Source organism: Macrotis lagotis, chromosome 2, assembly GCF_037893015.1.
Source record: "Macrotis lagotis isolate mMagLag1 chromosome 2, bilby.v1.9.chrom.fasta, whole genome shotgun sequence".
NCBI lineage: Eukaryota > Metazoa > Chordata > Mammalia > Peramelemorphia > Peramelidae > Macrotis > Macrotis lagotis.
The window spans coordinates 70,848,527-71,110,177 of NC_133659.1; the positions used below are offsets into that span (position 1 = coordinate 70,848,527).

The 261,651-nt window shown below is 37.2% G+C and overlaps 2 protein-coding genes and 1 long non-coding RNA gene across 6 annotated transcripts in view; 2 read left to right on the forward strand and 1 right to left on the reverse strand.

The window, feature by feature from the left end:
- The window catches only part of LOC141512825 (uncharacterized), a 56,121-nt gene extending 11,716 nt beyond the window's left edge, over positions 1-44,405 (forward strand). The window contains exon 3 of the long non-coding RNA XR_012475603.1: positions 44,235-44,405. This is a non-coding gene — a long non-coding RNA (uncharacterized LOC141512825). The remainder of the gene's footprint in view (positions 1-44,234) is intronic.
- The window catches only part of ASTN1 (astrotactin 1), a 494,085-nt gene extending 412,196 nt beyond the window's left edge, over positions 1-81,889 (reverse strand). For all 4 annotated transcript variants that reach the window (XM_074222108.1, XM_074222107.1, XM_074222106.1 and 1 more), the window contains exon 1: positions 81,550-81,889. In XM_074222108.1, coding sequence (XP_074078209.1) covers positions 81,550-81,889 — 340 coding nt within the window. The remainder of the gene's footprint in view (positions 1-81,549) is intronic.
- An 11,000-nt stretch (positions 81,890-92,889) lies between these two features.
- BRINP2 (BMP/retinoic acid inducible neural specific 2) lies at positions 92,890-242,273 on the forward strand. Its single transcript, XM_074222110.1, has 8 exons — positions 92,890-93,620; positions 160,055-160,407; positions 194,592-194,782; positions 197,495-197,700; positions 226,938-227,043; positions 231,834-232,070; positions 233,160-233,382; positions 235,176-242,273. The coding sequence occupies exons 2-8, from the start codon at positions 160,133-160,135 to the stop codon at positions 236,290-236,292; spliced, it is 2,355 nt and encodes a 784-aa protein (XP_074078211.1). The 5' UTR covers positions 92,890-93,620; positions 160,055-160,132; the 3' UTR covers positions 236,293-242,273.
- The last annotated feature ends 19,378 nt before the right edge of the window (positions 242,274-261,651 follow it).

Genomic DNA, 261,651 nt, shown 5'->3' on the forward strand with positions numbered 1-261,651 from the left:
CTTAGGGTGCTGAAAATTTGAATTTCACTGATCTGAGTCACTCCAGTAGTCTTTGAAGAAAACAAAAGGACATTATCCAAAGGAAAGAGAGACAGAACCAGAGGTAATACAGATCAGGATAAAACAAGGTCTCATTTTTTAATCAACGAGTATCCAGAAACACAAAGTTTCAATCTGGGAAGCAAGACTAAGAAAAGTGAATATAAAAAGTGATGCAAATAATGACACAAACCCAGCAAAAAAAAGAATAAATCCACATCTACAAACAAAACATTAAAACAAACTGCAAGCCAGCCATAATTTTATTTAGAATTTCTAAAAGATAAAAGCATTTCTTTTTTAGAAAATGCTATCATACAATTTGGAGAGGTTGTGGGAGGTTGGGTTATTGATGCATTTCTGGTGGACTTGTGAATGGATCCAACCTTTCTGGAGAACAATATGGAACTATGCCCAAAGAGCAATAAAACTGTTCATGCCCTTTGACCCAGAAATTCCAATTCTAGTTCTATATCCTGAAGAAATTATAAAAAGGGAAAAGTCATACATCTTCCAAAATATTCATAGCAGCTCTTTTTGCAGTGACGAAGAATTGGAAATTGAGGGGATGCCTACCAATCGGGAGATGGCTAAACAAGTTTTGGTATATTAATACTATGGAATACTGTTGTTCTATAAGAAATCATAAATAGTTGGACTCTAGAGAAGCATGGCATGACTTACAGGATCTGATGATGATCAAAGGGAGTAGAACCAAGACAACAATGTACACATTAACAACTAAATTATGAGATGAACAAACTTGATGGAAGCAGCTCCTCTTAGCAGTTCAGAGAGATAGGACAAATTGTATTAGATCGGTTATGGACAATGTTATCCCCATCCAGAGGGGGGAAAAATACACACACACACACACACACACACACACACACACACACACACAGAAAACAACTCTTCAAAATCTGGTGAACACTTTATAAAAATTATCTTTTATGTATCTCATTCCCTTAATCCCAATTTCTCAAACCGAAAATAACTGTAAACATGTATATCAAAAATATGTATGTACAATGCTAACCTGACAGTGTGCCACTGAAAGGATGGGGATGGGTGGGAAGGGAGGGTGGAAGGAAATTTTGTACTTAAAATTACACATGTGCATATAGATAAAAATAAATAAACAAAATAAGGGAAAAAAGAAAAGCCCCCCCCCAAAAAAAGAAAATGCTATCATAAATGAAGAAAGAGTTGTAGAAGAAACAATTGGAAGACAAATACTAAAAGAGGTGCAAAAAGTTATTTGAATAACAGACTCCCTATTTCTTGGAAAAGACCAAACAGAAATCAATGATCATGCAATAAGAATTACTGGAACAAAATCAAAAGTCACAAAAAAAGAAGAAAATATAAAGCATCTCCTATCAAAACAATTCCATCATAGACTAGAAAGAAAAATATCTAGGAATCATGGGATTATCTAAGAGCAACCAACATCACCACAAAAATAAAATTTTAGGATTATATATTTCAAGAAATATGGATGAAAAGTGTAATATATATTAGATTCTGAGGATGAAGTAAAAATTGAGAGAGTCCATCACTTACTCCTCAAAGAAAGCCCAAAATGAAAACTCTGAGGAATGTTGTAGGCAAAATTCAGAACCTCCAAGTCAAAGAAAAATAGATACTACAAAGAGCTAAAAAGAAAGAGTTCATCTCCCTTAGGAGTCACAAAATCAAGATGACAAAAGATTTATGTAGCTGCCAGTATAAAAGAGAAGAAATATATTGTATGATATTTCAGAAGGCACTGCTGAAAAAGGGCAGGAAACTGAAAGCAAATTGCAACAAAACAACTCATTAATATTGAGCACATTCCTTCCTTCTTCTTCTGGAGCACAGGGAAGAAAAACCTATAAGAGAATATGCTTGAGGGAATTTGGCTATAATATTCCTGGGAATTTTCATTTGGGGATGTCTTTCAAAGGGTAATTAATGGATTCTTTCAATATCTATTGTACCCTTTGGATCTAAGATATCAGGATAGTTTTCTTTTTTATAATTTCTTGAAATATATCTAATATTTTTTCCTCTTTGATCATGGCCTTAAGGCAATTCAATATGTCTTCAATTCTCTATTATTAAGTTATTACCTTTATTATTATTAAATTATCTCTAAATTCCAGGTCAGTGGCTTTTCCAATGAGATGTTTCATATTTTCTTCCATATTCTCATTATCTTGAGTTTGTTTGATTGATTCTTAAAGTCTCGTAGACTCAGCCACTTCCACTTGTCCAATTCTAATTTAATGATTTTTCCCCCCTCTCTTTCCCCATTTGGTCAGTTATGTATTTTGAGTTGTTTTCTTCATTGAATTTCTGAATTGTTTTTTCCATTTTGCTAGTTATGATTTTAAAAAGGTTATTTTTTTCACTATTTACTGTACCTATTTTACCAAGCTGTTAATTCTCTTTACAAAATATTCTTGCAACACTCATTTCCTTTCCATCATTTCCTCTTTCACTCAACTCGTTTGTTACTCTTTCTGATCTTTGTTCAATTATAATTTTTTTCTCTGAGGATTTATTTCTTATAACTGTTTTTATAATGTTATCATCTTTTAGTTTATAACTTCACTTCCCTAGCAATGATACTTTTAGAATCAAGATTTTTCTTTTTTGTTTACTCATTTTTCAGTCTTTTTTTTTCACTTTGAATTTTACGTTAAAATTAGGCTCTGCTCATCTGTCAAGCACTGTTTCAAGTTTCAAGCTTTGATGTACTATTTTCAAAGTTAATTTTGGGGGTCCACAAGTTTTTCATGCTTCCAATGTAGCGTTAGCCTGAGAAAGGTTTAGTCACTGCTCTCTTGGTCCTAATATTTGTTGAGGATATGTTCCTGCTCCTCTGTAGTCACAATTACTAGCACTCTTATTATTGCAATTTTGACCAGGTCCCCAGCTCCCTTGTGGCAGATCAAAAATACTCTTCTCCATTCTGGAACTGAGGCCCAATATCAGCAAAGGTTCCCGTGAAATTTCTTTCCCAATTAGTTTTCTGACCCTCTTATAGTCTCTGAGCTGAAAGCTTCTGAAAGTGCTGCTGTTGTTGCTATCATGGCTACTTCCAAGGCCCCCACTGGAGTTCCTGCTGTGCTCTGAGCCTGAGTCCACCCTAGTGCTACAGATCTTTCCTCGGAACCTCCCAAGTTATCCTAAAGTGTAAAAAAAAAGTCTTCTGAGCTTTGGTTGGCTCTTCCACTCCAAACTTTGATCTGAGTTATTTATTTTAAAGTTGTTTGGGGGGGAAATATTGAGAGAATTTAGCTGGCATGCATTCAGCCATCTTGGCTCTTTTGCAATACATTTTTTAAAAATTCCAATGTACTTTTTTGGGCATCACTGTTACTACCCCTTCTCCAAAACTGACCCTCCCTACACCATTAACAGAGTTAAAGAAAACCAACAGTGCCAAACAAGCATAGTCAAGCAAAATTAATCCACACAACGTCCAAGACCAAAATGAATGTCTTTGCATTATTTTTTTTGTCAGAAGATGGGTAACGTGCTTCATTAAAGATTCTCTAGAGACATTGTTAGTCATATCTTTATCCAGAGTTATCAAGTCTTTTGGAATTGTTCTTCTTTATATTATTATTTTCTTTGTACAAATTGACCTTCTGATTGTCCCTACTTCACTGTGCTTCAGTTCCTCTTTTCCAGGATTCTCTCAAACCATCTCTTTTGATATTTTTATAGTTTAATAATGTAACAATCCATTTATATATCATAATTTGCATTGCATCCTCCAATTTTCTAAAAGGCAATTGAAGGTACCATGTTAGAACACTCATTTTGTTTTCTTTCTTTTAATTATTCCTTCAAAATAAAAAAGTTTATTATGATCATGACTATTTCCTTGCTAGTTTTATCCTGTCTTTTAAATACCTCCTCCTTCCCCACTTCTTTCTTTGCTGAGTTTGACATAGTTCTATATCAAACTTGGTGTGTACTTGTATGTGTACACTCATGACTCTCACTATGATGACTCATCAAGAGGATCACATTATAAAAATAGACAATTCTGATTATATAAAAATTTTAAAAGTGACACAAATTATCTAATGTAGGTTTGTGATAAAGGTTTGCAGCAAGGTTCTCTAATAAGATCTCACGTCTAAAATGTATAAGATTCATTTAAATTTTTAAGATTTAGAGCCCATTTCCCAAGAGACAAATGTAGCTAAGTTCTGAAAGTTTTCAAAATAAATCCAAGCTATCAGCAAACATAAAAAATTATCTAATTCACTAATCATTAGAGAAATAATAAAAACAAATTTGAGGTTCCAGTTGATAACTATCAGTCTGAAGAAGATGACAAGATAAAAAAGTGACAAAAGTTGAAAGAGCTGTAGAAAAACAGGTCCATTAGTACACAAATGGTGGAACCAATAGATTCATCTATTCTGGAAAGCAATTTAGAGCAATTACCAGAAAGTTATAAATCTAGACATACCCTCTAACTGAACTATTACAACTATACTCTGGAGAAAGAACAGGACAGATCTATATATAACCAACAACAACAAAAACAGTAGTAGCTTTTTTTATAGTAGCCAAAAATTGGAAATTAAAGGGGGTGTCCTTCTATTGGAAAACACTTAAGCAAATTGTGGTATATGGCTATAATGGAATATCATTGTTGATAAGATCTGATAAAATGAATAATTCCAAAAGAAAATGAGATTAACCATGAACAGATGAAGAGTAAAACAAATGAGCACATAAAATTATAAAGTAACAAAATTGCACAAAAAAATAACTTTGAAAGACTTCAGAACTCTGATCAAAATGGTAAGGCACAAGTTAAAAAGAATCAAGATTAAAATATCCCACTCATCTCCTGATATAGAAGTGATGAACTGAAAAGCAGAGACATTGTTTGATATGGCTAATGCTAGAATTTATTCTACCAAACTATGCTTTTCTTTATTTGGGATTTCTTTTCATTTTTCTTTTTTTAATTTGCTCAATGTGGAGGGGGATAGGGATAGTGGGAGGAAAAAACTAACTTTTAAAACATCTGCTATTTGAAAAAATAAACTATTTTTAAATGAACCATAAAAAGAATGTTAGCACTCTATCATCATATAATTCCTTCCAATTAGTAAAATAAATTGATTTTTCTAGATTTACACTGGACTACTTTTTATTTTTCACAGTTACTACTCAATGTTGATCTTTTCATTACAAATACTTGAAAGTCCTCTATTCCATTGAAGGTCATTTTCCCCCTTTGGGTTTATTCACACCTTTGTAAATTATTCTACATTATAACTTACAGTTTTTGTCTTTTAAAGTTTTGTGTTCTAAATTCATTTTGAGAAGAAGTTGCCAAATTTTATGTGGTCCTGACTGTTGTTCCTTCTAACTTAAATTGTTTCTCCATCTATTCTTGTATTTTTCTTGGAGTTGAGAGCTCTTGGGTTCAACTGTGATATTCTTGATCCTCTTGAGGTACCTTTCAGTTGGTAGATTCTTTTAATCTTTAATTTGCCTTCTGAATCTAATATATCTGAGAAGTTTTCTTATGATTTTTATGAAAAAATATTGTCCAAGCTTTTTTTGTCACAGTTTTAAAGAGTCTGATAATGGTTGAATTGTCCCCATTCACCTTGTTTTCAAAGTCAATAATGTTTTTTAATTATCATATATTTTATATTTTCATGTATTTTTTAAATCTTATTTTTTCTATTGTGTTTATCATTTCAATAAATCATTGATTTCTCTTTACTTTGCTCAAAATTTATGGAATTTATTTCTTAGGTGAGGTTTAAACATTCTCTTTTTAAAAATTCTTGATTTTTCTTCCAATTTCTTCCTCAGGAATTTCTATTTATTTTTATAATTTTTTTTGCATTAAGAATTAGAAATCAAGCAAATGTCCTTCAACTGGGGAATGACTTAACAAACTGCAGTATATGTATGTCATGGAACACTATTGTTCTATCAGAAACCAGGAGGGATGGGAATTCAGGGAAGCCTGAAGGGATTTGCATGAATTGATGTTGAGCAAGATGAGCAGAACCAGAAAAACACTATACACTCTAACAGCAACATGGGGATGATGATGAACTTTGATGGGCTTGCTCATTCCACAAGTGCAACAGTCAGGGTCAATTTGGGGCTGTCTGTAATGGAGAATGCCATCTGTATCCAGAGAAAGAACTGTGGATTTTTAACAAATACCAAGAACTATTACCTTTAATTTAGAAAAAAACTGATATCATATTACCTGATCTTGTTATCTTTAATACTTTATATTTCTTCCTTAAGGATATGATTTCTCTCTCATCACATTCAATTTGGATCAATGTATACCATGGAAACAATGTAAAGACTGGCAAATTGCCTTCTGTGGGGGGGGGGGGGAGGGAAGTAAGATTAGGGGAAAAATTGTATAACTCAAAATAAATAAAATCTTTAAAATTCCAAAACATAATTTTTGCATCATTTCTTTTATATATTCGTGTAGAAAATCCATTTTCCTGAGAACCTCTGCTTCTCTGTTTGCATTTGTTTTAGAGTAAGATTTATAATTTTTATACTGACTTTTTATACTGTTTTTTTTCTTAATGTGATCATTTCCCCACCTTTAGTTCTTAAGTTGGATTTTTATCCCAGGACTGACCTCTGTCTCCTGTTTCATTCTTAGGTAGGGTGGTAACCTTGCAAGATTTCACCCTGGGTCCCCTGGTTTCTTGCACTGATCTACATCTCTGAGGGTTTATCCTACATGCATCATTGAGATTTAGAGTAGCAGATCATCAAGGTCCACTTCAGCTTCATAGTGTTAGAGACTTCAGAGACCCTGGACCTGGGTTATCTCAGAATATTGAATCCTACTCCCAGAAACACCTCTAATTGCTTCCTATTGCTACTCCATGGGGCTTTCACAGACCTTATTCTGGGATTTTCTGTTCACTTTGGAGTTTTCTCAGAACCCCCATAAGTGTTTGTTGCTTGACTTGACTTCCTACTGCCTCCATACATAGAGATATGAAGATTACACATATCCCTGAAAGTCTCTTGTGGAGATTGGAAGCTACCTGCCCTGGTGACCCTATTTACTTCTTGTTCAGTTCTGGAATGGAAAGAAGTCACTGTAGTTTTTCATTGAATTTGATTATTATTTGGTCTGATGAAAATTTTTGGCTTTTGTTAGATTCGATTTCTGTTCAGGGTTACGTAAGTAAATGTTCAACTGTCAAGAATGAAAATTCCAGACTTTTTTTGTTGTTTAATTGGTAAAATTTTCTCCATCATTTTCTTAAATATATACTATCAGTAAAACAAGACCTTATTGCATCATTTGACTGCTCTTAAACTATTAGGAATGGTATATCTGGACATAGGAGTTAGGCAGCCTTTCTCCCATTCAGGCACTTATCTTGGAAGGAAGCCTAGTGATTAGTTTCCTTTTGGCTGATTTTCAGACAACAGACAAATGTTACAATGTTGATAAAGTTTTTTGAAATTTATCCAACTTGATATGGATTGTCAAAGTTTTAGAGAAAGTAAGGCTGAAAGGGATCTTGTCTGTTTTATTGATAAGAAGGTATGAGGTCATGAAAGGTCAAATGATTTCCTATCACAAAATTCTTGCTGTTATGCAGTAGTTTAAATCATTGTTCTATTCTTCATGACTCCATTTTTTTTGTTTGTTTAGGGTTTGTTTTTTTGGTTTGTTTTTGTTTTTTTGGAAAAGAAACTGGAGTGGTTTGACACATTTCCTTTTCCACTTCATTTTACAGATAAGAAAATGGAGGAGAAAGTGGTTTTCCAAGGATTACACAGATAGTAAATGTCTGAGGTCTATTTGAACTCAAGAAGTTAAATCTTCCTGACTCCAGGCACCTAATTTGAAAACCACTAAACTATCTATCTATCTATCTATCTATCTATCTATCTATCTATCTATCTACCTACCTACCTACCTACCTATCCATCCATCTATCTACTTATCTATCATCCATCTATCTGTCTACATCTATACATATATACATATACATAATCATAAAACATATATCCATATAAATATTAGTTCTCATCAGCATTACTGTGACAGAGATGCAAATGATATATAATTCTTTTTGTTATTAATTGCAATGACACAGGGTCATATTTTGCTTTTCTTTTAATCAAAGACAAAGACAAAACAGGAAAACAAATATACAGTCAATTCCTAAAGATTTATTATATTACCTACTATGTACCAGGCAATATGACATGCACTGGATTCAATGCCAAATTTAAAGTAAATTTAGAGATGAATCTAAAAGAAAATTAAAATTAGTTTCTTTCTATAAAAACAGACATTTCAGAGTTTGTTTCATAAAAGCAGCCATCATATCAAAGCACAGTCCTGACCTTTTAACTGTATTATCTAAAATAATTTTAACTTTGAATCGTGTAGCAAGACTCTAAAGATTGTGTACATCACTGAGTCAGATGATATATAACCCACCTCTTCCTCTGTTGTTTTAAAGCCAAAACAAGTTAAAATTGCCATTTTCCCAGAAATATAGGATGGTAGACAAAGTAATTAGGCAGTTTTTCCAGTTTGTAATCCTGAAAGAGAGGCTTTCTGGACAAGTGGAAGCTAAAATTCTCTGTCATACATCATGGGAAAGGGCATAGTTTGAAAGGGTTATCTGGACTTCAGAAAGATTAGATTGACCAGGTAAAGTGATCTAATATGATTGTTCTAAATTATTCTATAACAATTGGAGTTTTCCCCCCCCTAAAATAGACAGCTTGTCAAAATATTTTGACAGAAAAATCCAGTTACATAGATTGGTACCTGTTTGAGAAATGACCCATAGCCCTAGAGGGAGAAGGTAGAGCTGAGCCAGCATAGAATGTTTATATATCCTGTGCTTATGGTTCTATCACTGTATATAGTACGATTTGGACTAACTGATATGAGCATGTAGTTAAAGTCCTAAGAATATAGGTTATAGTTTTAAATTCTTAATTGTATTTTCTTCAGATAAAAATTCATTACCCTTTCTCCCACTTTTCCATTGGAATAGAAGTTCTTTTTTTAAAAACAAATATTCATAATCAAGCAAAACAAATTCCTGCACTCATCATATCCAAAAAATAGATGTCTCATTCAGCACTCATTACCTTTTTGTCAGGAGATGGGTAGAATGCTTGGACTTATGGTTGGTGAGGTCTTAAATCTTTTAAAATTACATATCTCTTTAATAACAGTGTTATTGAATAAAGTGGTCTGTTTCTGTCTGCTTTATTTTTCATCATTCCAGTATTTCCATCTCTGGGGAATCTCTGAACCCACACTTTCCATCATTTCTTGTAGTGCAATAACATTCCATTATATTCACATGTAATAATTTATTCTGTGATTTCCTAATTCAAGAATTCCTGCTGTCTTTGTTTTCCAGTTGTTTGCCACCACAAAAAGAACTACTATAAATATATATTTTTATGTATGGCTACTTTTCTTCTTTCTTTTTAATTGGGATCATAAGCTTAGAATTTTATTGCTTGGTCAAAGGTTATGTACACTTTACTAACTTTTGGTAAACAGCTCCAAATTGTTTGAATATAAGTTCTAATTCAGGGAGGGTAGAGAAAAAACAGAAACCTAGAAGATCAGGGTTGCAAGTAATATTGGAAACCATTTAGACCAGTCCATATATGAGTAATAAGCAATCTAATCTTTCAGTTCAGACATGCTTTTACATACCAAAATCCACTTGAAGCTCAGTATATCCAAGTAAAATATTCCCTTTTTAGACAGTCTTAATTTTTAGCACTGTCAGAATGTTTACCCATTAAATACAGTCAAAATCTGACTTCTGACAGTTTCCACTCCCTGTTGCTTGTTCTACCCCACTGGAGTCAAGCCAGTGTGTGTGTGTGTGTGTGTGTGTGTGTGTGTGTGTGTGTGTATACATATATGTTTATAAATATACATATTTCAGTCATTATCTTAAATATTCACACATCTTTGCTTAGGCACAGAAATCATGTCATTGAAAAAATGTTAACTATGATCAGAAGACCTAGGTTTAATTTCTGCCCCTGATGCTTATCAACAATGTGACCATTGTTGCTGTTGAGTCATTTCAGTTACGTGCAACTCTGTGATACCATTTGGGCTCTTCTTGGCAAAGTTACTGGAATGATTTTTCATTTCCTTCTCCAATCCATTTTACAGATGAGGAACTAAGGTAAACAGAGTTAAGTGACTTGCCCAGGATCACAAACTATTGTCTTTTATCAGATTTGAACTCATGAAGATATTCATATTTCTATTCTTTACAATCATCAAAGCACCATTCCCCTGCTTCCTAAAGAATCCAATCTATTGTTTGATATTGGAGGCAATTTAGTCCAGTGGAAAGAGATCTAAAGGCAAAGTCAAAACATCTGGATTTAAATCCTGGCTCCTCTGGCCTATTACCTCTGTAATAACCCTGTCTATTTAACTCTGACATGACTATGACACAATAATAACAAGGAGAGGGCTGAACTCAGTGACCTCTATGGTTCTTTCTACCTCTAAATCCTTGATCCAAGCTCTAAGGGGAATTAATAGGGTGGGCCCCTTTAGGGAGAGAGAAATTCAGTGGCTCCTTTGGTTTGAGTGATTGAAGCAATAAAGATTCTAAGAATAATATTGATTGCATCTGGCCACTTCATAGCCTACTGGCAATATTGAACAGAGGAGGTGGGTGCTTAGAGATGTGTGTCAGGAGGCTGTTTTAAGCCCACAGCCACATTCCATTACTTTGCCTCCTCCTCCTCCTCCTCCTCTGCTCTCTCCCTTCCTTCCAAGTTTCCACCTGCCCCCTAGTCATAGCCGAACTGAGGAGTTGTCCCTGGTCTCTACCATGGCTAGTTCCAATGGAATTTATATTTCTTCTATTTCAATGAAAACTAACTCTACTGCAAATTACTCTGGGCTGCCACACAGGTCACTCAGGTGTTTGCCTAGTCGGCTGTAATTGCTTTATTTCAGCAGGAAAAAAAAATACTTATTACCATGTTTTTGCAGCTGACAGTGGCTTTTGTGTAGGGAATTATTCACATCAAAGGCTGAGGGAATATGGTGATGGTACAAACAACAGCTGCTTTCAGGACAGTTATGCTACCCCTGGCTGCTGCTCCCCTTTCCTTCTCAGAATTCCTGGCCCAGTTACTGGTCACAGGGAAAGACTGCTCCTAAAGGGACATCTGCATTCTGCTCACGTCAGGCAAGGGTGGTGGAAGCCTGAAAGAGAACAGACACTAACTCAAAGGCAATTTTCAAATAAAGATGTCGGTAATGACATCTGATCTGGGCAGAGATGGCTTCAAATAGGCCTGTCTGTCCATGATCAATATTGCTTCAATGACTGAATTTTTTGCCCTTCTATTTGGGGATCTTTTGCCTCCATCTCAAATCTCTATTGGCCCTGGATTTGAGATTTTAGCCCAAGTGAGGAAAGAGTAAAAGAAGAAAAGGCCTGCAGTGCAGATAGCCCCCATTTCTAATAAGAGAGCAGGGTTAACTTTTATCTCCACATTTCATGCAGCTTCAACAGTCCTGGGGCAGCCCAGAATCCCTTCTCTTATCCCTTTGCAGAGTTGGTTTCTTATCATGCCTGGTGCTCTATCTCATTATTTTCCCCCCTACATCATCTCTCCCACTCCTCTCTACTCCCTGACCTCTCTCCCCTGTGATGAGTTGGGAAGATTCTATTTCATTTTCTCTGGAAGGCACTCTAAGCACAAAGAACTTAAACTAACCAACAATTCTTGCCCAGCTGGGAATGCGTTGTCTCTGACCTCTGACAACCCACTTCTGTCAAAAGGAATGATTGGGCTCGGGCACAGGTGAATCCACATATGCATCTGTGTCGGGGCAGTAGTCTTGTAGATTTCTCCTGCTTTCACAATGCTTTCTGTGCATGTTCAACTCCCTTTTCCCCTGATTGTTTGGAATTATCTTCCTTAGAGGATCACAAGTTCATGGATTTAGATCTGGGAATGTCATCTAGCTCAATCCCCTCATTTTACACATGAAGAATCTAACAAGCTGCAAAGAAGTTGTGACTTCCAACTCTTGGCAAAGTGACCAGCACACAGGAGGCACTTAATAAATGATTTTTAGACCAACTGACAGAGTTGCTCCAGTTCAATCAGGAATCAATGGCAGACATGTTCCAAACCCAGATCCACTGATTGAAGCTAGGACTCTATTTTACCAGTTCACTCTGAACAGTGAGATATTTATTTCTTCTAAAGGTAAACAGCCTTTCACCATCAACAAGGCTGAGCAAGGGGGGGGAAAGCATGAAATTATTTCCACCTAACAGATGTTTAAAAAGCCCTTGTTTTCAGAATTTTGAGCTTTACAAGCTGTTGTCAAGATCTGCCAGGTATAGTAAAATGGATACATACAGAGAGTATACAGAGGATGCGTAAATCAACCTTAGATAAGGTATTTAAGGTTTAGAAATTGGATCCTTGGAATTGATTGATGCCCTAAGAGGAAGACTACAAGAAGCTTCCTAAAAGGTTGACTCAACATCAAAATTTTGTGATTGAAGGTCCTTCACATTAGTTCTTCTCAATGTTTTTTTTTTCTATTGGACACGGGGATTTTCCATGTTTTGCTAACTTTTGACCATATTTTGTTTTCTTCTACATCTATATCTAGCTTCTTAATGCTTAATTGCTCTAGTGTGGATGCATTTCAGAAGGGTCCTGTGATTTAGCACCATGGCTACCCAGTCAAGGATGTCTATACAGTTATAAATAAGGATGTAACTACACAACACTTCTACTTCTAGGGAGGACTGGACAGTGGCTGTGACCAAATGTATTCCAACAAAAGAATAGTGATGTCAGTAGGTTAATATAGTCTGGGTAAAGGATCAACCACAATGGTGACTTCCTTTTTCCCATTTTATCTAAAAGGATCAACCACAATGGTGACTTCTTTTTTTCCATTTTATCTAATATTTTTTACTGTCAAGGAAACTAAGACCCAGAGAGAAAGGCATTGATGATAGTTTTGATGATGAGTGAGCCAAGGCAAGTCATCGAAGATTAATATTTGAAGATTTACTACACAGTATCAGTGAAGGGAAAGGGAAGAAAGAGGGGGGCAGAAGTAAGAAAGCTATATCAGTAAGGTAATATTATCAGAATCGATAGGACAAAAGACACAAGTATGGTATAGGGTCAAAAAAAGAATTCAAGGACCTGGACAACCAATCCAGAGTGAAAATGAAATAAATGGGACCACTAGAATAGAGAGTATAGTCCCATGGGGGAAGATTAGAAAACAGTTCAGATAGTAATATCAAAGGAAGAGTTTTATATATATATACAATTAAATATGTAAGTTCAATATTTTTCTCTAGAATTTCTTGGGGAGGGGTCCTTCCTCAGGGGAGGAATCCTTCCTCAAGGAAGAGACCAAATTATCTCTCAACTTTTTTTAAAGTCCTATTACTATGATTTATTTGCAAAATTCTAATGTTACCACAGATTGATTTGCCATCAACATCAACTAGGATTATCATCTGATAATATCAAATTCACTCAATGCTCCCCCTCTCTTTTCTTCCCCTTATTTCTTCTTCTTTTCCTTTTCCTCTCTCTTTAGCACATCTTTGAAATAATTATTTTAAGTATTTCCTGGTGAGGAAATTTCCATCAATGAAGATTAGAACCTATTTTGCAATTGATGATGATGATGATGGCGTTTGTCTTTCATTCTTTTTTTTTTTTTTTTGCAAGGCAATGGGATTAAGTGGATTGCCCAAGGCCACACAGCTAAGTAATTATTAAGTGTCTGAGGCCGAATTTGAACTCAGGTTCTCCTGATTACAGGCCAGTGCTCTATCCACTGGACCACCTAGCCACCCCACTGCCACCTAGCTGCCCCATTGTCCTTCATTCTTGAAGTCCATGACATAAGAGGGGGTGATTCCATGGAATGAGGAGAGTGCCATGTTAAGTCACCCAGTCTCCTCTAGAACCATCTGGGTCTAGCGGCCAGAAATGAATCAGGTCAACTACAGATGGCTCTGAATGTGAGACAATAAGGATTAAGTGACTGCCCAAGGTCACACAGTCAAATTTGAACTCAGGTCAAAGTTACCATGTGCCGAAAGTGAGATTTGAACCCAAGTCTTTTTGTCTCCTCATGTCTGTCTCTCTAGTATAGCAAGTTGTCACTTAATAACACACTAAGGGTGAGAGGGAACTTGGAGTAGTGAGAGGAGACTTGGGATTAGCAGAGTTAGTAAGGGTTTAAACCTTCCTTATAACCTTGGGCAAATCATTTAACCTTCTCCCCACATCTCAGTTTCCTCATTTTTAAAATAGGAAGTACTATCTTCCATGTTGCAAAGCTTAAATTCAAGAGTATTTATAAGTACTTTGCAAACCTAACTGCACTAAATAAAAGCCTACTGTACTCATTGCCTTGTATGCAAATTAGAATCCACATTAGACTATCCAAGCTTTCTCCCTTATACTTGTAAGTTGTTGAATGTACACAGTGGTGATCTAATAATAGTTACCTTGACAATTTGACTTACAGAGTGAACCTAGATGTTGAGGAATTCCTGACTGAGTCAGGACTGTAGTTTGCTTCTCTAGGGTCCCCAAATTATATGTACAGTGGACTCACTGGGTAGATGGCACTGTCCTAAGCAGCATTGCAGAAGCTTTCCAAAGGTGGCCTTTCATGCTCTCCAAAGGGTCATTTATCATAAGATGTCTAATTGTCACTTTACAAACTAAAACTAGCCCTTGAAAAATCACCTCTAAGAAGGGCACATAAAAGCAAAACTGAAGTTTGGTATAGTTCCCTCTGAACCAAGAGAAAGGAAGACTTGGATTAGAATTCTCACTTCAATCACAAGTAATATCACTCTGGACATGTTACTTCCACTGGAGACCTCAGTTTCCTCCTATATAAAATGAGTGAGTTGGCTTTAGTGCTCTCCAGGTGTTTATATGTACTGTCTAGGAAAAAAAGAAAAAAAAAGAAAATGTATTGTCTACAAAGTTAACTCAAGTACCCCTAAGATGGGCATGTCCCCCTTTAGAAAAAATTCAAGAGATAAAAATAAATTTCAGTGACTGTGCAAGTCACTTAATCTCTCTCTGTGTCAGTTTCCTCATCTGAGGGGAAAGGGAGATGATATTATTATTACCTACCTCCCAAGGATTTTTTGACAATAACAATAAAATTTGTAAAGTCTTTTGAAAATCTTAAAATCTTTTATTAAATTTTGCTATTATTATGATCATGATTATGATTATAATTATCTAAACTGACCATGTAGATTCTTTGAAAGTCTACAGAAACAAAAATTTGTAGCTCAGGATTGAGAGGACCTCGAAGATCATATTTTCTAACTCTGTCCATTTCATACATACAGAAACTGAAGTTCAGAGGTTAAGTAGAGGGCAGGCTAGGTGGTGCAGTGGATAGAGCACCGGCCCTGGAGTCAGGAGTACCTGAGTTCAAATCTGACCTCAGACACTTAATAATTACCTAGCCGTGTGGCCTTGGGCAAGCCACTTAACTCCGTTTACCTTCAAAAACCTAAAAAATAAAAGAGGTTAAGTAGCATTCCCAATGTCATACAGGTGATTCCTAAAAGAGTTGGTATCAATACATCTTCTGAACTCCAAAATCTACTTTCTCCTAATTCTTTTCTTCCTTCCTAGACTTTCCCCTCCTTTTCTTGTTTTGTTTTCTTGCTCTTTTCTCTGTTCCTGTTGTCTGTTTCCTCCCCCCCACCCATTCTCTTGCCACAGTCACTCCTCAAAGGGTACTCACTGCACTGTATTCCTGATTGGTAGTCAAAAAGATATTCTTCTTCTTATAAAAGAGTTTACCATTGAATTCCTTCAAGTGATAAACTCCTCCCCTCCCAGCAAAGCATTTGATTTACACATACACACACACACACACACACACACACACACACTTTAAAAACACCTTTTACTACAAAGACTGGAGTAAAATACATTTTATGAATGCTAAGACAATATTCAAAGTGCTTTAGAAAATGGAATCAACCAAAGGCAATGTGTCCTTGGCCAAGCCCTTTGGCAACAAGATAGAAGGGAGCAATCCTGAAGCAAATCCTGCATGAGAACAGGATGCACCACAGGTACCTAGAGGAACCACTCTTGGATTTCTCTTCCTTTTCATGCACGAGGATGAAACTAATAAGTTATAGAAATACTCCCTTCAGGAAACACAAATGTCTCTGTGTGTATGCGTACATGAGTGTATGTGGGAGCAGAAATAGAAACACTCCCCTCAATAAACACAAATGTCTGCGTGTGTGAATGTGCATGAGTGTACGTGGGTGCATGTGCGTGGTTAACATTTACATGCCAGGAAACAAAAACTTCTTCCATTTCATTTTCTGGGTCAGCAATCCGATCTCCTGAGCCCTGCTGTCATAGCCTTGCAAAGCTGGAAGTTGGTAACCATGGCAACAAGGTTCTGGATGGAGGCGCTGGTGAAAAAGCCATTCTCAACTCAAAAGAAACTGCAGAAATGTGAAGGGTATTTTGGTTTGCTGCTCCCTCCCTGCTTTTCTTCCTCCTAACCTTTTTAAGTTAACTTGAAAAGAATGGAGAGGCAGCCATGTTCTGGGAAACAGATCCTCAGAACTTCATGTACCATTCAGGTTGACTGTACCAAGAATAGGATGGGCAGTGGTCAATTAGTTCTTCCTCTGAAACTCTTTCCTCTTTTACTCCCTCCAGTTTCCTCCTTTCCTTCTATATTTTCCTCTTTTTTCTCATCTCATTCCTATTCTATTCTTTCCTTCTCTCCCTTTCCATACTCTTCCTCCTTTTTCATTACATTTTTCTCCTCTTCCACCTAATCCTCTCCCTGTTTTAGATATAATCCCCCTCTCCATTTCTCTCCTTCCACTTTCTCCTAATTCTTTTCTTCCCAGACTTCCCCTCCTTCTCTTGTTTCTTCTGTTTTCTTGGTCTTTCCTCTGTTCCAGTTGGCTGTTTCCCTTCTCTTATCAATCCCTTGCTATAGTCACTTCTCAAAGGCCATCAATTGCATGCATTCTCTCTCTCTCTCTCTCTCTCTCTCTCTCTCTCTCTCTCTCTCTCCCTCTCTCTCTCTCTCTCTCTCTTTCTCACACACACACACACACACACACACACACATACTCTTTCTCGCTCTGCCATACCTCTCTCTCTCTCTCTCTCTCTCTCTCTCTCTCTCTCTCCCCCTCCCTCCCCCAGATGACTGAAAACTGTCATTAGCCATTTTCCTTAAAATAGAAATTCAAGACTCCCTATAAGAAAAAGGGGACCCTTGGAAAAACTGTTAAATGAAAATGGTTCTGATAAACATATATTGGTATCAAGTATTCATGCATATTCCAACAGAAAGGTCAGACATTGAAATCTTGCAATCTCCTCTAAGAGTTCTAATTTCAAGAGTCCTCTTTAAACTCTCACCAAACCAGTATTATCAGGGAAAAGTCACGCTGTTGCTCTAAGAAACAGAGAAATTTTTTCTAGATCACTAATAAGTTGGTAGTGTGGTTCTTAATCTTTTTGTATGCCATGGATCCTTCTGTCAGTCTTGAATAATTTTTCTTAGAATTATAGTTTTATCCTTTTTCAGGGAAAAAATCTATTGTATCCCTTTTCAGAAGAATATTTTAACTGCATAAAACAAAATATAAAATTTCAGAAGAAACCAATTATACTGAAACTCTTTTTTTTTTTTAAGTTCATGGATCTCAAGTTAAGAACACTGGTTTTAAAGCATCTCATATGTTCTGCCAAGTAATAAACATTGGACTGGAACATAATATTCCATATTTCATAGCAGAACAGTAATTTTACCTCAAGTTTACTGACTTGCTCTCCGATTCCCATGGGATAAAATATCATCACCCTTTCTCAATGTGTACTCATCTCTACCATTCCAAATAGGTTTTCTTGGTGTGGATTCATACAGAGATGAAAATCCAAAGTAAAACAATAAGAAAAATGTACTTGTACAATCATTGCATGAGCTGAAGCAGAGGGAATGAAACCTGAATCAAAACCAACAATATATCCAACTGCAATAATATGAATGATAACACTAAAAACATTGATTATAATCAACTCTCCTTCCTAGAGTGAAGGGACACCTTTCCTTTAGTACAGAGATAGGGACTAGGTTGTGGAAGGCAAGGTTGTTTGCCTCATTCAAATGTTAATTTCTTCATTATTTAGAGTGGGAAGTGCTCCAGATAGGTTGGGTTATTAAAAAGAACTAGTAATGGAATAAAAACAAAAGGTGACAATAAGAATTTAAAACAAATAAAGTCTTTCTTTTTAACTCCCCCAAGTCAATCCTCAAGTCAGTTAATTACCACCACCACCACCCCATTTTAAAAATGAGTCCATTAGGTACATAATTGAAGATAATATGAACAAGATTCCAACACCTGAAATTAGGAAAAAGTAAGAGCTTCCTGCTGAGATAAGATTTTAGTTCATCTTTTGTCAATTGCAAAGGTTTTCTTTGAGGTTATGTGGTTAAAGTGATACTTGAAAAATATATTTGCACCAATTTTTTTTCTCTTGACTGCTAAAATTCTATGGAATAGACCCATGCATCAAGTCCAGCCACAGCAAAGAGGCCTTCACTAATTGGACAAATCTGTTACAGCATCTGCTTAACAGCTGCAGGCAGAACCCTGAGTCACCTATAGATTTTCCAGCTGAAATTCTCCTTATTTCTCAAGATAGAAAATTTTCTTCCAAGTAGTTTCACTTCTTTACTCAACTAAAGCATGCTGCATAGCAGGTGCTTAATAAATTCTAAATGATTAGACTCTATGTATACATTTAAGATGCCCAGAAATACAGATAGTATTTCATCACTAGAATTTAATTGGACAATGCTTAGGAAGGATATATAAAATCATCTCTATGGAACTAAATAGGGCAAAAATACTGTAAGTAGCTAACTGTAGCATCTTTTGATAATGAGGACAGTTGCTTAACAAACTCAGAGACTGTGGAGGAGTATTCCTAAAAGGAAGAGTTTGTCTCACATTTGACATCTTGAATATAATTCATCCATTATAAAACTTGTGATACTTCTGTCCTCATCAGTTACCCTACCAGACCTATACAAAAATACTGTTTACCTGACCCCATGAATATCAGTCTCTGTATCACTAAAGCATCTGGATCCATATTAAATAGCCATAGGCATAGTTTGTACAATGACCAACACAGCAGCAGAAAGAAGTGATGAAATTATCAGAAAACATCAGAAAGTGACTTTCACCCTGGCAAAATATGTCCTTACAAATGAGCCTTCCATACATTTCCCTTAGGAGGGAGGATTCTCTAAGTGTATGCCCACTATCTATGTTCTCTTATCACATGTAATTTCCATGCATATCTTTCCATAATGATAATGCACAGGGGTATCTCTTCTTGCCATTCAATTTGCTTTGTGGTTTGATTAATATATTTGTATTTCAACTAATGTATTCTCTGGCTGTTAAAAGGTATTTTGAATGTATCCTACCCTGCTTAGCAGATCACAAGAAGGATCAGAGATTTTAAACAGAAAAACCTTCAAAGGCATCTTGTTCCAATTTTTCATTTTCTAGGAGTAAATAGTAACAACTGGGTCTCAGAATGATTGGTTAAGTGACTAGTCCAAGGTCACACAAGTAGTAAGTAAGTGGCACCGAATAAATTCAATAAAGGGCCTTTGACTCCAAACTGAGAAGTTTTGAATTGAATGCTGGCTGGAGAGAGCTACTTCCTGGAACCACAGCAGATGAAATAAAATGGGACCCACAGTGTTCTAGGTAGAAGATCTTGGCAAATGCAGAAAATGCAAATCCTAAGGGAAGGAAGTCCTTTGAGGAAAATGTGTTATAAAAAGAAATGAATGAGGACCCTATTGACACCTGCCAAATCCTATTTTCATTGCACCAAAATGACCTTAAAAGTGAGGTGGGACAAGTTTTCTCTGTTAAGAAAACTTAGAACATTAAGGAGAATGACAAGAAAGGCAGAGCAGGAGGAAGACATAGATAAGAAGTGACATAGGCTTGTTCTTGGCGAATCAGGAGTGTAATGCTGCCTGAAAAGAAACCCAGAGAGTGTAAATGACTGCTTCCTTTCAATGTCATTAGCAGCAATATCTGGGGAACTTCAAACTAAGACAAGACAGTTCACAAAACTTGATGGCAGTTCCTAGTTGGTGGAGAGCCAGAGCTCCACCCTGATTAGGGTCCAAGTCTTTCCATAGCTTTCTTCCCCTCAGGCTGAATTGTTGAAATCCTTGGGAAGAGATCACAGCAAGTGAGCCGAAGGAAAAATAAATATTCCCAAGTGCTCTCTGACCTTTACATCCAGAGAAGTTCTGCTAGAGTGACCCATAAGTTCAGGTGGGCTCATAACACTGGGGAGAGGGTAAAACAAATATGGCAACTGCATTGACTGAAAATATTCCCTAGTTTGAAGTATCATGAGTACCTATGTCACACTATTGTCCTATTCAGCTACCAGTCAGCTTATCTTTTCATCATGTGAGCAGAGTTCAAAGATGTTGAGCTGGAAGGAATCTTAGTGGGTATCTATTCCAAACTTTCACCTTTTTATAGATGAGAAAACTGAAGTATACAGAGGTCAAGTGAGCTGTCCAAGGTCAGAGCTGTCCAAGGTATCAGAGCTAAGATTCTATCTCAGGGTCTTTGATCTCAAATCCAGATCATTTGCTGTTACATTCCTGTGGTTATAGATCACACTGTCTCTCCCTTTTCTTTATATAAATAGGTGAGATTTTAAAAAAATATACAGATGAATAGAACATAAAAAATGATTAATTACCTGTTCGGAAAAGATTTCTTAGGATGCATTGTAGAATAGACAAATCAATGTCCTTGCTGGAGAATGAAAGGTCATCTTTGTCAGGTTATAAGGCAAAATAAAAAAAGGTGGAAAGAGATGAACTATCCTTCACTATAAAATTCAGATTCTAATATTCTATGCTGAAAAAAAGTAACCTGCTAACAGGGAAGAGGCTCTCTGATTACCCACTTAAAGAAATTTCCCTGATATGCACTGAGCACTGAAAGCTAAAAATGTTTAATTTATTCATTGATTCATTCATAACTCTTCCCCACAAGGAGTTTACAATCTAGCAATTGGATTTTATTCCAACTAATATGAAGGAAAAATATGTTTTTGAAATCAAAATTACTTTTAAAATTAGGCTCAAAAATTCTGTAGGTAAACAATGCATTCACTCACTTTACAGGTAGAAATGTTTAAAGAAAAAATACACAAGCTCATATGAATAAACAGGGTAATTTCTTCATCTCAGTTCTAATCTTGCATTGGCAGCAACACTGATTCATTAGCTTCTCAATTTGTTAGGCAATGAATAATCTTATTTCACTAAACATTCTTTAAAACTGAATTCCTGTCAGGAGTTTTGGCATAAATAGAAGAATTGATCCAGGAAAATTTGAAGCAGGCTAGGCTTTCCATCTGTGAGACCTTGGCCTCTTATAGTCTATATTAGAAAAATGAGAGAAGTTGGTCTCAGTGGTTTCAAAGGTTCTGTGTTCTAAATCTATAATTTTTAAATTCTAGGCAGTCACCATCAGTCAACAAACATTTATTAAGCATCTACTATATACAAGAAACTGCTAAAAATCATCCACCATCTCACTAGATTTATAGTAACCTTTTGAGGAGATGATAGGAATCATTCATTTAGTAGAGAAAAAATAACATTAGGGGGACAAATTACTCTGTAAACTTTTTAAGTTTCTTACAACTAGTAAAAAAGTAGGTCACTGGTGATAGAGCCAAGTACATATTGCTAAAGCTTCTTCCTAACCTTTCTCACCTTTAGGATTTTGCTTAAAGGACCAGAGGTGACTTGGACTAAATTTGAATGTAAGTTTCTCCTGGGTAACCTTGCCCACCTGGCACATCTTGAGTCTACATGCACAAACAAGTGATAGCCAACATAAAGGTCCTAAAGCCTTTGCATTCCAAAGATATAAAAGAAAGTTAGGCCTCCTTCATTCATGCCACCCAAATATAAAAAAAATTAAAAATTCATGAAGACTCTGTTACATGCATGATTACAAGACACAAACATCCACCTTGCATAAGTTTTCAGAGATGAAGTATGAAAAGAGATGAGAGATGTGTGTGTGGAACAGACTTCACTTATGATGGCACAGATTATATGTGCAAAACACCTTCAGAATACAAGTATTGCTCCAACATAGATGATGGCTTCATTCCAAGAACCAACAGGAAGCATAGGCAATTTCTCGACACCTAAAGGTTACCCCTAATTTGCACAGCAAATTGCAGTTGCAATATTCATTAAAAAATACAAAGGGAAGCTAAATAGCAGAATCATGATGATGTCTGTAGGACCTGGTCTCTCAAGGATGCAATTTCCCAATTCATCAGCTTTTGCTAAACTACTACAAAGATAGAAAATGACACATCTACTACCCTCAAAGATCCTCTAATTTAATAGGTACATATATTGTGTATACAAATAAGCATAACAAGAAATAGGACACTCATAAAAATTTGAGACAGAAAAAGCTTACTTTGAACAGGAGGATTAGAGAAGACCTCCTTGCAGAGATGATCCATAAGTAAGGACGATAATAGAGATGTGGTACTTCTTATTAGTTTGGACTAGAAAAGTTTGAGGGTTTCTAAATTTTAAGTAGATAAATTGCTGCTCTTAAATTTGAAAAACAGAGATGAGGAAGATTGATAGGAAGAAATTTTCATTCAAATTCAGTCAAAGTTACCTCTCTTTTTAATTGGTTACCTAAGGATAAAGGAAGAAAAGATGTCCTTTACCTATTGAGCCTAGCTGTTTTGTTGGGAACCTTCTTTCTCCAAGACTTGTAAGTAAACAGTTGTGTGTGTTCCAAGCATGGAAGACAAATACTTAAAGAGTCTGGAATATTAGTAAGTGAAGGGGAGCAATGTGATAAAAAAGCTAGAAAGATAGGTTAAGGTATTAAGAGGCAGATTTAAATTCAGAACAGAAGTATGTTGCACAGAGAGTAAAAAAGTCTGGTGATGCTTTTGTGTAGGGACATGATAATCAATTTTTTGTATTAGAGATATAATTCTGTGTTTAGGAGGGAAATATAGAGGAGCAGAAAAGAGAGAGACTAATTAGTAGATGATTAACTAGTCCAGGTAAAAAAGTGATAAGTTCTGCAATAATGTAGGTGGTAGTAATTTTTGTGAAAAGGAGATGATAGGGGAATCTGGCAGAATCAACTGAATCTGAACACTGACAAGTATAGGGTGGAACACAATCACCTATCAACCAGGATGGTCTGAGAAGCACATTCCTTCCTTAGAATACTAGAGCCAAAAGGATGACAGGGGAGTCCCCAGGGATCATTCTCTCCCCCTTACAAAGAAGTAATCATTCAAGGTGACAAACTTCACAGAAGGCCCAGTTCTTAGGCCATTATCTTGGAATTCATGCTCAGGGCAAATCCTTGTCACCCTCTACTCTTTGAGAATTCAAGTCATTCTTCCAGGCTAAAAGTAGTTCTTTCATGGACTAGCTATTATTTCTGCCATATGAAGGAAGTGGGGGAGGGAGGAAGATGATCAAGTAGCTCCATATGGCAAGGTACTGAGTTAATGAGGCCTGGTGACCCTCCTGAGGTGCTTCCTCCCACTGTGAGGTCACAGGTAGCTGGGGTTGCTTTGGCAACACAATGGGACACATATGATGAATATACAGTCAGTTCTAATCAATGGAAAGCTTTGACTGAACACCTACTGGGTGAAGAGCACTTTGTTAGACAGTAAGAAGAGATAGGAAATCAGAGAGGTTACCAAAAGAACTATTCTTTTTTTAGGGGTTTAAAATATAGTTGGGGAAACATCCACATGATGAACTAATAATAATAATTATTATTATTAGCCATCATTCATATAGTGCTTTATTGTTGTTAAAGGACTTTACAAATTTTGTCTCCTTCAATCTTCACAACAATCTTGGCAGGTAAGAGCTATTACTATCTCTTTTCTACAGAAACAGACATAAACAGAAGTTAAATGATTTGCCAGAGGTCACACAGCTAGTAAGTATCTGAGTTGGATTTGAACTCAGCTCTTCCTGACCTCAGACCTAATGCTCTATCCACTGAACCACTTAGCTGCCAATATTTGTAAGGTAACATGAGCTCAAAACAACATGTTATAAGCTATGTACTTTAGCAGGGAAAATATCAGAGTCCCACACCATCAGAGACAAGAATACTTCACAGAAGGGAGGCTAGGTGGTGCAGTGGATAGAGTACCGGCCTTGGAGTCAGGAGTACCTGAGTTCAAATCCGACCTCAGATACTTAATAATAATTACCTAGCTGTGTGGCCTTGGGCAGGTCACTTAACCCCATTTGCCTTGCAAAAAAAACCCAACCTTATAAAAAAGAATACTTTACAGTATAGTGGAAATAGTGCTAGTTTTTTTAAGGAACTATGCTCAAATCTTTCCATTGCCTCTTGCTATTATTTGACACTAAGTTATTAAACATCTTTGTCTTAGTTTCCTCATCCGTAAAAGGAGGGAACTAAAATAGATGATCTTTAAGGTTCCTTCCAGATCTATGTCTATGATCCTATGAACTTTTGGCACAGTTTCCTCTGAGAAAAATGGGAATAAATTCTGAAGATTGAGCCTCCACAGGCCTCATGATGGAATATGATCAGCCCTTCAAGTCTATTTTCAGTATATTAGTATAGAATGTATCAATATGTCAATATAGTATATCAATATACTATTCAGTATATTCCCTGCCTCAGTATCTCTAGGAGTTTGCAATACAGCCAGTTCCAAAAGACTCTTATTATAGACACATAAGGCGGCAGCTAAGTGGTACAATGAATAAAGAATCATGCCAGAGTCCAGAGGAACCTGAGTTCAAATTTGACTTCAGATACAAGATGTATGACCCTAGGCAGGAGACTTAGCCCTGTTTACCTCAATTTCATCTGAAAAAGAGCAGGAACAGTTAGTTTTATCAAGAAAACCTCTAAGTTTAAGTCAAGATGAGTCAGCTCCAATTGAACATACAACATAGAGACATAAAATACAAAGGAATACAGATCAGCCTTCTAAAATGGTATTTTTTCAGTCCCATAGAGGTATTTTTTCAGTTTTTGCAAGGCAATGGGGTTAAGTGATTTGCCTAAGGTCACAGAAGTGCCATAGAGTTCGAGATTCTTTATTCTTCCTCCCTTCTCTCACTCCCCCTCTAGTTTCAACAAGCACAGCTCTCCTGGTATGAAGATAATCATAGACTGATAATCATAGGCTCAGAAAACTGGGAGCTCTAGGTTTACAGGTACCCCTTCAAGGTGAGAATGAGAGGGATACCCATGTCAAATTTATTGGCAATAGCTGTTGCTTCCCTAATCACCCTGACTTCTTGACTGTACTAACACAAAAGAGGACATAGAAGACTAAGTAGCCAAGCCTCCATTAATCAACAAATTGAAATAGCAACAATTGACATTTATTAAACACCCACTCTGTGTCCAGTTCTGAATTGGACACAGGAGATCCAAAAAAATGAAGCAATACCCTCAAGAAGCTGTGTCTCAGGAGGCTTTGAAAGAGCTACAAAGAAGAATCTTGGCAGAAGAAACAATAGGAGCATATATGCACAACGTATATGATGCCGTAGACACACAAAACTAGACTTAGAAGCCTCCTCTTCAAGGAAATGGGCCTGTGATAAGGGTAAGGAATCAATATCCTGCTTGTGGTACTCAGATTCATCCTCTTGGAGTTCTGAGCTTTCACAAAGTTACCTGCATATACAGGTTTGTCTTACTAACATTTTTTTCCAGTTCAATCCCATGTTGTCAAATCTGAGTTTGGCCAATTTTGGCCATAGGCAAGTAATTCCTACTATTTTTCATGGCAAACCTCCTGAAGGTTCTTCAGTTGAACTTGTGAAACTGGTAGGGTAGTAAGGAGGGAAGAGGGGATGCAACTTTTTTTAAATGATTGGTTAATAAAGAGAGAAGTAAAAGAAGGAAGGAAAGCAAACCTGTAAGACTATTCTCATTTAGTCTACGTATGACCAGTACATTTTTTAAATTCATTTTTTAAAAATTAAATATTTATTTTCTCTCTTTCTTGCTTTTGTTATCCTTCCCCAGAAGGGTAAAATAAAGAAAAAGAAACTCAAAATATTTTTAATCAAGCAAAACAAACTCCTATATTATCCTTATTCAAAAATATGTTATTCTGCATCTTAAGTTCATCACTTCTTTGTCAGGATGGAAGCAACTTTTTTTTTTTTATCAGTTGCCTTGAATTGTAGACATTATATTGATTGGAAATATTGTCTTTCAAAGTTGTTTGTTTTTATAATGTTATATTATCCATTGTTTGCCTGGGTCTGCTCACTTCATTCAGCTTAAGTTCATATGAGTCCTTCCAGATTTCTTTGAAACTGTTGCTTTTGTCACTTTTGTCTAGTAGAAGTAATTTCTTTCAAGTCTAAACAGCTTGAAATTAAATTTACTTGTAATGAACTAGTTCATTCTTAAATCTTCTTTAAATGCATTTAATTTTAAGTCTTCTTGGTCCTGAAAGAAAGCACTTCCACTGGACAACTGATTTTCACAAGGTTTTCACCAGCCTATGTTTCTTCTTTCTTCCAGAAATGTCCCAGCCAAACTTGCACATAGGAATTCTACACTACACAGAAATAGTTATAAGACACTCCTCCCAAAAATCAATGTTAATTTAGTGCTTTAGAGTTGACAAATGATTCTTTTTAGAATCCTATGTAGTAGGTATTGTAAATATCTTTGTTTCATTTTACAGATGAGAAAACTGAGTTTTAGAGAATCTAAAGTAACACAAAATCAGATAATATCAGAACCAAGGCTAGAATCTAGGTCTTTCAATTCTGATTCTATATCGTGCTATTTCTTTATAAGTAATGTGTATGGGGGGAGGTGTAGGGTGCTATTTGGAACCCCAGGATCCCCAAATAAGAATAGTTATCTCCAACAAATTCCCCAATGTAGTACAACCAAAACTACAGTTCTTCTTTTGGAAAGTCTAGGAATTCTTGCTTGATACATCTGTCCTGGCTGGGATGTGGATATCCCTTCAATAAATTGTAATATATCACTGAGATAATCTAAGTTTGAAAACTTCCCCCCCACTCCCCTCCACCCCACCCCAAAAAAGGTTCCAAGGGAAAAGAAGGGAGAAAACAGCTGGATATCCATAAGTAAATTCCAAATGCTGAAATCAATTGAAAGAGCTTTTAAACTTTTATTTTGAAAACATTCCCTATAAACTCAGATTTGATGCATGTGATAAAACAGAGTAAAGGCAGATTTACATCGGATATATTACCTCAAGTGCCCTGCCACCAAGCATAGCAGAAGCTACTACTTACACATAATAGAGAAAATTCCTTATACCAAAATGAATACCTTGCAAACATCCACCTCATCGGTTTATAAGTTTTAAGGACACTCAATAGGAAGTCCAACAAGATTTATTAATAATAAAGTACAGGAAGGAATCATTATATTATAATATATAAATATGTAATCATAATATACACTATATAAATATAATTATAAAATTACATGTGATCATAATAATAATAATGATTGCACTTATAAAACTATATACAGTTATATAATTAACACTAGCTTTATAAACATGTGTGGAAGTATGAAAGGTGACTATATCCATAATACACACATAAATGGATATGTGTATGTCTATATATGTGTGTATATGTACACATACATATAGACATAGATATTTAGTTTAAATTTTTATATAAGATTTGACCTTAAATGGCATCAAATATCATTTGACCAGAAACATATTTAATAGGTGCTATTATTGTCCTCTCTCATAGATGAGGAAACTGAGGCTGAGAAAGGTTATATGACTTGCTCAAGGTAACACAACCAGTAAAATAATAATAATCTTGTAAATAATATTAGTAGTTATATTTATGTAAAGAAAACATATAGATTTACAAATTATTTTTATGTTGGATTTCCCAAAAGTTTCTTGAGACATCCTGTGTGATCTCATTTGATTCCAACAATACTATGAGATAGGAGCTGTAATTATCCCCATTTTCTATATAAACAAACTGAGTTTGTGATAGTTGAATCATCTAAGATTAAGACTGCTAGGTGAACAGAGGAGCTTGGAAAGTTACAAGTTCATCTTGCACATAAAAGGTAAAGCCAGTTTTATATAAGAGACCTGGAATTTTATGTCCAAACTCTGCTCTACTGTGTATACGGAAATGCCCATTTTAATGCGTGTCTGCTAAGTAAAGATTAAAAAGCATTCTTTTTCTAAAGAGGTTCAATGCTTTGTCTAGAGTCACATGACTAAGACATATAGGGATTCAAATTTCACTCATGTCACTCTAAATGTCTAAAGTTGGGATATATTTGGGATCCATTGTGTATACTTCCTCATCCAATGCGGTTCACAATTATTCCTTTGTCTTAGAAATCATTCTTATATAATGTCTACAATGTGCCTAGTAAATCCTTTACACTTAGAGAATCTTTGTGAGCTACTCTGGACAAAGCAAATATTTTTTTTAAAAAAAGTCTTCTGATAATAAATTTCATTGGACTTAAATTGGCTAGTCCTCAAAATAGTGCATGGCTCTACTCACACTCAATGACTTCCTCCCTTATTAGGACTGTTGGAGCTGTTGCTCCCCTGCCAAGACAGGTAAGAGTCCTAGGTACCTGGACACCACATTAAGGTATCAGAAGAGGTATTTAATATCAAGAAAATAGGCTTCCTGATATAAAATGGAGAGCTTCACCACAAAATCAAGCTCAAATATCAGAATGCTTATGTGTTCCAAAGTAACTAGAATGTATTTCCATGTGGTTTTTGAAAGAGAAGGACCTCTGCTAAATAGTCAGAGTGATGATGGTCTTATTGTTAAAATATTCATGTTCAATTGCGTGAATCGATCAACCCACACATTAGTTGAGAACCTTGCCCTGTCCTTGGGTTGTAAGGGAATAAGAGAAAAGTATGGGACATTATCCTTGAGTAATCTAGTTGGAGAGACAAGCCAATACACATGAAACAATTAGCAAACAATACAAGACAGCATATAATTAAGTGTTAAATTGCTCAGTACAGATAATAAATGCTATAGGATTTCAGAGCAAGGAGAAATCAATGAGGTCTATAGTGATAGTGTATGGTTTCATAAAGGAGGTGGGTTCCTAACTGAACCTTGAAGATTATATAAGATTTGAACAGACATAAGAGAAAGAGGACACTTGTACCAGGAGACCATGAGCAAAAAATAGGTAGATCACATCTTTATAGAAATGAAAACAATAAATTTGACATGAATTCATGCTGGGAATTTGTGTGAACTAAAGTTGAATAGGCAGTGTGGATTGCAAGTTATGTCACTTCCTTTGTATAAAGTCCTCTATCATCCCCGCAATCCTCCCCATCTCCCACCCTGCCATCTTTTGGGTAAACACAGCCTTTTGATTTGAATCTTACTAATGAATTAATTGTATATTCTATGCTACACTTGGGGGGGAAACCATATGATATGAAGGCAGAAATTGTATCTCATCTAAACTTTATATATCCTCCAGAACCTGCTGCTAAACTACACAAATTAGCTATTTAATGAATTATTTTCTGGAATCAAATTGGACCCAAACATCAAACATCAGGCTGTTGTTTTTCTTTTTCTTTTATTTTTTCTTTTGAAAGGAAGAGATGTAATGATGGAACTAGAGTTTACCAGAGATGAACGAGGTAATGGTATAAAGTTAAGATTGGAGAAGGGAGAAATTAGAGGATTTGGGGATGAGGATTTGTGGTAGAAATCTGACTTTGACATGACAAAATCCTGCAAGGGGATGAGAGAAATGAATAAGTAAGTGAAGATATTTGAAAAGAAGATTTCACAAAATTTAATAGCTAAATAGAAAGGATAAAGGAGGAATTGCAAAGGGTTAGAGCCTGGACAACTAGGCAAGTGGTGGTAATACTGGAATAGGTTTCCTCCGAGCTAAATTCCTAAATTCATCAGTAAACAAAGAAAGAAATATTTAGAATCATTTACAATTGGTGCATATATTGTACCCCTTCCTTTCTTCTAGAATGTAACCTACTTGAAAACAAGGATTACTTTATTTATGATTTTGTACTTCAAAATTAATTGAATTTTTTTAAATCCAAGAAATACAATACAAGTCCTTCCAACCCAGTATTTGCAAAGTGATAAGGTTCTATCATTCACTCTAAAAATATTTCTGTCTTTGAAACTTCAAAGTTTAATGACTAGAATTAAATTCCATCATTTAAAGAAACAAATATAGAATCTTATATTTTCATGTAATGATTTTTACAAGCTCTAATCTCAGCCTTTATCTTTCCAAAATGGACCTAATCACTCAACATTTATTGAGCAGCTACTTCAAAGGATTAATGAAGGGGATACATAATAAATAAGTCAAGGTCCCTGTTTCAGGGAGCTTGTAGTCTAATGAGGAAATTGAGGCATGTTTCTAAGAGGTAACTATAATATAAAATCCAATGTGATAAATCCTAAAGTTATAATAAGTCTTTAATCCTCTCCCACTAAAATTTGAACTTATTAAGAGCAGGGACTCTATTTTGCCTTTATTTGTGGCCATGGTCTTAGCACAGTGGCTAGCATACACTATGCAATAAATAAAAGTCCTCTGACTGCTTAAGAGATACAAATAGACTACTAATAGAACTGAGGCAGGAGACATCAATTCCAATTGGAAGAAATCTTGAAAGACTTATGAAAGAAGAGATATTTTAGGCTGAATAATGATAGGATTTCAAAAGACATAAATAGGAAGGTATTACTATCAGAGACAAAAAATATGAGCAAAGATGTGGAAGAATATAATATTTCTGGGAATTTTTAATCTGGTTTAACTACATATATATGTATATATACATATATATGTATATATATGTATATATATATATATATATATATATATATATATATATATATATATATGAAATTTGTAAGGGAAATAGGGTGAAATAAGGCTGGTGAAAAAAATAAGTTAGAACCAGATTAAATAGTTTAGGTTTTATTCAGTAATCAAAAAAACAAAAAGCATTTATTTCAATGCCACGTGCTTCAGATACAAAACAAACCCTGTTATATGCATTTATATATAAATATATTTTATATACAGATATTCTTCTATATATAATTACATAGAAATTTAGAGAACTATAAAATATATATATATATATATATTTATGTATAGGAGTGTGCATATATATATATATATATATATATATATTTGTGTGTATGTGTGTGTGTGTGTGTGTGTGTGTATAAAGTCCCTTCCCTCAGGGAGATATTAGATTCTAAGAGAGGAGTTCACATATGCATAAAAAGATACATACAAAACATAATCTTGAAAGGGAAGGTACTAGATGCTGGGGGGATCAGGATAGACCTCACACAGAAGTTGATGCCTGATCTTGAAGTAGACAATAGAGACCAAGAGACAGGATTAAAGAGTGCATTCCAGAAATGAGGGAAAGTCAGGACAAAGTCATGGAGGTAGGAAACGAATTTTTTTGCGTGTGAGCTGTAGAGCCAGATTTTGAAGCAATGGAGTAATATAAACAGACCTATGTATTGGGAAGATGAATCTGTCAGAAATAGCATGTTGGATGACTAGAGTAGGAAGATAATCATAACTCATTTCTCTGTAACACTTTAAGAGAGCACTTTCCTTGCAATAGGACTTTGAAGCAGGTTTCCCCATTCTTTTTTAGAGATGAGAAAAGCAGTGCTTTAAAATGTTGAATAACTTGTTCATAGCTGTACATCAGGAAGTATCAGAGCGAACAGTAGAAGTCAGAATCTCTTATTGCAAGTGCATTGTTCCAGCCACAGTCCTGATGCTGCCATTTAGTCTAACATAAAACCTTGAAATTTGGTTGTATATTCCTTCCATATAATTTATAAAAATGCTAAACATTTCTTATCATACCATTTTTTCAGGGGAATCTACTCTTAACTTTCTCTCTCTCTCTCCAAAGAATTGAACATTTTATCTTTTCCCTTTCTTTTGTGTCTCTAAGCCAACTCTCTGGCTATGAGAAAATATTTCACTACATTGCCAAATCCATAGTAACCTTTAAAAAAACAAAACAGTGGAATCTTTTCTAAGGCTTTTTGAAAATCTTAATAAATTATTTCCACTCATTTTCTTGTTCACAGACCTTCCAAAAGCTCTAGATAAATAAGTTCTTCTAATTTATTCTTAGAGAATTCATGTTTGGTTTTTTTCCTTAGAGATGGAACTAGGGATAGAGACAAGAAGATGGAGTAGGCAACCACTGATAGAGCAATTAAAAGTAAACCTAAAGACAATATTTCACATGATTTTTAAATACTAATATTTTATTTCCCCAATTACATTTAAAACAATGAACATTTTTTAATTTTCTAGTTTCAAATTGTTTCACATGACTTTTAAAAATGCATATTTTAATGTCATAAAATTTGTCATTCAATGATACATACTTGTTTTATGATAAATGATGTAAAACAATCAAACTGGGAGTGAAAAGAACTGAGTTCAAGTTCCAGCTCTGATATTTACTAAACTGTGACCTTGAAAAAGTCACTTCAATGGACCTCCATTTTATGTAATAGGTAATATATTAGATTATATCTATAGCCCCTTTCAGTAATGAGAACAAGAAGAGATATGTGACAATCATTGTATTTTAGTTGAAGCTGAAAACTTTCTGACAATCAGTTTTGGCATGTGGGGGTGGAATGTGAAAAAAATAGAATCAGGAAATGTTTAATGTGTGCTATTGCTAGAAACACTGACCATGACCTATTACTCACAACCACATTACAGTAGAAAAAATTAACCCACAGCATAAAGTGTAAAAAAAAAATCCCTGAATGAACCATTTAAAATGAAGTGATGCTACATTCAGGTTCCTAGCGCACTTTAGGATTTATTGTCCATTTAGCAAATGTCCTAAAGTCAAGTCTGTCATTGTTTTCTATCTTATCCTGCCCCAACAATCAAAAATAAACTATATAGTAACAATGAAGGGAGAAATGGCATTTCTTGAAAAGAATACAAGATAGACACAAAAAAATAAGAAGCAAGCAGTTTCGCTGCCTATTTCCCAAATGACAATCTACTGAATTTCCAGGGAATGTTGGTTTCCTATACCAACTTATCTAACCATCAATTTAATCTAACTGCATGGAGAAAAGTTTGCAAATCTATTCTCTGTACTTCCTACCTTGCTGCTATATTCACATGTTGCAGCAACCTGGGCAAAGGTCAAGATATGTTAGCAACTTACCCATTTATCAAAGCCACAGGGTCTAGAATCTGTAGGAAACTTCTATGATCTGTGAAGCCTTAGAAACCATGACTTCTCAAGATAGGAACAAAAAAATAGGAAAGTGCTTAAAATCATCATTTCCAAGTACAAAAGAGAAAAAGAATCCTATTAGTAAAACCAGGATATAGACAGTCACCTAGAACAGTCACCCAGTTCTGATATTTTTCTGTTATCTCTTTCTTCTAACCCCTTGCTTTAATCTTCCTGCATTATACCTCTCTCAAAAGAGTTTGTGATCAGCATTCTACTAAAGGAGCTGAAAATATTTAAATCCAATCATACCCTGGACTGGAGAATCATCATCACCTATTGTGCTCTATTTAGTCTTGTGGGAGATACTGTTCCCAGAGAGAACATGCCATTTCTACATGTTTATGATGAATATTTTGCATGTATATATTCACAACTATTATCTTGTTCCTCCTAAATATCTACTATGAATTAAAATACTCTTTTAGGAAATGAAAATTTTTTCATATATTAAGGGAATGGGAATATGGATGTAGTTTTCAAGCCCTGCTTAGGTCTTACAAAATATTTTGTCCTGGCAATGCCTTTCCCCAATAGGATAGATGTGCTTATCTACCCATATCCTTTTTGACAGATGCTATCATTTTGCCTGTTATGGAGGCAAACTCACTGGGTTGCAAATCCCAGAGTCTCCTCTCTAGCCCTCTTACACCCGGGATTCATATCATCAATCCACTAGTCCTCAGGCAAAGCAATCATTTGGAAAAAAAGTTACATATTTTAGTTAAAAGTTACACAATTTCACAATAGTGTTCTTTTAGACCTCTTGGATGGGTGATATCCAGTTCTGGTGATTGATCTATGTCCAATTTTTCAGTTCTAGAACATTCTATCTACATATGATTCCAGATAAAAATATTTGCTTTAACCACAACCATTCTTGGCATTTTTATGGGAGTGCTTTGCATTGACAAATGGAAACCTTCTTTCCAAGCAATTGACATTTTTTCTATAACGATTACTTTACCAGAACTTTAATGCCCTGCTAGGCAATTTTATTCAATTCAATTCAACAAACATTTATCAAGTGCCTACTCTGTGCAAAGTAATTGGTGAGTGTTAAAGGGAAGGCTGTCATCTATTTCAGTTTCACCTGAATGCATAGGGGGATTTTATGACTCCAGTTCAAGCACATGGAACTCAACAAGGATGATGTCTATACTAACTCTCTCTTTTTCAAAGAAGGAAAATGTGATGGCTACGACTCTGAAACAGTTTCACAACAGGAAACCAGAAAACAAAGTACTGTCATCCCTTCTCTACAAGCCAGTAAGAACATTTTTAGCTTTTTGCTAACAAAGGCTACTCAATTTTTTATGCACAGGAAGGATTATCTGCTTTATGGATTATACCCATCCAACTTTAACCCCAGGTTGACTTCCTCTTGACACAGCATCCTCCTGGCAGCTGTCCCCCATTGCCCAGCAGGTGCCAGTTAGCCAATCGACAACATCTACTGGGTGTAAAGCATTGAGCTCAGGGAATGCAAATCAATTTTAATATTTGCCTTAGCAAAACATAATTAGAAAAGTAAATTTGATAAAAAAAACTTCAAACTGTAAAATTAATTTTGAAGTTAAATGTGTATTGTGTATATATTATGTATATTTTGGAACATCAACTAACTTTCGATTATCATTTCTATTAATCTCAATAATCAAAGGCTGCCTCTCTCTGTCTGTCTCTGTCTCTTTGTCTCTCTGTGTCTCTGTCTCTATTTCTGTGTATGTGTGTGTGTGTGTGTGTGTGTGTGTCTGTCTGTCTGTCTGTCTCTCCCTCTCCCCCTCCCTCCCTATCTTTCTTTCTCATAATCTCTCTGTTCTCTTTCTAGAGCAATCTCAGGAAAAAAGAAATGATTTTATGAGTGATGAAAATTATTCTTATTCCCCCCCCATGGCCCCCAATACCCTCTTGGTTCAGTGAATAAGCTATTTTGATTTTGCCACCAATCTTCCCTCCCACCAGAATGATGAGTCCTCAAAGTGTTATTGATATCAGTACTGGATCCCTGAGGATGGAAAGGCTTGAATCAGTCATTCACTTCAGTCTATGTATATTATGTCTATGCAACAAATGAACTTCAAGTTGGAGATATCCAAGAAATGGCAATTTAGTGAGTTACCTTAGATTTTGAAACAGGTAGGGATGAAGACTCCTGATGATTACTATAGGGACTGCACAGTGACTAAGGATATTGGACATATGGCATCTTAGAAGAGTTGATAAAAATACAACTTCACTGAACAAAATAAAGTTAACCTAAACAAACACCTTGTAAATGTTTTAGAAAAAAAATAAACAATTTCATTCAAGGAAAAGAGTAGATTCAGAAACCTAATTTCACAAAAACCTACAGAAGCAGTGTAATCTAACAAAGAGATCTTGGGGCTTAGGTCCTGCCATTTACTTGTTGAATAATCTTAGGCAAAGTGTTCATTTCTATGAGGTTCAGTTTTCTCATCTATGAAATGAGGATAACTTAAGTCATTGGTTCATTATGAACATAACATGAAATAATACAGGCAAAAGAGTATTGTAATCAGTAAAACTCTACAATTGTGAAGCATTGTTAGAACTATTATTATTGTTGTTATTAAAAAACAGGCAAATGAGGCAGTTAATGGATTTATTCAAGATAGTTTCAATTTTCACTTATCTAACCGCCTATTACTCGCCAGGCATTGCGTTAGGTTATAGAGATGCAGTGAGAAAATGAAGACCATTGCCTGTCTTCAAGGAGCTTACGGAAAACACACTACATTTGAAACTATAAATAGGTTCACTAATTTGAGGGGGATCAAGCACTTAATAATTAGAGGATCAGGAGGGCTTTCCTTGAGGAGAAATCCTAAAGTAAGTTAAGGAGTTAAAGGGGCAGAGGTGAAGGAAGAGGTACATTCTAGAAATGGAAGACAACAGAAGAGATATAGTAGTCATGGCAAGTTTCATGAGCAATAGGTCAGTTTGGCTTAATTGAAGAGTGTATGATGAGAATATATGAAATTCTATGACTATAGAGAGAAGAGAGGTAAGTATATATCTTTCACGTAGCTTTAAAAATTGCTAAAATAAAATTAATTGCTGAATTCCAAGGAAGGCATTTTTGGAGGCCAGATAGCAAAGCATATTCCTCACCTATGACCTAAAAAGGACACAGTTTAAAGGATCACCCATGCTGCAGGTTAAAGGGCAATATGTATCAGAGAGGAGAATCAAGTAGTTATAAGCAGAATGAGGTTTATATATTGAGGGTAAGTAAAAATTCATGAATATTGAAGGCTCAAATTTTGAAAAATCAAAGTTCTAGTCTTCAAAGTTTTTTTTGAACTTCAAAATTTTAACAAGACTTGGAGTAAGGATGGGGTCAGAGTGGAGGTGGGATAGCTGTGTGACCCTGAGAAAGTTAGTTAAACCCGATGGCCTCAGTTCCTCATCTGTGAAATAAGCTGGAGAAAAAAATGGCAAAATGCTCTAATATCCTTGCCAAGAAAACTCCAAATAGGATCACAAAGAGTTAGACACACTTGAACAACCAAAAATGTGACTGTGGGCAAATAATTCACTGATATCTAGTTTTCTTATTTGTAGCATAGGAATGATAATATCAAATGACTATCTCACAGGTCATGGTGAAGCTCAAATGAGATGATGAAAAGGACTTTAGCAAACCTTAATGTACCATATGTCAGCTGCTAGCATCACCATCATTATTTTTCCAAATAACACAAGTAGACACTTGTTCTGCATCCCTAGTTTCTTCTCTCCCAGTATGATGATAGACTAAGTCATTTCTGTAGAATGATCTGGCTTATTTCCATCCATATGGAGATTTCCATTTAGGAACAGAGAAAAATGTCCTATCATTCCCAGAAAGTTCACTAGGTGGGAGATGAAGCACTATGCTGCCAGAAGTAGGCATTGTTAAAATTGCCTTTGTCCAACAGTTTGGTCTTCAGGATATTTTAGGTCCAGGTTAATGGTCTGTGTCACCTCTCCATATAGTAGCTGTGACTCAGCAGGCAGGTTGACTCCTCCCTGTCACTAGCAGTCAGGTCAGGGAGCTGAGAACTGGCTGTTTGTACCCTCTAGAGCTGGTCCCAGTGGGGGCCACACCCTTAAGGTGATGCAGCTACCTCCCAGATGCAGCTAATTAGGAATCCCAGCTTGTTAATGCCAGTCACTCACTGCCAAGGTTAATTAAATCACGGATTAGTGTCACCCTAATCCTGAAAGAGCTTGGAGTCAGCTACTTGCCCTGTTAAAGTAGCTGACACTCCTAGTTGGCCGAAGCCAGCATGCTTGCTATTAGTTTGTGGCATCCAACATTCACTCTTGGGCACATCTGTCTTCATTTCCTTGGGAAGGAGAAATTTTCAGTTTTTAGTTTCCCTAAAAGATTCTCTACTCTGAGACCCAAGCACTGCCATTGGAATTTTTATTGAGATTTGATATATTTTGCTCTTTAAGAACAATTAAAAAGGATCTATTTCCCCCACCCACCCCCTCCATGCTCCTCTCCAGAAATAAATGGCATCACTCTCTGGACCCTCATCCTCTTCTTCCCCATAGTTACCTAGATTAAAATCAGTGTCTTATTTAATTTCTTAATAGTTTAGCTCATTCTTCAAACTTCTAAATTTACTTGTATGACCTTGGGCAAGTCCTTTAACCTCTCTGGACCTCAGTTTCTTCATTAATAGAAGGATTTGGATTAGATTCCTTCTAGATCCTGATGTACAATCATATAGTACTTTTTCCCCCAGGAGTCAGAGAAGTTTTCAGAAAAATCCTATATGACAAACCTCTGTTCAAATCTATCTTCCTTCTGCCTTTACTGACTCAACAGGAATGGGTAGGGAAGCAACAAATACAGTCTAAAAATCACAAGATTTGTAATCAAAGAACTTAGAACCAGAAGTCCCTAACTATGGGATACTAGGCAAGGCACTTGACCTCTCTAGGCTTTACTTTCCACCTCTGAAAAATGAAGGGGCCGGACTAAACAGAATACCTCAAAGGTGGAAGGAATTTTAGAGATTAGTTATCCCTGAGCTCAAACAAAAATTTCCCTCTTAATCCCTCAACCAGTGGTCATCCAGATTTCTCTTGAAATCTTCTAGTGAATGGATACCCATCTGGAGGCAAGTTGTTTTACTTTCTACCAAAGGTCAGTGTTCCACTGAAGCTGGGGTCAGGAAGACCTGAATTCAAATCCAGCCTCAGACACTTACAAATTGTGTGATCCTGGGTAAGCGAGAACCTTAACCCTGTTTGCCTCAGTTTCTTCATCTGTAAAATGAACTGGGAAAGAAAATGGCAAACCACTCCATTATCTTTGCCAAGAAAACCCCAAATGGAGTCACAAAGAGATGGACATAACTGAAAATACCATCTACCAAGTTTCCATTTCTAACTCTGCAACTTCTACCCACTGCTCCTTACCTTAGTATAAAACAAATTAATCTCTTTCACATGAGAAGTCTCATATTTAAAGACACTTGATCATGTTCCTTCTAGGTCTTTGCTCTAGACTAAACATTCCCAATTCCTTCAACAGGTCACTAGGTTATATCATTTCCAGGTCTTCCACCTTCCTGATCCTTTCTGAATACTCTCCAACATTACTATTCTTAATAAAATATGGCACCCCAAAAAAGACCATTATTCTGTAGTCAGTGGTGTTCAGTACTGAATAAGACTATTATGTAGGATTACAGTCCTAGAAACTATGTCTTTCTTAATATAATCTATGATTGCATTAATGTTTTAACTTTGACATTACACTGTTCACTCATATTAGGATTCTAATTCACAAAAATTCAAAGTTCTATGTTTGTGTAAACATTTACTACCAAACATACATCATATATTTATGAATCAGAGGATCATAAATTTAGGGCTACAAGAAGATCTAGAGGCAATTAAGTTAAACCCCCTTTTTGGTAAAAATGTTTATATTTATTTTTTCCAGTTGCCTATAAAAACAAATTTTAATATTTATTTCCTTTAAATTTTTAAGTTCCGATTCCTTTCCTTCTTATCCTTCCCCTTCCTTGAAATGGTAGATAATTTGATATAGATTATATATGTGCAATTATAGAAAACATATTTCTTGCTAGCCATGTTTGCAAGAGAAAACAGATCAACAAGCAAACAAAACAAACAAGAAAAAGAAAGTTAAAAAATGTATACTTAAGTCTGAATTCAGACTTCATCAGTTTTTTCACTAGAAATGGATAGAATTTTTTCACCAAAAGTCCTTAAAAATTGATATGGATAAGTGTACAGTTGTGACTAAGTCATTCATAATAGATAATTGTACAAGATTGCTGCTACTGAATAAAATATTCTCCTGGTTCTGTACACTTCACTTTGCATCAGCTCAAGTAAGTCTTTTCAGGTTTTTTTGAAACTATCCAGTTCATCATCTATAACAGCACATCAGTTCCATAACAATCATATACCAAAATTTGTTTAGCATGGGTGACCTCTCAGTTTTCAATTCTTTGCTACCACAAAGAGCTACTATAAATATTTTTGTGCATGTAGGTTTCCCCCCCTTTTTTATTTCTTTGGGATACAGATCTAATTATGGTATATTGGTGTATCAAAGGGTATGTACAGTTTTATAACCCTTCAGGCTTAAATCCAAATTACTCTCCAGAATGGTTGGAAGTTCCATCAATAGTGCATTAGTGTCCCAATTTTGCCACATGTTCTCCAATATTTAACATTTTTTCTGTAATATTTGCCAATCTGATAGGTGTGAGGTGGTACTTTAGAGTTGTTTTAATTTGCATTTCTCTAATCAATAGTGATTTATAGCACGTTTTCATATGACTATAGATAACTTTGATATCTTCCTCTGAAAACTGACTATTCATAACCTTTGACTATTTATAATTGGGGAATTGATATTCCTATAAATTAGACTTTCTGTATTTGAGAAATGAGACCTTTATTAGATAAACTTACTGTAAAAAGATTTTCTCAGTGTTTTTCGCTTTCCTTCTAATCTTGGCTGCATTTGTTCTGTTTGAGTCCACCCTTTTAATTTAATATGATCAAAATTATTCATTTCAGATCTCAAAAGTCTCTCTTTTTTTGCCATAAACTCTTTGCTTATCCATAGATCTGACAGAAAAAAATCCATTCTCATCTAATTTGCTTATGTCTACATCATATATCCATTTTGGTCTTATTTTGGTATATGATGTGAGATATAGTTCAACAAATTTTTACAAATGAGGTCACTGCAGAATAAAGGGGAAACAGAAAAATTACATTACTCACCTCACTTCTACTGGAATCCAGGTAGATTCACCATACTATGGATCTTTTTTTGAACCCAAGCACATTATGTCTATTATTTTTTTTCTTAAGAGATCTAGTTCAAGGTTCTAGCCTTCAAAATTCAAGAATTTTTTAAATTCTATCTTCTAATATCAATTATCATCTAATGCCTGTCTTTCTTAGCTACCTTGTAGTTTGAAAATCATGCCACCTATGACCTTTATGTAAGTAATTTACTTAAAAAAATTTAAACAATGTAGTGCCAAGCAAAAATCACTTGCAAAACTCCATTAGAGAGCTTCCAATAGACATCAACTCATCACTGACTACCCCTTGGGTCTGACCTTCAACCACTTGCAATCAATCCATTGAATAAGGAAATGTTTAGCTCATGTGACTCCATCTGGTCAGCAAGAATGTAATAGAAAACTACATGGACTGCTTTATTGTTGATGCTGTTGTTTGGGTTTTTTGTTTGTTTTACATTTTTTTTCTCCATGGACTGTTTTGATGCTATTTAGATAATGTTTCTGCACTGCTACTCTGATCTATCAGTCTGGTCATGCTATCAAAAAGAGGAAATAAGTTTAGCTTGGACTATTCTATTCTTGATGAAACTATGTTGGCTTTCTGTGAGTTCTTCTTGTTCCATTCATTCTAGTAGTTCTCAAGTCATCCCTTTGACAATATGTTTTAGAATTATTTTTTTTCAGAAATCAGTCAGCTCAGTATCCTATATTTTATATATCCAGGTCTTCTTCTTCTTCCTCTTCCTCCTCCTTCTTTCTTCTTCTTATTCCTTCTTTTTCCTCTTCCTCTTCTTCTTTTTCTTCTTCTCCTCCTCCTCCTCTTCCTCCTTCCTTCTCTCTCTCTCTCTCTCTCTTTCTGTCTGTCTCTCTCAAAATAGAGGTATTGTCTCTCTTTAATTCTGCATCTGCAGTGCTCTCCCTAATCTACATTCTTTCAGAAATCACAATTATTAGCTTAGAAATCCTATCTGCCAGATCTCTGAGCATTTGGAATGCGATTCTGCTGGTTCTAAAGATAAGAATTCCTCTATGGCAATGAAATGCCCTCTTTTCTATATCCCCATTTATTTTGAGGAACAATGCCATTCAGTCATTTTCATTCCCTCTTTTCCAATCCAAAAATCATTCAGAAACAAAAAGCACCAAAATCAAAGTCAGATTTTCCTTCTCTCCATAATTAATTATCAATCCCCAACATTAGAGCAATGGTCCTACCCATTTTTTCAATCCTCTTCTTTCTACAAATACAGCTTGATATTTAAAGTTATTTCATCTATGAATTCTATAATTCTGTAAGAAGTCTTCCTGGAGGAATCATCACTTTGCATTTCCCCCCATCCTTACTCTTGTAAAACTAGCTATCTTTGTCTTCCCTTGCTACTTTTCCATCTCCTATGCCCCACCCACCAGGGGGTCAGAGACTGTATCACAGCTTCTGAGTTTACCATTAAGATGTTTATCTCAGTAGAATGTCAAAAACTAGAATATCGAAGCAATGATTCAGAATTCTGCCAATGTCTGAGTGCAAGCCGGGAGACAGCTGTAACCCATCTGGGATTGGATACTAAAATCTCTTAGGGAAACAGAGCAAAATGAAGCAACATTTATACAAGCGGATACCATGTGTTTTAATTTCTCTTCAGTTTCCATCAAACTTGGGGAGCTGGTCAGGTATTCTGGACATCAGCAACAGAGCACTCCAGAGATTTGACATTGTATAAATTGTTAAACACAAATATGCCTGGGTAGAGATGATTCATATCTTTATGCATGCACAAAGGATGAAAAGTGAGGAAACACTGTGAATTGTCACCAATCTAGCTAATTTGACTAGACTCTCAAATCATCACTGAATAAAATATGCTTTTGTAGTTAGTTATTAAGAGCTATCAATGTTGGAATAAAAATAATGATCATGATATTTATATCTCACTCTAGGGTTTACAAAGCACCTAATAATATTATCTTAACAAACATTTATTGACTGATAAATTAATCATCTCATTTTTTATATCACAATAGCCTTGGAAGTTTAAAAGAATGTTCTAGAATTAGTACAAAACCCCAATTTACAGATGGGGAAATTAGGTGGCTTCACTGGATACGAAGGCTGGGTCTGAAGTCAGGAAGATTCATTTTCCTGAGTTCAAATTTATTTGCTGTATGACCCTAGGCAAGTCATTTTGCCCTATTTGCCTCAGTTTCTCATTTGTTAAATAAGCTGGGGGGAAATGGTCAAAACCACTACAGTACCTTTGCCAAGAAAACTCCAAATGGGATTTCAAAAGAGTCAGACAATACTAGAATTTTCAGTTGAAGAAACCAGAGTTTGAGGTTAAGTGACTTGTTCTTGTGCAGATAGCCAGACCAAAGAAACGACAGATACAGATGTTAATTGCTTATTATGTGCCAGTCACTGTGCTTAATTCTGAAAATGCAAATACAAACAAAAAGGGAGAATCCTAGTCCTCAAGAAGCTTACATTCAAATTAGGCAAGACAGTACATAAAGCTTGTTAAAAGGGTGAGGGTGGACCAGAAGGTATAGGAGTCTTGGGTTAAACAATTTATTCTTGGGTCTTATTCCAAACCAAGATTCTATCTACTACTCTGTTAATTTGTGCCTTAATAGTACTTCTAAAATTTCTGGGAAGATGTCTTTGGTGTCTGGTATTTCATTTCCTTTTTTTCTTTTGGAGGCAATTGATTTTAAGTAACTTGTCCAGGGTCACACTTGTGAGTATATGAGGCCAGATTTGAACTCAGGTTCACTTGACTCCAGAGCTAGTGCCACCTAGCTAGCTACTCCCGGTGTTTTATTTTCATCTTTCCTATGATTCAGGAGTTGGAGACCCCTGGCTCAAATTCTAGCTTTGTCGCTTACTAGTTATAACTCATTCCATTTTTTCCTAATTCTACCTCTAACCCTTATTACTTGTCTAACTTCCAGATACCACTGTCTCAAGTTTCTGATGGTTTAGGTTGACTACATCACATCTAAGGATTCTTCCAGTTCTAGACCAATAATTCTATTTTTATTGGTCCTCCATTTTTGAAGAGGACCGATGACTTCAGAGGATGATATCATGAATCATGTTTGAACTGAATTAAAATGAGTCATAGTTGGGGCAGCTAGGTGGTCAAGTGGATGGCTCTGGAGTCAGGAGGACCTGAGTTCAAATTCAGACTTAGGCATTACCTAGTTATATGATCTTGGAAAGTCACTTAACCCCATTGTCTTGCACAAAACAAAAACAAATGAGTCAGAGTTACACAGTCATCACCTTACTCTCTCTTCCAGAGTCATCAAAGTCCAGTGGCAAGACAAAAGACAAAAGTAGGATGAATGGCGATGACATGGGATGCATTGGATGATCTTAGCATCTTTAATACCTGACTGAGCTTGAAGAACTCTCACAGTGCCTACTTCAGCTGTCTTCTTGACCATTGGAATAAATTACTGTCACCTGTCCATTCTCCTGGGAGAAGTCTTCACTCTCCCCCAACTCATTGATTGAATGGAGGCCCATAGTTCTCTGCAACCCCAGCCCATCCCTACAACCTCAGCCCTTACTCAGTTAACCAGGATGTGGCAGCTGCACATGCTAGAGTTTCTTAGAATCATAGTTGAGAGTTGATGATGACTAGAGTCACCAAATGTGGAGCCTTCAAAAGGGCTCAACAACCCCTCACACCAGAGGTGCTGGTCCTCATGGTAATTTAATTACCTAAGCTATGTATTTAAGGTATCCAGAAAAGATTCTTCTTATAAAGACGGCTCAAAGGTCTGGATTTCACCCAAAGTCTGATTTTATTTTTTAGGGTGCGAGACTATAAATCCCATCCTAATGTACTTCATGGTACTGAACTATCTCCATTTTAACAGTGAGAGCTCAAGTTACCTTTGCTTAAGATCTAGGTAAATCCTGTTCAGGAGATGAGCCTGTAGAGAGAGAGCAGAAACTGTGCCCATCAAATCCCCTTACTCTAATACAATTTGTAAAGAAGACTACACAATCAAATTGTAATTAATAATATGGACTGTTCTGTTTATCCCAAAACAGTCATGGTTTGAATTAGAATGGGAGAACAGGCAAGTTGGTATTTGGAAGGGCTGCTTTATCTCTATTTCTGAGATAAAAAGAATTGAGGTAAAACCAGATGCTTTGATTTGCCATAAATTACACAAGTTTGTGGAAAAAATGGAGGTAAGATTCACTGCTTCATTCAGCAGCATGCTCCTCTGAGCTTGATTAATATTTCATTAGGTCATACTCAGTTGCCTGCCTCCTTGCTCCCAAGCAGTGCTGAGATCCACAGATTAGTAATTGATTGCAAATATAAGAATTTCCTTTTATCTATTCTAAAGTGGTTACATTTTAATTTTACTGATGTCTCCTTGTTCCTGAAATGTGCAACTAGACAAGTACAGCAGCATCGGGCTGGTCTTCTTTCTAGCAGTCATTATTTTGTCACTCTCAATCACATAATTTTAATCAGTGCCTGCAGTTCTGATCTGGTTATAACACATTCATCTTCTACCCCTGGAGTTTTTGTCTTTAACACTACTCGATTTGGGAAGAGTCTACAATACAGTGAATATTACTTTATTTTTATTGGAATAAAAAATTCTTCATAGTCTACCTTTTGCAGATTTTGCATCATTCTCTGGAATAGCATGACTCTATTAAAATTCACAGTATTCTGAGGTGCCACCTCACACCCCTCAGACTGGCTAATATGACCAGAAAGGACAATGATCAATGTTAGAAGGGATGTGGAAGGGGTGGCCAGGTGGTGCAGTGGATAGAGCACCAGTCCTGGAGTCAGGAGTACCTGGGTTCAAATCCTGTCTCAGACACTTATTAATTACCTAGCTGTGTGGCCTTGGGCAAGCGACTTAACCCCATTTGCCTTGCAACCCCCCCCCAAAAGAAGGGATGTGGAAAATCTGGGACACTAATACATTGTTGGTGGAACTGTGAACTTGACCAATCCTTCTGGAGAGCAATTTGGAATCATGCCCAAAGGGCAACAAAAGTGTGCATACCCTTTGATCCAGCAATACCACTACTGGGTCTATACCCTGAAGAGATCATGAAAAAGGGTAAAAACATCACTTGTACAAAAATATTCATAGCAGTTGTGGTGGCAAAGAATTGGAAATTAAGTAAATGTCCTTCAATTGGGGAATGGAATGGTATATGTATGTCACGGAACACTATTGTTTTATTAGAAACCAGGAGGGATGAGAATTCAGGGAATCCTTGAAGGATTTGCATAAACTGATGCTGAGTGAGATGAGCAGAGTCAGAAAAAACATGGTACACCCTAACAACATGGGGTGATGATCAACCTTGATGGACTTGCTCATTTCATCAGTGCAATAATCAGAGACAATTTGGGGCTGTCTGTGATGGAGAATACCATCTGTATCTAGAGAAAGAATTGTGGAGTTTGAACAAAGACCAAAGACTATTACTTTTAATTTAGAGGAAAAACCCATTATCTTATTATGTAATTTTGCTATCTCTTATACTTTATTTTTCTTCCTTAAGGATATGATTTCTCTCTTGTCACATTCAACTTAGATCAATGTATACCCTGAAACAATGTAAAGACTAACAGAATGCCTTCTATGAGCTGGTGGGGGGAGGGAAGCAAGATTAGGGGAAATATTGAAAATTTCATAATAAAATCTTTCTAAAACAAAAACAAATTCACAGTATTACAAAAGAGACTGGATCACTACCCACAAGAAAAACAAAGTGGATGACTTCACATTGTCTAGACTAGGATACAGAGTTCAACAGGGAGTCTGTCAAATAATTTCTTCAATATGTGCAACATGAACAAAAAAAAGAGGAGGCAGTATCACATAATCAATCAAGTAATGTCTACTCAAATCCCATCTCTAATATTCACTACTTGAATGACCTTGGGTCATTTTGTTTAACTACCCTGGGCATCAGTTTCCTCATTTGTAAAATTAGGGGGTTGGTTTATATACTGTCTCTGAAGTTCTAACTAGCCCTAGCTCTAAGGTTCAATGAAGTAACTCAAGAACTGAGTAGGATAAAGTTTATTCTGTATTGTATTTGAGGCCTAGGCAGTGCTTGTCAGTGAAAGTATGGTGCTAAATGCCTTTGCCACCTCAAGAGCTAGATCCCAAACTCATCTAGTACAAGCAAACAAAAATCCCTTCTACATCCTCATCACCATTGCAAACTGACTTAATGTTTACTTAATTGAAGTGAATTTCCTGGGTTTACAGTAAAACAGAACCCAAGATAAATGAGGGTGTAAAAGAATGTGACTCTCAATGAGTTTCAGTCATCAGAAGGGAATGAATTACTTCCAAGATTACTGAAAGAACTCAACCCCAATCAGTGATCATTGGAAAAATTATGGAGAAACAAGAACGAATGTCAGTGGCATTCCGCTGACCTATCAGTCCATGAGTCTGGTTAGAAAATTTAATGAGATTTATTCTGGCATGACTTGTTCTTAATGAACCCTTGTTGCCTGGTTGTGATTAACACCCCCATTTCCAAGTGATCACAAAACAATCCGCTAATGCGCTACACAATATTACTAGGAGAAGTCAAGGTTAGATAAGAATCCTCCTTGCCCTTTTTCAAAATTTGGAGCAATTTTTGTCCTTGGAACCTCCATGAACTGATGCAGAGCAAAGGAATAAAAACTAGAATGGTTTCAACAATGACAACAGCATTATAGAGGAAAAAGAATTTAGAAAACCTTTAGAACTCCTTTCAGTATATGACTTAAACAGGTCCAGAAAGCCAAAGAAGAAACAGGCTACTCACCTCCTGCCAGACTGGTGATGAATTAAAACCACAGAAACACAAGTATATATGGAGGCATGGTCAATATGGGAATTTATTTTACTAGATTTATATATGTTTATGATGTGAATTTTTCATTTTTCTTGTTATTTAGTGGGGGGATAATAGGAAGGAAAGATTATAACTGTGCATAAAAATAAATGCATTTATTCAAATATAAAACAATATTTGTTCATCTTCTACTGAAATATGTCTCCCATTCTCTATAATTTATTCAAAGTGGCAATATCCTTTTAACCCATCACATTCCCTCTTTTCCTAGCCTTGTCAGAGGAAGTAGAATTGAGCTCTGCCATCTGTCCATCATCCATTATCAATGTTCCATCCATTTCAAGCAAAAATCTCATTCCTTACTTTTTCACAATTAAGGACAAAGTCAGGCATTTTAATGAATGAATACTAAGACCTGTAGTTAGAACTGATCTGGGTTTGAATCTTGTCCTGAAGCTTAGTGGCTTAGTGTCTATGAACAAATCGCTTAGTATCTCAGAACATAGATTTCAAGTCTTCTTGTGAAATCTATTTCACAGGGATATTATAAGAATAAATTTTAAATAATATATTTAAAGGGCTTGACAAATCTTAATTTGATATGAGCTATTATTTTTAATCCCATTTACAGTTTTGAAAATTCTTGTCTTTCCTAATATTAAGTTTTTTCAACCTGACATTACTCTTGAAGGTTCATATTGTCCTTTTTGTATTTATACTCAATCACCTGCCCTTACCTTATTCTTTCCTGTTCAAGTATTTTCTTAATCTAAATTTGTCAAAGGCTGTAAATCATGGAACACAATGATTTCAGAAGAATTGAAATTACATATACTTCAAAATTCACTGAAAAGGAACATGGTGAGTCCTTTCAAACCAGGAGAGCTTCCCACTTGGACCTACTCGTGGATTTTGTTATTGTCACCTTACAGCCAGCCTAGCTAACTTCAGAGGAACTCATTTTCATGTTGGCTACAGAGTGATGTCCACTGTACTTCAAACAACTCACAAAAAAGTTGTCTCCTAAGGCATAGGAGGGCTCATAGAGAAGAAATCACAAATTTTCAGAGAACTGAAGAAGGGATACAATTTTATAAAGTGAAGTATGAAAAAAATTGGGCTCTGCATTGGCCCAACAAGGGAGAACTTGTATCAATAAAGTTGTGTATCAAAGTAAAAATAAAACTGACAATAACTCAATTTGTATAGGGATTTAAGATTTATCAAATGTCTTATACATTTCATCTCCCTTGAACCTCCGAATAATCCTTTCCACACATTGTTTACATTATTATTATTATTACTATTATTATTATTTTATCTGCTATACAGTCAATTTAGGTTACCAATAAACCTCCATTTGAAAAAGAACAAACCTTGCTTCCTTCCCATCTCAGGCAAACTAAAAAGATAAATCGCATGAGGTCTGTAAAGCTTTGTAAAGAAAGAACTGTGGAAACACTGCGGCTTATGATATTGATTTTTTTAATGTTTAAATATAAGTTCCTTGCACATTACACTGAATGCAGGGGAGAGTTGGGAAAAAGGCATAGAGAACAGGTAAGCCATAGAATCTGGCCTCTCAGAGGAGAACTAATAACTTAAGGATGAGTTTGGGCAATGTCTTTAGAGAGCAATGTCCAATACTAAATACCTTTGTTAGTTACAACAGGGGCCTAAAAAGCATCATGATGCCAAGAAAGGCATTACAGTAGATGAATAATGAAGAAGTCCAAATGAATGGAACAATGGGTCTTCCTCTTACATGCTCTACACTCACCCATTCAACCCCTTCATGCAATATTAATTGCAGTTCACATCTTGGGATTCTTAAAGTCATATCGGGAGAGGCAGGTCTGCTTACTGCTAGCTTTAATTTTACTATCTCATTTCTATTCCTAAGTATCTCAGGATATCATATTTCTTTAAATATTCTCTCCCAGAAATGGCCTTGGGGAAGTAAGATGGATGGTGAGATTCATCTGAGACCATGGATGACACCCACCTCAACTAACTGTGTTTATCTATCACAGGCATCATTAACTTTGCACTCACAATTTACCAAGGCCAATTTTTGCTTTGTCCTACCCTCCCATTCCACCTCTGCTCCCACATTCTACTGGCTGCTTGGTTTCTTTTTGTCCCATCCTCCTTCCAATTCATTTTCTGTCTTCTCTAGAAGGACTGGAAAAAAGTCTATGATGGTTGGGTTGGGAAAAGAGAAAGTGCAGTAGCAGTTTGGGACAGAATTAAGAAGGCATCACTTTCCATTCTACTGAAGTGAACACTGGATTCAGAGTCAGGCTACTTTACTACCTGTGTAACCTTTGGCAGGAATGGGAAGAATATTTGAGTTGAGTCATAAAGACCTGAGTTCAAATTCTCTTTCTGATAATTAACAGTTGTGTAATTCTGGCAAATCATTGAACCTTTAATTACCTTTATTTTCTTTAACTATAAAAAGAAGTATCTGGACTAAGCTCTTTCTAACTTTAAATTTATGATCCCATATATTTTATCTTTCTGAACAGGTACTTTTTTAATTTCCAAGATAAATGTGGAGCTTCTATATAGTCAAATGATGAAACACAGAATCATTATAGATATTTAGAACTGGGAAAAATAAAAGAATATCAGGTGAAAATATTTATTTTAGAGATGGATAAATTGAAGCCAGGAGAGAGAAAAAATTATTTGTCTATGATTCACAAAGCTGTGTGTGTCTGTGTGGCGGGGGGAAGAAACTAGAACCCTCGTTATAGGATCATGGATTTAGAGATGGAAAGGAATTGAGGGGCCATCCAGGACAATTTTCTTAGGTGAAAATGTTGAGGACAAAACTGAGGTATTGATAAGTTCAATGACTTCTACATGGTCACACAGTTATCTGAGTTATTTCTGAGACAAGATTCAAACTTCTATATTACTGATTCCCAATCCAAAATGCAATCTACTGTGCCCTTAACTGCCTTGAAATGACAACTACAATATAGAATAACTGGATTTAGAATTGGACAACAGTGTAGAGACTATTAAGTCCAACTTGACTCAGTGAAAAGTTCTTTCTATTACAGCATAAAGATGATTTAGTTCAGTCCTGATTATAAAAATTCACTAAGCAGGTGATTATGTAATTAAAGACTGATGGAGGGGAAACCTCCTAATGGAACCCACTGCTGTTAAGCAGTCTTATTTTATAGCTAGCCTACATCTCCAACTTCTACCCTCTTGACAGTTTTAAATACTTGAAAACAGAGATCGTGTTTGCATCTTTTCTTCTTTTGACTAAGCATCTCTAATTCTTATAATCAATTTTCATATGTCATGAGTTCAAGGTCATGCCCCATCTTGGGTGCTCTCTTGTGATTTTCTCCAGTTTATTAACCTGCTCCCTAATATGTAGCTCCCACATCAGATCCTAATGTTCCAGATGTCATCTGAATAGACAAAGAACAATAGGACTATCATTTGTCCTTTTCTATAAATATTGTGCATCTCTTGATGATGTCAAAGATGATATTAGCCTCCTTACCTGTTACTCAGTCTACTCAAATTCATTGATCTTTATTCAGACAACTTGCTTTCATTCCATACTTATCTCATGTATTAATGAAGTCTATTTAATTTTTTAACTTTTAACTCTATTATATTTCTTCTAATTAGACTCAAATAAAAGTTCTAGACTGCAAGGTCTTTTTGGTCATGAACGGCATGCAAAGCATTCATTATTTTTTGAGATTTGTGCCATCTATGTTTGTATTGAACCATTGACAAAAATGCTAAGTAGATTCCTAGGACACTCCATCAGAGACCTTTTTTACAAGATAAAATCAAATCACTGTGTATTTCTTAGTTCCATTCTTTCAACCATTTCTGAATCAAATTTTGCGTGTATGTGTGTGTGTGTATGTATGTATATAAATCACCTAGACCACAACTTTATATCACATATGTAGGAATAGCAAAAGACTTTTATCAAATGCTTTAAAAAATTTTAAATGGTATCTTCAACATTTCCCTCAACTTCTAGCTTAGCAATCTAGTCAAAGAATGAAATGATAGTATTTCAGCATGAACTCTTGTCAGTGGAGTCAAGCTGGCTCTTAGTGATCATATCCTTTGTCTAGATGCTCACTAATCACCCTTTTAATAATATGTTCTAAAATTTTGGCAGGACCCTAAGTCAAGAAGATTGACTTACAGTTTAAAAATTATTTTCCTTTATAATATTTAATGATATTGTCTCACAGAGACAGTGTTTTTATGGTTGTTACTTTTCAGTCATGTCCAACTCTTAGTGACCCCATTTGCAATTTTCTTGGCAAAGATACGGAAGTGATTTGCCATTTTCTTCTCCAGCAAGAGACAGTGTAGTACAATGGGAAGGATACCCACTCTGTAGTCAAATACTCCAATAATGAATGCTTCTGACACTGTGTTGTGTAATATTTGACCACTCATTTAACCTCTCTGGGTCTCAAGTTTCTTCCCTTATAAAAACCGTCTCAAATCAGATGCCCTCTTAAGTCCCTTCTAGCTCTAGATATGTGATCTACAAAATCAAAGGATTCAGGTAGATGCTCCCTAAAGCTTTCCTCCATTAAACTTTGGTAACGTCTGGATCCTTCTAGTTGTAAATATAGATACAGAACAATATAGATCATAGAAGGTCCCACAAAATAAAAACTGCTTTGCTCCCCTTTCCCCAAAGTCCTTACACTCAGCATCCCTAAAACTTCCTCAGAAACCATTTTTCCTATTTTCATGGCTATTTCTACACAGCATGCCAGAAGCTAGAGGCCTCTAAGGACTTATTATGGCAGATCATTCTGTTTTGCCTTGGGGCCTTAACTTTAGTGCTGTGGTTGGGTTCTCTCAAGTCTATAGAATCACTGTCAGCAATATCCATGAATGGAAAGTCTTAATGTACTTGTAAGAAGGACTTTGAATCCAGAGATTTCAGCATACATTTATAAAGACTGCAGTGTGTTAAGGTTTGATTACGAAGTCACAGAACAGCTTGTCTGTCACTCACCTCTCTTAAGAGCATATCACTTTACACCTACACCGACATTGTTCATTCAATCAATCTATTCATCAAAAAAGCACTTCTGATCTTCTCCATGCTACAGAATCCCAGTTCCTCAAGTCAGTCTTTATATGGTGAAAGGTTCAAGGCAGTACTTGCTGAGAACTAGTATCTGAAGAGAGGTTTAAGGTTTGCAAAGAGCTTTGCAAATATTATCCTTTTGCTTCTCATAACAATCTTGAGAGGGAGGTGTTATTAAAATGTCCATCTTCCAAATGAGGAAGCCATGAAACAGAGAACTTAGTTGACTTGTTCAAGGTCACATAACTAGTTAGATTCGAAATCTTCCTGACTCCGGGTCCCATTCTCTATATTCATTGTCTCACTTAGCTAGTTGCTTCTATCAATCTCCAAGTGAAGAAGAGTTAAAGAAATTAAAGATGTTTAACCTAGAGAAGGGAAAATTCAAGGGTAATTTCAATTTCTTGAAGAAATATGGGAGTCATGGGAAAGATATCACAGGGCCATGAGTCTAGAGCTAGAAGGTACCTTAGCAATCATCTGTATCAACCTCATTTTAAATATAAGGAAACTCTGAAGTAGCTTGCTAGAGATCACAGAGGTAAAAAGTGGCATATTCAAACTGAGATCCTGTGACTTCAGATTGAAATTTTCTTTCCCACTGTTCCATCCCACACAACTGTTTAGTCCCCAAAGTCAGTAGGAGGAGTAGAAATGGGAGAGTAAAGAAGCAAATTTAGGGTTTTTAAATATCAGGGAAAACTTCCTAATAGTGGGTAAATGGACTCTTTCAGAAAGTGGTAGTTTCCCTATTAGTGAAGGCCTTCAAACCAAGGTTGGGTGATGAATCATCAGATATGATGCAGATGGATTCTTTTTCACTTATGAATTGACTGCCAAGGTCCCTTTCAACTTTGAAATTCTGTGATATATATTGATGCTCATCACTGTGCTAGTCCCTAACCCTAAAATGTTCTCTCCCCATAATTTTCTGACAGTGAAGAAGTGGGCAATTATTTAAAAAAATAATTCCAAGGAATCTGGTAGACCTGAACTCTTAAAATCCCTAAGGAAATTTGGACCCATGCTGAGCAAATATATCTACTTAATAAACCATACATATGAGCATGAACATGTCTACAGAAATAGACACACATGCATATTGTGTTATGACTATCTTAGATCAATAATAATTCCCCTTCCTGAATCATTCATTCAGAGGCAATGGTCTGAGCATTGTCTCTTGAACAGATCATGTGCAATCTTGCTTCTGTGTTGCTGTTCATTGTCTTCTCTGTCTAGAATTATCTTTTCTCCTCTGTTCAGACAGTCTTTAGAAGCCATCTTATGGGCTAAATCTTTTTTTAAAGCTACCTGTCCTGTCACTCTGCACATATGGTAGACTTTTTTAGGACAATGTCAATAAAATTATCATCTAGCATAAGATTTTTAAAATAATGACTTTTAAACTCTTCATTTCGTATCACTGCTGTCACTTTCTAGGAGAATGTATACATCTTGAGGGTAGGGACTATTTCTTTTATATATTTATGCCACCATTTATAATACCTGGGATATAGGCACTGAATACATGATTCTGAATGATTGATTCCCTTGATGACATCATATCCAGATAAATGGAATTTAGGTAGAATCAATGGAGTTTCATCATGGACAGGGAAAAGTGACTGCCTCTTTTCCCATTACAGCAAAACCTTCACTAACAAAGATGATTTCCAACAACATGGTTCTTTGTCAAAAATTTCATTACCCAAGATAGAAATAATGTAGGAGGCAGAAGGATAGGTTGCAAAATGTCAGAAAGGGGGGGGATTACAATATGAAAAGATCACTAACTACTAACTAAAATAATGTTCAAATGCCTTAAGAATCATAAAACATACATCTGAGATGTTGAGGATACAGGAAGAAAAGAGGAACAGTTGGGTTAATGTTAGTGAAGGTGGAGATAGATGCCTTTAGCCGAGATAGGGGGAAGAGGAGCACCAGCACCAGTATTTGGAGAAACAGAGGTCCTTTACAGGGATTAGACTAGATCAGAATAAGTCTTGAAAAAAAAAAACCAGACACAAACTCTTCTGTACTCAAGGGTTTCCAGGCAGACTCCTAGCTACTGAGGCCAATTTTCTATCCTTACAGTAGATGATAATCTGAAGAAAGAGAGATGCTACTTTCTAAAAAGGTTCAAACCAAGTTTGTCTTTATGAGACCAATCTAGTATTAACCCTATCATATCATCAGGAATTCATCTAACCTCAGGGGAAAAATGCTTCAAAAATCTACCCTTCAAAGAAATAAACCAAAAAAAAAATCCTACCTCACAGTTGGCTTTTTTGATTCCTAAATTTCCTTTTAATGGGGGGGGGCATTAATTCTAGAATTAGACCTAAAAGGCTTAAAATACAAATAATGGTTGAGATAAATGCTGTCAGAAACTTATGTATATTAACCATAGGTCAATCATCAAGCACAAAGAATGATTTCAAAAATTTCTCATAGGAGGGATGGGAATAGGCACTAGATCATTGCCAAGAGCCCAAATTAAGAAAAGAGATCACCCCCAAAAAGTAAAAGATGTACAAAATAGGATGTTTTGGACAATTAGAGAAACTTGGAAGACTTCACATTTTTTGTCCAGGATCAACTTTCAATGATCTGCAGCAATCCTGGGCAAAAACAATACTGCACAGTGGATGGAGAGATGACCCTAGTGAGAAAGACAAGGGTAGAAGGGTAGAAGTCCAGTCCCTGAGGCATAATGACTTTTGTAACCCTGGGAAGTTTGCTGACCCAGAGCAGATATTTAAGACATGAAATTGCCTAGGTTCCATTCTGCTTTAATAGGGGAATTTCTTTAGCAGAAGAGCCCTACAGAGATGAATTCATAGACTAACTAATTAAAAAAAATCAGACAAATGAAACTGCCCCTAGAAGCATTTGTTTACTTTTCTCATCTTGGGAATGAAGGCAGCCAGGCTTCAGGAACATTTGGATGGTTTCTTCCTTCTTTTTAAAATGAATTCCATATTTAAAAAAAATATTCTCTCGAATAAAGGGAATGGGCTTTTAGGAACTGTTTTCATGAAGGAGATGACATGTTGAGGAAGAAAGGACACAGTTTAGAAGACAGAAAACCAAGATGGTGAGACAAATAGGGGACTAAGCTGAGAAATGAGAAAAAAAACAAGGGAATTGAGATCCTTCAAGGGAGTCTGTCCATAGGTAGAAGTTAAAGTATCTTGCTTTCAAAAATCAAAGGTTAATTGTGTATTCTATCCTTACATTTTGTCTGAGCATTTTCTTTTCCTTTATCTCCTCCTTTATATCATAGTTATCCCCTACTCCAGTCCCCCAATCTTCATTAGACCATAAACTATCTGAGGTCAGGGTTGGTGTCATGCTATCTTTGTTGATATCATTTGCTATCTCAACATCTTACATAAAAACTGTTTTGTATATAATAAAATATTTCTTGAATGAATTGTAGGATTTGAAATTCAGGTGTAAGAAAGGAAGAAAGAATATATTGAGAACTACTGTGGGTCAAACAGGAACTAATGAATATTGACTTTTGTTTTTTCTTTTGTTGTTATTTTTTTTAGTTTTTTTTTTTTTTGCAAGGCAAATGGGGTTAAGTGGCTTGCCCAAGGTCACACAGCTAGGTAATTATTAAGTGTCTGAGGCCAGATTTGAACACAGGTACTCCTGACTCCAGGGCCAGTGCTCTATCTACTGCACCACCTAGCCTCCCAGAGCATTGACTTTTTACACAATATTGTGTGCACTAGGCCCCCTGGGAAACATAAATAGATATAAGAGGGTATTTCTGAACTTGAGGAGCTCAAACTCCAGTTTCAATAATTCACATTAACATGATATCATTAAACAATATATTATTATAAATAATATATAATCAATACAATATGCATATATAAATATCTTTTATGTATATATGAATACATATATGTAGTTATATTACACATTATGTATGTGTACACATGTGGCTATGCATTTGTGTGTATATGAATATACATATGCACATACCATATATGCCTATACATGGAAAGAAAGAGAGAGGGAAGGAGGAAGTGGGGGGCTATGAAGAAGAGACATTCTTTGTGACTGGATAAAGAAAAAAGACTAAGATCTGAATGTCTGAAGGTGAAGAAGAAGGGAATCTAAAGTAGATCAGAGAAGGTCCCCAGGCAGCTTAAGAGCTTAAGTCAGTTTAAGTGAAAGTGAGGGAAATGATTTTGCTTCAAGTACCTTTCCTCATTAGATGTGATGCTGTAGCATGAAAGGTTTTTTTAGCTATATATGATCCTGGGGAAGTCACTTAATCTATCAATGTGCCTAGGCAATTTTCTCAGTCTATAAATTATAGGGCAGATGTCTTCCTGTCCTGATAAAGGGACCTTCCTCACATGGTAAAGGGATATTTGCTACCTGAGATTTTGTTTGTTTGTTTGTTTGGGGTTTTTTGCAAGGCAGTGGGGTTAAGTGCCCAAGGCCACACAGCTAGGTAATTATTAAGTATCTGAGGTCAGAGTTGAACTCAGGTCCTCCTGACTCCAGGGCTGGTGCTCTATCCACTGTGCCACCTAGCCACCCTACCTGAGATTCTTTAAACCAATAAAATCACAGGTTAAAAAGAAAACTCTCATTTTAGATATAGATGGCTGCAAAAACCACAATTGTTTATCCATTATATCAAGACCAATTTATTTGTTTTTTTGAGAACCTACTATGTATAAGACACTAGGTCCTTGGTTGATTGGTTGTTGTCATTCTCATAGAGGACCAAACAACCAATCAGACCAATACAAGCTCAAAATGTTCCGCCACAGGTCAGGCACAAATAGTTCATGTGAATACATGGGATGGATTCTCTAAACTTGCATATCTCACATATCCTTTGAGTGATTTATACTATGAATAAAGGCACAAGGTGCTGGGTGCTGGAAGAGACAGAAAAGCCAAACAGTATTAATCCCTGTCCTTGGAATTTTACCAATGCCCTGCCTCCCATCTCACTTGTAATTCATCTTTTAAATGGCTGCCAAATTAGTCATCATAATGTATATCTCTCATCTGGGCAGTTTGGTGGTACGATGGAAAGGGCACTGGGACTGAAGTCAAGAAGATGTCAATTTAAATATAGCCTCAGACACTTCCTAGGTGTGTGACTCTGGTCAAGTCACTTAACCCCTATTTGCCTCAGTAGCTCATCTATAAAACGGGTACATACTAGAAAAGGAAATGGCAAACCAGTCCAGGATCTTTGCCAAGAAAACACCATGGGGTCATGTAGAGTCATACCTGACTGAATTATTGTACAATAACAATACCTCTCATCATACCATTCCACTGCCTCAGAAGCCTTCACTATTTTCTTCATTATCTTTCAAACAACAGGGAGCCTCCTGGAATTGAAGGTCTTCCACAAATCATTTCTGGATCTAGGTAAGTGCTTCAATCCTGCCATGTCCTGCTAATGAATTTTCCTAGAGGACTCATTATTTTCTAATTTTATTCTTTTCTGTCAGTCTTTTAGACCCTTCATTCTATACAAGCTGAACATTGTCTTGACAACCCACACTATTAACAATATCCTGGACTATAGAGATTTGCTGTCTCCTTGCTCACCTTAATTTTCTGGGGAGTTTCTCAACTAGTCCTGAGTAAAATTTTCTGCCTTATTCCACTGCTTCCACTGAATATTCTTATTTTTATCTGCATTCTTTTTTTTTTAATTTGATACCTTGAAGTAGGAAAGTATTTTTTCCCCATTCTTATTTTTAAATGGATAGTTTCAGGCTATCTATCTAGCCTTATCTATTTCTTGTAACATATGTTACTCCCAAATCAACTACTTGTCATTCCTTAACATAGCCTGTGTTTTTCTGCCCTTATTCATATCATTCTCTACATCTAGAATGAGCCTACCCTATCTCATACTTTTCCCTTACCAAACCTCTATTTGTTGATGTACAAATTGTATTTGAAAACATAGCTAAAACATCACTTCTTCTATGGTGTCGTCCATGATCACTCCAGCCAGTTTTCTGTATGAAATTTTCATAACACTTTGCATCTCTTATATAAACACTATGCAGTTCAGTGCAATTTTATATTAGTTATATATACATGTTTAATTTCCTCTATTTAGGCAGCTGGGTGGCATAGTGGATAGAGTACCAGCCCTGGAGTCAGGAAGACTCCTCTTCAGGAATTGAAATCTGGCCGCAGACAATTACTAGCTATGTTATCCTGGGCAAGTCTCTTAGCCCCATGTGCCTCAGTTTCTTTATCTGTAAAATGAGCTGAAGAAATGATAAACTACTCCAGTACATTTGCCACAAAACCCCCAAATGAAATCATAAAGAGTTAGACAGGTCTGAAAAGATCTGAACAAGAGCAACATTAGGCTACTGGGCAAGGGTGCTGTCTTATTCATCCTTTTCTTCTCTCAGCATCTAGCATAGAAGAGATGATTGATTAGGTTTTGCTGGATGGATATATGGATGACCCAAATTATGAAGGATTTAGAGTGACAAACTAGGGAATTTAATTTAACCTTACTTTTAAGTTTAGACAACAGTTCAGGCACAGATTCTGCTCATGAGAAGCTTATGAGGGTTTTCAGAAAAGGAACATGGCAACAAAATTGGTATATGGATAAGAATAATGTGACAGAAAGGATCATTATCCCCATTTAACAGATGGGAAACTGAGATGCAAAATGGAAAGTGCCTTGCCTAGAGAAAAAAGAGCTAAATTTTGAATACTACTCACAATTTTGTTTCTGCTCTTGGAAACCGCCTTCCTCACAGGCTCAGGAGGAAATGTTTCCCAAAGGAATGTTTCTCAGACCCTCCCAGGTCACTACATTAAATGGCAGAGACTTCTACTACTCCCCTGGAGGGGATTCACTTAGCTAAATAGCCTCCCCATTAGGAATATTTTTATTTTTCTGATACGCAGCCCAGAGATGCTTATGCTCAGCATATAAAGTAGATAATAAACTAGTAAACAAGCCAAACCCCACTAACCACTAAATGACCAGGAACATCCCCCAAACAAGGCCATCCCTTTTGTGCTTTGTTGTTGGTTTGTGGTTTGTTGGATGCATTTTTTCCTTATTTTTTTTTTTCTTTTTGGCTGCTGCTGTGTTTAAGTTACTGCCCATATTGTTTCTCTGTTCTGCCTCCCCCAATCTGTAGCTGGGAAAATCAAAAGGCCACCTCTGAACACCCACATCAATCAACAGAGAAGAAAAATGCTAACACCCAAGCAAAGTAGGTGGAAGGTCCCTGAGAGAAGCTGAGAATGATGGTAGCCCAGAACTTCATGCTATCTTGGGTCTTACTCCAGAGAAACTATGAATCTAATTCATAACCTTCTCTTCACTCCAACAAGCTCTTCTTCATTTCAATGAGATAATAATGTAATAAAAATGCTTTGTATACATCAGTGCACTATATGCTATATGCATAGTGAGGAGGAGTAGCATTGGCCATGCCTCCAGGACTAGGTCAATTCAGTTCAGTAATATGTGACCCTCTCAATCTGATCACTTATGTTTTATTGACCTTTACTATCTTATAAGCCAACCAAAGAGTCCCTATGTCTCAGGTCAAAGGTGCAAGGGGCCTGCCTTTAAGGTAGAGACAATGTGCAGTAGCTAAATATAAAATATAACATTTGCCATGTGATCCATAACTACACTATGGTAGGGAATTTTTGTTTGTGCAGTTTTGTTTTTTTTTTTAATTCTACACATGAAATATTCTGAGATGCATTAAGTAACTTGTCCAGGGTCACACAGATATTAAATGTCATAAAGTTTTGAGCTTAATTCTTCCTGACTCTAGATCCAATTATACCCATTTCACCATCTACCATGATGTAGGTCATATTATGCATCTTGATCCCTCATTTATGCCTGCATCAATTTAATTCAACAAGTTTCTACTGGTGTCATGTTCCAGAAGATGCCCACTGTCAAGGATCTTACATCCTCCCAGAAGGAACAAGGTGGCAGCTATGTGAAACAGCAAAAAAGAACATAGAATCAACAGTTTGAGGTCTTGGTCCATACTACTTGTCTGGGTCACCTGGGTCAAGTCACTCTCCCTTAGAATCTCAGTTTCCTTTATCTCTAAAGGAAGAATGTTGTATTATATGGTTCCTTCCAGTTTAAATTCTGTGATCCTAAGTATACAAAACAACTTCAGGGAGGTACTAACAACTACAAATCAGGAAATAACCTCACATAAAGTGGCAACGTCAGCTTAGCCTTCAATGTCACTAGGTATTTTAAGAGGTAAAAATAAGGAGAGCATTCTGATCCTGGGGCAGATGACCTGTACCAAGGACATAGGAGTGAGATGAATGTAAGGGAAGTATCAAGTATTCCAATCTGAATAAAAAAGACTGAATAATTTTGGAAAGATATATAATAGAGTTAGATTATAAAAATCTTTAAATGTCAAACACAGGACTGTGTAGTTTTAGAGGCAATGCAGAGTTATTAAAACTTCTTGAGAAGGGGAGTAACATCATCAGACCTATACTTTAGGAAAATTACTTTGCCAACTATGCAAAGGATAGATTAGAGAGGAGAGAGAGACCAGAGACAAAGAGACTTCATAATTAGAAGGCTATTACAATGGTCTATGTGAAAGGTGAAGAGAATCTGAAACAGGTTGATGACTGTGGAGGAAAGGGAATGAATGAAATATATGTTGTGAAATTAAAGTGACAAGACTTGATACTTGATTGGCTATAAGGGTTGAAAGGAAGAAATTAGTCCAAGATATCTCTGAGGTAGTGAACCTAGGGGACAGAAAGGATCAGGGTTTCTTTAACAAAAATGGAGAATATTGCAAGAGTGGTATGTTTCAGGGAGAAGATATGAATTCTGTTTTAAACATGTTGAGTTTGAGGTGGCTTTGGAACTTCCAGGTGGTGATAGATATGCATAAGGCAATATATAATAAAGAATTGAAGTTTAAGGGTGAGGAGGGCTACACAAGCAAGCATCCAAAGGTGTAGAGATGGAATCCACAAGAGAAAAGACAATAGGACCCAGGACAAAACTAACTTAAATGGAAAAAAAAAACTATGTTGTCAAAACTCCTGTGTGGAAATATCATTCTATCCTCTTTTTTGTTTGTTTGTTTGTTTTTTTGCAAGGTAATGGGGTTAAGTGGCTTGCCCAAGGCCACACAGCTAGGTAATTATTAAGTGCCTGAGGCTGGATTTGAATTCAGATACTCCTGATTCCAGGGCTGATGCTCTATCCACTGTGCCACCTAGCTGCCCCATTCTATCCTCTTTTGATAAAAATCACAGCTTTTCAGAAATGAAGGTATCACAAAAGTAAACTATTCAAGCAATACCTTTTTATGGTAGCAAATTAAAGGATATAAGGCAGGTGCCTATTGTCCAAAGAATAGTTGAACAAATTATAAGAATGTACTGATTTTAAGGAAAGATGATATGAAGAATTTAGAGAAACCTGAGAAGACATATGATTTAGTGCAGAGTGAATTCACTAGACCAGAGAAATGCACTCAATAATTAAAAGGAACAGTAGAGGAAAGTCCAAATCTGAATAATTATAGTATTTAACTTTGTTCCTGGAGAATAAAAGATGAAATGAACCTTAAAGAGGTGGGGGTTTCCAGAGTCAGAATGTTTTCATATGCGATTACTGTGTCAATCTGTTTGCTTAATTGTCTTTCATTGTGACAAAGGAATAGGAAGAGGAGGAATATCCAATAAATGACTTTGAGACAAAAACAAAAAAAGTATCAATACCACATTTGTAAGTAGGAGAGCATATTAAAGTCATTTTCCCCATTGTACAAATAGAAAAAGCAAGGTTCTTGCTTGTCTTGTCCAAGTGCATGGCCAAGTGAGAAAGAGTAGCAAATGTAGAGTCTCAGACCTCTGCCCAAACTACTTCCCTGGAGTTATTCTGCTTCACCAAATAATCACCAAAGTATAACTATTGGTAGTTAGCATGACCTTATAGTCTATATAATATATAGTGGCTCCCATCAGCCAACTTCAATTCAATAAAAGACCCAATTTATTAGGTGCAGATCGTTCATCCACAGGGTTATATGAATTTTTACCAGTGATACATTAGCCATAAGGGAGTGCATAGATCATTAAATGATGAACTGGGACTCTTGTAACTACAATAAGAACCCTGACCTGCTCTCTTTTGTCATATTTATTCCAAGGTTATTACTGTTTTCATGGCAATAAAATAATAATTACATATTGCAAGAGAGTTTGCAGATCCTAGGGAAGGTGGTTGGCATGTGGATCAGTGGTCAAACTATGTGTTTGTGTATGTGTTTAATTATGCTTGCTAATGTACTCAGCAGTTGTTGAATAATAAGCAAACCCAGGGATTAGAATAAATGAACAAATAAAAAAATGACTCATGCAGAGAGATGCACAAGGTCAAATTAGCTAAAGTGAAGGTATATTTTTTTTAGAAACAGAGATCCTCACCTAGCTGCCACTAGGTATTGGAGTATTGTTCTGCTCCAAGAAAATACTGGAGAACACCTCATTATAGGAAAGAAAATTGAGAGGTGAGATAGAAATACTCAAGAAAATTTTTTAAAAATCAAAGAAAAACCATTTTCAAAGTTCGAATGGCAATTTATACATAGAGTTTACTCAACAAAGAAAATTTTCTCAGGATCATGACTTTATATATAAAAATCATAAAAGTAAAACCCCCACACAATCAGGTTGCTCTTAGTTTGATTTTTCTAGGAAGAATAACTTTTATTTAAATCAAGACCACTAACTAAATATCAAAATAGTTTCTTTAATAAAATCTCTTTTGAGGGTTCTATTCCCTGATTTTTCCAGTTCAGTTTGTCAAATCCTGGGAAATTCTGGGAATGTTTATTAACTAGATTATACATAAGTAATCTAAGAGGGCATGTAGTGCTAATTAGGTATTAAGATATATTTATTGAAAATAAATAAATAACTTCATTTCCTTTTTTATTATTGTTAAGACATTAGTATACAAAGGGAAAAAACTATTGGAAGAGTCACACTTGAATTTAAGGACATTTAACAGAGGATCTTATGATATTCTTGTGGACAAGAAGAACTCTGAGATTGTTAATAGTGCTATTAAGAGAGTTCAAGTTGTTAGAACAATAAGATTCAAAGAATGTTACCTAGACTGAACTCAGTAATTTTTCCCATAAATCTACTCCTTCTGACTTCTGAGGTTTTATCAATGGCACCAACAAACCTACCAGTCACTATTCAAAAGCTTCTGATACAATAAAATAAGAACTTTGGAGTCAAAGGTTTGAGTTTGAATTCTAGTTTGACCACCTTACCTCTGTGACCTGGAAAAAGTTGCTGATCCTCTTTAGGCATCAGATTTCTCATTTCTTAAAAAATGAATAAATGAATAAATGAAACAAAAGAATGGGTAGGGAGGGACTTGAAAGACTAGATTACTTTTCAAATTTCTTTAGTCAGCTAAATGGCACAGTGAATAGAAGATCAGAGAGTTCAATCCTGCCCTCTGACCCTTACTAGCCGTGCGATCCTAGGCAATAATCCCATTGGCTCAGTTTCCTCATTTGTAAAATAAGTTAGAGAAGTAATATTTCAAATAGTTACCAAGAAAATCCCCAAATAGGGTCACGAACTGTTGGACACAATTGAAACATCTGAATACAACATTAAAGTCTCTTTCAGCTCTAAATCTGTGATTCATCCCTCCTTCTAAAACAGTTTCCAACAAAGATTTAATTTTTTGTGGAATACTTGTGATCTGATACGCTCACTATCTTTTCCATGAAAGCCTTCTTCTTCTCCATTCCCTCTGCTGTCATCCTTACTCCAAATCCTCATTCTCTCTCATTTTGGACTACTTCAGTAACCTCCTAAACAGTTACCCTGCCTCCAGGTTCTCTCCCACCTCACATCCCTTATCATCTTGGACTTCATTACAAGGTCAATTGTCTCCAAATATACTATTTGCATTATGGGTTGAAACCCAGCACTGCCACTTATTAGTCATGTACAAATAACAGTCTAACCTCCTGAGATCACTTTGAAGTCTGATAGCATGTGATTCTTTAATATTGGTTGATCTACTCCCCCTTTTCTAGACATTAGCTGCAGGATGAAAGGATTGGATTACATATGAATGCTAAGGTACATTTTAGCTCTAAAGTTCTATGATTCAAAGATTTTTATGATTCCAGTAGAATTTCTAGACTCCTAATTTAATATCCATATGGACTCTCTCCCACCAAATTTCCACTCACTAATTGCTATAGCATATGATGAGAATAAGAGGAGGCAAGTGAGCCAAGCAGATCTAGAAGAGAAAAAGAATCTAAGATGATGGCTGACTTCCATGTCTCAAATTTATATTAACTCCTGAGGATTAAGTTGAAGCTGAATTCACAAGACAGATATGGTCAGCAAAATTTCCTCTAGATTTAAAACCAAAAGAACTCCCAGACTTCACCACATACCACATGGCAATTCAACCTTCTGAAATAGTTACATTGCTCCAGAGTTCCTAGTAATCACCTTTGCAAAGTACCTAAGAGAATGTAAAACTGCCAGGCAACCAGCTGATTTACATGGTGACCTGCAAATGGAAGCAGATTTTGCATTTATATTGGGGAAAATCCATTAACCAGATAATTTACATTTCCCTCTCAAACCTCCCTCTGGTCTGAACATTCCAAGTTGTTGTCAGTGTCCAATCTTACGAAGAACATTAACTCTCACCACTGCCTCTACAATCATTCATCAAGATGGTAATGTTAGAAGAATAAAGTTGAATATGCTCTGAGCATGTGAAAATGACATTATTCTAGGCATTGCCATCACTAGCCAAACAAATATGAGAAAGCAAAGGAATGAACAGTAATATAGATCTTTCCCTTTAGACATTGATTCAAATGAGAACATAGACAGAAAGTTCTAAGTTCTATGTGCTTTGCATAGGTTCATCATACATTCTCAAAGTCTTTACCAAGGGAGATACTGAGATCCACCAGAGGTATTTCTAATCTCCTATGAGTTAAAGTCACCATTTCTATTTTACCATGCCAAACCACTGGAAAATAACTCCTTAAGTAGGATGACTCTAGAGTTGTCTGAATATGAGAATATGCAGCAACAGATTATCATGACACTATATGTGTCATGGGAATTCCACCGAGTATTGAGAAACTAAAAGGGAAACTGCTCTTGGGAACATTATATACTCTAGCGATCTTAAACTTCATATTTGTTTTTTTATTTATACTATTAATCCTGTTGCATTATAACTACTTATCATAAAGTGTATTTTCCTTCATAAAGACTAGTTAATCTGCTTATATATTTGTCTGGATCAAGGGGGAAAGACTAGGCAATATGACTGTAAACACAGCAAGCAGCCTAGACTGGTTCTTGATATTGGATATGAAATAATTCATCTAGTACAGGGGTTCTTAACCTGGGTTACATAAATTTATTTTAAAACTGATTTTATAGGGGCAGCTAGGTGGCACAGTGCATAGAGCACCAGCCCTGGAGTCAGGAGGACCTGAGTTCAAATCTGCCTTCAGACACTTAATCATTACCTAGCTGTATGACCTTTGGCAAGTCACTTAGCCCCACTGCCTTGCAAAAAACTTAAAAAAACCCCATAAAAACTGATTTTATAACTGTATTTAAATATAATTGTTTTCCTTTGTAATTTATTTTTTGCTCATAAAAAGTGATTCTGAGAAAAAGTTCATCTTCCTTACCAGATGACCAAAGGTAGCTATGACACAAAAGGTTAAGAGTCTCTAGTCTAGTATCTATACAAATTTTATATTCTAGAAACCAGAATCCATTACTAATAGTATAAAATAGAATAACATTCTTTAGATATAAGAAGAATCTTTTCTCCAAGCCCCCTCTAAAAGTTCAAAATCACAAGAAGTCCCAGATGTCTTCTCATCCAAGCTCAGGCCCTCTTCTTTACTCACCATCTCTCTATGAAAAGGTCTGAAGTGACTAAAGGCATTACAGTTCTCAGTTCTTTATGCTAACATCACTCCCATTTCTACCATGAATGATAGCAATGGAATGTCTCCCAGAACTATTCTATCCTTAATACTGTGAGCAAAATGGCCAATCTAAAATTTCCTTCTCGTTTGATTTTTGTGGAACATCCTCATGCATCTGTAGAACATTTGTCTATGAAAAAAACAATTTAATTTCAATAGTTAATAGCAAATCTATGCTAATGTTGCCAGTACTCTAGAAAGAGCCCATAATGAGTTGCCTTGTAAGTCTCTGGACTCTGAAACTACTTCCCACCAGTGCAAACAGAAGGTTCATTTAGCTTCCAAGAAAAAGAAACTAGTCAACTAATACTGTGGAAGATCTTGGAGAAGAGGAGAGAAACAGGGCAAAAGGAAAGGGACATGATAAAAGGAAGGAAAAAGAAAGGGTTATCAACAGTAATGAAGTAATGAGGGGTTAACTCTAGCCTAGAAAAAGAAGGGAGTAGGGGTGGCTAGGTGGCGCAGTGGATAAAGCACTGGCCCTGGAGTCAGGACTACGTGGGTTCAAATCTGGGCTCAGACACTTATTACCTAGCTGTGTGGCCTTGGGCAAGCCACTTTAACCCCATTTGCCTTGCAAAATCCTAAAAAAAAAAAAAAGAAAAAAAAAGAAAACGAATGGAAAAAGCAAAAAATATGTTTCTATAGACATAACTACATACATAAAGGTAAATAGATTGACTTTATTTCTTTTTCTATCTGTCTATCTATGTTCTATCTCTCTAATTAGCACTGTAGGGAATCCCACCTAGAATGGAGAGGTCATTTTCATGGATGATTTTAACACAGATTCCAGAAACAGGCAGCTATGTTTGTGAGAATAGGAAAAGGATTTGTCCGTATCATTTTCTTTTCATCTCTGTATTCAAGATTATCAATCAGATCAAGATTCAGCAACATGGGCTACAACACTATCAAGAACCTCAGATTCAAATCCTTATGTGCGTTTCTGAGATGATCTCAAAGTATAAGTAGCTTATACTGTAACCCAAGAGATATAAAGAGGTTTTTTGTGTGTGTGTGTGTGTGTGTGTGTGTGTGTGTGTGTGTGTGTGTGTGTATTTTTGAAGTGTCATTAGGTGATTTGGTTTGGGACTTGTCATTTGGTTCTCACCAGAGAGAACACCAGATAAGGTGTCTAAAACAGAATTTAAATTCAAATCTTCCTAAGTTCAAGTCTGATGCTCTATACTCTGAGCCACCTAGCTAATAATTGAAAGTCCACAGGATTATAGAGGGTAGCTCGAAGGGATGGCCTAACATCTCAGTCTCAGAAACCTAACAGCTTCATTTTAAACATGAGGTAATTGAGTTGCAGGGAAGCCAGATGAGCTCCCCAAGACCATGCAGGTAATTGGTAGAAGGGGGAGAATATGAATCCAGCTCTTTTGCCTCTAGTACCATTGCCCTCTCTACTATACAGAATGTGACCTATATCTTTTGATTTGAATCTGCTCATAGCAAACTTCACATGGTTGTGCTATTAATAATTCTCAATGCAGGTATTTTTAGAATGCCAGCTTCCAAAAATGTTTCATAATGCATCCAAGGTAAAGTTCTTATAAGTTCTACATGCATTCACAGAAAACTTGTTCAAAATAGACATCTGACCTGGCATAGGGAACTCAAAAAAAAAAACCCAAACAAACCCCAACAATGCTCCCTCTTCTATTTTTTATTCTGAGTCAGTATCTGCTCTCATTCTCTTCCTCTTCTAATGTCTAATTCAACAACCTTTATGCATCTATACCATGAGCATCAATATTACTTCCTTTGTAATTGCTCTTTAACACTTCATTTACCAGATATTAGTGAGATATTGAAATAAATGATTATCTTCAGAAGATCAGAACTTAGAGCTTCAAGGAACCTTAGTATTCACCTAAATCAATTCCCTTATTTAACATATGAGAGAACTGAGGCATGAAGAGGTCAAATGAGCAAGTCTCTTACTCGGGATCATTCAGTGGCAGGGCTGAAAGTCAAACACATTCATCTAATGTCATATCCAGAGTGCTTCCTAGCATACCATGCTGCTTTTAAGAATGAAGACTTGTTACATCCATCAGAATATAGTGCATACGATTTAAATGAAGGCTTCTTAAGTACTCTGGAGGAACAAACAGTAATTATCTTTGATTCTCAATGGCTTGGAAGACTTGGAAATTCTGCAACACTTTGGAGTTTGTTTCACTGAAGACAGAGACATCTATTATTGTTACTAGATCTGCCCATCTGTGTATTTGTCTGGCTGCCCACATGGAAGATCTGTGCAGGTGTGAGTTTTCTCAGGTATGTGAGGGAATTGACTCATATCCATAGAGCTGAAATATTAGAATACCTGATTGTGTCCTCAGAGACTCTGGGATGGTTCCATGGTCTCTGAGAGAACCCTCAAGTCAATATAGTAAACTCTGTATAGGATTGTACTGAATGGCATAGAAGGGCCAGTATCACAACTTTTGAAAGTATAAGCTTTAGGAAGGAGATAGCAGCATTGTCATATAACTACTACTACTACTAAAACAGCGATCATGATGAATACCACTACTAACAATACGATTCACACCATTATCACCACCACCAAAAATACCATCAATAATAATAGCAACAATAATAATGATCTCTTGTGATTCTATAGAATCTATTTCACAAGATTCTATAGCACTTTAAGATTTTCAAAGGACATAATGCTATCTCATCTTATCTTCATAATATTATCTCTATTTAGCAGATAGAGAAACTGATTGAAAGAACTTCCGTGACTTTGAATTCAATTGGGGTTTGAACGTGGCTTAAAAAATAGACTTGAAGTTGTCTGGAATTCAACAAGAATTGATCATGGAATGAATGAATTGCTTGGGGGTGTCATATTTTCTAATTTTTATTGCTTTGTCAAAGAGTACTATAGGACAAAGAAGTCAAAATCAAGGGTCAAAGAAGTCTTTGGGGAGTCCTAAATTTAAAATGTGGGAAATTACTGCTCTATAATAATGCATCCCAGCTGAATTTCATTCCATCATTTCTAACATCTTAGTATCAAAAAACCAAATGTCACATCTACTTGCATATTTTTTTCTTTTCTGTGCATATATTTTACTGTTAAAATAAGGAGAATGGGATTATTCTGAGATAGGCATCTACCTGGCCAATATATAGGGAAATCTCTCCTTCCCAGTCACGTAAGCTTCATCATTATCAGTATCCCTGAATAATTAGAATTACTAAGAGGGTAGATTGACATGTAATGATTCTCTCTATGAGGGTTGCTTTTTCATCTACATTCTCATTAATTGAAATTTTTCCCATCACTGAGATCTATAAAAAATATCACTTTTTCCATCCTCCTCCTCCATCATCATCATCATCAGCAACAGCAGCAGCAGCAGCATCATCATTTTAAGGACCTAGTACAGAGCAGACTTTTAATATATAATTGTTGACTAACATTTACAATAGCTCACACTAATATGGTACTTTATAGCTTATTAATAATAGCAATTAATATTCATACTTAGATAGCACTTCAGCATTTACAAAATGTTTTCATCATAATTCTGTGCAAGTATCCAAAAATTGAAGCTTTTTAATTGTAAGACCATGAACAAGTCACCAAAATTCTTTTAATCTCAGTTTTCTCATTTGTAAAAAACCTACACAAAGCTTTTGTGAAGATAAAGACGTAAGATGTATAGATTTTTTTTAACCTTCAATAAATATTTTTCAACAGACATTGTTTTCTCCTTCTGATTCTCTTAGCTCCACAGTAAATCTGACCAGCCTTAATTTATAATGAGTACAATCCTTTTGATGTTCTGTTCACAAAGGAGAATCTCAGTTGAATGGTCTTGTTCTTTGTGGCCTACCCAGCCTGGGAAAATTAAATCAGCACCATGGACATAAAGCAATGCTGGGTCTTTTAGGTGAATTCCTGCCTCATTCCCACTCTAAGTAAAGTGGCAATTTTTGATGACTACATATTTGCATTTTATAAAATATTGAGGAGATCATGCTCCACTGTTATACTATTTTATTAATGCCTGCTAATCCCTCATTCTTACTCATTGATGACAGTTGAGTTGGCAGAACATTGGACAGCTAGAATGACCTTGGATTCAAATTCTACATCAGATATTATGTGACCTTGAACAAGTCATTGACCTTGTCTTTAGCTCATCCTAATCTATGAAAGAAAATGGATAGATGGCTAACATCCCTTGCATCATCTGTGAAAGGGAGAGAGGGATTTCTTTAGGAGATTCCTATAACACCATTGGTGAAGTAATGAATAAATGAAGACTTCAGAGAGTATCCCCAAAAGGTTTCCCATTCCTGTCTAAGTAACTAGCCCTGACTAATATTAGATTTTCTGGTTTTATTTTATTTGTGTCAAAAGCAGAACTAGATCCCTACTAGGTAGCAACAGGACAATGAAAGAAAAGGAAATATCCATCTTTCAACTCAGTTTGTTGTAGAAAACATACATAAATATTCACAAACTTTTATTTTACTAATGGCAGGAATTCAAACCAAATATGGATTTGGTAGAATTTTTGAAATCAAAATGTATTATTAATCTTTGCAAAATCTCTAACAGCTATTTTTTACTCTCCCTCCCAAACAATTCAATTTTAAAAATGTACTAAGCTCTTACTATGTGAAAAACTCTGTAAAATAAGAATGGTAAATATCAATTCTTTTAATCATAAAGAATGTAAAGATATGAGAATGTGTTCTATTAACTGCCAAACATTCTGTCTTAAGGTTGCAATCAATGTTTCATCCCCCTAGCACAGGGGTGGGGAAACATTTTTCTGCCAAGGCTCAAAAATTAAAAATTAGTCTGCTATATTTGATCAAATATTTTTAATTGATCTTCCTTCCTTCCTTCCTTCCTTCCTTCCTTCCTTCCTTCATTCATTCATTCCTTCCTTCCTTCCTCTCCTCCTTCCCTCTCCTCCCCTTCCCTCCCCTTCTCTCTCAGTATATATATATACATATATATATATCCATATATAAATACATATCTCCCCTCTCTCTCACATACTTGCAATCCCCACCTGGTACCTCAAACACCTAACAGAGCTCCTTGAACACAGCAGGGTCCTAATAAAAAATGACTGAATTGATCTGCATCTCTCAGTTCCACATTGTTCCACACTGTGCTCTCTTAGCATAGAATTCAAACTCATTTCATCTCACTACTTAGAATCCTTCATTTCCTTCATATTCTGTTCATGTGATATCTTCTAGCCAAGTCTTTCCTGATTTAAGATCTAGATGCTTGCATCCTCCCCTTCCCCCAAAAGATAAACTTGCAATGATTTTCTTTATAGTAAAGAATTTCATGCTTGACAGTGCCTCTGTCCTGCTAATTCCCTATCCTCATTCCCATTACTGGGAATTGAGTAGATAAGGTAATGGAAGGCTAGGATGACCTGGGTTCAAAGCCTATCTCAAATATTTATTAGCTATGGGATCTTTTTTTTTAAGGTTTTTGCAAGGCAATGGGGTTAAGCAGCTGGCCCAAGGCCACACAGCTAGGCAATTATTAAGTGTCTGAGGTCAGATTTGAACTCAGGTACTCCTGACTCCAGGGCTGGTGCTCTATACACTGCGCCCCCTAGCTGCCCCCTAGCTATGTGATCTTAACCAATTCATTGGCTCTATTTTCATTTCAGTTTACTAATCTATAAAGTAATCAGTGTGTAAGTGGATGTACAAACATATATAAATATATATACATATTTGAAAACATGTTTTCTGCATTATAGTATGTAAATACCTAAAAAGTCAGAGCTATTTCATTTTAGGACTGTGTCCATTCTACTATATAGGGAGTTTTTGATTTCCATATAAGCACTACAATATCATATTTTACCATCTGTATGAGGGAAGAATAGAAATTATCAGGAAATACTGAATATAAGGTTGAGTGTGCATAAGATTCTGGGAGAGATAGTGGCCAAAAGTAGGATGACTGAAGAATCATAGGACAGATATAAACCTGGAATGATCTCAGAAGCAATCTTCAACAATCTATAAAACGAATGCCTTCATTTTATAGATCAGGAAACTGAGCTCTAAGAAGTCAAGTGACTTGTCTAGGCCCACATTTCTTAGAGGTATCTGAAATAGATTTAGGACTTAACTCAGATCTTCCTGAATCCAAGTTCATATGTGTCTAATACCTTATACCATGTTATCTCACCCTGGATGAAAAAGTTTCCTTAGTCTTAGACAACAAATAAGCCATACGCTATTGTAAATCAATACCTCTGTTAAATCTTTACACCAATCCCAAAGCTGGAATTCTTCCACAAGTTCTCCATTGTTTTTTTCTTGGCATTGTCAATAAAATATCCCCAGGATTTACCATTATGACAAACATTTGATTGGATAAGCATTGAGAGATTTATTGTTGTTTGAAGGGATTGCTATGGTCTGTTTAATAATCCTATATCTCTTAATTTTTGCTTCAATAAATCATATTATCATGGTAAGAAGGTGGAATTGACCCCATATTCACAAGGTCTATGACTCTAGAGTACAAGCAGTGACAGGTTCTACTATATTTGAAAGGTTATTGGTATAGGCCCAATGATAGCCTGCAAGTTTGTGATACGGGGATTAGCCTAGATAAATTTGAAAAGGCTCATCAACAGCATAACCAAGCATGATGATGATGATTGTGGTGGTGGAGGTAGTGGTGTTAATGGGAATGATTATTATCATTATTTGCCATAGCAAGCCCCAAGGTTTATCTACTAGATTATAGAGGGGTTGCAATCTTTATCAATGGAGGAAGCACTCACACCCTTCTGGAATGATGATACTTGAATTATATAGGAACCTAGAAAAAAAGATCACATTTGCCAACTCAATTCCTAGCTATCCTCAAAAGTCCATCTCTGGTTTCATCTACTCTACAAAGGCTTCTCTGACCAGTCCTTTGTGCAGGTCTTTCCAATCTCTGAGTTTCAAAAATATTTGTTGTGTATGCCAGCATCTCTGTTAATAAAAAATGAATTCCCTAGCACTGTAATGGAAACAAAAGTGAAAAATCAGCAGACTATTTAAAAAATGTAAAAATAATTTATTTCAAGATTCTCTATAAGTCATGTCCAGCATGATCCAGTAGAAAAAAATTCTGCTTTGAAGTCCTAAGATCTGGGTTCAACTACCCTTTGGAACTTACTATGGCATAGCAGATAGATAGTTAATCTTGAAGCCCCTGGCACATATTGGCTGTGTGACCAGCAACACATTATTCAATTTTTCAACACTCTATGCAATTCTCTAAGACAAAAAGTTGCAGACAAAGTGGTGACTTAAATTGGTAGGAAGAGTTTCCTCATCTATAAGGTCCTTATACCAATGAAACCCCAGGTCTAGTCCCTATCCCTAGGACAAGTCTTGGAAGAATCAATGTGGTACTGGAGAAGAAGCACTGTTTTTGACATGTAGAACTCATGAGACCTGAATTCAAATTCTAACTCTGTTACTTACTAATTTTGCAATCTTGGGAAAATCATGTGACCTCTCTCTGGGTCTCAATTTCCTCTTTTGTAGAGTGCAAGGCCTCTGAGATCCCATGTAGGTTTTAGTATGATCCTTTAATATATGACCTAAATAAAGTTCTCCTTTATGCAATAACTCTCCTAGTCCTCCTTCACTCTGTCCCCAGTTTATTCTGTTTATATTTGTTGGTACATAGATATTTGAATGTCGTCACCTCCTATTATACTGTGAATCCCTTGAGGGTAGGGATTGATTTGTGTCTTTCTTTGTATCCCTAATGCTGAGTACACAGCAAACACTGGACAAACCCTAGTTGAGTGAATTACTAATGATACATGCTATTTTATAACTTATAATGGTGAACTATACAAAACTTGACAAAATTCAAAGTCAAATTTCCCTTCATTCATATACTGCATCACCAATATCTTTGAAACTGAACAGTGGTTTGGCAAATGTTCAGTACTGGAAGGGTGGAATAGAAGAGAAGCTTAGAGTGGGGTACATAAGAGATATTTTGTCATGGTGATGACAAAATCAGGTAGAAGTACTCATGTTTAACCTCAACCTCAACCTTAAAATATACAATTAACTAACATGTGTGACTGCTGAGTTTCCCAAGATCCTGCAGACTGAGTAAAACCAGTTGGCAGGGGTCAAGGATAATGGTCAAGGATGTATTTTTTTAACCAAAAAAAGTTATTCTAAGCTAGTTAATTGACAAAGCTGCTAATCATACAAAGATTGCTTTGAGTTCTACCATTCATAATATCTGGATATGGATTCAACTTAAAAGATCATGTAGTTCTGGACTCTCCCTTTTCTTATGAGCAAATTGAGTTCCACAGAAAAGAAATGACCCAGTATCATACTAGTAGTAAAGAATGAGAGAAGACCTTGATGCTAATTTATTTTTCATCTATCTATAAATAAACTTGTCTTTCAACTCTATAAGAAATTCTTTGCAAATAAGGATTTTGAATTTCTTACAGCACCTAACCGGGTCATTCATTGCCTTACAAAATTTGTAGCTCTGTATATATGCACTGATAAAGGGAATGGGCCTTCGAAAGGATTAAGGAAGACCTCTGGAAGAGACCTCTTTAGGCTATGAGCTTCTAAGATATAAACCTATGATCAGAAATGAGTTCAATAGAGATATCCTGAGCACCTTAAGTCACTTTTGGGAAAAACTACCAGAGAAATAAGCTAAAGATCTTGCTCACCTGAAGTATAAGATAACATTGGGATCCCACTTCTTTTGACAAAGAAGTCAACCTTCACTTTTATTCTGTAGAGTCCATGAAGATTGAGCATGAAAAGAAGGAGGCAACTTTTCCTCTGCATCATCTGGCTTTCACCCCAAGCTCCCAATTCTCCTTCAGTAGGCAGGGGAACACCATGCCATAGGATAGGTAGAATTCATAGGAGTACATAGGATCTTAGAGCTTAAGGGAGTTACATTTTACCTAATCTAACCTCTTCGTTATATAGTTGAAGAAAGTAAGGCAGAGTAGAAGGTGAGGGTGGCAGAAGAATTATAACCTACCCTCATGGGTAATATATATGATGAAACCAATGGCATGAGGACATGAGCCCAATTTCTCCATTTCCAAAGTTAATGCTTTTTCCTGAGTACCACAAAGATACAATGATCTTTCTTGATCAGGAATGAAGAGAAAAGCAACAGAGAATCATCAGGTAGAGGAAGTGCCCTTCCATGTCAAATAGTAACCACCAAGTTAAATTCTCTCTCTCTCTCTCTCTCTCTCTCTCTCTCTCTCTCTCTCTCTCTCTCTCTCTCTCATGCACATATGTGCGTATACATAAGTAGTTGATAGAAAGATCAATTATTGATTGATATATTTATTGATAGATAGGCAGTTTAAGACACCATATGATTTAATTGGTGTAAGCTATTCCTGATGATGAAATACCTTTTAAACATTTAAGTCAGCATCTGTTAAATAATTTCCTCTGAAAACTAAGGAAGACTCTGGATACATCACACCATGTTACCTCTCTACACGTTTCTTTTGAAAGACCTCTAACTATACTGTGTATCCAATAGTAAAGCATTTTGAGAGAAAATATTCTTCTCCAAGATATGTTAGAATAGATCAGGTAATGCATTTGAAACTGAGTAATTTCTCCCTTACAAAGCTATGGCTCAGATTTGAGTCTAAACTATCTTAATGTTGGGAGAGGCAACTGAAGACTCATATTTCAAATTAAACCTCTAACCTTGCAACACAAGATTTGTTTCACTCCCCACCCAAGGCTCCAGCTTTCTCTTCCTGCTAAAACCCTTCCTGTATCCCCTTTACATGTTACCTTTCTTCACTGAATATAAGCCCCTAAAAGACAGGGGTTGCTTTTTGTGCTATAATTGTATCTCTAGCACTAATCACAGCATCTGGAAAAATATTAATCACTTAATAAATGTTCTGTCTATTTGACTATCTAAATGTAAATCTAGGACCAAAAATTGAAAATAATAATAATAATAGTCTAAATATTTTAATTTTACACATTTTTAGGTATGTTGACTGTTTAAATGTGAATCTAGGACCAAAATTGAAATAAAAATTTAATTTAAATATTTTCATTTTACAAATCTTTAAAATTGCCACAGCTTCTATTTGTATGCTTGATTTAAAGAAATTACTCTGCTACCTTCTTAAAAATCAAAGAAAATACAAATACTTTTATAGAATTTCTTGCTATTTTTCTAATTCCTGTTGAAACTAGGAACAATAGCAACAAAAAAGCCCAAAGAAATATATAGAAAACATTGTTCTAGAAGAAACAACAAAGAAACTTTTCTTCAACCCAAATTCCTTTTGAGTGATCAGTAAGTGACTTGTTTTCAATTAACCTAGATTTTCACATTAGTTTTCACATTATCAGGCCTTTTATAAACAGTCATTCTTTCCCAAAATATGAACAGGCAAACAGAAAGATGCTTTTTACCCCAGAATTTAGGATCATACCTAGGGCTGACCCAGGAATCGAGTCCCAAAATGATCTTGGTGAATGTTTCTCAGAGAACTTGGTAAGCTCAGGCAAAACAAAGAAAATAAAATAAAACAAACAAACAAACAAATAACAACAAAAATCTTTCAACGATTCTCTATTGTCTACCATCTCCAAGTCTGAACTATTTAGCCTTACTCTACATAATTATGAGCCCTTACCTATAACTTGGTCAATTTTCTCATTCTCACCCAAGCTCATGCTTCTATCTATAGCTTCCCTTAAGCAGTTCTCCCCAGTTAAATAATAATGGCTAGCTTTATGGAGATCTTTAAGGTTTGCAAAGCACTTTACAATGATCTCAGTTTATCCATACAACAATCCTGGGAGGTAGATGCCACTGATATTCCAATTTTACACATAAGGAAACTGAGGCAGACAGTGGTTAAGTGTCTTACCCAGGATCATGGAGTTAATAATTCTGAATTTGAATTTAAACTTAGGTCTTTCTGACCCCCATGAAGCTCTCTATATAATACATCATCTAATTTCCCTTCTTCCTCTCCTCTCATTCTCCAAGACCCATATCAAATATCATCTGTTCAAGAATACCTAGTTTCTTATCTACTCTTGCCCTTACTAAAGTCTTTCTTTTGTCATCTCCTATACTATCTAAACCACATAACTGGTCACTTATCGACTTTCTCCCTTAAAACTGTAGTTCATTGCTTCATAATGATCATATTACTCAAATATGGGTATACCAGATTCCATGCTGGAAAAGCTCTGAGTACAAACCAATCATTTCATTACCTGCTTGTTTTGCTATTTGCAACTTTAAAAAAAAACTCATTAATTCCTTACCAATTGATCCTGAAATTATCAATGTCTATTCCAATCAAGATTCTATCCCAATGGGACTTGGTCTGCCTATTTGCTGTTTCTGGCATTCAGCCTTCCATCTATCTCCTTTGTACCTTTCTACTAGCTGTGCCCCATACTGTAAATGCATTCCTTGCACAGCTCCATCTCTCAGAATCCTTAGTTTCCTTAAAAGATCAATTCAGGCACCATTTCTTATGGGAAGTCTTTCCTATTCCCCTTAATCCTATCAGTCTATCTAACTTTCCATCATTGAGTATCCTCAAAAAGCTTGCATTCCAATGGGAGAATAGGAAGGGGAACATCACACAAATTATGTACAAACAAGATGTATATACAAGATAAATTGGAAGTAATCTCGGAGGGAAACTTCTTGAAAACCGAGACTTTTTGTACCTACAGTGCTCAATCAATAATTATTAAACCTTTATTAAATACAAGATATTGTGCTAAGCACTGGGGACAAAAAGAAGGAAGACAGTCCCTGCCTTCAAAGAGTTCACAATCTTATGGGAGGAGACTCACAAACAATTTTACAAACCAGCATACATTTAGCATTTATTTAATGCTTAATAAGATATGGAGAGCTTGTAATTTGCCTTAATAGAATTGAGTACCCCACAACTGGAGAAAATCACAGACCTTTTGAGGTGCTGATGAGGAATCTGCTTGCCTTAAATTTTTTCCTAGCTTCACATGTCAGTCCAACCTATCCCAAACTCATTAGAAGTTCCTTGAATATAGGATAGGAACTTGTGCTTTATCCTCTATATACACCAGAGAATCAGAGAGTGCACATTCAATAAATATTTACTGTTTGATTCAGATTCTCCTAGTATTTGTGGAAACCCAATCAAAGGCCAGTGGTTCAGGCAGGCAATTCCTCAAAATGAAACAACATATAGCCCTTCTTGCCCCTCTGGTATTTTCCAGGGTGAAAGGGTCTGCATTTTCAAATTAACACATTCCCACTACACATGATGACTTATGCTCTGGGCAAAATATCAAATCCTGTATGATGGATGTTGGCATCTCCATCCATGTGAAGGCATATTACTGACTTTCAGAAAAGAGGAGGAAATGAATCTTTGCTGATAAGTATAAACTGACCTCTTGAAGTAAAAGTATAGGGGTAGAAAGACTAGGATGCTACTGGTTACCATAGTTACCTCTTCCAGCATCTACAGGGAACAGCATTGTACAGAGGTTCAGAGAGCCCATCTTTTTTTTGTCTGACCTTTCACTATAAGCCAGAGATCCTGGTTAGCATCATGGCCTAAGGTCTAGACTTTGGGATTCAGAAGCAAGCATTCTACACCTAACTCAACCTGGCTCCTTCCTTTCCATAATGTTCAAGGCCTAGTTTATACGCAGTCAATACTAAAGGACTCGGCCAAGAGCAGACACTCATTCACATTATTGTTTGCCTAGTCCCTCCTCAACAAATCATATAATATAATGAACCTATATCCCTGCACCCCATCATGGCATTGTCAAAGTCACAAACGTCCATTGAATTACTCCAGCAATTCAATATTTTAATAGATCAAGTCAGGTCCAAAGACAAATGAAGTTACAGTGTTTTCCAAGGTATAACCCAACTTTTTTTCCCATTAAAACTAAATAGTACCAGTAAAGAGATTTGGTTGGATCAAATTGGTCCCCCACTATACCCAACCTCAGAGCTTGCAACCCAACGTTTCAAAATTTTACTTTGAATTTATGACATCATTGTCTTCCATTCAGGAAATAAAAGTTTTATTTTCCCATATTCCATATGGTTTTCATGAGTGTGATTTGCCATATTGAAAATAAAGGTGCCTTTGGAGATAGAAGTAGGAGTGGGAGGTGCTAAGAAGAATACAATGTGTCTCACTGCTTACAACTGGTCCAACTGAGGGGAATGTTCATACATACCAAACTTTGGCTGAGAGGGCTTTTATTCGATTGGAACAATTTGTGGGATATTTATTGTTGTTGTGAGTTGGGGGCTTACACGCATGCACGCACACACACACACACACACGCACACACTAGCATCTGCATTTTTTCTTTAGTTTTAAGAAGAATAGTGATAGTACATTATTGAAATCTTCACTTGGATTAAAAAGTGACAGGATATTTAGTAGTGTGGGGAGGGATGACAGGTGTGAAGGCCTAGAGAGGAGAAAGGCAAAGTTATAGTCACTTTACTTGTTTCCATGGGATCCTTTGCAAAATGACTTAACAATGTTGCGATTGTTGTTGGAATTCATATAGTGCAATGATTGATGAGAAAGAGGTTAAAGAAGTGTTGTTGATGTGACCTGATATGGATGAGTTTTGTGAGCTGGGAGTGGGGGGAGTGGCATCATCAGGAGAAAGAAGGATTATAAAATCAATGTTTCCTTCTCACTTAGGTCCTTTTGGCTAATAGTGAATGGTACAAAGATGACAAGTGGATTTGAATGAATTTTTGACGTGGTGGCTCTGGGGTTTGAAGAGGTAGTCATCAGCAGAAGATGGTCAGAGATGGCTCAAGTGTATGTGCCCTTCCATGATGAAGACTGCATGGCCAGTCTCAAGTTGGAAACCAGGATAAAGAAAGCCACGATTTAGTGAATGGAAGGCAATAAAGAGGTGAAACCAAGTCAAGAGTAATCTTGTCTGGTTGAGTTTGGCCTCTAGATTCTTGCTAAAGTGATGAAGAACTACAAGGTTTGGGAATCTGGTACAAGTGTGATCTGATGGGGGCGGGGTAGAGATAGGAGAACTAGGAGTGGGGGAGGGGCTTTCTTATGGGGGGGGGGGGCGAGTCTGTTGTCCCAGGAAATGCCCTACCTGCAGCTAGCTAGCAAGGGAGGGAGGTCACAGTGTTTGGATATGGCTAGCTGAAGACTCCCAGTATGTGTCCTTTGGGATGGGGGAGGGAGAGAAGGTGCAGGTTGGGTAGAAGAAGCTATCACTGTAGGGAACCAGTGTTGTGGTGGAGGTGGGGGAAGCACTTGGGTACCAAGCGAAGCTGGGTGGGCATATGGGTGTGGAGAAGGGGGTGGTGGGGCGGATCTAGGAAGGTGGCAATGGGGGGCGCCGCGAGCCAGTCTGTGTGTGCGCGCGCGCGTGTGTTTGTGTGTGTGTGTGTGCGTGTGCATGTATGTGGGAGCCAGAGTGGGGGCTGCGGGGGGAGGGGGCTCCCCGGGGACTCACCCAGCACGAAGTAGGGGAGCTCTGTGTTCTCCAGGTCGTCCACCACCACCATTTCCCCGGGGAAGTCATTGCGAACGGAGAAGAGGAGCTTGGGCTCGGAGGCCGAGGGGCTGTGCATGATGCTGAGGTCGTTCTCCCGCAGGAAGGGCAGCGCCGACACCGTGATGCTTTTCAGCTTGCACTCCAGCTCCTTGGACGGGTCCCCGTCTCCTCCTCCTCCTCCTCCTCCACCTCCTCCTCCTCCTCCACCTGCTCCGGCGGCGGCGGCCGCGGCGGTCGCCAGCACCGCCGCCGGCATCCAGCAGCAGGCTAGCAAGGCGCAGAGCCGGGCTAAAGCCATCTTGAGCCCCGGCCGCCTTCCTCCCAGCGCTGAGATGGTGGGGGAGGAACGGAAGGGAGGGAGGGAGGGAGGGAGGGAGGGGACGAGAGGGGAGGAGGGGGCTGGGGAGGAGATGTGGACCCCGAGCGGGGAAAGCCTAGGGCGGGGGGAGGCTGGGGAGCAGCCACCTGCCCGGCTGCGGAGGCCCCCCAGCCGGAGCTCAGAGCACCCCCCAGCCGGAGCCCGGAGCACCCCCCAGCCGGAGCCCGGAGCACCCCCAGCCGGAGCCCGGAGCACCCCCAGCCGGAGCCCGGAGCACCCCCAGCCGGAGCCCGGAGCACCCCCCGCCGGAGCCGGAGCACCCCCCGCCGGATGCCTTTGTTTTCTGGGCTGCGAGCTCGGAGAAAGGGAAAACACGGGGGGATCAGCGAGACCCGAAAGGGGGGAAGGCGGGCGAGAGGGAAGGGAAGGCGAGCAAAGGTTTGCAGAGAATCAGGTCAGCCCCAGAGCTGGCGGCTTGGGCTGCGCCCGCTCCTTCGCAGCTCCCCAGCTCTCGCACCCACTCCGCTGTTAACTACCTGAATTTTTTTTTCCCAATCAGACTTTGCAATGTAAAATCTTCCCTTGGCATCATTCGGATGGCTCAGAGGACTAGGTGGAGGCGAATCACGCAAGCACACACACACACACACACACACACACACACACACACACACACACAAAGCTTAAAGGACACTTCGGAAATGAACCATGGATGTGATTTATGAGGACCGATTCCAGTTGATTCTGATGTTTAACCACTCCTCCCATCACTAACTCCCCATTTTTATCATCTCTGCTCCAACAGTTGGCTAGGGTTCCGGGAAAGTGAGGAAGAGGAGGAGACTGGTTTAACCTTGTTTGGGAGAATATTTGAAAGAATTCTGGAGGAAGCTGTCTCTACTACTCAGGAACCCAAAGCAAACCTTAATGGGGGTACAAAATATTTATTGTATTTTCAAATTTTTACCCCGACTACATACAGAAGCAAGTTTCAATATTTGCTTCCAAAATCTTGAGGTTCAGATTCTTTCTCTTCCTCCCACCCTCCCACCTCTTCTTCCTATTGCTATAGTCATGCTTTAAAGGTAAACATAACCTCACACACACATATACACACACACACACACACACACACACACTCACACACACATACACATACACAAACAGACACACACACAAACACACAACTTAAAGGACATTTTTGAAATGAACCATGGATATGATTTATGATGATGATCTCCAGTTGATTCTGGTGTCTAACCACTCCTCCTATCATTAATTACCCATTTCCGTCATTTCTGTTCCAACAGTTGGATTTGGTTGGGGGGGGGGGGTCAAGGGAAGATGAGGAAGAGGAGAAAGAGGTTGGTTTAACATTGTTTGGGAGAACATTTGGAAGGAATTTGTGTATCTATTACTCAGGCACCCAAAGAAAAACATAATGTTGGATGCAAAATATTTATTTTATTTTTTAAAATTTCCCTCCAGTCACATGTGAAAGCAAGTTTCAACATTTACTTCTAAAGCTCTGTGGTACAAATTCTCTCCTTTCATCCCACCCTACTCCCCCCGTTGAAGAAGCAAGTTAGGGGGGCAGCTAGGTGGGGCAGTGGATAGAGCACCAGTCCTGGAGTCAGGAGGACCTCAGTTCAAATCCTACCTTAGACACCTAATACTTAGCTATGTGACCTTGGGTAAGTCACTTAACCCTGTTGCCCCGCCAAAAAAAAAGAGAAGGGTAAAAAATATGTGGCCATGAAAAACAATGCTACTATAGTCATGTTGTAAAGGTAAACACACACACACACACACACACACACACACACACACACACACACACAAAGAAGGAGGAACCTCCAGAAAAATAAAGTGGGGGTGACATATGATGTGAAATAAACTAGAGATGTTCTCTCTAGGTCTACCTACTTCAACTCTATTTTTTTTTTAATTTTTGTAAGGCAATAGGGTTAAGTGACTTGTCCACACAATTAAGTGAGTATTGAGTGTCTGAGACCAGATTTGAACTCAGATTTGCAGGGCTGATGCTCTATTTACTGTGCCACCTAGCTGCCCCCTTTCAAATATTTTAAAGGAATCTAGATACCCAGGTGATTTGTTGTTATGATGTACCTGCTAGAAGTAATATTCTTACCATGGGCAGTTAGGTGATTCAGTAGATAGAGTATTGGCCTTAGAGTTATAAAGCCTGGAGTTTGAATTCAGCCTCAAACATTTGACACTTACTAGCCATGTGACCTTGGGCAAGTCACTTCACCCTGATTGCTTCACATCCAGGGCCATCTCTAGTTGTCCTGATTCATATCTGGTCACTGAACCCAGATGACTCTGGAGAAGAAAGCGACTGATGATCTAGCACAGCACTGCCTCACACAAATCCAGTTCATGTGCATCACTTTACCTGATGCCATGGTCTTCTTCTGACTTGAAGGACAAAAAAAATTGAAACAACAATATTTTTAACAGGAAAAGAAATGTAAATATGTTAAGGTTGGCAAATAAACAATAGGGAATCATCATCATCATCATCATCATCATCATCATCATCATCATCTGAAAACAAAAGGAACAAAACAAAATTTCCAACCTCTCCAAATAAATCAGAAAGAAAATTTCAAGTGTGTATAGTTGTATATGTGCTTACTAACTCATATCCTCTTAATAATGACAGGCATAGGATATTTAGCAAGTATTCTAGGGGGGAAATCATCCATATGAGATTAATTTCCATTATGTTAGGTAGTCTCCCCTTTTCAAAAAAAAAGTTCTAAATATGTTGAGGAATATGCTGACATCTACCATTTTCCCTTTCTTTCTTTTTTTATATTTGCAAGGCAAAAGGGTTAAGTAACTTGCCCAAGGTCACGCAGTTAAGTAAGTATTAAGGGTCTAAGGTCATATTTGAACTCAGATCCTTCTGACTCTAGGGTCAGTGTACTATACATTGCAACACCTAGCTGCCATGATGTCTAACATTCAAGTGAATTTTCCCCTAAACTGCAGTAAATTACTAGCAAAAATTATCCCAAACACATAGGTAAGGCAGCTCTTTATACTCATTCCCACAGACAGTGTCATTCACAATCACTCAGGAATTTGAACCTCTGCATCTTTTGTGCATAGTTTGAAAACCATTTCATCCTCATGTTATCAGAGATAGATTTCACAAATATCCCATCCTTAACTGAAGATTTAATAATGAAGACTAGGTGGGATCTCTTTAAATGATTATTTGTATATGAGTTTGATAGATAAACATATTACTCAACAAAATACCAATGGGGAGGAGGAAACTGGTTATTAATATTACTAACTCATTGATACCATAAATGAAATTGTGCTCTAAGACTCAATTTAACTCAATAAGCCAGTTTCTGTTCTAAGAGTTGGGGAAGGGAGGAGGGAAGGAAGGAAGGAAGGAAGGAAGGAAGGAAGGAAGGAAGGAAGGAAGGAAGGAAGGAAGGAAGGAAGGAAGGAAGGAAGAAAGAAAGAGAAAGAAAGAAAGAAAGAAAAAGAAAGAAAGAAAGAAAGAGAAAGGAAGAAAGAAAGGGAAGAAAGGAAGAAAAGAAGGGAAGAAGGGAAGGAAAAGGAAGAAAAGAAGGAAAGAAAGGGAAGGAAGAAAGAAAAAAGGAAGGAACAAAAAAAGAAGAAAGAAAGAGAAGGAAAAAGAAAAATATTATCCCTGAGGAGCTCATTGCCATATATTTTATAGGAAAAATTGAGGTCCTTTTTTTCCCTCTCCTTTCATGTCACTCATGCCTTTTGCCATTATTTCTTCCTTCATTCTTCTGTTACATGGTGAAATAACCTTACTTTTTACCAAGTCTAACCCCACTATCTGATCTAGCAATCCATTCTTTTTCATCTCATCCAACAGTTTGCCCTGATGGCAATTTCCTCTTTATTACCTATTTTCAATTACCTTGTCCACTGGTTCCTTTCCTACTCCTACAAACATGTCCATGTCTCCCTGAACCTGTGGAAAAAAATCTTCATTTTCTTTCCATTCCCAATTTCATCCTACATTTCTTGGGTCTAAATTCAGTGAGAAAGTTGCGTAAAATAGGTGCCTCCATTTTCTCTTCTCTCTCTCTCTCTCTCTCTCTCTCTCTCTCTCTCTCTCTCTCTCTCTCTCTCTCTCTCTTCTTGTCTCTTTTCAAATTGGTTTAAACTTTATCAACTGAACACTGCTCTTTATAAGTTATCAATGACTTCATTGGCCAAATCCAGTGAGCATCTCTCAATCCTTGTTTCTGTGTGACTTTTCTGTAACTTTTGACTCTGTTGATCATGCTCTCTCCTTGATACCCTCTTTTGTAGAGTTTTGGGTCACTTTCCTGTCTTCTTTACTAGCCAGATCATGCCCTGCAACCATAGGTGTCCTGCTGAATAGATTTGGAATTCTCTTCTTTTCTTCTTCTCTGTCACTTCATTAGTAATCTCATCAAACCCAAGATTATTTTATATTTCTATACTGATAATTCCTAAATCTGTCTCTCCTGCTCCAACTTCTCTTCTGTCCTCCAGTTTCACATCTCCTACTGCCTTTCAGGTATCTTGAACTGGTCATCCAGTAGACATATTAAATTCAACATATACAAAGCAAAACTCATTATCTTTTACCCTTACCGGCCCCATCCCCATTCCCTTATTACTGGCTAGGGCACCACCATTTTCCCCATATCTCAGACTCACCATTTAGTTGTCATACTATCTCAGTATTGGGATAGTATGATTATGATTGAGATACTCTCCCTATATTGAGAATCTTTTACCAAGACCTGTTGGTTTCACATTTGTGCCATCTCTACTGTCCTCTGACACTGACCCCATTCTGGTAAAGGCCCTCGTGGCCTGGACTGTTGTGATAGCCTGCTGGGATAGAGGGAGTTCTACCTCCCTCGCTTTTCTACCTATTCCCTCCATTCAGCCACCAAAATGATTTTTCTGAAACCGTCTGATCAAGTGTCTCTCCTACTCAATTAATGCCAGTGGTTCCCTGTTCTCACCAGCAGGAAATATAAAGTGCTGAGTATGACTAGGAGCAAATACAAAACCTTCTGTTTGGCATTTGAAGTCCTTCATAAACTATCCTCCTTCACCTTTTCTAGGCTACTTATTATACCTTATTCTCAATCTATACTCTGATCTTGTAACACTGACCTCATGACTATTCTATGAGCAAAAACCTCTGTCTCTCATCTCTGGCTATTTTCATCCTGGAATGCTCTCCCTCCCCATCTCTACCTAATCAATTCACTGGCTTCCTTTAAAAGCCCATCTTCTACATCTTTAACTTTCCCCAATTCCTCATAATTCTGGTGCCTTCCCTCTATTAACTGTTTCCTATTTATCTTTTTTTAGAAATAGTTTATTTATTTTGAATTTTACAATTTTTCCCCTAATCTTGCTTCCCTTCCTATTTCTTATTGATAATGCATATAGTTTGTCTGCATATATTTAATTGCTTTTTCCCCATTACATTAGGAGTTCCTTGAGGACAAGGATCATTTTTGTCTCTTTTTTTTGTATTTCCAACACTTAGCAAAAGATTTGATACATAGTCCACACATGACACACATAATAAATAATAAATTTAATTGATTGATAGGCTTAATGTCAATATAAATAGACTAGGACACTATTTATCAGAGGTAGACCTTGGGTCCCTGCATAATTTTGAACAAACATTTCTGATATCCATTTTTATTCTTCAAACAACAACATAAAGCATTTATTTGTGAACATCTGAAATGTACAAAATCTGATCTGTAGAGAGCTTATATATTGCTCACACTACCATAGTTTGATATCCCATCAATAATTTTTCTGAAGTGCCTTGAGTTTCTCCAAAGAAATGTAGGACATCAACCAATCAAAATATTTGTTTTGGCAGTGTGGGAGGGAGAACAAAGAGGAGAAGAGAGATTACCTTTCTGTTTCATTTATTTGCCATTTCTTTTTCCAGTTACTTTGGGTAACAGTACAGCAATATAGGAGATTTTTGTTATTGTGGGAATTTTTTTTCCTGGTCTAGACCTACAGATTTCATAAGTGTAAGGAATGCCCAATATGCAAAGCTCTGTTCCCTCTTTGGTAAAGAATTACCTGGTGCCACTGAAGAATTAAGTGACTGGCCCTTGGTCACATAGTTATTAATTGTCCTAAGTAGGAACTGAACCCAGGTCTTCCTAACTCCAAGGGTGACTATTCACTGCTTCTCACGGATAACCATACCAAATTAGAATCATTAGTTACCGAGAGTCTTTATACATGGTCGCATATATTAATAAGTAAAGGGAATTGGTTAAAAAAATGCATTGATACCTATCATTTTGAGACCATTTGATTCCTGGAACTGAAAAATGGTCCTATTTGGAGGAGGAGGGGGAGAGTGTGAGAAACAAAGAACCAGAGAATTGGAGATGAAATAGAGGATGTACTGGTGGGGTTAAGAGTAAAGGATCTGATATTAGGTTAACTCTGCCTAATTTTTGAAAATGAATGAAAAAATACAGTTGAAGTAACCTCAACCATTCTTTCTATATGGATGTTTCTCAGATCTCCAATTCTTACCTCTTTTTTAAACTCCAGTCCCTCATGTCTAGGTACCACCTGAATCTGACTGTTAAGTAAACACCACCAGATTTGAATATTAAAACTTCCATTATATAACTATGGACAAATCACATACCATACTTATTCACATCTTCTATGTTTTTATTCTAATTTTCTTTTCTAATGGTTGTTCTATTTCACTGGACTATTAGGAGAAGAGTACTTTATAAACATTAAAGATGTTAGAGAAAAGCAATTGCATATCAGCTTACAATCTGATTCATTTTTCCCCTTTCTATTCAACTACTCTTCATTTCTGCTTACAACCTGACTCCTTTTTCCCCTTCCAATTCAACTGCCCTTCATTTCTATTATCTTGTCAAAAAACAGTATCCAAGCTAAAGTCAGGAGTCATGTGCATAAATGCCACTTCTTATATTTACTTGATATGTGATCATAAGGAAATCACATAATGCCTTAGTTTTCTTATGTGTAAAACAACAATATCCATAATACATCCCTCCTGTGGTTGTTGAGTGGTTCAGTTGTTTACATAAGGGAAATAATATGCATATAGAAAATTTTGCCTTGAAAGCACTATATCCTTAGTGCTCGAGAGAGTATCTGAATCCTCTTCTCTTTTTATAGATTTACTCTTAGAAGGAACCTCAGATGTCATTTAGGACTCTTTACAGAGGAGGAAACTGAGGCCCAGGGAAGTTAAAAGATTTGTTTATATCCCTGCTATTAATGTCAGGGCTAGGATTTGAGCTAAGGCCCTTAGATCCTCAATCCAGTGCTCTTTTCATCACACCCCATAATTTCTCCAGTACTTTCCCTTCCCATGCAGTGACCTATCTTCAAAACTCAGATCATAGTTCCACCTCTCCATGAAATCTTTCCCCAGTAACAGTGTTCTGTACCTTTAAATTCCTATGGCATCTATAGTCTAAATCATTCACATAGAATTTAATCATATACATTAAGATTTTTTTATTTAAATTTCTTGGTCTTATTATTTCAAAAAGACCTGAAGGTTATTAAGAACAGTGTTATTGCTCTTCATGTCCCTGATTAGAATGTAAGCACCTTGAAGGCAGTGTTTGATTATCTTTTAACTTCTATTTGTAGGATAGTATTTGATACATAGTAACTGTTTAATAAATACTTGCTGACTTGACTTTTATTATCCGCATAAAATCCTGGTATCCTTCCTTTGCTGATTGTTTCCAATTAATCTGATTAAGATTTTATTTCAGATAGTTGTCTGTATATCTTCTCCTCCATTACACTGTGCTTTTTAGAGAGCAGGGATTATTTTTTGTCTCTTTGTATCCCCAACACTTAGCACAGAGCCTGGAGAATAGTGGGTGTATGAACAACATTTCATTGATTGACTCTACAAGACTGGCGCAGTTTTTAGAGTAAAAACTTCCTAATAAATATGTTATTGATTGCTTTTGGAAGACTAGATGACCGTTCTTGGTGCATACCAGGAAATTTATCCTGTGATGTTTAGAACACAATATAACATGATAGGTACAGGGTTTTCAATTCTAGGTGTATGAAAAATGCATTTTTAAATATTCAAGTACTTGATTGTTATTCCCAAATTCCTGTTTCTCAGGATCATGTTTTTTTTTTTTTCATAATTGAGGTCAGTTATCTATTTCTTTCCTCCTTCCAAATCCCCAGTCCGTTATCCTAGCCAATATCACCACTAGACTTCTTTTATTAGATGGGTTGGCACCATGGATCCAGGTTCTCTATCAGTAGGTATTGGTTCCATAATGATTTAGAGAATATAAGTTTTTTTTAACTCTTTGGATTAAGAACTATATCCCAGAGTCTATGTAATTTGATGCTGAGATATTGGCAGGTTGAGTGATTTTCTAGGTCATATGGATATCAGATGTTGAATTTGAACTCATGTCCTCTTATTCCAGAATCAGGGCTTTTTCCACTGTAGTAGAGATGACTAAGAAGGATTTGATGATGATGACAAGGATGATAAATAGCATTCACTTTGTGTCACATATTGTGCTAAACAATTAGCAATAATTACATGATTTGATCTTCACAAAAAACCCTTGGAGGTAGGGGTTATTATTATTATTCCCATTTTTCAGTTGAGGAAACTGAGGTAAACTGAGGTAAATACTTGTCCAGGGTCATACAACTAGTAAATGTTTAAGGCCAGATTTTGATTCAGATTTTCTACACTATGAGCCTGGAATTCCATTCATTGAGACAGCCAAGCCCCTCCACCTTAAGATTAATTCAATTAAATATTTATTCCATGTCTCCATGTACAAGGAACCCTACCAGGTCTTGAAGATGCAAAGACAAAAGTGAAATAGTCCTTGTCCTCCAGGAGCATATAAATTCAATCCACAGAAGCAATAAACCCACAGATGAATCAATACAAGGCTTATGCAAAGGGAATGGATAGATTTAGAACTGAAGAAGTCATATAGTACCATTCTCCCATTTTATAGATGAGGAAAGATGCTCAGAAAAGTGATGACTTGGCTACATTCTCATAACTAGAAATTGGCAGAATCAGCATTTGAACTCAAGTCTTCTGACTCTAGGTTCAACCTGTCCCTATATGCTAAAAAAAGTTACAGTGCAACTGTGCACATTGAATAGAGAAAAATAGAAACTGGGAAGCCCCCATTTCTTTGGTGGATCTTTATTGGATTACTAAAAACTATTCAACAAATCTTTCACCTAGTACTCTAAGATAGTATTCAGTTTACTTGTTAGGAGGAAGACAGGGATGAAAGCAGCACTTGTCCCCCAAGGGGAGAGGAAGGATTTTGCATAAGGATTGAGTGCAGGTGAGAGGCTATGGACATGTGAGAGAATTTTCTGTTGTCTTTCATTCATTCATTGATTTGAAATCTCTAGCCTCTGTTCATCCTGATTTATAATTCTGTGACATTTCCTAAAATTTGTAATATTCTCTCTTCCCCCCCCCCAAGTCCCTTGTAGAATAATCTTTAATGTTGACCTGTTTAAGAAAACTGGATTGTGAATCTTTTCCCCTTCTTAAGGGGCTCTGAGTTATGACTCAGATATATAGAGGAATAAAAGTGGGATCCCCCAGAGAATAAAATTAATTCCCTCCCTTTCACAATGTGCACTCTACATCCACTAAGCTCACCCCCATGGATCTCTGCTATTAGATAAGCTTCCCCTTCAAGGACCACCTTTCCCCTTTTCCTTCTGCTCACAGTACTAGATGCAAGGTAGAGGCCACATTTTTCAATGTTGCATCCTCATTAAACGAGGAAAAACCCTCATAATTTAGTCTTTCCTGGGTTACAATTAATATTCTTTCCTCACACTTTCCTTTTTCTCCCCTCTTCTCTTCTCTATCTAAATTCGCAGGCTCAGCAGCAGCACCTGCTTAGGAGAAACAAGGCGGCTGCTGTTCCGATTTCTCCAGTATGCCTTTAAAAACAAAAAATGAGAGCAAGATCTCTGTCCCCACGCCCCCATCGCATAAATATGAAGGAAACCACCAGGGTGGAAACATTTTCCCATTCAAAGCAAGCGGTCTTTTGGGATGTGTGTGTGTGTGTGTGTGTGTGTGTGTGTGTGTGTGTGTTTCTGTGTTGGTTCCCTTCCTCTTCTGTCCCTAGGATGAACATGAATCACCCAACACCCTCAGATCTCTCTTCCTATTCATTTGCTTTTTCTTAATGATTTGGGGGGCTGCCTTACTTTTGTCTATCCAAATTTCTGCGTCTTCTGCTAAGCTTTGTAACTCTTCCATCTCCCTGATCCTTTGACTCTCTCTTCTTTTTAATTCTCTCTCCTGGTTGGACTGAGTCTTTTTTTTTTTGCCAATGTTTTGAAATAAATGTCTTTCATCTTCTACAGTAAATATGCTTAGATAGCTCAGGCGCCGGAGGAGAAAATAAAAAGAGACAGAAAAATAGTGGCCTGACCCTGGGGCTAGCTCCGCCCTCTAAGTCACCCACGGACCTGGGTGTGCAGGAGTTCAAGTTGACAAGCACCGAAGTGTGGCCCAGGCCTTACTGTACCCCTCAGAAGGTTAGGCTTCCCGACTGGCTTCTATTTTTTAGACTCCACCTCTTTCGCCCCAAGCCGGGCATCTGTCCATCACTTTTTTTCCCACCACCCTGGAAAGTCGCTGCTGCAAATCTGGGAGGGTTAAGGGAGCCCTTACCCCAGCCTACTAGCGAACCATGGGAGACAGCCGGTAAAATCCAGAGCCCGCCCTCCTGCCAAGCTGGCCAGCCAATAGGCAGCCGGAGGGAGTGTGGCCGCGGGTGCCATTGGCTGGCCACCTCCGTGCCTAAGGAAGCGAGAGGGAGGCAGCAGGGCAGCATTGTTATCTTAAGACACTCATCTGGTCCCCGAGTCTGCAGGTGACACTGCCTAGGTAGGCAGGACCAAGTGGAGCGGGCAAAGCCAGGGCTTCCGGCAGCCTGGGGGGGCCAAGCGCCGAGAAGAACCGGGGCCTCCTGGAGGGGCGCCTCCAGGCGGGGGGAGCTCTCTGCCAGTCACCCACCTAGGTGGGGGCACCTGCCCAGGCTACAGAAGGCGGCCACACATCAGCGCGCAGCATGATCTCGCCCGAAGGCTGTGGACTTGCCTCCCCCCGAGTGCTGGAGGAGCGCGAGTCTTTTTAAGAGTTGGGAAAGAAGACAAGCTCCCGGATTTCTTCCCTGCCGAGGGAGCCGGGACTCCCCCAGGGGCTGACTCTGTGCCGTGCTTGCTTCTCCCGTCCTGATCCGGTCCAGAAGCCCCCCACCCCTCACCATGCTGGGGGCCGTCGGGGTTCTTGGTGCTCGGCTGCAAGAGAGCAGGAGAGAGGTATAGCAGCGGCGGCGGCACCAGCGGCAGCTGCAAGGGGAAGCCGGAGTCGGGCAAGGGGGCTCTCCCATCCTCACAAGGAGGTATTCGCCTTCCCCTCCGAATATGGGGAGGAATGGGGGGGAGAAGCACGTGAAATCATGAAATAAAAACTTTGGAAAGCTGCCACCGGAGATGTGGTCGATGCCGAAGACCCCCCGGAATCTGTTCGCAATCTCCTCTCAGACGCTCTGGGGCTTGGGAGCAGCTGATAGAGCAAGGGAGACTCTTGCAAGCATTCAAGGTAACTAAGCGGGGGGCTTTCTGGGGCCGTTTTGCTGGGGAGACGTGGCTCCATGTGTAGGTGTAGAGCGATGAGAGGGGCAGTGGGCTCCCTGGAAGCAAGCTGCTTTGGGCGTTTACAAGCAGTTGCAGCCAGAGGGGCTAATTCTGGGCTTCTTATCTCTTGGCTTTCTTCTGTCCTGTTCTGAATAGGGCTGAAGGCTCCCTGGTTTGCACTAGATCTAGCCTTTCCCCATGGAAGTCGGCTTCCCTGGGCATTCTTCCTGCTCTGTGTAAGTCTTCAAAGTTAGAGCAACTCTCATTAGCTTCGGTGAATCCCATCTTACTGAGTGATCGTGGAAGGTCCATGTCCCTCTCCTTGGTCCTTGAAATACTGTGCATGGGATAAATGGAGCCTAGGCTGAACACATGCGATCTCCATTCCTGTGGTTCATATAGCTACCCAGTATGTCTGTATAGTGGCTGTCAGCGCCTATGCCTCCCTCCCTCGGCCTCCCTTACTCTCTCTCTTCCACACTCATCCGCCAGAGGGGAAAAAAAAAATCTGAAGAGGGAACCTTATTAGAGAGCAATTCTTCTCCCTAGGGGTGGTGGTGGAAGTCCCACTGATTGAGTTAAACCAGGCAAAGCACTGGAGACTCTGAGCAGGCAGCTCTGCTGTTCTGAGAGGAAAATTGTCTTCATTCTAGAATCTAGCAGCTCTCTCCATTCATGGACCGATCTGCATAAATTTATTTGCGTGTTTCTTTCATGCATGGGCGCCCGGACACATAGCTGAACACATAGAGACATAAAATACTGTCTGTGGAAAGAGCATGCTGGCTCCAGAATGAGCTTCTCAATACAGAAGGCTGGCCAGAGATGTCGGAATTGTTCAGTGAGGACATGAACTTGTGAGCCCAGAGGAGTTCTCCTCTCCAGTCAACCCTCTGCGTGGTATATATTTATCCAGAGTATATAGACTTAAGCCAAATATTAACTAACAATCAAGCTAATACACTATTAACATGCTTGAACAGACCCCTCTGTAAAGAATTCTGTGTGTGCGTTAGCCCTAGCCCAGGGAACCAGGTGCCTTGGAAATTACAAATGATGTTAAAAAAAGGTATAATTGTCAAAGCTGCCCTTGTAAGCTATGGACTCAGCCTTCTGTATTGGGGACAGTGTAATGTCAGCAGAACCCAATAAGGAAGAGAGAAGGTGTACTGGGGAGTCAACTGCTTCTGCAGCCGTCTTTCTCTACACATGTACCCATCCAAGTGTATCCATTCCTTGAACATACTCTCTGGGGGCATACAATGCCGATGATGACCAACCCAACAACTGGGTAGTAGTTTCTTTGAAAGGAGGGAAGAAGAATTTCTTTGAAAGGAGGAAGGGAAATGGGGGAAGGGGTTCCAGTCTGATGACGTCAAGAGCAGAGAGAGAGAGAGAGAGAGAGAGAGAGAGAGAGTGATGCTTAGGTAGGTTCTTTTGGATCAGAAGCTGGAGATAACCCTCCATGAGGGGTGGCTATTGCATGTTTGTTATTTATTTAAGCCAGAAGCTTTCTGAGTTCTCTCTCAACCTGAGTAAGTTGTCTTGTAGCTTCAGGTGTGGAACCTGGACCATTCTGCCAGGATGATCCTGAAATCTATCGATACTCATAATTGTTTTCTGCTGCTCAGCAGAGCGCACACTTTGCTGCCTCCCAGAGTGGCCATGGAGAGAGAGGGCAAGGGGGCAGGGAATGGCTTCTGTGAAATGTCGAGGAGGAGGGAAGCAGATTCGGGAATGTGGGTTTTTTCCCAATGGAGTTTAGCTTGCTCCAGAATGCCTGCCAGTTTTGCTACCCAACAGCTGCAGCGTCGGGGAAGTCTCAATAATCTCCCAATGGTCTTCCCTCTCCAAAACTGAACTGGGGGTTTTGAAGAATGAAATGATCATTGCTGCAAATGTGGGAAGCAAAGACAGGCTGGCAGACATGGAGTTAGGGTGGGGGAGGAGAGGAGAGGCTATAGAGGAGACAGTCCCAAAGCTCCACTCATAGGGTTTTTGACTGTCTGATTGGGGCACTGGTGACCCTCCAGCATCCTGCCTTGGAGACCCTCCTCAAGAGGTCCCCATCTGGCTTCCTAACAGGTTGTTTACAAAGTATGGCCAGAGGGCAAAAAAAAAAAAAAATACATGGCAGAGCCAGTCCTACATCATCTACCTCTTCCTGATAACCTCTCCCCAAGCACAGGAAATCCCTCTGGGACTAGCATAGAAAAAAAGAACCCCCTCCAAGGGAGTGCTCAAGAATCACTCCCTGGCTCACAAACAAGAGAGAATCTTGAGGGAGTTGAGACACCTGCGTGGGCACTTTCTGCTGACTTGAGATGCTTAGGATGGAGGTTCCTAGGTTGGTTCCCTCTCTTGTCCTCGCTGCATTTCTTTCTGCCTCCCTCCCTCCCCCTCCCACCTATGCTTTTTGCTTTTGGTGATTCAACTGTTTCTCTTAAATAATCACAGCCCTATATAAATTGTATGATGGCATCCTTCTCAAAGAGCTGAGAGTATTTTACAGAGCTCATCTAATTAATCCTCATACAAGCTTATTGTCTCATTTATCTTTGATTATCCTGAGAGGAAGAAGTAGACCTGATATTAAGTCTCCTCCTTACAATTTGAGAGAGGGGATGGCAAAGGGAAGCAAAGAAAGGTTAAATGACTTGTCCTAGGTTATGCACAGAGCTAGTCTTTAGCAAAATGGAAAGCTCCAGTCTGGGTCTCATAACACCCTCATCCTGGTCCATGCTGCTTTTTTATTATTATTTCTTTTAAACATAGCTCATTTTTGGTGATTTTATTTTGCTCCAATTGCTCTGTTTTTGACTGGAATGGGAGCTAACAACTGAACACAAGGTTGTGTTAGATAACTAATGGAACCAACAGATACTTGGTGTTCTGTTGTTTACAAAGATGGAGTCCCTTGCCCTCTGGAAGCTTACAGCTGGGGAGAACTACAAAAAAAAAAGGATAAGCTAAGTAATGATAACATGGTAAATTTTAGTTCAAAGTTATTCAAAAGTTGCTTTTGGACTATACAGGATTGGCATTAAACATAATATGAGAAAAGATAGACATCACTTTCAATTGATGAGTTGGGGAGGAGTTCCAGGGAAGCCAGGAAGAAGAGGCAGGATCTGATTTAGACTTTTAAGAATGGTTAAGATTTGGATTGAAGAAAATATAATAAGAGAGAGAAGTTGAAAATGGTAATAAAGAGGAGGTCAGATGTCTCCAGAATACTTCTATCCTTTCCAACCAACCTCTTTTCCTTCAGATAGTGACAATAAAGTAGCAACTGAATTTCAATAATAGTCAACCTGGAGGAAGCAGTCCTAAGGCCTAGAGAAAATGATTGAAAGCAGAAGCTCTTTTAAAAACAACTTTAAATCAGTATTTCATTATAATTGTCTCAGTTTCTTCATCTGCAAAATGGGGATGATTGTAACACTTATGAAGTCAGTGTAAGGATTAAGTAAGTTAATATTTGTAGCACATAGCAAATTATAAAGCACTTTATAAGTGTTATCTATTGTTAGTAGTAGTATGATTATAGTTGATTTCCTTTGTAACTATATATTTATGTATTTGTACATATTATATATATATAATATATGTATATATGTACATATATATACATTTAGAAACTTTCATTCCAAGAAGAGGTCCATTGACTTCACCATACTACTGAAGGTTAAAAACACACACACATACTCATACAAATTACACAATATACCATGACACACAAAAAAATTAAAGAGTATGCCCTGGAATACTGGAAGTGTAATTGGCCTTTTCCAACTTGTCAATGATCCATGTGTAATGACAAAAGAAATATTTCTGTTGAAATTCAGATGATTCACTAATTTTACATTCGAAAACAGCAAGGGAATTATAATCAATTGATGAGACCATCTAGAATTTCAAGGCATCATTATAAAACATCGTATGTAATTGAAATTGGAGACTTTTGGAGAGGACCTCAAAATCCCCCAAATATGTTCTTTCCAGAGTGCCTTTAAATTCTATAGAATGCCAAAGCCCTGAGTTATTTAGCACTGAAAAGTATTCAGTCTTAAAATTCTGTAGTGTGGCTGTATATGTGTGTGTGTTTGTATGTGTGTGTGTGTGTGTGTGTGTGTGTGTGTGTGTGTGTAACCTCTTACTTCCCTCCTCCTTTTCCTTTTTAATAAAACATTTGCTGTTGAAATCATGCTGGAGTAAGGGAGGATGGGGTGTGGCGGGGGGAGGTTATGCTGTATTGCCAGCAACCTTACTATTAGGGTACTGTGATTCAGACCTTTCTCAAGCTAATCTGGAGAAGATAAAATCATTTACAGTATGAGGGGCAGCTCTGAGGAACAAACAAGGCCATGAATACAAACAGAGGAGGCAACATTTGGCCTTCCCCTTATCTGGTCACCAGCAGACCTTTGACAAGTAGAACTTATCTTCAGCAGAAAGGTTTTTGAGTCTTTGAGAAGACTGAAAAAAAGCTTGTCACATTCTCTATATTATTCCTCATCTGAGTTTTGGCTTTGAATATTCCCTTTGCATGTATCTCTGATTCCTTGGGTGCCCCTTTCACTATGGATTAGGGTCTTGTAATCAATACTAATATTAATGGAATATGTAATTAATGGGATCTATAACTGATCCAGAGTCCCAAAGGTTGTAAGTTTCTTCATACAGGGAAAAAACCCATTGTCCACAAAGTCCCATTCTATTTTACTGTTTCATTCCTACTACTTTTTTGTAGGTAGATATTTGTGGGTTACTTATATTTTACTGAAAACTCTCTCTAGACCCAACTGTCTTCTAATACTTGTTCTTTGTCATGGATGGGAAGCCCCCTGCTTTATATTTAGCCACAGGTGAGAAACTTCAGTTTTCTGTTTTTTCAGTTAGCTTCTTGACGACTAAGCCTTTCTCCTCAACTTCCTCACTCCGTAGCTGATGGGAGATATGACACTTGAAGTCATGTTGGACATTGGTAGATGGGACAGCTGCTGACAGATTCAGCAGTTATTTAGCCCTAGTATAGGAGACATTAGACTAGGAGTCAGTGGACTGGATTGGAAATGGTGGCTCTATCACTTCTTACCTGTATGACCTTGAACGAGTGTCTTAGTCTTAGTTTCTTAGTTTAGGAAATTGAAAGGGTTTGATTAGATGACTTTTAAGGTCCCTTCCAGTTCTAATTCTATAATCCAATGAGCTTACTTTGGGAGAAGCACTGGGGATACAAAGAAAAAAAATGACTCAGTATCAGCCCTCCTTATTCAGTCAGCTTTTCCATTGTGTTTGACTTTTCATGACCTTATTTGGGGTTTTCTCAGCAAGGATAATGGAGTGGTTTGTTATTTCTTTCTCCAGCTCATTTTTACAGATGAGGAACATGAGACAAACAAAATTAAGTGACTTGCCCAGAGTCATACAGCTAGTAGGTGTATGAGGTCAGATTTGATCTCAGATCTTCCTGACTCCAGTCCTGGTGCCCTATCCTCTGTGTAATCTAGCTGCTTCACCTGCCCTAGAGGGACTTATATTATACAGAGGGGAAGAAAGAGGGAGTCAGGGATATGGCTTACATATAGTTAAGAATAATTCAGTATAGAATATGGTGATGGGAACATATTGCCTTAGGAAGTTTGAGAAAAAAAAACTAGCATATCAGTGGGAAATGTTGCAAGAATTCTGGAAGTTTTTCTAATATATAATTAATCATTTTTCTATATTTTGAGTTGAGTCTTACAATGGCATGACTTGACATTGCCATCATTCCTTCCTTGATCTTCCTTTAAATGTTTCCTCTATCATTAAAGGTTCTATGAACAGTTGTCAATCAACAAGTATTTGTTATTTAAGTAGCTATTATAGTTTAGGCAGTGGACTAAGTTTTAAGATTATGAAATCAGAAAAAAGACAGTCCTTGACCCCAAGGAGCTTATAGTCTAATGGGGAAAGACAACAGTTAGGAGAGGTCAAGAAGAGAGGGTGATGGTAAATATTGTCATGATGGTAAATCCCAGAGAGTCAGAAGAATAGAGAAAAAAATTCAGAAAGGTTGCTCAGGGCCCTATCTCAACCTGAAGATCTAAGAAAGAAATTACCATTGGGAAAAGGAGAATTTGAGATGTAGAGATATTCAGGATGAGGGAGGGAATTAAGAAAGCAGTTGAGTCAGAGTGTAGTCTATTGTCAGAAGTAGAACCAAGAGAGGGATTAAGTCCAGTATGTTCTCTCATTCATGTGAAGTGATGGATGAACTCATAAGATGCTTTGGGGGAGAAGATGGGTGCTCTGGTTTCAAGCTCCAGTTTCTACAAAATGGTAATTATGTAAAAGACAAAAGATACTGGAACCTAGAAATGGAGTCTAGAAATGGAACCTGTAAAATGGAGCCTAGAAAGCTCATAAAATTATGATTTATATAAACTTAGGCAATTTCATCCTGCTGAAGTGAAGAGTAGAGGAGACTGATATACTTTAGAAGATGAACCTTGTTGGTATGCCTTAAAAGTTGAAAACTGTGTCTTTGACAGAGTCACTTGGAGTCTCAAGAAGCACTAATGGGTGTTAGAGAATAAATGTAATTGAATATAAACTTGAAGCTGGAGACCTTAAGAGCCATCTAACCTCATCTACCACATATGCCCCTTGATAGAACTGAAGTTTTAAATGGCTTGCTCAAAGTTACTTATTTGGCAGATCTGGTGCTCATTCAACTCCATCATATTTCTTTTTCTCATTGCATCAATCAATCAAACATAGTATTTATTAAATTACTATTATGTGTCAGGATCTATACTGGGTACCCAAGATACAAAAATAAACAACAACAAAAAAATCACCTGCCCTCATAGAACTTCTGTGTGTGTGTGTGTGTGTGTGTGTGTGTGTATGTGTGCGCATGCATGTGTGTGTGTGTGTGTGGGTGTGTGAGAGACCCTTCCTTCAGAGTTTGTATCTATTTTATGGTGGAATCTCTCTCTCTCCATATTATACATAATCTGTAATATGTTATATATCATAATATGTATTGAGACATATAGACACATATCCATATATATATGTTCATGTACATATATATGTAATTATATTAAACATGCTAAACTCAGAGTATAATCAAAACCATTAATGAAGTTAAAGCTATTAAAGAATAAAACTATGCTTTTGCTGTATCTTATAAATGCAAAGGAAGTTTCACTAGGGATAGAAAGGGAAGCTTTTAACTTCCAAATGAATCAGGAAGGACCTAACAAAGTCTAGCTTCTTCTTTGTGATCTTTATGACCTTCTGTTTGATAATGAAAATTACTAAGAGAATTCTTTTGGGGGACTCACACCTCAAAGTATAATAATTCTTGAAGCCAGATGTGAATATTTTACTTACAATGTTCCTTCCACTTTCCCTCACCCCACCACTTTCCCTTGAATGTTTTTCTTCATAGATAAGAAGCAGATAATATGTGAATCGCTAAAGAAAACCATTGCTTTTTGGAAAAAGATTATTTTTTGGTAGTTCTGAGGATAAGGCACAATCTGAATTGAATTATGATACTAAAGAATAAAGGTTTTCACTTTTTAACTTGTGTTCTAAAAAGAATAAAGCGGGGCAGCTAAGTGGTACAGTGAGTAGAACACTAGCCCTGGAGTCAAGAAGACTTGTGTTCAAATGTGACTTCAGAAACTTGAAACTTCCAAGCTGTGTGACCTTCGGCAAGTCACTTGACCTCATTGCCTCACAAAACCAAAAAACAACAAAAAACATAAGGAGATTAAAAAGAGTAAAGCTCACCTGTGTGAGATACAATTGCTAAATGCTACACCCTTAATTCTGGCTGATAATACATATATCTGAGGAAGAACAAATAATTCATTACTATTACCAGGAGTCAATTTGTCCCTTCTTTGCGAACAATAGCTAATGATCCAAAGATACAATAAAGACCCTTTGGCAAGTAACTAAAAGTGACTCTGTAGTATTTTCTGTTATAACACATTTAGGCACAGTTTGAATGTAGGCACACAAAAGCATGCATCACATATACAGACTATGCTGGGAAGGACTTGGATAAGGTGATCAGACTTTATAGTTTAGAACAGTTTTGTACAATATAATGATGATAATGATAATAATAATTGACATGTTGATAGCATTTTGAAATGACAGGAAATTTTACTTATATTATTGGTTCATATGACTAGTCTCATACCCTATAGCTCCTAGGTATGTGGATATTAATATCACCTGCATGTTACAAATGAATAAATTTAGATTCAAATAGATTGACATATGATTTACCAATGGTAAAAAAAAAACTTGTTAAATGTCAAGTTTTGGGATATCAACTCAGTTCTTTCTTATTTCTGGAACCATAACTCTCTTAGTTACAACCTTTTCTGTCTCTCAGTGCAGAGCAATGAGGTGCCTTAAGAAAAAAAAATCTCCAGGTAAGACTGAATTAGAATAATTTTTGTAGCAGAATATAAACTATGCAGTACAGTTGACTTCATTTTGAATAATCAGATCCAAAATTAGGAGTCTCTATGAATTAATACAGAATAAATCTAAATTAAGTCTGCTGAATGATAATTCATCAATTATGTTATGTTCCTTAAGTTTGACTACAACTTAGAACCTGGGATCCCTTTCTTGTATTAAGGTAATGGATAGCATATTGAACTTGAATCCAAGGTGTGTTTTTTCTTTTGTTTGTTTTTATCAGGAGGGACATATGAAGCTAAAGAAAATCCTTTGGAGATCTAATGGAAAGCACTTGTATACATTGAGGAATATACTTGTATACTTGTATACATTGAGGAAATGATGCATAAATACTCATGGAGGAAGGTGTCATGGAGAAAACCAACATGGTTTACTGCTCTGGAACAAAGACCAAGTCTATGTTGTCACTACAAGAACCCAAGATAGCAAATAATACAGTATGAGTCCACAGCAGAGATTATCTATTATAGTGGGGGGGGGTCTCACAAAATGGAAAGAAGTCATAGAAAGATCAGCTGAAGGGGAAAATGAAGACAGATGTCACAATTATGTTTGAAGTTCTCACTGCATCACCCTCTCCCTTTATCTGTTTCTATCTCTCTCATATACCTGTCACATTGGGTGTTGCATAAAAGTTTAATAATATTAAAACTGAGTGCCCTCAAGGGCCTCTTTGGAACCTGATCCATCTTTATCTGGCCAATTCCCACAAGACTGTAAGCCCAATATCTCCATTCCTGCTTTGCCATCCATTCCACTTTAAACTCTTTCCTACACACAGTGTGATGCTGAGATACTTGAGAAAAGTAAAGCATCCTAAATATAGCCAGAAGTTACTAAGCATAAGCATAAAAATCACAGAATTTTAGATTTGGAATAGAGCAGAATGATGACCTGATCAAATTCTGGTGATTATGGGAGTGTAGTTAGAGAGCTGGAAGGACTCTTAGAGGTCATTTAGTTCAACTTCCTCATTTTACAGATGAGGAAACAAACCCAGAAACCCTTAAGTACCTGCCCTGGGTCACAGACTGGGAAGTGATGGAGCTAATACTGCAATCAGGTCTACTGATTCTTAATCCTGTAGTTTGATTTTGTTTTGCTTCCCCCTAGGGCACTCTCACCTCTGCAAGGAGTAAAGTATGCATAAATGCGTTGAAAGGGACAGTTTTACAAAGAAATCAGGAATTGCCTTTGTACAGGCTGTTTGTTTCTTATGGCTGGTATGGATTCCTCAACCTGCTTTGATGCTATTTAACCTTGCTATTACCACAAAGAAACTCTTCCTCATTTGCTCCCCTCACCAAACATTTTCATTCTCTCCCTAGTCTCTTAACTCTCTCAGTTTTACCTCTTTAATACATTTTGTTAAGATTCTAACCTTAGTTGCATGCAGTCTTGAATCCCTACTAGATTGTGAATTCTTGAAGATAGGAATTGTGCCATTTTTAAAAATTTCTTAATTATAGAGTATAGTGGACAGAGAGTAAGCCTTGGAGATGGGAGATAGGGGTTCAGATCTCATGTCCGAAATATAGTGACTGAGATCGTCACTGAACCTCTTAGTAGCGCAAGCTGTTCTCTAAGCAATTTAAGCTATTTTCATCCTGCAATGAGTTCCATCTCTCCTTATCCCATATCTGAGATATACTCTTTCCCTTTTCCCCTCAAGCTCTTCTGATCCTTGTTTCCAGTCAAAGCTTCCTTTATGTGGCACCTGTTATCGCCTAGGTGAGATCTTTCCTGACCCTTCTAGTTGGTAGTCAATCCACTTAACTTTTATTGATTTTTAATATATTTTATAATTAGTTATATGTGTACATATTGTATCTTCATGGCAGTTAGGTGATGCCATGTATAGAACACTGGCCTTGTAGTCAGGAAGATGAGTGTTTGAAATCAGCCTCAAACATCTGACACTTACTATGTGACCTTGGACAAGTCATTTAATCCTGTTTGCTTTGCATCCAGAGCCATCTCAAGTTGTCCTGATTCATATCTGGCAACTTGACCCAGATGGCTCTGGAGGAAAAAGTGAGGGTGGTGACTTAGCACAGCCACCACCACCCCCACTCAAATCCAGTTTACTTGCTTGTTAGGATGTCACTTCCCTGATGTCATAGTCTTCTTCAAGAATGAAGGGTGAGGGGCAGCTAAGTGGCTCAGTGGATAAAGCACCAGCCCTGGAGTCAGGAGTACCTGGGTTCAAATCCAGTCTCAGACACTTAATAATTACCTAGCTGTGTGGCCTTGGGCAAGTCACTTAACCCCTTTTGCATTGCAAAAAAAAAAACAACCTAAAAAAAAAGAATGAAGGGCAAACAAAACAAGCAAAAACAGAAAACAAAAATATTGTATGTCTCCAACAGAATATAAGTACATTGAAGTCAGGGTTTGGTGCATTTTAAGGTAGGTACCTAGCTCTTGACTTAATAAATTGTTTATTAAATGAATGTATGAAAAATGGGTTTGTATTTAGTTTATAAATCAAATTGTATTTCAAAGGTACCAAGAGGTCTTATTTAAACATCTAAGGCTATAATTTGTTAAGCAGATACTGTTCTAGATTGTTTTCTTCATGCAAATTTACATGAATGAAATTATAGATGTGATTTTTAAAAACTGCTGACTTTTATAGGATATTTTAAGGGTTAAAAAATACTTTGACATACATTAGCTCCTTTGCTGTGCACTACAGTTCTGGTACTGAGTATTGTTCTTCCCATTTTACAGATGAATGAACCAAGAGGTTATTTGACTAACTCATGCTCATACAGCTAATCTGGATCAGAGGTAGAATTCTAAACTAAATCTTTCCTGACTCCAAGTTGAATAATATACTGTCTACTCTACTGCATTGAACTTTGAAAATCCTAGGTGCTTTAGAAAAGTGTACAAGCACTCTTTACCTTGCCTCCTATTTGAAAATCAATTCATCTTTGTCCAGCGATTCTTTCAGCAATTCTTTGGATGAGAGGTTGATGAGTGGTTGTCATCTGCATATGCTGAAAATGATCAGTCTTTCTTCAGTGAATCAAAAACTTCAAAAGTTCCTGAAGAACTTGGTGTAGATATTGCCATAGCAAAGACAAAAGCAATAGGAGAGGACAAAGCTGAATGTCTCAGGAGTGGAGCAGAAGAGAGGAAAAACTGGGAAGTAGAGTCATTGGCCATATTGTCCTCCCAGGTAGGCTAGTTCATCCAAGTGATGAAAAAGAGGGATGCAAAAATACCCCCTCTTAGGAGACCTGCCTAATAAAATAAATAATAGACATATAACTATAAGAGACCTTTAAGGTCAGCTAACTTGTCTAAATCCCTTCATTTTACCCATACAATAACATATAATTACAGTCAAAGAAAATGTTTTTTTTGGTTCTCTTTACATAAGAATTCATAATAGGATTCCTTTTAACCAAGACCTCTTGGCACCTTTAAAATACAATTTTATGTAAACTAAACATGAACCTATTTTTTTATTCATTCATTCAATAAACAATTCATTAAGCTTTGTGATATGTACTATGGTAGGTACTTGGGTATAGATACATAAAACAAAGCATGTCCTGGCCTCAAGGAACTTACATTCTATTGGGGCTCTATAATATGTACACATTTAACAAAACATAAAATATTATTGAAATCAATAAAAATGAAGTGGATTGGTTACCAACTAGGGGAATAAGGAAAAAATCTCACTTAAGAAGTAGCAGGTGGCAAATGAAGTGAGCTTTACTGGAACCAGGGATCAGAAGACCTGGAGGGGAGGGAGGATATCTCAGGCACGGGTTGTAGCTTATGTAAAAGCCTAAAGATGGAGAAGAAACTCGCTGTAGGATGAGAATAGCTTAAATTGCTTTTTTTTTCTTTCCCTTGTCATGAGAGCTGCTTCTTTTGTGCTGTCCTGCTCAGCAGTGATGCAATGGGAAAGACTGTATTTGGACATGTTGGCCCTCAGCAAAAATTGTTCTCATCCAGCATTTGTCTCAAAAAAAAAAGTTTACTCCCAGGTGTTTGAGTCACTTTCCTGGCAGAACTGCAGATTCTGCTTTCTCCAAAATCCCAGTTCCTTTCATCTTTGTTCTCCCCCAGGCCTTCAATTTTAGGGCTTTGCCATCAGAGGTGACAGGACCCAATAGTGGGAATAGGGAAAACATGATATGAAGAGTCTGGAGGCCTGGACTAGAGAGACTCCAAAAATTGGCTCAATTTAACTAGCCTCTAGGAAGTGAGGACAGGAAGCCCACTGACCCTTCTATCTCATGGCCTGTCTCCATGAGCCAGGCATCCCTCCTTCCTCACCCTAGTCTGACAGTCTTGAGATGGGCTTGAATGGAGAGGGGAGAGGGAAGTCCTTGGAATCCCCTTGAGGAACAGAAATTCTGGAGCATAGCAGTAAGGATCGTGAGGGCAGTTAATAATGTCTCCCTCTTATTCCACCATTTAACATACTATAAATAAGATGTCAGATTCAGAGCAGGTGGAGGAGCAGGATTTGGGGAAGTGATAGGTTCATTTTAGGCTCTCTGCCTTCTCTCCTCTTTTTTTAAATCCCCTGCTCTCTCTCCCTCTCTCTCTTTGGGGGTCTGTATTACAAAGCTGAGGAAGCAGCTGCAGCATCTTTGTTAGGGAGACCAGAGAAACCTCTATACGCTAGAGACCCCTAGAGGCAGATGACTTTGTTACAATGCACCTGTCTCTGGACCAGGAGACCAGATGATTCCAGACAGAAAAATGCTTGGGCGTTGGGGTAAACACTTTTGTGAAAATGACTCCTTATGGGCTAGCCTGGTACGCCTAAAGTAGACACTGGTTATTGCAGCATCTGTGACTTCAAGCTTGAAGGTGCTCTTTATTTAGATGTGTGGTAGTGGTGGGTAAGTGGTCTTTTGTCTTTCATCAAAGCCAACTCTCACCTCATGCTATGGATCTTCCAGTTTTCCTGAGAAACTCCGAGTGTGATTGTTGGGCACTGATGGAGGGAGGCAGAAAAGGAGAGCAATGGGGGGATGAGGGGTAGAGATAAGACTGAAATAGAAAGGGAGTTTAGGTAATATAAGTTTCAACTAAACCTAGTTTTGAGCAAGAATGTAAATTTTCCTTCTCAAATCTACCCAACTACTTTGTCTCTCACTTCTTCCTCATTATGCCTAGAAACCAAACCTTAGAGATACCTATCCTTATGGGAAATTTTCATGCCCATAATTTCTTCCTTTCTCTTTTATAATTTGCATTTTTTTTGCATTTCCTTAGATTTTTGATCTTTGCTAACTGATACCTGGCTAGGGTATTGGTGGTTGATAATGAGACTGACGCCCCTCAATAGAGACTTTAGAATCAGGGATTTGAGTTAGAAACCCATTCCTTGTGGTCCTCTCCTCAGTTTACCCTCTGTGTGACTGGGCAAGTCATTTGCTCTCACTTTGTTTATCTCTGAACTGATTAAATGAAGTTTGATTAGATTCATTTCAATTTAGCAAGCATTGATCTTGAAGGTCCTTTCTAACAAGTCCAATGATTCTAAAACAAAGGAATTCATTTGAATGACTTTATGGGGAAGGAGCAAGTGGAAGAAGAGAGCCATCTTCATGTGAGTGTATTTTTAAGAATAGAAGTAATAGAGCAAAAACTATAAATATTAGAACCCAAGCACAATATTATGAAGGAGTCCTCTTTCCATTAAAACCCTAGAAATCTCAATGGTGTGTGCCACTGGAGCAATCCTTTCTCCCATAAGCATTATGATTGTGGGAGAGAGGAAGATTTGGAGTGCAATTTGAGGCAGTGCCCAGCTGTGGACTTTGTTGAACACTAATGATATTCTCAGCCAGGTGCTAGGACTTGGAGTCTGACATCAGTTGGGGGCGTCTACTATTCAAATCTTTAAACCTTCTGCTAATTCTGCTCCAGTGCATTTCTACCCTTCTTCAATCCAAGTTTTTTTCTGGGCTGTGTTTCTTGTGGCCACCAAAATCTACAGCATTTGAAAGTATGTGTGAATAATTGGTCTAGAACTGGTTATTTCAGTAAAAGCAGTGGACTTCTTGCCACATGACAGGCATTAGATGAGATATTATATTTGGTTGTGAAATGCATTTCACAAATACTGTGTGTGAAATATGGTTGGCAGTGACTTATAGAAACTTAATTTGGGGGAAAGGGGGAAAAACAAAAGAAAACTGCCTGTTTGTGCTATGTAGCACATGGATTATGGTTTTTAATAATCCGTCTTTATATGAAGGAAAATAGGCTAATTTTGAAGGAACTGACAGAGGCCATATGCACATTTGGTAATGAGAGGTTTTGCTTATGCAAACATTACAGAATGATTGAGAGCACTGGGGACTATATAAGCCTTCACGTAGATGAACCCCCCCCCCCAAGATTTCAGATCATTCCTTTTATTATGCACATGGACCAATGGGAAAGATTTTGAATTTTGGAGTCCAAGGACCAGGATCCAAGGCCTCAGTTTCTTCATTTGAAAAATGACCTGCCGAGGTCAAATCCAGTTTAATGTCTGTAATCCTATATGATAATCAGCCTTTACAGTCTGGTTCTGACCTCTTTTCCCAAGTATATTGAAAGTTCCAGCCAACATGCTCTATTTGCTATCCCTAAACCTGATATTCCATCACCTGCCAATGTGATTTTGCACAGGCTGATCCTCAAGCCTGGTTTGCACTCTTTCATGATCTCTGCTTCTTGGACTCCCTACTTTCCCTTCAAGGCTCCCTGTCTTTACCATCTCTAATTGGAATCCTTTCAGTCCTGTAGGTATAAGTATTCTCTCCCTCATATTCTACAAATTTATTGTTCAATTGTTTCAGTCAAGTCTAACTCTTCATGACTCCCCTTAAGGTTTTCCTAGCAAAGATACTGGATCAGTTTGTCATTTCCTTCTCCAATGTGTCCCCATTTTACAGATAAAGAAACTTAGGCAAACAGGATTAAGTGACTTGTCCAGAATCCCATAGCTCATAAATGACTAAGACCAGATTCAATCTCACTTCAGGTTTGGCAATCTATCCCCTCTACCTCCTAGTTGCTCCTTTGGAAATTTACATACACATACTCATATATTTATATATGAGTATGTGTATATAAATGTATGGGGCTCTACAATATGTATATATATTTATGTATATATATACAGAGAGAGAAAGACAGTTTTCAGAGGAAGATATGTAAGCTAGCAATGTCATGTGAAAACTTCTCCAAATTATTAATATAGAAATGCAAATAAAAACAATTCTAGGGTTCTTCCTTAGACTCATCAGATTAATAAAGACAGACCAAGACAGTGACAAAATGAAGGGACTATGAGAAGACAAACATTAATTCGTTTTTGGTAGAACAGGGAATTCATTCCATTATTTATAAATCAGTTTGGAACTATATCCCAAAAATAATAAAAATGTGACCCAACTTTTCTACTACTAGGTCTATATCCCAAAAAAGATCAAAGGAAGAAGAAAAGGACCAACATGTACCAAAACATATTTGTAGTAACTCTTTAAGTAGCAATAAAACCTGGGAACCAAGAGGGTGCCCACCTATTGGTTGCCACCTAATGACTAAACAAATTTTTGGAATATGAATGTAATGTAACATTATTGTATAATAAGAAATAACAAAATGAACAATTTCAAAGGAAATTGGGAAGACCTCTGTGATCTGATGCAGAATGAATTGAACAGAAATGGGAGAATAATTTACATAATGATAGCAACATTATAGAGGAAAAACAAATTTGAAAGACTTTAGAATTCTGATTAATAAGCCACTGAGTCCAGAGGACTGATGATGAATCACACCACCCACCTCCAGTCAGAAAGGTGATGAGCTTAAAATCCAGACCAGGACATGCTTTCTTGGACTTGACCAATGTGAGAATTTGTTTTCCTGGACTTTCATGTTTCTTATGAGGATTTTTAAAAAAATTATTCAGTTATGGTGGTGGGGACAGTGGAAGGGAGAAATATTAAATGTTTACATGAAAGAAAAACTTTAAAAATATTTTATAAGCAATTTACATGGTAACTTTATTAAATATTTAGAAGGAAAAGCAAGTTGTACATAATAGAATTGCAGTTACATTCACAATTGTCTTTTTATTACATTGTGATATGGAAATACTTGATTTTATTTTGTTTTTTTTTGGTTTTTGGTTTTGTTTTCTTTTTGCAAAGTAATGCAGTTAAGTGATTTGCCCAAGTTCACCCAGCTAAATGAGTCTTAAGCGTCTCAGGTTAGATTTGAACTCAGGTCCTCCTGATTCCAGGGCTGGTACTCTATCCACCCCACCATTAGCTACCCAATTGTCTTAATTTTTTAAGTGACAAATAACTAAAAGAGCACTGAGTTGACATGATGTGCAATCCTGGAGTCTCTGTGGCTCCAAGATTCCTCAGAAACACTGCTGAGTCTCTTTGTGCTTCTAGATCCTCTAACTGGAATAACAATGAGGAGCAGCAGCAGTAATAATTTAATAATAATAATTAAATTAAATTAATTAAATTAATAATAATATTTAATAATAGCATTTATATATCACTTTTAAGATTTGCAAAGCGATCTATCAATGCTCTCTCATTTTAGCCCCACCACAACCCTGTAAAATGAGTGGTGTTGATAGTACTGATTTGACAAATGAGGAAATTGAGGCCAGCAGAGGTTAAATGACACCCACTAGGGAAGGGTTCAAGGATGAAATCATATTTGAACTTAGATATTTTTTGACTTCAGGTCCAGCTCTTGAGCCACCATGTCGCCTAACTACATCTAATTGGAAACAGACATAATCTTTTTTTTTAAGAATGTAAAGAGATCTTTTCTGGGGTGCTGTGGAAACCTTAGGATAATAAAAACTATTTAAGAATCATTGCTAGGACAGATATCCCCGCTTTCAGCTGACCCTCTTTGGGGGCAAAGAGATGGAGAATTCAAAGGTTTGACTTTCAGTAAGAGGCTATGAAAAGTTCAGAATAGATGTGAAATCCATTTTATCCTGATGTTTGCCCTAGTCTCTGCCCCAAAGCTTCTGACTATTGGTTTAAATAGCCTGGGCATTGAGCTTGCTTTCAGACTGACAAGGCATGACCTGCTTGGTTCAAAAGCAGCACCTCGATTTTTATTTTATTTCTTTTATTTTATTTCCAGGCTAGATTTAATTAGCGCCTCTGGGAGGGGTAGGAGGAGGGGGAAGCAGAGTAACTTGGAAAAGGTTTATGTTTCAGGTCCGCAGGACTCAGCAATTTGACATTCTAATCCTGTTATTTCTCACCTTAAACTGAACAGTCAGCAAGGTTGGATTTTTTTCTTCCCATAATTCATCTTGCTATTGAATTTCCCTTCTCACCCTCTCCTACTAAGCTCCCTTTCATTTGTCTCTCTTCTTTCTCTCTACTTCTGACTTCTCCAAGGATGCCACAAAACCTCAGATAGATCATTTTCCATCTAGGAGGAGACGGGGGTAACTCTCGGGCAGCAAGCAAGAAGTTGATGTTCTCATTGCTCCAGGATTTGATGGCTGGGCTCAACCCTCAAGCATAACTATGAAAATACATAGGGTGGGTAATACAGTAGAAAGAGCTTGACCAAATCTTGGCTTGGTTGTTTACCATCTGTGTGGTCATGGGCAGATCATTTAACAGCATCCTGGGTCTTTGTTTCTTTATCTTTAAAATGAAAGATTTGAACCAAATAACAGCTTTTAAGGATTCTTCTGGCTCTAAAATGAAGTCAAGGGTGCCCTGTCAATCACTGTCCTAGGGCTAAGGAAAAGTATTACACATTTTTTACTATTTTCTTTTTTGGCCTTATTTAGGATGCACATTACTTCTTTAAAAAATAAAATGGTTGATAGGAGGGGAGGAGACACATATTTATTATTTGTCCATAAGAAAATAACATATGGGGTTTTGACCTAAGTAAAAAAAAAGCCCCAAAACTGCCTTACTTTTCATCCTCAACAAATTCACTGGAGCCTGATTTATCAGATGTTACTTCACCCTTAAGAAGCCTTTACATCACTCTGCCATCTTTTATATCTTTTATATCTTTTTCTCTTTTTTGCCACAAAGGACCCTACATTCATTGCTTCTATTTTACCATCATCTACTCAATTCCCAATTTCTTTGATTTTTTTTAACATCCATTTTTTTAACCTCCAAAGTTGGTGTTTGTCCTTTATTCTCAAAGAAGACCATGACATCAAGAAGGTGATACTATGATTTGCAAGTGAATTGGATTTGAGTGAAGGAGGACAGCTTCACTTTCTCCTCTAGAACTCAATGGAAACTACTCTTTCTAAGGTTAGCAATGATATCTTAATTGCCAAATCCAATGGCTTTTTCTCAATTCTAATTCACTCTAGAAAGGATTTAATGACTGGGCCCCAACCCTCAAGCATAACTATGAAGATACATAGGGTGGGAAATACAGTAGAAAGAGCTTGACCAAAATCTTGGTCAAATTTTCATTATTAATAAACAAGTCATCTCAAGAAACTCCAATAAGATCAGAGTTTACAATGAGACGGAGAACTGGCCATTAATCAGAACACATCACTTTTCTGATGATTAAACACCCCTGATCCCTGGGATGAAAAGTGATGGGAAAGAACAGAATGTCGGGCTCAGAGTCAAGAAGACAGGACTTGAGTCCCATCTCTGATACATGCTGTGTCCTTTCAACAACTCCTTTTCATCTCTTAAGGGTCCAGAAAATCCTCCTTAAATCTACACATTTCAGAGAAGGTATCCATCTGCCCTGTTAGAGAAAATGCTTCTCACTTTGAGCTTTCCAAATTGTATGATATATAAAACAACAAAAAAAGTTCTCCCAGCAACTTTTGATGCTGCTGACAACCATTTCTTCATGGTTACTCTCTTCCCTCTTCTCTCTTTTGACATTGCAAGCTCCTGACCATCTCCCTTCCCTGTCTGATGACCTCTCAGTTACTTTTGTTCCATTATCACTTACCTTCTACCTTTATCCTGGATCCTTTTCTCTTTTCACTCTTCACTTTCTCTCTTTGTTATCTTATCTGTTCTAAGGATTTGCTTATCACCCTTGTCTACATGATTCCCAAATCTTTACCTTCAGGTCTAAATTTCTAATACCACACTGATATCTACTATTCAACAAGTCACAAATGCAGCTCATCACCTTTCCCCCTAAAGTTGTTCCTCCTCAAAATTTCCCTATTTTTGTCAAAGGTGTTATCATTCTTCTACTCCTCAGCCACAGGATCTTAGAATCATCTATCCTTCACCTTCTCCATTCAACCAGCTGCCCAGTTTTGTAGAATTTGACCTCTACAAATCTGCCCCTTTCAGTCTACTCCCAGACACTCTCCTAGCCTATCCTTCTTCATCTTCTTCCAATACTACTGCACTAGCTTTGTAATTGACCTTCTTGCTTCCAGACTCTCTCCATCATGATTTATTCTCCTGCTGCCAAAATAATCTTACTAAGGCATAGGTGTGAGCATGTCACTCTGATATTAATAAATTTGCAGTGGCTAACCTATTATTTTTAGGATATAATGCACACTCTTTCTCAATCTGTCACATAAGGCTTTTTCCAATCTGAATCTGACTTAACTTTTCAAGCTTCCTTTCCAGTTATTTTTTTACATTGTAGATAAACCAGATCTCTTTTCTCAACACTGAATCTCCTGCAATGTTTTTTGCACATCTGTCCCCATGATTAAAATTCACTTTTTCCTTTTCTTTGTCTCCCATAATTCTTATCATCTTTCAAAGTTCAGCATAGGTGCCATTTTCTCTATAAAGCTCTCTGTTACAGATCTTTTCATCTTTGATTTTTCTTCTGCTGCATTTATTTGATGGTACATGTGGTATCTCCCCCTTATAGACTATAAACTCCTTGAAGGAAGGCACCATTTTATTGTATCTTTGTTTCTTCAATGTCTTTCAGGCTGTATGCATTTTACACATATTTGTGTATTATTTAAGCCAGAGAACTGGTTTATTATTATTATTATCTTTTTTTTTAGTTATTTTGCAAGGCAAATGGGGTTAAGTGGCTTGCCCAAGGCCACACAGCTAGGTAATTCTTAAGTGTCTGAGGCTGGATTTGAACTCAGGTACTCCTGACTCCAGGGCTGGTGCTCTATCCACTGCACCATCTAGCTGGCCCTATTATTATCATTTTTATATTGATTATTATATTGATTATATCAATAAACTTAAGTGATATCAGTCTCCAATGTGATTTATTTTTTAGTATTAGAATGGTTATTGAATCCGTGAACATCTCAATTTCTTCATCTGTCAAAAAAGAATAAAACTGCTTAGAGGAAGAACTCACTGGGAGTGTTAAGCTTTGTTAATGATACTGGAGGGAAGGGATCACAAAAGAAGTTAGATGATCCTGATGTGTTGGAATGGAATGGCTCTTGAATGCTTATTGGATTCAATCCTGGATTTGGAGCTTGATGAAGAGGGAACAGATACCAGAATCCATTGTATTTCATAGTATTTTCATAATATCTGGTAGTCAGGTGATCCAGTGAATAAACCATTAGGACCAGAATCAGGAAGATTTAAATCTTTAGGAAAACTTATCAATTATGTGACTCTAGAAAAATCACTTTACTTCTTCTTGCCTCAGTTTTCTCATCTATAAAATGGGGATAATAATAACACCTACTTCCCAAATTGTTTGCAGATCAAATGAGATTAGTAATCAAAAGAGATAACAAGGTACTGTATAAATGTAGCTGTCATTATCATGATGCAATCTCACATTTGTAAAGAAACTTGTCGGTTAGGTTAGCTAGTCTATATAAACCTTAATAAGAAATCTTTCCATAAAGCATGAGACTTTCTTTTTCCTATTGGTTAAGTTTACATTTCTTCAATCATTCAGTAAATATTCATTCAGTACTTACTATGTGGTAGTCATTGTGATAAATGTTGGGAATTCAAAAAGAAGAGAAAGATAATCTTTTATTTCAAGGAATTTATAATGTAATGAAGGAACTTACAAACTAATAAAAAACCCAATGATAGTTGCTTGGAAATTTCCCGGGGCTTGCTCATGATGTACCTCCTAAACTCTTCATCCCAGATCTACTAAAGAGTCACCCAGATTTATTTTCCTATGATGATGACCCAGTCATAGAACATGATATATCTTGTGATGTATTTGTAAGATCATGAGCTATTTAGTCATTTCAATCGCATCCAACTCTTTGTTGGATTGGCAATGATACTGTAGAGATTTTCTGTTTTCTTCTCCATCTCATGGTACAAATGAAGAACTGAGGCAGAGTTAAGTGACTTGTCCAGTGTCCTGCAGCTAGTAAGTGTCTAAGGTCATATTTGAATTCAGGAAGATGAATTTTCCTGATTCTGAGCCTAGTATTCTCTCCACTGCACCATCTACTGCTTGAAGCAGTATTATGGAAGTTAAATTTTATACATTTCCCATTATTATTATTATACCAATCAAACTTTCAAGATTAATGAGATCCATGTCTTTTCAGAAAGGACCAGTGCCATTGTATTGTCCCATAGAACTGAATGTTTTCCTAAAGATCAACCCCAGGCCCAAATCTCAGTATATCTTTTTTCCCCCCTCTAAATCTGTTTGTCCATTTCTGACAGTGGTGACATCTTTTGCTCAATCTCCCATATTCTTAATTATGGGATCATATAATTATCATTAGAAGAACTCACAAGGATCATCTAGCTACACTCCCTGATTTTATAGATGATGGAAACTAAGGCCCATAGAGATTAAGTGATTTATCCATGGTCACACAGGTAATAAGTGACAGAGATGGTATCTAAACCCATTTGTTTTGATAATACAGTTAATTTTGACCTCTTCTTCACCTCTTGTTTCCCCTTCTCCCAGTTCCATCTCCCCCAAACCTATTACATCTATGCCTTTATGCCTTTGGTATCTTAGAACCATTTTACTGTCTCATAAAGGAGATGTCCAAGTATTAGTATGCTATAATAATATAATATAATATGATGCAATATGGTTGTAGTATTATACAATTAAATAATATTATATAGAATAGCAATATCCATCTGTGCCTTGTCTGTTTTCACTCAAAACCCAAATATAGGTCTCTTATTGCTCATGCTAATGCATTAATTTCCAAACAGTTATTCCCCATTTTTTCTCTACTTCAATTTATCCTTAAAACCATTGCTATAATGATCTTTCTTAAGCACAGGTCTGATGTTGTTACTTTTCTTTTCAGAAATCTTGCTTCATTCCCTATTACTTAGTGAGTAAAGCTCATGTTCCTCTCTCTGGCATCCAGACTGATAGTATCCTCCCTTTCCAGCTTTAGTGGAATATCATTTATTCCTCTCTACTGCAAACTGTACCTTTCTTTATGTCATGAACATGTCCTAGGCTTCCATGTCTCTGTACCTTTCCTCTTCCTGCTTCCTGAGATTGTAATGCCTGCTCTCTTTCCCTCTTCTGCCTGTTAAATTCATACATATCCTTTATAGCCCCAAAGAAATATTACCTTTTTCACCACGCATTCCCTTATTCCTCCTAGTCAGTAATAGCTTTTCCCCTCGGAAATCTTCATACCCCCTGTTTTATAACTTTCTAATAAATGGAACATGTCTTGTTAGGTGTCATCCTTTCTCTGTTGGAATTTTATCTCCCAACTAAATGCAGACTCTGTGACAGCAGGGACCACGTCTTATCAGAACTTCCTATCTCCTCCAGTGCTATGCACATAAGAAACACTTGAGACACATTTTTGAATCAACAGAGGCACATTATTTCAGAAGCCTTCAGAAGCCGCTTTAGTTTTTCAAGTACCTCTTGATTCTTTGTTTTTACAAGTGAGGAAACTAAGACCCAGAAACCTGAAGATTGGCCTAAGTTGTTTAAATGATTATAAAATTAGTCCTACCTCAAGAACCTATTACTCAAATCTAAGGGGCAGAGGATGTAATCTGTGGGCAGAAAGAGCAGAGGGTAAGAGTAGATACCTTAAAGTGAAATTGGAAAGTCTGCCGCCCCCTTTCCTATTCTCATTCTTGGCATCCACATCATCCAGATTTGTTTCTTATTTGTTTCTATAGCTGAGCAATGGGGTTAATGCAAAGTCACCCCTTCTTCCCATTCCTCATTAAGTACCCTTACTCTAATAGAAAATGGTTATGGTCCTTACCTCTTGGCTGGCACAACATCTGTCACTTATCATCTGAAACATCACTGTGCATCTCTGCCCTCATTTTCTTCTGCTTTGTCAAAATCTTTTCCTTCATGGTTGTATTTTGATTTTCTGAGGTCTTTTGCTATGTGATAAGGAGTATGCCTAGTGCATGATTGCTTCAGTCTGAGCTAAATACATCAACTGGAAGAATTATTGTTCTCTGAACCTCTGAGAACTGGGTATTGTTTCCCACCACAAAGACCAGAGTTTACACATCCATAAGCAGGAAAGTCAAGGAAATCCAGTTTTCTATTGCTTACTGAGTTTCTTTTATGCTGTGGAGTATCAACTTTCACCCAGATTCATTGTTCACTCACTTTTCTGTCCTTCAGTTATGTAGGAGTGTGTAGAATAGAGGGTGAGAAGTTTTGCCAAGACCAGGATCAAATTTCATTTCTTTCACAAACATCTCTTGACCAACAAATCTCCCAAGAATCTCATTGTCATCTGAACTCTGACTTCCAATGATTATTTTTTTAGGTTTTTTTTTTTGCAAGGCAAATGGGGTTAAGTGGCTTGCCCAAGGCCACACAGCTAGGTAATTAGTAAGGGTCTGAGACTGGATTTGAACCCAGGTACTCCTGACTCCAGGGCCTGTGCTTTATCCACTGTGCCACCTAGCCACCCCTAATTATTTTCTTAAACTGCATCTAACATACATCAGAGTGGCATCTTTTGACTTCATGTTGAGAATTGCTTTTAAGGTAGTTAGTTAATTTTTACTCTCTTTGCAACTAGTCTGCAATCTCCATGAGGGCAGGGACCTGGTACACTGATTCTAGGCTGAAATTATATTCATAGATAGCAGTAAATCCCTCATTTCTGGTGCTAATGGCCTTTACTTGATCACTTTTTTTTTGAAGTTTATAAAGTATTTGGCTTCCTTACAATTCCTTTTTTGACTCTTTCTTCCCTGTGATTTCTTGACATAATTCTCTCCTAGTTTTTGTCCTTATTCATTATGTGTCTCTCCTTCAATGAACTTGGCTCTTCTTTCCTTAATGTATATCTTGGAGTGATAGAAGGACTATGCAGTGGAAGGTCAAGAAATGAGGCATAATTTATATTTGGAATATCTTCCCAAGCTTTAAAAATTAAAACATCACAATGAAAAGTAGAAAATATATATCAGCAGGCTTAATTGAAAGAAACAAGTAGTTTGATTTGCCTCCAAATAAATCCAAACCATGTAATCATTGAAATAATGTTTATGGTTTCTGAAGAAAAAGGCACACTAAATCTTGAGCATATCATAGTCCTTCCCATCTCAGTCATTTCAATGTGATATACCTTTATAATAACAATCTTTTGACATTGTAATAATCAACTATCTTTGAAGGGAATTCTAGACAGATTTTACCCCCTAATTTCCTTCAAAGTTTAGCTCAAGTCCCATATTCTACATCCCTCTATTCCCAGTTTACTGCCACTCTTCCTCCACCCTCAGCTTTCCTTGCACCTCCAAGTTCTCTTATACTCAAGTTATTTAAATAGATCAATGATATCATCAATCCTTGAATATTTGCTAATAATACAAATTTTAATCCATTCATGTCTGTTTATCCTGTTTGTCCATATACTCTACAAAGCTTACCAGAAGGGTGTCATTCAATGTGGACAAATACCTTATATTTATATAGAAAAATATTTACATATATTCTCCCCTGTAGAATGTAAGTTCCCTGAGGGCATGTTTTCTTTGGGTTTTGTCTTTCTATACTTCATGTCTAACACAGAGGTTGGCACATGGTAGGCACTGACTAAAAACTTGCTGTTCATTTATTGTTATTCAGTTTAAAAAGAATTTATTAAATCCCTACTATGTCCCTAGTACCACTCAAAACCCTGTCATACAGTCTAGGGAGACATTATAGGAATATGTTATCATTCTCAGCTTCCTTGTGTAGTAGATGGAGCCAAGTCTGTTTGTGGCAGATTGCCTTTTGGGGGTTTATAACCCTGAATAGATAGGCATTATATCTCTGTTCCATTTAAACACATACTTGCCTTCTCTGATTCCAAAAAAAGCTTTTTGATTCTTTACCTCAAGAAGTCTTGTCAATGTAAAAGCAACTCAAATTGGTGACTTGCCAACCTTGATCATTATTTTAGACAGGGAACACTTCATTGGGATAGGTTTATGCAGGATGTAACCTGCATGACTAGCACATTATGTGACTGCCATTTCTCAGAGGCCTTACAAAAGAGAGGTTTCTGTCTTTAGTATCCAAAGGAAAACCCTGTATAAAGTCCTGTTACAAAAATAATAATAATAATAATAATGATAAGTGCTGTGCATAAGTGATTTAGAGAAGCTTTGTCGGTTAATGTGGGGAGAAGGAGGTAGAAAATATGGGGCAGCTAAGCATGCCATCAGTATGCACTCTGCCAAGATATGGGGTGGTCCATAGAGCCCTGTAACAGGTGGTGAATCTATAAGGTTCAACCAAGCAGAAATTCTATCACATCCTATTGTGTGCCTCTTTCAGATCCAATTCTCCGGGAACGAGGTCTTGCAACAACGGAGAGGCTAGGGTAGAATGCTTCAGAAGCTTTGCTGAGCTGTCAATCTGACCCCACTCTTGTTGGGTTGGGGGGAGATTCCACTGCTAAAATGTTTGGATGCCTAACAAGGCTGAGGGGGATGGTAGAACTGGGATGGTACATTGACAGCAAATGCCTGAGGTTTCCATGCCTGCTTCAAGTCAGAAGATGAGCAAATCCACAGTGAACTTAGATGGTTGACTTTACTAAGCAACTCATATCTTCCTTTCTTCTTATACCAGAGTTCTGCTTTTTAAAAAAATGGAAAGAAAGAAGGAAAAGAAAAGAAAAGTCCTTTCAAGTCAATTTTTTCCCATCTGTTCCCTGGGTGATTTTCTATCCCTCTGTCTCCTCCTCTTCCATGTGTATCTTCAGTTTAACTTTTGTTTTTTTTCTTGTATCACACTTCTTTCCCATCTTTTTCTCTTGTTCTTTGTCAGCCAGCAAAAATCTTTCTTTTCCCAGCCCCAAAGCTTCCCACACACCATCTGTCAAGGTTGGCAAACTCCATGTTCTCCTTCCTCTCTTCTTTCCTTTAGTGGGGGACCAGGCAAGAAAAAAGGTTACATATTCTTTTTTTCAGGCAGACTGCATGAACTAGTCTGTCCTTTCCTTAATGACAAACCATAGTCTTGTAGAGTTTAAATGGGGATCAGATGGGGAAGCCTGTAGCTCCGAATTCAAATTTTATCCTTGCTAGCAACCCTGGGCAAGCCAGTTGATCTCTATCAGCCTCAATTTTCTCATCTGAAAAATAGAGATAGTAATAATACCACCTAATTTACAAAGCAGTTGTGGTAATAAGACAAAGTAATACATGTAAAGCATTTGAAAGCCTTAAAGTTTGAGATAAATACTAACTTTCTAAGGGGTACCATTCTATTTGCTTGCCTCCAGAATATAAAACTCATTCAAAGCCAGTGGTTAAGAACCTCAAATACCTGTAGAAATTTCCTCAATAAACAGTCTAAGAGTTTGGAGGATACAGCAGAAACCATTTCTCTAGGTCATATTGAATGGAGAAGATCCATTTGAATACCCCAGTATATGGTCAGTTGAGTCAGTTCTGAAAACAAATAAAACAAGGAAAGACCAAAAAAAAATTATGAGAAGTAGAATCCACTTCAGTTGAGGCAGACTATTCTACCTTTCTACCCATAGACTCATTTGATAGAGTCTTTCCTTTTATCAAGCTGAAATATGCTTTTCTGCACTTGCACCTGCTGTTCCTAAAATCTGTTCTCTGGGACCAAACTAGACCAGTCTATTCCCTTACTAATATCACCAAGCCCAAGGAAGATCTTACTGAGTGAGATGGACCTGCTCTACTTTCCAAAAAGTAACTCAACATCGAGATATTTCCATATTATTTTCATTGTATCCAATTTCTTACACCCAGAAACTCAGTTTATTCTTTTAACATTCCCCTTCCAAAATAGACACTGAAACCCAGTCTTTGAAAATGCATCTCTTGAATTCAAGAATGGTCTGATGCCATGTAACAAGATGGCAGCATTTGGAGGAGTAACAGAACAGCTTCCCCAGGATCCAGAAGGTATTTTTTTTCCTGGTGATTGTGAAAATAAGGGAACAGTTCTGGACAAGCACAAATAATGGGAGGAAATTAAGGGAGCGCCATTTTAGACTGAGCATCAGACAAGATTTTCTAATAGCACAGTTCTGTTTCACTAGGACCAACCCTTAGGGAATTGCATTGCTGTAGACATTTGAAATCTGAACTAGAGTAAGCACTGGAGAATATGCAGGTGGGAACAATCTTGCTTTAGTCACATGGGAATTTAGGGCTTGATGGTGTGATGGGACTTTCCTTTATTTGATTTCTATGATTTACGTGTCATTTTTCTTTCAAATGTGTGTACTGTCTGGGTCTGCTTGAGGATGGGAAAGAACTAGCACTCCTCAAATCTGAGTTTTCCAGTTGCTGACTGAAACTAGAGATTATCCAACAGTGAGAAAAGTCTTGGCTTCCTTTCAAAGTTCAGATCAATTCTCTATATTTGATTTAAATAAAAAAATCACATAGTATACATTGCTCATCATATACCTTACTTTAACCAAGGGTTTTGGATAGATTTTTTAAAATCTTATATCAGAGAATATATTATATTTTATTTAGGCAGAACTAAAAATAGCAATCATGTGAGATCAATTAGCTTGATAATCACGGTAATACAGAACTATCATTAATTTTGGCACCACAGTTCACAGTTGAGTATTTAACCAGATAATTACTTCACCATGAAAACAGGGAAAAGTATCTCCCAGGTACCTCTCTTTCCCACTTTGCAATTCATCAATTCTGGTGTAGCAAACTGTCATCCTCTTTTGAAACTTCTTGAGTTTAGAAAAGCTACACATGTGATTCTGCCACATTTCATTTGGATCCCCAGAGCCTGGGGAGAATAGCAGCCATGAGTTAACTGAAGGCTGTTTACTTCTGCAATCGGTGAATGGATGTATTAATTATCAGAGGATTATTCTATTAGGAAAATGATTTGAAGGAAATGTAGGAGATTTAAAGGGTTACAGTATGAAGACTTTTTTTCAGATTCTTAGTTTTCTTTATGTAAATTTTGTTATAACTGTTCATAAGTTGGTTTCTGGGAGGAGGACAAAACACACTTAGCTCCTATTCTTGGACAGGTCAGTTATCTACCCAATGATTTTTGACCTTGGACTTTCAGAAAGAGTTGTTGATTGTTGTTAGACCAGAGCACAATGCATGGGTTTTTTTTTTTTTTAACTGATGGGCAACCAGAAAAAGTGCAACACTCAGATATAAACCATGACTTAGAACCAAAGTTCTTAACATGAACTGAATTTTATCTTGGGGACTCTTTCACAGATACTGTCTTTGGGAGATGTCTTGACCTCTCATAGATGTCTGAAACATCAGCATTTGGTTTGTGCCCAAGTCTCTGCAGAAGAAGTCAAAGACCTTTGGTTTCCATGAAAGACCTCTGGCTAACTGCACATCAAACATAGGATGGGAATTTTTTCAATCTAACAAAAGCTTCAGAGAACTTGTACCATAGTCAGAAGAGTAAAAACAAATCTCTTTTCCTCTTTGAGGAGGGTGATATATCACTAGGAAAAGATTAGAGTTGGGGTACCTTGTAAGGAGAAAGTACTGTAGTCATTAAAGAATTTACTTTTATCCCTCTGTGATCCCTACCTTCTTAGGAGCCTATACAGTCACCTATCTCCTATAGTACTATGCTGACTGAAGTCTTCACTCCTTCTTGGTACTGAAAAGAACTAGAGAGTTCAATAATTCTTCCTTCAAGTGAGCCCCACATTTCTAAGGATTTATAGAGTCCCCTGGATGTATAGCATGACCCTCATTGGGGCCACCATAAAAGAAATCAAAAAGCAAATAGGATCATTAGAAAACTGACCTATCCTTCCCAGTTATGTACAGTTCATATAATCCACAGTACTCTTGAAGGGAAAGATTCAATTTTGCTCAATTTGCCTTATAGCTCCTGGGATGTGCCTTAATTCCAACTCCTCCTTAGCTCCAGAACTCTTCCATTTGTTATGAAAAATCTCTTTTCCATTTTGGAGAGACATTCAAGAATTAGTCTTATCTCTCAACCACTGCTATTGGTTAGCATTCTTATGACTCTTGGTTTGACCTAAGAACTCTTACCCTCTCCATCTCTACCTCCATCCCCTTCTGTCTGCGGGGCATTCTTTCTTGGGATCATCTGGCTACCTAACACATATAATTTTCTGGAGGTATTATGGATTTACATGATTATCTAGGTTTCCAGAAAAACCAAATCCCTATAATATCCTTCAAGTTCCTCTCTTGTCTGTCTGAGTTCTGATTCTATACATGTCTATCTTTGTATCTGATCACCCCTTTAAAAGTCAAGCATAAGCGAATTTTATCAAATATAATTCAATTATTTATCCTCAATTTATAAGAGAACCAATGAAAACTGAATGTAACTTGAGATCACAGGTCAAATGATATCAACAATACTAGAAAAAAATCTCAAAAGAAACATCTTATGTAAAAGACATCTTTGGTGCAAGAATAAAGGTCTTATCCTTTAACTTTTAATTTTGTTGAAGCTCTCCTAGGTCATACCCTCTACTTAAAAATAGAAGCAATTAATGGAGAAAAAATAAAATGCTAGGGTCCTATTGACCCCCAATTCAATTCAACTTGCACTTAATAAGTTTTTACCATAGGCATGGATGGTGCTAGTGACTGGAGAAACAAAGAACAAAATGAAATACTTCCTACCTTAACTTAAATTCCACTTCAATATTTAAATGTGGGTAATATTCCTATATGTTCTAGTATTGTTATAGTATTATATTACTATTATATATTGAGACACAAAGAAGACATGAATAAATTTATCTCCAGAAGAAAGCCAAATCTTATTTGAACCAACTATTTGAACCTGCCTCTCATATAAGCAAGGTGGTGAATAGCTGGGACATTCTGGCTGCCCTTTGGATGACAAATGGTAGATTTCATAAAAGTAGATATTTACCTGTAAACCAATGAGCATTATAGATCAGAACTGTGACCCAAGTTGGGGGAACCCAATTTGATGTGCCATATGAAAGATAGATATAGAACCAGAAGTTTTTTTTTTTTTTTTCTGAAGAACAGCTGTAGCATTAGTGCACTGAAATGTTTTCAGCTATTTGAATTAAATAACTATTATGGTCAGTTCTAAGAACTCTAAGATAAGGTAAGAGACATAATTTTGTACATGAAATTGCTGTGGGTATGCTGCACTGTGGAACAGCCTTTGCTTTTTTTGTAGGTTTTTTTTTTTTTTGCAAATCAAATGGGGTTAAGTGGCTTGCCCAAGGCCACACAGCTAGGTAATTATTGAGTGTCTGAAATCGGATTTGAACCCAGGTACTCCTGACTCCAGGGCTGGTGTTTTATTCACTGCGCCACCTAGCTGCCCTTATCCTTTGCTTTTGTAGGTATATGATGTATCCCTCCCTGACCTATTCCTATTTTAACAGGTTGCCAGAAATGGGGAAAAATACATTATTTAGGTAGATGGCTCTTCCTCACAGAATTCTTGTATTTTTGGAATACTATAGCATGCCCATGTTCCTTTATACTGAAAAGGTCAAGGTTGGGAAATTGTCTGGGTTCAGAAGTTCTGGGCTGAAGTAGGGCTAAAGCTGATTGGGTGTCCCTATTAAGTTTAGAACCAATATGGTAGTCTACCAATATGGCAGACTCTGGAGTGGGGAGAGACTAAAAGGAGTAAATTCAAAAAAGTGAAATCAGAGCTGGTCAAAGCAGTATGGGATAGGACTGTGCTTCCAACTTGAGTGAGATAGGAAGATAGTCATTTTATTTAGTTTTTTGTTTTTGCAAGGCAATGGGGTTAAGTGACCTGCCCAAGAACACACAGCTAGATAATTTTTTATTGTCTGAGGATTTGAAATCAGATCCTCCTGTCTCCAGGGCTCTATCCACTGTGCTGCTGAGCTGCCTTGATTTAATCATTTTTAAAAATTGGTGGTATTCTTCTGAAAGACATCATCTTGAAATAATAGAATTTGCCCTGATTGGTCTTGAAGCACTTCTCTCTTCTTGTCACCATCACTGATTTAAATGATGGTGGTATATGCCACATAGAGCCAATTTGGGGGTGAAGGGATGACCACTTGCTGTAGATGGTCTGATAGAGAGATGATAGTGTTTACAACTCAACAGTACCATAGTATTCCTTTTTGTTCACAAATAAAATAGGCTCCCTGGAAGTAAATTGGATATATGAATCTTTAGGTATTTTTTCAGGGAACTTCTTGGTTTTTTTTCCACATTTATTTATATATTTTTTCCAACCACATGAAAGTAGTTTTCAATAGTCATTTTTTGCAAGCTTTTGAGTTTTACATTTTTCCCCTCCCTCCTTTCTCTACTCTTTCTCTCCTGATAGACAGCAATCTAATATAAGGCAATATGTTTTGCCATGCTAAACATAGATCTATATTAATAATGTTTTGAAAACAGAAGATTAAAAACATTAGAGAGAAAAAACATAACACATTAGACAACTTTTGAAAATTGAAGATAATAAGCTTTGGTCTGCATTTAAACTCTATAGAGTTCCTTTTCTTGATTGGATAATATTTTTCTATTACAAGTCTTTTAGAATTGTCTTTGACTGTTTTCTACTGCAATGAACAAGTCCATCATAGTTAATCATCATCCCATGTTGCTGTTAGCGTGTACAATGTTCTTCTGGTTCTATTCACTTCACTCAGCATCAGTTCATGCAAGTCTTTCCAGGCTATTCTGAAGTGGAGGGAACTTCTACAAAGGATTTAGGATGATGATCTAGAAATGCCTCTAGATATGAAATTGAAAAAACTAGCTTAGAATCCTGGGCTTTTTTACTACCAATTAGCAAACATTTATTAAGCATTCACTTGTGTGTTAGCAATGTGTTAAGTAAGCAGTGAGAACACAAAAATAGAAGTGAACACAACCAACCCTTGACCTCAAGAAGTTTACATTCTAATAGAATGAATAATAATAAACCATCGCCATCCTTTGCCAGAGTATAATTAGGTAAATCATTTCAACTCTCAGAGATATAATTTACTCATCTGTACAATGAGGGGGGTGGGCTAAGTGATTTCTTAAATTGCTTCCATCTCTAGATCTATGACTGCATGCTTTGGGATCAGTCCTTGAATATATGTGGAGCGAGGAAATAGAGGCTCTTTCTTGGTTCAGTGAATAGATAAGGCATGAAAGAAGAGAACAGCTAGGATTTGCACATCTCAGTGACCAATGAGAAGTGACACCTTCCTACTATGACATTAAATTGTTACTGAGAATGGACTTGCAATTTTATTAATTTAGAAAACTTGCAAGTGAGGCAACTTCCTCTACCAGTGTTGGATGACATCATCTCCTCTGCAACTTTATCTTAGAAAGATCCTTAGAACACAGGTTTCAAGTGAGCTTGCAGTCACACAGCCAGTAGGTGTCAAAAACAGGACATGAATCCAAGCCTTCATGACTCCATTCAAGATTGGCTTCAATTCATTACACCAAGCTGAAATAACTGTATGTTCTAATGAGGCAAACATTCCTATGCCCCTGCTTCTCCTGTCATTCTGGTTACAATAAGTGTAGTTGATATGAATACCTCCAAGCTCCAAGTAATATCTTGGTTATGATGAGTCATCTATCTCAGCCCCAAGCCAACAAGAAGCACAGAAGGCAAGGATATCTCTGAAGTCATGTATTCATTATATTTTCCCACCCACACCTATAACAATTTTGTTTCATTAATCTCCGATTCTAACTGTAGGGAGTCCCTCTATCACTGAGGATCTAGGACTGCACGATCCCAGCTCCCTTTAAGTCAATTTGATGTTCAGAATATATTTCTGAGGGTTTTTATTCCACCAATTATTAGATACCAAAAAATCTAACTCAGAATGTTCAAGGTCAAGAGGTAATAACAGCTGGAAGGGAACTGAGCATCAGACATTGTCGTGGATGGCTAAACAGGCAGCCTCCTTCAAGAAGCTGGTTGAAGAAGGATGGGAGACTCTTAAAAATGAAATCCTGGTAACCCCATCATATTGAATTTCAATAGGGAAGAACTACTAAATGTTTATAAAAAAGACTAGACTGGCTTTAGAGGGAGCTCATTAAAGAACTCAGATTTTAAAGGGATAGATGTAGAGATGGATCTAAATGCATGTAAATGAGGACAGATATAAAAGTTTAGAAAGGTCCTAGATAAGAATAATGTCAGAAGTCTATAGCCCAATATATGTGAGATTTTGCTTAGTGATTCCTGGAAAAAATATGCCACAGATTATTCAAGGAGTGGTTTATGAGTAATCAGAAATAGAATCGGTGACCACTAAGGACCCGCAAGGGTACATTAAAAACAATTAACCTAATGTCCTTTTTTGACACGGCAAATAGATGCATAGAGTGGAGAAAAAGCCATAGCCCCAGTATAATCTAAATTTCAGCAAGGGCATTTCACATCAATTCTCAAAATAAACTAATGAATTAGCTGGAGAATAAGTTGGAGAAATATGAACTGGATGATAGAGCAATTAGGTAGATTCAGAACTTATTCTATTCTATGTTGTTGTCCAGTCATTTCAGTTGGTTCTGATTCTTCATAATCTAATTTTGGTTTTTCTTGGCAGAGACACTGTAGTTTTTTTTTTTATCATTTTCCTTTCCAGTTCATTTTGTAAATTAGGAAACTGAGACAAATAGAGTTAAGTAACTTACTTAGGGTCAAACAGCTAGTTTCTGAGGTCAGTTTTGATCTCAGGTGGATATAACTAGGTATAATCCTGATTACAAGTCTAATGGTCTAACCACCTAGCGACTCCCATAAAGCTTATATATAATACTTACTGTATATTAGATTATATATAAAAAGTTACAGATACATTATTTAATAGAGACTGATTGTATTATTTTGTTTATATATCATATATTGTACTTCATAGATCACATATAATATAGAATAAATGTATTTTATGCTTGTTATTAAAATGTTTATTTATATATAACTATTATATATAAACATTGATTAACTTCTATAGGGTATTATATAAACACAAAGAATACAACAAAGAAATTTCTGCTCTCAAAGAATTTGTCTTCTACAGGGGAAAATGTAGCATGTACTCGAGTATTTTGTTTTGTTTTTCTGGGGGAAAATGTAGCATGTACTCAAGTGTTTTTTGGGTTTTTTTTTTTTGTTTTTTGCAAGGCAATGAGGTTAAATGACTTGCCCATGGTCACAAAAGTAGGTAAGTTGCAGCTAAGTAGCACAGTATGAGTCCTGGAGCCCGAAGGGCATGAGTTCAAATTCAACTTCAGACCCTTGATTCTTGCTGTCTTACCTTGGGCAAGTCACTTAACCCTATTACCCTGTAAAAACAAATAGACAGTTAAAAAGTATGACCTAAGACTGGACCCAAAAACTCTGCTCTCTTCCATGTTTGAAAGAAAGCAGCTGAGAGAGACAAGAAATTTGGTTGGAAGACTGACTGGGAATCAAGCGTATCTGGAATGATGGTTCACATCTAATAAAATAAAATTTAATAGAAATGAATGTAAAGGCCTGCAACCACTATGGAAGAACAGAGGAGGTGAGATGTTGCTGGAAAACAGTTCATATTGAAAAGACCTAAGGGATTTAATGTACTACAAGCTCCACATTAAGGCCTCAGTCACAGCCCAAAAGCTAATAAAAACCTGAAGCTGCATTCATACATGTATAGTGTTCAAGATGAGAAAAATGAGATTTCCACTATATTCTGCCTGTTCAGCCAGACCCATGGTTATTGTGTCCAGTTCCTGGTGGCAAAACAGGGTTCATCAGAGGATATAACATGATGAAATGGAAAGAGCCCTAATTTTGAAGTCAGAGCAAATTCCAACTCTTTCTTTTCCTAAGAGGTCACTGATCCTGTCTGAGTTTTTCAGTTTGCTTATCTGTAAAGTAAGCAGGATAGGCTCAAAAAGACATTTGATACCTTCTTATTCTAAATTTCATGGTTCTGTATCTAGTACAGTGATAGCACTGTAGACTGTGCTGTAGGAGACAAGGTTAAAAGAATATGATATGATTTTGTAGTCATGATTGGTGAGCTACTGTCATTGCTCTCTGAAATATGGTAGAGGATGGAAGAGGTTCCTCAGGATGGAAGGTCAGATTCCTAGTTTTCAAGGAAAAAGAGAAGATAATAGAATCTGTAAAACAAAGGCCAGTATGCTTGACTTCAATCCCAGAGAAATTGCATAATGTATTTTTTAAGAAATTATGATTGGTATGCTGGTCAGTAAATGTAATAGCATTTATTAAATACTTACTATCTTCAAAGCAGGGCAGCTAGCTGGTGTAGTGGATAAAGTTCTGGGCATGGGGTCAGGAAGACTCATTTCCCTGAATACCCTGTTTGCCTCAGTTTCCTCATCTGTAAAATAAGCTGAAGAATAATGTGGCAAATTAATCCAGTCTATTTGTCAAGAAAAACCTAGTTGACATCACAAAGAGTCAGACAGATTGAAAAAGGACAGAACAGAAATCTACCAAGATTTGGGAATACAAATAGAAAAATAAAAATCTGTCCTCAAGAAGCTTACATTCTAACAAGGGAAGAATCTTCATAAAATGAAGCCAAGGAAGTAGAGGGAGGAAGACAAAAGTACCAGACCAAGAGCATAGTAGAGGAAGTCTGGAGTCTAGTACATGTAGTTAGGGGAGGAGCCATTCAATTAGAGGAAGGGACCCAAGGAGTTAGGGTACTTCTGAGGTGTCTTCCAGGGTTAAGAAATAGGGGGCATGTAAAGGAAGACCAGAGTGGGAACTGAAGAGGTATATGTAGTGAGCATCCAATAAAAAAAATGGTGACTGCAAAGAGCAAACATGGTTTTGACAGGAATAAGTCAGAATAACTGCATTTCCATTTTTGACAGTGGTTTCCAGAACAAGAGAATAGTGGATATAGTTTACTTAGTTCTGAACAAAATCCCTCATGCTACTCTCGGAGAAATGTTGCGGATAAGGAGAGAAGTGGATTTGGATTTGATTGAATAGTAGGATCCAAAGACTATCTACTTTAATGATAACACATCAGCTTGAAAGATCTTTAGAAGACTATCTCATGACCCATCTCTCCTCCCCCACCCTCATTTTCTTTTTTGGGGGGGGGCGTGTGGGAATCAAAGAAATTTACCCATGAGCTTTATTCGGTTCTATTCAGGTCCTAGTTCATATAACATTGTAAAGACCAGATTGCTTAACTTTATCTTTTTAAAATATCATATTTTATATTTTACAGTGTATCTTTCTCCTCCACTATTCACAGTATAATCCCCTATAAAGAACAACAAAGAAAATTTGAAACAGTTCAGTCAGAGTAGCCAATACTCTGAAAATATCAGATATTATCTGCAAAATAATCTATATTCATGGTTTTTTTTGCAAAGAAGCACCAGAGATTATATGATCTTATAGCATTCAATATCTTTATCAATGACTTTGATGAAGGCATAAATGGTTTGCTTAAGAAACATATAGGTGGCACAATGTTAGGAAGAATAACTTGGACATTCAATGACAGAACCAGGATTCAAAAAGATCTGGACAAGAGGAAATAAAATAAGATGAAATGTATTATGGATAAATTTCAACATCTTATATTTTGATTAAAAAATTATTTTCACAAGTAAAAGATGGGAAAGGCATGATTTTAATGCTTTTTGTGAGAAAATGATCCGAGGGTTTTAGAAGACCACAAATATAATATGAGTGAAAAGGGTGATATGACAACCAAAAAAGTCTGGCCACATCTGGCATTTAACCTGGAGAAGAGGAGGCTTAGAGGGAATTCTGTATCTGAGTTCAATTACTCAAAGGACAGTCATGTGAAGGAGGGATATGGTCTGTTTTACTTGACTCTAGTGGGCAAAATGAGGAACAATGGTGGAAGTTACAGAGATTGCTGTAAATAAAGCAAAAACTTTAAAATACTTGTAGCTGTCAAAAAGTGAAATGACCTGCCTTGTGAGGGAGTTATTTCCCCATCATTGAAAAGAAAAATAGAAAATTATTTTTAAAAACCTTAGGTGAAGTCAGAGGACATGAGTACAATCATCATCTTTGATATTTAACTATCCATTTGATTTTGTGTAACTTGCTTAACTTTCATTGACTTTAACTTTCCTTATCTGTAAATTGGTAAGGTTGGACTTTTTCTGTTGTCCTTTTCAACTCAAACTTTATTGTCTATGATCTATTATGATCCATTCTCAACAAGCTTTTAGAGAATTTTGTTTAGGGGGAAAAAAGAATTTTGCTTAGGTATGACATGATTGGACTGGAGTTTTTCAATTCTGAGACTTTCTAATTTGGGGCATTAGGTATATGTTAGCCTTGAAGAAAAGAAATTTAAGGGGTGGGGATTAACATTGTTTTTCAAATGCTAGAAGAGTTGTTGATGTCAAAGAGAATAATACTCATTTTCCTATGTAACACTAAATAAAACTAGATCAGAGGATAAAATTTGCAGGGAGAGATGCCTAAAGTCAATTCAAGGAAAACAAAAATTCTAGCATTTAAATTGTCTAAAAGTGAAATGGCCACCTCAAGAAAAGTGAGGTCTGAAGGTCTTCAAACAGAAACTACATAAAGAACCCCTTGCCAGGAGTGCTGTCAAGAGGATTTGTGCTTTAGGTGAAGACAGGACTGGATAATCTCCAAGATACCTTTCAACTCTAAGGTTTTATGATTTCAAGTTATGCTTTTTGACCTCTATATTCATCAGTACCAATGGCAAGGTGTTGCCTCATTCCCTGAGGCATGCTCACTCCTAACCCTTTGTAATAAAAGCACCGGTCATGCAAATTGGAATGGACTAGAGGTGGAAGGTCAGAAGAAGGATGCCAAAATGCACCTTGTACCAATGTCAAGTTTTTAAAAGTGGTTTTAATCAGCAATAATAAATAACAGGCTTTGAGTAATTATAAACCATTTCCTGGACTGGGAAGGGTAAGGATTAGAGAGACAATTAAGCAAAAATCATCTGTGTTATCCTATTGAAAGCAAATATCAGCCTTATGTTAATGTCATTTATATGATCCATGGAGGTAATGCTAATGGAATTATAGGGTGGGTGGCCTAGAATGCCCAATAGGCCTAAGGTAATTCAATTAGGACAACCTTCAGGAACCATATAATTGCATGAAATTTTTGGTTTCTCCCTTGTTGGTAAATTTAATAAAATCTTTATTTATTTGTCTCTAGTGAACATAGAAAGTAAAAAGAAAACATCCTTCTTCATAGTTTGGCTATACCACTAGAGTGCTTTGAATGCGGAATATATCTAATGCAGAAACAGTCCATGACCCAAATACATATATTCTACCAGTTAGTCAGCAAATCTTCAGTGAGGGTGTGGAGTAGTGAATAGATACTCATATGATAGACAGTGATATGTATTGTTGGGTGCCTGTCAGTTCTGGTAGACAGTAAAATCCTGTTTTAAGAATCACAAAATGTCAGAGCTGAAGAGTGCTTATGAGATAATCTAGTCAACTTCCTCATTTTACAAAGAAAATGATACTCACCCAGTACTCTCTTATGATAAATCTTTCTTGATTCCCTTTAGTTGTTCCTGCTATTTCCATTCTCAAATTGTCTTGTTTTTACTTATTTTCATTTACCCTGTATATTTTAATTTCATAGTTGAACAGAACCTCCCCTGAGGACAGGGGCACATTCGAATCTGTCTTTATATAAACAACTCTAAGCATAGTGCCTTGGATATAGTAAGACATAAATGTTTATTGAATTGAAAGTCAAGAAGTAATGTAGGGGAAAATCTTCCTAATAGTTGGAGCTACTCAAAAGTGGAATGGTTTGTTGGCTTGGGTGAGGATGGATCCTCCTTCAAAGGAGGTCTTTAAGTAAAGATGAAACAACTATTAGTCAGGTAGGATTCTTGTTACCAAATTGACACCTGAGATCCTTTGGAATTATGAGATTTTCTTACACTTAAAAACTTTTGTATCTCTCTCAGTGCCTGTTTATAATAAGGACTTACTGCTTCTGGGGCTTGCGATTTCATCTGTGCAGGAAACTCCTATTGTTAAAACTCCCTCCTCCAAACATTCAACAACTCATCAGCAACTTACAGTGTGTGTGTGTGTGTGTGTGTGTGTGTGTGTGTGTGTGTGTGACTTGCACTACAGGATTGTTTAGGTGACTTGTCCATGGTATTTAGCCATTATGCTTCATAGACAAGATTTTAACTCATCTTTTTTCTGTTTTAACTCATCTGTTTCTGTCTTCTATACCAGACTAATTATCAGTAAATATTTACTGAATGAAATTGGTCATGGATCTAATGAACATTTTAATAATAGACAATGCAACATTCATCAATAGTAGACAATTCATTTACTTACTTGTTCTTGCCATTTCCCTGGAAATTTGGTATGGAATAAATTTTATTCATTATATGCTTAAAGGAGTGTGTTTTTTATGTGTGTGTGTGTTTGTGTGTTAAGGGGTAAACTTCTACTCCATCATTTCCACCTCTTGTGCAATTAAAAAGGTTTCAAGAGAAATAGTTTCTACGTAATTTAATCATTTTATTAATAATGTCAATATATTTATGAATAAAGGGATGGTCATTTGTCCTCTCACTTAGACCAAAGACAATCATAACAGAGAGCTCATACATGTCCTTTTGAAAGAAGAGTGTTCAAAAGGATGTAAGCAACTCTTATTGGTTAACAATTACTAAGAGAATGAATATTGCAATGTGGGACTGGACCTGAACTTTGATTATATCATCCACTTAAGTTTCCCCAGGCTTGGGCAATCTATTCAAAGAAATTATGTTCTGCCTAAATCTGAGCAGAGCAAAATAGCTTCCCCATTTGGGTGGGTCTGAATAAGAAATTTAGTGCAATCTTGTTATCAGCAATATCCTTCAAGACACTCAACTTTTTAAAATCAAGACTTTAGAAAAAAGGAAAACTCTGAATCTCTCCAAATCATTGGGTATTAATAATCATTTCTTTTGATACTTTTTTCTACACATTAACAGCATCCATTCATCTGAGTGTCTTCTTCCCAAGTACTTTCCATTCTTCCTTTCCAAGCCTAATAACACTAGATTTCCATTAGCCAAGCTCAATGTATAACCAAGAAAAATAAAGTATGTGGGAGCCTTTATATGTACAGAAGAGAATCTTAATAGAGTCATACTTGAATTTAAATTAGGTATTCTTTTGATACAAAATTCTGATAGACTAATTCATACTATATCTTAATGTGTTTCTTGTCCCACAAATTTTTGAATACTAATTTGTGCTTGCACCTTAATCCAAAGGAATGGAGTACTAATGGTAGAATTTGGTCTGGGGCTTCCTTTAAACCCCTTATTTACAACTTTCTCTATAAAATAAGGGAGCTAGACTGGATAGCCTCTAAAATCTCTTTTAGCTCAAAAATCTATAATCTTATGTCGCAAGCAACAATATTGCCTATGACTTACCCTATACATGGGGAGCAATCATACAATCTCTCTCTCTCTCTCTCTCTCTCTCTCTCTCTCACATACACACACACACACACACACACACACACACACACACACACACACACACACACACACACACGTTCACAGTCATAGTGGTTTCAGCATTAAATGTATTTTGACAGATCTCTGTTCCTCTTGTAGCTTTGCTACTCAGCCCCAAGCTACAACGCCTGCCCAACCAAAAGAATTTTCAGTTCTCATTCACATAGTAATATCAGAGAAAAATCTCCTTAGAGGATTTTGGCTCTTTTTCAGAATGGGGAAAATTACCCACTTTTCCCTCAAGGAGAGAAAAGTACTTTGACCTTAAATATATCCTTATTGTTCCCAAAGGTGCTGAAAGCATAAACTTTCAGATTTGGCAGAATGTTAATCCTCTTGGAGGCAGGAGAAGTTGGGGCTAAATTAGAAGAAAATCAATGAGGTATTTGCAGAATTGTGATGCTTTAAGTTTACAATTCTGACTGTGAATGATTTCTCTTTAGCATTTTTAGGACAGAGCTAACTGGTACAATCGAAAACACAGCTAATAATGATCTAGTAAATTCATACTTTTAGCTAGCACTGAGCTTCAAGGAGCCTGGCAAGGTCATCTACTCATGTGATCTGAAGGCTTCCCTTTCTTAGGACTGCTTGTAGCTCTCCCCTCCAACTCATATTATGTACCTCTTTGTTCAGACTATATAGATACAGAACTTTAATGGATATAGTGTATAGTAATGATACTATGAGTAAATGACATTATACAGGGCATCCCAAAAGTCTTAGTGTAGTTTAGGTTTTATTTAACCTGCTTTAAACTGCATTGAGACTTTTAGTACACATTCAAAATTGCTTTTTAAGAGTTTGCAAAGCACCTTGCCTCTCAACTTTACTTGAAGTAAATGCTTCAGTTATTATTATTATTATCATTAAACAACTTGTCTAGGGCTACATAATTATTAAATATCTGAGGCAAGAATCAAATCTAAATTCCAAAACCCAAATCCAAATCCAAGACTATTCTTCAGGAAGGTAATTTGCACCCTATCATAAAAATCTGTTTCCACCATTTAACTTCAGTTGTCAGAGGCAGATAAAATTCTTTGATCTCCTGAAAAAAGCAAAAAGCAATGGGCCTTTCAGAAACTCATCCCCATATGTTTGTAGCCCAAAGGTTAAAATCCAAAAGAAAAGCCAGAATGTTTTCCTTCAAATAGCTAACCCTGTAATTCCTTTATATTACAGTTTAATTTCTCAGTGGAGATGGACAGAACCAGTGCCTCTCCTCTGGGTCTCTTTTTCTACTTCAAGATTTGTGTAAATTTATCCCCTGAGTCTTGTGATTTTTATTTTATTTGTGAATTTTATTCGAGGAATAGAAGGATTGGTGTCAAAATAGGTTTTTATCACTGGACTGCCAACAAGGCTAGGACACAGTAGAATTTTTAGAAAATGGTAGGGAAAAAAACAAACAGAAAAGCTAGAGCATGAAACTGTTAGTGTGAAAATAGGTACAGAAACCTGAGTAGAAAGCCTTCTACCAGTTGTGGAAGCCCAGTCCCTTGCTAAACTCCTCTCCACTATCTAGTCTACCTAGTTGAATTCCCCAAGAGTATTCTATTGTCCCTCTTTGAAATAAATCCAGGAACATTGCTTTATAATAGGAAGGTATAAATTGGAACAATAGGCCCTCAAGCAATTTTAGGTAAAGAGAAGCCAGAGAGAGAGTTGCATAGAGGGTTTCTTTCTATTCTATTCTTTTTTTTTGTTGGTCTTTTTTTTAAAAAAAAAGATGAAAAAGATGGGTGGTGATATGTCACTTCATTGCTCTATAGAGGGCTCAAAAGTAGGTCACTGGTTTTCATTTGAGATCAGGGCTATTTTATACATCTTTGCATATCCTCAGATAGTAATAGCTGGCACTTATATTTGTTGTTGTTATTGAGTTATTTCAACCATGTCCAAATCTTTGTGACCCCATTTTGGGTTTTCTTGGCAAAGATGCTAGAGTTTTTGCCATTTGCTTCTCCAGTTCATTCTATAGAGGAGGAAATCTAGGCAAGCAAGATTAAGTGACTTGCCTGGGGATGCATAATAAAGGTCATAAGCCAGATTTGAATTCAGGTCTTTCTGACTCTAAACCCAGCATTCTGTCTACTGTAACACCTAGCTTTTCTGGCATTATATACCCTACTTTAAAGTTTGCAAAGTGATTTACATACATAATCTTATTTATTCCCCTGGCATCCAAGATATTTTAATTCCCATTTGAGAGATGATGAAACTGAGACTCAGAGAAGATAGCTTCCCATGGCAACACAGCTAATATGTCGTGGAGGTAGGGTTTGAAATCAAGTCTTTGTCACTTCAAATCCAGATCTGTATTACAAATCATGTCTGTTCAATGCCAAGTGTGAGCTTTGGACCCAGAGTCAGGAAAACATGAGTTCAAATTTGACCTTACACACTTAGTAGCTGTGTGACCCTGGGCAAGTCACTTAACCCTGTTTACTTCAGTTTCCTCATCTGTAAAATGAGCAAGAGAAGGAAATGGCAAAGTACTCCAGTGTCTTTGCTAAGAAAATCCCAAATGGGATCATGAAGAATCAGACATATCTGAAATAACTAAATATCATGGTAGCTGCTCAAAGACCATCTAATCCAGTTTTTTTATGAACAAGGACACCTTTCTGATTCTTTGCATTTTTACTAGCTGCACACCAGTCCAGGAATGTTCTGCTTCCATGTCTATTCATTTTAAGGCTTAGTTTAAATTCCACCTTCTGCAGATAGTGTCTTCTGACCCTTCACTCACTCCCTATTCTCTACAACAATCTCTATTTACTATATATATATATATATGTGTGTGTGTGTGTGTGTGTGTGTGTGTGTGTGTGTGTGTGTGTGTGTGTTTATATATATCCATATATATGAATTATCTGTACAAAGTTATTTATATGTTGTCTCCCTTATTAAATTGTGGAATATTTGGAACATCAGATGCTCTTGTATACTAATAAATAGTCATTCACTTAATATTCATTAATCAAATGAATTTATTAATTCAATTTATTTTATTCAGTTTATTCATTCCATTTATTAGTTGCATGAATTAATGATTATTTGATACATGTCTCAAAGCTCTAGACATTCCTCACATGCCCAGAGTTTGATTGTAGAACACCAATTCTCCAGATCTTATATAGATATTGGGAAACCATAGACCTGGTTTAAGAATTGACCTCAACTGTGCTGATATAGATGGGAGAGGAGAAAATATGTTTACCTTAAAAAATCAAGATTCTGGGGTAATTTTAGTGACATCCATGAAACTCCAAAACATTGCAAAGTTGGCATCGACATTCTGAGGGGAGAAGATAACTGAGTGTTTGACATCATGTCCCATCATGAGTTTGCAGAATATAAAGGGTTAACCTGGTCTAAATCAGGATGATTTTTCCCCTAGCCCTGGATATGGTTGAGTTGGTTTGAATGGTAATCAATAGACTTTCCTCCAGGTGCAGAGGGACAGGGCATCAGAACCAAGAACAAAGCAAAATTGAAATTCAGGGAGCTCCAAACCATGTTTGGAAAATCCCAAGCCAGAGGGTAAGCTGGGGTAAAGCTCTAGAAATGTCAAAACTGAGAAACAACACTCTAGGAGGGAAGCCAGTTGGATGCAGAGAGCTGAAGGCCAGCCAGCATTGAAAGTGTAAGAGTAATGACTGTGGGAAAGCTCAGGCCAGTTGTGAGAGAGAATGGGCTCATGTAGAAGACCAGACACGTGTTGGGTACTGGTTCCTTTTTTTTTCTTTTTTTAGTAGAGATTCATTTTTGAATAAGAATAAGAATATCATTAATATAGCTCTGAATGCTTTATCAACCCCTATGATCGGCAATCTAAGTCGTATAATCATCCTCTCCCTTTGTCAACCTGACCACCTATCTTTTTTGGCTTTCTTCACAACTCAGCTAAAATTTCATCTTCAGCAGGGGACCCTTCTCTGTCTTACTTATTGCTATTCCCCAAGCTTGCTTTCTACTTATACTATATTTGTTTATATGTATACACACATATACATGGATGTGAATATTGTCTCCCATTTTAGAATGTGAGCTCCTTGAAGCAGGTATTACATTTTTGCCTTCTTTATGTTTTAACAAATGATTAATTGACTAACTAATACTACATTCTCATCTCTGAGATGTCTCAGATTCTTCTAAGCTAAGCACAAGATTTTTTTTTACAGAAGATAGGAATCCTAGACCAAGAAAACTGACACTATGATATATCAGTATTATGTAGGTATTGAGATATAGACTGAAAGTTGCTGTACTTTCCTGTGCCACTCAATGACTATAGCTTGCCCTCCAAGGTTATGTGGTATTGACTTTCCATTTGTCTTGCACCATGGTCATCTAAGACTTTGTCTTTCAGAGAAGCTGCCTGTGTGTGCAAACCCCTTCAATATCTTTGTTAAGAAAATCCCAAATTGGAGTCACAAAGAGTCAGTCACTAAAGAAATGAGTGAACAACAAACCTATGTGCATTGATAGAGGGACTTTCCCCATCCAGGAGATGAAATGAGAAATCTGGTCCCTATTCTTATGTTTTGTATGTTCCTAAATATTTAGTGTCTAAACTTTAGTAAGAATAACATATATGACTGGAGTCAAGAGGACATGAGTTGAAATCCAGCCTCAGTCACTTATCACTTCCTAGTGGTGTGACTCTGGGCAGGTCATTTAACCCTATTTCCCTTGCCAAAAACAAAAAACAAAAAAAGGAAAAAGATAAAAAGAAGAATTGAATATATTCTTGTTGCTTATTGCTTGAATAATGGTGTTATGAATCATTTAAAGTGGTATATGTCTTGACATACACAGTTTATTTAAGAAAATTGCTTTTATTTAAATAGCGTGCACAGATTGTACAAAGAACATGAGATTTATTAAAGAATGTCATGAATTCTGCATTTGCTGTATAAGATATACCTGTAACTGCTATGGAATTTACAGTTTCTTATTGTTTATAGCTACATCTAAGAAAGACAATTTAGAGTAGCGATCATCACCCTTAGACCTGGCGGGACTCAAGAGATTACTGAATTCTTAGTTTAGAGAATTGAAGGCAAATCCCAGAGAGGTTGTTATTTTCCCAAGCTGACTCAGGACCAGAGTCAGAATTTTAATCCACATCCTCTGACATGGAATCCAAGGTTCTCCTTGGTCTTAGAATTAGAAAACCCAGGATCAAGTCCTCACACCAGCACATTAGTAGCAGGAAATTGGACCAGTGCTTTCTTGTCTCTGAGCCTCAGTTTCTTCTTATAAATTGAGAATAATAATGCTTACACTACTTACCTCCCAGGGTTGTTGCAAAGTTGGCACTCTGCAGACCTATAAATGCTCTGGAACTACAGGTCAAACTTATCATTTTGACATAAGTAGATATGGGGGGGTGGGGGAGAATGGCCTTTGGAGGTATTCAGCGACCCAGAGAAAGCAAGGAATGAAGACTGATGCAAAGAACAATGCAGAGACATGGTGTGCAAGAATGACAAAGAAGAGGAAACAAAGGACCTGGGAGCCAAAGAGTGTCCATAGGGTGTACAGAGAACTAGAAAAAGCTCCAAAGACTGCGGGAGAGGAAGATTTCAGCTAATGGTCTCATGGTAGAAATCTGCTGCTTCTGTTTATGAGCAGGAAGCTATAAAGTGTCAGAGAGAGTGGTGCCCTGCTATTCAAAAGCCTATTTTTAGACTCCTCCTGCTCTATCACAGGATTTCTGAGGGCTGAATTATACCCCCTAGCTCCCCTCTTCTAAAGCCTTATTGATTTATTAATGGGCCTTTGTGTCCCCGCTACAAACAAGCTCTATAGATGAAGATGGATGTTTCCTAGAGAACCAGCTTGGTAAAAAACCAAAAATCCAGAGATTTGCTGAAAAGACCCTCCAAAACTCAGAATACATGAAAACTCTGTGTGTGTGTGTGTGTGTGTGTGTGTGTGTGTGTGTGTGTGTGTGTGTGTGTCTGGGGATATAGACTTTGGAACCTTTGAATTAGTAAAAAATCTATTTAGTTTTAACATATATGAAGAAAAGGGATGATAAGTGGTTGATCTTAAAGTATGAGATTTATTAAAGAATGTCATGAATACTGTATTTGTTTTATAAGATATAACTGTAATTGATATGGAATTTATAGGTTCTTATTATTTATAGCTACATCTAAGAAAGACAATTTAGAGTAGAGATCATCACCCTTAGACCTGGCAGAACTCTTTATACAAGTTGCCTCTTTATACAAGAATGCCTTCCCTTCTCAAGTTCATCATGTTAACTTCTACTCCTTTCATAACTCAACTCAGATGCCTCCTCCTCCAGGACATCTACCTAATTACCATTCCCCGCCCTGCTACACACACACACACACACACACACACACACACACACACACACACTGCATGTAGATTATGTTTTTGTACTTAACAAAATGTGTATGTGATTTTTCTCACTCAGAATAATGTAAACTCGAAGGCAGGGAATGTTTAGTTTTTTTATTTGTGCAAAACATTGTGCTAATCATTGGAAATATATGGACAGTTTAGCAAATATTTGATAAAAATCCCATGGAAATAAGGATAAAGCATTTTGAATGCCAGGTCAAGGAGGTTATATTTTATTAAAGGCAAATGGAAATCACTGAAGACTTTTAAGTAAGGGAGTGATGTGATTAAAACTATGCATTGGGAAGATTACATTGAGAACCATGTAAAGGTTGAAATAGAGATAGGAGAAAGAGAAGGCCAGGCATAAGGTATAATAGCTGAATTATGGAGAGGTCAAAAGGGAAATCAGAGGAATAGAGTTTGCCAAGAAAGGGGAGTGATCAATATTTTCATATGTTGCAGAGAGGGGCCATCACCAATTGTCCTGACTTTTATTTTGCCACTGGAGTGGAAGGGAAACGGATGGCTCTGTGAAGCTCTGCCACAGTTAAATGCAATTCATTTGCAAGCAAACACATCAGCTGTGTGATATCATTGGTCCTCTTTGAGAATGAACAGGAAAAATAATAATCTATTGCAGAGAGGTTTGTAAAGAAAATAAAGAGTGGGTAAAAGCCACGTAATTTGTAAGTGAGGAGGTCACTGGTGACTCAGTAGAAGACAGTATGAAGATAGCAATGGGAACAGAAGTCAGAATGCAGGGACTGAAGAGTCATTGAAGAGGAAGAACAATGAGGGTAGGTATATAGATGCATATATTTGTATATGGAGTATTTGTAGCACCTAAAGAGAAGAAATATATAGGATGGCAGCTTGAAGGGGGTGAAAATGGTCAAAGGAAGAGGTATTTCTGGCACAAGAATCTTAATCATGTCTATGATGATATTGTCCTTCATCCTTGAAGAAGACCATCAGGGACAAGAATATGATTTAAATTTGAGTGAGGGGGTGCTGTACTAAGTCACCAGCCTCACTTTCTCCTCCAGTCATCTGGGTCCAGTGGCCAGATCTGAATCAGGACGACTGGAGATGGTCCTGGATGGGCAGCAATCAGGATTAAGTGACTTACCAAGGTCCCACAGCTAGTAAGAGCCAAGTGTCTGAGACCAATTTGAATTCCCATCTTCCTGACTCCAAGACCACTTCTCTATCTACTGTACCACCTGGCTGCTCTTAATCATATATGTAAGTAGAGGTGAAGGAACCACCTGATACTGAAAAATGGGTAAAGTTGATCGGAAACCTTAGAAAGAAAATCAAGGGTCAAAGTTCTGGCATTATCAGTGAGCTCTCCTCTCATCTCCTGAGATGAGCCTGAAGGGTTTTGAATGAAAGAATCATTTTTTCAAGTTGGTAGGAATAGCCTAATCCTGTTCCTAGCTAGTTCTATAAAGATGAGACTTGATGACTGGATTCCTTTTATATGTAGTCGGTTGTTATCATACAGGACAGTTTGACTAGTCTTTTGAAATGAGTGTAACTCAGTCAATTAACAAATATTTATTAAGCATTGAAAATTTTTAGGGACTGTGATAGAGATAGAGTGATAAAAGTGAGTCTCTGACCTCCAAGAGCTACATTCTATGTTTATATCAGATGATGTTTGGGGGTGGGGTAGGGAAGGGAGAAGATGTAAGTAGTTTGGTAAGATAATGAAAGGTTTTATGAGGAAGCTAAAAATTGGACTGATTGTTAAAGGAAACAGGTTGATCTAAGAAGCAAAGATATGGAGGATGGGTGTTCTGGACATGGAAATATATTCCAACAGAATGGAAACAATCATTTTAAGGGTATCAAATTGGGCTTAGTATTATTGGAATGATTGTTGACCTACTAACTCCCTTTAATAGCTTAGCTTCTAGAAATACCTCCCAAAGGATTGGATCTATGTAAGAACCACTCCTAGCCATCTGCTACCTACCTCCTTCCACTAGATCTTCCATTTGTCTTGTGATAGTTGGGCAGATTTTCATGCTGAGAAGTCACTTCAGTCCTGAAGGTTTGGGCTCAAAACTGTCATCACTATAGGATCAGATAGGAGGACCATATTATTTAGGTCATTGGATGTTTTCTCCTTTTATTTACTCTTATGTGTTGTCAAGAATAAGACTTGACTCTTGTGAGAAAGACAATAAGCGGTTTGTGAAACACTAGAGGTGTGTGTGCATTTGTGTGTGTAGGTATATATGCATTTATATGTTTGCATACAAATAAACATATATAATGTGTTGTAGATATAAACTTTTTAATGAGAATTAATCTGATACTCATATGTTTTAAATGTGTAAACATACATAAATATTCCACATATATGTATACACAAATAGATGTGTATATATTATACAAATACATGTTTGTGTGAAAATCACTGACCTAATTAGATGATGTCAGAATTCAGGCACTGATAGTATATGCGAATTTCCTCTCTGTCTTCTCTAGTCAAGAGGTCAGGATACAAATTTCATCCTTATGCATCATTAAATGATCCCATCTTTCTGTGGCCTGAGGTAGGAAAGTAAACTTCCACTGATGACCCAAAATCAAGTCTAGGAATAGCATGGACTATCCCTGGAGGCCTTCCAACTCAGGGCTGACTAAGCACAGTCCTTTGGAACTTGGCAGAACAGATGGGATTATAGGGTCTAGTGATAGCTAGAGGATGAATGAACCCTTTTGAATGAGTGTGATGAATTGTTTCCGTTAGCTTAGGCTGAAACCTAACCCCTCCTTACAAGTAAAGCAACCAAGTGGAAGAACTGAGCACTTGCCAAAAACCAACGTGTAGTGACCTCGTTGGAGGAGATGATCTCCAAAGTCCAGTTTTGGTCAAATATTCCATGTTTTCTGTTCCAACCAGTTGAACTGAGGTGGTGATTCAAGTTAGATTCCAAGCAGTGAAAGTGGTTATGGGTTAGGGAAAGATAAAGTAAATTAATTTTCTTAACCTAGACACATTTACAGTTCTGTACTGTTTGATGCTTAAGATTCCCTACTGCCATTGTCTTAACCCTTAGAACACTGGATTTGGAGTCAGAGAGACCTGGGATCAAATCCCACTGCAGATACTTTCTGTGCCACCCTTGGCAACTCATTTAAACTTCTTAATCTCAATTTCTTCTTCTGCAAAATGAAGACTGATAAAATCTCCCATACAAGGCATTTGTAAAGATAGAGTAGAATCATGTATTTAAGGTGATGCACAAATCTTATAGTCTTAGAAAAATTCAAATAAGTGAGAAGCAAGGAAGAGAAAAGAAAAAGTGAAACAGGGGTAACTAGGTGGTACGGTCCTAGAGCACCAGCCCTGGAGACAGGAGGACATGAGTTCAAATATGACCTCGGGCACTTAATAATTGCCTAACTGTATGATCATGGGCAAGCCACTTAACCTCATTGCCTAAAATAATTTAAAAAAAAAGATAAAGAGTAAAACAATCATTGTACTGATTTGGTGGGATTGTGCAAGAACAGAGAAATTTGTCAAAGAGATAACCTTAGGTCTTCTGACTTCTGGTGCCACTAATCTGATATCAATGGTATCAAATTAAAATAGAAATAGGATCTAACTGCACATCAGGATCCCTTTGAGCCATATATTGACTGATTAAAAATGTAATAGTCTCACTTAACATATTTTAATTTATTTTGATAAATATTTCTCAAGGTAATCAGATTTGACTGTATTTAGGAATATTATTGGCTGTTTGACTCTTCTACAAAGAGATGATACTGGTTCGTGTTTTTATTTTTAGAGCTCTGAACTTAGGAGTTACAAGTTACTCTACAAATTACAACTGAGGAGATAGAAATCACAATCTCTATTTTACTTCTATCCACTCAATAATGGCAAAGGACATCTTGTTCCTCATTCATACATTTTTTTTTTTGTTCACTTTCTTGAATGGAGTGAGCTAAGGTAACCCAAGATCAAGATTATTGAATGCCACATTATTCCATCCTTCCAGTCCTGAGAAGCCGGATGCCAGGAATAGGTTGTGCACAAGGAATGAGTTGGTCCTTCTTATTTCCATTATGGTTCCTGGGACTAGATTAGAAAGTGTTGACTCAATATTACTCAGAACAACTGGGAAGTGCAGTACTCCAGTTTATTGAATTTTTCTGATGGATAGTTTAGCTATAGAAAACAAGAGATATGGATTATCTATTTTTAGAAAATTAGAATAAAATGAAATTACTGAAATTGTATGATGACAATTTGATTTTCAATGATTCAGAAGGTACTTCAGTATTTTTCAGTATTTCAAGGTGCCAGTTATAAATATTATCAGTGGATTGTAAAGATGTATGAAACCATGAAGTAATAAGGAATTGTAGCCTGGATTGAAGTCAAGAAAGACCTGGGTTCAAAACTCATCTTCCTCTGATATTTATTAGTTCTGTGACCATTGCCAAGACATTTAATCTTTCTTAAGCTTCAAGTATCTCTAAGACTTCACTATTAAGTTATATATTATTTATGAAAGACTCTCATTGTTTGTGGAGATCCCCACCTGGAAAAATCATAGAACCTTAATATTGACAAATGCTTTCAAATATCAGCCAATAGAACTCCACTGAGAAGACATTGGAAAGATTCTAATGCCAGCCTTTAAAAATTGTTCCTCTCTTTGAGAAAAAAGCCCTCAAACTATTTTTTCAAAGAAGACCAAACAGAGCAGTTCATGATCAATTTGGTGAGTTCCTCAGTCAGCTTGATGGTCTTATAAAGTATGACTCTTTGGATACATCAAAAAAAGTACCTCCATATGGAACAACATAGACCCATTCGCTGACCCTTTGCTAAAAAGACATAGGGAATAAGAATTGATTAACTGACTGGGCTCAGAAAGAAAGACTTGTTGGAGCTACCTTTCTCTTTGGTCTATAAAAACAATCTAACAGATCAGATCATTATATCTTTATAGGAGTACCTCTTCACCTTTTCCCTTGGGATAGATATGGGATAATTCTCTTTTCCTCTTTTCCTCAACAAGCAGACATAGGTAACTTGTGTCCAAAGCATATGGCAAGCTTCATGCCCCTCAGTGGTCTGACAGGGCTTTTCTCATATTAAAAGTTCATGTGTCCCCTCAAAAATTTTGAGCATAAATAAGAGACTCTTGATAGTAGACTTACGCAGTTTGAGACATGGATGATGACAGAGCTCCTACCAAAGTGCATGACCAAGGCAGATATGTGCTTATTCTTTTTAAGAGGGTAAACATAGTCAATGTTCATAAACCCCAAATTCCTGTGAGGAATAGGGAAAATTTTGAATTTTCTTAGCAGTTTGGTCTCAGAATCTAGTATTTTGCCTGGGAAGCACTCTCTTTGGGAATTGCTTCATGGATAATCATAAATTTGAGAGTTCATATAACTGCTTTCTAGGAAATATACTTAACATTATGTTTGCTAGTGAAAGAAACAGATTGCCAGTGAGACCACTGCAGGTAAAGAACTAAAAATCAAATCATGGAGTGGAGGGAGGTAACAGAGTCTCACTTTATTATTTTCATATTACCATTAATTACTCATAACAGATCTTATGGAAAGGAGATTCCTTGTTCAACAGTCCCCCAAATATGAGGGTATCTAAATCATTGTATAATTGAGGATTCTTTGTGGCAAAGAGGCACTTGGCACTCAATAGAATGCCAAAAGAATTGTTTCCTAAGAAACCCCAACTTTAGTTTCATTCTCTGGGGAGTTGGTGGGTTATTCAAACTGCTTTATGTATTTCTATATCTGTTTCAAGATTCTTATGAATTCTATGAGCATTTTGAGTTTTCCTGAAATAAGACTGCCCTATAACCAAATTGTATGTACTACCCTGAATGCTTATACTAGAGCCTGGCTCTCCTTTTTATACCCTCTGGGGCAAGTTAAATACAAGCCATATTCTGGATGATTTGCTTGGAGTAATGCCAAAGAGAGACAATGAACCAAAGAGAGAAAATGACTCTCTTGGGATTAGCCCCCAAGCTTCAAAAAACTGTAGATGCAAATCTGGTCCAGGACTACAAGGTAAACTTTCCTATTTATTATCTCAGCAATAGTTTTATAACTATCCTTCAGAGGGGATCCTGCAGAAGGGGAATTTAAAATAGAGATTTTTTTCAAGATTATACTACAAATGAACACTGGAATGAGCATCCTAGACTGGGTTTCTTTATTCACATACCAGTTCTATAACCCTTAGATCAGGACTCCCCCCCCCACCGGTTGACTTTGATCTACCAGTATATTTAAATGTATTAATTGATGGAATAACAAATTGACGTCACTCATGCTCTCCCCCATCATTCTTGATCAATACTATTAGTTTCCTTCCCAATAGACCCCTCCCCTGGGGGGTGATCATAAGATTGGAGGAAAACAGTAAAAGTGACTCCTGATTAAGAAAAGGTTCCTTGTCTGAAATTATGCAGTAATAAAGGGTGATCATTCTTCCTCAGTACATTCATTATCATTCATTGAGCAACATATACTTTATTTTAGAGAGAATTTCTACTGTCGCTTCTATATTTAATCCCACAAGCTGTCGGGCAACTCATGTATTTACAAACACAGTTCTAGAAACAATGTGTTTGCCAGTCACAGCCTCATCTATAATATCTCAGCAGCTCCTTGCTCTGGGGCATAGCTCAGGAGTTGATGTATTCTGGTCCCAGCTGAGGTCCAAGCTGGGCAGAACATATGAGTCAAGGTTCAAGTCCAAAAGCAGGACTGGCAGAGAGCCCAGAGTAAAAGGGAAGACAGTAGGACTGAATGGAACTGCTTTGGTAGGCCCAAGCCTACAGTTTGAATGGTGGGAACTTCCTAAGATTTAAGGATTTTTTTGGTGATTTCTTTTTCCTTTCCATATTACTTGAAAGGAATACTTAGAACACCCCATGGAAATAGATTCTTGATACTGAAAACAATTTAGTCCTTCCATCTCATTGCCTTGCATCCTGTTCAGGTTCTCATTACTTCTCACCAAAACTTTTTGAGTTAATGTTCTTATTTTCTCCTACCCGTCCATTCACTTTTATAAAGTTAATTACTCCTAAAAGTACAAATCTGGTCATAAAATTTTCCTATCCAATATTCAATCATTAGTATTTATTAAGGGCCTGTTGTGTGATGAGACTCTGAGTTTACAAAGACAATAATGAGACAGTCCCTGCCCTCAGGGATCTTACCTTCTATTGAAGGAAGGCATGAATGAATCTTTTGAAAAGTATTTATATGTGCTTAATATAGGTTATGCAAGATACTTATCATCTTTTGGCCTCTGTTTCCTCAACTGTAAAATAATAATGGCACTAATCTCACAGGTTGTATTGATCAAATGAGATAATATTTGTAAACTGCTTAGCACAGTTACTGGAATACTCTAAGTGATGTATAAATGCTTAATCTTTTCTCTAAGGCAAGATCAAAAAAGGGAGAGTAACTATGAAGCTGGTTTGGGAACAGATGGGAAGTAGTACAGTAGCCAGGTTCTGGGGCTTAAATGAGGTGAACATTCACCTGCGATAATTATTTAAGTATACACAAAACATGGGAAATTTAAAAAAAAACAGAAAAAAACCTCCCACTTTGTAAAAAGTACAACCTTTAATGCCTGGCATTTTAGGCTCTGCAAAATCTTACTTCAGCCTACCTTTCTAATCTTACGTAATAATGTGTTTCTTCATAAATTCTATGCTTCAGCTATACCAGATTGTTCACAGCTTGTTCACCACCCACCTTACTCTTGCTCTTCATTCCTCTGTTTACATCTGACCATTCCTTTCCTTTTGGGCTCTGTCATTTATTTCCCACCCATCTTTTAAGGCTCACCTCAAATAATTACTCCCTGATGCCTTTCCTGTTCCCTATTCCCAACACCAACCAGAAGACAATGATGTCAAGGGGTGATGCCATGACAAATATATGAATTGGATTTGAGTGAGGGGGTGACATTACTAAGTCCCTAGCCTCACTTTTACCTGTGGAACCATCTAGGTCCAGTGGTCAGATATGAATCAAGATGACTTGGAGATGGCCCTGGATGGAAGGCAGTCAGGGATAAGTGACTTGCCCAGAGTCAAACAGTGTCAAGTGTCTGAGGTCGGAATTGAACTCAGGTCCTTCTGTCTCTAGGGACAGCGTTCTATCCACCTGGCTTCCCTAAAATGTGATGAAGGCCTGAATTTTAAAAGGCAGTGGTTAAGTAGTGAGGAGATGGATGTGATTGATTTTTGTGCATGTGGATGGATAAAGTTTGGAAATATATTATATATATTGGGGACAATGAAGGAAGTTGAGAAGATGCTGAGGTTGTAGATGTGAACAACTCAACAGGAAAGTTAAGAAAAGAGAAACTAAAATGACAATGTGTTCTTAGTGAGGTAGGGAAGGGACTCTGAGCTCCTTTGGCCTCATGTTCTTTTTCTGCCTCAAGGCTGACATATATTAATTACTTGAAGAATTGAGATACCAGGATGTGAGAGAAGGGATACTGCTGAGAACTGGATTTTTTTTTTCATTGCTTTCTCTTAAGTCAAAAAAATAGTTGCGCCTAAATCCTGAAAAACTTCAGCATGAAACACATGTCAATAAATAAGTCTCTTGTTCCAGGAGCCACCTGTTCTTTCCGTCTCCACTAAAGGTGAAGTAAGAGAAAATGAACTTAAACTGGCAGCAAGAGAATTTAAAGTTAGATATAAAGGAAAAATTTATAGGATGGTAGGATACAATTTTCATCTGGAAGGGCTCCTCAGAGAGATCATCTAGTTTGAATCCTTTAGATGGGGTAACCGTAGCCTCAAGCAGTGAATTGACTTAAGATCACACAGGTAGTCCAAAGGAGAGTTGAGATTTGAACCTTGGTCTTCTGATCTCAGATCCAATCATCTTTGTTTAATCTGCCCAGAGACAGTTACAAGAAGAGGCTACAAAAGAAACTTTAGCCACTTAAAGTCAGCACAACACAAATTTGTATTTTATATACATTTGTTTTGTCTACCTAGAACATAATGTCCTTGGATTGTTCCATGTGTATTGATCTTGACCCTTCAGAAAGGTTATATGCCTATCAATGGCAGAGAGACTGTCATATTCATTTTATGTTCCTTACCATGTATTAGTTGCTTTTATTCCTTTGCTTTACTCTCTGAATTTAGGTTTTCTTGTCTTTAAAAGTTGTTGTGAAACTCAGATGAGCTAAAGTGTGTCAAAGCCTTTGCAAATTTATGTCAACAATTAGCTGCAATAGTAGTAGTAGCTGCAGCAGCAATGTCAGTAATAGTAGTAGTAGTAGCGTTGTCAGAAAACGTGTCCAGCTAAAGATTTCGGGAGGTAGAGAAAATGTGAAAGAATTCACTTGAAAGGTAGATTCTGATCTAGAAGAATTTAGGGACAAAAAGAAATTTATTTATGTATTGCTTTGTTTAGCAGAAGCTAAGGGAAAGAAAGAGAACAGGTAGTTGGAGCTGTTGGAAATCACTGATCACTAAAGAGATTAGCAGTAGCCACATCAGTAGGGAATAAGCAGCATAAAGAGAGGTATGGAGCATGAGACGGGGAGCATATTTAGGAGATCAACTCCCCAGAGTGGGTTGGCTTCTCAAAGGAAGTCAAGCAATCAAAGAAGTGTATAGTAGTGTGTGGGGTGTGGGGGGAGCATATTTAGGGGATCACACTGGTCAGGTGGCAGAATACTGGGGTTTTTATTAAAAGGTTAGCTTCCCAAAGAGCAGGCTAGCTTCCCAAAGGAAGACAAATAACTCAACTGAGGAGAAGTGAGCTTTTAAAAGGGAAGGAAGATGGGGGCAGCTAGGTGGCACAGTGGATAGAGCACTGGACCCAGAGTCAGGAGTACCTGAGTTCAAATCTGGCCTCAGACACTTAATAATTACTTAGCTGTGTGGCCTTGGGCAAGCCACTTAACCCCATTGCCTTGCAAAAATCTAAAAAAAAAAAAAATCTAAAAAAAAAGAAAAGAAAAAAGAAAAGGGAAGGAAGATGGGGTAATTTACCTGTACCTGTATAGAGATAGTAGCTCAGAGAACAGAGATGAGGTATTTAGGGAAATGTAGATGAGGGGTGGTAACTCAAAAACTTAATCCTTTCAGGCTAGGACAGGGTTCCTTGCTTTGTTATTAGGCTTGTCTTGCCAGGGAGGGGCAAGGTTCTTTACTAAAAGTTTATTGACCTCATCTTGTAGCTTGGACAATAGGATGGGGATGGGACAGTATTAAAGTAAGGTATATGATCCATGTATAAAGAACAGATTAATTATAGAATATATTTCTCTTAACATTTTCTTTACCTCATTAGTAGTAGTAGTAGTAGTACTAACAGTAGTAGCAGTAGTAGTAGCAGCAGCAGCAGTAGTAGTAGTAGTAGTAGTAGTAGTAGTAGTAGTAGTAGTAGTAGTAGTAGTGGTGGTATTGTAGTAGAGGTGGTTGGCGGCAGTGGTGGCAGTAGTAGTAGTAGTAGTAATGGTGGTAGTAGTTGTTATTATAGGATTAGACACCCAGGAATCTATTCGATTTTAAGACTCATTTTTTAATAATGGGAGAATTAGTGAAAAGGTCCCCAAAAATAGTGTGACCCATTTGTTTGTGGGTGATTTCAGGTCTCCCACATTCCTCTTTAAGGAAAACAAGACTTTCCATTGAAAATGGTTTTGATGACCAGAGTGAACAGCACTGCCCTGGGTTTTCTACTGCTACCCTCCAATTTAATTAAGGAAACACCCCCCCTCAATAAAGCTGCCCTATTAATTCAAGCCAAAAATGGCTTAAGAACTTTTTTTTAATGTCACTGCCTAATCATTTTATGAAATGTCACTGCTTCAGTATATATGAATTATGACATAACTCCTGCTATTTTTCCTTCCTTCCTTCCTTCCTTCCTTCCTTCCTTCCTTCCTTCCTTCCTTCCTTCCTTCCTTCCTTCCTTCTATAAATAATAAGACTGTTGCCTGGAAAGAACTGTCCTTAGCACTCTGAGGGCTTTTAAGATGGAAAAGGATACATTTCTTGTCCTAAAACAGACAAGTTAAAGAAATATGATTCAAGGCATGTTGTGATAAGTATTATTTTAAATCATAAAAATTACTTTTCAAAGAATTTTTTGCCTCTCTCCTTTCTCTATCTGTCTCTAGCTGTTCCCTGAATAATGTTGTCATTAGTTTGTTTCTTTTAGGGTTTTGCAAGGCAAATGGAGTTAAGTGGCTTGCCCAAGGCCACACAGGTAATCTTAAGTGTCTTAAGTGTCTGAAGTCAGATTTGAATTCAGGTACTCCTGACTCCAGGGCAGGTGGTCTATCCACTGTGGCACCTAGCCACCCCCTAACCACCTAGCTGCCCCAACTAGGGGACTTTCAAGCTCATCCAGTTCAAATTCCTTATTTTTCCCAGTGAAAAAACTGAGGCCCACATGAGTGAAATGATTTGTTCAAAGTTAGTTATCTGTTAAGGTTCAAACCCAAGCCTTTTAATATCAATCCCAGTATTCTACCACCTAATCAGGTTGCATCTCACAGCTCTATTGAACTATAAGAAGAGTTGGACATGACTGAATAACTGAACAACAGCAAAGGTACCTTAGGGATGAACTTGCCTCATCTTTAGAGATGCAGAAATGAAGGTTTAAAAGCATTGTTTTAATTGTTCAAGATCACACAATTGTTTAGTGAAAGTCATTCTTTTTATTTTCACAGAAGTATAATTAACCTTCTCTGATGATCATTGAAAGCCAGGGATGGTGATTTGTTATGACATGAGGGAAGAGAAGAAGTCTTCAATAGTAATCAAAGGAGACCATTCTCAGTCAAGTTGAACCTGCTGATTGAAATCCTTCTATTTACTGGTTGATTGACCCCTTCTTTACTTACCTAAGATAGTGAAGAACTATAATGCATTGTGTCGGACTTGGATATAAGAAGATATGAGGGATGTTATGGAAACAAAATAAGAATGAATACTTACATATGTATAAATACATACATGTATATGTATATATACATATATGTAATTTTAAAACCATAAAGCTCTGGATAAATAGTGTTGGTGATTGGTGAGGCTGGTTGTTGTTAGTTTTATTTTCATGATGCTTGCCTCTGAGGACTCAGAAAGATATGTAGGGTTTCCACAGTCACATCCAGTGGAACACATTTATTACAAAAAAGGATAAAGGGAGTAAAGGGAACAAATATTTATTAGGCCTCTACTATGCATCAGATGATGCTCATCACCGCAACTCAGAGGTAGATGATATTATTATCCCCACTTTACTACTGAGGAAACTCAATTGGGTTGAGTGGTTTGCCTAGGGTCATAATAAGTATTTTTCTTGACTCCAAGCCCAATGCTCTATTCACTGCTTCACCTGACTGCCGAACTAGTCAAGGAATGTTATAGTGAATCACAGAAGTGATATGGACCAAGAGTGACTCCCATTACTCTATCAGTTTGCTTCCATTAAGAGCCCCTTCTCTCTCCTCTTCCTTACAAATGCTTTGTTGTTCACCCTGATTGAGATGGTGGTGTGAGGGATCTAACCAGTTTGCTTCTGCAACTCTCATCCCTATCAAGACCTACACACAAACAGAAATACATACACACACACAAACACACACACACACACACACACACACTTACACACGTCTCAGTAAACTCCAGTGGTTTCCTATTATCTTCAAGATCAAATATCAAATCCTCTTTTTGGCACTGTGAAGCATTTACAATCTGGTCCCTTTGTTCCTTTCTAGTCTTCTTTACACTTTACTCCCTTCTCCATGCTCCTGAATTCAATGACAGTGGCCTTCCCATTCCTTGAATACAACATTCCAACTTCCCACTCCATATTTTTTCAGTGGTTGTGCCTTATTCCTTATCTCTGCCTCCTGGCTTCCCAGACTTCCTTTCAAGACTTAAACCCTACTTCTGCAAGAAGTCTTTTGAGTCTGCACCCATGGTTAGTGACTCCCATTTTCTAGGTATATATCAAGTATCTAAAAAATTATTTGTATGTTGTTTCCTCTATTAGAATGTAAGCTCTGGTGCAGTGGATAAAGCACCGACCCTGGAGTCAGGAGTACCTGGGTTCAAATCCAGTCTCAGACACTTACTAATTCCCTAGCTGTGTGGCCTTGGGCAAGCCACTTCACCCCATTTGCCTTGCAAAAAAAAAAAAAAGAATGTAAGCTCTTTGAAGGCAGGGGTTCTATTTTAACTTCTCTTTATCTTTTAATTAATATCTTGGTGTGTGGCATAGAAAAAGTGCCCCCTGTGGTAGCAGTAAGCCTCTTGTCTTCTACCCTAATTCTTTTTTTTTATATTTTTGAGACAAAAGGGATTAGGTAACTTGCCCAGGGTCACACAGCTAGTAAATGTTAAGTGTCTGAGGCTGGATTTGGAACTTAGGTCCTCCTGACTCCAAAGGTTCATTCTTTACCCTGTAGATAGTCTCTTCCCAGAGAAGTATACTGCCTTACTTCTTGGGCATGAAGACTGCTTTTTCCCATTCCCCAAAATGAGTGAACTGGCTTTCCTTGACTACAATCCTCCTAAATAAATTGTTAATCTTTCTGTTTTTCCCCTTATCAAGTACTCTACAATTTGGATCTCAAAAATACCAAAGTAGGTGGCCATACATTCTCAATCCCTTGCTCCTCTCCTCTCTCCTTATCATAAGATCATCTTGCCCTCCCATCTTTTTCCTGCCTCACATTTGCTCCCAATCCTTAGGCTATGCTCTTGTGAAAAGATTGAAAACAACTACAGAAGATGTCAAATATTTAATCAATACTAACCTTATAAAAATGATTTATTATTGCCAAAGTTTGTTTTCTCATGCCCAAGACATTAGTAGCTCAATATCATGCCTTAATCCTGTAAGAGTCCCAGTGATGCAGGGAAAGATGAAGAGAATTGTGAATGTACAGAAAGAATTTGGGTGAAGATATAAATTGACTTGAAGCAGAGAATTAGGACTGTAACAGAAACAACTATAATCTTGGGTGGAGATCCTCCCCATTCTTAATGTACCATTGATCCATTGTTTAATGTAAAATTTGTATCCTGATCTCCTTAGGTTTTGCCCTCTACCTAATTTTAGGTCTAGTATAGGTGAAAGGAATTCACCTTTTGTCCTCTGGATGAGAGGCACATAAAAATGTGAGCTTGAGTCCAGTTCTGGCCCTCAGTCTTTTCTGACCATGGCCATTGGCTATACCAGGAAGCAACAAACTCTCATAGTTGGCTCTCTCCAAGAGCATTTTAGAGGTCCAGTCCTCTAAGAACCACAAAGAAGCCTCTTCCTCATAGCTTTTATGTATTGACTACCTGTAATTTATCCAAGGGAGAGAGACGGCTAGCCTTCTAATATATTTTGGCAGCAACTAGTGCTTTTCTGGACCCAAAGTTCAATTATCCAGCTTTCTTAAGTGTGAACTGATTTTTTTCCTTAGTTTATTTGCTTGCCAACTGATTTATCTTCTTTATAACTTTGTGAACCAAGATGACCCTTTCTGCCTGCCACCCTTTATGTGTATGGTGTTCCCCTTAAAAATGTAAATTCTTTGAAGGCAAAGACTGTTTTTTGCTTTTCTGTGTACATTTCCAGTGTTTAGTATAGCATATGACCTATAAGATATGAAAATAAATTTTTCATTCATTCATTCATTCCAATCCTAATCTAAACAATAACAGAAGTCAAGAGAAGCAAGAAGCTAATATGACTTAAAGAAAATCCATCATCTGGATGAATTATCTACAGAACAGTTGTCTAATGGTAATTCTAATATGTATGATAAAGGCCCCAACATTTTTTAAATTTACATTTATTTATTTATTATTCCTACTATATGCAAAGACAGCTTTCGATGTTCACTTTTCTGCAGGTACAGATTCCTTGAATGTTTCATTCATTTTTTACAATTGCGTCTAAATCTGTGATACCATTTGGGGCTTTCTGGGCAAACACAGTGGAGTGATTTGCCATTTCCTTTCAACTCATTTTACTGATGAGGAAACAGGCTAATGAGGTAGTGACTTGCCCAGGGTCAGGCAGTTAGTACCTTTCAGAGGTCAAATTTGAACTCAGATCTTCCTAACTTCAGGTCAAATGCTCCCTCTGCCCTTTACTACCTAGCTGCCCCTTTGAATAGCTTCAAATGACTATTTTTACACTTCAGTGCCTGCAAGTACAAAGTTGAGGCAATAAAACTTAATATTACACAGATCAAATGCCACTACTAAATTCATCTCCCAGACAAATTCATTAATTATGATTTTATTTACCCTCCTGTTACCAAGTTAATTGCTCATTTGTTAGCATAAAGAGAGGCAGCCTTGATTAAGGTCATTAGTTGCCATTAGAAATTGAAATTCTTTGGATTTCCTCAGGTGAATTTGAATTTCTCATGTTTAGCATTTCAAATCAAGAAACCAAGGTCAATCAACCTTTTTCCATGGTAACTATACCTAGGCCCATAAAAGTTCACTTAATGAAAGCATCAGTTTGGGGACTAGAAATGTAAAGAAAGACCCAGTTGCTACATGTGCTAATTGTTCTGCTCTGTTTGTTAACAGTATGTGTATATCATAAAGAGATGAACATTTACACACAATTTTTTCAGCCTCCTAAAGTAAAAGGTTCACAAGAGGGAAAAAATAGCATGAATATTTGTCAAGAATAAGTGAATTTTGGGAACCATCTAAAACCCAAGCTCTGTGTCCTTTAACCCCCAAATTTACTCTTTTTTTAAAAAGAAAAAGAAATAAGTTCTAACTGCTCCTGGGGGGGAGCAGAAGAGGCATGAAGGAGAGACAACTTATTAAAACATTTTATTACTACTTGCTTTACACTCCCCCCCCCAAATACCCCAATAAACCCTTATGAAATACATTCCCTGCAAACTATTAGATTTTTGGATTTTAAGAGAAAAGGGGGAAATCTGTCCTTTAACATGGACATTATGTTACTAACACCGACTCTTCTGTGTAACTGGAGTTTTATAGCTACTTCACTTATATGTTGTAGGAATATACATTTGTATGCATGTGTGTGTTGCCTTCTAAACTGTTCAAGTGACTGCAATTCAATTCACTTCATACGTTTATCTGTTTTTATGTATTCATATATGTGCTTTGCATATCTATATATGCATATATACAATACATGTTTAGATATACAAATAGTATACATATTTTTATATACAGATATCTTCAGGTACTTATATACTTAAAGCCTTCTTGTATATTCTTTTGACACTTCTTTCTTCAATTGCTTTCCCTTGCTATAGGGCTTCCTATATTCATGGTAATTCTCTATTTTCATCCTTCCTTAAAACTGCAGTAATGGAATGCATTGCCTCCATTCTATTCATGTGCTGAAGTGTTTGGCTATTGCCCAGTTGTTAGACACCTAGTTTGTTTCTAGCTTTTTGTTATCACAAATAATGTCACTATAAACATTTTTGTGTAGATGGGTCTTTTCTACTAGTGGTAGGTTTTTATAGAAACTTTAAAAGCAGATTTGAAACTTATCTATCTTATGAAGAGATTTTTAGTCAAACTGTCTTGGGCTCCAGAGGAAAACTGATGAAGTGGAAAATATATTATTCCAAGGCCAGGTTTTTTTTTAATCTTTTTTTTCCCCTTCTCCTTCTGAGGCAGTCAGCACTGAATGTAGAACTCTTGCAATGCTCAGCAAATTTAGCTTAACAATCAAAACTATTTGATCCTGAAACTGGTGTTTCTCCATTCAGTTTGTAGTTGAATAGGTATCATTACTAAGAAATAATAATATGATTCCATTAAGTTTTATATAACCTGAGTTTCTTCCAAAAAACTTCATTAAAACAATTTGATCTGTGTCTTATTACTTGCTTCAAAGTCCTTGATAAGTGGGTCCCTCTGAGCATTTTGGTGCACTTGTGGTTTTATCATTGTAGGCTCAGCCTTTTACCCAATGCAGTGTTTCTCTGTCTTCTCAAAGTTTTAATTCAGTTCAGTTCAATCCAACTTAATACAATTCAATTTATTCAGTGGTTATTCTCTGCCAAGCACTGTGCTAGGAGCTGGGAATCCAATAGCCAACATGAAATAGCCAACAAACATTTTTTTAATGTTTTTTAATGTTAATTTTAATGTTTTTTAATGTTAAATAATGTTTTATTGTGCCAAGAACTGTTGCAAGTACAGAAAATACAAATGCAAACAGAAAGACAGTCCCTGCTCTCAAGTAGATTCTATTCTAAAGGAAGAAATCAATGTACAAAAGGAAAAGGAAATCATCACTTGGATGAACTTCCAGGATGAGAAAGTTTCTGGGACTTGGAAAAAGTCTGGAAGAAGAATAAAATTCTTACTCTCAAGAAGCCTACTTTTTACTTTTGTGGGATAGTACAAGTACATAGATATGCATAATACAGGAAAAAATTGAGAGCAAAGTGAGGGATTCAGAACTAACATAGGACATCAACAAAGACTCCATGGTGGAGGTAGTCATTGAATTTTTGAAAAAATGCTCCATATATGATCAAATCAATATGGTATAAGTCTTCTCTCATTCTGATTACTTAGCCTTTCTTCCATAGACCCCCTCCCATAACTAATATACATATACATATGTATGACTAACCAAAGTCCTTCCATGGTTATGTAAGTCAACAAGTAAATAAAAAAAATTTATTCCGGAACTCCCATCCTCTCAAATAATTTCAACCACTTTTTAGTTTATCCAATAAACAAATTCTAACTAAGGTAGCATTTTAATGTGGTAATTCTTCTAAAAGGCTTTCATTAAAAAAAATTAAATGTGTTAACCTCAAAGGAATGATTTGCCAATGATGAAAATGCAGGCATTGAAATAGACTTTCCCAGTGCTCAGGAGACTGATGGTCACTTTTTTTTATTATTGTTCAGTTGTTCAGTCCTACCAACCTCTTCATGACCCCATGAATCATAGCACGGCAGGTTCTTTTACCCTCTTACTATTGCTCAGTGTCTTCTAAGCTCACATCGATTGCTTTCATGGCACAATCCCACCCTTTGCTGAGTCTAAAAATGTATCCCTTATATGTTGAAATGTGTTTGGGGAGGCTGCAGCTGGTTTCCATGTATTGGCATTTCATTTCCTCTGGGTATGACTCGTGATTTATTAAGAGACTAGGGCATGACCAGAATGTCTGAAATTGGTAAATTCTTCAGTCATTTACTATGAGCTAGATATTATGAGCCAAGCTCTTCTTAACCATTAATCCCTAGAGAGAAGAATGATTTGTCCATGTTCAAGTAGTTAATTAATGTGGCTTAATTTTGCCATTTTATACCTCAATTTCTCCATGTGGAAGATATGGTGAAAGTTAATATTTTTAAAATGATGAGTCAGGAAAGGAGTGCCCAAAGTGGGGTCAGAACAATTCAAGGTTCCCCTTGAGAAGGTGGCGATTGTCACACAGACTGAAGGAAATGGCACCGGGTTGACATCTCCTCTTTGTATCTTTCTAGTTCCAGGGGCCCTGGAGGAGCAGTGCTGACGGGGAGAGCGTGGCGAGAGAATGAAGAAGCCAACCGCCCAGGAGAAGCATGAGGTGGCAGTGCGGCGTTCAGTTTAAAGGGCTTCGGCTGGCGGTCCCATGGGTGACGCTTCTGGCACTATGTCTTCCCAGCTGGATCTTGGCCACCACTGTCGTTGCTGCTGCTGCTGCCATTGTGGCCCCTGAGCAACATGCCTCTTTGGCTGGTCAGTCCCCTTTGGATTGGTTGCTCACTGACCGAGGCCCATTTCATCGTGCTCAAGAGTATGCTGACTTCATGGAACGGTACCGTCAAGGTTTCACCACCAGGTACAGGATCTACAGGTGAGAGAAGTCTTTATCCAATAGGAACTCAGCATCATTGGTTACTTGACATGGACTTGCCCCCCATTATCCAAGGCCCAGACTTATGGCAAAAGCCAACCAAGCTTTGGTCCTGAATATCCTCAGAGTAATTGCAAGGTGAAAGCAGAGGAAGACCTAAGGCAGGGAGAACATACCCCCCTGTATTTTTGTTGTGTTTTGTTTTTTTAAAAAAAATATACACACACACCAAAAAAAATCAAGAAAAAACCCTGCTGATGTCTCCTGGGGAACTTGGCAAAAGAGTTTCTATTTATAGGCCATGCTTCTTATAAACTGAAGACAAATCATGCGATATGGAGTCAGCATGGAGTCAGCATGTAGCCCAGGATGCAGCAGGAGGTCAGAGTCAAATGCGGGGGCCAGGTTTTAACTAATGGGTTGAATCTTTTTATGAGTGGTAATCACTTACACATGCAAATAAGGAAAAGGGCAGTCCAACCTCCTGCTTCAGAGACCCAGCCGAGCTCTGCAGGGGCCAGAAGGGCACCTGTCCTCCCCCCACCCCTCTGCCACCCCACAAAGTTGCTCTTTCTGACAGTTAGCAGTTTTCTCCTCTATCGCTGATCTCTTAGAACATCAGAGTTGAAGGTCAAGTATGAGACCTGCCTCTTCTTTTGAAGTCACAGGTACCCAGGAGGAGTGAGCCATTGCTTGTCCAGAATCAAGTCTTGACCAGATGTGCCCATCGTCATTCAGGGTACTTCAAAATTCATGGACAATGCACAGATCTTCCCCTGAACACTCTTCTCTCTCTCTCTCTCTCTCTCTCTCTCTCTCTCTCTCTCTCTCTCTCTCTCCTTCTCCATGACTTCTTCACCTCATCCCCCTCCCTACCCATCCCCACTTTATCTTGGGTGATTTTTTTGATGACTTTAAAATATCTGCTTGGGTTACTTTTGTTAATACAAGACCCATGGGAACTAAAGACAAAATTATGTAGCTCAGGAATATTTTATAGCCAAAAAAAAATTGTTAAGAGGTGGTCAGATGATTGGTATAGGAGGTCATTCATCAGTGGCTTAGAATGCCCACTCTCATACCACATTAAGAGAGAAAACTAGATCTGTGTTTGGCTGATACAGAGAAGCAAGTTTGCCAGGATCTCTATGTTTGTAGTCCATATGCATGCCTGGCAACATACTCTTCTAAGCTTGTCTTTGCTTCTAGTGTTCTCAATTGATTGATTGAGTCACAGAGGAATTTGGCTCATTTTATTAATTTTAATATTCCTATTCCCAACTTGTTGTTTAGTTGTTTTGGACCTATTTGAGGGTTTGGTTTTTTTTTTTGGCAAAGATTTTACTGCAGTCGTTTGTCACTTACTTCTCCAGTCCAATTTACAGATAAGGAAACTGAGGCAAACCAGATTAAATAACTTTCTTGGGGTCAGTTACATAACTAGTGAATGTCTGGGATCATATTTAAACTGAAAAAGATGAACCTTTTTGGCTTCAGGCCCTATACTCTATTTACTATGGCACATAGATGTTCTCTGTTCCCTACTTTGTGTCTTCTCCTCCATAAGATTACACTGGATGGGGATAGGGATTTATGGAAATGGTTGATTCGTTATTTAAATTCTGCCTGGATTAAAGGCCAAATTCTATTCAAAGACAACTTTGCCTTTCTGTTTTATACAAGTAAAATAAAATAATCAGATATCTAAATAGTATGGTAAATCTCCCTCTCCTATTTTAAGTTAGCTAAATACACAGAACTCTTGACTTTTCACCCCAAATCCAAAAAGAATAGTTGTAAGCAATTCTCTGTTTTATGACTCCTTAACTAAGGGATTCTCTATGTTCATTATAGAATTTCTTTCTAAGAGCCTTTTTGATTGCATTTTAAAAATAAGCTATGATTTACTGCATAATTCTCTACTTACTCTCAACCTTTTAGAAATCCATTTACCCATAAAACAATTAGCAAAACAAGAGCTGGGGTATGTAAGGGGACTTCCCATCCTCCCATTGGGTTCCCCTTTTATCTTCAGTGGACCTTTCTCCTTCTCCTCTTGCTATGATCCACCCTCCCAGTCTTTTTGGCAGTTCTCACAACTGGTAGCCTAATGATGAGGAATACCTTAGAGCTAGTCTTGAGGAATGTTCTACAATCATATCTATATATTTAACCCATCTATCAGATGGTAACCGTTTTTGGATCATTTAAAGTGACACACTCTCATAGCACCATACTGTACATATGGGACCAGTCACTGTAGAGTGAAGAGTCTAGGAAACTTGGTCTTTTTTTTTTCGGACAACAGCATTATGACATAGGGGTAAAGGGAAAAACTTTTAGAAGATGGAAAAGGTAACATTTATGTACCTTTGCCTCATTAGTATTTTGAAAGTTGAAAATACCATCATTAAAGAAACCATTGTGACTCTGGATTATCACCGATGCTATTTGAGTACTTTCCCAATAAAAATTTATTGGTTTTGTCTTTGTTCCTACTTAGGTCTGTTTCTGCCTATAACACAGTCATTTGGATGTTTGGTTCAATTGTGGAACAGAATTACTTGATGTAGATTAGAAACCACTCCCAAAAGAAACATTAAAATACTTTAGAATCAGACCTTAGTTTGTTCCCTTTTACCCACAGAAAGTGTATTTTCAAATCTCATAAAGGGGAAAGTGAGACAGAATGGAATATATCAGAAAGTGCCTTATGATGTGATGTTTTGGCTACTCTATGGCAGATAAGCCTATCTATTGGAGTAAAGAATTCCCAACCTTCTCCTGCACCCCCACCAAAAAAATGCAAATTGAATATAATCAGATTGAATCAATATACCCTTCCTTGATTTCATGCAACAGTAAGAGAAAAAAAAATAAAGCAATCCAACTGGATTGGGTAGATGAAAAACAGATACTCAATGAGCACTCACATACAATATGAGTGAGACTAGCATTCCTTCCTCACTGATTGAACAAAACACTTTTTGTTTAGTGAACTGCAGGAAACTTCAGACTTTTGAAAACAAAACCCCAAGTGCTCCTGATTGCTATTAAGGGACAGAGTAGCTTTAGAACAATTTGACAGCTTTTGGCTATAAAAGTGGTAAGATATAGAGAGTGGAAGGAACTGGTACTTACTATCCAATGTAGCTGCCCTGTACTTTGTGCTTACCCAAGACTTATAAGGCTGATACACTATTAGTATTTCTGGGGCCCATCATGTGCTAGACACAAAGAATCCTTAAAAGAAATCCAAGGTAAAATTCCTACATTCAAGTCATGGAAAGGAACTCTTCCATGTCATCCATCTTTTCTCTCCTCTCTCCTTCCTTTCCCTCCCCTCCCCTTCCCTTTCCTTTTTTTAACCTTCTCTTCCTTTCTCTCTTATATATGAGTTTTTAATTGAACAGAAATGTACTTTTTTCACCCTCTTACACACTTTCCCCAGGAAAAAAAAATGGAGTCAAGAAGCAAAACAATTGATCATGTCCAAATATATACACACAAAATGCATTTACACATAAACATATATGTATATGTATATATATGTTTGTGGTTTTCAATCTAAATCCTAAATCCATATATGTGTATCTATATCCCTGTTCCCAAGTACCTACCCTTCTTCCATACCACTGCCCCCTAAAGTTTACACTGGGTGAGTCCATCCAGGCTAAAATTTAGTATTTAAATTCTACATAGTCTATAGACCCAGTCCTTTAAAAATGTCATTGGGACATTAGTTCCCTATCTGGAGAAGATTTATCACTTGTCACAGCTCTGAGAAGCTACCAGTAGGAGCAAGAGGGATGCCAGTGTTTTGGGCTGCTACAGATCCTACTCTTGTTCATTAAAGTTGTTTCTTCCTGAATGGAGCTGGCCTCCTTACTAGAGTGCTTCATGGGCAGCTGAATGTGTCCCTTAGGAATTGTCTCCATTTCCCAGGTTAAAATGAAATTCAGTTTGTTAGGATGTGTACCTTGAAATCATATGGCTCTTCAGTTAAGAGTACTCATCTGAGTGGTCTTGAGTTTCTTGACCCAATTTCATATTTGCACCTACTGAGTTCCCCTAAATTGCTAACCCTCTGATCCAAGAATTCAGCAGGTTTCAGAGGCATGAATCATCTCTTAGTTATTAAGGAATAAGATTATTGTCTTATTTCCATCATCTTCCCCAGCACATAGTAGGTTACTTTGCTTATGGCAGAACCTCAAGAAATGACCATTAATTGACTGGCATCTCACAGAGAAAGAAGCCTTATCGAACAGATGGGAAAACCAAGGCCTAGAGAATTAAAGTGGACTTTTCTTCAAGGTCAGAGAACCACCTAGAACTGCAGCCAGAAATAGTGCTCAGGTCTCCCAACTTGCAGCCTTGTGCTCGTTACTCTAGACTATGACACTTCCCTTCAACTGGTAAGTGCATCTTCATCATAATACGCAACCTAATCAGGCACCTAAATTGAGCTGATGCAAATGTAAATATGGTTTCTCGAAACACTCTGGCGGTAATGTTCCATTCTCCCTTTGCTACAAATCAAAGTAATGAGCAGTCTTTTTTTTTAATTTCTTTTTTTATTAAGGTTTTAATAGAGAGACAATCATGAGAGGGTGAAAAATCCAGCCCACTATGATGAAACACTTAAAACTAGGAAAGAATAAATTAAAATTTAGAGATGGGAAGAGACTGAAACCATATAGAATGATAGATATAATATTGCAGTTGTGAGGAATGTAAGGTGAGTGCTTAGTAAGTCCAAGGAATTGACCTCAAGTCATTGCTATCTCCTTTTTCATCTCCTCCTTAAAAATAAGCATTTGTAGGTGAGCTAGAAGTCTTTATAGAGAAAAAAAAGACCATAAACAGAAAAAGAACCAGAAAAGTAGGACAGAACAATTCAGGTAAGGACGCAGTCTGGGAGAAGCAAACCAAAAATATGGAAACTAAAAATCATGAGGATGAGGGGTTATGAATGTAGCTTGTTTTAACTAAAGAAGGTTATTGGTCAAGGACATTCGAAATTAGAGAGTATATGGTCATAGATGTAGAGCCAGAAGGGATGTTAGAGGTCATTTAGTTGTGAGAGAAATGATTATTTTTCTCTCATATGAAATCAGTCATTAAAATTGAGAAGACCCCAGTTTTCCCCCTGACTCTGTCCTGTCTCCTTGTTCAATCTCTCTAGGATAGGATTGATGAAAGATAACGTTAACTTTCTTTTCATCCCACCCAATTACCTCAGGCTTAGTTGGGGGATAGAGATTCTTAGTCTAGATTGCCCAAGGCTTGGTATAGTGATAGTCTCTCTATCCAGGAATGACAAGATGATGTCAGCCTCTCATTAGAGTGAATAAACTTGCCTTTGTAAAGTACTCATCACTCATTAATTGTTAACCAATCAGAACTGATTGCCAACCTCTCTGGCAGCTGTCTTCCTAGGCCATATAAGTCTCTGATCCCACTGTCAAGATTATTGTTGGCATTCAAGTGTGTCAATGACCATTTTATAAAAGAAATTATGTCTCTTAAACTTTTTTAAGCATCAGAGTTAAAAAACCTCTCCTTTTATAAAGGAGGAAATAGAGGTTGAAAGTTATGAAGTCAAACAGGCAGGACAATGACAGATCTTGAAAAAAGGTCCTTTGACGCAAAGTCCAGGATTCCTACTGTACTACATCGCCTTTTGGGAACCTTGTCAATAAGGCAAAGAGGTAGCAAGAAGAGATTGTATTCCATTAGAAAGAAGCATGTTTGCAAATATACAAGGAAGCAAATTAAGATATTACAGGAGCCTGGATGGGAACGAAGAGCGGTATAAAGCTTAGTCAAGGATTCGATAATGTCAAGTGCCAGGGAGCTAGAAAGGTGGACAAGGGCTGTCAGGGCAGGAGAGTAGAGAGGTCTTAAGGGGGAAGGAATCTGCCCCTAATGGATTTCAGTTGGTGAAGAGACTTAAGAGAGGATATTGCAGACACAAGAGAAAGGTTAGAGGTGAGAGGGTAGCTCTGGGAGATGCTGGTACACAAGCAGATCAAGTCTTGGGAACATAAGAGGTTACTGTGGAGAGAATTTGAAGGCAGAAAAGGCAAGAGGACTCAGAAGAAGCCTGAGGGGTGCCCCTGGGAGTGGGTAAGATGAGGAAGCAGACAGGGAGATGGAAACCATCACAGAAGGAGGAATCTCACAGCTGATTTAAAATCTGGGCCACAACTCACCCACTGAACAAATGCTTTCCAGGGATAAACAGCTTACCCTGAGAGAAAGGAACCATTTCCAATTAGAGATCACAATCCACATAAATAAGAAAAGTCATTTACATCTTCCAGAGTAAATCCCAGTGCTTTCCTGGGTGTTCATTGCTTCTGAGAGAGAGAGAGAGAGAGAGAGAGAGACAGAGACAGAGACAGAGACAGAGACAGAGACAGACAGAGACAGGGAGAGAGAGACAGAGACAGAGAGGGACACAGAGACAGAGTCAGAAAAACAGACAAAATGAGAAGTTAGAGACAGACATACATGCAGACACAGAGACTTGGCAACACAGAAACACGGAAACAGACACAAAGACAAAGGCATGGACACAGACATAGAAAAAGGGGGGGTGGAGAAAAAAGAGGGAGGACTGGAGTAAGAGAGAGGGAGAGAGACAGTCAGAGAGAAAGATAAAGAAAGACACTATGAGAGAAGAGGAGGGAGGGATAGAGGAAGAGATAGAGAGAAATAGAGACAGATTCAGAGAGAGAGACACAGAGACATAGGGAGGGGAGGAAGGAGAAAGGGAGGGAAGAAGAAAGGGAGAAAGCAAGAGAGAGAGAGAAAGAGCAAGAGAGAGAGAGAAAGAGAAAGAGAGAGAGCAAACATTCTGTGAAAGATGGCAAAACAATTTCAGTTTGGTTACATGGGAGAATGAAGGAAGAGGCTTAACTCATCTTGGGACAGAATTATATGACTTTGAGACTAGTAAAGCTGCTCAGCTATGAGATATGCATTAGCTTGTGCTCTAGGTTTGTAGCTTGGCAAAGGAGGCATTGATTGGAATGGAAAGAAAGGAGCTATGTGCAAAATCTAAGAGATGCATGTAGAACTAGGTTGAGAAAAGCCTTGAATCCCTTATTTATCTAAGTTCTAATATATGGAGCAAAGAGCTGAAAGTCTACATAACGAGCCAAAAATACCTGACTGCTTCCATCTCTTGACCTTGGTAAATTTTCCATTGAAGTCTACCTTAAGTTCACTAGAGACATCCATTGCTTTTATGGTGAAAGCTTAAATGAAAGCAATAACTGGATGATATATGGTGCCCAGAGCTCAGACAGTATTTTCTGAGGGTACTGATAGCAAAGAAGAAAGGGGACAGTAAAAAAAAAAAACCAAGCATGAATTCAGTTTACTATTTAGCAGAGCATAAAAAAAGTTCCAGTTTGCAACTACTATATTAACAACTAACATGTATATTGTGGTTTACAATTTGCAAAGGATGCTACATAGATTGTCTTGTTTGAACCTTACAACAATCATGGGTAGGTACTATGGATAATACTATTTCCATTTTATAGATGAGGTTACTGAGGTTTACCCAAGGCTGCATATCTAGTAAGTATTATAGGTAGGTTTTGAATACAGGTCTTCCCATCTCTATATTCAAGATTCAATGTATTATAGCATCATGCCTCTTACCTCTCTAATTTAGTAGAATTACATATGATGTGAACATATCATGGATTTGATCTATAAAAGGACCTTACTATATTGTTGTGCCCTGTCCTTAAGGGCAGGAACCAATTTCATTTTTGATTTTGTATCCCTGGAACTGGGCCTGACCCATACTAGGTGCTCTATGAATAATACTGAATTGAATTGACAATTGAGTTAACAAATTGCCCTCAAACACTTTATATATAAAGCAAACTCAACTGTAAGAGAGAGCAACAATATGGTTATTGGAAACAAGATTATAGTGAGACTTGTACATCATTGCAATCCAGAATGATTCTTCTCTGACCACCTATGAAAACATTAATAACGACAACAAAACCCAACAATAATAATGATAGCTATTGTTTCAGGCGTTCTTCTACATGCTTTACAAATATTATCTGATTTGATCCTCACAACAACCCCTGAGAGGCAGATACTATTGTGATCTCTATTTTATAGCTGAGAAAGCTGAGTCAAATAGAGGTCAAATGTCTTGCCCAGGATCTCATAGGTAGTAAGATCTGATTAGTATTTGAACTCAGGAAGTCTTCCTGATTCCAGGTCTGGCATACCCAACTATTACACTGTTTCAAAAAAGTGATCACACATTATTTTTTATCCTTTTAGTGATACAGTGAATAAAGGGAATTTGGGGTTTGGACAAAATAAAGTCAAAAGGTTAAAAGGGTCAAATATCACCATTGACACCTATTGACTTGATAACCCTAGGCATATCTCTTAATTTGTTAGTACTCCTAGACAACTCTCTAAGCTTGTCAGTTGCTGATCTGTCTCAGAGGAGAGAATTTCCACATGAGAAATTCCATAACAGGTGAAATAACATTTTCAGATCTCTAGCTGGGAAAAAAATATAATACATGTGAGCATATACTCTGCCATGAATTGCTTTATTATCCCACTTGTCTCCTAATCACTGATGTCTAAAATCTATAATACAATGTAACTGTAATTTATTTAATTTCTTTACATTCAGTCTGTCAAGAAGCATTTATTGTGCCCTTTTTATATACAGAGTTCTATATTAGGCAACATGAATGGGTATGGGGCACAAGGGTAGAAGACACAGATGCATTATTCAGCATGAGTTTAGGATCTAGTCAAAGAGAAAACATTAATAAGAAATAATAACATATATGTATATATATACACACATGCATAATATATGCATACCCATATATAGTATCTCTTTTTTTTAGGGTTTTTTTTGTTTTGCAAGGCAAATAGGGTTAAGTGGCTTGCCCAAGGCCACACAGTTAGATAATTATTAAGTGTCTGAGACCAGATTTGAACCCAGGTACTCCTGACTCCAAGGCTGGTGCTTTATCCACTACGCCACCTAGCCACCCCATACACCACCTAGCCGCCCCTACTTCTTTCAATAATAGTAATATCCCATATAGCATCTGAAGGTTGACCATGTGATTTATATGCATTATTTTATTTCCTCATCATAATGACCCTGAGAGGTAAAAATGGAAGGTGTCAGTATCTCCATTTTTATAGATAGGAAATGGAAGTTCAGTGGGCTTGAGTTGTGTGATTCTGGTTACAGTGTTGGAATTCACAAAGAATTGGATATGACCAAATGCAACAACAACAGCAGCAGCAGTAACAACAACAAAAGTGTTTCAACAAGATTCCAGATGATCTTTCCTGACTTCAAACCTATTATGCTATCTATGGCCTCTCAACATTCTTAAAATTAATCCATGAAGTTAAAATTAAGGAAAAATATAAATGTGTTATGAAGGAAGAAGGGACCCCAGAGGGTGGAGAGATGAAGGAAGGAATAGTTTTGTTTTCAGATGAGATTTGGTAGAGAGATCAAAAGTCAGTCAGGCAGAGAGATATAGGATTAATTTTTGCTTCAGAAAAAATTAATTTTATTCATGAATGAATCGCTACTGAGAGCAATATGTGTCTGGAGGGGCAGAAGCCTCTTACCATGACCCATGAAGCCCTTCACAAGGAATTTTTAGCCTCTTTACTCTTGAGATCAGGGTTTGACAGATAGGAAGGCACTCATTTTTACACTGGGCCTTCCTGCATGTCACCTTTCAAAATATCGAGTTTCTTCTCCCTTAGACACTTTTGTAACCATTGCAATCTTTTGTGAGCCCATTACCTTGTAGTGTCATTTCCAGTATCAGTTGAAAATTAAAAGGTGAGCTAAGCAGAAAAGAAAATGGGCTCATTCCACTTTTGCAACCTTCTGTAGCTACCATAGAACTTTAATTGAAAATCACTGATTACAAGACCCACCTCATGAACTTAGAGAACACCAAGTCCAGTCAGGAAAATGTGATCTAGAATGACAGAATCATCAATTTTTAGAACTGAAAAAAATGGTCTTAGAAGTAATCTAGTCCAGTGCCCTCATTTTACATATGAGGAAATTAAGAAGTCAATTAATAAGCATTCCCTTTTGTGTTTCAAACTGGGGGGAATATAAAAATTAAAGAGAAAGAGAATGAAAACTTCTTGAGGCCAGGAACAATGAGGGAATGCAGCATAGACACAAATATAAGAAAACTGGACTAAGAGTAAGAAAAACCTGAGCCCAAATTCTATCATAGACACTAGTTATTAACTGGGGGAGGGCAGTAAATTCATTTAACCCCCATCTGCCTGATTTTCCACATTTTTATAGTAGAGATAATAAAATAGCACATAGCTCACAGTGTCAAATGAAGTAACACATATAAAGTGACTTGCAAATTTTAAAGCATTAGATAGATTCTAGCTTATCATTATTAATCATTATTATTAAAATAAGTAAAGGGGAGTGAGGCACTAGAAGCTTCAGGTTTGAAATCTGCCTATTGGCCTTAGTAAAGAACAAATATGACCTCAGGCCACCATGAACAAGAACATTAGAACAACCCCTCCACCCCCAACTGCCAACCCCAAGTTCAGCCCAAAGAGAGATCCTGGCTGGCAATGAGGTGAGCCAGCTGGAACTAGGGATGCACTGAGCTCATTGTTGTGCAGCCAGAGGCCCATGAGAATTGCCATTTTTTCTTCTTCTCACATCCACACTCCACTTTATGTTCCAGTATTCCCTATGGGATCTGCCAGTGACGAAGAAGGGACAGGAAGAAAGAACCTCAGGGAATGAGATCTCCTAGATCTATTGGGGCATAGAGACAGCTAATGATCATTCCACATAGGCGACGGCTTTGGTTTACTAGTAACTGGGGTAAACTTAAGGGGGTGAAACCACCCCTGGGCACTGCCAGTTCTGTCTGCGGTTAAGTTCCAATCCTAAAGGAGCTATTGGGTAGGGGAGGGGGGAGGGAAGGAAGGAGGATTGATCATACACCTGGCAATTGTGTACACAGACTTTATTGTTTTGGAATCCCACTTAGAAAAAGTATTGCATTTGGCACCAGGGGATCAATATTCAAATCCCAACTCTGTTCCTTTTATTCCCCATGCATTCTTGAACCTGTTGACCTACTTCCTTATGCCTCAGTTTCCTTCCCTGTAAAATTAGGGAGTTTAGACTAATTAAACTCTAAGGGCTTCTCCATCTTTAAATCCAATGATCTCATGTGGTTGCAGAATAGTGAGGCATCTTTTCTTGCCTTCAATAAGCATGAATATACCATTACCCCATGGTCTGTTATGCTGGAAAATCTCAAGGGGGTTAGAAAGCTGAGATTTGAAACCAGCTCCACTTAATTCAGTGGAACAAACATTTATCAAGCACCTGCTATGGATACAGTATTGTGTTAAGTATTGGTTATTTGGCATAAATCCAACTTTCATGGCATTTATAATATGGGCAAGATAATGCTATTTTGTAAATAATGATGCTAAGCAAAGTCTAATAAAATTCAAAGATATCAATAAAAAGATTTAAGGGGAGAAAGTTAATTTTTATTATTTGCAAATTTATGTCACATATTTTTCTACTACCCTCCTTTTCTTTCCCTCTCTCCTTGGCAGTGAACACTCTTATAAAAGTTGTATGTGTACCTTTCTGTGTAACATATTTATATATTAATCATTTTGTGTGAGAGGAATCAGGACTAAGAGAAAAGAAAGGAGGAGAGATATGAAAAAAGATAGGAGGAAAAATATGAAAAGTTTTAAAACAATGAACATAGTATACATTCAGATTGCTTTGTTTCTTTCTAACCCCTCTGGATGTGGATGACATTATCCGTAACAGGTCTCCCCAGGTTGTCCTTGATCTCTGATCTGTTGAGAAGAATCGCATCCATCAAAGTTGAACAACTCACAATGTTGTTGTTAATGTGTACAATGTTCTCTTGGTTCTGCTCCGTTTGACCACCATTCGTTCATGTAATTCTTTCCTTGCTGGAGAGCATGTTCCTAACCTAGGGATAGGACTGGTGAGTGAAATGGGAGAGAAATTTCAATAAGTTGGTCTTCTTGGAGAGTAAAGGATTTCAATGGTTGAGATGATTAGGGTATAATTTTACAAGTATGAAGTATACACAAAGGACTATAGATAACTTGGCTTGGAAAAGTACAGACCAAGGACAAAGTGACAGAAGGAAGTCATTGAGCTACCTGGATCTGTGCTATAAGTCAATATCTGTGTCAAGTAAATGAAATGATAGGGGTATTCTTTATGAGAATGCAAGAGGAGAGAGAATAAGAGATCTTGGAGCTGAAAGAACTCAATCACCATCCAATTCAACCAGTGATGAAATGGTCTCCATACTATGCCCATTAGATAATTATCAAGTATCTGCTTGAACACTCCCACTAATGTTGAGATCACAATTTTATAAAATAGCTTATGACATTAAAAAAAAAACCAAACAGCTTTAATTGTTAGCAAGTTCTGTCTTTTGTGTTAAAATGTCTCCTTGTGATTTCCTGTTATTTTTGCTTTCTGGAACTATGGAGAATATCTTCTTAATGAAAACTCATTAAATAAATGAAGACATTACTCATGGGCTCCCATTAGTCTTCTGTTTTCTAAGATAAATATCCCCAAATTCTTTTGGTTATCCTGGTTATAACTTGGAGGGTTTGTTAACATCCTAGGTGATTGTTGTTGTTGTTGTTCAGTTGTGTTGACTCTATGACCTTGTATGTGGTTCTCATGGCAAAGAGACTGGAATGGTTTATCACTTCCATATCTAGTGAATTAAGCAAATAGAGGTTAAGATACTTGCCCAGGGCCATACAGTTGGTGAGTGTCTGAAGCTTGATTTGAAATCAAGTCTTCCTGACTACAGACCCAGAGTTCTGTCCAGTGAGTCACCTCACCATCCTTGGTATCTTCTAAGTATACTCCGGTTTATCAGTGTCTCCTTCAAAATGTGACACCAACTGGGGAAAAAAGAGTTAAAATAAATCTCTCTACATTAGAGAAGTGAGACTGGAGGCTATGCATGTATGGTATAATGGGCTCTGTCAAAGCTGATGTATAGACCGGTCTGGTTGAATGTTTTTTTTTAATTTTTCCTTTCTTTTATATCTTGGTTAAATAGCATGACTCTGGGTAGATGTAGAAATGAATGGGATGTAAAAACAAAATGCCTCAATAAACGATAAAAGAAAATGTGCAATAAGAGCTAAACTAAGTATTCCACATGCTGTCTGACCATCATGGAATCGTGTGGGACTATAACTAACGTCTTGTGTTCTGGACATTACACTTCTGTTAATAGAGCTTAATATTGCATTAGGATTTTTTTTGGCAGCTAAGGCACACTGATGACTCATTGAGTATTTAGTCAACCAAAACCCTTGGGTGTTTTTTTTCACATGAATTACTGTTAAGCAGTCCAAGTCTCTACCTGATGATATTATGGTTGTTGATTTAATATGTGTATATATATATATATATATACATATATATATATATATATACACATATACGTATACACATATATATTCATGCATATATTGTGTAAACATATACATACAGACATACATGAATACATGAACACATATATTACACATATTTACACAATGTATATTTATTACATTATATATTTACATAAATATATGTAATATTATTAAATCAACTGCAGTATCTATATATTATACAATACATATATAACCTATCTACATATTATGCAACATGATATATATCATACATTATCAACATGTGTTATATATTAGATTTATATAAAATATACAACACATTAATGTATGTTTGTATACAAATGTCACATATGTAGACAAACACAAATTTATTCTCATTACCTTTCATCTTATGCATTTCATCCCAATCTTCCAAATTGTCAGAGAATTAAAAAAACATGGATTTTGGGGCTGAACATATTAACATTCCTTCCCATCTCTGTCTCATCCATAGATTTATAAGTATGCCATCTATGTATGCATCTAAGTCACTGTTTTTTATCTTGTTTTGTTTTTCTTTTTCATGTTCCATAGGAGTACAAAGAACCTTGCACTTTGAAGGCATGAGGGCCTGAATTCATATATGCTACTTCTAACAATAGCTTCCTGTTTGACTTTGGACCAATCATTTAACCTTCACACGCCTTAGTTTTCCTCATAAGGCAAGTGAAGGGGTTAACCTAAGTGGAAGGCCTGTTTCCGTGATCCTAGGATCCTTAGGCTAGAGACCTCTTACTTTGTCCTGGAGACTTCTCTCTAGGTTGACATGAATTTGCATTCTCCTAATAGATCTTTGACATTCCTTTTATCAAGTCAGTGAGAAGCATTTTATTTAAGTGAATCCATGCTGGCAACTAGAAATCACATTTCTTTTTCAGACATCCATCTCTTTAATTATCAATTGAATGTTGACTGAGATTGACTGACATAAAGTTCAATGGCCTATGGTTTGCAAAACTGACCTTATCTATTATACCATACAAATATGGATAATATTTTATTATCTCTCTAATCTTCTGAAAATATCCCCTCTCTCCAGTTTCCCATAATCATCCAAAGTTCAAAAGGAGTATGACATAGAATGAGAATACTGAGGGATAGAGCTGAGAGACCTAGGTTGATATTTGAACTCTAGTATATACTAGTTCCTCGACTTTGGGCAAGTTATCCTGTCATAGAGTAAAACCCTCTATTTTCTCAAGAATAAAATGAAGTTAATTATGCATTAGATATCAGGAAAAAGGTTTTTAAAGAGCTTCAGAAATGCAAACTATTCCTCTCTCCCTTTATTGTAGATTTAGGGAACTATAGGTATGGGATATTACACATATATAGTTAACTACAATCCATATATTTGTAGGAAGACAACTCTTTTTTTCGTTTTTTTTTTTAATTATTAAGTGTCTGAGGTTGGATTTGAACCCAGGTCCTCCTGACTCGGGACCAGTGCTCTATCCACTGCTCCACCTAGCTGCCCTCAAACTTTCACTCTTAAGAAGATGGACCACATGTGGAAACAAATGTGATATAAAATCAATAAAAATTTAAAGTGTGTTATTATTATCACTGATTATTTATTTCATTAGTTGATTCTTTTAATGTCCTTCATTTCATTCATCTGGTCCTGAAGATCTGACTTACAAGAAAAGTTGTGATATCATTAGAGATGCATTAGATGTGTTAGAATTACCTGTACCTATTCAGAAGAAAGAGATAGAGTTGGTAAGGATGCAAAAATCTAGTCTCAAAGCCAGAGACACTTGGATCAGGTTCTGTCTCTGATGTAAACTGGCTGTGGGACCCTGGGTAAGTTACTTAATCTCTCTAAACTCTTTCAAAGTAAATTCCAACCTAAGTTGCTAGGGCTCCCTACTCAAGATGTATGACTCCTGCTTATTGATTATATTGTAGAGATTTCTGTTCAGTTCTGGTTTGTACTGAAAGGTGTGATGGCATGTACTTTGCATGTACTTTGCAATCAGGAAGATCTGAGTACACATTCTTAATATGACCTTAAGCATGTCTCTTAAGTACCTTAAGTGAATCTCTGTCTAGAATTTGAACAGAAGGCACCATGCTGCATTGGTAGAGGGAATTCTCACATTTAACAACAGCACCACCACCAAGGAACTCACAGGTCTAGATCCCCTTTCCCTATGGATAGTAGTAGATTGCCTCTGGGGTCACTTCCAACTGTATTATTCTGTGGTGATTAACAGATGGATTTATCCTCATTAAGTTGGGAAAGGATTACTTATTGATCTCTTTCATTAAAGGGTTTTTGCTATAGTATCAGGATATTCATGACCTTAACTGAACTTATCATTTTATCCCCCACCCCACACTGCAATATTGGATTGATCAATCTTTTCATTTTATTTGGAAATGGTTAAAAATGTGCCAATTACAGGTGCTACTTCATAGAATTCACAGAATAAAAGCCAGGGTACTGGGACTTGTAAAATTTATATCTAATTTAGTGCTAAAAGCTGTAAAACCTATAGACCAAAAAAAAAAAAAAAAAAACAAATGCTCTGGAGAGAAGGTAGAATGAGTTTTTAACTCATTTGCCTCATTTTTAATACATTGGAACTGATTAATCAGGTGGGCAGAGGAAAAGTTGACATAAGTCGAGAAGCTTGACCAAAGGGATTGATTAAAAAAAAAGAAAACAACAAGAAAAACCTGAAATGACACAAAATTGAAAAGGATAGTCAGTAGCTAGAATAAAACTACAAAATTATCTGGATAAATTTAAACTGAGTTAAATGAATAAAATGTAATTTTATGGGGATAAGTACAAACTATCCATTTAGATTCAAAAATCATTTAGATTCATTGTACATTTAGAGAGGAGACACAAAATTTGTAAAGGAAGAAGGGAATAAACATTTTTTTGACCAGTCACTGTGCTAACCCCTTTACAAATATTATCTCATTTGATCCTTATGACAATTTGTGATATAGGTGCTCTTATTATTCTCATTTTACATTTGGAGAAACTGAGGCAGACAATGGTCAATTGACTTACCCAGAGTCACACAGATAGGATTTGAACACAGGTCTTCCTGACTGTAGATACAGTGTACAATTCATATCATCATCTAGGTGCCTCCAAGATTTGGAGTGAAAAATTTTGGGGTAGAATGAAAAGAAGTTGGTTCATCATAAATTGACCTTAGTTCACAGTATGATGCAGTTGGTTTAAATGGAAAAATTAATATAATTTTGGGTTCCATTAAGAGAATCACTACCTTATTCTAGTCCTCTTACCCTTCTAGACTTTTCTTATCATTTCTACTTCTAGGTCTCTTGCTCTCTATGGCTAATTGTTCCTTACTCATAGATTTGTGGATTCATGTGCAATCTTTTTTTTTTAAATCAGACCATGTTATGGAAATTCTTTTAATTCCATGAATTAAAACTGATATATATATATATATATATACATATATATATATATATATATATACATACATATATTTTAAATTCCATTTCTCTTTTATTCTGTCTCTTGTGCCTAGTTTATACCCACTTCCTCCTCACTTGGACTAGGTTCTCTTGGAAGCCTGGTTTCCTTTAAGACTTAGGTCATGCATCTTCCACATGATACTTCTACTTCCACATTTTCTAATACCTCTCCCTTCCCCCCAAGGTTTTATCTGTATTTTATGTTCATTTATTTGCATGTTTTCCTTGCTGTTCGAATGTAAACTTATTGAGGAAAGAAATAGCCTATTTTTTATGTCTCCAAGATCCAGGATAGTGGTGCCTGGCAAACAGTAGGTCCTTAATCAATGATTGTTGATTTGTTAATTAGTAAATAATTAGAAATTGTTATTTTATGAATGTAGAAACAGAAAGGATTGAAGTTTTAACAGTCTAAGTGTATTTTCCAGGGATCCTGGGGAAAAAGACAAGGTTTTTAAAGAATAGAAACAAGGAATAGTTGATAATGTTATAATGGTGGATTAAATAATCATATTAGGGGATGTGTAATGGTGATGGAAAACCCAGTTTCTCTGTATCTGAACATAAGGGGGAGCAGAGCTGGCATTTCTATTCTAGGAAAGCCCAGGGCCTTAGTTCCTTGCTCAGTTTCTTCTGGTCCCTCCCATAGCTGCACTGCAGTGATTGTCCACCAGACATTCAATATGGATCTTGCATTTCATATGGACACTAATGAAAACATCACTCCTGCTGCTATCTTAGAGTCACCCAGCACCACTGGGGCCTTCAAGGACTAACCACCAGCTATTTCCTAACCCTCCCCTTTTATTTCCACCACCCCCCCTTCCTCATCTCTCCCAATCAGCTTTAATTAAGCTGTTTGAAAGCTGCAGCTTGATTTTAATTAGAGCAAAATTGGGAAGATTAGAATGAAATTGGCCAATCATTGTTTACCAGCCGTTGTTTGAGAACAGAGTGGGCTTTTAAATTACCTCCTTGCCAGTCTTTCCATGTTATCCAGGAACCCTACTTAGACGCTAGGTTTGGGAGAAATGAAGCTGACATTATTTTTGTCTGAAAGATTTCCTCTATTTGGAGATATTTCTCAGCCAAATGACCTCACAGTCTACCCAGTCAGGACCTCCTTTTAGGGTCAATGTTCTCCGGTGGACTCTCACAGCTAGGTGGCGCAGTGGATGGAACACTGACTTTGGAGTCAAGAGGACCTGAATTCAAACTGAGCCTCAGACACTTGATACTTACTAGCTGTGTGATCTTGGACAAGTCACTGAACGCTGATGGCCTTGCATCCAGGGTCATCTCTAATCGTTCTGATTCATATGTGGCCATTGGACCCAGATGGCTCTGGAGGAGAGAGTGAGGCTGGTGACTCAGTACTGCACCCCATCACTAACATCTAATTCACATGCGTGTCATGGCCTCACTTGCCCTGAAGTCATGGTCTTCTTTGAGACCAAAGGGCAAACATTATCATCATCCCAGAGAGAATCATCCAGAAGAGGGATGGCATCCTAGCTGCAATAACACAGCAATTACATAATCATACTTATAAGACAATGAGAATGCCTATACAAGACTGGGTTCAAGAGGCATCAATACAACTTGGAATCCAAATCCCTTCTCAGAGACTCCTTAGCTATGTAAACCTGGAAAGTCACCTAATTTTTCTGAGTTCTAATCAATTTCTTGTATAACAGGATATTAATACTTGTGATTCCTTCTTTCTGAGTAGTTATGGGGCTCAGATGAGATAGTATTTATAAAATGCTTTTTTAAACTCTAATCTATTAATATTCATAATTATAAATACACCATAGAATCAGAGCTAAAGTTATTTAAATTCTGTCTCAGTTTCCTAGATATTTTTTTCAAATGACAAATAACTGGAGTGATGATAATAGTAACTATCGTTTATATGGAACTTTAAGGTTTGTAATGTGCCTTACAGATATTATTCTATTCTCATAACAATCTTGGAAGTAGCTTCTATGATTATCCCCATTTTATAGAGTGTTAACTAATAATACAGATGAAGGTGAAATGCCTTGTCCAGAGTGACACAGTTAGCAAGTGTTGGAGGCAGAATTTGAACTCTGCTTTTCTAGACTCAAGCTCTAACATTCTATCCATTGTACTACCTCCTACCCCATTAATCTTTGCTTTCTCATTTCCTCAGATTATATTTGCTTTTTTATATGTCTCCAGTGCTTTCCATGGTGCCTGGCAAAATGACTGATTGACTGTTGCATGGATTTCAGATCTAGGGCTGAAAAGGACCTTAAAAGTATATCTTGTTCAACCACCTCATATTACAGATGAGGAAACTGAGATCTGGGGAGGTTTAGTGGTTGGTTCAAGGTCAGCCTGATAGTAAAGATTCAAGGAAGGATTTAGATTCAAGGAAGGATTTAAACTCAAGTGCTCTGTGCTTTCTTCATTTGTACTACATGAATAAATTGAAATGTGAAAATACTTTACAAATTTATAATACCCCAATAAAGGTATTCTGGGTTTTATTATTTTCACTTTTAGAATTCAGATTAATCACTTCTTACTGTTCAAGGCAGGAACAGTTCTATTGGTTAAGAACATAATAAAACTCAGTTGGGCTAGGGGCCAACCCATGAAATGATAAATAATATCTAATCCTTTTTCTATAAAATATTCAAGTACTATGAAGGAACCCCCCACCCACCCCCCAATGTGTCACTGAGACAAATAACTTTGGTATCCTTCTATTTCCTCATTAGACTTAGTCACAACCAGAATTATCTGATTTCCACAACAAAGACTACTTGCTCCTCCTTCTGTAGAAAAGTCACAATTTTCTGACCCAGAAAGCAGCAAAGACTTAGCAGAATATTGGATAGAGTCTCTACTGAAGGCCAAGAGGCCAGGAGCCTGGCTGGTCTGCCAAAACACTCCATTTCTCTGAATACCAGTTTTCCTACTTAAAGGTTCAATAGCCCAAAAGGCCTGGAAAGGATGAAAGAAATTATTTCTGCAATATTCTTTGAGCTCCCTCAAAGAAGGGTTCATTTCAGTGACCTTGTGTTTAATTTAGCAAGCCCATATCTGCTAAGCAGGAATTATGACTGAGTTCTCTTCATGGAGAGACCTATCCTGTGAAAGAGAAGGCTCTCTGAAGGCAGCTAAGTGGTACAGTGGAAGGAATCAGGTAGGCATGAGTTGAAACGAGCTATGTGACTCTCAACAAGTCATTTAATAGCCCCCTGCCTCAGTTTACTCTTCTGTAAGATACAAATAATGATAGCACCTTCCTCTCATGATTGATGGATAATGAATATCTGCTCTGTAAACTTTAAAATGCCACATAAATGCTGTCATCTTTATGGAAATAATTCTCCTCTTCATTGTTCAAATCAACAAAAGACAGGAGGTAGAATCTGAGAAATCAATTCCATCAGTGAGTTGGAATGTATTAGGTCCCTACTATTTACTACTACTGGTATATAAAGACAAAAGAGAAGTCTTTAAGAAGTTTACAATTTATTTAGGGAGACAACTTGTCCATGTGTGGATACAAATTAAGTGGGCAAGAGAGCACTTGCAGCTGGGCATCTGTTGGCACTACATAGAATAATGGCTTTAACCTAATCAATTTTCATTAGTCCTATGGCATTGGCAAGTTACTTAACTTCTCTGGGCTTTAGTATCCTCATCTATAAGATGAGAGGATTGGATTACAAGTTTCTCTGAAGACCTAGATCTCTATTTTTAGGTTGCCTGTGTTCTGCTGATCCATCTTCTGTATTGACGCTGACAATCAAAAGTCCTGGAGAAAAAAAATTCTGAACATAAGCCAAACAATTCTTTTAACACTGAAGTTTTTTTAAATTACATAAATATTTTATTTGTTAACATTGAAGTTCTTAAATTTTATCTTTGGATATCCATCATTCCCACCCATGAACTCAATCTATCACCCCTCCAAAAGATTGGCTTCACTTTTTCATCTCGGTGCTGTCTTCACTGGCAGCTCTTTCAAAAATAGCAGCTCCTATCTTTCCTTTCAAGAACTGATTTTCTTTATTTTCTTTCTCTCTTTTTTCTTTCTTTTCTTCCATCTTTCTTTGTTTCTCTCTTTCTCCCTCCCTCTTTCCCTCCCCTCCTTCTTTCCCCTCCCTTCCCTCCTTCCTTCCTTCCTTCCTTCCTGACTTTCCTAAGGTTACACAGCTAGTAAGGGTCTGGGGTCAAATTTGAACTCAGACCTTCTAGTTCTATCTACTGTACCGGTTATGGAGATCAAGTTAAGATTTAGAGGAACAATTCTTTTTAAAATACTAATATATTTCCTAAGGGGCAGAATGTTGGTGATTCTGAAAAGGAACCTGGATGCTTAGCAAAGAGGTGAAGGGAAATTAGATTTATCTTAAAATAAATAGATCACAAATCACACTTCTTTGTGGTTGTCTTCAACTCAGTAATTCTAGCAATTATCACAGTGATATTATATTAATAATTGGAAGAAACATGAGATGCTGGCATGCCATATTTGAAGGAAAGGACCAGGTTCAGATCCTACTTTTACCTTTGTGACCCCCAAATGTAAAATGAGGAGGCTAAACTGAGTGGTTTCTGAGATCCCTTACAGACTCCCACCTGTGATTCCTTGAACCTTAACATGTCTACTCTAGCTCTTTAGGGAATATCATGACGAATAAGTATGGGATGGAGGAAATTTGGAGTTAGAGAATGGAAACTCAAATCTCAGTGGTATTATGGCTTAATGTGCCATAGGCAAATTGCTGAACCTCAACTTCCTCATTTGTAAAATGAGGGGGTTGTTGTCTATTCACAGTGAGCTGATGAACCAATAGGAAGAATAAAGATTCCTACTTTTAAACATAGTCAATATGAGGATTTGTTTTGCTTGCCTTAGGCAAGGTTTTATTTATTAATTTCAAAGGTTTGTTTCTCCCTCTACCAAAAAAAAAAGATCCCCCCCCCAGTAATAAAGGAAGTGAAAGTAAGAAAATACAAGAATATTAACTGAAGAAATAAAGTAAAAGGGTTGCATTGGATATCCTCTTATGGTCCTTTTTATCTATAAGTTCAAATAAGTGATTTAAAATAGTGCTGGTTGGGTTTGAAAAAAAAGGGGAAAAAAAAAGATTTCCCTTCAAGGCTGGGAAGTGAATTTCTTTGATAATTACTCTAGGTGACTGACCAGATCAAAGGTTTTCAGTTTACAAGCAAGCCTGAAAATAGTGTTTCCAAATTGAACCTCTAGGAAGCACACTTGGGATCTGAAGATCCAGCTGTGTCCTTGCTACCACTTTCATCATCACTAGCCATAACATTCCTGCAAGGGGGAACCTTGCTGGCAGATCTTTTTTTGACCTTGTGTAAAGCAGAAGGGGGTCCATTCCTGCTGGTTATGTGCAGGGTGACTGGTGTCATTAAAGTCGGCAGTTATATGACATAAAAACATGAGGGAAGGGAGGCACTGCACAGTCTGCATTTACACTTCTCTAATTACCAGCACATCATTTCCTTAGCTGCTTTGCTTTATCAGCTGGGATCCCTTTGCTTCCAACCCAGGAGATGAAGTTGCCCAGTTCCCAGGGTAACACTCATATCACCCAAAAGTGGCACAGGAAATAGGATTTGAACTTAGATTCCTCCCAAGTCGATCTAATCTTGAGTATTCAATATTCCCATCATGGGAGCTGGTCCTAGTGAACTGGCTCTCATTTCTGGGAAAATCCTTGGATCTATACCCAGGATAAAAGCCTGGTCTTTTCTGGGCACGTAGCAAAAAAAAAAAAAATAGCCAGAAAGGAAGCTGATTTTCTCTTCCTATGTTAGAATTAATATTCTGTTACTATACTTGGAGGCTAGACACGTGAGTTTGAGCCCCTCTTTAGAAACTTATGTTGGCCTCTAATAATCTCTCCATTGCATCATTGATCACTGGATGGTGCTGACCTCCTGGAAGGGGAAGAGTCACATGTTTTGTGATAGTCTTAGCATAATTGATAAAGTTAAAAAAGTCCTCCCAGCATGTTCCCCTGGACATACCTCCTAGAAATGTCTGATATTCAGTTCCTTCCTAAGTCGGGAGACACTTCCTTGATGGTCATGCTAGACGTAGTTTTTTTCAGATCCTACCTTCTGAGAGTGGAATTGCATAAGAATCCCTCTTCAAAACTCCATTTAGGAGTCTGCTTTTCTATCCAGACCTCCATGCATGCCTTTGTAATCAGCAAGCTTAGAGGAATTTTAATAAACAAGTAGTATAACCTAATTCTATTTGTTCGTTCTTGAGATCATACCCTAGAGACGAATGTTTGTCCCTTATTAGGACAAACTCAAGAGGTTAACACCATATTTAATTTCGTTCTTTACTGAACAGCCAAACTCATAGAGGTTGTCACTTACTAAAGAGATGACTTTGCTAATGTACCTAATCTTTGAGCCTGTTTCCTCATTTTTAAAATGGAGGTGATAATTGTTGCACTTTCCTAGGATTGTCTGAAGAAAACACTTTGTAAGCATGCAAATGCCAGTTAAATATGAGTTGTTATTGTTGCTGTTTAATACATTGAATATGCATAGAATAGTGTATTAGACAATAGAGGTAATAGCATTTACTGGCTAATGTCCCCGAACATTTTTGTCTCTTTCTGCTCATTTTAATCTCTCACAAGTCTGTCTCTAGTTTACTTTTCCAGGTTTATTTCACACTCATCCCCCCCTTTCCTATTCTCTTTACCAAACTGGTTTTCTTGTTGTTCTCCAAACTCAGCATTCCATCTCCCTTAGACTGTCCTATGCCTTAAATACATTTCCTCCTTACCTCCATGTCTTAGGATTCTTAATTTCTTTCAAGGCTCAGCTTAGGTGCCCTATATTAAAGCAAGTCTTTCCTATTTTTCCTACTTATTTTAACTTTCATTCCATCTTCAAATAATTGGGAATCTATTTATATGAGATTGGTAGATACCAGACTCAGCAGAAAGTAGGTTTCTTGAAGACAGAGATTCCTCAGGATCAGCAGGGTGCCTTGCCCATATAGGTCCTTATTAAATTTTGGAGAGGGGAAGCTAGGTGATACAGTAGATAAAGCACTGAGGTCCACAGTCAGGAAAACCTGAGTTCAAATTTGACCTCAGACAATAGCTGTGGGACTCTGTGTAAGTCACCATGACCCCATGCACTCATTTTGCTTCAGTTTATTCATTTGTTAAATGAGTCAAAGAAGGAAACAACAAACCACTGCAGGATTTTGCCAAGAAAATCCCAACTTGGGTCACAAAGAATAGAACACATCTGAAAAAACTGAACAAAATCAACAAAATCTTGGATAGTGTGGGAACTTGGGGCATTATTTTGTGTCCCTGAAGCATTAAAGTAATTGTAACCCCCCCCCTTAAACATTAAAGTAAGTAACTGTAACCTACTTTAAGCACTCCAAAATATTCTTGAAATATATAGAAAAGAGACAGTGTTAATTAAACCCCTAAAGTTGGCCTGAATGTGATATTGAAGGAGCTCAGCAGGATGTTAGAATAACATACTGTAGCCTGGGAAGACTATGAAGAGATCTCTTTACTCTTTGGATTTACCCATGAAACTCCTGTTTAGTGCTCTCTGGAGTTACACATTCACTTTTCTCTGAGCCTAGACTAAGATTAGAAACATTTGTTTTCTCAAGCTGTTCCCTATGAACACAGAAAGCACAATGAGGAAGAATTTGAGCAAGGCATCTAAGTAGAAATGGAAGGGATTTGGACTATTGTCTTAATTGAAGCAAAACAATTTCATTTCCAGTCCCACACTCCCCCACCCCGCAAAAAGTTTTAATTCTTGCCTGACTAGAAAAATGAAGACAGAAATTTCCTCGACTATTAACTTAATGAATCAAAAGTAGATGTTTTATTTTTTGAATATCCTAAAAATGATTTTGGACACTCTTCTTTGAGATTTGTTGAGTGCGGTCAGAGACTTTAACTAGGGTTCATTAACTGGGTCTTTGTTTCAGGCAAAGGATTTAAGATTTGGTTAAAGTATCCTTTGAATATTTCACCATTTCTCATATCCCTTTCTGTCCCACTTCCTCACATGCCACTCTCTACATAGAGAAATTTCTAATTTCATGTCTGGTGGGAGAGAAATGAGTTCATAACTTTAGAGAAATTAGTGTCAATTTCCTGGTGAAAGTTTTTATGCTAAAAAATTACAAGAAAGGAAGGAAGGAAATATGTTAAATATATAAAAATATGCCATTTCCCCTCCATGGATAAGATATACCTTTTTTTGGAAAATTTGGGGTCTCAAAACTGGGAGCATCTTATATAGTGGTTGTTTATTTTTTTTTTGTATTTCCTGCTTTTTTCTTGCTAGTTGTCTTTGCACTCATTGTTTCACATTTGTTACCAGTATATTAGGTTACGCTTTACCATGTTCTGCCCAGAAACGGCTCAAGAAAAGATTTTTGTACAGCATTGAATTCAAGTCCAAAGTGATCCAGTTGCAAAACTAAATGGAAATCATTCTGCTGAATGTCAGTTTGGTCCTCCTCCAACTGAGAAAACAATCCAAGACTGACTAGGGGAAGAAGAAACCCCACTGAAAACACCCTGGAAGAAGCAGGCCATGAGAGGCAAGGCAGCCAAATGACCTGATTTGGAGAGGGAGTTGAAGAGATGGATTGAAGAGCAAAGGGCCATTGGAATTCCTGTGTCCACAAAGATGGTTCAGCAGAAGGCAAGAAGATTTCCAAGAAGGACACAATTGGTGCTTGAGGTTCATGAAACAGAATGGATTAAGCATGCATCCACACACCAGACTTTCCCAAAAGATATCTGAAAGCTTTGAACAGAAGGTCCTTGAATTTCATGATGAATAAAACTTGAGTCCAATAACTTTACGTAATTCATTTTTTTCAAATTTCAAGCCCCAAAATTAAGGTGCGTGGGGAAATATGGTAGGTATGTAAATAAAATATAAAGAAATATGAAGAAAACAAAGTTATTATAGCGTCAAAGATTGCAAGCTTCCATAGGATGGGTAATCTGTTTTTATGTTTTCAGCTCAACTCTTAGTACAATGCCTTAATTGCAAACACACACTCTCTCTCTCTCTCTCTCTCTCTCTCTCTCTCTCTCTCTCTCTCTCTCTCTCTCAACAGATACCCACTGAATTATAAGTGAGCATCCAACAATAATTTCCAGACATATTTATGGCTTTATTTCAATACAGCTTTCAATTTCTGAATTTTTGCCAGAGAAAATGCTTAATGTGTTTTCTTCTTATCTCCTTCACTGTTCCTCCTGACATTCTGCCCATTCTCACTTCAATTACAAAAAAAAAGGAAAAAGTGAACTTGCTGGTTTTATGTACTAAAAAAATATAGATTTTGTATTATAGCATCATTTCTTAATTTATTCCCAGTTCTTTATTTTAAGCTTTCTTCTTTTTGATTTACAATTTAATCAGGGTGATAGAATGATTTGAGTGCAGGAGTTTGAATTCTGACTTTGTTACAAACATCCTATGCCACCTTTAAAAAATGTCTATTTCAGAAAAAAGGAATAATCATGTCTTCTTAACCTAGCAATATGGCAGTGGTATAAATGTTGTCAAATTCTTTGAAAATAAAGGAAATGTGTGTTTATTCATCATAGTTGAGGGATCAGGTGCCTGGATTAATCAAGTATGCTTGTTTATAGTTACCATATGTAGCATTTTAAAGGAATTAAAATATGAAAACACACCTACTATTAAACCTCAACAGAGGGTAATGAAAAACAGCTTGGTATAGCAATGAGCTCTGAGCCTGAGAGACAGGAGACCTATCATCTAATCCCCAGCTTGTACACTAATAATAATTGACATTGATACAGGTCTTTCAAAGTTGTAAACTGCTTTGCATACATGATCTGAGTTGAGCCTCACACTAGTTCCTAGAGGTAGGTTCTTCAGGCTTCTTATGGCCAAATGAAGGAACATACAGCTAGAACCGGAAAGGAACTTGGAAGCCATCACAAGTCCTTATCATTTTACAAAAGAGGAAGCAGAGACCCAGACCAGTGAAGGAATACACCTATGATCACTCAGGAAATAATCATCAAAAGTCCAATTTTCCAAGTATTCTCAGATTCCAGAATTCTATTTATGGGCTCATATTATACCACAAATAAGCATCTTACCATGGCTAGATAGATTTCTCTTTCTGGGTTTGTCTCCTAACAAATTAATGACCTGAATGATATGACCTTTAAGGTCTTCCAGCTCTAAAATTCCAGGTGTTTGTGATAATAAGAATATGATTTAGAATTCTTAATGAAACTGGTAATGTCTTGCACTGGTCCCTTGGGTCCTGACTTCTCTGAGAGCATTTTAACCCATGACAAGTGATAGAAAAGTAGTCAAACCCAGTGTAAATATACTTGTGCCATAATCAGTATGGGAGTGGGAGGTGGCACCGATCACTTTATATTTCCTGATCAAGTTTCAATCAGTTGATCACTTAAGCATTTATTAAGTACCTATCATGTACCAAACACTGTACTAAGTATTAGGAATAAAAAGACAAATTTGAAACAGTCCCTGCCCTCAGGGAGATTACATTCTAATACAGAAAATAACACGTATGTGTATATAGATATGAGGCAGTTTTGGGAGAGAGGGCACTAACAGCTGAGGTGAATCAGAAGGACTTTATATCACAGGTATCGCTTGACCTGAATTTGGAAAAATTCCATAAGGCAGTCTTAAGGATTGGGCAGACACCCAAGGCAAAGGTACAGATGTATGAGAGGGAGGGTCACCTGTGAAGACTGAGGGTTAGAGTATGGCTTAACAATAGACCTCATGTATAAGAGGGGTCTCATGTATAAGAAGACTGGAAAATTAGAATAGGACTGAGTTGTGAAGATCTATAAATTCCTAACATATAAATTCTTATTTGTTCCCAAAGGTAACAGGGAGCCACTGGAGTTAATGAGTTGCAAAATGACCTGACAAGATCTATTCTTTAGGGCAAGGGTAGAGAACCTTTTTTCTGCCAAGGGCCAAACTTAAAAATTAGCCTGCTATATTTGATCAAATCTTTAATTAATTTGCCCCTAAAAAGTTACTAGATATATTGAATTTTGAGTCCCTTCTGGGGTTGCTTTGGCAGTATCAGATCAAATGATTTCATGGGCCTTATATGGCCCACAAGTTAGACATTCCCACCTTCTGCTTTAGGGAAATCACTCAGACAACATTGCATAAAATGGAATAGAATGGAATGGAATAAAATGAGAAGAGATTTATAGCAAGGACAGGAGTTAGGAGGTCAGGTGAGAAGTGATGAAGGCTCAAACTAGTTGCTGTAGCTTTGTAAATGTAGAGATGTTATAGAAGAACAAATGACAAGATTTGGCATTTGATTAATTATGTGAGAGTAAGGAATTTATGATGAGAGTAAAGATAGGAATAGATTACAGATTACTGATAGAAAATTGGACTTTTGAAGGAAAATAATGAGTATTGTTTTGGAATATGTGGAATTCAAAGTTTCTGAGAGAGTTTGAAATTTTTAATAAACATTCTATGAGTGGGACTAGATGGAGCTCAGGAAAAGAGATTAGATCTGAGCATAGAGATCTGGAAGTCATCTCCATAGAGTTAATTATTGAATGCAGAGAAGGTGGAGATGTCACCAAATGAGAAAGGGTAAAGAGAAAGATTCAGGATCTGGTCTTGACTTATAGACAGAGTTAATGGGTATACAAAATGATCCAAGAAATAAAATTGAGAAGAAGCAATCAGTCAGGAGAAGAGCAGAGAGGAGAGAATATACCAAAGAAGATAGTCATGTGTGTTCAGTGCTGTAGGAGTTCAAAAAGGATGCAAAGTGAAAAGAGCTATTAGATTTGGCAATCAAGAGAACCTTGATAACTTTGGAGAGTATTTTCAGGTGAGAATTGAAGTTGGAAGCAATATTGTGGAGAATTAGAGGGAGAAGAGATTATATAGATGGTCTTTTTCAAGGAATTTGGCTGAGAAATAGAAAAAGGGTGTAGAAATAGAAATAGGGTGATAGTAGAAGTGATTCTAGTGAAGGATTTCTTTCTTCTGGGTGTGACTTGGGAGTGTTCCTTGGCAGCAGGAAAGTAGTCAGTAGACAGGGAAGATGGATGGGGAGAATATCAAAGCTATTTGCTACATTTCACAAAAGACATCTGTTTAACCCCTTGAAAAAGATGTCTATAATATATGTCTTCACTTCCTCTTCTTTCATTATCATCTAAGCATTTGCCATCTGGCTTTCTATCTCATCTTTTCTTTTTCTCTCTCCTTGGTGATCTCATGGATTCCCATGGACTTCAGTTATCATCTCTACATAGATTACTACCAGATCTATAATGAATATCTGAATCTGAGAGCTTATCTGAGTCTCTTTCACTCCAGTTCCATAGCACAAACATCCAATTGTCTATTTTGAATTGGATATTCTATAGTAATCTAAAATTAATGTCTCAATCAAAGTTCATACTTTTCTACCCTCCCCCACCCCAATCTAATCACTCTCCTAACTCCTCCATTACAATTTAGGCCACTGCCATTCTTCTAGTGGCACAGGTTCACAATTTTGATATCAGTTAGTCAAAGGCTTATCTAGCATTTATTAAATTCCTACCCTTAACCAAAGACTGAGCAAGACATGGGGTTCCTAATGCAAAGACTAAAGTAATCTCTACTGGTAATGAACTTACATTCTATGGGAGTAGGGGAGTCTTCTTATAAAACAGATGATAAATTTGGATCACTATAACATAGTTTAATACAGTATAGTTCAGGATGACAGTACAGATTGTGGAAATCAGAAGGAAGTACGTAAGCTTCCTCTTGAAAGAAGAGAAAGATTCCCTGAGGGGGATTGAGGTGGAAAAACATTCCAGGCACTAGGGCAGCCAGTACCAAAATAAAGTGTACAACTTCTCTTTCTTCTTATCCTGCTCATTCAAATCAGCTTCCAATCTTTGTCATCTCTAGCTCCTCAACATTTGTCAATCCCATCCCCTGCTTTCTGCTTATGCAACTCTAGTTCAGAGGCTCATCACATGTAATGGGAACTTTAGGGGGTTTAAGCGTAAAAATAGGTTCTAATAATAACATCCTAATTGCTCTCCCTGAATCAAATGTCTTCTGACTCCAATTAAATCTCACCCAATTTCTAGGGTGGTTTCACTAAAACTCAGATCTGACCATATCACTGCCCTTCTCAATAAACTCCAGTGCCTCCCTATCACCTCTGGATCAAATAAAACTTCCTTTGTAATTTGAAGCTCTTTTTATCCTGTCTCTGTCCTACTTTTGCTAGCTTCATTATATAAAACCTCCATGCCCGCTCCGGTCCAGCCATACTGACCTATTTCCCGTTTCTCACATGGAATACCTTTTGCCCTTGCGATTCCTCATATTTGGAATGCACTCCCTCTTCTCCCCTGCTTCTTGAAATCTCAGCTTAAACTTGTCTTCCCACCCAAGTCCTTTCCTGCTTCCCCCAGTGTCTTCCTCCCCTTAGTTTACTTAGTATCTTATATCTGTCTTTTTTGTATGCCTTCTTCGATAGATTGTAATATCCTTGAAGACAGGAATGTTTTTCTTTTGTTCTTTATTTCCTGAACACCTAGCACTTTGTAGGCTAAATTTATAGTCATTAAGAGATTTTCTTACAAAATATAGTCATGATAGAGCAGGGATTCAGATTGTATACAGCTAGATATATTTTCTTACGCCAGTGATGTACCCTTTGAATAGTTAAAGATAAGAAGCAAAATTTTTATATATCACATCTCATCTTTCCATTGCCTTAAAATGATAATTTCAGGGATGAGTTATCTTTACTTCTGTTTGATCTTTAATTACTCATGGCTATTTCATTTCTCTGATTGTTCTTGGTCAGCCTTCCTGTCAAGTAGCAAATGATTCGTAAATAGCCCCTTGAATAGGGGTGGTGAGGTGCTATTTTCAGGAGGCAAATCCTTTTAGAAATGAAAGAATTATTTTATAATTAGAATAATGTTATACTTTCACAAACTGGATAGATCTAAGAGTATACAGGGCTTTCCCACAGGACACTGAAATTTAGAGGGAATAAAAATTTAATACAATCCTTCAGCTGTGTAGAAGCTACCCTGGTAAATAATTCCTCTATCTCAAATTAAATTTACTTTAATGATTTCTTACATTATTTTCACTTCCTGAATTACAAAATTAGTATGAGATTCCCTTTCCTGCTGCTTGTCCTAGGGGTATTCCACATCATCTACCCCAGGCGCCAGAATGGCCAGTTATTTCCATGATGTTGAGTTTTTAGAAAAATATGAGGACACATCTATATAATATGCATACAGAATAGTCATTATCATAATAGGTTACAGGTGGGGGAGGAAATACAGCTATTTGATAGGCATAGAATAAAATAGTAATTCAGGTTAGGGTAATCAATCCAAGATTAGGAGGACTTTGTTGGGTGCCTCTCCTAGTACCATTGGGTCACAGTGGTCTGTAATTCTGATGATCATAAAACACCTTCAGGGATTGAGAGAATCCTTTTTCTCACTGAGCCATCTAGAACAAAATGCCAGCCATTCTTTGCTCTGTGAAGTGATTTGAGAGAAAGCTCTTTTGACAAACACTCTGTAGTTTAATTAAAGTTTAGCATTTCCTACACAAAGGAAGGAACTGATAATATATTATTATGAACTTGCCTGCTTAGATAAATAAAGCCACACAGTGGGAATAGCAAAAGATTTCCATTGGAGCTAGATATTATTATTCCACCCATTTTCCCTTGTTTTCCCTGGCAACATTCAGCATGTGCTCCTCCTTTTGATCTTAGGTCTCCAGAATTAAGCAGAGAGAATTCTAGAACCTAAAATGGTAGTAGTTGGCTTGCTTCTCTTTCACCAACACACTGCTTAGCATAACTCCTCAGATCATGGATCACATATTTGGAAACTGAAGGGAGGCTCAGAAGTCTCATCTTCTAATCCTTCTATTTTGCACATGAGGAAACTGAGGTAAAGAAAGAAGATATGATCTCTGAGATCACACAGGTGGTAAACATTAGAAGGATGAATTTTCCTCTTGGAAACTGAAGAAGGGCAACTAACTAGGTAGCACAGTGGATAGAGCACCAGCTCTGGAGACAGGAGGATCTGAGTTCAAATCCAGCCTCAGACATTTAATAATTGCCTAGCTGTGTGACTCTGGGCAAGTCACTTAATCCCATTGCCTTAAATAAATAAATGAAGTAAAAAAAAAAACTGAATAGCAGGATTACTTTGTTCTTTATGTCTTTGAGACTTTGGAAAGTGACTTTTCCCTAACAGAGTCCTTAAAAGGTAGAGTCCCCATCTGACCTGGAAAGGGTAGTTGGCTAATATACCAACAATGATATAATACAAAACCATAAAAATCTACAAATGCCTGTTCTGTGCTGGAAACTATTCTAAGCATGGGGTATACAAAAGACATATCCTGCTCTTAAGGACCTTGTAATCTAATGGGACGACATGCAAATATATATAAAGAAAAATGTATACAGGCAAATAGGAAATAATTCACAGAGGGAAAGCACTGGAATTAAGAAAGGATAGGGAAAACATCCTATAGAAGGTAGGGTTTTAGTTGGGACTTAAAGGAAGCCAGGGAAGTCAGTAGCTGGAATAGAGGAGGGGAGTAATTCACAGAGGGAGAGCTGATTTCTGTGTCTCTGATATTTTGTCTCAAAGTACATCCCATGTGATCCAATTCTATAAAGACAGCAAGAATGGGAATGGTAAAGATAAATAAAGGGAATAACAAATTACGGACTTTTTGGATGACTGCCCTTAGGAATAGATAAACTTGCCTACCCCTTTCCAGAAATATCTCAATTACTGATTTTTAAGATAATATTTGAAATTCTAGTCTTTTGGTTATGATATTGTCTTCTGTTAAAGTAGAAATTTGCCTCGTAAGAAACAGTGCCTTAAGTGCATCAGTCATTTACATTTTAGTACGAGTCTGTAGTATAATTCTTTTTCATGTAACAGCTAGCTTGGAAGATTTTAAAACTATTTTTTAAAAAATGTTTCCAATTAAATGGAAAAAAATTTTAAAGTCATTTTTATAAAAAAATTGAGTTTGAATTCTTTTCCTCTCTCCTATCCCTTCCCTCTCCTTGAGCAGGCAAACAACATACTAATGATTATACATGTGAAGTCATGCAAAACATATATCCCTATTAGCCATGTTGCAAAAGAATACACAAACAAAATGAAACTACTCAAATGAAAAAAAAATAAGGAAAAATGTTTCAATCTTCATTCAGAATTAATCAGTTTTCTCATTGTAAATGAGATAGCATTTTTCATCATAGAGCCTTCAGAATTGTCTTAGATCATTGTGTTGAGGAGAGTGGCTAAGTCATTCATCACTGATCATTGTACAATATTTCTGTTACTGTTTATACTGTTCTTCTGAGTTTGCTCATTTCATTTTGCATCAGTTCATGTAATTCTTCCCAGGTTTTTCTGAAATCATCCTGCTTGTCATTTAGTATGCCATCTGGTGCTAGTACAGGAATCCCTTTTAGTGTATTTCTAACTAGTTCCCATCTCTGACCTGAGAACTCCAGAATCTGATGCATACCATCATTTACTCAGTCCCACTACTGATGTTTCATTCATGTGGCAATGATTCAAACTCTTTTACAAATCTTCCCTTCCAAACTCTTATGCTGTCTTGGGCTCAAAGTATATCTCACTCTGTCCTTTTTTGGATCTATAACTCCAGAATTCAATTTGAAATGTTATTTTTAAATAGTTTGGAGGGGAATGTTGGAAGAGCTCTTCTGAGAGCTTTTTCTACTCTGCCTCTTTGTCTCCAACTCCTAGAAATCCCTAAGTATAGCTTTTAATGACATTTGAGAAGGAAAGTGAGTCATTGGCACTGTCTGCAGGGGCCCTGGGTGTCTAGGTCTGGGAGAGGGGTACTGGAAAGGGGAAGGAAAGGAAGGATGCTGAAGACAATTGTGTTTGACTTCAGAATCTTGTCTATTGGCTATTCTGCCTTATATTATTTCTATTCTTGAATTTACCACTTGTTCCCTTTAAAACTTCTTCCAGAGAGTTTGCCAGATGGAAGGTGAATAACTTGGCTCTGGAAAGAAAGGACTTTTTCAGCTTACCTTTGCCCCTCGCCCCAGAATTCATCCGGAATATCCGCCTCCTGGGACGGAGGCCCAGCCTACAACAGATTACAGAAAACCTCATCAAAAAGTACGGCACTCATTTCTTACTCTCCGCAACTCTTGGAGGTGAGTAAGCTGTCTTGCAGATGGATTTCCAAGTCATAGTTTAAAGGATTTTTCAAGCATGTGAGATTATCTCTTGCCATTCCTTTATATTCCCTGGGTCTTTTTCTTCTTGAAAATATAGAGTGAACTAAATCTCACTGAATCAAATAAGATTTTCTAATTTTCTTAGGGGAAAAAAAGTTAGTGTGAGATCACCTTGGTAGAACATTTACATATGTGTGAGGATGTTTGGGAAATGTACCTTGAGAAAATAGAATACAGGTAGAAAGAGAAGTTAACAGGTAAGAATTGAGATTAATGAAATTTGAAATCAGGGCTTCTAAATCCAGTTTATTAGACACTTATTAGTTATATGACCCCGGCAAGTCATATAACCCTTGACTCAGTATTTACATGTACCATATAAATAATAATAATAATACCTACCTCCTAGAGTCTTTGAAGGATAAAATGAGAGGATATTTGTAGGCATTAAATTGAGGTTTGTTTCCTTCCTTTTCTTTGATTTATTTTGAAAAATATTCATTTCAATTTAATGTTATTTGTATTTGTATTATCTTCCTTTATAATTCAATGCATTTTATTTTATGCATATAATAATTTTTTTTCCTGATAAAAGGACCATAGACTTTGCTAGACTATTAAAGAGATCCAAGACATAATAATAATAATGCTATTTAGAATAAACTTTTTTTCTAAATTATTTGAAGGCCTCTGGCAGCAGGGGGAGCAGGTGAGTTTTGTGAGATTGCCCTATCAGTCCCTTGTCTCCTACTTTTTGTAGGTTTGAATTATTTCCTAGCAACAGAAAAAGCAATCCTTTCTTGTGTTTGCAGCATCAGGCTTAGTAAGGAATGGCAATCAGATCCTTATATCCCTCAGGCACCTGGGGCCCTGGGATCTTCCTTCCCCCAATGCAGAGAACTAGGCTGCCAGCAGAGGTAGCATTCATTCACACCTCCTCCAGAAATAGAGCATTTTTTATTACCGTTGGGCTTTCTGGCTGAAAATTCAGGAAGGGCTCCCTAAAGAACATAGACCATATTTCTTCTTGATGGATACATTTAGAGAAAGGATTCAAGTTTCTGAGTTTGGAGACTTCCTATGGGAGAAGGAAGCATCTTGAGGGAAATCTATAGACATCTCACTTGAATGCTCAAGGACAAAGCTCTTGTCTCACCTGGGACTTTTGTGATGAAGGGACCATTTGAAGTCCTACAAATGATAGAGCTCTGAAAATGAGCTCTTGGGATGTTAAAGTCAGTAAACAAAAGGAAGGGAGCTAGTACTCAAAAATTTTCTATGCCCAATAGTGAAACTCAATTAGACTTAACACTAAGGCAAGAATTTGAGATCTTTACCTGGATCTGACTGGTGCATTGATTCAAACGTTGCTGGAAACTTGAAAGAATCTTAGAAATTATTCTTACAATAAGCAAGCATTTATTATTCACCTGCTATGATGGAGAGGTAAAGACAAAAGTGATGAAATCCTTTTCTTCAAAGAGCTTACATTCTAGTCAGACGATAGATGGTGAGATTAATCTAGGGATGGAGTTAGGGAAGATGTGAACAGAATAATATAAGTGAACAGAAGGCTTTGTTTTAGAAAAGAGAATGGTAGAGTTGAATTAGTTAATTCATTAAAAAGTTTGAGTTAGGGAAGGAGGAAAGTATAGTCACAGAAAGGGCCTAGGAGAATCCTGAAAGGTTGAATGACTAATGGGCAGTCCCTAGAGTTCATAATGGGTAAAAATTAGGTTTAAGAGAAATAAGGTATACAGAGAGATAATGATGATGATGATGATGATGATGATGATGAAGATGATGATGATGATAACAACAGCAGCTAGTATTTCAATGATACCTTAAGGTCATAGGTTAGAGGTACTATGGGGAGGAACTATGAGGTTAGGATATTCTATGTTCATGTACTTTACTATAAAATTAAATTGTAGGTAAAGAGGGAAATTGCAAACTGTCTGGAGAAATTCTTAATAAAGGTAATAGTATAACCTAGGGAGGGTTAAGAGATAAGAGCCACCAGAATCTGAATAAATTTTCTCAGAGTGGACATTAAAGAAGTTGCTTTGGTTCAACTGTTCATTATATTAGACGACAAAACTGAGACCCAGAGAGGTCAAATATCTTGCCCAAGTTAATAGTTTATCTTAAGCAATTTGGAAGATGGTGATGAGAGAGAGAGAGAGAGGGGGAGAGAGAGAGAGAGAGAGAGAGAGAGAGAGAGAGAGAGAGAGAGAGAGAGAGAGAGAATGAGAAAGAAGAACATTTTTCTGGATTCATTTATAACTTAAGAGTCACACTCTGTTTTCAAGATATTCTTTGGGATTTCTTTAATATATAAATATATAATGATCCATGAGCAAGACTTGGAATCGTTTTCATTTTAAGATAGGAGAAGGGGTGAAAGGAAAGTAACTTACCTGATAGTTTCCTCTTCACTCAAGTTGTATCTTTATGGCAACTGCGCCTCACTGGGAGTGATCTGTTAATTCCTGAATGGCAAATGTGTCACCTCTTAGCATCTTATTATCAGATTCTGATTAAGACTTGCTGATAGATAGTAACATAGGAAATTTAACCAGTTCAAATTGCCTTGAACAGAGATCATAGAGGGGGTGCATTTTAACTGGCATATGGAATAAAGAAGGTCATCCCAATAGACTGTAGTTATTGTGGTTGTTTATGCAGGTGAAGAGTCATTGACTATTTTTGTGGACAAGAGAAAACTGAGCCGGAAATCAGAAACAAGTGAAGCTCCTGTGCCTGGGAGAAGTGGGAACAGTTCAGCTGTGTCCCTGGAGACCCTACACCAGCTGGCAGCCTCCTATTTCATTGACAGAGAAAGCACACTCCGCCGTCTCCACCACATCCAAATAGCAACAGCTGCCATCAAGGTAAATCTGGGAATGTAAAGTTCTTAGAGAACTATAAGATATATTGGACTGATAAAGAAGTGAGTAAAGACCAGTTTCTAAAGGAAGTCCTAGATGAGGAATTCCCCAAATCAGCTCCAAGATGTTCTTTTGATCATGTCAATCCTTGTTCTAAAACCTCCTACTAAATAAGATTCCAATTTCCTAATTTCACATTCAAGGTCCTTTATGCCATGGGCTCTATTTATGTTTTTTAAAATGATATTTTCTTTTCTATTATCTACTTATAATTTTCAACAAGATATAAACATTCCAATATAGAGAGAACAAAAAAGTGTTTATGAAATTTTTGTATAGTTTATTTTTGAAAAGATGTATCAAATTTATCAAGATATTAGTAAAATTACTTCATTGGTTCATATCCCCTTCTGAACTTCTCTTTGGTATATTTTTGCATTATTTATGTGTTCTTTTTTTTCTGCCTTACATTCTTACATCCATCTCTATCATTTCTTAATTACTCATCTTTTCCTTTTAAAAATATATTCAAGCAAAATAAATCTATCTAATGGTTGTATTTGAAAATGAAAGTCACATTTTGTACCTCTAGCCTGCCAGTTCTCATCCAACAGGCAGGAGGAACACTCTATCTTCAACTTTTTGAAATCATGCTTGGCCACATTGTTCAGAGTTCTGAAGTCTTTCAAAGTTGTCCTTCATATCATTGTGGTCATTATGCAATTTTTTCTCTTCTTCTGGTTCTTATTATTTTACTTAATATCTTTTCTGGAATATCTTGCCAAAGCTCTCTAAATTCTTCATCTATCGTTTTTCAAACCACGATATTCAGTGTCATGTACCATAGATTTAAGCCTATTTTGTCCCACTTCTTTACTGCTATGAAAGTATTGCCATAAATATTTTTGTACATATGGATTTGAGTCCTTTCCATTTCCTTGTCCTCTTTGTATTATATTTCTAGTACTGAAATTGTTAAGTCAGAGTATACAAATTAATCAACAAACATTTATTAAGCACCTACTATATGGCAGGCCCTATTTAAAAAAAAAAACTGAAATAGCCAGTTACTACGATTCTAATCTAGCCAAGGAGAAACATGCAATTATATTGAAAATTGATACAAGATAATTAGAACTGGGACAGAGAAATCAGGAGTGAGGAAATTAGAAGAGGCTTTATGAAAAATATAACACTTAAATTGAGCCTAGAAAGAAACTAGACATTCTAAGAGGACAAAATGAGAAGGGACAGTTTAGTATATAAAGACATGAAGATAGAATATGGAGTACTCTATACAAGGAATCTTAAGATGGATGTACTTTTGTGTCAAAGCATGGAAGTAATTGTAATAAGATTGGAAAGTTATTGTGGATATAAATCTCAAATGATTTTAAATGTTAAATAAAAGTTTTAATATTTGTTCCCTTAAGTAATAGGGAACTAGCAGAGTTTATTGAAAAGGGAAGTGACCTGGTCAGACATGGCTTCTCTGTGGAGGATGAAATAGAATGTAAGTCTTGAGGCCATAGGACTAAGTAGGAGACTATTGTAATAATCCAGGTCTCAACCAGGATGATGATGGCATGACTAAAGAAAAGGGAAAGGATGAGAGAGGTATTGTGGAGAAAGAAACAACAATAGTTTTTCCCCAATTCAATGCAACATTTATTAAGTACTCATTATGTGCATAAAACTGGATATAAAAAAAACCCAAATGGTTTCTCCTTTCAAAAAGTCTTATATTCAGTGGACTCAACATCATGAAGTACAGGCATCAATTCAGTTGAACTCACATTTTTCTCCAAACAACTTTAAAATAATGCCTCAAATCAATTCCAGAGTGGCAATCAACAAAAGTAAGGGTGAGACATTTTTCCAATCCAAAACAATTTGGGCATTTAGGAGGAAGGTCTGAGGTACTGGGGTGACAGTTGACTCAGAGAACAGTGTTTTTGGAGGTGCAGGTTTTGGAGGACACTACAATAGTGGAAGCAGCATCTTTAGAGCTCTTGGCCCACAAATGGTAATGGAATCAGACAACTGGTCAAAGAGATTACAGTTGACCCTTTGCTGTCACTAAGATGAGGACCCTATTGAAATTGCCAATATGCAGTTCTTGGTTACAGTTCAGGGCAAAGAAAAGCAATGATATTTATGGTCAAAGGGAAATCTAATCCTTGCCCATAGTGCATAGTGAAAGGAAGAGAGCTTGTGGTTGATAACAGGGCAATAGAGTCCCTGGTCTTAGTGCCAAGATAGAAAGGGGCACTTGTGATTGAGGCTAAAAAAAGCAGGCACCTGATTACAGTTCCAGAGTCAAGGGTAGCACTAGCACTTATGACTGCAGGACAACAAAAGTCCTTTCCTAAGTCAAGACTAGAGCATAGACCAGAAGAGCAGCAACCCCACTTCTTAGATCATACCATCTTGAAAGCAATAACAACTAATAGGTAACCCCAAAACATACCAGAATTAGGTCTGGAAAAACAGCTTCATGAAAATCCTGAAGCTTGAGATAGTTCTCTATTCCAGGAGCAGAGTTCAACTTTCACATGTAGTTGAACATCAAGAAGTAAGTTGGAAAATGAGTAAATAACAGCCACAAACTGTGTCAGTGAAAAGTTACTGTGGTAACAGGGAAGATTAAAACATATACTTACAAGACAATATGTCAAAACAGCTACAAAGCTTCAAAGAAAAAAAAATGTGAATTGGACATAAGCCCAATAAGAATTCCTGGGAAAATATCCAAAAGGATTTTAAAAAGCAAATAAGGGAACAACTGGGAAAAGAAAGAAGAGCAATGCAAAAAAAAGTTATGAAAAGAAAGTCAGCAACTTGGTATAGCAGGCACACAAAACTGAACAAAAATCTATTAAAAATACATTTGGCCAAATGCTAAAAGAGGCATACAAGTTCACTGAAGAGAAGAAATCCATAAAAAAGCAGAATTAGTCAGATGGAAAAAGAAATTTAAAAAGTTCACTGGAGAAAAGAAGTCCTTAAAAATAGAATTGACCAAATAGAAAAGAGATACAAAAAGCTCACTGAAGAAAATATTTCTTTAAAAATTAGAATTTGACAAGTGAAAATGAATAACTCAGTGAAATATCAAGAAACAATAAAGTAAGTCAAAAATATGAAAATAGATGAAAATAGGAATATTTCTAGGAAAAAATAAGTGAACTGTAAAATAGAAAATGGATTGGGAGGAGATAATTTAAGAATTTTCAAGAAATTATCATTGAAATCTGCCCTGATATAGAAATCTAAGAGTATATAGAATCCAAGAGTAAAACAGAAATTAGAAAACTACATTGATCAATAGAATAGATTAATCTAGTATTTGATAAACACAAAGATTTGAGCTTTTGGAATAAGAACTTACTTCTTGCCAAAATGGGATAACTGGAATCAGGTTAGTAGAATCTAGGTATGGACTGACATTCCACACCATAAACTAAGATCAAAATGGATACACAATTTAGACATAAAGGATGATATTATAAGCTAATTAGGAGAACAAAAATATCTATGGATAAGGGGAGGATGTACGACCAAAAAAAGATGGAAAGCAATACAAGATATAAAATGAATACTTTTGGATTACATTGAATTTAAAAGGTTTTGTACAAACAAAAAACTGCATCCAAGATTATAAATTTCTCTGATAAACATCTCATTGCTCAGATATATAAAGAACCAAATCAAATTTATAATAATTTGAGTCATTTCCCAGTTGAGAAATGGTCAAAGGATATGAACAGGCAGTTTTCAGAAGGAAAAATCAAAGATATTTACAGTCACATTGAAAAAAGACTCTAGGGGTGGCTAGTTGGCATAGTGGATAAAGCACCGGCCCTGGAGTCAGGAGTACCTGGGTTCAAATCCAGTCTCAGACACTTAATAATTACCTAGCTGTGTGGCCTTGGGCAAGCCACTTAACCCCATTTGCCTTGCCAAAACCCTAAAAAAAAAGACTCTAAATCACTACTAATGCAAATTAAAACAACTCTGATGTACCACCTCACACTTGTCAACTTGCCTAATTAAACAAAAAAGGAAAATTATACATATATATCCCAAAGAGATCATAAAGAGTGAAAAGGACCCATATGTTCAAAAATATTTGTAGTTGCTCTTTATAATGTTACTAGAGTGGTGAGAAAGCAGTAGAAATTGAGGAGATGCCCATCAATTGGGAATGACTGAACAAGTTATGGTGTATGATTGTGATGGAATACTATTTGTGATAAGAAATGACAAGCAGGACACTTTCAGAGAAACAGGGAAAGGCTTCTGTGAACTGCTACAAAATGAAGTAAGCAGAACCAGGAGAATGTTGTACACAATAATAGCTGTACAATGATCAATTGTGAATGAGTTAACTATTCTCAACATTATGATGATCAAAGACAATTTTGAAAGACTCATGATGAAAAATACAGTTTATCTAAAAAGAAAGAACTGTTGAACTCTGAATGCAGATGGAAGCATTTTTTTTCACTTTTTTATTATTGTTTTTGTTTCCCCTTGCAACATGGCTAATACTAGAAGATTAATGTTCCCCTCTCCAGATATAAGGAAGTTTGGAAGAGGGATGAATTTAGTAGTGAGAGATAATGAAGACATATTGAATTTATGATGTGCATAGTATATCCAATTGGAAATACCAAATGGGTAATTGGTGATGTGGGCCTGGATCTAAATGAAAATACAGATCTGGCAGTCAGCAAAGAGATGATAATTAAAATATTATAAGCTGATGAGGTCACTGAAAAAGAGGAAAAGAGGGCCCAGAATATAGCCTTAGGATCCATCCACAGTTACAGTGATGTGGATGATACATCAGTAAAGAAGACTGAGAGTAAAGCAACTAGACTTCTTAAAGAATCAAGAGAAAGCAATGTCACAAAACCCAAAGACTACCAATTAAGAAAGAAAGAGTGGTCAGCAATGTCAAATACTACAGAGAGATCTATGTTTGATGACTGAGAAAAACTTTGGAGATCAAAATTTCAGTCAAGCAATGAGGTCAGAGGGTTGAGAGGCATGTGTGAGAGATGGGAAAGTAGAGGCAAAGTTGTAGACAGCTTTTACTAGGAATCTGACTGTAGATGGAGAAGGAGAGATGTAGGATGCTAGTTTGAATGAATGGTTGGATCTAGAAACAGTTATTTTTAGAGATACAAAAGACAGGGATATTTGTGGGCAGCTGGGAAGGAACCAGTAGAAGAGAGAGTTTGAAGATTAAGGAGAGAGGGAATAATTGTAGAACAATATGTATCACAGATTTATTTTTCAGATAGTGGAAATCATTTTTTTTAGGTTTTTACAAGGCAAATGGGGTTAAGTGGCTTGCCCAAGGCCACACAGCTAGGTCATTATTAAATTTCTGAGGCTGGATTTGAACTCAGGTACTCCCGACTCCAGGGTCTGTGCTCTATTCACTGTGCCACCTAGTCACCCCTCAGATAGAGGAAATAATTAACTAAAAATAGAATAAAACGATTATTTGAAAATTTTGAATTTTTTTGTTGTGGTCATTATCATTGCTTTTACCAGATGTTAAACTGTCGAGGAAGTGGGAATTGGGAAATTGTGGTTTATTAGAGTCTGGAATGATAACTTTTTAATTCCTATAGGATTCCCCCCCCCCCCAATCAGATTCTATTTACTGGAGCAGAGACAAGAGCAAACTTCATGAGCCCTAGGGCTACAATAGAAATCTAGCTATGGTTCAAGGTTGTGGGCTTGCCCAGCATGCCATGGAAGATGGCAATGTGTTACATTCTCTGAAATGCTGGGGTTGTCCAACTCCTAGAATACAATAAAGAATATAGGAAGGATATGAATTTGCAATAATTAACAAATAACTATTCATTCTTCAAAAGGGATAAGTAAGCGAAAAACCCTGCCAAGAAAGATAGTAATCAAGATGGTGAAATGACACTGAAGTGATCCCTAAATTATATTTATCTTTATTGCTTGTATTATACTTCTTTGCTCCCTAAATATGGAAATTATTAAAGACTCCATCATTTCATAATTTCACATCTTTCTACCTTGCTGGCCACTATTCTTTCAATTTGAACTTCATGTCCTATCCAAAGTGGGCTTCTTGACATCCTACAATCATGCCTAATCTGGTTTGGATTCTTCCTATATCACTCATTCCATTTACTCGAATGCCTCTTCTATAGCCATATTTTGAAATCCTACCTGTCTCACAAGGTCTAGCTTGAAGGCATCAAGACTTCCCTGATCTACTAGAAATAATTTCTCCCCGTTCAGTGACCCCACAATACTTTGTTTATATCTCTCCTTGAGCACTTACCATATTTGATCTTGCATTATATTGATTTGTTACATAGGGTATTCCCAAAGAATTATGCTTGAATCTGTGCTAAGACTGCAGAGACCCTGTAAGTATGTCCTATATTCCCCTTGAAGTCAAGACCACGCTTTATTTACCATTGAATCTCCCCTACAGTTCCTATTAGAGTACTTTGTAAATAGTAACTCCTCAATAAATATTCACTGAACAAATAGAGCAAGTTGAACTTCGCCAGAGAATGAATGAATCTGATCAATGAGTTTTTGTATTTTTGCTTAGTCAAGGGAGGTAGGGTTACCAGGGAGAGGAAATGAGAAATTTGGTAGTACTTGGCAAAAGTACCCTTATAAATAATTACTCACATTCCCTGGGGAAAGGAGAGACAGAGGCAGTGACAGAAAGCAACAGTGGTAGAGATACTGAGACAGAAAGGTAGAGAGAGAGGGAGAAAGGCATGCACAGAGAGAGTTTTGGGATTCCTAACTGGAAAACACTAAGTTGTATAAGTATGCGTGGGCTGGGAATCAAACCCAGGCCTCCTGTGTGACAAGAGAGAATTCTTCCACTGAACTACACATGCCAGAACACTAGATGCAGCTAGGGGTACAGGGGTTAGAGCACTAGTCCTAAAGTCAGAAGGACCTGAGTTCAAATATGACCTTAGACACTAAATAGCCATGTGACCTTGGGCAAGTCACTTAACCCTGATTGCCTCGCATCTAGAGCCATCTCCAGTCATCCTTATTCATATCCGACCACTTGCCCCAGATGACTCCAGAGTAGGTTAGTGAGGCTAGTGGCCTAGCACAGCACCCCTCCTTCCTCAAATACAATTCACCAGCATGTCATGGTATAACCTAACTGATGTCATGATATTCTTCAAGAATGAAGGACAAGTATCCTCATCATCATCAATTTGTGTCAAATTTGAAAGGTTCATCATCAACCAGAGATCTGGCTACCAGATTATGGATTTCAATGAGTCATAAGAGTTCATAAGATAATATACCAAAGCATGGAAGGGTTATGATTCTACATTGATGTAAGAAGCAGTTGCACTGTTGAAATAAATGATCAACAAAATACAGAGGAGAAAAACATTGATTCTGGAGGCAAAAGACGGGATCAAATTTTTATTTAATTCTTTTTATTTTTCCTCATAAAGCAAAAATCATTTTATGTATATATTTACGTACAGAGAAGGAACTCTTATCTTAGTCTGGTGAGTGACTTGTCCTCCACAGAGAGACCTGTATAGTTTTTGTGACTTGTAATACTAATATGAATTAGACTTTAGCACTGACTGGAGGCAGTTCTCATTAGGCATCACTCCTTCCTCCTTCCTATTCTTTATTCTCCACCTTCTGTAATTCAGCTCCCAGAACTACATCATTCTCCATAGCCATGCATCCCAAAGGCTACTTTTTGCAGGTATTTGCAGTTCCCTCCAGATGATGGCACTTGCCAACCTATCCAGGGAACCACCACCTCTCTGATATTTCAGATCAATAAGCTATGTAGTTCAAAAAAATAACTCTAGGTTAGAATACCTTGATTCTTTTGATTTCAGATTTTGTGTACAATCATATCCCACAGTCTCAGCCCTCTCACCCGAGATTATTCTCTGGGGATTAAGATCATATTCTTTACTTATGCTTCTCAAATGAATCTCTACATTGCACTCATGTTCACTCATGGTCACTTCTTCCCATTTACCTTCTCTTTCCCACAGCATCTAGAAGATGTTTTCCATTCATATCAGCACCTTCCACTGAGTCTTAAGGTTCAAAGAGCCACCCTACCCTTCCTTTGAAAAATGTCCCATTCCTCTAGCTTAACTGTACATGGTTGCCAAGTTACTCCCAAGGGATGGTCCAATGAGAAAGGTAGAACCTGCTGCTCAAAGTAAAAGGGATGGTATTGATAGGACATACCTTGGTTCATGCTTTCCATTTAATCTTGGAAAGTCACTTTACCTAAGTGGACCTCAATTTCTTTTGTCTATCAATTGAGAGGCATTAGACTAAATGATTCCTTTTAATTTTTCCATCATTGATCTTGGTATCTTTTGAAACATTAAAAAGAAAATTTTGAACCTAAAGGGTGGCTTAGAGTTCTAAATCTATTTTGAATCCAGTTCCATCTTGCCCACACCATCTTCTCAAAAGAAGTGTACTTTGGGCAATGAAGTGACCTTCTCAATTCCCAAATCCATGATGAAGTTGAAATACCTACAAACTTTAATGAATTTGTTAACTGGAAAATCCTTGAGAGGTCCTTGGAGGAATCAGAGGTCCAAAGAAGTAAACTCATTTGCCCCAGGTTACAAAGTTATTTTTTTTTTTTGAGTGAGAGAACTATGCTATTTTTTTTCCTTCATAATCGACATGTTTGACTAACATAGATGTTCCCCTAGAATTCTTTGAAATTTTTTTCTGTGCTTTCAATTCCTTAGCAATCAACTGGCTAATGTTTTGGAATTTCCAATTTGACCTTGTAGTGGTTTGATATTATAGTAGCTTTGAATATATCACCTTACCCCCACCAAAGCCAATGTCTACTATTTTGCTGAGACTTCTCAGCAATTGCCTTTTCTCTCTCTTTCAACTGAAAATACATTTCAATGACCAACAAAGAGAGTTTTCCAGCTGTTCTGATGTAAGAGGTATTCATTTGAGAGGAGGTGGGAGTGTAAAGTCTTCTAGCCCTCCTCACTTCTTAAGGAAAGGCCAGGGGAAGGTAATTTCTGCTTCTTTTTCTCCTCTGAATTGATATAAGCTTCCTTGCTCATTTTCCTTCCCTTCATTCCCTTAGTAGCTCCTTTGGAGGACTATAGAGTACATAAAATACTATCTAGTACATAAAGATGGAAGAAAAGGGAAAGGAGGCAGAGCAGGGTCTATTCTCTACCTGTAGAACATCTTTTGTTCAATCATCTGCTTAGTTGGAGAGTGGAGATAGGAGGATGAGAAGGGGGAATTTATGATCCACCTGAGCCGATGAAAGAGGAGCTGCCCTAAATCTTATATGCAAAGCAGGATGGCAAGGGGACAGATCTGGTATTCCCTCTTCTCCCCAGAGTGTCCTTAAAAATGACCTGTCTGAATCCTCTGCTTCAGCAGAGGTAAGATTCAATTTGTGCTTGTTTTAGCACACCCACCTTCACCCAGGCAGCTCTCCCCAGCCCTAATGTTTGCAATTAGAAACCCATTTCTTTCTCTGGCTTTTGCTTTGACAGGGGCCCCCCTAGGAAGGGAGAGGAAAGGGGAGTGGATGGGGGAAGGGTAGGAAGAGGAAAGCAGGGCGACTGGAGTGAGGTTTTGCAGGCTCCTGTTATTTATGGAAAATTGGACATGCTAATGAAGGTGAGATTCATCTGGGCTTTCAGAAGGCAGGAAGGCAGGACTCTTTCTGTCAACAGACCAATTAGCACACAATTATTTTCACTTCCTGAAAGCCTATCAGAGGTTCTCTTTGAGTGTGTGGGTTTTTGCTGCTACAAACAGTCTCTTTACCACTTTATCTGCAGCCTTTTCCTTCCATTGCTTTTGCAGAAAAAAGTCACAGACTCCATGCTTTGCCCCCTTACTACCCAGTTCTCCTCAGAAATCAAATCTTTGATCACATGCCAAGTTCAAGGCCAGCCCATTTCTGTAAGTTTGAGCTTGAATAGTGATTAATAAGGGGATACTCCTTTGCCTTCTTCCTACCTAGAACAGCCTGGGGCCACCACTGGGCGGTCCTACAATAAATCTTGGTTCCTCTTACCTACCCTGCCCTATCAGTTGCCCCATGCTGAGACAGAGCTTATGATCCAGAACTTCTGAGCTGGACTGAAATCAGCTGTCTTATTTCTCCATGGAGCACAGTCTCTGATGAGATGAAAAATTGAAAGACCTGCTGGCTTGGGACCCAGTAATAGATTAATGCACTTCTCTCTCACCCCCAGGGACCTGGTTGACATTCTGCCAAATTCGAGCTGAATGGTAAGGGTCACATTTGCTTTTTTTGCCCCCATTTTCCACCAAATTCTTATCCTTTAGGAAATAATGTGAACTTGAATTATCTCTGTACTTTGTTATAATCATGATAAGAGATATGCCCAAAGATTGAAGACTTACAAAGTCCTTTCTTCATAGTAAACCTGTGAAGTAGGCAAAGCAAGTAGGAGAGTACCTCCTTCCATTTTTTGGCAGCGTAGACTTGAGACTTCCCCCAAGGTCACACAGATGAAAAAGGTGCAAATCCAGGTTGCATGACTCTGAATCCAATATTCTTGCCAACAGACCTTTCAATAAAGATAGTATCTTATGTTTCCACATTCCACTCACAACTTGAAGAAAGCTGGTTATAGAGTATAGATCAATTGGAAGGATATGAAAAGAACTCTAAATGTAACAAGGAGCTATCATTACCAGCAAATATCTCATATTTCTTCCTTAGGAAAATTTAATCTAATGAAGCCCTGAATTTCCATTCCATGATAGGGTGCTGTCATTTGGTAACTCCTACTATGCAGTCTTGGTGTTTGGTTTTTCAGGCCCTCACATCCAGTACTACAATTGTTCTTGAATTCTATGTCCAACTCAATAAGTCCAAAACAGAACTGATTATCTTGAACCCTGAATCTTCCTCCAAATCTTATATTCGCTATTATTGTAGAGGGCAACTCCTCCCAGTCATTCAGGTTCATCCTGGACTTTAACATTTCTCACCCCCTATATCCAATCTGTGGCCACTCAACTTTCCCTTTGTAATATCTCTTGAATATATTTCCTTCTTTCCTCTTACATTTTCACCACTCTAGTATAGGTCTTCATTACCTTACCTCTGAATTAATGCAATATCTATTCCTGGTTTACCTGCCTCATGTCTTTCCCTACTCCAATCCATTGTCCAATTAACCATTAAGTCATTTTCCTAAGATACAGGGTATCTAGGTGATACACATTGAAACATGTCACAACTAACTCCCCTAATCAATACTCTCTAGGGGATTCTTATTACCTCCAGGATGACATTTTTCTTTGTTTGGCATTTAAAGTCTTTCTTAATGAAGTCACCTCCTACTATTCTAGTCTTCTCCCCCCAACATAAACTCTTTGATTCTGTGATACTGACCTCTTGACTGTTCCATGAACCCTATTTCTCTACTTCAGTCTGCCTGCCATGCCTGGAATACTCTTCTTGGTTTTCATTAAGCTCCAACGGGATTAAGTGATTTATCTAAGGCCCAAAACTAGTAAATCTGTCATATTTAAACTCAGATCCTTCTAATTCCAGGGTTAACACTCTATCCACTCTGCCACCTAGCTACCCTAATTCTAGTGCCTTTTTCTCTATTAATAAGAATGGTTGTCCTTTACTTTTTTTTTAAATTTTTAATTTTTTAGCTTTTGCAAGGCAATGGGGTTAAGTGGCTTGCCCAAGGCCACACAGCTAGGTAATTATTAAATGTCTGAGGCCAGATTTGAACTCAGCTCCTCCTGACTCCAGGGCCAGTGCTCTATCCACTGAGCCACCTAGCTGCTCCCTGTCCTTCATTCTTGAAGAAGATCACAGAATTCTTCAAGTAGCTTGCTTTGAATATATTTGGATTTTTTTTAGTTTATTTAATATTTTATTTTTCCTCAGATACATTTAAAAACAACTTTTTAACATTCATTTTTAAAGTTTTGAGTTTCAAATTCTCTCTTTTCCTCCTTCTCATGCCCTCCTGTCCAATTAAGAAGGCAAGCAATTCAATATATACTATACATGTGCAGTTATGCAAAATATTTCCATAATACTCATATTGTGAAATAAAATAGAGACCAAACAAAAACTCCTCAAGAAAAATGAAGTTTAAAAAAAGCATGCTTCAATTTGTATTCAGACACCATCAGTTCTTTCTCTGAGGATGGCTAGCATTTTTCTTCCTATGTCCTTCAGAGTTGTCTTGGATCATTGTTTTGCTGAGAATAGCTAAGTCATTTACAAATGAGCTACTTACAATATTGCTGTTACTGTGTACACAGTACACCTATATTGATTTATGTACAATCTCCCCTATTAAATTGTAAACTCCTTGAGGGCAGGGATTGTCTTTTTGTATTCTCAGCGCTCAGGATAAGAGCAGGTCCACAGTAGACATTTAATAGCTATTAATTATTTTTTCTTTAGCTATAATCACTGAAGGCCAGTCAAATGAAATCTTTAACTTGTACAAACATGGAGGAAAAGTAAAGTATAATATGAACAAAGACAAAATGAAATGATGACTGTTATCATAAACCTTAGATTATAATGTGGAAAAGAAACCTGTACATATAAAAGAATTTTAGACTAAAAAGAATAGGGGAAGGAGAAGTTTACTTATGTATATCCAGGGTGTAAGAAAATCAGATCTTAGGAACTAATTGTTCAAGTTTAAGTGTAAGTATTTATACTTGAGAAACTGTCAAACACTACAAATCAGGGCTTGTTTTTGAATTGTTTAGATTTTAAAACTTATGGAGAAAATCTTAATAATGCAGATTAAATTTAAAAGTATGGAGGCAGAGTAAAGGTAGGAATTCACTCAGATTCTTCCCCAAGCCACTCCAATTACTTGGAAATAATGACTCTAGCAAACTCTTGAGTGGCAGACCCCACAAAAAGACAATCTTCAAACCCAGTTGGGAAGATCAGCAGGAAGGGTCTGCTGTACCAGGGTAAGAGAGGAGTACAGAGAAACCATGTTAGAGTGAATTGGCCTTAGATGTCCAGGAACAGGAAGCAGGGCAACTGGGTCAGTGGAAGTGGTGGTGGTTTCCAGACCTCTCAGCCCAGGGATTGCCAAGGACCATTTGGAAAGTCAGCTACCTGGGGGAGGTTGGAGCACAGTCCAGTGCAGGCTTCGACAGTGCAGACCAGGAACCTCAGGAGCCACTGAAACAGCAACAGCATTGCTTTCAGAGCTCTCAGCCCACAAACAGTGGCGGGGGTAGGGGGGAGTCTCTTTGCCATCACTGAAGCAAGATTCTGTTTCTTTATCTACACTTAGTCCCAGGAAAAGAGCAGAAACACAGAAGATCTTACTGCTACAGCAGAGCAGGGACTCTCCTCACACTCCCATGCAGAAAGGAGTGCATGTATGTGATCATGGAGAAGCCATAGCCTCTCCTTAGATCCAAAAACAGCTAGAAAAATCCTCAAAAACTTGAGACAATACAATCTCCTTCCTGGAGCAGTGCTCTACTCAACAAAGAGTTAAAATCAAGCCAGAGGCTGGGGAAATGAGCAAGTAACAAAAGAAAAGAAAAACTAACTATAGGTGTGGAATAAAGGCATATAGACATGCCTATATAGACATATAGATTATAGTCATGGAATATAGACATATAGACACATAGACATAGATTTGGAAGATCAAAATACACACTCAGAAGAAGATAACAGTGAAAGCTTCTTCATCCAAAGCATCCAAGAAAAGTATGAATTGGGCTCAGATTATGGAAGAGTTCAAAAAGGATTTTGAAAATCAACCAATGGAGGTAAAGAAAAAAATTGGAAAACTGAATCAGCAGCTTGGTGAAAGAGATACCAAAAACTACTGAAGAAAATAAAAACCAGACTGACCAAATGTAAAAAAAAATTCTAAAAAGTCAGTAAAGAGAGAAATGCCTTCAAAACAGAATTGACCAAATGGAAAACAAGGTATAAAGGTTCACTGAAGAAAATAATTCCTTAAAATATAGATTAGAGGGGGCAGCTAGGTGACATAGTGGATAGAGCACCAGTCCTGGAGTCAGGAGGGCCTGAGTTCAAATTTGACCTCAGACAAATACCTAGCCATGTGACCTTGGACAAGTCACTTAACCCCATTACCTTGCAAAAACAACAAAAAACGAGTCTTTGAAAATATAGAATGGAGTAAAGGGACACTGAAGACTTTGCAAGAAATCAAGAAACAAGAAAAAAGACAAAAGAATGAAAAACTAGAAGAAAATAAGAAATAACTCATTGGAAAAACAAGTAACCTGAAAAACAGATACCGAAAAGAAAATTTAAAAATTATTGACCTACCTGACCATCATGATCCAAAAAAACGTCTAGACATCATTTTCAAGAAATTATCAAGGAAAACTGCCCCGATATTCTCGAAGCAGAGGGTAAAATAAAAATTGAAAGTATCCATCAATCACCTCCTGAAAGAAATACCAAAATGTAAACTGCCAAGAATATTGTAGTCAAATTTCAGAATTCTCAAATCAAGGAGAAAATATTGCAAGTAGCCAAAAAAAGAAGCAATTCAATTATCATGGAGCCATAGTTAAGATAACACAATATTTCTCAGCTTCTACATTAAGGACTTCTAGGGCTTGGAATATGATATTCTGGAAAGCAAAAGAACTTGAATTACAACCAAGAATCAGCTAACCATTAAAACTGAACACTCTTTTAAGGGGAAAGATGGATATTCACCTGAAATAGGGAACATTCAAATTTTCCTAATGAAAAGACCAGAACTGAACAAAAACTTTGATCTTCAAATCCAAGACTCAAATGAAGCATAAAAAGGCAAACACGAAAGGCAAATCCTAAAGGACTTAATGATGTTGAACTGCTTATATTCCTGCATGGGAAGATGATATAGACAATTGAAATGAACTTTCTCATTTATTAGGGCAGCTAGAAGGAGAATATATAAACAAGACACATGTAGGAGTTGTATTTGAAAGGATAATATATTAAAAAATATGGAGTTAATGGGTGAGAGAAGAATGTATTGGGAGAAAGATAAAGGGAAGATAGAATGGGATAAGTAATTTCACATAAAAGAAAGAAGAAAAAGCTTTTGTAGCAGATTGGAAGTAGGGTGGGGAGGTAAGGGAGAAGGAATGAGCATTACTCCCATTGGAATTGACTCAGAGAGGGAATAACATACATATTCAATTGGGTATAGAGACCTATCTTACCCTAGAGGAAAAGAGGAGATGAAAGGAATGGAAGAAAAGGGATGGGGAGGGTGGGTGATAGAAGGTAGAAGGGAGGGAAGATTGTGCAGGGGTAGTCAGATGCAAAGCACTTTTGAGGAGTGAATGGGTGAAAGGGGAGGGAGAGAGAGAGAGAGAGAGAGAGAGAGAGAGAGAGAGAGAGAGAGAGAGCAGAATAAATTGGGAGCTGGGTGGATAGGATAGAGGGAAAAACAGTTAGCAATAGCAACTATGGGGAAAATATTGAAACAAGTTTCTCTGATGAGACCTCATCTCTCAAACATGGAGAACTAAGTCAAATTTGTGAAAAATAAGAGCCATTCTCATTGATAGATGATCAAGGGATATGAACAGTTTTCAGAGAAGGTTATCAATGTTATTTATGTAAATCATTAAAAAATATCCTAACTTACTATTGACAGGAGAAAGGCATATTGGAATAATTATACCCTTTTACCTATTGGATTGGCTCATAGGACAGAAATAGAAAATGACAAATGTTGGTAGGGATGGGGAAAAATGAGACATTAATACATTGTTGGAAGAGTTGAGAAGGTATTCAATAATTATGTAGAGCAATTTGGAACTATGCTGAAAAGGCTGTAAAACCGTGTCTACCCTTTGACCTAGTGATACCACTACTAGGTGTATTCCAGAGGAGATGAAAAACAGGAAGGAAAAGAACCTGTATGTATAAAGATATTTATATCAGGTCTTTTCTGGTGGCAGGGAGATTGAAACTGGGGGGGGGGATGCCCATCAGTTGGAGAATAATTGAACAAATTGTCCTATCTGATCAAGATGAAATGTTCTGTTTTAAGAAATGATGAACAGGATGCTCTCAGTTAAAAACTTGCTTGAGCAGATGCAATGGGTAATGCACTATATACAAAACAACAGCAATGTTGTAGGATGATCTGCTCTGCATGACTTACCTTTTCTCAGCAATTCTGTGACCCAAGATAACTCTGAAAGACTTAGGACAAGTTATACTCTTCATCCCAAAGACAGAGTTGATGATGTCTGAATACAAACTGAAGCATGCTTTTGTTTTCACTTCATTTTTCTTGAGGTTTCTCTTCTTTTGAGGGGGCATGTTTACTTTTACAACATTACTGTTGTGGTAATGTTTTTCATGACTACACATTTTTTTAACCTGTATTAAATAATTTGCTTTCTCATTGAAGAGGATAGGGGGTAGGAGGAAGGGAGGGAATTCAGAATTCAAAGTTTTAAAAGTGAGTGTTGAAGCTTCTTTTTGCATGTAACTGGGGAAAAATAAAATAAAATATAAAAAAAATGTATTCTGCATACACTCCCCTGACTCAAGATATGTACTCTTAATTTGAATACTATAAAGCAAAAACTTTGCTCCAAACTCAACTATAAACTCAAACTTTGTGTGAAGCTATCTTGGGATACTTGACTCTCTTATTTATCAAGGACCCCCCCCCCAATCAAAGAGCCATTGTTTATGGGAGTATATCTATTGATCTAGTATATTAGAAATGCAAACGTCTTAGTATTATTTTGACAATAGTTTTGACTTCACAGACCCGTTGAAAGAATCTCAGGGTGAACCACTGAAGAGAGGAATAGTTACACTCAGAAGATCATAGGATTAAAAAACTGTGAAGGGAACTAGGGGGAAGACACAGGGCCTCAAATATCTATATACAAATAACCAAACTGTGGACTACAAACAGGAAAAAAACCAGATGTCTTTGAACAGAGAAAAATTTGACTTCATAGACATCACTTAGATTTGGTAGAATGGGGGCGGCTAGGTGGCACAGTGGATAAAGCACTGGCCCTGGAGTCAGGAGTACCTGGGTTCAAATGCAGCCTCAGACACTTACTAATTACCTAGCTGTGTGGCCTTGGGCAAGCCACTTAACCCCGTTTGCCTTGCAAAAAAAAACCCAAAAAAGAATTGGTAGAATGAAACCAACAACTGGACCATGACTCTGGCTAGCTACACCTAATTCAAGAGAAATATAATGAATAAAAGAGGGTAATGTGGTATATAAAAATTGTATTTCTCTAAAAGAAAATTAAAGGAATAATAAGAAGAAGCATGACAGAATATTTGGACAAATGGCAGTGGGAGAAGGGACAAAAGCAATTTTGTCACTCAAAAATAATATAGACTGACTTGTAGGAAACACAAAATAGATGAGAAGTTTGAGAAACATCACAAGTCTGGTTCCAGGAGCAAGATGGAAGCCTTCAATTATGCAGACACCTACTGGATATCCATTTCTGCCATAAGCTAATGACTAATGATTTCTTGGCCGGCCTTAATGATAATTCCATCTTTTATAAGGTGGGAAAACCAAAAAGGAAATATTCTGTTCTGGATATTATTCTGTCTACAGAAAAGAACTAGTTCCTGGGGTGAAAATGATGGGTACCCTGGGAAGAAGTAATGACTTTCTTCTAGAATTTGTGATAATGGAGAGAAAATATGAGCACATATGGGCTGAAGTATACCTTACATGTTAGGAAAACATTTTCAAAGAGTTCAGAGGGAAGATAGGTAAGGTCCTGTGAATTGCAGAACTACATGGGGAGTCAGCCCAGGAGAGATTGGTGCTTAATGATAAAATATTGGAAATCAAAAGAAACCATTCCAATGTGTTCACACTACCCAGGATTCTCTGAAATTGTCTGTTTTGTCATTTCTTATGGCTCACTGATATTCTAGCTTATCAATATACCTCAATGTTTATTCATTCTCCAGTTTTCTAAGAGGAAGAATAAAATACTTCCTTAGATTCTTGTTATTTCCAAATCCCACAACCTTCTTTAGCACCAGGAAGATTATTATGTTTGAGACTACTCCTTCACTAGTATTATCCTCTAATTCACCTCTATTCCACCCCCATCTGGCATGTTTCACTGATGGATTTGATATATTTTTAAACCAAATCTCTGTGTGTATATGTTAAGTATGTGAAACATGGTCAGACTTGCACTTTAAGAAGATATATTTGGCAGCTGAGTACCAGACTGAACTAGAATGCAGAGAGGCTTCAAACAAGGATATCCAGTAGCAGAATGATGCATTTGTTCATGTGTGATTTGTTGAGAGCCTATACCAGGATAGTAGCAGTGTCAGAGCATAGAAGGGAAAGAATATGGAACTTGTTACAAAGGTATTAATGATAAGTCTTGCTATTGATTGAATAAAGGAGTGAGAAAGTGTATGAGGAATTAAGAAGAACCCAATGAAAGGGATTCTAAAAGGTATAAGAGAAGAGTACATTCTGGGCAAGGAAGACAGGTATGGATACTGGATATGGGGTGGCATGGGGTGGCAGGATCACAAAATGAGAGGGTGGGAGTAAAGTTTAAGGGTAAGATGGAGTCGGATTATGAGTAGCTTTAAAGACCACACACAGGAAGTTAAAATTGATCCTGGAGGCACTATATGTTGCGATTTTTGCTATTATTTGAAGGGATGGTGGAGTGGGAAGATCATGACCTAACTGACATACACTTTAATAAAATCACTTTGACTGCTCTAAAGAGGATGAATTAGAAGGATGGAGATTTGAGGCAGGAAGACCAGATAGGAGACTACTGCAGAGGGCAAGATGAGATCCTGAACCAGTGTGGTGGCTGTGTGAGTCCAGAAGAGAGGATATTTACTAGAGATATTGTTGAGATACAAATTGTAAGATTTTGCAACTGGCTAAATACGTTTGGTGAGAAAAAATAAGGACAGCAAGCTTATCAATCTGTAGTGTCCCAGGTAATATCAGGGAAGTTTGGAACAGATTTTTGGAGAATAATTTTATATGTGTTAAGTTTGAACTATTTCTGAGGCATCTAATTTGAAATGTTCAATAGGCACTTGGTGATATGGGAAGAAAACTTGGGAGGAAGAATAAGACCAGATTTCTGAGGCATCTGCATTGTTGAAATAATTGAACCCATGAGGATTGATAAGGTCATCAATTTACAAAATGTAGAGAGAAAAGAGAAGAGGACCCAAGGCAGAGTCTTTCAGTATATCCACAATTAATGAACATGACATGGATAATTAGTCAACATAGGAGGAAAAAAAGCAGTTAGATTTGAAGGAGGAAAAGTAGAGAAAAGCAATGTCCTGAGAAGTCAGTGGGAAGAAGAGTGTGTATCAAGGACAGAGTAGTGGACAGAGTCAGAGACAGAGACAGAAGTCAAGGAAGATGAGCACTGAGAAAAGGCTAGAATACTTATTGATTAGGAAATTGCTGGAAACTTTAGAGATAACATTTTCTGCTGAATGAGATCAGAAGTCACATTATGGGGAGGTAAAGAGAGAATATAGAAAAAATAGGAAATGGAAGGTTTGGATGTAGATAAAGGTGTTTGACTGAGAAAGGTAGGAGAAATATAAGTTGACAGCTAAAGTGGATGGCAAGACATACACAAGTTTTTTGCTGTTTTTGGTTTTTTTTGAACTGGGGAGATTGGAGAAATCTTTAGACTGAAAAAATACAATGAGGAAAAATGTGTGAGAAATTGAACATTAGAGTCTAGATGTTAGTGAATGGAAATCTGCTGGAGAAGCTACAAGGTAACAGGCTCAAAGGTGTTTGTGGAGGTTGATCTTGGTTAGAAAAATCAGTACTCTTTTATCAAGACTAGTATAAAAGAGAACGTGCAATATGTTCTCCCCACCTCTCTCATTCCCTCATGGAAGTTAGGTTAGTTTTCCTTAAAAGGTATTGAGATCATTGTTTAGTTCTGGGGACTAAACTCTTAGATTGTTGACAGCTCTTCTTCATCACCTGAGTATAAAACAGTCACAAACCTCACATGCTTTTTCTGATATTTGGGTGATGACTCACAAAAGATATTTCAAGCTAGGAACCTTTTTGCTTAACTCAATTAAATCAAGGTGCCCTCAATGCCTATCCTTGCTAAATATCTCATTTTATTGCTATGTAAATCTCTTTTTGTTAAATGTTGTATGACCTAAATGTATTACATTTTGTTCCATTATTGAAACTAAATTATTAGAAAACTGGTTTGAATCATTCTCAGTCTAAAACATGGAGAATGATGTCAAGAAATTGTGAGTGGGAAGGGTGGGTTATCACTTTCAGGGAAGAGAAGTGGAAGGTCTGCATGAATAGTCTTAATTCTTTTTTGAGGGAGAGGACAGATATAAAGTGAAGGGCTGAATCCAAGGGATGGGGAGAAAAATGCTCTTTAAGGCTTAAGGAATGAAGGGAAGAATGAATACTCATTTCAGAGAGTGAGATAGACAATCAATTAGAGAGGAGTAGTGGGATTGCTCTGCTGGAGTATAGCCCTATGTGAAATTAAAGAACATAAATTTGTAGTGGGTTTAGTCTACATGGTTGCAAGAATTATTCGAGCTCCATTGAGCAGCATGTGAATAGGAGAGAAGGAAGCAGATGGTAAGAGTAATTCAGGGGTTTATTGAAGCAGGAGAGGGAGAGAGAGACACATATACAGAGAGAGAGAGAGAGAGAGAGAGAGAGAGAGAGAGAGAGAAGAGAGAGAGAGAGAGAGAGGTGGTGACTTTGTGAGGAGAGTGAATGAAGAATTGAACTATTTCCCTAAGGAGTGGAGATTGGAAAAGGCAGAGTATGAGACAAGAATTCTAAAGGAATGCTCATTTGTTCCTTTTTTTTACTATTTACTTTCTTGTTGTCTTGTGCATATCTTCTTCCTAGATTGACTTGCTTCACATTGCATCAGCTCATTTAAGTCTTTCTGTGAGACAGAGAGATTTTAATGTTACACTAAAGAAGACAATTAGGTTTAAAATCAATGAAGCATATGAAAAAATAGAATGATGAGATCGCTAGTGAGTTTTTTTTACAAGACAATAGAGTTAAGTGACTTGCCTAAGGTCACACAGCTAGGTAAGTATTATGTGTCTGAGGCCAAATTTGAATTCAAGTCCTCCTGACTCCAGGATGGTGCCCTATTCACTGTGCCACCTAACTCCCAAGAGATCATTATTAAATAGAGGAACTTCTGAGTTCTTACTTATAGTGATGAAAGATTGTGAACAATTAAATCAAAGGTGTCCAATACTGTAAATATTTATATAAATATTTAACAACTGACTCTTTAGAAGAATGTGCTTTGGCACACTTTGAAGTTTAATTTATATTATTACTATTTTCTCCATCCCTTTTTGGAGTCTAGACATTGAACAAAACAATAAATCAAATCTTGATTTATAGAGTTTGCCTGTGTCCCAAAGTTTAAAAATCAAACAGAAAATATGACAATTGGTAGCATTATTGTTGCCTCATTTCTCACCTACTAAATGGGTATAACTTCAATTGTAGAATGTCTAAACAAATTAAGGTGCATAAATCTAATGAAATATTACAGTGTAGTAAGATATGATTAACATGATGATTACAGGGGGGCGGCTAGTTGGCACAGTGAGTAAAAGCACCGGCCCTGGAGTCAGGAGTACCTGGGTTCAAATCTGGTCTCAGACACTTAATAATTTCCTAGCTGTGTGGCTTTGGGCAAGCCACTAAACCCCATTTGCCTTGCAAAAACCTAAAAAAAAAACCCAAACATGATGATTATAGAGAATCATGAAAAGACTTAAATGAACTGTTGCAATGGGAAGAAAAACCAATCTAGAAAAAAATATCAATGACAATTTAAAAGTAAAAGGTAAAAAAGGAACAATAAAATAACTGAAACAAGATTTCAAAAATGTTAAAGAATAAGCTTGGTCCTAAAGAAGAGATATGAGAAGATCCTTCATACTTTTTTGCAGAGGTTAGGATTCACAAATGTGAAACATTGCATATGTAAACTTTTTCTTATGTGATGATCAGTTCTATTGAATTTTATTTTCTCTTCCTCTTTTTGTCTTTTTATAAAATTCATTGCTATAAAAGATGACTAACTTTGTAGTGGAAAAAAGAGTTGAAAGAAAGAGTAAAATCCAACTGAAGTGCAAACAATACAATAAAATATATAGGAAAAATGAGGATAATTATCCTTATATCCCACTTTAAAAAGATTAATGACATGTCCCTGGTATTTCAGTCAGACTCATCTTTCCAAGAATCATCCTCCACAGACTCATTTCTACTTTAGGGCCTTGTTTGTTTTAGTCCTGAAATGCCTTTTCCTCTCCTTTCTTCCCATCCAATTCATTCCATCTCCCTTTCAAAACTCAGTCTAAAAACTGATCCAGCTATCCTGTATCCAGTATTTCTTTCATAGCTATACCATAGAATTTAGTGAAATATTTCGTGTCTGGTAGTTTTTTATCCCTATACCCTTCATCCACTTAGAAGAGTAGACTGTAACTTCTTCAAGAAGTTACCTTTTGAGATGTATCTCTTTTGTTTCCTTCCCTGCAAAAAAATAGCAAAGTGACATATAATAGATTTCAAATAAATACTTGTTAATTGGGTGAATCTTGAGACGTATCCTTGAAGTCCCATCATTCTTAGTGGATAATGGTTTTAATTCAGTTAAAGCTACACATTATTCAACTTGTACTCTAAATATCATGGGAAAACTGATGTGCCTGCTTTGTGATATTTTAATGAGGTTCCAAAGTGCTCCGGAATAGTATGTGGCTATATGATTTTATGTATATTTAATATACCTATTAAAATATGCAATAAAGTCCATAGCTGCCTTTCTCTGTGGACTTTTCATGGACTGAGGTGGGACTTAAATGTTTAATACTAATGATATTACTCCATAATTCAAATTCCTCTAGTGTTTTGCTTCCTGAGGGATCCCCAAAGTCTATCAATTCCATGGGAATTGACTAAAGCATGATTTGTCTACCAAGCATCCTACACTGTGAATCTGGCCTGCCCTTGCATATCCAGAGGCCTTTTCATCTTCCTGTGGGGGAAGAGGGACAAAGGGAGAGTTAGAGGTGGCATCAAAGATTGTCCAAGGTTCTTCTACTTAAAGATTTCACTCACTCTTGTTGGCTAGTTCATGCTTTAATTATTCTTCCTTCCTTCCCTCTTTTTGTTTTTTGCTCGTTTATTCTTTTTTTTTTTGACAAGGCAATGGGATTAAGTGACTTGTCCAAGGTCACACAGCTAAGTAATTATTAAGGATCTGAGTCTGGATTTGAACTCAGCTCCTCTTGACTCCAGGGTCAGTTCTCTATCTGCTGCACCACCTAGCTGCCCCCTCTTTATTCTTTCCATCCATCCTTCCTTCATTTTTCCTTCCTTTTTATTTCTCTTTCTCCTCCTCCCTCCCCTCCCCTTCCTTCCTTCCTTCCATCCTTCCTTCCATTGTTTCTTTCTTTCTTTTTCTTTCTTTCTTTCTTTCTTTCTTTCTTTCTTTCTTTCTTTCTTTCTTTCTTTCTTCTTCCTTCCTTCCTTACATTTTTTCATCCTTCCTTCCTTCCTTCCTTCCTTCCTTCCTTCCTTCCTTCCGTCCTTCCTTTCTTCCTTCCATTTTTCTTCCTTCCTTCCATTTTCCTTCCTTCCTTCCTTCCTTCATTCCTTCCATTGTTCCTTTCTTTCTTTGTTTCTTTGTTTCTTCCTTCCTTCCTTCCTTCCTTCCTTCCTTCCTTCCTTCCTTCCTTCCTTCCTTCCCCTTCCTTCCTTCCTTCATTCCTTCCATTGTTCCTTTCTTTCTTTCTTCCTTCCTTCCTTCCTTCCTTCCTTCCTTCCTTCCTTCCTTCCTTCCTTCCTTCCCCTTCCTTCCTTCCTTCCTTCCTTCCTTCCTTCCTTCCTTCCTTCCTTCCTTTCTTCTTCCTTGTTTCTTTGATTCTCTTTCTTTCTTTCTTTCCCTCCTTCCTTCTTTCCATTTTTCTTTCTTTTTCTTTTCTTTTCTTTCCTTCTTTTTCTCTCTACCTCCCTCTTTCCCTTCCTTCCTTTCCTTTCCTTTCCTTTCCTTCCTTCATTCCTTCCTTCTTTTCTTATAGGGTTTGTAACCCTGGACAAATCACTTAATCTCTGTCTGGGTTTCCTCATATGTAAACTAGTATGTAAGCATCTATTGAAGAATCAGAGATAACATATGTAAAATACATTGAAAATATTTAAAGACTGTGTAACAACCATTATTACTATTACTACTATAATAATAATAATTACTATTATTATTATTATTATTATTATTAATTTTCTGATGCTACCTGCTTCTAGTGTCTTCTTTCTGTGATTATTTCTATCTATTCTGTATGTATCTTGTAAGTAACTGGTTGTTTAAATGTTTATCTTCCCCAAGTCTATGAGACTGTTGAGGGGCAGGGACTTCTTTTACCTTCCTTGGTAACCCCGGGGACTAAACTCTTAGATTGTTATCTTTCACCTGAGTATAAAACAGTCACAAACCTCACAGCTTTTTCTGATATTTGGGTGATGACTCACAAAAGATATTTCAAGCTAGGAACCTTTTTGCTTAACTCAATTAAATCAAGGTGCCCTCAATGCCTATCCTTGCTAAATATCTCATTTTATTGCTATGTAAATCTCTTTTTGTTAAATGTTGTATGACCTAAATGTATTACATTTTGTTCCATTATTGAAACTAAATTATTAGAAAACTGGTTTGAATCATTCTCAGTCTAAAACATGGAGAATGATGTCAAGAAATTGTGAGTGGGAAGGGTGGGTTATCACTTTCAGGGAAGAGAAGTGGAAGGTCTGCATGAATAGTCTTAATTCTTTTTTGAGGGAGAGGACAGATATAAAGTGAAGGGCTGAATCCAAGGGATGGGGAGAAAATGCTCTTTAAGGCTTAAGGAATGAAGGGAAGAATGAATACTCATTTCAGAGAGTGAGATAGACAATCAATTAGAGAGGAGTAGTGGGATTGCTCTGCTGGAGTATAGCCCTATGTGAAATTAAAGAACATAAATTTGTAGTGGGTTTAGTCTACATGGTTGCAAGAATTATTCGAGCTCCATTGAGCAGCATGTGAATAGGAGAGAAGGAAGCAGATGGTAAGAGTAATTCAGGGGTTTATTGAAGCAGGAGAGGGAGAGAGAGACACATATACAGAGAGAGAGAGAGAGAGAGAGAGAGAGAGAGAGAGAGAGAGAGAGAGAGAGGTGGTGACTTTGTGAGGAGTGAATGAAGAATTGAACTATTTCCCTAAGGAGTGGAGATTGGAAAAGGCAGAGTATGAGACAAGAATTCTAAAGGAATGCTCATTTGTTCCTTTTTTTTTACTATTTACTTTCTTGTTGTCTTGTGCATATCTTCTTCCTAGATTGACTTGCTTCACATTGCATCAGCTCATTTAAGTCTTTCTGTGAGACAGAGAGATTTTAATGTTACACTAAAGAAGACAATTAGGTTTAAAATCAATGAAGCATATGAAAAAATAGAATGATGAGATCGCTAGTGAGTTTTTTTTTACAAGACAATAGAGTTAAGTGACTTGCCTAAGGTCACACAGCTAGGTAAGTATTATGTGTCTGAGGCCAAATTTGAATTCAAGTCCTCCTGACTCCAGGATGGTGCCCTATTCACTGTGCCACCTAACTCCCAAGAGATCATTATTAAATAGAGGAACTTCTGAGTTCTTACTTATAGTGATGAAAGATTGTGAACAATTAAATCAAAGGTGTCCAATACTGTAAATATTTATATAAATATTTAACAACTGACTCTTTAGAAGAATGTGCTTTGGCACACTTTGAAGTTTAATTTATATTATTACTATTTTCTCCATCCCTTTTTGGAGTCTAGACATTGAACAAAACAATAAATCAAATCTTGATTTATAGAGTTTGCCTGTGTCCAAAGTTTAAAAATCAAACAGAAAATATGACAATTGGTAGCATTATTGTTGCCTCATTTCTCACCTACTAAATGGGTATAACTTCAATTGTAGAATGTCTAAACAAATTAAGGTGCATAAATCTAATGAAATATTACAGTGTAGTAAGATATGATTAACATGATGATTACAGGGGGGCGGCTAGTTGGCACAGTGAGTAAAGCACCGGCCCTGGAGTCAGGAGTACCTGGGTTCAAATCTGGTCTCAGACACTTAATAATTTCCTAGCTGTGTGGCTTTGGGCAAGCCACTAAACCCCATTTGCCTTGCAAAAACCTAAAAAAAAAACCCAAACATGATGATTATAGAGAATCATGAAAAGACTTAAATGAACTGTTGCAATGGGAAGAAAAACCAATCTAGAAAAAAATATCAATGACAATTTAAAAGTAAAAGGTAAAAAAGGAACAATAAATAACTGAAACAAGATTTCAAAAATGTTAAAGAATAAGCTTGGTCCTAAAGAAGAGATATGAGAAGATCCTTCATACTTTTTTGCAGAGGTTAGGATTCACAAATGTGAAACATTGCATATGTAAACTTTTTCTTATGTGATGATCAGTTCTATTGAATTTTATTTTCTCTTCCTCTTTTTGTCTTTTTATAAAATTCATTGCTATAAAAGATGACTAACTTTGTAGTGGAAAAAAGAGTTGAAAGAAAGAGTAAAATCCAACTGAAGTGCAAACAATACAATAAAATATATAGGAAAAATGAGGATAATTATCCTTATATCCCACTTTAAAAAGATTAATGACATGTCCCTGGTATTTCAGTCAGACTCATCTTTCCAAGAATCATCCTCCACAGACTCATTTCTACTTTAGGGCCTTGTTTGTTTTAGTCCTGAAATGCCTTTTCCTCTCCTTTCTTCCCATCCAATTCATTCCATCTCCCTTTCAAAACTCAGTCTAAAACTGATCCAGCTATCCTGTATCCAGTATTTCTTTCATAGCTATACCATAGAATTTAGTGAAATATTTCGTGTCTGGTAGTTTTTATCCCTATACCCTTCATCCACTTAGAAGAGTAGACTGTAACTTCTTCAAGAAGTTACCTTTTGAGATGTATCTCTTTTGTTTCCTTCCCTGCAAAAAAATAGCAAAGTGACATATAATAGATTTCAAATAAATACTTGTTAATTGGGTGAATCTTGAGACGTATCCTTGAAGTCCCATCATTCTTAGTGGATAATGGTTTTAATTCAGTTAAAGCTACACATTATTCAACTTGTACTCTAAATATCATGGGAAAACTGATGTGCCTGCTTTGTGATATTTTAATGAGGTTCCAAAGTGCTCCGGAATAGTATGTGGCTATATGATTTTATGTATATTTAATATACCTATTAAAATATGCAATAAAGTCCATAGCTGCCTTTCTCTGTGGACTTTTCAGGACTGAGGTGGGACTTAAATGTTTAATACTAATGATATTACTCATAATTCAAATTCCTCTAGTGTTTTGCTTCCTGAGGGATCCCCAAAGTCTATCAATTCCATGGGAATTGACTAAAGCATGATTTGTCTACCAAGCATCCTACACTGTGAATCTGGCCTGCCCTTGCATATCCAGAGGCCTTTTCATCTTCCTGTGGGGAAGAGGACAAAGGGAGAGTTAGAGGTGGCATCAAAGATTGTCCAAGGTTCTTCTACTTAAAGATTTCACTCACTCTTGTTGGCTAGTTCATGCTTTAATTATTCTTCCTTCCTTCCCTCTTTTTGTTTTTTGCTCGTTTATTCTTTTTTTTTTTGACAAGGCAATGGGATTAAGTGACTTGTCCAAGGTCACACAGCTAAGTAATTATTAAGGATCTGAGTCTGGATTTGAACTCAGCTCCTCTTGACTCCAGGGTCAGTTCTCTATCTGCTGCACCACCTAGCTGCCCCCTCTTTATTCTTTCCATCCATCCTTCCTTCATTTTTCCTTCCTTTTTATTTCTCTTTCTCCTCCTCCCTCCCTCCCCCTTCCTTCCTTCCTTCCATCCTTCCTTCCATTGTTTCTTTCTTTCTTTTTCTTCTTTCTTTCTTTCTTTCTTTCTTTCTTTCTTTCTTTCTTTCTTTCTTTCTTTCTTTCTTCTTCCTTCCTTCCTTACATTTTTTCATCCTTCCTTCCTTCCTTCCTTCCTTCCTTCCTTCCTTCCTTCCGTCCTTCCTTTCTTCCTTCCATTTTTCTTCCTTCCTTCCATTTTCCTTCCTTCCTTCCTTCCTTCATTCCTTCCATTGTTCCTTTCTTTCTTTGTTTCTTTGTTTCTTCCTTCCTTCCTTCCTTCCTTCCTTCCTTCCTTCCTTCCTTCCTTCCTTCCTTCCCCTTCCTTCCTTCCTTCATTCCTTCCATTGTTCCTTTCTTTCTTTCTTCCTTCCTTCCTTCCTTCCTTCCTTCCTTCCTTCCTTCCTTCCTTCCTTCCTTCCCCTTCCTTCCTTCCTTCCTTCCTTCCTTCCTTCCTTCCTTCCTTCCTTCCTTTCTTCTTCCTTGTTTCTTTGATTCTCTTTCTTTCTTTCTTTCCCTCCTTCCTTCTTTCCATTTTTCTTTCTTTTTCTTTTCTTTTCTTTCCTTCTTTTTCTCTCTACCTCCCTCTTTCCCTTCCTTCCTTTCCTTTCCTTTCCTTTCCTTCCTTCATTCCTTCCTTCTTTTCTTATAGGGTTTGTAACCCTGGACAAATCACTTAATCTCTGTCTGGGTTTCCTCATATGTAAACTAGTATTAGCATCTATTGAAGAATCAGAGATAACATATGTAAAATACATTGAAAATATTTAAAGACTGTGTAACAACCATTATTACTATTACTACTATAATAATAATAATTACTATTATTATTATTATTATTATTATTAATTTTCTGATGCTACCTGCTTCTAGTGTCTTCTTTCTGTGATTATTTCTATCTATTCTGTATGTATCTTGTAAGTAACTGGTTGTTTAAATGTTATCTTCCCCATTAGTCTATGAGACTGTTGAGGGCAGGGACTTCTTTTACCTTCCTTGGTAACCCCATATATTGGTAAATAGTAAGGGCTTAATAAATACTCATTGACTTGACCCAATTTAACTTCCTTGAAGGCAAAGATAGATTAACAAAATACAGTTGTATGCATTCATTAGTATGTTCTAAAGGAAAATGATGACTACTGACTGAAAAGTTCCCTCTCTGTTTACTTCTCTAGGTCACAGAGACACGAACAGGCCCTCTGGGCTGCAGTAACTATGATAACCTGGATTCTGTCAGTTCAGTCCTGGTGCAGAGTCCAGAAAATAAGGTGCAGTTATTAGGTAAGAAGTCTTTTTTCCACATTTCATAGCTATAGCTGTGTCTGGAACCTGCTGCTCAAGCAAGAAAGGGGAGGGGCAGAAACAAACCAAAAATAGACAAAAAGCAAATGCACTGATTTTAATCTGTTACAATCAAGATACTTTCTCTGATCATTGCATCATGAAAGTTTAGTTTTTTAGAACTGGAAGGGCCCTCAGAGATTATGAACCAGCTTCTTATTTCATTGATAGGGAATCTGATACATTCTGTAAATGTCTAAAGCAGAATCCATGTTTTCCTTTTCCTCCTTAAAGAAAAAAATAATTGAAATAGCTTGCCCACTTCCCAAATCTCTGAATCTGTTCAAATCCTCTCAAATGCAGAACTCTTCTATAGTTACCTTTCTTGCCCTAGTTTTCTTCAAAAGGTACATGGGGATTTAGAGATGATAGAAGAAAACTTAAAGATACAAGGATTATAGATGCCAGGTGTTGAAAGTGTAGTCTTTGATAATCTTGGAGGTAATCTAATTCAGATCCTTCACTTCACTGGTTAAGAGTTCAGAGAGAGAGATAAAGAGTCTTGGTCTAGAATACACAGATAAGAAGCAGCAGATCCAGGATAATCCAGAGGAAAAAAGAGGGCAGGGGAGGGAAGGGGAGAGGGAAGAGAAGGAGAGAGAAAAGGAAGGGGAAGAGAAATGAGATAGGGAAGAAGTAAAAGAAGGGGAAGTGGAAGGGGATGGAGGAGAAAAGTGGGGAGGAAGGAGTGGAAAGGGGTTGAGAATGGGACAGGAGAAAGAGAAAGAGGATGGAAGGGGGGGTGGGGGGAGAAGAAGGGAGGGAACCTTGATTGGAGACTAATAAGCAAAGAGGGGGAGGGGAGTTAGAAGGAAAATATATTAGTTCTGGAGACCAGAAGATAAGGTCTTTATACTCCATTTCCTCTGACATCCTTTGGGCCAAAGCTATGCAAATTGATATAGACAGAGCTGTTTGGCAGGGGAAAAGTTCATTTTTTTTTTGAGGCTTAACTGAATTGGACTTTATTTAATATTTTATTGTCTCTGCATTATAAAATCAATAACCCTCACCCATGATCTATTATTACAAATGCCAACCAATCTGAGTCAAAAGCCCATCTCAAGAATCACTTCAATTTTTTTAATAGAAATAAAGAATGCCTGTTGCGCAATGCTAACTAATGCAATTATCATCCATCCTTACTTAAATCCCTGGATAGTGTAGTTTGTGTATCTGGGGATTAGTGATGGGTGAAGTTTAAAAGGTCTAGTGGTCGGTTTGGAATAGTTTGTGCTATTTAATTTTATAGCCCATCTCTCACGGAACTTGCTTGGGGCACCTCTGTTACAGTTGTGGAGAATGTTCCCACTAGGAGGGGCTGAAAACATGAAGGAAGAAAAGGAATAGGAGAAAGTAGGAAACCAGGGTATATGATATGGGGGCCCTCTTCAGAGGCAAACAGGTGGCAGGTAGCCTAGACAAGGAAAGTTGAAAGCAGCATGAGAATGTGATACAGGTGGCTAAGTACCAAATTGTGTCAGCCATAACTTTCAAAATGCCTTATGTTGTAAGCCAAGCCTGTAAGACTTGTCCTGCCCCTCTGGCCCTATTCTGTCTATTTCTGAATGAAAATAAGAATCTGAATCAAGAATTGAGCCAGAGGAATCTGGGCTTTGTTGGAGAAAAGTTGAGGGTAGGAAGGAAAAAAGAAAGAAGGAAGGTAGAAAGGAAAGAAAGAAAGAAGGAAGAAAGGAAGGGAGAGTGGTGGGGGGGGAGGAAGAGAGGGTAGGAGGGAGGAAGTGAGGGAGGGATGGAGGAAAGATTATTTAACTAAGTGCCTAATAAGATTTACAAATATTACCTAATTTACAGTTGAGGAAACCTCAGAGAGGTTCAATGACCTCCTGAGAATCATAAAGATTGTCAGTATTTGAGTAGATTTGAATTCAGGTCTTCTTGCCTCCAGGTCCAGGACTCTAATCACTGTGTTATACCTCCTTTTCCTGCAGATAGTCTATTTGATTGGAGTTGAAGACCAGAATTCACCTCCCACTTTTATCACTTGATGTGTAACTTCATCTCACTGGCTCTTGGTCTCCTCATCTTTGACATGAGAGAGTTGGATTTAATGCCTCCCTTTCCAGTTCAAAAACAGTAGCTCTATGATCCTTCATCCATTTACTTCCCTAGGTCACAAAACAAATGGATTTTCTGGGGGTGATTCATCCTCTGCAGGCCAGTTTTGGGAATCCCTTGTATCAGAAGCCAGGCTTGTACAGGTTATCCAAGTCAGTCTTCTAGCTATTTTAAAGTTGGGTAGATGTTAAAAAGGGGGAGATTCTTCTTCTCTGCAGTCAGAGCAGTTATGAATTTCTCCAGTTCATAGTGACTCCATTGGAATTGAAATACAGAAATGTTTGCTTCTTGTTAACATTAGGCTGGAAACATGGAGCTAGGGGTCCCTCATACCCAGTCTAATGTAAAACAACATCATTCTATATCAGGGGAGGTAGGGCACCCATATTAGGGGATTCATGTAGGATTATAGAATGGGACCTTGAAAGTCTTCTTATCCAAGCCCCCTTATTTTAAAACTTACTGAAATACAGGGTGATTAGAAGATTCATTTATGATTGAATAGGCAGTAAGTGGGCTGGTAGGAATTCAACCCAGGTTTTTACTCCAGAGAATGATAATGGTTTAGTCCATTTATCCCCAATGGGGACTTAGTCAATGATTTCCATTAATTCTGTTCAAAATAACACAACTTCTATTGTTCACTAGATTAGGGTGGGATCCTCACGAGAGAAGATACCAAATGAAAACCAAGGTTACCCAATTAAATAGAGAAAGGCTAAAAATAAAGGTTCAAACAGAAAGACCAAGCAAACATTATTCAACCATAAATATCTTCCTATAGTTCTTTAACTTATTTATCTAAAGACCTCTTCCCATTTTCATACTCTAAAAACTGCTAAAAACTAGAAATCTCATTTTCTTTCCTTGAATTTCTTTGAGCCCTAGACATTTCTATATTTGAGTTTGTGTTCCTTTTGTGTCAAAATCAAGATAATTGACTAAATTCTGGGGCTATGATTTTTTCTACTGAACTTCCAGAAACTCACCCTTTTTTTTTTGTCATAGGGATACAGATGCTCCCTCACTCTCCTAACTCAACAAGATGAAGCCCTTGAACTTACTGTCCATGTGTGGTGGCCTGATTTATTGGCATCATGGCCTGTAACTAACCTTATGTATCCCAGGAGGAAACTTAGAATCATAAAGTACTGGACCTGGGAAGAACTCGGGAAACTTATAGAGCAGGAATTTTTTTTTGTTACTCCTTTGACAAGTTGGTGAAGCCCATAGATCCCATCTTAGAATAATGTTTTTAAATGCATGAAATTCTTGAATTCTTTCCATCATTCATAGGATTACAAAATATTGCATAAGATTACAAAAGAATCCAATTAAAATATAGTTATCAAAATATTATTTGGGAAAAATATTCATGGACTTTAGGTAAAAAACTCTTATTGTAGGGGAAAGGGAAAGGAATAAAAATGTATACAGTAACCTAATAATTTCTAGGTACTATACTAAGCAAGCATTTTACAAATATTATCTCATTTGACCATCACAACAATGTGTGCCATTATTATCCTCACTTTACATTTGAGGAAACTGAGGCAGAGTTTAAGTGATATGCCCACAATCATGCTACTAGTAAGTGTTTGAAGCCAAATGTAAATTCCGATCTTTCTAAATCCAGACCCTGCACATGGATAGAGTGGTGGATTTAGAGTTGAAAAGACTTGGGTTCTATTGTCACCTACCATATTTATTTACTATATAACCAGCAGGTTGCTAAGTCTGAGTTTCCTCATCTTTCAAAGGAGAAAATTGGACTAGATGTAACCTCTTAGGCTACTCCTACTTCTGATCCTGTGATCTTATTTCAGTAATAGAAAGGAAATGTCAAAAGGTTAAGGGTCTTCCTCAAAGTCACACAGCTAGTTATGGCAGAAACAAAAATCTCAATAATTAGTATTTATACAGCTTGTTCATTCATATATGCTAGATATATACACATATACATTATATATAGATGAATATACCCATGGATTATATATTAAAATGTTACAAATATATACATTATACATATACATACTATAGAAACCTACACATTATATTCATATATAACGCATATAATACATATTATATACAATGCATTCTCATACATATGCACATGCATATTCATGGATCTATTTTCTATCTATCTATATCTCTATGGATATCTACTGAATCTAACTATCAAATCTATCTATAAATCTAATATGTCTATCTCTCTTGTCTATCTTCATACAATTAGGTCTCTTACCACTTACAAGGCAAATTAGTTTAATCTTCCCAGGCTTCCTGTTCCTAATCTGTAAAAACTGGAGCTAAACCAGAGATTCTTAAGCCTGGGTCCTGAAACTTAGTTGTCTTTAATTTCCATAATTGTTCTCTAGTATAATTAGTTCCCTTTATATAATCAGTATGTTTTATTTTATGCATTTCAAACCATGTGTTCCGAGAAGGGATTCATCGCTTCACTGGATGACCCAAAGGGTCTATGACATACATAAAAAGGTGATGAAGCCCTGAGCTGAATAATCTTTAAGCTTCTTTCCAAGTCTGCTATACTGGAAATTTGACTGGAAGAGAATTCTTTCTCTTTGACTCAGGGCCAGGGCTATGTTTGTGGAGTTGGTTCCTCTCCCCTGACATGTCTTTTGCCTCAGGCCTGCAGGTGCTGCTACCCGAGTACCTAAGAGAGCGATTTGTGGCTGCTGCTCTCAGCTATATCACCTGCAGCTCAGAAGGGGAGCTCATCTGCCGGGAGAATGACTGCTGGTGCCAGTGTGGACCCAGCTTCCCAGAGTGCAACTGTCCGGAGCCGGACATCCAGGCCATGGAAGATAGCCTGCTCCAGATTCAGGACACCTGGGCTACTCACAACAGGCAGTTTGAGGAGTCAGGTGAGACCTCTGACAACCCCCCCAGAAATTAACTTGACCACTGGGTGGGGGTCAGTTCTCAGGACTAGCTGGGAAGGGAGCCTTGAGGTTTACTCTCCTCTTACCTTCTCCAGTTCAAGCAGACTTGATTGTACTTATTGACGCAAGGACTGTTTGCCCAACAAGCTGCAAGGTCTGAGCCCTTTTGAAAAGACTGGAGTTTAGGGTGTGAGTAAAGTCAATACCAAAGGATATGAAGTTACTGAATGCTAAGGTCTGCCCCTGATAAAATATCTCTCTGTGGGAGGAATCATGGGGTCTTCTTTTCCAGTGGTCCCTGTCCTCAGATCCAGCCAAGGTTGGACAATGATAGTCAGAGCTCAGGTATCTTGCTTCCTACCTTGATTCTTTCCCCAAGATCACATTTTCATCTACCCTGGATGCTACTTCTACCAGTAGCTATAATTGTGTCCCTGTGTGTGACTTGTACACTTCCACTAACTTTGCCCTATACTACTGAAATGTTTTCAGCTTCTTTTCTGGCTTGAGTATCTCTTAGGGAAGATTTCTCATGAGAATCATCAGAGATAAAAATGAGGATCACATACCAGGAACTGCTGGCCCTTTGGGTAGTTCTGTCTGAAATAAAGGCTAAGAGTTTGCCAGGAGACCCCCAAGAAAAGAACCTTGCCAGGGGCTCTCAAAGAAGATAGGGAAGAAATAGAGCATTTATAGGTAGAAGGGATTCCATAGAGGTAGTTTTAGACCCACCTCCTCTTGGGTTCATAGGATCATATTATTTTCAAGAAGTATCTGATTTGATGCCTCCATTTTACAAATGAGGAAAATGATATCAAGAGGGTAATTACCCTGGGTAATAAGTAAACAGGATGTTATTTAAACCCAGATCTTCTGAGTCTAAATCAAGTGCTCTTTTCCCTATGCCTATAAGTGGACAGAAATTTTTTTAAGGATGTTTCATAAGATGCAGCATGTGTATATGGGGAGACTTCTAGAGAGGAGTCCTGTATGGTTCCCACACTATCCCTTATAAATACTTCTTTTCCCCCAACCCTCTGATAATAAAAGCCATTTGGTTTATTCCCACAGAGGAATTTCAGGCTCTGCTGAAAAGACTTCCAGAAGATCGTTTCCTGAATTCAACTGCCATCTCCCAGTTCTGGGCAATGGACTCAAACCTCCAGCACCGTTACCAGCAACTGGGGACCACCCTGAAACTGCTGTCCAAGAAAACACATCGGGTCATCCGCCGTCTCTTCAACCTCTGCAAACGCTGCCCCAGACAGCCTCGATTCTGGCTGCCTAAGGAAAGGTGAGCTGCCCAACTGGAGTGTTCAGGGGAAGGCTAGGTGGTGCAATGGATAGAGCACTGGTCCTGGAGTTAGGAGTACCTGAGTTCAAATCTGGCCTCAGATGCTTAATAATTGCTGTGTGGCCTTGGCCAAGCCACTTAACTCCATTGCCTTGCAAAAACTCAAACAAACAACCCTCCCCAAAAGCCCCCAAACAACTGGAGTATTCAGCCAGACATGGCCAGAGTTCTAAGTCCACTTTTTATGACCTGAGCCAATGGCTCTATTAGTAAGAATAAGAGTAAGATGAGTTTTACCTGGTCTCTGTATAAAAAAAAAAGATGAATGTCAGTCACATTCATTCATTTAACTAATATTTGTAAGCAAAAGTAAATTTAGGAAGGGGGAAAAACAAACAGGGTAATTTTGTTGCTACTGTGTTAATTTTAACATACAATTTTCATGAAAACAAGTCCTGGGACAAAACCCCACAGTTTTGTATGCATGTATTCTTTTGGTCTTTGCATAAGAAAATATTATTGATTAAGTTTATGGTAAAAAAATAAAAATTTGTTTTTATGCAGCATAAACTTTATGTCTAGTTATCACCATGCTGGAGACATTAGAAATTACTCCCAGAAGTAGAAAAAGTGGTCTTTTAAGGAACTTTTAATTTCACTGAGATGGAAAACTAATTAGGAGAAAGGTATATGCCAGATGACAAAGTGGATAGAGTGTGAGGATTAGATTCAGAAAGGCTTGAATTCAAATGTGACTTCTGACACTTACTAGCTATATGACCCTGAGCACATCACTTAATCTCTATTTCCTCAACTGTAAAATGCAAATAATAAAGACAATTATATTTCAAAGTCATAGTAAAATGTTTATCACATAGCAGGTGGTAAATAAATGCTTATTCCTTTACCTTTTTTTTTCATTGGCATAAGGTACTTATAGCTGATGAAACTCCTTCTACTGATAAGTTTGTCAGCATCTTCTCTGCATCTTATAGAGAGCTGTATCTGGAGCACTGTGGTTAAGTGACCTGTCCAAGATCACTCAGTTAGTATGAATTGGAAATGGGGTTTGAACCCGTGTCTTACTGGTTTTCAGTCTAACTCTGTAGTCAATAAACTCTGTTGCATCTCCCACAAAAGAATAATAATAATAAAGGACAAAAACTTTCTGGGGATCAGAGGACAAAGCAAAGACAAAGGAAGCTAGAGGGAGGAAGTGATGGGCACAGATTTATGGATAAGAGTTGGGAAATCCTTCCAAGGTTGGTGGAGCAGCCTGGGAGGGGGGGGAAGTATTTCATGGCAGGTGAGGGTACAATAAGTCGATGAACCTTTCTACAGAGGAGAGGGTATGATAGCTGAGAATAAGCAGTGAGACTATGTGGGTCAGTTGAGTTATTGGATGGAGAACTTGTTACCAATGATAACGAAGTGATTTTGAATTCAAGGTAGCCACCATGGATATTAGAGCCAAGATGTGTTATGGTAAAAATAATAATGCAAAGAGTTCTACTTTGTGACTCCCAACACCTGTTTAAATTTAAATTTCTTTGGTGCTCATTCAGCAGAGGCAGTGGGGCAATCTTGAATGGGTCTCCAGGGCCATATTCCATTTCCTGGCATACCCTTGCCTTTTTGACTCACTTCTTTTCTCCCTTCTATATGAACCTAACTTTTGCTATCACCTAGGAAAGATGTGTCTATGAATTTCCTCTTGACTCTTGTGGTGTATAAATTAAGTTTCTCTCTCTCTCTCTCTCTCTCTCTCTCTCTCTCTCTCTCTTCCTTCTCAGACCCTTATCCTACTGGTGGAGCCGGATTCAGTCCTACCTATACTGTGCAGAAAGCACTGTCCCTGGGACTTTCTTGGAGCAGAGTCACAGCTGCACCTGCCCTTATGACCAGTCCTCCTGCCAGGGTCCCATTCCATGCGCCTTGGGTGAGGGGCCAGCCTGTGCTGTCTGTGCTCCAGACAATAGCAGCCGCTGTGGGAGTTGCAATGATGGCTATGTCCTGACCCAGGGGTTGTGCCGGCCGGAGGTGGCAGAGTCCCTGGAGAATTATCTAGGCCTGGAGACGGATCTACAGGACCTGGAACTTAAGTACCTGCTTCAGAAACGGGACAGCCGTATTGAGGTACACTCCATCTTCATCAGCAACGACATGCGTCTGGGCAGCTGGTTTGACCCCTCATGGAGGAAGCGCATGCTTCTGACTCTAAAAAGCAACAAGTACAAGCCAGGGCTGGTCCATGTGATGCTGGCCTTGTCACTCCAGATCTGTCTCACCAAGAATAGCACCCTGGAGCCTGCCATGGCCATCTATGTCAATCCCTTTGGGGGCAGCCATTCGGAGAGCTGGTTCATGCCTGTGAATGAAGGTGATTTTCCAGACTGGGAAAGGACTAATGTGGACGCATCATCCCAGTGCCAAAACTGGACGCTCACCCTGGGCAACAAATGGAAGACCTTTTTTGAGACCGTCCATGTCTACCTGAGGAGCCGAATCAAGTCACTGGATGACAGTTCTAATGAGACACTTTACTATGAGCCCCTTGAGATGTCCGACCCCTCCAAGAATCTGGGCTACATGAAAATCAACAGCCTACAGGTCTTTGGCTATAGCATGCCCTTTGACCCTGATGCTATTCGGGACTTAATCCTCCAGCTGGATTACCCATACACTCAAGGCTCCCAGGACTCTGCCCTCTTACAACTCATTGAGATCAGGGACAGGGTAAACCAGCTTTCTCCCCCGGGAAAAGTCCGGCTCGATCTCTTCTCTTGCTTGCTCCGACATCGGCTCAAGCTGGCCAACAATGAAGTGGGTAGGATTCAGTCCTCTCTGAGGTCCTTCAATGCCAAACTGCCAAACCCTGTGGAGTATGAGACTGGCAAGCTCTGCAGCTAACCTGGGGGTCTGTGTTATGCCCCAGGGCCGGGAAGCAGGGAGAGCCAAGACTGTCTAAAGGGCCTTACCTTAGTGCCAATCATGTGCATTGAGAAAATGAGACTTGGATGGCAACACATGCTACTGAGAGAAGATGGATGCATATTTGGGTACCCAGAAGTAGAAATATCCCTCACTGGGAGATTAAAACAAAGAAGAATCCAATTGGTGAAATCTGACATGAGAACAACTGATAAGAGAAGAGATTAACACACACACACATATTACAGAAATCTTTAAAAGTGATTCTTGCCATTCAAAGGAAAGTAAGAGAAAAGTGGGGTTGAGCACTGGTCTCCCCCTTCAAGGAGTCACTTTTGTAATCTTTTTAACCAGATGTTTCTAACAATGTAGTGATTTTGTGTTCCTCATTTTGGTTTTTTAGTTTTTGTATTTTTCCTCCACTGTGCCCTCTCAACAGAGCATTTCCCCCTCAGAACCCAGCCCCTTGGGAAACCCTCGAGAATGAAACAAACAGACAGAGATTGTGTTTGTTGCTTCTCCTTTGTCATTTCTCTTCCTCAGCCCCCCCCCATTTGACCCCCTCCTCTTTCTCTCTCTGAACCACCCACAATTCCAGGGCTCCACACTCCTCCCACCACCCCCATGCATCTCCTCCATTTAACTGGACTTATCCCCTGGAAGCAGTGCTGTCAAGTTAGTAACAGGTATTCAATGTATAGGGACATCTTTCTTCTTTTTTTTTTAACCAAAATATATATTTATTTTATATTTTTTTTGTTAATTTGCTCCAGCCAAGTGACATCTGAGTAAAATTTACCTGGTTTAATATATTTTTTAAAAATGCCTTTTTGAGGAAAAAAAAAAGAGAAAAGAGAAAAAAAAGAGTGTCTTTCTCTGGGTTGGCTAGAATTTTTGCTTGTTACTTTGCCTGCTGGGAACCTGTTGGTGTGGTATGATGGAATGACATGATTGGTGTGGAGTCCTGCTTGTCAGTGTAAGAGTTATTTCAGGGAAGTGTGTGCATATGTATGTGCTAACGGATATGTGTGTATGTGTGCAAATTGTGGGCATGTTTGTGAATGATAAATAGTCAATTATTAGGTATTGATTAGCTCTTGCTCATGTGGTGGGCCACTGACTGAAAGAAAATAGAAACTTCATTAGCCCATTCTCTCACGCATTGTCTTTGTTCTAGGATTACACTCAATCTGTCCCCATATACCTGAATACACAGTAGTAGGTCAATTTAGTCAGCTCTTAATTCAGAGAGGCAGAACAGCTCTGTGATTTGGCTAGTAGCTGGGTGAAGGGTAAGGAAAGTGGGGAATCTTTCTTTGACACTGCTGCCAATAGCCTCTTGGATATCTTCCAATACCCTTTTATCCTTGGGATTGAATAACTCTCAGGAGAAACTGGACAAAATCCAGGGAGCAGTCTCTCTGAGACCATCCTTTTTTCACTACCCATTTTCCTCTTTAAAAAAAAATAGAATCTGAAAAGAAACTTTTTTTTTTTTGACATGGAGACAGATGTCTCTTTTCCCACCTGTAACTTGGCATGGTAAATGTCTCCTAGCCCATCCCTACATGAATCACTTTTCTCTCTATTCTTACTTGCTCCCAGTACAATTTGTAGGCATGACAGCTGCTATCCTGATCAGGAGAGAGTCACCACGTAAATACCAAGCATTTCATTCACCGCCTATGGTAGATCACAGTTGGTGGAATTGGAATCAGGAGGCAGTGGGGCACCAGTCAGCTCTATTCAGCTGGTTCAAAGATTACTGTCATGCTCTAGTTTCCTGCTTTATTATATTAATTCATAATATCTATTTTTAGTCTCTCAGAACTCAGAATTTTTGTGAGATTAGTGGCCCAATACCTTCAAAGCTCCCATTGAACCTGTCTGAGCCAGAAATACTGAATGATGGCCCCATCTCGTGATAAACAACATTTAGCAACTCAAGCTACTCTCTCTGGTTCTGTTGCTCCCTAATTTTGGGAATTCTCCATTTCTGTTTCCTCACCTGCAGAGATGAAGCCAACACTTGTTATCTACCAAGACAGGAGTGGGGAGTTAAGTTAGAGTCTAGTGCCAGGAAAGGAGAAGGTGCTGAATGGTTAGTTGGAAAGAGAAAATGCTTTCACTGTTTGATTAAAGTTCCTTGAGAAGTGTGAAGTGAGTGTGAAAAAGTGTGATTTTACAACTCTGACATGCTTGTCTTCATATTGTGTGAGTGGGCAGAGTGAGACTTTTTTACTCACCCATTTAAAAGTATCAAGGTCTCAGGAGGCTCAGCTACCTACCATAGCAACACAAGCATTCTAGGAAGAGGAGCCTCGCTGGACTGACTAAACATCATTGTCAAAACTGACAGTCTGAAATCTCAGTAAAACAAATTTATTTATTCAGGTGGAAATTGAGTCAGGACAAAGGATCATTGAAGCATATACTTAATAGGACCACAGAAGTCATCTAATTCAAACTCGCTTTATAGAGGAAGAAACTGAGGGCCAGGGTGGTTAAATGTCTTTTGCCTAAGGTTACATGAGGGCTAAGTATGGAAGGGTAGGATTTGAACTCAGTCCTCCAATTCGAAAATCTGGATTTTTTCCACTGGAACCACATCTCCCCCCCATTCCCAAATGAAGGCAATCTTCCAACACTGGACTCCAACCCTTAAAACACATATAGCTACTTGGTTCTAAATAAAAGATCCAGTTTGGGGAAAGAGTGTGGCCTCTTGACTTCCTTATAAGATGGATCTTGAGAACTTCTCATCCTTAGCCTTCTTAATTTGGGTGCTCTAGCAGGAAGATCACATTGTAAGAGCTTTAAGAATCATCCAGCTATACTTAAGGGATATCCACTGGCTCTTTACTAGTTCGGATGTTAGGCTATGAAAGCTCCATCCACGCAATTCTGAAAACTTCCCAAATATCAGCTCCATGTTCACTTTAGACTGTTTTATTATTAATTGCTTCCCCCCAATGCTTAACAGAGTGACAGCATAGAACATGAGTAATTGTATGACTTTGAGCAAGTCACTAAAACTCACTTTCTTGGTCTTAGTTCCCCATAAACACCAAAGTTCATTTTAGGTCTATATTCAATGCTATGTCCCAGGTTCAGATACACAGGAGACATGCAAGTTCACCAGTAGACAGAGTCTTGGATCTGGAATCAGGAGGACCTTAATTCAAATCCAGCCTCCTGACACCAATGAGCTAGCTGTGGGACTGTGACAGAGTTTCCTTAATTGCAAAATGATGACAATAATAGCACCTACTTCACTTGGTTGTTGAGAAGATCAACTGAGATCATATTCACAGTTCACTTGGCCCAGTGCTTGGGACATAATGGGTGTCATATAAATGTTAACTATTATTATTAACATTATTATTATTGTTTGACCCTTAGGCAATCAGAATCTCTCTAGGCTTCTGTAGCATAAAAGGTTTAGCCTAGAGAACATGTAAGACTACTTCTAGCTCTCTCTCATTATCATAGGATCTTTGTTAACAAAGGGAATCGGAATGAGGAATATTCTAAGCTAAAGAAAGCATAGTCTTTTCAAGAAGTATCAGAGGAATACTGCAAAACTCTAATAACTAGTTCACTGGTGTCAGGCGACTGGATTTGAATTAAGGTTCTTCTGACTCCAGATCAAGACTCTGTCTATTGGAAATTTAGATGTCTATGGTGAGGCTGAGGCTGGATCAAAACATATAGACCTAAAATGGACTAAGGTCAAGAAAGTGAGTTTTAGTGACTTGCCCCAAGTCATGCAATAACTAAGTTGAAGAACCAGGTATTAAACAGAAGTCCTCCAGCCTTTAAATTTAGTGATTCCCAGGGAGTTCATTGATTGAAGCACATTTAGGTTAAGTGACTTGCTCAAGGTTACACAACTAGTATCAGAGTCAGTAAGCAATATAACAGTCAACCTTCTAATGGGAATTAAATGGTGGAATAGTTTGGGGCATACGTGGAAGCAAAATAAATTCTAAGAAAAGTGAGTGAGAATAATTTCAAATGCTTTAGAAATCAGGTTAAATCAGTATTACAATCTTGAAATCATAGTGAAATTTCACAGTTAGCTAAATTGAGAAGAATCAGAGGAATAAATGGTTACAACTGAAGTCATCAGAATTTGCATTAGGAGATGTCAACAATCCTTTCCAGGACATGACTGTAAGTATGGAACTGTGAACAGGTTAGCAATGTTGCTAGCAAGGTTATCATAAATTGGAATTAGGAGCCATATCTCTGTTCAACTACTAACATTTTGGATAATAATCATCAGAAATGCAAGCCTTAATTATAACCCCAAAGAAATAATATATCACATGCTAATCTGTACTAATGCACTAGATTAATACCTCTAAGACTAAATAATACTTTTAAGGCTTAATACTAATAATATAATTCTATTTTGAGCAAGCTCACTCATACATCAACAGCCAATCCCCCAAATGAAGGTGATATCAGGGGCTTTGTATTCTTACCTTAAGCTTAACTGGCCATTTCCCATCAGCATAAGAATAAATTTGTGTGGGCATTGTGAGTAGGTGGAATAAATTTGCCTATATGGTATAGCTTCATAGAGTGTCTGACATAGCCCCTTGCTCTCAAATATCAAATTATTACCTGTCCCTATACTTTGATTCCTTTTGAGTCTTGAAGACTTTTGTCTATTATTAAAGTGCAAAATTCCCAGGAAGGTGATACTCCATTAGCTACACAGATGGCAAGATGTGCTCAACTAGCCTCAATTGCACTTTTGAAAGGATTCTCATTCTGATAGAGCCGGGAAATACCACAGACATATAAACCTAGATTTCAGCAAAGGATTTGATAATGCTTCTCACTATATACTTGTTTTATTGATGTCTTTTGTTTCTTATATCTTAGTTGTTTAGGGATCATATTAGACCTCCTGACTATCACCACACATAGACCCCCTACCCTGACCTTGAAACCTCCTTCCTATGTAAAAAAGAAAACAGTTTAGCAAAAGCATTGATGCAGTAAAAAGCATACAATATTCTCAACAAAGAATTCCCTGCTGTTTAGGAGGGATGACTATGTCATTGAGGAAAAGATGCAGATTTGTAGGATGGAGGAAAACACAATCTAGGCAGATTGTGATCAGATACAAAAAATGATTACTAAAGAATTGATGTCAAGATTGGGAGGTATTAGAGGTATTAATCTAGTGCATTAGTACACATTAGCATGTGATGAATTGTTTATTTGGGGTTATAATTAAGGTTTGCATTTCTGATGATTATTATCCAAAGTGTGTTAGTGAGTGAACAGAGATTTGCCTCCTAATTCCATTTCATGAAGTGCCATAGGGATGTTCTTGCTTTTGATTGGTTTGCATGTTTTTTGATCAATTATTTGAAGATGGTCATTTTTAATAATGAATCTGGGACAGTGTCTTATAGTGGAAAGGATCTTAAATTGTAGTAGATTGGATTATATGTAGGCTCTCTGGACCCAAAATGGCAAATTTAGGTTTGATGTTAGTAATACTTTTTCAACAATTAGCAAAGTGTCCCCAAAGGGGAATGAGCTGTCTCAAGAACTGGTAATTTTCCCTTTCTTGGACTTCTTCAAGGACAGGACAGCAATTCACTATTTGGGTACTATTTAGGTACAGGGGTTCTTTTAAAATTGGACCAGATGGCTATTGAACTCTCTTTCAACTCTCAAACAATGACATTCTGAATCAGAAGAACTGAATTCAATTTATTTTCCAATACTAGCCCTATGATCATGGGAAAATTGCTTCTCAGTTTCCTCATCTGTAAATTTGGAATAATAGTTCACTACCTTCCTTTTAAAGTTTTGGTGGTAATATACTTTGTATATCTTAAAGTACTATATAAATTTGAACTATTATTATCAAATGAAATCTTTATCAAATTTGTGTGGCACATGGAACTTATACAAAGAGAACTGTCATCTGGCTTACGGAGTATTTCTAAAAAAGATATCATCAGACTAGGACAATAGTCCTGATCTAATAAGAAGAAATAAATTATGAATAAATATAAACTCTTACAGTTGATTTATTTTATTAAACTGAATCAACTACATAGTGACAGGATGAAGGGAGATGCCCAATCAATCATAGATGTGAGCAAGACCTAGATGTTTTAATAGGTTGAAAACTCAATCCAAGTAAATAGGCTCACATGGCAACCAAAACTAAGCTAATGCAATCTTATACTGGAACATTAGCATCCAGATTGAGGAAATTTATAGTCCCACTCTACTCTACTCTGGTCAAACAGCACTTGTAATATTGTTTTCAGGTCTAGGTACTATATTTTAAAAGTAAATTTTCAAGTTTGAACCAGTCCAAAAGTGGACAAATAAGATGGAGAAGTTACCAGAAACCATGCCATAAGGGAATTTGTGGAAACAATCAAGAATATTTAGTTATACACTTTATGCATATGTGTGTGTGCATATTTTAATGTGCACTGACCTTCAAATCACAAAATCCTTGGTTTAAGTCCTGATTCTGACCTACTGACCCTAAGATCCTGAGAAAGCCAATTAATTTTTCAGTGTCTCATATAAATTTCAAATTCTCTCATGCTGAAAAACAGATGCTTGCAATGGTAGAGGGAATTTGCTTGCCAGGATTTCCCTGCATTAATGCAATCACAAATTTAATTTAAACATATGTGTAAATATTGAGAGGGGACTTCTTTTAACACATAGAGCTCTCCTAGTAAGATTCTACCTGACTTAGGGGTCTTCAATGAAGGTCTGAATGACTAATTGTTAGGGATATTTTAGAGATGGCAGAGTTACAGTATAAATATGAATTAGACTACCTCGTTTCTGATTTCCATTCAGGCTCTGAGATTCTGATTCTTTGACCCCAACAGATTAGTTGACAGCTAAGTGAGAGAAAAACCCTAAGGGGAAAAATCTAACCTGAGAAGAAAATCAGGGCAGGAAACCAGAAGGAAGGAAAGGATCTACTGATTTTATTTCTTACTATAGTCCACTCAGTTCTGCAACTATATTTCTCCACAGAACTAAAGACTTGGGTTTCCCAGAATGTACCTGATGGGTCTTGGGAATAACATTGCCTAATCCTTATGGCTGGAACTACAATGGGTCTGTCTTCAAACCTCTGACTTTCATTCTTGATTAAGGAACACATTCTTGGTAAATGTATTCTCTCTAGTTCATCTTTCTAGTCCAAGAATTTCACCTGTAGTGGCACAATATGAATACCCCAGTCATCCCTCTTAATCATGACCCCATTTCCAAAACCCAACAAAATAGAACCAGGGTTCTATTCTATTATTCCTAGCTGGGGTATCCAGGAGACTGAGCTGCTTTGAATACACTAATGTTTTTAAAGAAAATGTTTCAGTCCCTGAGGATCACTCAGCTAAAAATAGCAAGGAAGTGCTAAGGTGCAGGGGCTGTACAAGCAGTGACAGCAGACCGTCATCTTGATCCCAAGAGTCAAGTACAAACTTAAGGTTAGCTTTGCCTTTTGTTGAAAACTTATCATCAAATATTACCTACCATACTTTTTATTAGACTATCAAGAGATAGGAAAGCTTTACCCTATTGTCATAAGTTGTTGCCCTAAAAAATATCATATTGACTCTCTGCCTGGCATTACTGTAATGCCATGGTGCCTTGATGATATGAGAAAGACCCACATAATAAAGAAAGACCCACATATAAAAGGTATCTCATTGTAGCCAGAACAACACCAGAAGTCATTTTTCCTATACCATCAGGCCAACAGATTAATTAAGATGGTTCTGGAAGAGGCAATGAGAAGGATGTCTTTGCATAACATACCCCTCAATTTAATCAGCATAATATGTATGTCATATCATCATTCACTTGATGTCATTGACTTCTTCTAATACTAAGGACAACAATTATCATTTATTTTTTACTTATTCATTCTAGGAGTGATAACTTTGTCTTGAAGCTCCAACTCTCTTAGTTCCCTTTCACCTTCTTTTTCCTCTTCTATTCTGTATCTTTGATATTCAAGAACATTTGATCTCTGAACAATACTTCAACTCTTAAATCATTTTCTGTGCTGATTATTTTTCTTAAGTGCTCCTTACTATGCTGAGCTTGTAAAAGGAGTAGATTTACTCCTATTATCCACAACCCCTTCCTATTTGATATCTTGCCTAGAAAGAATACAGGTGCCTCTTTGTCAATCCTTCCCATCTACCTATGTGTCTTTGATTCTATCCTCTTCACTGTCTTCTAGGAGTGTTTTCTACCCACATATTGAAACTTTAATTTGACTTTACTTTCCCTGAAAATGTTACCTTATACCTCTCTTCCTTTTTACTGCTAAATTAAAAATAATCCATCCTTGTTGCTTATACTGTATATTTTTTGCCTTGGTGAACTCTTTATCCCCTCCACATTCATTCTTTCTATGTTATGCATCCTTTCTTTCTTTCCTGAACTATAGTCAAACATCATCAACTACTTGCTGAATTTCTTTGATTTGATGTCCTTGATTTCTTCAATTTAATATCCCCAAAAGGGAACCTTTCTTTCATCTTCCATTCCTAAACATGACCACCCTTTAAATGTTGCTGTTTCATTTGAGAGCACACCATCTTTCTAATTGCACTAGTTCAAATACTTTTGAGTCAATCTTTTTTTTAAATCCACAATGCTTTGGAAAGTGATTGTCATAAAGAAAAAAACTTAATAAATATATCTATCTGTCATCTCTTACATATTATCTACATATCCAAATAGTTGGCCAATTCTTTTGAAGCTATAATCACATCTTTTCTATCTCATTCCTTTATATTCACTTTATTATTACCCCAGTTCATTGCTAGTACTCATTACCACTTGACTGAACCTCCTAGTAAGACCCCCAACTTCCAGACTTTTATCTTTCCAATCTTACTTTTAAACAACTGACAAAATATTCTTTCTAAAACATGGATCGTTTGCATCATTTCCCACCTTGAAAACATGAAGTGCCTCCCTCTAGTTGCAAAATTTAAAATGAACTTTTCCATTCACTATCTAAGAGCCTCCACAATCTGTCTTCAGCTTACATATTGAGATAACTTGCTCATTATTGCCTTTCATGTACTCTGCATTTAGGTAACACTGGAAAACTAACTGTTTAGAATTTGTTATATTATCTCATGCAATGCCTCATTGACTTGTACAGTAAAGAATGAATTAATTCTTCCTTCAAGGAACTTTCGATGTCACTAGAGTGACAAAGTTAGCACAAAAAATGGTAAACTAACCTTGGGGATTCAGAATGCACCTATAGAGGAATACCTCTTCCTTAATTATCAGCATTTCTCATAGTAGGGAGTGATGAAACAAAGCATTTGAACATGGGAAAAATGAAACAATTCAAAAGCTGTAGGACAGATTTTGAATGACTGCTGACAGGGCAGTTGTCACAAGAGATGAGGACAATATGGAGAGGAGCTCATATAGAATGAGGAGGCAAAATCTGGACTCCCTGGAGAGAAGCACAGTTTATTTCCAACGTAAGTATTGCTTTGATAACAGGTAATTCTCTAGGGTACATTTGATGAAAGGAAGAAAGAGAGAAGGGAAGGAAGGAAGGAAGGAAGGAAGGAAGGAAGGTAAAAGGGAGAAGAGGAAGAGAATCAGGAAAGAGGAAGAGAAAGAAGAAAGGAAGAATGACAAACAAGAAAAGAGAAGACAGAAGAAAAGAAAAAAGGAAAGAAGAGGGGGGCAAGATGCAGAGAGAGAAAAGAGAGAGTGAGGAAGGGAGGAAAGAAGGGAAAAAGAAAGAAGAAAGGAAAAGGGAAGGGAGATTAATTTAAAAAGGGAGAGAATGAAAGAAAGAAAAGGAGGAAGGAAGGAAAGAAAGGAAGAAGAGAGGAAGAGAGGAAACAAGAGAAAAGCAGATAAAGAAAAAGAAAAATAAGGAAGTTAGGAATAAAAAGAAGAAAGAAAAAAGAAAGAAAAAGGGAAGGAAGAAGTATGGGAGATAGGAAGAGACAAAGAGAGAGAAGAAAAGAAGGAAGAAAGGATGAGAAAGAAAGAAGAAATGTAAAAAGAGAAATAATGGAAAGAAAGATAAAAGAAAGGAAAGAAGGAAGAGAAGAAGAAAGAAGGATAGAAAGGGAGAAAGGAAGAGAATAAGAAAGGAAATTGAGACAGAGAGAGAAAGAATGAAAAAACAACACCCTTTAACTAAATGAAATTTCTCAGAGTCCTGAGTCAGTTTGTTCATAAATGCACAATTACAGTTAAGCAAGTTCGGAGATTAACTGAATCACTTTGGATGAAAAAAGTCTCCCCCCCAAGCCTATCAGAATAAATCTGTTCAGAAGTGGGACAGCAAACAACTGTCACTCTACAGTAGCCCACATCCATCAAACCAAATGATTAAATCCACATCACTTATTTCAAAGCATCTAGAGACCCTGGTCTAAGGAAGTGCTAGGGTTGTGTCAGAATAGCCTATTTGCAAGTGACTGACTCACACCTGCTGACTATCTCACGTAATCTCTTTGATTTTCTTCCCTCCCCTCTCTTTTTGGCTTCTTTCCTCTCTTTTGCAGGTCTTTATCCAGTTTTATTATCACCCTTGCATCATTCATAAAGGGAGTGGCATAAATTTATGTATAACAGTTCTTCCAAGGAACGGAGAGCTTTCTCAATCAGTCAAAAGCTATTTATTGAGTCCTGTGTTTGGAACTGTGGGGGCTACAAAAAGAAATACTGTATGGATTTAGGATCCCACTTCCACAAAGGCTTTGAGGCCACTTTTAAAATCAAATGAACTGTAAAATAGGGTAATGAAAAATAAAACCCTGAGAAAGATCTATTGAGAGGAGCAGATTAATAGATGTTACCAGGCACCTGAGATAAGTTCACAAAAGCCCTTAGATACTGAATTTATGTCTGCATTTCCTAAAAGCTAAGGCAAAGAGAAGGAAGCAAAGAATAATATAGGTTATCTAGTTTCCATTGTCTGTCAAAAAGGAAGCTTATCCATTATTTTTTCCTACAGAGACAAATATTTTTCTGACACTGAATTTAAAGAAGAATTGATTTCATGGATTCTAGTATTTGAGGTATTATATAACCTGTAGCAGACTTCAACTACTGTTGTGCAAAATATTTGGGAATCAAATGTTGTTTCTTGAGTTCAATTCAACCCCACAAACATGCATTAAGCACCTGCTAAATGCAAGAAATTGTGCTAGGTATTTGGGATACAAAGACAAAAATAAAATATTTCTTCTCAAAGACCTTATAAGTATGGTAGTATGGTATGATTAAAAAAATCACTAGCTCAAATCAGAAAACCTGAGTTGAAATCTTGTCTCCACTGCTTATTAATACATGTGTAAACTGGTATAGGACATTTAATTTTCCTGGGCCTCAGTTTCTCCAACTGTAAAGTGAAGTGTTGACCTAGATAGCCTCTAAGGCTCCTTCAGATTCTAGGGTTGTGATCAGATCATTGTAAGTACAAAATAAGTACAAAGCAATTTCATGAGGAAAAGAGTGGAAATAGATTGGGAAATCAAGGAAATCTTCACACAGGAAAGCTCTGTTTTGAATGATTGATTATAAAAACTTACTCAATCATATTAGAACATAAATTATTGAAGACATTTCTGTAGGAGGTCTGAGATAACATGATCCAAGAAGTTACTTACTGAAAACCAAAATTGAATGCAAGGATTGGTGAGGATTTAGTGAAATAGGTAGCTTAAAAGTCCATTAGATTGACTCTCTTAAATATCTATTGTCTCAAAGAAATTTTTACACATTCTGGATACAAGCCAGTTCATGGCTGTATCTTTGATGAGGATGTGAATTTCAAAAATTCTGTATTGTTGGATGGAGAGGAATTTTTGTGATTTTTTAGTTAGCAGGCTTGTGGGACGCAAGATTGCCATTCTCTTTACTTATAAAAATGACCTCTAGAATTTACAATTAAGATGGAAATATGAGGCACACAAGCATATCTTAGCAATACAAGGCAGCTTATAATAAAGGCCAAATGATGGATTCATTTGCCATAGAAATACAGAGAAAGGGGTCAGTCTCTGGGGACTGACATGAGCATCATGAAAGAAAAAGGTCTTAAACTGAATTCAACCAGAATGAGGAGCTTGGTGGCACCTTGCACATAGTAGATGTTTGACAAATATGTTTTCATTCCTCCATTTATTCAATGAGTTAATTCATGAACCACTTCCTACAGGAAGATATTCCTTATACTTTTAATTGATTATATTCTCTTTTTTGGATGTTTTTATGTTTCTTTATATCCCCAGATATTAGTGCAGTGTCTAACTCATAGTAAGCAATTAATAAATTCAAGTGGATTGACTATTTACATGTCATATATCATCAGTAAAATATAAGATTTCTTGAGGACAGACTTTTATCTCTTTCTTTATAGAACCACTTCATAGTAGAATGCCATGCATCTAGTAATTGGATATGAGAGCTAAATCAGATTTAATTTGAAGTTGGTTTCAGTTGAAGCTGGAAAGACTAGCACATGGAATAGTCGTCCTTCTGTTCTGGAAAATGAAAGAATGGCATTGAAAGAGACAAAGAAGAAATAAATTGAGAAAACATTATCTTCATCTTGATCACATGATGAATAAATACTTCTTAATTCCAGAATGAGAAGTAATACAGTAGATAGAGACTTGCCTTTGAAAGCTGGAAGATTTGGGTTCAAATCTTACTTCTGGTTCATATTGATCATTTGACACAAAAGTAGAAATGCTATCAGAATAAAGTGGGGCAGTTGACAGGATCTTTAGTTGTTTATAGAAATGAAATTCCAGATTGGGGGGGACCCAATCAAGCACATGACCCTTTAATTTAAAGGTTTCTCTTGAGGGTGTTTTTCTCCTTCACTTCCAGATCGTGATGGACTCAGTGACCTTTTAGGTGAGATCCTGTTTCTGGACATCAAAGGTCTTTTTAGAAGTAAGGCAGATAGTGGCTACTTGCTGTCATCTCCATAGTGCAGGAGTAACACAACCCCATTAGCTGTTAGGAGCTGCTGTCTGTGCCAATGGCAACTAGATGTCAATCAAAGAAGCACCTAGGGCTTGAATTTTTATACTTCCTGCAGCTGACTGCTTGAGGAGTTGAAGATAAGATGATTGTTTTCAAAGGATCTCCTGGAGAAAGTCCATACAATAATAATAGCTAACACATATAGATAGCAACATAATAATATATTATCTCATTTATCTCATAATAATATATTATCTCATTTTATCTTTCCAACAACCCCAACAGGTGTTATTATTATATTGATTTACATATAGGGAAACTGACACACAGTTTCCCAGAGACACATAGTAAGAGTTGGAGGCAGGATCAGAACTTAGGTTTTTCTAGCTCTTGAGTCTATCAGTATAATCCAATACACCACCTAACTTCCTTTAAAACTAGAAAGAGTTTAAACATCATGAAAGGTGGCATGTGGGCCTAGTGTTCTTGGAATCCTTTTCATTGAATTCACATGGAGCAATAATGGTCTACATCTCTGCCCTCTAATTCTCCTCTCAGCACAGAACTCTGCCAGACTAGATCTTCCTTCCATGATTATAAACATTTCTTCCTTTTAGAGATACTGTGGGGGTGGGGGACCAGAAAACCAAACAAAAAAAAAAACCCCAGCTCATCAGCAAACAGGGGAGTTGACCAAGGACTTTCGTGGGGCTCCCAAGGAGAGAACAGTCAGGGGTCCCTACAGCAGAGAGAAACCAATCTTACACTTTACCATGCCAACTTGGTACTTCATGATTTCCTGGCTTCCCCAATTAAGTTGTTCAGTTCTCAATCATCTGGAGCAGTTGCCAATTGTCAGCTGCTGATACAGTAACTGCTGCCCAGAGTTGTCAGAAACTCTGCCTTTGCTGCTTCTTCTGAGCTAACTTCTCTGTCTTCTAATCCCCCTCCTAACCACTCCCTCATCCCCAATGAGCAGCCAGCTCCATCTTTGCAATGGCAATAATAGCAAGATAGAGATGACAGTGAAGAAGGTTCCATGGCCCTGGCAGTGATGTTGTTATCCAGAGATATTTTAATACCAATCTGTGTGTATTGAATCAAGCCTAATCTCTTTTGAGTGGAAGGTTAATTTAATTTCTACTAAAGAGAACTTCTACCAACTCTAATGAAAGGAGGAGGGGGCAAACAAGTGGGTCTCCTTACTCCAACCCAGATCTCTAAGAATCTGGGATGCTTCCAGTGGGCTACATATGTTCAGTCTTAGAGTTGGAGGACATGGCACTTTGTGAAGAAACAGAAAACATTGGATGGTCTCTTCATTCTCCACTCCTCACCCCACCCCTATTTGGTGGAGTAGGGAGGAAGTGCTATTTCATCAAAGACAAGGTTCCTCATTGCCTCTCTGTCTTTCTCAATTTATCTCTATTTCTGTTTTTCTCTCTCTCTCTCTGTCTCTCTCTATCTCTCTCTTTCCACTTTCCTGAATTTATAACTTAAGAGTCCCTTTCAGGGATCCCTCTTGATACTGAAATAAATAGGAATAGTCACACAAAGTCACTAGACCAGGTGTTTTTCCAGATGTGTCTGGATCAGGATCACAAGGCTGTGCCTGCCTCTTTTGCTATGTGCTTCTTTGCCTGACTATAGATAACCAAATAGAGATCATGATATAAATATTATAACTAGTTTTATGAGTTTGAGTTTTTAGAGTTTGAGAATTTGGGAATTTCTGAGCCTCTGGTAGATACCACATGTACTGTCGAAAGAGTTCTTGGTGAAGATCATAATCACTGATTGGAAAGGTGATCAAAAGCCCAGTTCCAAAAGAATTGGATTTCAGGATATTTGTTTGGACATTGTAGAGTTGAGGTGAAAATGAAATACCTATTCAACAGTCTCATAAAATGTTCTCTTCTGTAACTTGAAAGAGTCAAATTAGATGGTTTTAGAGAGTCCTTCCATTTTTAGAACTATAAGTCAGTCCATCCCAAGTATTTCCAGAAATCCTTAGTCCCCATCAGCTTTTTAGAAGAGTGAACCTTTGGGAAAAGATTAGCTATAGGTTGAAATATCTGTGGCAAGTCTGTGTGTGTGTGTGTGTGTGTGTGTGTGTGTGTGTGTGTGTGTGTGTGTGAGAGAGAGAGAGAGAGAGAGAGAGAGAGAGAGAGAGAGAGAGAGAGAGAGGAGAATTGGAGTTAGAATATGATGGTACTTCAATTCACAAAAATATTACCAAAAATGTAGTTCCAGAAAATCAAACTGACACTGTGAATCATATTATGACACATACATGAGAGGAAAGCTATGACAAATGAGGGCATCAAAAGCCCAGGTAGCTCAAAATATTCACACCCTACATATCACAATCTCAATCCAGGGAAAAAGGCAGAACCAATCCCAGCAGTGACAGTAATATCCATTCTAGGTTTTTAATCAGTGGTCTTCCTTCCAATGTGTTCTATAAGCATTAGCTCATTAGTCTCTAAAATCAGGATGAGAGGAGACAGATGTGAATATTCCCACTCTAGAAAGGTAAGATTTAAGTGAAAAAAGAATGAAGAATGGTACTTTTTTCCTATCAATTTAAACCCATTCTTCTGTTGTCAGATGGTTAAAGGTCCCAAAGTTATCCAATTCACCAGGGTAATGAAAGAGCTCACCTATGTGGCTGAAGAGACACTGCAAGGTTCGTGGAGAGTAAAAGGTTTTACTAGGTCTTGGAATAGAGAAGTGTTATCTGAATTTTCAAAAGAAGAAAGGTATATTTCCATCAATTTCTAGGGATATTTTAGGAGATTGTTTAGACAGAAGAATTTAGAGCACTTAAAAAAACAAAAAGGAAAGAGGTAATTACTATGAATAATCTGACTTCTTGTTCTTTACTTTGCTGAAATGAATCAATAAGTCTTGATTGGTCCTCATGTGTCCCCGTGTCTGGACGTTATGTCTGGACAATAGAAAGGAAACAAACACTTACTAATTATCTATTATTAGCCAAGGGGCAACTAGATTGCACAGGGGATTGGATTCCAGTCCGTAACTAAGGAAGACTTGAGTTCAAATTTGCTTTAAGTGTTTAAGGCAAGGTCCTTATTCTGTGACCAAGAAAATCCCAAATGGAGTCATAAAGAGTTGGACACAACTGAAACAAATGACCAACAACAATATGCCAAGAACTTACAAATATCATCTCATTTGAGCCTCACAACAACCCAGGTAGATAAATGCTATTTTTGAGCCCATGTTACATAGGAGGAAACTGAGGCAAACCAAGATTAAGTGACTTGACCAGGTTCACATAGCTAGTAAGTGTCTGAAGCTGGATTTGAATTCAGTTGTTCCTGACTCCATGGCCAGGGCCCTATCTTTAGCATCATCTACTACCTTTGAATTAAGTGCTAAATTTCATGGGGAATGAACATGGGGGGAAGGGGAAGCAATTTTTCCTTCCTCTGGTGTTAAGAATTTTAGCAAGTTTCCATACCCTTTACCTCTCAAGCTATGTCTCTTGGGACATATCCAAGGTCAGCTTTACCTTGGGCTACTTCTTTTCTCCTCAGAGCATATGATCTCATTTGAAAATTAACCGAGAAAATTGAGACTATCCATCATAAATTACCTTACTTTTCCTGTTCCATGTATGAAAACCTCTGTATACTTTCATCAATATTCTTGTTCTTTACTCTGAACTCTGAGGAAAAGGTGTCTTTTGATATCAAGGTCAGTTCTCATACTTGAGCCCTCATATCATCCCCCCTTCTGCTTCTCTATTAGGTTGCCTCCTTCTTCATTTCTTCCCTCTCTCCTCCTTGATCTCTTTTATTCTACTGATTTCTTCTTTGCTGCCTACAAATTCTCTGAAACTTATTAATCCTTCATGACTTTTCTAACTCATCAAGTTAATGTCATAAATCTGCCTTCATTTTTACTACCAAGTACTAGAGAAGTTATCTGTTCTTATTGTCTAGAATTCCTTTCCACTTACTCCTCAACTCATTATGACCAACCTGCCCACATCTGTAATAAAAATGCTCCTTTAAGGAGAAACAATGATTTCTTCATGACTAACTACTTTTCTTAGTCCTTATGTGGCTTCTCACTTGAGGGTACCAACAATCTTTCCAGTCTCCTAGGTTTACAAGCTAATGGCATCCTTGACTCTTCACTCTTTATTACATCCTATAAATAACTGATTGCAACTTAATGTTTCTACCTTTGGAACATGCTTAATTTTGATCACATTATACCTTATCCCACTGGCGGGTTTCTCTGCCTCAAGTCTTTCCCACTTCAATCCATCCTCTGACCATGTCAATCTCTTTTTTCAATCCATTTCAGTGATTCCCTATTTCCTCTAAGATCAAATATAAAATTATCTGTTTGGCATCTGCCTGTCCCCTTCCTGCTTCTGCAGTCTTCTAACTCTGTACTCCAAACCACATTTTCTAGGGCTTTCTTGCTATTTCTTGCATATGATTCTCTATCTCCTAACTCCAGGGATCTTTTATTATCTGTTTCCCAAGCACTGCATTCTCTCTTCATCTCTATCTCATAGTTTTATTAGTTTTCTTCAAGTTTCAACTAAAGTTCTACCTTGTACAATCTTCATTAATCTTTGTGCCTTTCCTCTGAGATTATCTCCTATTTTCAACCAGAAGGTATATTTTTTCTACTTAGCTGTTCTAATGTTACTTTCCTTCATCAGATTTTCATCCCTTTTGTGGCAAAGCCTATTTTGGAGGTTTGTTGTTTGTCTTTCTTTTACCTTCTTTTTTTCAATTGATAGTTTATTTTATTTTTCACTTACATGCTGTGAAAATTTTTCAACATTAATCCACTTGCATATTTACATTGCTTATTTTTTTTCCACTTTCCCTTCCCACCCCCTACCATTCTGTGGTGAACAGTCTAGTGAACACTGTTCTAGTACATTTGTGCTTCACACATTTACAGATTAGTCATTTCTATATGAGGAATTAGGTCTTAAGGAAAAGAAAGAAAACCTTGTTATAGGAAGGGAAAACATAAAAAAAAATTTATTTTATGTTTTTTTTTGGTAAAGCAATGGGTATAAGTGACTTGCCTAAGGTCACACAGCTAAGTAATTTTAAAGTGTCTGAGACTGGATTTGAACTCAGGAACTCAACTCCAGGACTAGTACTCTATCCACTGAACTATCCAAGCTCCCAAATATAAGAAATTTTTAAAAAATGAACATAGTGTTCATGCAGATTCTATAGCTTTTTAGCTTTGCTTTATTTTGTTTTTCTTCCTCTGGATGGGGGTGGCATTGTCCATAACTGATCTCCTAGGGTTATCCTACCTCTGAACTCTTTAGAGGAGCTGCATCCATCAAAGTTGATTAATTTATCATACTGTTGTGAGTGTGTACAATGTTTTCATCTTTCTGCTCCCTTCACTTTTGCTTTTACTTCCTATCCTCTCTACTTCACACAGTACCTGGTATAGAATAAGTACTTGATAAATACTGGCTGAGTTGATATTTTTTTAATTTTCCATTCCCATCATATAGTAACTTTCTTGTAGTAAGTTTTAAATCAGTATAGAATTCAATTGCATAGGTATGATAAGGCACCTGATAAAATATAATTTGCTAGATGACATAACTGGGATCCAAAAATAGCTTGACAGCTTGGGAGGAAGACCTGAATCATATTAGATGAAATTTAATAGGTATAAATGTCCAGTTATGCATGTAATATAAGGCACTCATAAGACTTGGCTACCAAAAATGTTCATCTAATTTTGAGATGCATTAATAGAAATAAATGACAAGTTAAGCACTTTATATCAGCCTGGAAAAGCTTCCAGTACAATCCTATGTTAGAGTCATTTAAAGATGGAGGCCATATCATATAATTTGTTACAGGGTGATAACATTTTTTTAATCCATTGCAACTTTAAAGATTATCTACTAAACTATGAAGAGCATCCATGTCAAAGAGACTGAGAACTCATCTATGACATTCCAGATCCTTACAGTATTAGAATCAAATACCTGTCCAAGAAAAGGGACATATAATGATTCCCATTATATTCTGTGCTGTCAGGTACTGTCTGGAGTACTGTGTTTACTTCTGGTCAGAACTTTTTAAAAAGATATTAACAAAATGGAATTCATCTATAGTAGGGCAAGAAAGATGACAAGAAGCCTTGAAAAGGTTTTATTTCTTCACTCAACATCAACCAGTCAACAGTTAACCGTTAAGATGGAGATCAACAGTAAGTAAAAATGGGGATCATAAGAAAGGGAATCTCTAGATTCAAAACAAAATGTAAAGAGAAACCATGGTGGGAGAATATTCTATCCCTAATTGAGAGTGTGACTCTACATTTAGGAAGAGAGCAGAAATAGAATATTCCAAACTAGGAATGTATGAAGCTATCCAGGAATGGGACATCAGAATTAGAATATTGAGATGAGCAGATATGAAGTATAAGGAGTTAAAAAACTATATACAAGAGCACTCGGATAACTTTTAATGATGGAGGGACTCCATCCTTATAGTTATTAATATGGGCACTGATTCCAATCCAACAGATATGGATTTGATAAGCTGACTTCTATATGTATGTGTGTATCTCACTCTATATAGATATTTATGGCATTTATATGATATCTATATAGACAGAGAGATAGAGATATCTATATGGATGTCTCTCTCTGTCTCTCTGTCTCTGATGTCTCTGTCTCTGTCTCTCTCTCTCTCTCTGTCTCACACTCAATATGTAATGTAGAATTCCAAACTCTACTTGCACAGATCTCCTCTTCTCCCTGTTGTCATGCTTTTTTCATGCTATTGGTGATCTTTGAATTGGTTGTCAGAATTGAGTATGCACTCAACAGATTGAATCAGATAATTTCTTTTTTTTTAGGTTTTTCTTTCGTAAGGCAAACAGAGTTAAGTGGCTTGCCCAAGGCCACACAGCTAGGTAATTATTAAGTGTCTGAGACCGGATTTGAACCCAGGTTCCTGACTCCAAGGCCAGTGCTTTATCTACTATGCCACCTAGCCACCTCAAATCAGATAATTTCTTACTCTCTTCTCTGATGGTTTCTAAAAACTGCTGTGACCTTCCCTGTGGTAAGGGATTAGTGGGATTTATGTCATATTCAACTGCCATATTTTTGTGAATGTATGGCATCATTGTTTCTACTATCTCTTTTATGTTTATTCTTTCCTAATCTTAAATAAATAAGTATTTTGAGATGGAATGAAACTTGTGAATATCAAGAGTAAGCAGAAACATCAAAGAAAACTATGGCAAATACAGTCAGTAGCAAAGGTTACTAGAGATCATAGCAAAAATAACTAAATCCATGCTATGACTGGTCTTAAAGAATAAATTGATTGACCTTGACCGACAATGAATAGGCCTTTCACATAGTTTAAGGTACCCTGCAAATCCAACTCAGTAAAAGAATGATTTACTCTTCATCCAAGCCATGCACTAAAGTAAATTTGGTTATGACTCTAAGAAGTGAGAAAAAGATTCCAAGAGCAAGCAGTCTTAAGGTTTTCTCATCTTGACATTTTCTCTAAATATATACTTTACTTTTATACTTTAAATTTGAGCCCCTTTTCCACAAAGATTTTGTATATATACAAGAAGGAGGGTATATCCTAAATTGAGAGGGTAATGTTTATCTTAGCTTGAGTATTAGTATTTAAGTTTGAGCACACTCTCCATTGGGTAATACTCTACTTCCCAGAGTGCACCAGATGGGGATCCAAGAGTGGTTGTGTTTAAACCTATAATCTTTCATGATTACCCCTAGAACCCTCCTAAGGGAATAAGTAGTCATTCGTATTCTCAGGACCTGATGTGCAAATGTGAGTCAGAGGTGAATAAGTATAGAAGGAGTGCTACCTAACAAGATCAATTTGTCAACATGGTTTACTCTAAAAAAGCATCTATTTTATATTTCTTCCAACTCTTCATTTTTCAAATATGCCAGACAAGAAACTTTTCTACTGATTTTGCCCCACTGATGTAGATACATCCCTCTCCAACCCCAGATCAAGTAGAAAATAATCTCCTTGAGAGAAAAGACAATGCTTTTTTGTTTTGATTTTATTTTCCCAGTGCCTAGACTTGGACATAGTCAAATATTTAGCCTAAAAAACAAGTTTATAGAAAGAAGAAGGTTACACATAAAAATGATAAGAAAAACATCTCACGTTTAAATAGCACTTTAAAATTCTTAAAATGTTTTACACATAGTATCTTGTTTGAGCATCAAAACATCATATTCATGAAATATAGGCATTCTTAATTTGAATAATACCTGGATTCTTATGGATGAGGAAATTGAAGCTTATACATGGAAAGTGATTTGCCCAGAAAGAAAGAGTAAACATGTGAGATAAGGTTTGAACCCATGTTCTTCTAACTCCAAGCTAACTCTCTGGTAGTTAAATTTTAAGTATCTGAAGAATGATCAGGGCAACAAGATGGCACAGTGGATAGAGCACTGATTCTGGAGTTAGGAGGACTTGGGTTCAAATCCAAGCTCAGAATACATGATACTTGTTGGCTATGTGACCTTGGGCAAATCATCAACCCCATTGCCTTACCAAAAAAAGTTTTCATATGAAAGAGATCCATTTATTTTTTTTCAAGGCCTTAAAATGCAAGACTAGGATAAATGGGTTTTAATCTCGGGCTCTCTGATTTACAATCTAGGTGCCATTTTTGATTCCTCACCTTCATTTACCATATCTTCCTAGACCCCACATCCATATCCAATCTGTTACCAGAGTCTAATGATTTTCCTTTATTGTATCTCTGTCATATGCCTTCTTCTCTCCTATGATACTGCCAGTACTCTTGTATAGGCTCTTGTCACCTCATACCTGAACTATTGCTGGAGTCTACTGGATGGTCTATCTACTTCTAGTCTTTCCCTACTTTAGTCCATCTTCCACTCAACTGTCTTATTGATCTTTCTAAAGCATAATCCCCCCATTCAATCAACTCTAGTCACCTATCACCTTCAGAATCAAATGTAAAATTTGGTTTGACAATGAAACCCTTTTAAATCCTTGACTACTACATCCTATTTTTTCATTCTTCTGACATTTTGTTCCCTCTGTTTACTCTGTAATCCTTTTTTTTAGTTTTTGCAAGGCAGTGGGGTTAAGTGGCTTGCCCAAGTCTACACAGCTAGGTAATTATTAAGTGTCTGAGGCTGGATTTGAACTCAGGTACTCCTGACTCCAAGGCCAGTGCTCTATCCACTGTGCCACCTAGCCTCCCCCTTACTCTGTAATTCTAAAACTATCCTTACTGCTTCCTGTATCCAAGCATTTTCACTTCTCCATGCCACAATTCCTTCCTTTCTCATTGTTTCCTCTGGGTTTTATACAAGTCCCAAGTGAAATGCTACCTTCTATATTCTATTTTCTTCTATTTTCAAATTCTCCTAAATTTTATTTCCTTTCCTCTTTGATTATATCAAATATATATATATATATATATATATATATATATATATATATAAAATCACATTTGTACATAATTGCTTACTTGTTAGCTTTCCTTTTAGAGACTGTACTCCTTGAGAGCAAGGAATTTTTTTAATTTTGTTTTTCTTTGAATCCTCATTGTTTCTGACATATAATAGGTAACTAATAAGTGTTTTTGTTTGGCAATCACTATAATGATGTTATGAGTTTTCTACCAATGGATTCCTCAAAATTTTGTAGAGAATATTCTTTCATGGGATGAGTGACTGAGCTATGTGATACTATCTCTTCCAGCTCAAGAATTTGCAGCATGAATCGACCAATCACTCCTTAGAGAAGTTGCTTGTGCCTATACGCAGGCAAAATCAGCAATTTGACTGAGTTCAAAGTATAGGTATCTACAGACCTGGAGATATCAAAAGAACTAAGTAGTCTTCTCCCTCCCAAATACCCCACTGTACCCCACTCCGCAAGGAGTTCTGGATCTTTTGAGGAGATAGCTCCAGTATGTTCTCCACCTTTCCCCTAGGTGACTCTCCCTTACTTTGGATGAAGAGAAATTAAAGAATAAATAAACACATTTTCCACCTCTTCCTTCTGAGGCATTGGCTTGGATGATTAGTTCAGTCATCTCATTGACAGGCCAGGGAGTTGGGGAGGAAGGAAGAATGACTAAGTTAGCCTGTCCTGCCCTGCCCCCATACCCCTCCTGAGAGGCTTCAGGGGCTCTGGAGACACCACTGTCAGTTAAGGAGACCTGACAGCTGACAGCTTTCAGGAATAGTCAGAGGGCTGGTTAGGTTTGTTTTTGTATTTTTGTGATTTTTTCTTTGCTTCTTCCCTTTATCTTTTCTCCTTTGTTATTGCAGATCTGGCATCATGACCAGAATTTAAAGCAAGTTGTTGGGATCAAATTTATACATATACCAAGCCTTGCTCTCTTAGTTCATTCTCCAGAATGGCAGCTGTCCATTTCCTGAGTGCTGAAACACACATAGAAGCACCTGCTTAGTGTTTAGAGGTTGGACTCAGAAGAAGGGAGTGGGACCAGTTCAAAGATGCTCTGGTCACCCCTCTGCTTGCTTTTGTTGATTGTTAGTATCATCAGTGATGAAGGAGAAGTAAAAGAAGCCCATATATTGTTAATGCAATTCATTGTTCAGATCCCCCAAGGCACTTACCCATCTCCAAAAGCTTTTCTCAAGGAAGAAAGATGCCACAAAACCACTGAAACCTGCTGCTAATCCACCCTGCTCATATTATCTGTCTGCTCCCTTATCAGACTGTGCTTTGGGCAGATAGATAAATAGATGGCTAGTTAAGAAAGAGAGACTCTAAACAGATAGATAAACTAGACAATTTACATCCTGTGGTCTAATCTATTAATCTATCTGCCTGTCTATTATGTTTTCATTTTCTCTCAATCTGCCACTTCAGCCTTTATTAACCATTCATCTGTCTCCCTCTTCCTCATGTCTTCACCCCTAACCCATTTTTTCTAGCCTTAATAAATCAGAACCTCATACACAATAAGGCATATTCTTCCAGTTCAGTTATTATGGAAGGGTGGCCCTGACAGCTGACACTGAACTTACTGAAGAGGTCTACTGAGTTTGTTCTATCTTCTTTTCTACAAAATATGTCAATATTCTTTATCATTCATACTTATGAGTATCAGACCTGTAGGTCTGGCATCTTTTTTGGAAGTTTGAGAGATATAGCAAAAAAAAAATCTTCAGGCTAAATTTTGGGGGAAGAGGAGAAGACATAGATTTAGATACTACAGTGAAAATTCAGATTAACAGTAAAATTCTAACATTCATATAACTCTTTAAAGATCTTTGAAGTGCTTCCTAAATGCATATCTATGAGGTAGGTAAATAGTACTGGTATTATTATCTTCATTTCATAGTTGGGTAAACTGAGTCTTGATAACTTGACCAAAATTATACACAATAAATATGTGCTAAAAATGTTTAACAATTGACTGTTAAAGAGGAATAATGTATTCAGGAGGCAATTTTTGCATTTAATCTGCATTATTAAAATTTTCTTTATAACATTTTTAAGAGTAGATAATTAACAAAATAATAAATCAAGTCTTGATTTACAGCATTACCCAGTGTCTAAGTTACAAATACTTAGAAGGAAAATTTATCAATAGGCTCTCTAGTACATTTTTGAGTTCTCTCCATCATACCTTTGTACCTAATCTAATTTAGGTTTCCTGAGTTCAGCTCTTATTTTTACTCATTTGCCTCTCTCAAGTACTGAATAGTTTTTATTTTATTGCTTTTCATGTACATACTAATTAATTGAGGAAGGAGGAGGGAGAAGGAGAGAGTATGTCTACTTTAATAAATAGAAAAGATTCTCTTGCAATTAGTAAGATTCATTTGCATTCAAACAATTAATGTACTTAAATGTTTAAAACTAGTTTATTCTCTTAATTCATTTGTGCTGCTAGTTTCCAGTTTCATAAATAGATAGATTTATAAAATCTTAGACAATTAGCACAAGAGAGTTAGCACAAGAAAGGAACTTAAAAATCATCCAAGGCAACATTTTATATTTCAGATGAGGAAATAAAATCCTAGGATAATTGATAGCCCCGTATCACCCAGGAAATTACTGATGAAGCCAGTAAACCTTGACTCCTATATCATCTTTATTTTCACCCACACTGAGCAATTGTTTCATTATTTCCTTAACAAACTCTTCAAAACCATAAAGGTAAGCATCAGATATTATTCAATTTGAATTATTGCAAATTCCTGATTAAAGAGCTCAATTTCATGAGCTTTAGTTAAAATAGAAATAATCAGCAGTC

Coding starts and splice junctions, on each gene's coding strand:
- BRINP2 (XM_074222110.1), top strand. CDS start 160,133: ATGAGGTGGCAGTGCGGCGTTCAGTTTAAAGGGCTTCGGCTGGCGGTC. Junction 160,408..194,591: donor ACCAGGTACAGGATCTACAG/GTGAGAGAAGTC, acceptor AACTTCTTCCAG/AGAGTTTGCCAGATGGAAGG. Junction 194,783..197,494: donor ACTCTCCGCAACTCTTGGAG/GTGAGTAAGCTG, acceptor TTGTTTATGCAG/GTGAAGAGTCATTGACTATT.